Raw genomic sequence first — 288,358 nt, forward strand, 5'->3', positions numbered from 1 at the left:
CTGGACAGGTATTTTGAACGAACAGAGGGGTGAAGTGGAAGTGGTTTTTTTTTTTTTTTTTTTGGCTGATGCTGCATAAGCTTGCTTTCTTGCATCAAATGCCTCTACTAATGCTAATGCTAATTTGGGATTACTGTTTCCCAGGTGTAATACCTTACACTTTGTTGGATTAAAGCATAGCTGCCAGTTTTCTGACCATTCCTGAAGTCTATCTAGGTCTGTCTGAAGAAGCTCAGCTTGACAGTGATCATTAACTACTCTACCAATTTTAACATCATCTGCAAATTTAGACATCACGCCCTCTATACCTTCATCGATGTCGTTTATGAAAATTAAAAACAACAGTGGTCCTAATACTGATCCTTGGGGAACCCCACTTCTTACATCAACCCAATCTGAGGAATAGCCATTTATCACAACCCTCTGCCTCCTGGTCTGAAGCCATTCTGCTATCCAACTAAGGATTTTCCCAGTGATTCCAACCTGTTCCAGCTTATAAAGCAACCGCTCATGTGGGACTGAGTCAAAAGCTTTGCTGAAATCTAAATAAACAATGTCGAAATTATTCCCTAAATCCAGCTCTTGAGTGACCCTTTCAAAATAGCGAACCAAATTTGTTAAACATGATTTTCTCTTTACAAAACCATGCTGAGTATCCTTGAGAATTTCATTTCTATCCAAATGATCCTGAATTCCACCCTTGATCATTGCCTCCATGATTTTCCCTACCACTGAAGTCAGACTGACAGGTCGATAATTTCCCACTTCACTCTTAGAGCCACCCTTATGTATGGGAGATACATTGGCACTTTTCCAATCCAATGGAATCTCCCTAGAGTCTAGTGATGTTCGCATAATTAGCCCCAATGGTTCAATGCACTCGCTTGCCGCCTCTCTTAAGATTATAGGGTATATTCCATCAACTCCAGGAGCCTTACTGGTCTGTAGGCTCGAAAGTTTTTTCATTAAATAATCTTGCGAAATTTCAATATCATTAATTACATATTTTTTAACTTCGCTCCCACAATTTCCCATTGCCACAAAAGGCTTTTCATTTGTAAATATCGATGCAAAATAACTGTTGAGTTCATCTGCAACGGCAGCTGGTGTATTTATTACTATCCCCTTTCCCTTACGTAAAGGTCCGATCTGGTTTGTCCTGCTCTTCTTGGCATTTATATATGTGAAGAATTCTTTATCCCCCCTCTTTGCTCTGTTTGCTAGTGATTTCTCATAAACTGCCTTTGCCTGTCGAACCTTTTCTGTGGCTCTGTTACAGATCTTGTAGCTGTTATACGCTTCAGTACTTTTTATTGCTCTGTAACCTTTTGATGCTACCTTTTTCTGCTCAAGTAATGTGGCAACTTCACTATTCATCCAACTTGGAACCCTCCTCGTGGAGTATTTTTTTAATGGTAAATACGCATTCAAGGCATCTGTGATTAATATTTTAAAAGCATACCACAGTTCAAATGTATTCATTCTCTGCGCGATATTTACCCAGTTAATAGAGGCCATGTAGCACCTTAAGGCATCGTAATTTCCTTTTCTGAAATTAAAATCCATTCCTTTGCCTTTTACTGCTGCTACCTCTCTCATCAACATCCACAGTAGAACTCCGTGATCACTTCCTGCTACTGATTCCTCTACTGTCAGCCCTGTTATGTCATCTGATTTGTGAATGATGATGAGGTCTAAGATATTCTCTTCTCTAGTACTTTCCCTGACATGTTGATACAAATAACAGTCATCTATTTGATTTAAAAATTTTGTTCCCCATGTCGAGTTTCCTTCCCATTTACTCCAATCAATTAGAGGCAAATTGAAATCACCCATAATAAGACATTGACGCTTACTTGCCCATTCCATTTGCATGTAGAGGCTTTTGTCATAATCTTCACAATCACCTGGTCTGTAGATTACTCCTACTCGCATTATACCTTTGTTTCCAACTGTCTCACACCATACAGATTCTATTCTAGCATGTGAAACGTCTGAATCCGGGAAAGCTATTGTCGCACTCAGGCTGCTTCTGATAAGAAGCATAACCCCACTGCCCCTTCTATCTACCCTATCCTTCCTAAATACATTATACAAGCCGTACTGAAACTCATCATCCCCAATTTCCGGGTGGCACCACGTCTCAGTAAACCCTATTATGTCCGCGTTACTTGTTTTAACCAGCAGTTCTAACTCTCTCATTTTATTGACGACACTTCTAACATTACTATATAAACAATTAAGACTTATTGTACTTGTACATTTAACAACCCTAACATAACCCTTGAAGTTTTTAGGCTCTCTTCCCTGGCATTAGCTACCGCTCATTTGAAACGTTTCTGCCTCCAGAACATCTAGATAATATGTCCAGTTGGGGCAACAGATAAGAATTCTTGAGATATGTGCAAGAGCTACTTTGACCAATATTATCAGATAAACACGTGTCAACTAGCAGTTTCCCTCCCCTAACTAGCAGTTTCCCTGAACCTTTAAGGTATCCTCAATAATACTGGCAGAAACTTTTGCACCACCTTTGTTAAGTGTATCCCGTCTCTACAAAACAAATTCCTTCTACCTACAAGTGTGGGTCAAGCTGATAGAAATTTCCCCCCTAAAGCCTTGCAGAGTCCTTCAAGTCTTGAGTTAATCCACAAGGCTTTTAACATATAATCCCTCCTATCATGTCTGGGCAGAATTGCAGACACATAGACATTGTGGCCTAGCTCGCGGCATTTCCTCAGCATGGTCCTGTATTTTTCCAACTAATCGTCAGATCGTGTACGTTTAATGTCATTAGTCCCCACATGAATAATAATATTCTCTTTACCCCCCTTAAAATCTGACAATCTGTTCGTGACATCATTAATAGTTGCTCACGGCAGACATACCCTGGTTCTACTCCACCTATGGTTATAAAAAATATTCCCCATTTCCCAGACAATGGAGTCTCCTAATAAAACAATTCCTTTTTAACAAGAGTAGTTTGCACTTGGTTTTTCTGTTTTGAGGGCCGAATCGGGTGTGCATCACTTGGTAGATTGCTGGAGTCTTGAGTCCCTGACGAGCTCCCAGATGCATTATTCTCGAGGGCAAGCACCCGTTTTTTTCAGTGACTCAAATTGTTCCATCAGTGCACCAAATTGTAATTTAAGATCGGTGCACTCCTTACATCGATCACAAAGAAAAGAATCCCCAGATGAGCTATGGCAAGTCACCAGGTCGACCTTGGAAAACATTCCACAGGTTCCGCAACGGATTAAATCATGACTCACCCGTAAATCGCCATCGGCTATTTCCGTGTGAGTCACGATACCCTGTGACGTGTTTAAGGCAGATCTCGTAACTAATTTATATCTACCATCATAGGCTTCTGAATCACCTGATAATTTTTATGCATCCGAGTCACTTTTCTTCTCTACCACTTGTCTCAATAGTTCACCTGACATCCATTTAGGTCTAAGCCTTGAACAGTATTTCTTCATTGGTATGAAAAGTCTGGTAGCTTCTATGATCACTTCCCTGAATGCTTCCCATTTGGAATTTGCTCTTGATATCATCATCAGTTGGTCCCACTGCATAGAATTTTAAAATTGTCTGAGACCACTGTAGTCACCTTTACGAAAATAAAAGTGTTTCCCTTTATCCTTGATAGTAGTTATATCTTTAATTAAATTCCACATTAGGTACATTGCGATCGTTGCCACCCAATAGGTCTTTTACCTGTAGATTCTTAATGCATGTAGAATCACTGCTAATAACCAGATCAGGAGTATTTCTTACTCTTGTCGCCTCTCTAACATGCTGCTGAAGAAAACAGTCATCTAAGAAATCTGCAAAAGCCTTGCTAGTATGTGTGTTTTGAGTGACCAACCCACAAATTTCAGTCAACATCTGGAAAGTTAAAACTTCCATTATACCTAACGCGAGAAGGGGATCACAATAGGTAGTATTTATTATTATTATAAATAAAAAAACTTCTTTTATCCCTTTATGGGAGTTTTTCCCGCCCCGTGACGGGTACTGGTACCAAGTGCATGGAGTGGTTGGTTATGTCTGGTTACTGTTGTTCGTGGGCCTCTTTTATTGTGCTACAGGTGCTTAGGATCGTGGCTTTCGAACTTCCATGTAAGTGTTCTCTGAGAGGCCTATATTTGCTAGGTTCTTATGAGAGCTCTTTGGAACAATGCTGGTGGTTGACGCGATGATTAGGATGGCCATTATTTGTTCCATGTGCTACATATACGGCTACCTGTCTTAGGTAATCAAAGATGGATCTTCTTGATCTTTTCTTCGTATGTTTTCTGGAGGTTGCTGGTCTTGAGCACGACTATGTCTATCAGGAAAATAGCCATTTCCTTTTTGTCAATGAGGATTATGTCTGGTCTGTTGTGTGGGATCGTCTTGTCCGTTATGATGGCACCGTCCCAATTTAGTCTGTGAGTACTACGGCCCGAGACTCCTATTTGTAATACGGTCAACTTTCCTTTCTTTTCTCTGATATTATTGCTCTAGCTTCTGATATTTTATCATGGCTACCTGGTTGTGTTCTGCGAGTATACACCATCTGGGTGGGTGATATACTGAATTGTTTTTGGGGCCAGGTGGCGTCGTCGACATCTGTCACTCCAGGGTCCTTGGCATATTTCCTGTAGTTCCTGGCGTTGATTACCTGGTCTTGGGTGGCGAGCATGAATCCTTCGATCTCGGGGAAGAGCCTTTTCGTTCGTGAGCCAAGCCATCTTATATATGTAGTCCTGATTTTGTAGTGTCTTCTTCGCCCATCCCCATCTTTATCTTTGTTTCTTCTGTCTGTGTGAGTGTAATCCCCTTCTTGAAGTTATGCCGTTTGCCTATTATTATTAGTAGTAATATGATTATTTATTTGGGTGGTTCAGCAAAAGCCCTGGGCCTTCCTTGCACTACATGACTAATACACTCAAATCCACTCTAAGGTACCAAGCCCGATAACCAACATATTGGAAATCTCTCCTTGTATGGAATATAACTTCCCATGATCCATCTCGTCTTTGAACCTTCTTCAAGAATGTCCTTTTTTATATAAGGTGTGGCCCCATGTCTTAACACATTATTCCAAGTGCGTTCTCATAATTGCCTTTTTCAATGTAGTTATAACCTTCTTATCTCTACAAGCACTTGTCCCGTTATTCATGTTGGTGTTTTGCAGGTCATCATCTCAGTTTAACTTCTTCAAGAGTTATAAGTATATTTCGAAGTTAAAAACCTTACGTTTTGCAACATTAAAGCATAGTTGCAATTTATATGAGCACCTCTAAGGCCCGTCCATGTCATTTTAAAGGAGGGCTGTTTGGTCACTGGGCATTAACCGCAATTATGGTCTTCACATTATCTTCAAATTTTGTTACTTCTGTACCTTTCTTAAATATAATTTAAGAAATAGGATCTGGTTAAGAACCCCTGAGGGATTCCAATCCTCATCCTACCCCCACTCCCTGAGGGAACCCAGTTCTTACCCCACGAAGTATTGCATAATTTTTCACTTAGTCAAAAGCTCTGATAAAGTCCAAATAAATAATGTAAATGTTATCCTTGCATCCAACTTCGGTGACACTGTCATAATAGTATATCAATTTAATTAAATAAGATTTTCCCTTTACAAAACTGCGTTATGTTCCCTTGAAAAACACCATTTCTATCCACGTGACCTTGTATTTCATTCTTAATTATCGCCTTCATGATTTTCCACCCTCTTGGCTAGTACAATTGGTATAATCACCGTCTTCACCACACCGGGTGGAAAAGACAGACCCGAGTTCGAATCCCGTCGATGACGTGAGGAATTTTTATGGGCCCTTTTCACAATGTGACTAAGTTAGTCGGTCTCAGGCGAAAGTAGATGGTGTTTTCTCGGAAACTCAGAGTTTTTTTTCGTCAGCAAACAGTAATTCGACCAGAGAATACGCAATTTTACAGACATATATAGGGTGCAGTATGGCCTAAGTTACTGATGTGCCTGAAATCCTGCATTAACCATGATTTTCCCTACTACTCTAGTCAGATGACCGGTCTGCAGTTGGTTGCTTCGTTTTTAGAACCACGTTTATGGAATGGCGATACTTTGGAATTTCTCCAATCTAAGAAATCGTGTTCATGCACTTCGGAATGATATATTTGATATATTTTCCGAATGATGTATAAGCAGTCGTAGCTTCCTCCATTGAAGTCTTAAAATTATTTATAACAAGTTGATCTGACCTGGCGTATCACCGGAATATTTAAAGCACTGTCTGGTATGTGGATTTATTTTAAAAACAATGCAATACTAAACTTAAAACCACACTACTAACTTCTACTCTCGTGCGTAGCACAGTTGGTAGGATTGCCGTCCTCCCTACACCGGGTGGAAAAGACCTGAGTTTGAGTCCTGAGTTAGTCGGTCTCAGGCGAAGGTTTTTTCTTCCGGAAACTCGGGTTTTTAATCCAGAAAACCTACCATAGAACACACACAATTTACAGATAGTATGCACGGAGAAATATGGCCTTAGTCGCTGATGCTCCTAAAATCCCCTGAGGTATGCCGGATTCTGTGATATTTGTAATTCAAGAGGATCGCAGAATGCCGTGGAGGGTTTGGTATTATAAAAGTAAATTGGTTATATCACTTCATCCAACTTTTCTGTAAGAATCATAAGTAGTTGGGGGAGGGAGAGAAACATACCTACGTCGGGATTTGGTCATGTATATCCAAAGTAATAAGACACATGGGACACTCTTTTACCCATTACGCTCCTGGTTGAACTATTGGCAATACGCCTATAATATCGTGATTTACATTTGCGCAACTATATCAATTACTTAACTTCCTATTAAAAAACATTCTCATCCAATTCTGATATTAATCACAAGCATGAGTGCTGGTTGACTTTTTGAATGATAAATGATTTATCTTTATACATGCGAAACGCGAGGCCAGTATCGTGAAAAAAAATTCCCAGTTCGTATAGTCTATGTAGCATCTTCGACTGTTATAGTTAACTTCAGCAATCGAGATCTAACTTAACACTCCATGATTACTTCCGATGTGGATTCCCCGCGATACAATCATGATTACGAGAAGTGATCAGTATTTTTACCACTACTTCTTTCTCCAACACAAATAACAATCATCTAGCTGATTACGTCGCATTTTATGGTAAAAGCCTCAAATTGCGTAGTGAGTTAACATGCTTACAAGTTAGTGCAAATGCATCAGATCTGTTCCAGCTAACTACTAAATAGTTATAAGATTGGTATCATTATGTATATCTCATATTGTGAATACCTTCACAATGAGTTCGAAACGGGGCGGTAGTGACATCCGTTGAGAATAAGTAACAATAGTCTTCTCCTATGGTGAAGAGTTACTTATTCGAGGTTGTGCAATATCATGGCAACTCGTTGTGAAGGTATTTACAGTATGAGATATACATAATGTGATGCCAGTCTTAACTATTTAGTAGTTAGCTGCGAACAGATCTGATGCATTTGCACTAACTTGTAAGCATCTAGCTGATTTAAAAATTTTGTCCCCCATTGGCATTTTCCTTCTACTTGCTCCTGATGCACACAGGATAAGTTTGGTAAGTAAAATGACTTTTTCTCCCTTTGGTCCTTCCTAAATACATGTCATAGCAAAATACATCATCCTATATTTTTAGGTGGCACCAAGTTTATGTTTCCCTATTATTAAAATTCCTCGCCTCATCGACGGGACTCGAACTCGGGTCTTTTCCACCCGGTTTGGGAAGGACGGCGATTCTACCAACCGTGCTACCCACGAGGGCTTCCTAAGGGGTCTGCATTGGAATAGACTCCTTGAAAATGTTTGGTTTATAACCCCATAAAAGCCTTATAAACCAAGGTACCTAGTAGGAGAAAAAGAAAACTATCTCATATGATACACTGCCCATCTCATGAAAGAGTTGCCTTGATATTGCACTGCATCAAACAAACAACACATAATGAAGGGGAAGGCTGTTTATTTGAAGTAGTGCTATACAGAAGCAACTCGTAAGGTGATTTTGTGTTGCGCTAAGTAACAGGGCTCCAGTTTAATAAAATTTAACTGCTTACTCTTTTGAGAAAAAATCTTAAAAGAATTTCACTGTGGTGAGTTTTCCAGTAGGAATTCCAGTGTCGCTTCCTCCAAAACAGATAAACCGAACTTTAGAACACGCGAAAGACCGGTCTCACTAATGTTAAACAATCCAATCCACCATAATACGAGTATTAGAGACCATCAGTGACTGATAAATGAAGCGATGTTCTCTCTCTCTCTGCCTTGTGAATCATTCTTTGTGTTGATCTCGGAATATAAACAGAAAATTTAATAACTAAATTTTAAATGTTAGTTATTGTAGGTTATTAATTTAATTAAAATACGATTTTATCGAGTTGAATTTTATTATTGTAACCAGGTATACTGTTGGTGACCTTTGACCCTCTCTCAAATGACAGAATTCATTATTCGAGGAACAATGGCCAAAGAGATTTCGCGTCACGCATCATCAAATGTAGCGAGATATTCGAGGGGTTGTGTCAGCTATAATTAAACTATTCGCTCACTTCGGAGCAATCGAGAACCGACAGGTGTTCGCTTTATCGCTATTATTCAACGATTCCGCACGTACACGCAACTGTTCCGCTATGTAGTATCAAACATGACGGAGACACAACAATCGATGTCGGCAACAAGACGCAAATATCTGTCGTCTGACTGTTAACACGGGCCAAAGCGGAGTTTGTTTTTAACGTCGTTTAAGTTCGGGAGTCCCTCGGATGAGCGGAGTGTGCAGTTCGTCCGCCGATGTGTAAACGCCTGATTACAATCAATTACTGGAATCGCTTAGAGAGAGCGATGTGGAGTGTTGGTTCTTGAGAGCACACAGAAACCTTTGAAAGCCACGCACAGCACGATAGTTGTTCTCACTCGTCCAAATGTACAAGCTCTCGATACTAGATGGCGTTGTGGTCACATAATCGAAGTTTCCCGAAAGTTTGCACCAGACGGACACCTAACACGCAGCGTTAGGTGTCCGTCTGGTGCAGTTGTAAACGCGTATAAACTTACTCGTCGTATCAACATCCGATCTATTAACGGCACTTCTCATTTCAGCTTTGTTCAAATATTATCGTAGCCACTCTCTCAGGTGGGAAGGAGCAGCAGTGCGTTGCACACGCTTCTTGATTAGACCGGGGTTCGAGCCCGTGATCCACCAAATACGGAGGATGCGGAAAGGTCAGGGAATGACCACCGCATATCCCGGAGCAATATGGCCTTAGTTGTTAATGCTCCTTAAAAAAAAAAAAAAAAAAAACATATCCAAGAGTGTGTTTCCAGATGAGGTCCGGATTTCTGCCATCTACTCTATGGAGGTTCTTAGTGCTATTATTTATTTTTTCTTACATCTGTATCTGCAGTTAGAAGTTTTCGAGAACTTCTTTTCTGTATGTTTTGCTTGTGCATAGTTTTTCAGGGTATTAAACAGCTTTAGAGTGTTTGCTGGAAAGAATCTTCCCAGACTATCCAATTGCGTAAATGCGGGCTTGAGTTGCTGTTCCTTACCTGCAACTCGTCTTTGTTTTTCTCCGGGTGTTACTATCCACTCTCGGGCTTTTGGAGAATCCAGCCGTCCCGATAAGATCTGAGCAAGTGTCATCATATTCTTCGTAGTGATCGTTTGTCTCCAGGGCGTGACTTCTAAATTGAAGTATAGTATACCTCTTGAGATGGTAAAAGGCTTTTAGCTGAAATTCTGTTTAGCCATCTCAAGAGCCAGTATTATTTTCCTAGAAAAGCCTTGAGTGCTTTCGGGAGCTGAAGACCAGATTTGTGACGCATATAGAGGAATAGGGATAACATATCTATTGATATACTGAAATTGGGGTTTCTAATACCGGTGAGCTCCTATTTCTCTTTCTCTCTTTCACTCCTTGTTCCAGAATTTCTGTATCATCTATCTCTCTTTCTCCCGCTACTCTTTCTCCTTCTGTCTTCCTATTCCTCTTTCTCTACCATCTCTTTCACTCCCTGTTTCCTGATGTCTCTTCTTTTTTTTTCCTGCCTCTGTTTCCCTTTGCTCATTCTCTAGCAAAGGGGAAAAGATTCTCTTTTCTTTCGCTTTATCCTTGTCTTTTCGTCTCTCTCTTTCTCGTCTGTTTTCTCTCACTATCCTTTTCTTTCCGTCTCTCTTAAATTTCATCTGTCTTGTATGCCCCTTTTGATGTCATTCTATCTCAGTTTTGCTTGTCTCAGTCTCGCCCCCCCCCCTTTTTATTTTTCTCGCCTCGCAAATACAACGAGGTGCGGTCATGAATCAGACATTCACATCACCATCGATCCATCACGATGCTGAGTGACGGTGACAAATTTTACTCATTCCACTCGCGCAGCCTTAAGTGTCTATGGGCCGCTAAACAGTCCCGCTATTGAGGCAACTTTTGAAGTATATGACGAAGAATCCCCCCCCCCGCAGAACTGAAACATTTCGCACAAATGGATGAGGTTCTGCAGGACGAAACTCAGTTTCGACTGGAGGGCAATAACACTTCACATAATTCCAACGTGGACTACGGGGGGGGGGGGAATTGTGGAAAATGGATTGCTAGAAAGTAACGGAATCGCATGAGAAGTTATGAAAGGCGAAGGGAGGAGACGGACGAGAAATTAATTTCCTTTAGTGCTGCCAGAAAGTACACGAAGACAGTTTAAGTGCTCTTCACGAAAGTTATTTATTAGCGTCGTTGTTCGTTGACCCTAGAAGAATCCGTCACGATGGTGGCGACTTTTGGTGCCCAATGAAGCATGAGGAAGGAAACAGAAAATGCCCACACGTCGTGCTGCGTGTACCCATGGCAACAGTTGTATTAAGCGAACTTCAGAAGAGGTTACTCTAACAACGGGATCTGCGGTTGTTGTCTACAGTTTAATGTTCCGTACAAAATGGGGAACCAGGCAGTGGGGACGGGGGGGGGAGACCGAGTTAAGTAACCTGCAACTTTTGTACAACGGGCTGTGGCTAGACAGGCACTGAAAGATTTCCGGAGAATGAATATTTTAAACAGAAATTAAATGAACTGCTCGTATTGGGACAGGGGCTGGAATCCCTTCCCCTAAGTGTCACCAAGTGTGGAGGAGCCCACAAGTTTCGTATGCGCAGCGGACGCTACGGACTGATTCAGGGCTCAATGGATTAAAATTCCGCATCCAAAGAAACAGAAGCGGAACACGTGACTCACTCTGGGAATCCCTCAAGACCCCAAAGAACATCTTTCTGCTTTAATGAATGCGCTTAATCATCTTCCGCGATTGCCCCTGGGAGTGAACGCTGCTGCTTCAGCCAGCCGCTGTACACTTTCTTTCTTTCGGAGAATTTCCATACTGTGTCCCTGTTGCCAGAGCTGAAGCGAAGCATTGTGGACCTTTTCCCCTCAGTCCAATACGTGAAGTTCTACTTTCTCGTATCTAATTCTCTTCGATCACACGCATCTGCAGGCATCTACTCCTCTCTCTCTCTCTCTCTCCGATTAATTCTATCACCCATTCCTCATACTTTCCATTTTACTTTTAGTGGTTTTTCTCTTCCACTGATTCTCTCTTCTACTTCGCGAAACTTCAAGTTCACTTCGATTTTGGGGTGGGGGAGGAGAATGAAGTGCGATAATCCAACCCTCCATCTGGGCACACATTACAAGGAGTATGATTAAAAGCGATCAGTCGCCGTGGCGACCCCTCCCCCACACTCCACTACGTATCCCTTCGGGGAGGGAAGTTCGATGAGGAGTGTCACTGAAGTCTTTCAAATAGGTCGTCCGTCCTAATGGCAACACGTCACAAAATCGACCATTTCGCCCATTTACGAACTAACGGTGACTTGTCCCTCGTGAGCGGACGTCTAAGTGAGTTTCGTTAGCGTCAATGTCCCCATTTACGGCTATTTCTCATCGCTAATGTCGGTCACATGAAATGTTTGCCGTGCCCTCTCTTCGATGCTGACCCTGCTGATTCCCATGTGTTCTGAGAATAATACTATCAATTCGGCTGTGACAAGAACCTTTCGCCCCTTCCCCCACCCACAGAATAATCCAACAATACTATCATCTGATTAAAACAAACTACTGCTTTGTAACTCTGGACCAAGAAAAATCATTTCACAGACGTACAAGCCCTCGTGGCAAGAACCGTAGCTACGCGTCCTGCTCTTCTACGCATTTTGGAAAGGTTTTTAAAATCGTCTTTTATTTGAATCCTCCAAATATATCAGAATTCACAGATTGAGGGGCAAGTCTCAACGAACATAAGCATTTGCAATTTAATTCATTGAATATCAAAGCGAAGTAATTATTATCATCCTTATCTGTGTGCGGGGGCGGTTTGAAAAGTAAGGTACCAATGTTTTAGGGAAAGTTATCTTCCTTAATAGCGAAACAATTTGCATTTTATTTCCCATATTAATGTTATCTAAGCTAGGCCACGAGGCGTTAATGTGTGTCTAAATTAAGTGTATTCTACGGTTGGTTTGTCAGTGTTTTTGGGATGAAAAACCATTGTTTGGCAGAATATAACCATGCGGCTTTTTCTCAAGAAACTTGGCCCTGATTTCCGTCTTTCACGACAGAATTTTTTTAACAAGATGCCAAGCGAACCGAAAAAATGGGTGCACATCTCGCGTGGTTCAACGATTGCAGGTAAACTAAGTTTAGACATGTTTTGTGACCTTTAGGTTATTCGAGATAAGACGCTCTATAGCATAGACATTTCACTAAGGTGATGTACTGCTCTTTCTTTCATCTACTTTATTTGCTTTGAAGTCATATTCTGTTACGCGTGTATTGTTGTTAAATAAATAAGACTATAGCAACTAACCTTGTACTCTGTTTCACCCTCAGTTGACACCAAAGAAAAGCCGGCTGTCTTAACCAGTTTACGCCTGTATTATGTAATACTTCGACATACAAAATATAGCCCAGTGGTATTAATAGCATTTAGCGTAATATAAATTTGGATGTAAGTAATTTAATGGAGGAACTCGCACAATAAAGAATAAACATGTTTTATTTTATACCCGTCCAGATGTAAAAGCGATGTCACTCCAGTGATCGATGGCTTGCTCTTTGACGTTCAGACAGAATGCAGTGTTTTAAAACATGGACAATAAAGTGTTAAGTTCATCATCAACAGACTTTTTTTTTTTTTTTTTTTTTTCAAAAATAAACGTGGTAAACTGTTGAACATAGTGCTTGGCAAAATATTATGAACTTATATTCATAATATTTTTCCTGATACTACTAACTGGTATACGCCACTGATGGGACCAGGCGTATTAATATGTTATTCCATTTGTTGTGTGAGGAGACCTTGTACCTTTCTCAGTAGTGCCAACTTAGGTTGAAACAGAGTATAGTGTTTCAAGTGTAAGTGATCCTCACACACTAATTGCAGACTACACCTTAAAGTAATCTCTTTGGTCTAAATGAACGCGTAATTGAGAACCTCCGAGAGCATTGATTCGACAGAAAGGTTCTTTCACCAGTGCTGTGCTTTCTTTTGGGGAACTTTGGGTTATCCTCGTCAGAAGAGTGACAGAAGCGCACCCTATAGGGTCTCAATCTTAGAGTTGGCGAAACGAGAACAGCTCGGAACGAAATGTCTTGAAATTCAAAGACGCCTCTTGGCAGCAACACGTTAAAGAGAATTTGAAGGGCTAGACTTGTGCCGGCCCTGCTTATTCGTTATTAATATGTTTCATATGCGATCTCGACATGTATTTTAAAAATATTGTTACACTTTCATCAATTTGCGCTCTTATTTGCTATTTATAATATTTTGGCAAGTTTCCTTTTCGGAATATGCATATGTCAAAGAGAAGTGCAACATTACTTATTAATGATGTCTCAGACGGATTGTTCTGGTTATTGTTACTTCATCCATGGGAGGAGAACTAGGACTATTTGTCATGTATCACTGAAGCAACTGGTGATCAGATCACAGTTTAGAGATCGATATTTTTTTCATTCTTACCCGAAACTTTCGGTTTATACTTTGTTGAAAGAATTCGATGTTTAATTAAATCGTTCTGATAGGACGACCACAACGGGTCGTTGTGATCCGATATGTGTAGAACTAATTGTTCAGTTGTTTGTATACTTAATCCATCAGTGTATCGGAGTTAAGTTCGTTGCAGAAGACATTTTTCTCCCTCAAGATGGAACAGAAAAATGTATTCGCCATTCTTATTGCTCCTTGATCAGTTGCTTCCCGCCGCGAAAGAAAGCATTGTAAAGCAAATCATATCTCTTGGATCCAGTATAAATACAGCTTAAGATTTGATGATGAGTCCAAATTTAGCCTTCGTTGAACTCCATACATCTTCTGGTCTAAGGAAAAAAAGTGAACTCAAAATATTGGGCTCGGAAAGAGTTCATTCAACAGAGTCCTGTGGTCAGCCCATGAACTTGTTTAAGTATTGGGATCCATGTGTTTGAATGATAAATCCCCATTGTTTGAGGAACGGGGACATGTTTTTCACACCCTATGCAAGGCCCATAAACAAGTGTCACTGGAAAAGCCTTTTATGGATGACCATTTTCTTCCACGAAAACTGATGGAGTTGAATATCTGCAAGAATGATGAATGAGCTGAAGAATGAATATCTATGCGCTGCATGGAGGCCACGAATATTGCCGGACTTGAGCCCCATAGTAGTTCTAACTGGCCTACCTGTCCACTAACAATGATTACTTTTAATTACATTCCATGACCACCACACGCATGTCAAAGCACATAGGAGATTACGATGCAAAACGCTGTAGCAGTTGACCTACGGTCGAAAAAGTTGGCAAAGTTAACATACACAAATAACAGCGAAATTTAACTTATTTACATAAGTTAAATTACATTTAATGTTTAAGCAATTCATATTTGCATGCGAAGAGAGACAGCCAGTGTTCCAACAGACATTCTTGTTAGGGACCAGGCAGCACGCGTGCATGCTGCCCGGTCCCTACTACTACTGTACGCTTACTATTGATCATATCACTCGACACGCTCCTGACGTATCCCATTACAGACAGGCACTTTCATTTTGTGTCGCTCTGTCAAGTGTCCGCATGCTACTTCGCCTGCCATCTAAACCTTCGTAGAAGCGAAAAATGCATTTTCTCCGTCACGAGGATGTAGAAATGTCGCGTGTTACTATGACAGAAGTGATCAGATTCTCTTTTCTGCACTTCATATCGAAGCTCATTTTAACCTACCTGGAAAATCCTCACACGTCTGCGGAGATGACTTTATAAAGCCTGTTTCCATAGTTACAGCTGCAACTAGCATCTTCCTCTTCGCGTATTACTGGCTCAGTTTTAAGAGTAGATCAAAGGAGACATCATTAGGGATGCGGATCATGGAACTCCACTGGAAATCTACCTCGCCAAAGCCGATTAAAGATGGGAAAAGCCAGTATGTATTTTCTGAAGACTTTGAGAAAGTTTGTAGTCACGTCCTTCTGTGTTTATAATATTGAAGCATCCGTTAATCTGACATTGGGTAAATAGTACGTCAAAACCAGTTAAAAATATACATGTGGCTGTAAAGAGAACACAAAAACATTGAGTTTAAAACATTTATTCGCATATTCTTATCAAGTTTCCATAAATCTGGTTGGGTTTGGACGTCAGTGCGATTTATCCATAGATAACTTACCAAAAATCAATTCGATCAGAAACATTGACTAGATTTCATTATAAGTTAAAAATAACAAAGAAAAAAATAAATAAATAAAGCTGTTTTTTCTCCATTGATATTGTACAGGTAAGCTTGTCTAGTAGATGCATCAAAGGATATCCATTTTTAATTCCTATTTTTAAACATTGTACGTTAAAAAGTATGTCTAATGAACATGGGCGAGGAAACCAACCGGACTAGAGTTTGCGCTTATGATGTAATAGTACCTTTTCAGTAAGATCACGTTGCTCTTGCGTGTCAGTGGTTACCTGGGCAACGCTTTGCAGATGCAAATATATTATGCCGCGATGCTAACTATCATTTTGAATAGTTTTAATTGAGATTAGCAAGGAAAGAGTTCCTATTACATATTTATCACAGTGCATCACATTTTATTACGTCGAAGCGTCCAACGAATGTATTTTGAAAAGCTTTGCTAAAAACACTATAAAGTTTAATTTTCATCGGAATGTTTTCGAAAAACAAATAAATGGAACAAAATATGCAAATTTTTAACTGTTCTGAACAACAAAAAGTAACACGATGCGTGCTTTTTTTTTTTTTTGATCAAGCTGAACATGTAAACAACAATAACAAAACAGACAAAAGTCATGGATTTATAAAACGTCTAACAGTGATGTCACAACGAGAACTATTACAGAACATGTAGAACTAAGTAGCGAATAAGCTACATATTCTGTTATTTGATACATTTAATATAACAGAATGTTTGAAGAACAAAGAAATAGAATATTCAGGTTTTTTGCAAAAATAAGGTGTTATTTGCAATCATTTACACCACAATATAAAACATGAAGTCGGTGGATAACCCTTATTATCAGCGATTATATTAAAGAAGAAAAAGTACAATCAACTTAAGTACTGCTGGTTTCGTTACCACAGACATGCAGAGTCCAGTTGAGCATTAATTCCTGAATGAGGCTGTTGATGTGGATTCGATTAATTTCAAAGATCAGCTGTAATTGACATGAATACCACCGTAAAGCGATGCAGAGATAATTACCCATTTTGGAGAGATCACAGCTCTTCCATCTTCGGGATATCAGTCGATATTTCCGTAAGAAGAGATTACGTAGTCACGAGGGAGGTTTAAACTGGAAACCCACAACACGGGAATGTTTTCGATAGAAAAGTCGGCAATGTTGGAGGTTTTCACAAATCGAAGATTAACTGAACATCTCTTATGTAACCCCTGCTGCAACGGAAGAATCCTCGGTGTATTGCGAACGATAAAAACAGCTCCATCTGAAATAGAAGTTATTTCATGGTGCGCATCGCATTTATCTCAAGTGATGTTCTCTCCATCTACTGAAAAGACACTTTCTGTTGCTATGGTTACCGTACCTTTCCTTTTAAAGATACGCTCTGATCCTGGTTTTATAGACCTCGATTCTTTTTTTTTTTCCCTAAATTTCTACACGAAAGAGGCTGAGAGGATCGTTCAGCGTCGTTTACACAAACTTCAAGACCTTTAAGAGAAATTAAGTTAAATTTATCAAATTGTCTCTCCATCTACTTCGGTATTTCTTACACACAGTTGGACATTGCTATATTGAGGATTACGTACGCTAGAAATAATTTGGACCAACAGATTTTAAGCAAAAACTGGAGCCACGACCAGAAAATGGATTTCCACGCGATTGCGAACTCCAAGTGGTTCAAGAATCCTTTCTCTAAGCGCCATCCATAGCGATTACACGCAGGAAGAGGGGGCTGATAAAGCACCTGTCGCTTCCAGTTGTCCACTTAATTTATCCCGTGTCAGACAAGAGACACACTCTTCGTTCCAACAGCTCTGATCGCCTACATTTATCAGCGAGAGGGTTCCGGCGCACGGAAAGTCAAGCATGCTCTCGAAAAATGCGTGAAGGGAAAAGAAATAAATGCAGGAGAATAACCCCCCCCCCCACCTTTGACCTTTGCCTTCAGATATTTTTGAGGACCAGAAAAGAAACAGTCAATCATAATGAAACACCCAAATACGTTATACATAACGAAAGGAAAACACTAAGAAAATCCGAAGTTAAGAAGCTTATGTAGAACAACCGAAAAGTGTTGCAATACGGCGCGAGTTAAAGACATCCTGCGGAGAATTTAATTATTGAAAACGTGGAATCGGATTATTTGGTCCGAATTCGTGGCGTAACAAGCCAAGCTAATGCATTTCTCTGAATTCTTTATAGCAAATCCATCCGTTGTTAAGAGAAAAGGAAATGGGCGGATTCTGTTTTTCGCTTTCACCTGTATAATCCGCTTTCACTTTCCTACAAATGCATGACATCCGCTTTTCGAAGCCGCGTGAGGCTGAAGTCTGAAAAGAATGCTCTAAACGTCGCACTTCGTCTATTTCGGATGGTTGCGATAGTAGCTTCCCTTACGAGTAACTCTGCCTCCAAATCTGTGTCTATGCTTAAAGATGCCGCGTTTATCTTTAAAAAAGAGAAAGACAGCGAGAGAAAACTTTAAATGCCTGTACGGGAGGGATGGAATTGGTAGAGAGAGACTCAGAAAGAAGTGCATTTTATACCGTATTTAAATCCTTTAACATCGCGAATGTCTACCTAACTGTTTACGCTCGAGACATCTCACCCTTGCGTTTGTATGCCTGCTTGTTCCTGAAATAGAAACGGTGCTAAGATATAACAACATCGAGTAGCAACATCACGTGACAAATACAGACTACATAATTCTACATCACCTAAGAGACACTGCGCATAAATTGAAGCAGTGTGACTAGAATTGACATCACAGGTTGAAGATGAGTTTGTGCAAGTCCTTTTCATTTGCTAGCGCGCCTTCTAATGATGCGTTTTTGTCCTAATCAACATACCAAGGAATACAAATTTTCTATCGTACGTCACATAAAAATCAATGAAATAGGTATTATGTTCTTCAGTCTTAAATGACTACCGTCCTGCAAATGATCTTCCATCATTATGTGGGCAGCCTTTGCCATAAAGCGTTCCAGATTTAAAAATGACTTTTTTTGGAAGGTTATAAATCATATTCGTCATTCTGTGCAAGTGCCATGTTTCCATCTTGAGTTGATGAGTAGGGTCATTGGGGTTATATCTGGCAGAAATGGTATTTAATTCGGGTTTGGAAATTGGACTGAAGTATTCTAAGTTTTGAATGATGGTCTGTCTACATCCGTATTGATGTGTCCTCTGCTGCGGTTTATTTTTGTAGAAGTCAAGTCATTTGGTTTCTAAAATTGGGGTCGTCGGGTTCTTGTGTTCTATCAAAAGTTGATCTGCATCATCTTAATATTGTGACACAAACTGGTAATGAGACTAGAAATTTTATCAGAAATTCAGTAATCGCGTAATGAATTGGATGTTTATGGAGGAATGCCATCGCGTGCGTGAAGGGATCCAAGTGTACGCCCACAATCGCATCCAACGGACGGGATCTCAGTAGATCCCAAATAACACAGCTGTCAACATACAGTCCTTCATATTGAAGCACTGGCAGATCACAACGTGGCGGTTCTCTCCTGCAGTTTATGTTGTTGATGGAGTCGAAATTCCAGGATGCTGTACGGTACAATAGCCACCAGAAGAACACCTGCCAGCACGTAGATCTTGATCTCATTGCAAAGGTAGAAGCTGTAACCAAAAGACACCGTTAGTCCGATGGCTTGCGTCATGAAGTAAGCGGCGAAAGGTGCCTGCCAGTCGTCCGTGTAGGTGGTAGCGATGAAAGCTATAAAAGAGAAAAAAATGCTCTGTTAGGATCTCATCAAGATGAACTTAAGGATGTGGTGGGTATGGGATTATATTAAGAGAGAGAATTTAATTAATCCATCTTAAGATCAGTCGCGTAGACAATTCCAATGCGGTACTCTTATTTCGAAAGAGAAAAAAAAAAAAAAGGATAGACTGCTCCTCTGATAATTATACTAGCCAACAGATTTAAATTTTTGTTTATCTATCTTATAATAAAATATGTTATCCTATGTGTTTTGTAGTATTGAACAGGAGTATGATAAAAATTTGCCATCGTGTCTGGTTTTTGAAAAAATTAACCTTTTTTTACTAGTTTATTAACAAATTATTTAACAGGGCTTTAACAAAACGTGAATTGTTATGAGCTTAAAATGTTTTGAACACTGATTTCGCTTTTACGTTTTCCCCTCATATTTGGCAAGTATGTTAAAACTCCACTCGCCTTCATGCTGGTTTTCTGTGCAAGAAATGTCCTGGTGAAATTTTTCCCCATGTTCTGAAGATCGGCGAAAGAACTGCCTTCCATTAGCATCTTGATTTGTAGACCAGTGAATATTCTTCTCTTTTATCTTTCCGTCACTTAGTCCATGATATTTTTCTTAAAATCTTTTCCCTATCAACTAGTGATGGATGGAAAACTTCCTCCCGTCCAGGATTTCTGCAGGAAAAGTTATGGCAACTTTTTTCCCCCGACCACTGTTGGTTATATTCTTTTAGAGTTTTAAGAATCTAGCATGAGCTTTATCTCTGAAACTGTATTTTGAAATTTGAACCGCCTCATCATCAAACGCAAGCGACCGGCACAACTGATAGGAGTCATCCTGCTTTCATGGTGACGCAAGCCCACACGATTCAGGCCTTTCAAAAATGCTGTTGGAATCACTCAAACATCCATCGTACGTATCGACTAGCTTTGTCCTCTATGCACTGTACACGTCTAATAAACATCCTAAACTCCCAGAGTATTTCGCATTTTGTGAGTCTTCCTTACCTTTTAAGAAAGAAAGAAAGAAAAAAAAAAACGCCTATATGCAGTTTGTTACTTATCACTACGAGCTTACACGACCGTATACCCGGAAACAGCTCCGAAACTGAAGGATACATTAGCTTCCGTCCTAGGAGGATGGCTCTTAGTTCTGTCTGACTGTATCGAAACCTTTTCGAGAAGCAAATAGGATTATGAGCAGCCAAGAACTCTGGATGGCTTCAAAAAAGAGAAAGAAAAAAAACATTTGAAAGGCTGCATTTTGTTTATTTTTCTCGGAACTGCCTTGTGTTAGCCAAGCTTAGGATGGTCAATGCCGGGTTCCTAGATGTTGACTTGGAAGTCTTAACGAACACGAAGAAAAAACTACATTGCAACAGAAGGATATTTGCGTATCTGAGAAAAGAGCAGACAGGTCACATAAGCTCTCAAAAAACAAAAAGAAGATTGTTAATATTATTTGTCACTTCCAAACATTTTTGATTTTATACAAGCAACTACGTCAGACGCGCGTTACTTTAAAATTGGTGCACAACTTCTGTAAGCAGTGCTTGTAAAGACAATTGTCACAGGCCCCAACAATCGAATTCGTGTATGAAGCATACGCACGCACTGCCCTACCAAAATATTAGAGCATCAATTAAAGAGCGAGTAGGTTTTATGGTTGTAATCCTTTTTGGCACCAATTCTAAAAATCATACAAGTATTAAAATCATAACTGGATACTTATCTTCGAAGAATTAAAACAATGAGGTTCGGCAATTTTGGATTTCTATTTGCTCTAATATACTAAATGAATTGTTTATCTTACAAACAGTTTTATAATAAGATTTGTGACGTAATTTTACTGAAGGCGTCTTTCCTTTGTATCGGTGAAGTTCCTAAGAATCCTCTTATAAAAGAATGGGGGATGTCTGCCGCATTATGGGAAAAATAATTCAATTACAACCACACTATTTCTTTCTCATTCTGGAAGCATTTCAATATCGAAGGGATTAAATGCCAAGAAGAAATTGAACATGAAATACAATTAGCCCGGCGAAATGAAAATCAATGGGCCAGAAACTCGCTCGAAAGCTGCATTATGTACTCATGGGTCATTAAGGTAATGAATAAGCCCACCCCCTGAAAGAGAACAGACGAGAAATACCATTAAAGACTACTACTAGAAGCCTTCTTAATATTAGTACTTGAGTGAGGCGTAAAGTATTATGTACGAAATACTGTACATTAATAACAGAAGAACGGGCATGTTCACTCTATGCCTAGTGAAGGCAAGGTATATAAATAAACAACGAAGACACTGAAGAACACAAAATACAAAGAGGGAAGTATAGAGTAAATACAGTGATGGTTAAGTTAGAATACTTGGGTGGCGGATCATTACATGGTTTCCTTCTCTTTTAAGATTTGCGTGAATTTATTTGACAACAGAACAAGCTTGGTAAGTGGAGAATGCTCTTATCTATTGTTCCCTCATCCTTTAAAAAAAGGGGGAACGAACAAATTTGCTTTGCAAGAGTTTATTACTCTCAGCAATTTAGGCTGCCGGGGGCGGGGGACTCACCGAGAAATAAGGCTATGAGAGCCAGGGGGTTAAGAAGCAGTTTAGCAATGATGTTCCCAAATAAATCTTACTTTATTCTTCAACTTATCTTAAGTCCTTGGAACGGTAGAGATGTACGAAAGCATGGATAAAGTACCTATTACAAGTGCCGGAGAAATCATCCCGATCTTCTTTTTAACCCGAAGCAAAGTTCTCTGCTGTAATGGAAGATTCATGTCGTGTCTGAAGATCCGAAATGTACACACACACTACTTCTCGCATCTCTGCTGTAAAGGACAAGTTAGGCAAAACGGTTTTCAGAGAGAGAGAGAGAGAGAGAGAATGCAGGCTCAGCAAACAAAAGTTTCAAAGTTTGTTGGTCGGTTTGTTCCTTGAAGGATGCCAACCATTATAGAAGGGCTTTCTCGGTGAAGTTTTAAAGAAAGTAGAGTATAGAGTACCCTGACAGTCGCATGTTTTTTCCTTCGACTCTCAACACCCAGGAGAAGAGAGATGAAATCACCTGGGGAAGTATCTGGGATGAAATAAAAAAAAAAGGTTGCTTTGTCTTCTCCTAACGCCGCGCATGGACCAGAGTAAGGATTTTACATTTGTTTGATTCTTAGGCTGATCCGATGTCAGCCGGGGTTTGTTTCACCAGAAGAGGCGCGCAAACAGGATTACAATCTCACAAGGTGAGGGTTACTTCGGAAAGGGCGATTTCAGTTTTTTGTACATCACTCTTGTCTCCTACCGGTGAGTTATATGGAGAGAGAGATCCGTAACGTTAGCTACTAGAAAGAAGTCAAAGTGGACCAGCAAGCCGATATTTCATCAGATTAAGTATAAAGTACAAAGTGTTTGTTTTCTACTTCGAATGGAATAGAGAAAACGTTTCATTATCCCTCGCTCTCTGCTTCCATCAATCTTTTGCTTCCTGTTTTGTCTTTCCTCGAGCTTCTCTCTCTCTCATCTATGTATAAAGCTAATAGAAAAGAAAGCTCGTATATGACCAAATCAGCAGTCAGACATGTGTCATGAGCCAAAATAATGTGCTGAAGCTGTCATGAGAAAAACAAATATGTATTGATATATATAAATAAATTAGATGCACACTTCTAAATGCCAATTATTAATAGAATACTGCACTGAATGGCACATTTTCAATGGCTAGCATCGTTCAATATACCTTAACCATAATGAGGTACTCGGTATATTAGTTAGACTCTTCATATTCAGGTATTTTCCAGCATATTTATGTTTTGTTCACAAGATCGTTTTAATTTTCGGTATAACTTACTTCAAAGCATTGGCTGAAATATCAATTATTTGAATGGTTTATAAAGTTATTAGTATTTTAAAAAATTTAAAGTGGAAGAGATTGAGGATTATCCCTAGTGACGAAAGAAAAGCGATTAGCCAAAAAACGAAGTAACCCTCAGCGTCGGTTGTAGAAATTCCGGAAACTCGTAAACGGATAAGAACTTTAAATTCAGAAAATGGCTGTTTCCAGAGCAAATCAATTTAGAAAACGAGTACTTTATTGAGCAAATTTGTGCAATTGCAAATTCACGGATGATCTGTCCGTAGGGCAAATTTACACGCTATTTTTCTCGACATTATACGACAGCGCTCGCGTGTCTCTCGCGATACAACAAATTCAGTTTTAATTTTTACTTACTCATGGTGAGTGTCTCCCAAATGGCGTTGCACAATCCCCATCCAGCAGCAATCACGTAAAACACTGCCACATCATCTCTGACCGGTCTCCAAAGCCACAATACCATCAGCAGGCCAGCGTGGAATATCAGCCCTGCAGCCATGATGATCGGTCGTTTGATGTGTTTGGAGAACTGGTGGACTGCCAGAGCTCCCACTGTGTTCATCGCCCCCATGCACATCATGGTGTAGCCGACAGACTCGAGACCCAAAGCACAGCTGACGTAAGACTGAAAAAGAAAGTATTTATTTTTTGTTCGTAAATTTTCGGATAATACTTAGGATAAAACAAAAAAACTGATTAATATGAATCATTTAAGAATTTTTAATATGGTTTAAAAGCAATATATTTATTTAAATTCTCCATAAATTTCAAAAATATATATTTTGGATTCAAATTTTTGAGTACTTTTTATAGGGAAAAAAACAGATAATGTTTTTTTTAATTCAAAATTACCTTAATTGTATATATATTTGTAATTTACACCTTATTGCCAGTCAACTTCAGGAGTAGCGTGTCAGAGCTCGTGCATGTGGAACTGTTGTACAGGTACAATGTCTACAGATATATTTAGAGTTCAAAAAGACATCAAACTTGACAGTACAGCCAGTGGCGGATTTCCGCACAGGCGCACGAGGCGTGCGGCCGGGGGCCTCTTAAATCGAGGGGCCTCAAAAAAAAAAATAAAATTGTTTCATTTTAAATTTTTACACTCATCTTTATTACCGTTACTGAATAAAACTATAATTTAATATGAGAAGTTAGTAAACTCTTATGCGAATATCCCTACATATTACAGTATATGAAATATCTATGCAATCTAAAGTAGAATACATATTATCATTAATGCTTAAATTAAACACTTTCAGTTTTTTTTTCTTAGTGGAGGTAATTCCACGAGTGAAGAACCCTGTGACGATATTGCTCAAGAAACGATATTAGATTTGTTCGCGGAGACAGTTCAAAATTATTCGCAACTAATTGGGAACCAATAAACAAGCGCAGTAGTCTTTTAAAGCCTCTGAAATCATTACTGAGCTGGCTCACATGTAACGGAGCATCGTCTTTTTTAATAGCTTTCGGAACTAACATTTCACTCACGAATCTGTTACAAATTACTAGAGTTTGGTGTTTTAATGTAGGAGTATTTTTGTTTTGTTATCAAGTTAAGTATCTGTAATTGTTTATGTATTTATCAAAACTGAATTGTTTGACGAGGCGTGACATTTATAGCCAGTGATTATTGGGAATTATTTTTTTTTCTCGCGTTATTTGAAAACCATTTTATCAGCCGCGTTTCAAAAATGAGTCAAATTTCCACTAGATCCTGTTCTTTGTTTAAAGATTGCATGATATTTTTATTTTTAATAATGTTTTTACTGTTGTCTACGACAGTGCTTCCCAAACTGGTGACTGTCAACCTAATATATTTATATCTATAAGGAATAAAAAGTTGATAATGTGCTATGCCAAATAATGTGTATGTAGAAAATGGACTGGGAAATTTAAGGAAATTAATTTGTGTGGGTACACCAGATGACTGCCAGTTCCCCAGTAGTAATAATTATAAAATCAATAAATTTCTTTTAATTATGCACATGAACACTGGTTTGGAGATTTGTTGTTTTCGTGTATTAATGTTAGATTTGGGAGGGATGATAGTTGTGTCATTTTTTTTCTTTTTTCTTTTAAACATTAGTTTGTATGTATGAAAGAATTGCGCAACCAAAATGATTAAAACCGTAACACCAAATCTAGAGCGCGTGCTATAGTAAAAACGTGCGCTTAGAATGCACACGGTACCGAAAATATTTAGAGGGGGGCCTAAAAATTGAATTGCGCCTGGAGCCTCTTAAGTGCTAAATCCGCCACTGAGTACAGCTAAGAAAAGTTTGGCTGGTTAAAAATTCTTTTCTTATTTCCAAGTTAAAGGAAAATTCAAGTTTCTACTACTGAAAATAAAGTTCCGATCCTACGCTCACTTTCCTATGAGTCACTTCTTTGATTTTTCACTGTCTGACAGCAACTTGTCTGTTTACACGTGTCAGATAACGCCGAAATAACCCTGGGGGTGAGGGGGGGGGGGAATAAATTGCTCCCCACATACAAAAATGACCATCCTACTATTACGACGGTCATTTTGACCCTACATAATTTTTCTTTAGTTTTCACTAGCCTTAGTGAAATTATGTAGCCTTAGTATTACATATCTCTACCATGTGCTACTTACGAATGTTCCTACCTCGTGCTGCTTGCATCTCCGGAATCGTTCCCATGTTAATAGTTTGTTTTAATTTAATTATTTAGCTGCCAATATATTTTTCTTTTGTTCCTCCATCGAGTCAACTGTAAATTACATGCCTGCTTTATATATCCTCCCTTATACCCACGTTTTACTTGTATCTTTACTTTGTACTACTCTAAATGTATTTCCTACTCTTTTCCCTTAATTCTTCTTATTAATTTTACTTTTCTATGGCACGTACTTTATGTCAGAAACAGAGGACACTATACTGACATTTTTTCGTGCAATTTTGGTGGTTGACACTTGAAGAGACGCCAGCATTGTTCGATATGCGACAATATACTTAGATCTTGCATTTAAAATGTATTTTATTTTTATGCTTTTAACTATACTACCTCCTCTCATTTTTACATTTTGTCTTCCCCATTTCTCTTATATATATATATAACACAATGTCTGAGCTCCGTAAATCGGAAAACTGGCACTAGTCCATTCCATGGTTCCAAACAATTTCTCTTGAACCCCCAATCTAGGGTGCAAGAGAAATTGTGTGGAATGCCTTTTGTTGTTTTAAAGAAATATCGTTATTACAGATCAAATAGACTGGATATTCTTATTTTATGTACCAAATACTTCGGATATTTCCTTTTCTTCTGTTTGCCTAAGCAGTAAAAGCTTGTTAATAAATAAGTCTCTCACTAAACCAATATACTTTCAATAAACAGAATAACAGTAAAAAAATTATGAAAAGTAGAACTTTCCCTTTTCTTTTAGCAATCGCTGGAATTCAAACTACAAAGTAACCTGTAATAGCCTTAATACTCATAGCATAAAGAATTGTCTTTACCAAAAGGTGCCTTTTAGTGCACTACTTTTAAACACTTGGAATCGCCAAAGGGTTATTTAAAACTTGCCATTTATTTAAAAAGAAGAAAAAAGTAGTAAGTTCTGAAACACTGTCATGGCAATATCTCATTTTAAAAATTAATAAATTGCAGATTAACGTTTGCCATACACCATTTGTCGTAGTTCTGTACCTAGGTAGCTCGTGGTAAAGGAGATGATCACGTCTTCCGTGAATGTTTATTTTTGTAAGAAAACAACTAAAATTCTTAATTCTTTCTTTTTAACTTCAAAGTCTGCAAGCCCGATGGAGAACATAGCTGAGCATTTTTTATTTTGTGATTGGTTCCATTACTGGAAACTCCAATTTACTTGAGGGATTATATTTTTCAGTGGCCTTGCGTAAATTCAGCTTAGTAATACATACGAGAGGGATGGGGGGGGGAGAAGCCCTCCTCACGAAAATAAAGGTGCTTTTGTTTGAATCTGATTCTCGAGAAGGTACAGAGCAATCTCAAATTGACTGAAACAGGTCGGGGTCGAGAGAGAAACAACCCAGAAAGCTAGAATAGTATGGAAACACCTGAACTCGCTTTCGTATTCCTTTCTGGAATACGAAAGCACCAACCCACAAACAGAGAAATTCGTCTTGGAGCGGTAAATTTCTTCCAATTAACAAAGTTGGTTCAAGCTTTTAACAGAGAAAACATGAAGAAACAAGATTTCCGAAAACAAGCCGGCAGTTAGCATGCAGAAAGTAAAATTGCCCCTCGCCAAACACGCAAGCATGAAACAGACGTTGATGTACACACCACTCAATTTTAATGCAAATCAATCTTAACTACTGAAGACGGAAACATCAGCACTCTTCAGTCGACTACGAGTCTCGGGAGACGATATTAGCATAAAGTTAATTTAAAAGTTATCTATAAAAACGTAAAGCTGCCTCTGAGCACGTTGCATTCAAAGTAAAAGTCAACATGTGTGTTTGTGCAGCATCCTAAAGTGCTGCACATCATCTCCAGTTACAAAAAGAGAGAAATCTTCCATTACAATGCCTTTAGGCACCTAAGAAAAAAATCGTTCAGTCATTATATAACGCATATCGATCGATGTCCAACTTATAAATTCAAGAAGCGTAGAATTACTAGAATAGTCGTAAATTGGATCTCTGAATAAAAATCGGTAGCTCAGAAAGGAAATAGCAGTGATTACATTAAAATGCATCCATTTTTGGTGGATCAACGAAGTGTATTTTACTGTTGCCATTACAGATAACACGAACGGTTCATGCTTCCCGGCTAATGGTGAATAAATATTACAGCTTCTTCAGATATTTTAAACTTTGTATCCCAAATTGAGATTAACTTTATTTGTAAACAGAGAACTCGATACTAATTATAATTACGACAAAGAACAGCACGAGCTGAGGGTCATATATCTGCATCGATAATACTTTTCTGTCGCACACTTTTGATGAGAATACTGTATGCCTAACAGTCGGCCACTTAACCCACCTCGTTTGTAGCGTTTACAGGGTAGGTAGAGATCAGTTTGTTATCATTCGATGAAGGATTCCCTTATCGTGATGCTAACGAGGAAATTATAGCGCTCCAAACAATCGGCAATTAGTAGAGGTTCTAGAGCACATCACTCATTCTTAATTATCAATCATGAATCAGTGCCGAACATCTGTCGCGAACAGAAATTGAGGGATTATTTGTCATCAACGATCGTTAGCACATTCTAGTCTCTAGACAAGTATTTCCTCCTCCTAATACGCATAAGACAATATGTACATGTAGGTGTCAGGCAAGCATTAAAATTGCTTGCCCGTGCAGATGCAGAATTAGTTTAATCGCTAAGCCTAACTGATTAAAAGTACACAGTATACTCTCTCCTTTGATTATTCAATATCCCCGGAACTCAGACGCCCCACCCTAAATTATCAAATGTGTATTGATAATTTATTTCGTCAGAGTGTTGTTCTTACTAGCGCAGCACAGGAAGGGTCATCGATTTGCGTATGACCTTCGAAGGGCTGTAATATATACTCTTAAAAATGGTCTATCTTCCCCCCTTAAAGCTTGCCGACAAAGTTTTTTTTTTATGGTGATCGATAAAACCAGGAGCCAATGTAACATGGCTTGCGTTATTATAGTCCCGCCAGTTATCTCCGTCCATGCGGGCGCCCCGTTGCCGTAGAGTTTCGCTCTTTCTGAAAGTAGCCGTCAATCACCCCGAGCACGTCCGAACTGAGGTACACGAAGATAAAGAAATCTGGAGGAACGTAGAAATTCTTCGAATAATGACGTCATCTGTCCTTCCACTTCCCCACCCCCCCGTTACAATGGACAAGCATGAACAGAACGCGCCACAATAACGGGCTCGCCACGTGCATCATCCGAACACACACGACTGAGTGATTTACTGCATGCTCTGAATTGTTAGAATGGAGGACCCGGATGCAGGCAGTGTGGCTCCTCTCTCGGGGAAGAAGAGACAGACTTAAAGACTCCCTTGTTTCTTCTTCGTCACTGCCTCCCTTAGACCCCTCCGTCAATGGGAACGATGTACGGAGGAAGTTCCGAAACGCTTCACAGAGTTCGGTAACTGTAGGTTTCCCCGATACATAAGATGCCACGTTTCTTACATCAGATAAAAGAACCGCCACACCTGCTGGTTTGGGGTTAGTTTTGACCGTGCGCCGGTTGGCCGCTGCTGTTTGTTTTCCTTTCTCGGTGCGAGAATTTACCGGAAATGGCTTCTCGGCAGTACTTCCAGATAAATTTGTTCGTTTATTTAAACAACTGATGGCTTATCCTCAAACACGCGAAACTGTAAAGGAAACTATACGCACAAATGTCAACAAAGTATATTATCAATAAGGAGTGGAGGTCTTCAGATAGGGAAAGTACAAGTAGACAGTGGAAAGTATCGCATAAAAAGTTTATATTTCAAGGAATCGCATTAAAAACAACTTTTTCTTAAATATAAATTTGTCTTCGTTCGAGCATCTTCAGACAAGCCTCCTAAAGTAATGGAGTTGTGCCCCTGTGAAGCTACAGTGGAGCAATTTCGTATAAAAAAAAAAATTTGCTGGCGTTTGATCAAAGGAAAAGCGCTGTATCAACAATGAAACTGGTTGTCATGGAGACAGTTTCTACTAGATGCGCTATTTCCATGGAGATAGTGTTTAGTATCTGCGCTCTGCCAATAAGTACTCAACGTCAGATTTTATTCATTTAGTGGAATTTAAAGAGAGATTCGGTTGCTTTATAAAGTCACCTCAGTCGTTTAAAGGAGAAAGCAATATTTACGTATTATTTCTCCAACTGTCTTTCCCCTCAGTTAACGACGTTGGTGAACACCTTAAAACAAGCGTGCTTCTCTGGTTCAATTACTGCGAGCCCGCCCTAATCCCTCATCATAATCCCTAACGAAAGTTACTAAGACCTTTTAATCAGATTACTTAGGTCCAATTGCTTGCCTAGCAACGAGTAGCGATAATATCAGCAGGATTATGCTGGGGACACTATTTCTCTCCCGCAGTAAGAGAGTTTTGTTTTCTGGACTGCAAACCAACTAACTCAGTAGTAGGCATAAAGGCACAGAACAAGTTTTATCAATGAGATTCCAATCCAATACCGCTTTCTATGATAGCGGTTATGAGAAATTAAGTTAGAGTCGTTAGCGTGAAAAATCGCTAATTGAATATGTATTAGGTTACGCAGTTGAAGAGATAAAGGCAGGTAGAGAAACAAAAGATCTGAAAAGATAATGAGGACACTGATATTTAAAAATATCAGTTCAAAAGGTTCGCCAATAAGTCCAGCCCCATTGTCTTATTTGGAACAAACTACTCCAAAGAACCTTAAAGAGATTTAAACTATTTCTCGCCATAGAAAAGCCGGCAAACACCCCCTGGGCGATGTAGTAATTCGGTCGTGAAGTCTCCTTCATTTTATCTCTTGGCTCAGAGTCTCCAAATCACCCGGAGGGAGGGAAAATTGAAAGATAGAAGCATTAGTCTTCAACTCCACCCCCTCACACACACGCACAGCATTCAGCTGAGTGAAGGCATCTCATGTTTCATGTATGCGAGGATGACGGCACGGTCTGATGCAGCGACAATGTCCTCCAGGAGGTTCGACCCTTCCTCGAGGAGGAGAGAAAATCGTTGGGAGCAAGCTGCTCCCAAAATGGCGTCTGCGTATTGATTGGAAAGTCGTTGGAATAAACACAGCAGTCCATGCGTCATATTAATGTTTGTTCTTGACACGTGCAAGTAAATCTAAGTGAAGGGCCATTCGAGAGGTGCCTGCCAACGAGCGTGAAGGGTGCCAAGCGATAAATGCAAATACTTCGGCAGACGGGATTTTGATAAGATCATCGGAGAAACTCAGTCCAAAGTTTCGATCAATAGAATATCCCTAATGAGCGATACGACTTAATATTGTAGAAATTCATGAGATGTAAGCACTGGAAACTATGAAGGGAAGAAAGATGTCTTAATTCTGCTAAAGTATTCGATCTTTTTAATATTAATGTTATTAATCTTAATTTACATTTTATTGTTTAATTAATATTAAAAATTTTAAACTCATGATCGACCAGTGATATTCAGAAAAAAAAAAAACTATTTTTGAACAGTTTTCTTAAACAAGAAACTAACTAGTTCTGTTTTATTATAATAAATAATAAATATACACTGACATCACAAAGGTACACTAGTTTTTCAATTGGAGCCGATGGGTTCTGAGGCCTGTTTCTCTTTTTGCAACAGAAGTTTATAACCCCAATTAACTTAGTCCGGTTAGAATGGCCTCCATCATTTCCTTGCTTACTTTTCAAGAAAGACAATCCACTATCATCGCTGGTAAAATAAAAATAGGTTTAAAATATAAATACCTACACTGCTATGCATAACGATCAAAACACATTAAATAAAACTGGTGTTAAAATTAATATATTCACTAAGGTATCTACAGAATTCAAGCGCAACAAATACGTTGTTATCCAAAAGTTAAGTTGTAACTTTTAACCTGGGATATCAAGAGAAGGGTGCACTTAATGAATACTGTCAAATGTTTGGCGCGAGAATATTACTTTGCAACTCTTATATTGAAATTTTCAAAGAGAAATATGTCTCCATCCTACGAAATCCAGACATTTTAATAGTCTGTACCACTTTAGATTAGAAATGACTAGTATACACTTTCATATTCATCTGATTTCCATATTTGTGCTTAAAATCCTAAAATTCTAAATTTCAAGGAAAAGTTTCTGCATTTTTTATTTTTAATAATAAAACCAAACTTTTAGACACTAGTATAGATTCATTAGCCTCGTATTTATTGCACTCATCAAATTGACTACAAACGTTTACTATAAAACCGATGAACGAAGTCAGGTTTACCACATGTCTAGTAAATACAACAGAAATATATAATTGAATGTTTTTAAACAAATTTTTAATAATACGAATAGACATGTCGCCTTTTCTTATTAATCTTTTTCTATAAAAAAAGTACATTATAACGGGTATTATGATTGTTTTGATCGATTTATCACATACACTGCACTCCAGATGAGTAAAAAAAAATTAGTTGTCTTGATCAGATCTGTTCTTACCAACAATGTTATCTCCAGATTCAATACAGTGTTTCAATGGTGTTTTGTCGAGAAATTTAGGAATGAACACTTCTTTGGTCCACAAATCCCTAATCGAAAGCCACAGAAACAGGATATATGCATAAAGGTATTAACTAATCTGCGCTCTCTTAAACAAGTAAAAAAAATGTTTTTTAAATCTGTTTTGAAGATGAAGTGAATCCAGAGAGGTATTTTCATGGTGCCTTGTACCATCCCCAAGAAGTACTCGTCAACTTGACAGAATGTGTTACTTGAGTGCTAGTGTACTTTTGACGACGTGGTGTATGTAATGTAGCTGTCCATTCCTTTAAATAGTTATGTTTCACACTGGCATCAACCGCAGCTGTCGGCACATTTCTGTCACAGACAAACCAAGAACGAAACAAATGGCATGAAATTCGCCAGTGTCAGAGGTTAAAACATGACAAGTACCAGTGATTAAAGAGAGAACTTGGGTTGGGGCATAGCGTACGTTTGTGCGTATCGATTTTTCAATTATGACCCCATGGCCCAGCACCTTATTGCTTTGAAAGGCTGGTGATAGTTTTCTTCCCTTGTAGCGATGCCGGGGAAAGCCTTTGTGCGTGGGATGAAGTAGACATGGATTTCCCCCCCCCCCTTTTTTTTTACTGCGGCAGTTACTGATTCGAAGCAACGGACTTTCTGTTGAGGTGAAACAGATTTGAACAATGAAGGAAAACTGATGATACGCGAACTGGCAGCGAACCAAAAATGTTATTTGTACAGTGTGGACAAGATCTCTTTCTTCTATCGAGTGTGGCATTTACAAATCCGCAACGCTCCCTTATAAGTTCTTGGTTGATCTTGCTCAATAAGCCTTACCTCCCCAACCCACTTTCTTAATTTGTAGTTGCTATATCACGCAAACATCAAATGTGTAATGATTGCAGTTATCCAGTAAATTATGGATATGTGTATAAAAATAGAGGAAGCGGAGGAAATAATTGAAGCATTTATTCTTAATAGCAGATGCGAATTGAGCAATTTCTTGTTTGTTGCGTGTCAAGAGATCTAAGGAAGAGATAGTGACGATGAGGAAAAACTACATGCTTCATCTTAAAGAATTCATAATAAAATAATGGATGATAGCCAGATGAAATTATAGTAAAGCCAAAAACAATAGACAGTTTAATGTTTTTCTGTAGTCCTACCCACTCTATACTAGCACTATGGAATGGGGGATGAGATGAAAGCGTAAATGGTGACCGTGAGCCTCCGATTGCTTTTATTGAGATGGTCTTTACGTCTATTAATCTATCTGTAGATTAATAGACAGAGATCATATTATTAAGGACAGTAGCAATTTCATCCGGAAATCATTCAAAAAAAAACACAATTGTCCTGAAACTAAGCGACTTCCAAATGCCCAATTCTATGCAAGCCCATGAAGAGACGACGTTATTTGCCACGACTTTTTCGAAAAGATCCAGCAACTCATTTCGAAGAGAAATGGAGCCTGCTATCCATCTAGAAGAGATCAAGAGTGTAACAAATTATATAACACGCCTACAGCCAGAAATTTAATAGCCATTTGTGACATGATTAGAGGGTAGGTCACTTCCCACTACAATTTACGAAGTGATCTTTGCACTTCGCCTCCCTAAAGAATTTCGTAGATGTTCAATGGGATTTATGATGGATATTTGAAGGAACTCCTTACAAGCTTAGCTCTTTTTTTTTTTTTTTTTTTTTTTAATGAAAACCCCAAACACGAGAGGTATTAGAATCTATAGTACGTAGCACCGTGCTTGCGCTGGAGATTGAGAAGATGAAAGAAGATATTTGTTGACATTAGACTTGAACTTCTGTAGACTGTAATTTTCAGGAAATACGTATGAAGGAAGGTTGTTCCAGAAAACGGCAGTTCAATGAATAAACGAGGAAGATGAAAAGTTGGTTCTGTGAGTTTGAAGTTGGACAGTAAATGGATGTTGGCTGGGGGCGGCACGTGTTCGGATTGTTTTGAAAGAGAGAGCAGGAATTATAGAAGCCAATTCAGAAGAACAGTGCCCATGGAAGTATCTGTAGAAGAGGCATGCAGCAGAAACAGTGCGTCTATGAGAAAGCGAGTGGAGAGACTCTGTTACAGATGAATCATTAATTAACCTAACTGCCCTCTTCTGAATGGAATCAATAAGCCTAAGAGAGGTTTTGGGGGCACCACCCCAGATGTGGGAACAATATTCCATGGTAGGGCGGATTTTCGATTTTTACAGAGTGAACAGCTGTTTGGAAGAAATGTAACGGCGACAGCGAAAGAGAAAACCAAGTTTTTTAGATGCATAGGAAGCAATATTTGTAATGTGCTTGTACCAAGAGAGATTAGGAGTCAGGGTAATCCCCAAAAGAGATATATCATTTTGACTAGAAATCGCAGTGTCACCAAAGATGAGCAGAAGAGTCCTTTTTGTGAGATTCGACTCGGTTTTAGAAGGATTGAAATCAACTAAGTTGTCTTTGCCCCACTGGAGAATTTCCTGGAGATCGGCATTTAAGCAATTGGTGGCGGATATTCAAGAAGTTGAAGATGATTGAGCAGGGCAAGATTTTTCAAAATGGAAGTGGAATGCAATGTGCTATCATCGGCAAAACTAGGATAGGATTTCCAGTCAATGGAAGAAGGTCATTAATATACAAGAGGAAAAGAGTGGGGGAAGAACTGAAGCTTGAGGGACACCAGCATTAGTGAAGAAGCTAGAAGACAGAGAGCCATCTATCATCACCCTCAGTGAGCGATCAGAGAGAAAAATGGATAACCAATTACTAAAAACAGTTGGCAAACCATAAGATGGAAGAAGACCTTTATGCCAAACACGATCGAAAGCCTTTGTGATGTCAAGAGCAACTGCTTGTGTTTCACCAATCTTTTCCATTGAATTTGTCCATAAATGGGTAACATAAGCCAGAATATCACTAGTGGTTCGACACTGACGGAATCTATACTGGCGATCGTTGATCAGACTGAAGATTTCTAGGTAGTTTAAGAGTTGGTGGGTAATTGATTTCTCCATTACTTTAGAAAGAGTAGAAGTAATTGCAATGGGTCGATAATTGGATGGGACTTCTCACCCTTTTTAGGAACTGGCTGGATATGAGCAAATTTCCAAGCAGAAGGAAAAACACCTTTGTAATAAGAAAGTGAAAAAAGGCGGAAAAGAACAGGAGTAAGTTCAAGAGCACAGATTTTGAGAAGTGGAGAAATACCATCAGGACCTTGAGCTTTCTTAGCATCGAAATTGGTCAAAATCCTTCTGGCATCCTTTAGATGGAACACCACAGAAGGCATTGAATGGAGAGTGTTGGGAATAGTGGGAGGGGTTTTACTAAGATTATTAATACACGAGTTGGAACAAAAATCTGATGCTAACAGGTCAGCTTTATCCTTGGCTGAAGTGACAACAAAACCATCTGGTTTTGACAGAGGTGGGAGCAGAGATGGGCAAAAGTTGCAGCCCCAATAGCTTTGGCAAGAGACCAGAATTCTCGGCTACCATTAGGGCAAGAAGCAAGTCTTCTTCTCTTAGCCTGTCCAAAATCTAGTTTGGACTGATTAACGACTGCTTTACAATTATTGCGAGCTTTGGTGTAGGCAGAAAATGAAACTGAAGAATTGGAAACAAGCCAATTACGATATGCAACATTCTTCTCTCTTGAACAGCCTTAGCACATTTATTGGAAAACTACGATTTAGACAAAGGACGAGATTTTAAAGTGGAGTGTGGAATAAAAGATTCCATTCCTACAAGAATAATTTCACTGACACTATCTCAGAGCAAACATTGACATCAGAAGTTTTGAAACAGTAGTCCGACCAAGGAAAAGAAGTCTCTCAGGTCATTCCATTTTGCATTCATGTAATGCCAAACAATACAAGATTGGGAATAGTCATGAGATAAAGGCTCCATTGGAGAGGAGACAATCATAAAGTTGTGACCTTAGGTACCTAAAAGATTACTCACTTCGAACGTGTACTTAGAAGGATGGATTGTTTGTGAGAAAAAGATCAAGCGTGTTGGCTGTATGGTTAGGACTGTCCATTATTCTTGTAAGTAAATGTACAATCTGTGCAAGGTCACAAGAAATTGCAAAAGCCTCAGCATCTCGACCAGCTGGGTCAGTGTGACTAGAAATCGGAAGCCAGCTGGAGTTGTGAACATTAAAATCACCAAGGAAAATTACCTCATTGTTATTAAAGTTGGACTGGAGAAAACAAAGTTGCAAAGAGAGGAAGTCAAAGAGCTCCAAGTGATTAGTGGAGTTGGGAGAACAATAGAGACAGCAGATGAATTTGATACAATGAGGTAGAGAGATTTTAAGCCAGAGAAGATCGAAGAGAGGAGATTCCAAATTACTAATTCTCTGACAAGGAATATAAGAACGGGCATATGCACAAGTACCACCTTTCAGGCGAAAGGAATCATACAGCGAATAATTTGGGCAACTGAGATGAGCAGTACTTGAATCAACCGATAACTGAGATTTTGTCAGAGCGAGTACATGGGGTTGGCAGACGGCAAGTGGAACTGGACATCGTTGAGATTAGAATTGAGACCACGTATATTTGTGAAATGAATTAGGAAGTGTTTAGGTCGTTTCGCAGAAAAGTTTTCTCCATTAGTTTGACAATTCATGGTGTATTCAATAGTAAGAAAAGTGGGGAGGACATGCTGTATGAAGTAATGAAATTTTTGGATATGGCGTACACATGGTAAGAATATACCCAGATCCTTGACATAACGTGGCGTCGACAATGCTCCCCGCATACACTACTCGGACTCCCTCCAGTCACTATCTGGCAGAGTAGAGGTAGCAAGATTATACACTAGCCCGATCCGGCAGCCTCCTAAAGAGTTACCAATAGATTCGGTCCGGTGTACTGACTAGCAGCCGGCCTGCGAACACCGTTTTAGAGCTGTACCCCCTCGAAATGTAAGGTTGTTGTTTGGTTGTTTTGGTTTTTAGGAGCATTAGCAACTAAGGCCATATTGCTCCGGAATATGCGGTGGTCATTCCCTGACCTTTCCGCATCCTCCGTATTTGGTGGTCACGGGCTCGAACCCCGGTCTAATCAAGAAGCGTGTGATACGCACTGCTGCTCCTTCCCACCTGGCTACGGAGGCGCCGAAATGTAAGGAAGATTGGATCTCACCATGATGTTCATCATAACCTCAAAAGTCAACAGTCATACTGCAAGATGGAAGAGATGGGGAAGAGTTGACAGGAACTTAACTGTGGAGACTAAACATGAGTTCCACCACTTCAAGCCTCCAATAAGCGAAGTGGTGGTATTGCACCGGTTGATGAGAGTCATCTACCACCTAGTATTGCCTGGTAACGCAGAGGTGCGGGTGCCACACCTCGACCCCTGCTTACCTTGGTTCATACCTGGGTAGTCACCCACAGTGTGCTTGTGCATGGAGGTTATATCCAGGATTACTAACAATCCCACCATCGTGAAGGTGCAAGCAGAGGATTTGGCTGTCACAGACCGTCCGGACTTCGCCGAAATTGGGTCTATTTGACTTGAATGTCACCAAATAGCAGTTCCATCAGCGTTTTAGACCCCCAGGTAGCCAGTACAGCTTGTCTAGCATATCTGAGAGAATGCCTGTGACATCCTCAAGGACCATTAGGAATTGGCTCTATGGAGAATGGAGTTTTGGTTTTGTAAAAGGAAACTAGACCAGTAGTAGTAGTACTAAAAGTTGCAATCTCTTGTCTATACGTCTGGAGAGTAAAGTCTCGACATCAAATGACATCTAAAATCTAGCTGCAGACAGAATCGAGAATCACCAGAATGACGTCACTAGATCATAGTTGTCATCTGATCTTGAGATAGGAAATTTTGGTAAAGATGTTTAAATATATTAAATGAAATTCAATTTTTATGTTCTTAGCATTAGCCCGTGTTGCTGGGGATAAAATCAAAACTTTTGGTTTTGATAATGCTAAACTAAATGTTTTCATTTAATTTAGTATTACTTTTCTATTCGACAGTTTGCTTATTGAAATTATTGGAACTCTGTTTTCTGTTTCGGCTGGCATAGTAGCCATTACTCACCTTTCCAAAGCCTTTTTGTATGTCTACTTTCGAAGCACGGAGAGATTCCATAACTAAAAATTATATGTAAACAAGTTCAGATATATTAACGAGACCACATAAAGGGAAATTTTGGTTCTCTTACGCGGGTAGGGTTATTATTATTAAAATCAGTTTATTTCCCAAGAAATCTTGGGTCACCCCGGGACGGCTCTGTGCCAGAAGGGTTATGCTACAGTTGTAAAGTGCATTCATTTGGGAATTAAAAACTGAACCATACTGACCTCGCGATCGAGATGTTCAGAGAAAACCGGAAGATGTACTTCATTTCTTTTTGCTGCAGCTATGCCCCATACGGGCAGGTTTTTTTTTTTTTTTTTTTTCCTCTTTTCTCCCCTAGGCTGATTGCGAAGATGGCGAGGCACAGATAGTCTCAGAATCATGTCTTTAAATTCCTTTGGTATTCTGTGATCGCCTTGCCTGTGTGCTGAATGCAAAATCAGATATTTTGGGAGAAGGAGTGGTAAAAATGTAGCGGTTGTCAAATTAACTTGTACGGGAGGGAAGAGTCTATAAAAGTCCCTCCCATTTCGGCGGGAACCGAAACCAAACCTTAATGGAACGAGCGGCTACATTAGGCATTGATATTGATAGTACAATAATGGAGGGAAATTTTATTGTGCATGAAAGCAACTGATATTGAGTGTGGTGTTTTAATAATGGAGAATAGCAATGTTTACATTGAGGATAAGCTACCATCACCAGAGGAGGACGAAAGAGAAAATTCGGCTGTTGGCATCCCTTAAAAAATACTGATTAGGATCGTAGTGTGAGTTCGCTTTTCTAATTATGGAAAACACGGATTTTAGCTACTCCTGTAGTGTTCTTAAAAACTGATTCATTGATTACGTTTTCAATAAAAGGTAATTTATCTGCGATTTATTCCTCGGTACTTCTCTCTTAAACTCAGAATCACTATTAACCATTATACGCGTAAAAAAACTTATTATTATAAAAACATAAGAAATAGTTTAAGTGATATTCAAAAATTATCAATTCTTATCGTGCTATCAACCAAAACACCCGACAGTGCAGCACCTGCTAAACCCCTCAGATAATCATATCTCCGTGGAAGACCATGAGATCTCGTTTTGAACTGATTTGGACACTAGTTGATCACACGGCTTTAAAGTACTTTCCTGCACGCTTCACGCATCGTAAAAATATTAATATTTTGGTAGATTAGCGAAAATTTTATCGTTATTGACACGCTGTCTGCTCTTTTTGTTGTATTAGAGTTTTAGGAGCATTAGCAAATATGACCATATTTGCTAATGACGAAATCAATGCCAGTCCGCAAGCCAACTCTCACACACTGGAAAGCATGACGTGCAAATGTGCTGATACATCAGCATCACCCCAACATGGCTGCACAGCCCTAAGAAACATCCATGATGCGCAACCTTCAGAGTCCCCCCGGGATAAGTCATACGCGGAAATCCTGGCCACCGAGGTGAGCAATAGTGGCAAAACCATCAAAGGTCAAGCTCTAACATGCACCGCGATAAAATTGCACAGTTCCCTCCAAACTTCAATCCCTCACAGTGACCTAAACCCATCGCTGACTTCCCAACGCAGTCAAGAAAATATACCGACAATCTCATCAAGCCACGTCAACGCCCAAGCGAGCTCAATCGACATAATTCAAAATCAGACGAATGGCAACCACGATAACAGCACTGCCCAATCTGTAGCAGCTTCACTGAACGGCGATACTAGACAAGAAACCCGCAATCAGAGAAACTCTATAAAGTACGGCATAGCAATAAACTCCAAGCTACGAGCTTTCAGGACTCAAGACACTACCAGAAACAGTACAACCAGCCTTTTCGTATCTCGACTGGATCCATGCACAACCCCTGAACTAGTCAAACAGTTATATATGAAGAGTTGAATCTACGGCCATCTGTACATAAACTACAAACTAGGAGTCAACAATATGCTGCATTCAAAATTGACTGTAGCCGACAGCAAGTAGACCTGATAGGAAGCGTAGCCATTTGGCCTGTCGGAACGAGGATCAGGCCATTTGTTCACTATCAATCAACCTCGAAACCTAAAGCGACTACTCAGATCCGACAAAAGTACTCCCACCGTAGTCCCAGCTGACTTGGCGAGTATAATTGCCTGCCAGAAAGGATGCCAGCACCAGAATCTTCCCACACCAACATACTGGAACAAACTCCGCCCAAGGTTGGTAATACCATCCTCCAACGCGAGAGAACCCGAGGTCGCCTTATCCCTGTCCTGATCTCTCATTATCGAGAGCCTCTACTTGTTCACAGCCGGGAAGCAAGGCTCCCTCCCGTGAGGATAAGCATTACAACCTCTCCTACCATCCGCGTAATGTTCCAGAATATCAGGTCCTTAAGAAATAAACTTAATACACTGGAAGAGATTCTACTCTCAAACTCACTAGACATATTGTGCCTCGCTGAAACGTGGTTAGAGGCGAACCAGACAGATATCAGCTGCTCCATTCCTGCAGGCTTTCATGTACTGGCTGCCTCTCGCGATAACCGCAGAGGGGGGTGGAGTTGCTATAATTTTCAATACGACAAAGTTCTCCATCGTACACTCTGTCTCAAGTATCTCTCAAGACGTGGAAGCCTTAATGATAACTCTGGAACATCAAGGTACCACACTATAGACGTCGCATCCCTGTACCTTCCTCCAACGCCAACTATGATGGCCATTGACGCAGCCACTAACTGGTTAATAAATAATCTCCACCCAGCAGCCACTCACATCGTATGTGGGGACTTCAATCTTCCGCCATCTACTCAACACCTCAAAAATCGTCTCACAGAATCTCTCCAATCAATCCAAATATTCCAAGTTAACTACCAGCCAACGAGAGACCAAAACCTACTGGACATAGTCTATTCCTCGGCAACATGCCAACTCGAAGAAACCACAGCCGACATGTTTCAATCAGACCACCAACCAATCATATTTACAGCTCTCCTACCCAAAAAATATTTCAATACCCCCAAAACCAAATCTGTGAAAAAGGTCACCGCTCCAAAATTTCTGAATCCAGCAGTCTGCATTGAAGCCGCATCCACAGTCCCATGGAACATCTTAGATGGATGTGAACTGAGCCTCGCAATCGATTTAATGACCAAATGGATCAATACCATAGCCCTTCACACCGCTACCAAGACAGTCACCGTTACTCCGCGCTCCAGAGCATGGTGGACTCCCCAGCTCAACCAAAGTTTCCACTACAAATAATTACTACACGCCAAGTGCAAAGCTTCTGGAGATGTCCAAGACCGCATTTCATTCTCCAAAGCCAGGGCCGAATTCAACAAAAACAAATCAGCTGCAATTAAAAAGCATCTCGAAAGAACCTTAAAAAGGGGAAAACCATTCTACAGAACAAAGGCTAGTTCTTCCAGCAACATCGACCCAATTGACTGGCTCAACTACGTTGCCAGATTTTCTAATCACCCTCCAGCTCTACCTAATCGGCCACTCCTCAACCGCTCTCATCTCACTGATAGTCTCGCTACGATCCGAATTTCCAAGCAACAACTGATGCAGGCCATTAATACCTCTCCCTCTCACAACAACCACCGGTGACGATGGCATCCCCCAGTTCATAATCAAATGTTTAAGTGTCTTCATCATCGACTCACTCCTCAACCTATACAACAGATGCCTCTAAGTTCATTTCTTTCCACCCCAGTGGAACAGGTACTCTGTCTGGCCCCTTCCTAAGCACCAACAATCGACACTCCCAAGCCAACATAGGCCCATCGCTTGCGCCTCTGTATTGCTAAAAATTCTGGAGAAAGCATTGCTACCGTCTGTCACCCATCAAATTCTCAGTGACAGTCCTCAGCAAATACACTATGGGATATCAGTAAGGTCAACTATAACTAACCTTGCAACAACCACTCTGCACATCTTAGATGCCTTTGAACAAAGACAGGAATTGTCAGTTATATATCTTGACATCCATTCCGCATTTGATGCCATCTATATACCTAATCTCCCACGTCTCTTGGAAAACTACTTCAATTTTCGCGGCGATGTTCTCTGGTTCCTAGAATCTCTCTTATCGAAGAGGACCCTTGTTCTAAAGATCGGAACAAAGACCTTCACGCGTCACATAACTGCTGGTGTACCTCGGGGGGAGTCCTGTCTGGCATTTTCTTCACAGCAATCATGGTGCCATTTGTGACCAATAAGTGCAATTGGATCACATATGCTGACGATGTCAAGCTCCTTACTAGAATATCGCCATCCAACTCGGCAGCCGAAATCACTCAGCGAATCACTAGCAAACTGCAGGACATGGCTGACTACCTCAATACCTTCAACCTCCAAATCAGCCCCCTAAAATCGGCACAAATAACTTATTCTCTAAAGGGCAGCCCAACAACGTTGGAGCCTGTGCTTAACGGCTCCTCAGTTCCAAGTGTTCAAACACACAAAGACCTGGGGGTCGTTTTCGACTCCGAACTATCTTTCAACGATCACATAAACCTCATACAGTCGAGGCTGAATTCACTATGCTGGGTCGCCAAACAACAGCTGCTCCACACCACCGACCCACAACTGGTAAAAAGATACATCGTATCAATCCTTTACCCGACAATACTGTATGCTTCAGAGAGATATGGGCCTCGGCCGCCGAATCCAACATTAAAAGAATATTCTCTGCTGAATTCTGGCTTCTAAAATGGGCCAACAGCAAACTCCACCTTCCCTCAGTTCTCAGATCAACGCAGTTAGCAGAAGCTCTTCAACTACGCAGGCTCCAGTCCTACATCGGAGAAAGAAGGCTGCTGTTCACCATCAAGATGGCCACCGGTAAAATTACAGAGCCGAACTTCTAGGATCACTGCTCTTGGCGCATTCCTCCCCCTTATCTCCGGTCTTCAGCACAGCTGCTAGCAAACCGTAACCGGCTTGTACTAACCGACAGATTCCTGCTAAAGCAAATGCTGCCCTCACTGCAAGCCATCGACGGGGACCTCTAAGAAGTGGTCAATAATAAAAAATACAGGAAGGGTATCCTCGTCGAACTGAAAATGTAAAACTGTGCTTTGTTAATAATCGGATGTAACTTATGTTTTTCTCATGTAACTTTTGTAAATATGTTTTGTAAACCCCTGGCACCACCATGCCGTGACGGGACTAATTGTATGTCTATCATTGCTGCAATTAAAGATTCTATTCTATTCTATATTGCTCCATTTTCTGTTAGCTGGAAGAAAAACCATACTACCGTCGCCTGAGACCAATTAACTCAAGTCACGTTGTGAAAAAGGCCCATAAAAATTCCTCACTTCATCGACGGGACTCGAACTCAGGTCTTTTCCAGCAAGTGGGGGGAGGATGGCGATTCTACCAACTGTGCTACTCACGAGGACCTACGAATTGCATAAATTAATCGTAAAAACAGTCAGTTTGGAAGCGTGAATAGTAAGAATCAATAGTGTAGAAATTTTCGTATGATACGTTGAATTAGAAGAGCGCAATTTCTGCCAAGGAAACAAGACGAACATAAAACATCTTTCAAAGGATAAATAACGAAGTTAGGCGAGATGAGCGTAAGAGAGGATTGAAGAAGGGGGGGGAAAAAAATGGTTTAGAAGGTGGAACTGGGACTAGAATTTTGACCACGTATATTTTGGAAGCGAGTTAAAGTTTTTAGAAGGTTTACTTTTTGTTACGTGTTCTGTTATTTTGACTTTTTATATTTCTTAAGATTGATCGGGGCATGACGTGATGCGAATTTTAGTTTCGTCATACAGCGGATAAAACAAGCCCAGTTCTTCAGTGTGCATTCGGCAGTGACATCCGCCCCCTCATCCACCTACACATTCAAGGCTGCTTTCTTTTACGATCCAACGAGAATTTGTTTATTTCTCAGAGCTCTCTTTATGCCATAAAAAAAAAAAAAGTATATCTCAGAACCATCACATTCACTATGGTTAATTCGAATTGCTTCGGGCATCTCCCAACCATACGATGAACGTAGAAAGAAATTCTTCGATGTCACGGAACAATCTTTTCCGCCTTTCTCCGATAACGTGTTTATTCCAGAGAATGCTATTTGATTTTCCATCTGGTGGAGAAAACAACTTCGTTTTTCTCAGTAAGTTGTTATGGTTACCAAGTGAATAAAATCTGAAATAAACGCATTAGTTATAACTAGACAGCGGATTATATAATATGCTTATGTGTTGTGGCCGGTTTAATCATTAATGATATACAGCGATATTACCGTGGGGAAACTCTACACCTCACGTGCCTTCGCATGAAAGTACATTCTTTTTATGTGTATCAAAACAGTTAAGTTTCTCCGTAAACAAGTTAGCATTAGTTGAGGCATACGATGCAAGAAGCAAGCTTATGGCAGCATCAGCAAAAAAAAAAAAAAAAAAAACCACAAAAAAAACAGCCTTATATTTATTAATTAAAACTAGATTTATTAAAAATATAAATCTTTTTTATTTATTAAAATAAATAAAAAAGATTTATTTTAACTATTTATTAAAACTTAGATATATTAAAACAAGATTCCATGACCTGCTCTGGCATGAAGTCTTGCCATGGAGTCTTGTCAAATTACATATACCAATTTTACTAGCACGCAATAAGCAGTTGGAGCTTTCGTTCAATTGTCAATAAAAAAACAAACCTACTACTAAGATCGCCAGTCACGGGAAAAGTACTACGGTATTGTTTCTTGTAAAAAAAAAAATAATAAAAAAACACCTTTCCATGCAGATCTTTGGTCCTTGAGGTTGTCGCAGACATTCTCTCACACATGCCATACAAGCTGTGCTTGCTACCTGGGAGTCTAAAATGCTGATGGAACTGATATTCGGGTTGCACTCAAGTCAAGTGGACCCAATTTCGGCGAAGTCCGGACGGGCTGTGACAACCAAATCCTCTGCTTGCACCTTCACGATGGTGGGACTGTAAGTAATCCTGGGTATAACCGCCATGCCAAGCACACTGTGGGTGACCACCCAGGTGTGAACCAACGTAAGCAAGGATCGAGGTGTGGTGCCCACACCACACCACATGGAGCAATGCCGCACCTCTGTGTTACCAGGCAATACTAGGCGGCAGATGACTCATCAACCGGTGCAATACCACCACTTTGCTTATTGTAAGCTTGAAGGGGTGGAACCCATGTGTAGTCTCCAGAGCTAAGTTCCAGTCAACCCATCCCCATCTATTCCATCATGCAGTATGACTGATGTCTTTTGACATTATGAACACCATGGCGAAATCCAAACTTCCTTACATTTCAAGGGCACAGCTCTAAAACGGTGTTCGCAGGCCGGCTGCTAGTTAGTACACCCGACCGAACATATTGGTAACAATCTGGGAGGCTTCCGGATCAGCTATTGTATAATCTTGCTACCTCTACTCTGCCAGGTAGTGACTGGAGGGAGTCTGAATAGTGTGTATGGGCATTGTGGAGGGCATGTTATGTCAAGGATCTGGGTTTATTCTTACCATGTGTACGGCAGATCCAAAAATTTCATTACTTCATACAGCATATTCCCCCCATACACTTTTTCTTATTGTACTTATTGAATACACCATCAATTGTCAAACTTATGGAGTAAGCTTATCTGGGAAAAGATCTAAACCTCCCAAACACTTCCTAGTTCATTTCACAAATATACGTTGTCTCAGTTCTTATCTCAACGATGTCCATTTCCACATTCAGTCTGCCAAACCCCATGTACTTTTTTTGACAGAATCTCAGTTATCGGTTAATTCAACTAAAGATCATCTCAGTTGCCCAAACTATTCACTATATGATTCCTTTCCCCCCAAAGGTGGTACTTGTGCGCATATGTCCGTTCTGATCTTCCTTGTCAGACTTGGTAATTTGGTATCTCCTCATTTCGATCTTCTCTGGCTTAAAATCTCTCTACTTCATTGTGTCAAATTCATCTGTTGTCTCTACCGTTCTCCCAACTCCACTAATCACTTGGAGCTCTTTGACTTTCTCTCTTTGCAACTTGACTTTCTCCGGTCAAACTTTCCTAACAGTGAGTTAATGTTCACAACTCCAGCTGGCTTCCGGTCTCTAGATAGACAGACCCAGCTGGTCAAGATGCTGAGGCTTTTGCCATTATTAATCATCTCGCACACATTGTTCATTTACCTACCGGAATACCGGACAATCCTAACCATAAAGCCAACACGCTTGATCGTTTTCTCACAAACACCCCTTCTAAGTACACGTTCGAAGTGAGTGATCCTTTGGGCACCTCAGATCACAACTTGGTGATTGTCTCTTCTCCAATGGAGCTTTTATCTCATGGCTACTCTCAACCTCGTGTTGTTTGGCTTTACAAGAATGCAAAATGGGATGACCTGCCAGATTTCTTTTCTTCTTTTCCTTGGTCGGATTACTGTTTCAAAACTTCTGCTGTCAACGTTTGCTCAGATTGTGTCAGTGAAATTATTCTTGTAGGAATGGAATTCTTTATTCCACACTCCACGTTAAAATCTCGTCCTTTATCTAAACCTTGGTTTTCCAATAAATGTTCTAAGGTTGTTAGAGAGAAAAATGTTGCATATAGTAATTGTCTTGTTTCCAATTCTTCAGTTTCATTTTCTGCCTATAACAATTGTAAAGCAGTTATTCGAGCAGAAAACTTGCTTCTTGCCCTAAAAGTAGCCGAGCATTCTGGTCTCTTGCCAAAGCTATTGGCCGCAACTTTTGCCTATCTCTGCTCCCACTTCAGTCAAAACCAGATGTTTCTGTTGTCACTTCAGCCAAGGATAAAGCTGACCTGCTAGCATCCCATTTTTCTTCCAACTCTTCTATTAATGATCTTGGTAAAACGCCTCCCAACACGCTTTATTCTATACGTCTTGTGGTCTTTTGTCCAAAGGATGCCAGAAGGATTTTGACGAATCTTGAAAGCTCCAGGTCTTGATGGTTTTTCTCCAATTGTTCTGAAAACCCGTGCTCCTGAACTTACTCTTGTTCTTTGTCACTTATTCCAAGGTGTTATTCGTTCTGCTTGGAAATTTGCTCATATCCAGCTAGTTCCTAAAAAGGGTGACAAATCCATCCCATCCAATTGCAACTACTTCTCTTTGTAAAGTTATGAAGAAATCAATTATCCCTAAACTCTTAAAATATCTAGAAATCTTTCGTCTGATTAACGATCGCCAGTATGGATTCCGTCAGTGTCGACCCACTGGTGATATTCTGGCTTATGTTACCCATTTACGGACAAATTCAATTCAAAAGTTCGGTGAAACACAAGCATTTGCCCTTAGCATAAGGCGCCTCCGTAGCCAGGTGGGAAGGAGCAGCAGTGCGTATCACACGCTTCTTGATTAGACCGGGGTTCGAGCCCGTCACCACCAAATACGGAGGATGCGGAAAGGTCAGGAAATGATCACCGCATATCCCGGAGCAATATGGCCTTAGTTGCTAATGCTCCTAAAAAAAAAAAAAAAAACCCCAAACCAACCCTTAGCATCTGAAAGGCTTTCGATCATGTTTGGCATAAAGGTCTCCTAAACAAACTTCCAACCTTATAGTTTGCCAACTGTTTTTGTAATTGGTTATCCACTTTTCTCTTTGACCGCTCACTGAGAATGATGGTAGATGGCTCTCTGTCTTCTAACTCCTCCATTAATGCTGGTAGCCCCCAAGGTTCAGGTCTTTCCCCCATTCTTTTCCTCCTGTATATTAATGACCTTCTATTGACTGGAAATCCTATCCGTAGTTTTGCCGATGATAGCACATTGCATTCCACTTTCCATTTTGAGAAACCTAGTCCTACTTCAACTTCTCGAAAATCTGCTACCAATTCCTTAAATGCCGATCTCCAGTGGGGGCAAAGAAAACTTAGTTGATTTCAATCCTAAAACTCAATCCTGTCTTATCTCCCAAAAAGGATTCTTCTGTTCTTGTGCTTATCTTTGGTGACAATCCGATTTATAGGCAAGTTGATATATCTCTTTTGGGGATTACCCTGACTTCTAATCTCTCTTGTCACAAGTACATTACAAGTATTGCTTCCTCTGCATCTAAAAAACAACTTGGTTTTCTCTTTCGCTCTCGGCGTTACTTTTCTTCCAAACAGCTGTTCACTCTGTATAAATCGCAAATCCGCCCTACCATGGAATACTGTTCCCACATCTGGGGGGGCCCAAAATCTCTTTCAGGCTTCAAGATTCCATTCAGAAGAGGTCAGTTAGGTTAATTAATGACTTCTCTCTAACAGAGGTCTCTCCACTCTCTCTCATATACGTACTATTTCTGCTGCATGCCTTTTCTAAAGATACTTCCATGGGCACTGTTCTTCTGAATTGGCTTCTATAATTCCCGCTCTCTCTTTCAAAACAGTCCGAAAACGTGCTGCCACCAGCCAACATCCATTTACTGTCCAACTTCAAACTCACAGAACCAAATTTTTCATCTTCCTCGTTTATTCATTTAACTGCCGTTTTCTGGAACAATCTTCCTTCATACGTATTTCCCGAAAATTACAGTCTACAGAAGTTCAAGTCTAATCTCAACAAATAACTTCTTTCGTCTTCTTGACCTCCAACCCAAGCACGGTACTAAGTACTGTTGGTTCTAATACCTCTCGTGTCTGGGGTTTTCAAAAAAAAAAAAAAGGAAGAAAAATTACTTCGGTAGAAGAGCAAGTGCTCTTAATTTAACATTTTCTTGCTTGTATGATTCTCGAAAACGTGAAGAACACTACGATTTCAAGATTTCTTTTCCAGCCCAAGAATCGACCCATGTCGAAAAAGTCTTCAATTTTATTTATGACGCTGTTCCGTTTATGATAGACGCGGCTTCTGCATTACAGGTTTCCTATTCAAATCTGATCAGTCCGTGGCTTACCAGGCTTGCACAAACAATTCATGAGAATTTTGGGGATTAAAGTTATTTCTTGTGTGAAAATGATGTTCATAAACATAGCAATTTACAGAGATTTTCAGATTTACCGTCCTCTTCTACCAGAGACTATTTTGACAACGTGGGGAATACTTGCAACATTATTTTAAGCCAAAAAATTTGTCGATGCTTTAGACATTTTGGATACTTCACCTATTTACACTGCTAAATTAATTATTAATGTGGTTAGGAGACATTAACTGTTCATCGAGACTCATTTTGTTTAGTTACCTAATTCTATAACCGGACACAAAACGAGAAAATTCTCTGACCAGCGCAATCGAAGAAGTAGAGAAAGTTCAATTAGAAGTTTCAACCATCCATGGAGGCAGAGGAGAGAGAATAAGAAAAAAAAATTATATATTTTTAAAAAACACTGAGTTTCATATTTTAAGAAAAATAATTACTTTATTTGAGGACTTTCATTTCAAGCTTTCATATTAAACTCTATTCAAAGATTTATGAACCATATTGAAAAATATATAGTTTTTTACTGTAACAAAGGTTATTCCGAGTCATAATATGGAAAACAGCACTCTTTTCAGAAAATATGTGCCGTTGTGGGTAGCACAGCTGGTAGAATAGACCTGGGTTCGAGTCCCGTCGATGATGGGAGGAATTTTAATGAGCCTTTTCACAACGTGGCTGAGTTAGTCGGTCTCAGGCAAGGGTGGCATGGCTTTTTCCTCTCGGAAACTCGGGTTTTTCGTCCAGAAAACAAAATCGACCACAGAACACAAGCAATTTACAGACAATATATAAGGGCAATATAGCCTTAATCACTAATGCTACTACAACCCTAAAACAACAGCAAAAATGTTCACGGAGACAATCTTCGAACCGAACTCCAAACATTTAAGATGTTGATTCTGAAGGATTCTCCAAAACTCTCTCCGTGATAATCCCATCTTATTACCACGCTTCAACAAGCTCTCTCTCAAGCAGTTTTCTTCCCGCTCAGATGCTTCCACTGATTTAGTCCTTCCACTGCGATTTGCAAAGCCTCGTGAAGACTCATTACAGAAGGAGGCTTCCCGGTATCCACAATGGTAGACCACATCTCCCTTAAAATTCAGCTGGTTCCTTTCTCTTTGAGCTGCCTGGACAACACTAAAGACGAAGGAAATAGCACTCTGGAAGATCAACACCGCTATGCGTGCTTTTCCAAGCGAAAATTTCATCTGGACAGTTCCAACCGTCGACCTGGGGAGAGTGATCGCTCTGCGTCACGAAATGTTTACTTGAATAAGGTCAGTGCAACGGAAGATGAACTGACAAAGACAGGTGGGAGATGCCAATGTTAGTACAGTTTCCTGGCTATAACATTATAATTCTTTATAAAGTATTTGGTTATTTAGTATATTCAAATGAAATTTGCTCAACATCTCCTGTATATGATCAGCTTTCAAAAACATTATACAGCAATCTATATGTATTACTTATTTCTTCATTTATGTACCTACCTTATGAGTAACTTTGCTATTTATTGTAAGCCCTTAACACCTCACTGTGTCGGGTGTGATGTACCGACTTCCTATATTCCCTTCAATGTATATAATAAAGATCATTCATTCAAGTGTAATTGTAAAATAATTCTTATTCTAAAATATTTCATTAACGGTTTTGTTATTGTAAATATTTAACCAATAAATTGTAAAAAAAACTTCTAATTAATGTAAAAATGTTATTTCATATAATATAATTGCATTTTAGTATATTTTATTGCATATTATCCGATGTCCAGTTATAATCATACGCTGATCATCGAGAGAGATTATGGCGAAAGCCCTTAACCCTCACCTCAAACACGTTAAAGAAAGATTAATTAGAATGTCAACGATCTTTCTTTCTTAGTTCAAACTTCAATTAATCCCCCTCTACACGTCCCTACCTGTGACACTGCAAAGGCGGGTTTTGACAATACCGAAACGGTTCTCTGTTACAGAGCTATTAGCCAAGAAAATTGCACTCTTATGTAGCAGTAACAGAAAAACGCTGACCCCTTAATGGAAGAATCCAATGAAGAGAGGCTTCCCGACAGGGGAGACTCGAGGAACAGTCCTAACGAACTTTTACTAAGAAAAAGGTTTTCTTAATTGTATCCACTTTCCGTTGGTGCCAGAATATGATGTTAAGGTCTGCAAATCTTCCAGCGGCTCCTGTAGAATAAGATTCGGATCATTTGGGTTTCCCTTTCTACGTAGAAATCTTAGAAGAGTACTTATGACCTTTGACTTTTAGAACAAATTGCCCTTTATACTACCTTTGATATTTGATACCAAGAAAAAAAAAGTTAGCAACGCACCTGTCCTCTGTTTTCCTCTTGTTTCACATCCAGTTGTGGATAAAAACAGACATGAAAAAGGAATGGATTTGTTGTCCTGGACTTCACTAATCTGATCTTAAAAAGTGAAGCTTTCTTAGCTTCAATCCATTAGTCGGAAACTTCAAACGCTACTAATGGCGTATATCAAATAAAACATCTGCGATAGGACATGAGAAGGCAGCACGAGCACAGGAAGGGATGGAGGAAGAAGACACATTAATAACAGGAGAGCCTCTTCACAGTGAAAATTGCTGATAAAAACAAAGTGAATTTTTCCGTAGAAACCCCACGAGGCTAATGAGGAGAGTGGCTGAAAATTAAAAACCCCTGATGGAAAACCTATTGGAAATGGGCGTTAATCGCCAAGAAAAAAAATTAAGAAAAATGCCTTCGATATTTCATACTAAGATAACGAGGCTAGGAAACCTGCAGATCTTCTCCACTGCATTAAGTTCTGCACCATTTGTAATCACAATCCGAGAGACAAAGAATATTTGGCAGAAGAAAATGAGAAGAAATTTTCAAGAGAATCGAGGAACAGAAAGAAAATGCGGAGGAAAACATGTCTTGTAACTGGACGAATACATAGAATTTATTTCAATCGTGTTTAAGATGACACATAAAAAAAAAAAAAAACTTACAGAAATATTTATTTTAGGCGCGAGATCGATTTTAAAGTTAAATTAGATAAAATAGGTCTCTATATGTTTGGACTGTTTTTTCTCAATTCTCCTCCATCTGCTTTGATTAGTGCTACAGTAAGGTCGGATTTATTTCGCCACACTTTGTCAGCGTTCTGAAAAGCGTATATGCATTAAACTTTGCATCAACTTCATATCATTTATCGTGCATCATGTTTGTATGTTGTGTGGAAGAAAAAAAAACTCAGGGAAATTTAACGTTCTCCACCCGAGACTGACTAACTACAACCTGACCTAGGAGGATATCTTTAAGAATTTCTCCGGCCTTCAGTAGAATTCGAAACCTCTCTAAGAAACGCGAAACTCACTATGCTGTCATGGAGGACAACCGTCTTTAAATGACTGTTGGAAAGAGAATTTCATTCGTGATGCAATTTGAAAAAAAAATGCGAAAGAAGAAAGGAAGCTTTGATTCTTGGGTTCTTCACCTCAACAGTTCACCCGCTCACTCAGCAAATCGTTTGATGCAGTGCTCACAGAGCGAACAGTTTAGAGATCAGATGTCTTTGGTATGCTTAATAAGAATAAAAGGAAAAATGTAGAAAAGGTGTATATTGCGAAAAAGAAACGGAAATAGAGAAATAAACATACGGAAACAGTGTGAAACGAAAAATGGAAATAAAAAAAGAGATTATCACTTATTTACAGGGCAGGGAAGGTATTTAAAGTTATAAATGACGTCTGCACTGGTTAAGGCATTTTCATTGTGTAACACAAGCGACAGTGGGCTGAACTAGAGGATACGATAATGGAGAAGCAATGCAAGGGAATGATAATGGCATGCTTAATCAAAAAGCGCATCCCTCCTCTTCTTCCGAACACCGAGAGACTGTTTTTAAACAGTCTTCAAGTGCACTTGAAACTTTTATGCTCTGTTTCTTACAACCCACCGCTCCACAAAAACTTAATGTATCCACGCATTTTCCCTCGCAAAACTCTCCCATAGTTCGCAGCTTGGCACAATTGGAAATAAGACGACGCTGAAAGGAACTCCCACACAAAGGGACTGTCATTATTCTGATTGAAACCTCGGGAGATGCACAAAGGGGGGCAGACACAGCGGTGGACAATACTAACGACCTTCTCTGATTACACTTGAGACATGCTGTTATGTGTGAGCATCACCTTGGCAACGAGAGCGCTGTCATCAATGCCTTCCATTCTTTGAAGAGCCGCCGATGGCCTATCTCAGCAGGAATCCTTCGTATACCTAAGAAAACTAGGAGGAATCAAATGAAGTGCTTCTTTAATTCTGTTGACTGCGTTTTGTGTGTGTGTGTGTGTGTGTATATATGTATATATATATACAGAAAAATTAAACTTTTTCTTTGGATGGAATGTCGAGTTAACAATGACGTCACACATTGCTTAACTGGGAAAGAAACATAAATAATAAATCGTAGGAGATAAGTTGATTTATTCATGGCGCAGTGACAGCCTCTGCTAGCTTATGAGACTTTTGAAAGGGTTGATCTCCCAGTAAGAAAATCCCAGGCAGATTTCCTCCTGGTTGGTTTTTAGAGAATTCATGCTTGTTTACATACATCTTTTTTTAAGTCTCCGTATTACGTGATGAATTTAATGAAACGTGCACGCGTTTTTAAATTAAATTTAAGAAATGTTATTTAAACTTTTATTAATTTCACTGTTTATTAAAAGCAAGTCTATTAAAACACTATTCCGATTCTTGAAGACAGTAAATATAATTAATTAAACATGTATTGAAAACTGTCCGTTTCTTTCATCATCAGTTAAGATTTTCATTGCAATAATTTTTTGTGTATTTTCCTTTCCAGTCTGGGATTTGTAATAGAAACACTGAAACTTTCAAAAAAAAAAGTTTCAAGTTTCGCAGTAGAATACTTTCTTTCTATTTCAGCTGCTTTCATTTGTTTCCAAGCGAAAGGAGTATTTCGATGGGTTTATTTATATACAGCAAAACATGATGAACAAATCCATAACTAGAGGAAGTGTATTTTTGGATATCCAAAATCGATATAAACTGATATACGCGACTTCGCAGTTTATAGTGGATAAAGAAAGTAAGCATTCGACCAGATAACTTACCCGTGTGTAGTCAGCCAACATAAATCCCTGCTCCAGACCAATAAAGATGACGATTGGAAAGATGAGGCGTAACTGAGGGTCAACGAAGGCGAGTCCTATTTTGCGGATCGTCTGCACAAAGAGGGGTCGTTCCAGGGGATCTTGATACACGTACATCTCGAACTTGTCCAGAAGAGTAGTTACCATGGCAACCCCGAGAAATGTTAAGCCAAGAAATACACTGATGAGCATCAGAGACATGTTGGATGGGAGAATGAAGAGGTAGGAAGTCGGATTCCTGAACACCCTGTCGGCACTGCTTTGCTCCAAAATACAAAGACTAGGTCGAGCTACGGTGGCATACAATGATGGAGATACATGGAGATCAAGCAGCTGAGAATTATGGTGATTGATACCTGGGAGCCTTGGATACTGGGGTCTGGTCGAAAAAATGTAGACGTCGCCACCATAGTGAAGCAGCAGCGCGGTAACGAGATTTCCCCAAATCCTGCTGGAGTTGAAGAATAGGTAAAACAGACGCAAATACCTTTGCTGTACTTTCTCGCGTATGCCCTCGGTCAGGTAGGTCATGCGGGACACCAGCTGCATGAGGAACGTCGTTTTGGCACAGAAGAGCGGTCCTAATGACATTCCTAACAGGATGGCACTGGGGACAAGAGTGTACAGACGAGGATAGAAAAAGGTAGAGATGAACAAAGCCACCATCACAAAGGACAGCACGATGGTCCAGTTTGGGGTCAACTTTTGAACGAATATTGGTCCATAGAGACATGAGACGACCATAAGAGCATACACCACTGTCAATGCACGAAGTCCCAATCCGGTCTCCAAGAAGAGAGAACTCTGAAGACTCTGGAGAGCCGTGAAAGCGCTGAATACAAATACAAACCCCATCCCTAAGATTATCATATTTTTTAGCAGCTGCCTTTCCGTGTGGAGTGAGCTCATCTCTTCTTGGCCTCCCTCTGCTCTGTTCTCAAATGGATAGCTGGTACCATTGGGCACAGACTTGACTCGTGGGCCTGATGAAGGGGTGGAGTTCTGATAACTAATTTCCACTTGGATTGGTTCTGATCGGGTTTTGGGGCGAGGACTGAGCAAATGTTCGTGGGATTTGTGCCTTACTTGGGTGGAAGACATGCTTCGATAAGAAAGTGGATTTTCTCAACAAGAAAAGGATTTATTCATCTTTCGCTTATCCTCAAGATTTCTCTAATTATCCGACCTTCTCGAAGATCTTTTAAAAGAAACCTGGAAAGAAACAAAACATTCTTAAAGATTATGCTAAAACACACATCTAAAATATCTAAATCAATGGTCTACCGAAATGAGCTATTTGCACGCAACGTTTTATAAAGTAAAGGTATATCTAGATGGCGCCACAGTAGGTAACATCTGCTTAATGCTTTGTCTGAACTCTACGGATTCGTTTGGTTACCTTTCTCATAATTTGATTAGTTATTAAACATTACCTTTTCTGTATATGTGAAGAAAGCGGCTGACAAGAGCCAGACCTGTTTAAAGAGAACGTAGAAACTTCTAAGTTCATCATCATAAAGATCACGTTAATCTCCCCAATATCATAGAAACATTATTTCCGGCAGAAATGCTTTACTCACCACATTACTCATTCGAAAGTTATGACAACTGATCATCTCTTGAAATGCAATAAGATTTTTTTTTATAAAGTTCAATGAATTATTTTCAATGGTACCTGGATTATACACTTTTCGCAAATTCTCTCTCAGAAAGCGTGAATGTAAGATTCTAATGCAAATATCCCATCGTGTCTATATAATTAGATGTGCATCTACAATAAAAACTACTGATAAAAAAATTGGAAACACAAATAGAGAATAAAAAGGTCCGATAAAATACAGCACAATCATCCTCTGTTATTACGGAGTTACTATAGCAACGGGAATGTGTAAAAAAAAAAAAAAAAAGTAATACGTAATTCACTGGTGCAAATAATTACAGGAAAAACTCCTGTAATTTATTTCAACCCTGTTCGGGGATACTAATCTCTATTTTACTCTTTCCCCGGATGCTAAGACAGCTGTTTTCTTTCGCACGAAGCATTGAGATATCACTGTTGGGCATCTAACTCCCTCGCGTAGACGGTTACTAAAAGTGCTTGTTTATTTGGATCTCTCTCTCTCACAGCCCTTTTCTTCTTTTCCATAAGCTTAGCAAGTAAGTGGAAATAGGAGTACGTACATGTCTTTGGCATTCTTCTGATACTAACAATTTAGCGAGTAGTCTGCAGGATACAGTAATTTGTAGTGTGTCTCGGTGTAATCTCGAGGCAGTAATGAATCCTTACATTAACCACGATGGCGAGAAATGTGATTGCTCTCATAGGACTAATTATTGTGTGGAAATTTTCTTTCGGTCTCGTGCACTGATTTAAACAGTGAGTTAATGAGTAGTGATGAGATGTAACTCAGGGTGTGAGAAGTTCGTAAGAGTATTGGGAAGGAGTGGCACATGCGGATAATTAGATCTAACCTCAACAAAATTCTCCGTTATACCACCGTCAGACACTCCGGTGAATTCCAATAGATACGCTGAACATATTGAAGTTGGCAAAACTAATACCAATTAATTTACTTTAATAAAGTCTTTGAAGTATAGTGGTTTTCGGTCTGTTTAAATATATTTCGTGTAAGCGATAAAAAAGGCGGTCTCATATTGGGACAGAAAGTTATAAATGCCTGAAGCACCCTTTCTTCTTCAGCATTCGCAGTTTGGATCATTTTTAAACCCCAAAGGAACGATAATATTCACAGACGATGTAAGCCTCATTTAATTTTAAATAAATAAATATAGATTTAATTTTAATCTTTACTAAACGATTCAGACATTCTTTTTCTCAAAGATGGCGCTTGAAGATATTTGTAAATATTCGTACGCCACTTTATCGGAATTGGATAAAATGCGTTTTTAGAAAATTCTCGTTTGTCCTTTTAGTAAAACTCATTTCGTTAGTTTGATTTTTAAATACCTGTCATTTTACAGACCTTTACGCTAGTACTTATAAAATAATTGAACAAATTCGAGAACCTGACAGATTGCCACCTACAATCTCTTTAATACAAACTTGGTTTGTACGTTTAAAATTACGAATGTAATTTGAAAATTACAGGAATTCCCAAAAACTCATACAGGATGATTCAAAAAGAAGTAAACAGTTTTAAAAAAAAAAATCACAGGAAATTTTGCATTCATTATTGCTAGAGCGTACACATGATTTTCTATTGGGCAGATAAACCACAACTTTACATATTTTGTAACGTACTACTGAGTAATCTTCACCTTGACACCATCTATTGATTTAAATAAAGCATTTGAAACCGTTGCTATGTATCTTATAACTAAACTGCCTAATTATGGCCAAGACTCAACTCTTAAGTGGATCGCACAGCGTTTAAGTGCTCGTATCTCATCAGTATGCGTGAGTGGTTTTACTTTCTACCCCTTTCAATTAAACAGGGTGTCTCTCAAGAATTCCTGAGTCCATTGCAAGTCTCGCTAAGCATTTATACTGATAATATTCTCCTATATCAACTTTGTCCGATTAGGTGAATCTTTTAATTCAAAAACATTTGATTATCTATTAGGATATTAATTAATCTTATTAATAGAACCTCCAAAATTAGACTTGGTATCATTTTTATCACTATACTTTATAGGTCCTCACTATCTCTAAACTTGCTACTCGCAGACCAGGTTTACTTAAACGTACGCTTAGCGATTTCATCAATGTAGTTCTATGATTACTATTTACAAAATGATTGTTCTGTTAATTGTAGAATATTCAGTTCAAGCTTTTGTCACCTCACCTAACCTTATAGGGTTTGATCGAAAAGTTCGATAAACGTTGCAATTTTTTTTTTTTTTTATTATTTAAATACTCTATTTGAAGTATACAACTTCACCCCAGTACAGTAGTATATGCTAGTTGGGTAGATGAAATTAGTACAAGTCTGAATAACAAATCCGCAGCAGATGAACTGTATGTAATAAATAAGTACAGCACAACAATATAAATACAAAAATAATATATAGTACACTATATACAATAAATATAAAAAGACGATTGTTGGAACTGTGGCACACAAAGCTGCCTAGCGGTTCCCCATCAGCCGCAAAGTTTGTTGAAAAATGGCAGTTCTGTAGGTCTCGTTTGCACACAGTTGCTCTATATCTATGCCCAGCAGTTCACTAGATTTACTGCAATAAATGGAAACATCCGTTGCAGGCTTCTGAACTGGTCATAGTTGGAGCGCAGCTGCATCACCATAGTTCCGTGTGCTATCCTTTGGCTACGAGAAATAGAAATACAGTAATTTCTAAAAGGTTTGGTACATCTATTCTGGATGTAAGCCGTTTTGCCAGGGTGATAATATTGGTCCTGATTAATTCCCCAGGGGAATCCAGTTAAAAGTGGTATATAAGATGCTTCTTGAAAATTTGAAAGGTTTTCCGAGTGTCCTGCCACCTTAGAACCCAGTATTCTATACTAAGGACGCTTTTGAGTCTAGTCACAATGCAGTGTGCAACTGGGGATACACATCTTAGGACATATTGAATTATGAGGCTCGGATGGTAAACACCATTAAGTTCTTGCTTTACTCTGCAGAAGGCTGCAATTTTAAAATAAGAATAGTTCATGTTAAAATCCTTTTCTATTATTATTAAAAATAATACGGCATTTAAAAAATCTTTTCAAAATATCCTCAATACACTAATACTTCTTTAAAAATTAAAAAGGCCATCAAAATTATTGGGTCGTAAGTAGCTTCCAAAGATGCAGCTTTGCCTATTAACATGGGATCATTGGCTTCCAATTTGACATAATTTTAATTTCCAGGCAATACAAGACCAACTAATGTTTGAGAACTGGGGTGTCTAGAGGACAGCAATCATCCAATGTTTACCTTTTAGAATTGTTTGGTGGATGGTTCCTCTAGTATTTTAGCAGGTTCAATAACTTGTGTTGGGTGAAAAGGGATGTATGAGATGAAACAAGCATTATTAATAAGAAAAATCAAGAAATAGTAGGAGTTAACATGCAAACACCTTCAGGAAGCTGAAGTTAGAGAAGAAAATCCGTCAAGAACAGAAAGAAATGGAGCTGGGTAGTTAATTCGTTGGTAGTCTAGGGATATCTAAGAACTGGCGGTTAAAAGACTGAAAATGCTTTTAAGGAGATTTCCTCCTGTTTAAAGACAAGCTCTCTACTCCCCTTCAGAGTGACGTGTCCTTTAATTTATCACCAGTCTAAAGAACTCTGCTCTTCTTCAAGAAGGATTTCCACAATTTTAGAGGGGGGGGGGAGGCAGAAACAAAAAATCTCGAAGATGAAGCGAGCGCTACGACTCTACTATCAAATACCCTCCAAAACTTTCACTCATAACAATCGAAATTCCAATATCGCGCGCCCTCTTTATGTGGCATGCGAAGTATTTCGTCACTAAAGAGAACGCGCGATGCCCCATTTATCAAGATCTCAAAAGGCGCAAAGATAATATCTGGGATATTGAGCACCCAGCGTAGCACAGAATGACAGCTGACTCTGACCTTTGATATGTGAAAATAATGGAAAACTTCGTTCAGCATTAGGTTACTTCCATGAGCTCGACTTCATTACCACATGATTCAATGTCACATTTCTCCTCCCGCAGAGACGTTCCACTGATCAGTTCTCCCCTCGCCAATCTTTCCTTCCAGACACGTTAATATCAGAAAAAGCTCGCAGTTGAAATGTTACATATTTTATAAATCTGAGCTTCTGATCAAAAGAATCGAACCGAATAATCTTGCGCGTTCTATATTTAGAAAGTAAAAAAGCGTCAAAAAAAGGATATAAATTATATTTAAGGATATTAAAACTGATTATAAAATAAACGCCAGAATGGTTAACAAATGTTAAGCAACATTTCAGATATACGACTATTAACTACATCCTATTTTGTGTCCACCAGTAAACATAAAACAGAAGTAGTTTATCTCTTGGTATGGGATTTCCTAAACTTGTCTTTTACAATCCCGAAATTAAGTGATTAAAAACTCTTGTTCCTTCCCTGTTTATAATGTCGTACGTATAATTTTTTTATAAATATGAAAATAATTTCAGAAAGTTTAATTCATATTTGAATATAAAATACTGCCATATAACAGGGGTTGGATACTGTCTCTGCGAGGTATCGGCATATTCTCGAAACCGCCAGTGATTCCGTGCAACAGCGCATGCGCTTGTAAACAGGCAAAATTTGCAGATATTTTGAGAAATGCTTATTTGAACAGCTGTTTACACGACACAACACAATATGTCACTTGAAACATCCTGGGTTTCATATAATAGGACAAGGATATATATAAAATAATTAAATTTTAGACAATTGGACAAATACTATAAAACTGCGATATTTGCAACGTTGTTATGTGTCGGTGGACAATTACTAAAAGAAGATTATAGAAAAATATACACACGAGCATTCTAAAACAGCACGTGCATTACGCATGTTCCATATAAACATCAATTCGAATCTGAAATGCAGCGTGTGACAGGCATATTAACTCTATGGTCATTAACAGTTAACTACTACTTATTAGACTTGGATAATTGCAGTGTAATAATGGAAACAGAGTACAAAATACACAGATGTTTCTGTTACTCTCAATGTATTTCATTCATCTGGGGGATCAGCTAATACTTATCAGCCTAAGTACAATTATGGAATATTTTAAAAATTAGAATACAATTATTACATAAATGGATCATAAGCGTGGGCATTTTTTTAATAGAAAAGTCGCAAATGGGCTTCTGTGTATAACTTAGACGTCAGACAGAAAGCGACCTTTTCAGGGGCAGAACTTGCTAAAATAAAGAAATGCTATTGTCCCATGTGTGTTCCCTCTGACTAGCCTGATCTAACTATGTCCGTGACTATCCATCCAATAAATGAACAAATCAGTGTATACATGTAGCGGAATTTGGACTTTGTCCACTGTTTGTCATCAATGCAACTATTTGTCGTGATATTCTGGACAGTTCGTCTTGCCTGCATCGTGGCAATTTTATGGAAAGAGAACCGTATTTGTAGTATCATGGCAGCAATCCTGTTATAAAGCATTATCACAGTACAATAATTTTGGAAGAATAATGTGGTCAACCTGCCATTACTAGGCCAGATCAGAATCCAATTGAACGTCGTTCTGATGTTTTGGAGGAACAATTGAAAGCCTAGCTTTTGTTCTAAATTGAGTTGCTTCAACTGAGGAGCCATAGCTATGAGTTTATGAAGTATAGTTGTACACAAGAAACTTTTTGCTTAGGGGAAAAATACTGTAGCACTGCAGTTAAAACAATTAAAACAACAGCTATAGAGTTGTGTTTGGAGAATGGTGATTACTGTATGATGTAAATAGAAATAAAAAATGTTCTTGATAATGTTCACAACTGGTACAATCCCCAACTCCTTCTGTTGGTAATTCACATTTTCATCACATGTGCTTGTAATATATTTCACTATGAATAGTGTGCTATACTCAAATTCGTGTACACTATGTTACGTTGCTAAATATTTTTATTTATAGTACTATTTCTTTTCTTTGCAAGTTTCAAATTTTGTGTACCAACAATAACATTACTCTGTAGGGAAAGGTTTGGAGATGTGAGTTCTTGCATTTGAACACATGCAATTTTTATCTCTGGAGTTATCTCAAAGACAGCGTTTTAGAAGATTACACGAACTATTGATACGCTGAAGAAAGCGATTCAATGTGAATTTTTTTTCTATGTCGGAGGAAACGTTCGGGTATGTTCTTAGCAACTTCACACTCGAACTGCGCCTCATTATTGATGAACTGCTAACATAGTTCAAGTAGTAATTTCTGTTTCTAAACAATATTTTTTATTCTTGAGATGAATAAAATGGTACGATGAGACATACAAAGTATCTTATGCAGGGCGGCTCCTAAAAAAATAATTAAACTCCGTTATGTTCCTCTGTGAGGTTAACATAACACTTTTAAAAGCCAGATGTGTGTGTGTGTAAGGTGCATGTTTGTGAGCATTTATGTGGGTTCTGTTGGTCACTTAGCTACCAGAAAGCAGTGATCACCTGGAAGGCTGCTGGTACCCGTCTCTGCCACGAGGAAGCGGACCACAACAAGCGCATACTGGCCGGTCCGACGATAGGCGGACAAAACAAAAAATAAAATAAACTAAGGATAGAAAAAATAAAAATAATATAAATGAAAAAAAAATCACACTACTAGGACCCAACCTAGTAGCGCTAGCATAACCCCGTACATGGGGAACAAAAAAAAATGTCCCACTCAAAGGGCCAACACATATTAAAAAATAATAAATAATTAAATAAAAATAAAATATTGTATACGGTGATTACATTCTTTTTTTTTTTTCATTTATTAACACACAACTGTATATACATTCTCAATATACATACAAGTTTTATATACAAATTTTATATACATACTCTTATATATGCTGTAGCCTTTCTGTACATTTGCTTGTGTGTGTCCTGATATGAAGGGCTCCTAGACATAAGCCCATCTCCACCTATTACTCCTGTAATAAGTCAGAACCTCTGCAAAACAGGCCTGAAAAAAAGTGTTATGTCAGGCCATTTCGCCACCAGGGACTAACCAACACCTGGATCACCATTCTCTGTGTGGGCTATAAGGCACAAATCCCGTACCTACCGGATGTAGTGCTATACTGGTAGGTACCAGCAATCCCTCCCCCAAGGCTGCCCAGACTTGGAGGCCAGCAATAAAAATAAAATAAATAAATTCCAACTAGAAACAATGTATACTTGTTGAAACAAAAGCAACATTATACAATTATTTACATGTAAATAGCAAATACAAATACATACAGTGAATAAAAAAATCATCCTGTACATAAAAGCTGCATATATTACATTCTTACCCATTTTACTTTCAAAATGGGGATGCTCTCTCAAGTCGCCGGAAAGTTCATTATATCGCGAGGAGTTCCTTAATCGAAAGTTCATAGATAGGGAGCTCACTGTATTTGCATATTATTTAGCATTAGAATTCTTAATCTAGACAAGTCCAACAATTACCTACGCCCGTGGCTGTCAAATACGAAAAATACATTTGTGAGAAATATTTTTTGACCAGTTGAAAAACCTAAAACAAGGCCCGGTTACAATTACTATATTAGTTAATGGAAGAAACATGGCAGAAAATTTTGCGAAGTTTCATGATTATGTGAAGCTCAAAAAAGTAAGAGGCAAGCTGACTCGAGGAAACAGTATATACTATGGATGTCCTTAAAGGAAAAATTCTTGATTTTAACTGCAGAGGTTACTTCTTATATGGAAAGTACAAATACTTGAAGTAGCTCCATTTCAAGGTATAATTTTTAGCGTAAAAATGAACTTAAGTATATTTATAGTTACCTCCATCCCCAACCTTTTATACCTTTCTAAAACATATAACTCTAAAGAAATTCTGTTTTAATATTATCTGGAACGAAAATTATGAAATTTCATCCAACTTTAATATTAAGTATAATCAAAAATTAAAGAAGTAAAGCTAGTCAAACTTTATTACAGCTATTTTTGGATCAACCCTCTTCTTAGATAATTTCATAAAGAATAAAATACGATAGAAAATCCAGACTCAATAATTAATCATATTCAAACACGGAAACAAGTTGCGAGAATCTGTAATTACAGTTGGGCAAAGCAAGTTAATGACGGACGCCCTGTTCCACCACCTATAAATGAATTTCAGACTAGGTGGGGAAATGTGTTTGAGTACGGCACAATTGAAGGAAGACCTTAACTTAATGAAGGGCTCGGAAAGTTCTAAACAAGTGATTAACTTTGCCAGTTGTTTCCAGATTAAAAACCCAAAACTTTGATAAAATTTCAAACGTTATGTGTTTGTCATATTGTCGCTCTGCCTACAAATATATTAAGAAACTTAATTAAGTCAGAGTTAAGGCTTAATTAAGAAATTAGGGTTTTTTTCACCTGGTGCTTAGCAATCCATATATAAACTAATTTTTTATTCTTTTTTTTTGGACGAGCGTTTCTCGAGAATAAATTCTCCCTGAACGTCTTAGTCATTCAAATTTTCCATTTAACTTAACTGCCTTCATCACTTCCTTCACACGGTCTTCTCTCTCCCTCTCTGGAGTCTTCTTAACATTTCTCTGTTTTATCACATCGTAAAACTGTTCTATTAAGTGAAGTTAATCCACTTCCAGTATCTTTACGAGGCTTAACAGTCTACAACCCTTCGCGCTGTGTTCTTTATGTTAGAGAGAAAGTAAAAGCTAGTAAAGAACGTTTTGTACAGTTAAACCACTTTGAAATCCGAGTCATTTAAACTTTCCTACCTCACTTTTAACACAGCTCATTATATAAATGATAGGGCACGAAATTAGGTTTAAAATAACAGAATAGAAGTACTTTTATATATTTAAATAATGGGGGACTGGAGATGGCACTATAGTTGCTATGTATGAATGAAATTACACTTGAAATTTCCCCGGAGAGAAAGAGCAATGCAGTATCAAAGAATTTAATGTAGATTAGACGGTTTTCCAATTTGCTGCTTCGGATAATAAGGTCGAAGCATTTTAGACAGAGCTGTGTTTGAGCGTTGACGCATTTGTAAAATCATTTCTTTAATTCCGGGTTATACTACTCTTAAAGATAATGTTTTCGTTATAAATTTCAATTGCAATTCAAAAATTGTCTGGAGATTTAAACAGCAGTTCGCTAACTTCTGTAAGTCTAATGGAAATGCTTAAATCATATATCCGTCTAGGTAATTTTGTAGTAATACAGTTCACGCATACAGGAGCACAGAAGGAAATTATTCAAAAGGGTAGTAATGAGAAGCTTAAAACAAGATTCCATAACCTCCATCCTGTACAGCTATCACCAGAGTTTAAAGTTCACATATCATTTGAATCCTCGCATTTGAAATAATTGACTTCTCTATGGAAACAAACCAGTTTAGTTATTCTGACTATGCGATATTTAAGCCTAATTAAGCTGAGAGAGAGAAAGGAAGATACGTAAACAGGATGTAGCTATCTGCTTCCGGAAGATCCTCTTCTACAGTTCCGTTGATACTGATCGCATCAGGGCTGATATTAATCGAGTCTGGCCTGTTGCCAAATATTCATACTGGGTTTCCTCTTTCATGCAATCTATCCTGATTTGCAGCTGGGTGGAGGTGGACAGAAAACACCTCTATTCTTATATATATCTGTCCGATAAATGTACTCACGACAGAGATAGCGGGAGTAACTCACGGATCTCGAGACTGTAATTCACCCTCTGGCAATTCGCCGTTTTGGATGCCTATAAATCAGCTATAAATGAGCCTCTTGGAGACTCCGGGACAATCACACACCACCTCCCTTACTTCCTGTTGTCTGCGCAACGAGGCAATTAAAATGAAATATCCCCGGATGTCCCGTATCCGACGCTGTTCCGCATAATACGTTCGGTTATTTAAATGATTCTCTTTTGACACTGGGTCGGCTTATTTCCGTTTCGGATGATACTGGAGCGAACATCTCGCTGTAATATTTACTGAAGAAAAAGTGCATTAACAGGTGAAGCTGGCACAACTGTTGTAGTCGCACGAGCGTTATCAGCATACAATTTCAATCGATGCTTTATGAGAATTCTAAATTAAATATTCTCAACATTACGTCATACGGACTATCGCTCCCAAAATTACCTTCGTATCAGAATTGCTATTTTATAGAAACACTTTGTAATAGCAGTTTTATCTTAAATCGCGTATTTCATGGCAATTACTAAAACTAAGCTGTTTTCGTTATTATTTCGTCTTTGCTGTTATCTGCACACACTTCAGTTTATCGGAACTGGTTTCCACGCAGCAAGTTTATGAAATCAGGATCACATGATATATCTGATGTTTGGCGATGTAAGAATATTGCATGCGCAGACAGGGAAAAAAGCCAGAATTATCCACGCATTGGTGGACTGCAATTATGTTCCCAGAGTGTCTGGTGTATTGTACTGAACTGTACACAATCAGAGTCGTCTTATATAAACGGCACACTGGCCAAAACAATTGTCTACACGGACTTTATGCGAGAAGATCGTGTTCCACGGGGTACCCAACATCGTAGGACCAGAAGAATGTGGGACACTCAAACAACTGGATTGACGAAGAATGAGGCCTTTTGTCTTTCTAGTCCACCTACAACTTGCAGTAGGATTGTCAAGGCTTATTGTGGCGCGAAAGAGGAAGCCCAAACAACCCAGTGTACGTAGGAGCAGAAGTCAGTTCGGTGGATGTGTATTGATGGTGTGGGGTGATATTTGTCTCTGTGCTCGTATAGACCATCATATTATCCGAAATAGGATCCTGACTACACGTAGGTTAGAGACGACCCATGAGGTCAACGATCGATGGTCTATCCCTATGCTGATACTGTAGAAAAAAAGTTCGTTCTGATGGACAACGCTCAACCCCATATGGAACAAGTGGTTATGATAGTGGAAATGAGCAGGCGCAGATCAATTGTAAGGACGATACATCCGTATAGATTGACCTGTCTGCCCCCCCCCCACAACCTGAATCACTAATCGAGCAAGTTGGAACGCGTTAAAGAGGTATTTCAACTCGTCCGGACTGTCCTGTGGACTTCAATCAGCTGGACACTTATATAAGAGTGGCGCCTCATCGATATTTTGATTTTATCGATTCATCCCAGTTGCGAGACATGTCTAGCGGTCTGGGAAACATACGCCATACTAAAGTCGTTGTCCGTGCACACGCGGTCTACAGCGGTGACAAAAAAAAAAAAAACTTCCTACACGCTAACAGTACTTTTGATGTGTCGTGTTCCATTATAGCCCCAATTATTGTTTACTCTGGAGCTACTTTGATCGTTTTAGACATACACTGATCGGAACTTAGCTTCAACAACACCGTGAGGTAAGTATTTCATCATATTTACACGAACTTTCCACTGATTCACAGTGAAATGAAATACTCCTACGGGACTATTAGGAGCTTGTATCATTGGGAATTTCATCATTTGTGTCAAAAACCCAGAAAGATCAACAATCAATAGAGTGCACCCTTACTTTCCTGTGGTCTCCCAAGTTTCCTTTTAAAATATCGATCTCCGATACTGCACAATTCTACTAACTATTCAGCAACAGTTTAATAAATTGTACTAAGACACTTAAGAATCATCCAACAGAAGTCTATCTTGATATTCAAATGCATAGCATAGGACAGTTACATCTTCTTAACTCCGTGTTTATTCTCCTGACAGTTCTAAAACAAGACTTTCATTATCACCGTTACTAAGCGTCTTGTATACTACAATATTTCTCTACAAGGAAAGATACTCCTCACTTTGCAATGTGCATATTGTCTATTAACAGAAACTGGTTAAAATGCAAGACTCCTAAGACTACCACTAAAATGACACTACAGAATATGACTTAAAGATGCTGCATATATACTTTTTATATTTTTCTAGCTATTGTCTCTCGAATAAAGGGCTCACGTAGAATTTCTGTCCGTTGCAAGGCCTCTTTCAAAGCTAAATGGCAGCAGATGATCTCATTATCAGATTCATTTTACGTACAGTTAAGGACGCGAACCACGACTCTGTTATTACCTATTCGTTTTCACATATTTTACTGTGCAGCCTCCAGAGTTCATTTATTTCCACTTCGCGAAATCTTCCCTCCACCCATGACGTCCCTCCCCCCCCCCTCTAAGATTTCATTTTTTTTTTTTTTTTTTTCGTTCCTCAACTGCACACTCCAGTCTTGCGGTATTGATTTTTCCCAGTTTGGTCTTCTGTTATTCATGTCCTGAATTTCTATTATCTTCCTTGCTATTTTCTTCCCGTCCTCTAATAATCTTTTCCTTCTATATTCCTATATTTCAGCTCTCTTTGTTCTCTTCGAAATCCTTCTACCTCTTACTATCTCTCTAAAGCAAATTAATCCCCATAAGAAATTCCCAGTTCATTTCCCAGAATTCCCTGGTGGCTTCAAGCGAAACTGAAGAGAGAGAGATCAATTTGTTGGGACGGATGCGGACATTACACAAACGACTATTTGCCTTTACCTTATAAATATAGATTTTAAGACTTACTGTCGTTCTCATTCCCCCCTTCCCATCCACCCCGTCAGCCATCATTCCCAGCTTTAGCTATTACCACCCATCTGCGCACACCTCTTTATTTTCTTATAGGAAAAGCGAACAGTTCTGCGTAGCTAGATGGAGCCTTACTCTCGGGACCCGTTTCCATAGATCCATTATACCCATATTGTTAATGGTGCCTTATTTTCCGGACAGAAATTATTCATATGTATGGCGCCGCAGGGTTGCCCCTGGCAACAGAAAGGGGTTCCAACACGAAGCAGCATAGCTATGTAACTTTGCATGGTACATCCCGCCTCCAGGCATTAAGTTAATTGATTTGTTCGTACCTACAGCACACATCGGGGACCAATAGAAGGGAAAGACTGTTTTTCATGCAGTCACATATCTGGGGTTGTTTAGGAGTACGTTACCCTCTGTACAAGACAAATGACAAAAATAAGAACAGCCATGAATGCTGCAAAATTCTGCACTTTTCTGTTCTTCGCTAAGTTAGCGTGGAGACGAACACTCTAGGTGGATTTAAAAGTTGGGAAAGAATGAAGAGATTATGGTATGGAATACTTTCGGATCTGAGGATACGCATGGTAGTACAGGATGACGCAGCGCTATTTAAGAAATGTTCCCTAGAAAGATTGTGATCTTTAGACTTCCAACTACGAAATGAAAACAAATGAATCAGCAAAAAAAGAAAAAAACAGGCAGGACGTGAGAGAGAAGAGTTGGTAAAAAGAAAATAGAAATAAGGAGAAGATAGGCGAATGGACAAAGAGTGAGATAAACAAGAAGAATTAGAAACGGTGAAAATAGAGAGGAAAAAGGAACCGGATGAAAGATGAGGAGAAATGATTATGACAGAAGAGGGAGAAAGAAGAAGGATAAAACTGTGGATAGAAGAGATGCTTCTCTTTCTTCTTTTTTTGGAGAAACCGTTTTCTTGGATATAGACGAAGCTATAGTTCTGAAAATTTAATAAAACGAATAAATTGGAAAATGGATCTGTAATACATTTCTGGAAGTAACCCTACAATTAATAAAACGGTAGTCATCACAAATGTCTTAATTTATTAAGAGTTGATTTTTATATTAATAACGTCTCGAATTTTCTTGATAGAAAAACATCTGTGTGTATTTTATTAACATCTACGTACTTTCCTAAAATTTTGCAAAATGCAAGTTTAAATTCTATTCAAGTACCGTCCGTGGCACTCGAAAGAAAATACACATATTCAAATTAAATTGGACATTTACTTAAATAAATATTAACCTTAACTAACATCGTCAAATCTAATGAGTTTTCAGGTTTGACCATTGTTCGTTTCACGTGAATCCTTTCACGTATCTCTCTCTTTCTCTCTCTCATAGAAGACAGGAACTCAATAATGATGAATCTATTTTTGTTGCTCCGACTGCAGCTCTAAGCTTAGTTTCTTAAAAGAACCAGGTCCCACGTTGTAATTAAAATACTTCCCCTGTCTCTCTACCTTAAATTATAATGGGCTTGTTAGTCTTAGAATGTGAAGGTAAAAATTTGACCAAAAAATAAGCAATCCATCATAACATGCGTTTGTTTCATTTTATGTTAAAAGGGCGCCCTCTACAACACGGTCCAGTTGGCACGAAGCCGGTGCTAAACATTTGTTGCCAAATAAGCATTTCTTCCCAGCGCATTAATACTGTATTCGCAGTTCCGGAACGGGTTATATTAGCCGTAATTCCTGAGAGAACGTCGGGTTAAAGGTCTGTGGCGTCACAGCTCATTTGTATTTAAAGAAATTTATTCATACCCTGGGAAACAGATATGGTAGAACATTTATTTCATCTTAGCATTCAGTGAATATGAATCATTAGTTAAGCACAACTCCATTTGCGGTATTTTCATTGGACCCACGGGGGCCTTCACAACAGCATTACTTCTGTGCTTTGCTCTTCAGTTTAAAAGGTGGCAATCTTCTTTCAGTCAAGATAATGGAAACAGAGGGCTCTTACAACAAAATGCAAGATCTTTACGGCCAAATGACAACCGAACACGTTTCATTACGAATATTTGATGTTTACGTGGTTTCATCCTTAGGAAAACATCCCCGAAGGTCCATAACCGATGTCGGAAAAGTTCAGTAATGGATTTAGGCTCTACACTGATGCCTCTTTGCTAACTATGGGGGCAATTTATGCCAATTAAGCTCCTAAAATGTTCTAAATAATTTAGTAAAGTAAGGATGGTTAGCTGCGACTTCAGATTAAATGTACGAAAAAGCTTCATAAATAAACTGTTACTTATAGAGTAATTGGTTTTTATTAAAAAAATATTTGAATGCAATTTAAGATTAGTTTCAAAATTTTATGGCAATTAAGTTTTATATTTATAAAACCCACCTGGTGTTCAGAAATCTGAACATTCTGGAACCTGTTTTGAAATTGGTCGATTTGTGTGGGTGGCGCGTAGTCTGACAGCTGATTTTCCTGTTTGGGTGCATATTTCCAGTTCTTTGTTAGTTTGATTATTTTTTTATCCCCATTTCTATCGGACATGTCTAAAAGCCAATTAGAGTTCATAAACGAAAGCACCGTGGCCTGGTACAACTATAATTTATGATCTTAAAGAACAGAACGAGATTGCTCAGATTTTAGTGATACTGATACCAAATTAATAAACAGTCGACAAACTTTACACCATGCACATCAACGGCGGTGTATCCCCCCACAACTGTACAGCTTTAATCCAACCTATAGACTAAGGTATTCTTTGTACATTGAAGTGCAGGTACAAAAATGAATTTCTGCCGAAAATTCAATTCTGTAAGAAAGGCCTAGAGGAATTCTAGAAAACATTTTAATACTAAAAATGGGATTTGGAATACGGAAAGGACTTTGGGGACATGGACATAGACACGTTAGGAACTTCCCTAAAAGGCGCCACCAGGACCGAAGTCCATATGCGCTAATTTCATTCACTAAAATTTATTATTACCCAAAAATTAGGTTATAAATTTAAAATATATACATACATATAAATGAAACAAAATACGATAAAAGGTATAAAATATAATAAATATGTAATAATATACGCATCTATATACACTGGTGTGCAAAATTTAAGGACCAGTCAGGTTTTCACCTGTAGCTTCTCATAGGAGTGGCCTGGATATGGGAAAAGCATAGCAAAGGAAACTCGTGAGGTACAGAAATGATGAAGAAAACAACACCGACACAACAACAGAAACAAAACGGTACATACAGAGGGACTTTATTCTAAAGTGGCAATGTAGCACTGGCTGCCATGGTACAGATGCATCACTGCCAAAGATGGAACAAAGGGAAGAGGTGGTCCTCAGTAGGAGCTATGGTCACCCCTAATGTCGATGTAGGCTTTGCTTCGCCTGTCCATACTTAGAACAGTGTTGTTAAGTTCTTGCGGTAACATCGTCCATTCCTCTGTCAGCGCCATCTTCAACTGGTGAACATTTTCTGTTGGGTGTGGACGTGCCGCTAAGCGTCTCCCCAGAGCGTCCCATTTGTGTTCGAAGGGATTTAGATCGTGGACGGGGCAGGCCAATCCATACAAACAATGTCCTCACTCTCCAAAAGCATATCAACAGTTGCAGTGCGACGGGGTGTGGCGTTATCATCCATAAACACGAACTCGGGGCCAATGGCACGTCGGAACAGACGCACATGGGGAAGGAATACCTCAGTACAGTAGCATGCGCCGGTTACCGTACCGCCTTCCAGTATCTGGAGTTGCGTACGTCCATCCAAGATAACGCCTACCAGACGAGAACATATCGATCCCTTTCAGTGATGTTTGCGGGGTGATACCGTGTGCGAACTCCTCGCCAGATTAGTTGACGTCCAAAATCCCTGCTGAGACTGAATCTACTCTCATCAGTAAGAGAGTACCTTAAGTAAAGATTTTGTGGTTGTAACCTTTAGAAATAGTGTTGGTTCTTAAGTTTTGCAACCAGTGTACAATTCATTCATAGGCCAGAATGAATTTTATTTACAATAATTATTAAATTTTGAATAAAACCGAAGAAATGCGTAGCATAACCAGCAAAGAGCCACGGCAGTTTAGCCTAAAGGAGATGAACAGTGCGTGATAGTGTCCAAAGCGTTCAGTTTCCGTTCAAACCTCGCGATATGCAGTTTGTATATAGAATTCTGGCTCTTCTTTTAAAAACCGTATTTATAAATTAAAACAATTTAAACAAACTTTTATCTGAAAAGAATTCTGGAAGTGAACCATCATTTAATTCAAATGTACTTCTTTCTAATTCAGATCTAATATCCAAGTAATTATAACAATTGAGGGCAGGTGAAGACCGGTCTCCAACGCCCCGCACTCACACAGACCAGAGGGAACCAAGCCATGCCCCGTGAGTGAGAAGAAAGCACACATTCAAACCAAATTGAAGCCAGAGCCGCAATTTAAAATTTAGTGTCGAGACGGAGAGCAGAAACACAAACGTCTTTCTGCAATTCTCAGAACAGTTCCATCTGTCTTGCCAGTTATTAATGAGTTCATTTATTCTTCGCCTCTCAGCAACCATCTGATGGGAATTGAACCCCCCCCCCACCAGAGAATGACCGGAAATGGCTCTGTCCACATAATATCTCAAACCCAGATCTTATTACCAATAAGTCGGCAGGTAATTTACCCGAAATTACCTGTAAAGACGTCAGTTGTCACTGTACGGCAAGTCCTTGTCACAGCTAGAAGAGCGAATCTGAGCTGAAAATAGATGCTTTTTAATTAGTATCTTCGTAGCGCGTTCAAAAATGCATTCGTATAACATTTAGGACACACTCCTTTATTTCGCATTTGACCCTGACGACCCTGCGGAGCTTGGCAAATAAATGCTTAACTTTTACTTTCAAACATGCTCTGTGAAAAAGAGACCCTCTTCCAGGTGCAAACCCAAATACCGAACATTAGAGACTTTCCTCAAAGAGACACGTCCACGTCTAATAACTGGCGACCAAGAACGGCTTAGCCTACCCTTCAATAACATGGTCACAGTTTTTTTCTTTAGAAATGTTGAGCTTGTGTAGGACATTCCAATCTAAAAGCTTTCTCAAGGTTTTACTACCTTTCTCCTTAAATTTCTTTCCTGGAGTCGCCCAACACACACACCAAGTCATCTGCGTGGGCGATGGCGGTAGCGTTCCCAAGTCACCCTCTAAAAATTCATCCATCACCATTGGCCACATATACGGGCCGAGCATGGATCCATGAGGACAACCTCGATGAACTTTATATGTTATTTGATCAAATTTTGACCGGACACGAACACTGCGGTCCGAAAAGTAATCTTTCAAGATGTTGTATAAACTACCGGGACACAGAACGTCTCTAGCCTGCGAAGGATACTACCCCACCATGGGGAATCAAAGGCGCCGTTAAAGTCCAAGAACAAACAGAGGATATATCGCGGACAATCATTATGCAGTGTCCATCAGTTTTCAAATGGCGTCTTCTGTGGACCTGCCTTTTATAAAAATCGTACTGTTTCTCTGAAATTAAGTTCGAAGATACATACATTTTATCTACTTATGGACCTACAAGCTTGTCACCAACAAACTCCCCAGAGGGGAAGGAAGTAGTTAAAGCCACTAAAACGCCCAAAGGATACATGACTATCACTTGGGAACACACCATCAACAATATCCTTGACGCTGCCTTTCATCCAGAGATACAAACAATGACAACAGAACAGACCCGAGTTTGCCAGGCCAACGAGACTCATCAAATGGCAACAAAAGAGCACCCTTTCACCATGGAAAAGATCAGCAATGCAGCAGCCCTAATAAAGGAAAACAGATGCCCTGAAACCCGAAATTATCAAAAAAAAAAAAAAAAAACGGTAGGGTACGCTCCGAACTTACTATTAAACCTATACAACCTCTGTCTCAGTGAAGGTACCTTCCAGACTTCCTGGAAGATGGCGAACGTCGTTAAACTCATCCTAAAGATCCAACAAAGCCACCACACCTACCGGCCCATTGCACTATTGACAGTTACCAGTAAGCTATTTGAACGACTACTCTACACACGGATCCAACATTACTATGATGAGGCTGGCCTGGCCTCAGCAAACCAATTCGGCTTCGGGGGGGGGGGAACCTCCGCCGTGGACGCCCTAACTCACCTCCTGATCAAGGTAAACAAATGTAATACAAAGTACTTTCTAGTGATAGCCGTGGACTTCACTGGGGCGTTCGACTCACTTTGGTGGCCGAGCGTCCTGGCGAGGATGTTCGAAACCAACATGCCGGAAAACCTCTATAACACCATCAAAAGTTAACTAAGCAACAGAACCATCAAAGTCACCGCCCCCTGCGGCACACTCTCCAGGCAAGTCCATCGGAGCTGCCCTCAAGTTTCGGTCCTTGGCCCACTACTGTGGAATATCGTCTTGGACACCTTTCTTAACATCGATCTCCATGAAGTACAATCTCGGGCATTTGCGGCTGACGATACAGGTAAACTCAAGAGCCGCGTTAGCGGTCCTCGCAAATCAGGCCCTGACCACTCTACAAGAATGGGCAAACCGAAACCAACTGAAAATATCCCCCACAAAAACAAACTCCATCCTACTAAAGTAACGCCTTGATCTTAGGCGGCCTCCGCAAATAAGAATTGGGCAGGAAACAATCAAATTCTCCAACCAACTGAAATACCTACGCGTGATATCGGACCAAAACCTGTCATTTCAGGACCATCTGCAATATTTCCGTGAAAAAATAAGACGCTACGCAGCCATGGTTGCCAGGGTCATGCGTAAAGAGTAGGGCTTGAAAAAGCGAGTCCTCCAACTGTTCTACAAAACTATCTTCACTCCAATCGTCACCTATGCATCCAGCGCATGGTTTCAAAAAACTACAACAGCAGTAAACAGATGTATCACAGACCGGCACGGTGAGCACCCATGCTTTGCAGGTGCTCGCCGGCACTCTCCCGCTGGACTTAGAAATCATACGTCGCGGCCTACTGTACTACATAGACAAAGGTACCCCACAGACTTTTGAGGTTCACTATTGACCTAACCAGAAATGTGCAAAAGAAGAGGATACAAACTCACCTGCAGTAGGCATGGCAGGAAAGGTGGAGCAACTCTCAAAAGGGAGAGATCACAAAGAAGTTTCTACCCAATATTGAACAAAACTACCCAGCCTCACCAAACTGGTTCTCCCCAGGTCTACAGGTAACTTACCTCTTAATTGGACACGGAGCGATTAATGCCAAACTGTCTTTACTTGGGATCCAGGATCAGGATGATCCAACTTGCACTTGCAGGGGGGGGGGGGGCTGGAGAGCTGGCAGCACCTCATGTATGACTGCCGGCTCTATGCAGACCTACGTGGTGTTTTATTCACCAGGATCCACTACTTACCACAGGGACAAGAACATCACCTCCTATACACGAAGGAGGAGTGTCAAGCCTTCTCGGATTACGCACAGGCACTGTTCGCGAGGAGGAGAAACCAAATCGCCACAACCCACTACCATTATAACCAAAGAACATCTGTTCTTCAGCTCGCTTGGAGTGGGACACCAGAAATGACCCACCCCCAAGAATTAGAAAACTCAGGAAACAAACTATCAAAGTAGACTAACATGGACGGGACCCATGTCCCATGAATGACAAATGGAGACGACTACCAAACTTAGACACCCCCACCAGGTCTATGTAAACAAGATACATTCCTGAGAACTGGAAGGCTTAGGAAATAAACCACACTAAGATAAAGGACTAACATGGACGGCGTCAAGGTCATTCTAGTTTTCCTGCAGACGTCTGTTGACGATCGCACCAGGCTCTCTTGCTTGGTGCCTTTCCACCCCCCTCCCCTGTGGTGGGACGGTCTCCCCTACACCCCTACTTTCTCCTGGTGAGGCATGGGTCTGCCTCACTGACTTCTGGGGTTGCCTACATTATCATCCCCATATTTCTACCTTAACCCCTCCCAGCCTTCAGTCTCCCACCCACTATTTTTATGCCAGCGAATGTCCAACACACAAAAAAACTTAATTATGTCAAAATTACCGTTAGCCCATTTTTCGGCTTTTATTAGGCAAGTGTTATCCCATTCACGTAACGATCATCAAAATCGACGATGATGGATATATGTATCGCATATACAGGGTGTCTCAAAAATATTGGTACAAACGTTTAGCGGAGGTAGGTAACATCTAAAGGAATGTGAATCGCATAGAAACCCATAACCGGAAACGTCACGGGAAAGTAGTAGCAGAGGCACAAGAAGCAGAAATGACACAAGACAGTAATTAGTGGCAAACATTTATTTGACATAATATTAACAATGGAGTACGAGATGGATGCATTTCGTGATGTTACAACAGATGTTCGAAGGTTCCACCATGAGACGCGATGCATGCGTGACACCGACGCAGCATGGATTGGCGGACACGGTCGAACACACCTGGAGTTTCTTTGACAGCAGCAGCAGCGCAGACGAGTCTCGCCACGAGATCCATTTCCGTCTCCACAGGCGATTCATACACGATAGATTTGAGAGTCCTCCACAGAAAGAAATCAAGACTCGATAAATCAGGTGAGCGTGGGGGCCAGGCAACGGGTCCACCACGGCCAATCCATCGACGCCCAAAACGCCTGTTCAAATGGTCACGAACACACCTTCCATAATGGGCAGGCGTCCTATCATGTTGAAACCAAATGTTGCGTCTCACATTTGCTGGAACATCGTCAAGTAACCCTGGTAGAACTTGTTCAAGAAAGATCCGATATTTAGCGGAGTTCATGCGGGATGGTAACAGGTATGGGCCGACTAAGCAGTCACCGACCATACCTGCCCACACATTTATTGCGAAGCGATGTTGTGCCGCATGGGGGCGCACACCGTGTGGGCCCTCTGCTAATCCATACACTAGATGCATGTCCGCCAGCTCACAGTTTGTATATCGATGCATGCTCTTCGTGCGGCGACTACTGCTTGAATGAGTAAACCAGAAATTTTCCCTCTCGCGAACTTATGAACAGCGCCGTGTACCGACTTACGGTGACGTTTCTGGTTATGGGTTCCTATGCGATTCACATTCCTTTAGATGCTATCTACCTCCCCTAAACGTTTGTACCAATATTTTTGAGACACCCTGTATATACAAGTAGTTATGTATTTATTCGCACTGTTATTTGGACTTTCTTCATAATCTATGATTATGGTTTTTTTTTTAAAAAACACAAAAAAAAAAAAAAAACTCGAAAGCCAGCTTACAATCTGTACACATTTGATATGTTACAAAACTGAATGAAAGAAAAAAAAAATTCTAATTCTAAACAGAATTTAAAAATTAGGTAAATTACATTTTTAGTTTTATAAAAAACTTTCAGTCAAAGATTTATATCTCAAGAGGTAAGGAATGCTGTTCGTAAATTAACATTTTGCATGAAATGTAATTACATTTATAAATAAATGCAATTTTTAATATATTCATTTTCTAAAAATAATAAGCTTAATTATTGTTCAACATTCCCTTTCTTTTTTTTTTTTCGCCCAGTAAGCAAAATCAAAAACAGCGGAAGTAGGCCTATTCATCCGTTTTTCTAAGATTTGAATGATTAACCCACCTTGTACAAGAGGAAAATGTTTATCAGTCAGTCATTATGGCTTCAAGAAATGAACTATAGTTTATTATCTGTGATTTTCATTTCATCGTTTATGTAATGTGTAATTAGAAACATGAATACGTTGTAAAAAAATAAACCCGTATTTACATATAAAAACAACCAAAAGCCTAGTTTAAAGGGCTTGGCAGTATTTAGAGGGACATTAATATATTTAAATAATGGAGCTTTACCGAATGAAAATTTATTACGTAGAAAAATATTTCAATTTTATACTGGAGGGGGGGGACTAACATACAGTATAAAGAACACTGAATCCATTTAGATTACAATAAATTTAGATTATAATAAATGTCACACACAAGCTGAACTGGTTAAGTAAAACCAATATTCTTTTAGCCAATACTGTAAATATAGACTTAAAAAGATATTTTTAGGCGGTTAGGATATATGCATAATGCGCCTATTGTCTTCACCATGTCTGTCCGTCCATCCTCATGTAACAACTCGACTTTCAGTGGACAGATTTTCATGAAATTTTATATTTAGGCCTTGAAAAGAAAAAATTGTCGATCCATTCCAAATTTCATTAGAAATACAGCAAATATTTCTTTTTCATGCATATTATATAGATTATCCATATGCTCTAACTAAAGTGTTGAATTAGTAATTGTTTATCTTATATTAGTAAGTGATTATACAATCACTAATAATATAAAGGATTAAAAGTAATACTATCAGTAGAAATGTTTATGTAGCACAAAAAAAAAAAAAAAAAAAAAAAAGGCGAATGATATGGAATCAAAGAAAAGAATTAAATTAATGTGGAAAACATAGATTCAGTTAACTGGGTAAATTATTTTAAAGAAGTATATATAAGCGAATTGCAACAAAGAAAATACATCAATGAAGAAGACTTAGAATTAAATAGGGATGAAAGTAAAGCAATACAGTATAGATAAAATAAGTTACTGAAATATTATGGGGGGGGGAAGTTAACCATAGAATTAACAGAAATGTTGAGGTTTTAAAGAGGTTTTCCTCACCCGTACATACCACCGTTGTACGGGTGAGGAAAAAAAATAAATAAATAAAAACAGAATACCAGTAAACCAAAGTCCGACCAAGTTAGTTAATGCTCAGCGCGTTACATCTCAGGCTCGTCAGAAAATGGTGATAATTCATGTTTAAAAAAAAAAAAAAAAAAAAAAAAACTTGTTCTCGGTTGGTGCTCAAAAGTTACTTTTGGGCACCAACCGAGAACATTTCGTTTCTGCGCATCCGATACATTACCCGTTCATTCTTCTAACCAGTAGCACACGGCAAAAAAACATTACCCAGCGCTTCAGCTACAATATATGGATAACCTTATATTCTGGATATTAAGCTTAATCTCATTGCAGATGATAAGCGTGAAAAACACGATGTTACAACGAACTGGTCATCATCTGGCAAACCAGGTGGAATACGTCGCCACAAAGCACAGTAACCAAAAGATTCCTCCCCAAGGTAAAGTTTGCAATGACCAAAACTGCAAGATCCTAGTTCTCTCTCAGCTTTGAGACGTCCTTCTTGGTAACCGGCCACGGCTCTCTGAATGAAAAAGATATACCACCTGAGACTTCTCGCTACTGACCTATGCTTTTGTGGAGCCAGTGAAAACTGGTACCATATTTTTCATTGCGACTTGTACGAGGATCTCAGAGAGATCAACTTCCCAACTTTTCCCCAAACCATGTGGATCAATTAATCCGGCGCATTATGGCCACAGCTGCCAATGCGCCAATAAAAAACCAAATCAATTAATCCAGACAATCTTTCTTCCCTAGAGGCCTTTGCATCTGGCATTTTTACCCCGCGAAAGACCGTATGCCAATGCCAACCAAAACCATTCTACAGCCTAGATTTCACACCTGTGAAAAGGAAAGCTAAATTCAAATTTTTTATTTTATTTTTATTATTTTATATTATTATTTTTATTTAAGTTGGGTTTTTTTTTGCTAAATTTGCATACTTATCAATTTTTTTAAAATTTTATTTAATTTTTCCTATATAAATATATATTATTTTATTTTTACCTGCACCACTAGGTTGTTTTTTTTTTATTATTATTTTACCTGCACACTTTTTCTTCCCTCTGGAATGGGCCCGCCTGCTGACAACACCAGGTGGGTCAGTCTCTTTCGAGACAGTACATGTTTTACTGGGTCTGGCCCACCTTACTGTGGTGTGGACGAGTACCCAGAATCATCTGTGCAGGTGACTGAGGCTTCTGGGTAGCCAAGAGAACATAACATAATACGAACAAACCTACGTCACACACATATCTGGCCCATTTGTAGTGATACTGTTCTTCACAGAGATACGAGGCGGAGTTGGACAAACATTCTAGGTGCCGCCCTTACATATATACATATCCATGTCCATATGGATAACCTTGTGATATATATGAGAAAAATAATACTTATAATTTCCTGATTTCTATTGGTCCGATTTTAGGAAATTTGAAGAGTCGAAAAATCATTCTGAGCGAAATATAAAATTTAATCAAAATCCATCCAAAAGTTATTACATGCGGACAGTCAGACGAACAAAGAAATAATTGTCGGATTTTTATTTATTCGATTTAATTAAATTTCGGATGGCGCTAGAAATCTTTCAAATAAGCCCAAATATAAACTTTCACGAAAATCCATGCACCGGCAGTCGGGTTGTTGGAAGATGGATGGATGAATGGACATAGTGAAGAAAATAAGTACATTATGTATGCATGCTAACGGGCGTAAAAATGATATAAGAAAATTTTAGAAAACCATAGGGCTTTTAGTTCATTACACATGTTAGTGTATGTGCATAATGCACCTATTTGTCTTCATGTAATAACTCCACTCGTACTGGATGGATTTTCATGAAATTTCATATTTTGACCCTTCAGAAATATATTTGTAGAGCAATCCCAAATTTTATTAAAATCAAAGTAACAGAAATCCGATAATTATTATTTCGTTGTTCGTCCATCCGTATGCAATAACTCGATTCTCAGTAGATGGACGTTCATGAAATTTTATATTTGGGCCTTTAGAAAGATTTACAGAGCCATCACAAATTTTGTTAAAAATCGAATTAATAGAAATCTGTCAATTATTTATTTATTTTATTTTATTTTTTTTTTTTTTTCATACATATTCCATAGGCTATCCAAATACCGTATGTTAAGCATTGGACATTATGTTTGTTGCCTTGTGTTGGTTGGAGGAATGAAAGAATAATGTGACGGATGCACGGAAACAACAGTTTTTGTTTTTACGCATAAAATCATTGTTTTTCTCTTTTTTGTTATAAATCATGAATTATTACTATTTGTACTAACGCGCCTGAAATGTAATGCACTGCGTGCGTTAACTTGTCGAAACTGTATACAAAGGTAATACAGTATCAGAAAATATTAAATAAAATTACAGACTTAAGTGATGAGTCGCAAGGATTTAGGAAAAATAGATCATACACAGATGCAATATTTATGATAAAGTAAATAACAGAAAAATCATTGGAGTAAGAGATATTTATACACTAAGTGAACACCACCTAATAACTAGTAACTCCCCCTTAAACAGCCTGGACTCAACAGGATATCGAAAGCATGCCACAGGGATATATGTCCTCAGCTGATTCCCAAAACTGTTACAAATCGGACAGTTGCGGAGCTTGTTCTACCTCATCCCACAGGTGCTCAAATATTGCATTGACATCTAGTGACTGTAAAAGCTATTGTAGTTGATTGAATTCACTGTCGTGTTCCTGGAGCCAGTTCTGTACAATTCTGGCCTTGTGCTATGGCACATTATCTTGTCGAAAGAGCGATTAGCAGGTTGATACACTGCAGCTACGAAAGGATACGACAGGTCGGAAACAATTTCAAGGTAACCTGTGGTCATATGTTTCTGAACTGACAGTAAGAGGGCCAGTATGCACCACGAAAACGCTCCTACACCGCCACTACTAGCCTGTAATACCACACCGATGGATCGCGCTGTTTTTGCCATATTCTATTCCTCCCATCAGGATGAAACAGTAGGAACAGAAATTTTCCTGACAGGCAACGTTTTAATTAAACTTTCACTGTCTCCAGTGTTGTTGTTTCAGAGTCCGCTGTAACCATATCGTCTTGTTTTCTGCTGACAAGAGTGGAACTGGGTTCGGCTTTAGGCTGCGATACCCTATCCGTGACAAAGTATGATAAAATTGTGCATTCTGAAATTCCTTTTTTGGTTACTACTTTTTTACCGGGTTATTATTTCACAGACTGTAACCTGTGTGACCTTACACATGCCTTGTCAGCCTCTGTTGGTCTCTAACGTCAACGAGCTATTTCCGACCACAGGATCGCCGTTGGCCGGATGTTATTTGGTTATTAGGCCAAACGAAAATGCGTCGTAAGTGAGTGAAAACCCCAGCAGTTTCAGTTCCCGTGATAGTCATACCAGCGCGTCTGGTACCGACTACTCTGCTACTGTGAAATTAGTTAAATGTTTCATCTCGCCTGTTCTCACATTGAATTGCACAAACAAACCATCCCTGCGTATCTGCCCACCTTCTTTACATAGTATGTATGAACACGGGATGGAGCTTGGCTCTTCTGAAAAGGAATGTGTACCCAATAAGTTGGCCACTCACTTTTTTAAATCTCTAAAACTCACTCGTGTGTTTTAGAGATTTAACCAAAGCATTAGACAAGAGTAAGAATAAAAGATTTAATAGAAATTTTAAAAGCCGCACAGGTGGCGCTGCTACATTTTTGCTTAGTTTCTAGTTCTAGTGTTTACCAGAAAAGTATTCTCGAGTCTCTGGACCTTTCTAGAAACTGTCAAGGTATAATCCGTGAAACAATCAGCAATCTAAAAAAGACCCAAGAGTGTTACCTGAATACAGTGGTCTAAGCAGAACTGTCTCAAATCAATATCGCTAGAGATGACGTTAAAGCCGCTGTGAATAGCCTCAGGAATAAAGCCACAATTGGGCCTGATAAATCCTTGCTCTTCATGATTAAGATCAGCAGTGTATACATTATAGATCTGCTCCTTCACATTTTCCACAAAATCTTAAGTGAAAACCACTTTCCGAGGATATGGAATATGTACTTCGTTAAACTTGTTCCCAAAAATAACAATCCTAAATCCGCCAAAGACTACAGGCCTATTCCAATTGGATGCTCGAAAAATATTCGAGAAATCTATTTTAAATACCATCACCGTTTCTGGCATAGACCGGAGTACCTTCATTCAGTGATACCGCAAAGATCACGAAACTAATGGAGACCATTTCGAATCCAACACTCCCTTAACTTCAGACAGCAACTAGATATTGTCTTTCCAGACGTTGCATCCGCTTTCGACAGTATTTCCATCTCGGCCATTACTGTCATCTTGGAGGAATATTTACATATAACTGGGCACGACTTAGCAATAATAACGAGCTCTTTGAGAGGGAGAGACATCACTGCCATACATAGAATTTCCAAAGAGACCTTCCAAGTCAACAGGGGAGTCCCACAAGGTGGTGTCCTCTTTGCAGCAGCACTTCATCCTTTCCTGGCCCAAAATCAAAAACAGTTGTCGTATATGCAGACGACTTAATTTTTCATCACTTCAAACGACCAAAATACATCCTTACAACGCAACAATGAAGCAAAACTCCAAAATCGCCGAGTTGCAAGAATACCTTAATTGCATGGGACTCCGACTAAATCAACAAGAGAGCACAAATGGTTTTTACCAACAAGATAATAAAGAACCACATATCAATACGCGTGAATGGCAGCGTGGTCAAAAAAAAGTCCGGATACATATTGATCTTGGTCTGAAATGGGACGAAAATCTAAATTTCACACCGCATTTCGGACATGTAAAGAAGAAAACTTATGCAGCACTATGGACCTCCAGACAGGAGCTGTTATATCAGGAACCCTGATATAACAGCTGGGTCATCCCCATCCCTCTCCACGCATCTCAGATTTGGTCTTCTGCCCCAGATACTATCATCAAGGCTTACCTGGGTTTATAGTACTGGATACCGAGATGGTTAAACAGGATCATTATGCAGCCATTTACAATCTCAAGGGCTATTTTATTTGCCAATTTGGATGTCACGCCTTGGTCTCACATAGTCACCAAGAACATCCTCACGCTTGCAAAACTGCTGACCGGGAGACTCGACTCGTCGCCACATGACGTAGAGGTGGGCGAATAGGACACCACCTCCACGCAGCTGGGAAGCCTTCAGCGATTTTTTCCTTCAAACACCATTAAGATGTACAACGAGCTTCGAGCAGACCCAGAAAGGCTTTGCACAGAGAAGGCGATACAGGACTGAAATGTTTCAGAATGCATTACTCCACCTATAAATGATGCGAGGAAGTGAAGCCCACAGATGGAAACAATACAGAATGCAAAAAAGAATGAACTATTCGGGACTTTTTGTTCCGCAAAGGTGCTCCTGTTATGTCTATATTATACGTCTTATCTTTCTGTTATCTCTCTATAAATAGTGGTGTAGATGTGAACATTCTTTAAAATTCTCTAATTGCTTGTAATATTGGAAATTATGCTCTCTATCTGTCTGTCACGTAAAAATAAGGCAATGATATGTATAATATAATTAATTAGACAATGTATAATTTATAAATTATAATTGGATAATTATGTATATAACTTATATTTGTATGTATGATTGTGCACCCCCTGGTTAATCGTAAGCGGGTGTTTCTCTTAGGAGAAAATAAAGATGATAATAATAATAATAATAATAATAATAATAATAATAATATACTTGCGCATGTGTGGATTTTAGTCATTCAGTCAATTAGAATTAAATTTCGGGACACGCTTTTTCCGAACTTTCGATTATTAACGACTAATATTTATAATTCTTTAGTTTTTATTACGTTGTTTAAGTGATGTAAAAATAAAGCTAAGTGAAGTTTTAATTACCTTTGTTATATAAAAATGTATCAACGGTAATAAGAGGCCCTAGTAAATTCAAAATGTTTACAGTGAAGTTGTTCACAATTTCAATGAAAAATGGACTGATTTCGTTGCATGTTTTGACACGAAACATGCAACCAAGTTCGTCAGTCTCCAGAGTCATGTACGCACAGACAAAACCTTCTCAAAAAATTTAAAAAAAACGTAACAATCAGTTTTTAAGAAAGTATCGGAGGAAGCAGAGAGTTATGGCAAAGCTAGTTATATCATTGCTCAAAAAATTGCCAAAATTCGAAACCATTTTCTGATGGAGAATTTGTGAAGGAGTGCCTTGTAGCAGCAGGTGAAGTTGTGTGCCCAAACAAAGCTGATGCCTTCAATAAGATAAGCTTGTCTCGAATGACTGTTATTAGGAGAGTAAAAGAACTGGCATTGAATGTTGAGGAGACATTGAAAACAAAGTTGCTAGCATGCAAATTTTACTCATTGGCATTGGATGAAAGCACGGATTTAACTGATACAGCTCAGTTGGCCATTTTTATTCGTGGGATCGACGATGAACTTAGTCTTTGAAGAAACTGTTGGCTTTATGTCCCTTGAAAGGAACCATGAAGGGAACAGACATTCTGAAAGCTACGAAAATGACTCTTGCTAGATATCACCTCAGTTTGAAAAACCTCGCAGGTTGGCGACGGTTGGAGCCCCAGCTATGGTTGGAACAAAAGCGGGATTGGTAGCACTTTTAAAAAAAGAAAGAAATAGATGCTAGCAGATTTACCAGCTACCATTGCATCATTCACCAGGAAAATTTGTGCGCCAAATCTCTCGATGTTTAAAATGTCCTGAACGTTATCACAGAAATCGTGAATTTCATCTGAGCAAAGGGTTTGAATCATCGACAGTTTCAAAATTTTCTACAGACGGAATGGGATGCTGTTCATCGCGATGTTGTCTACATTTTTGATGTGTGTGATGGTTAAGCCGTTCAAAAGTGCTCACGAGGATTTTTGAGTTGAAAGATGCCATCCAGGAGTTCATGACACCAAAGGGCAAGCCAGTATCAGAGTTCGACGATCCGAAGTGGTTGGCCGACTTTGCCTTCCTTACGGACATTTCTTCTCATTTGAATGAGTTAAATTTGAAGCTCCAGTCAAAAGATCAATTGGAGCACGTCCTGTTTAATCGCATCAAAGCTTTTCAGATGAAATTAGAACTCTTTGAGTGCCAACTTCAAGGCCAAAATTTAACTCATTTCTAAGGAATGTTGAAATTGCAGTGTGCAAAATATGCTCCTCAATGTTGCTGCGATATCTCAGCTCCAGACAAAGTTCCAAGAGAGAGATTCCAAGATTTCCGCGCTCATGAAAGGACACTGAACGTGGTAACTAACCCCTTCTCTGTGAATGCGATAGAGACTCCAGGGGACTCCCAAATGGAAATCATTGACCTTCAATGTGACTCAGACCTGAAAATCAAATTTGACGAAGTGTCTTTCCTAGAATTTTACCAAAAATATGTAGAAAAGGGAAAATTTGTCAATTTAAGAATGTATGCAGCAAGAATCTTCTCTCTTCGGAAGCACGTACTTATGTGAACAGATGTTTTCTAGAATGAAGCACTCCAAATCAAAATTGAGGACAAAAATTACTGATTGTCAGCCTCCGGAATAGCTACCACAGAAATAGTTCCTGACATTGAATTATTAGTAAAAAATAAACAGTCAGCTTTCTCATTAACTGAATCTTTAATTGCTATTGTATTGTAATAAAATTTGCACTTATAAATGCAGTTGGTTTCGTTCTATCAAAGTTTAAAATTTAAACGATCCCTAAGGTTTACAAAACCAAGTTATTACATGGAGTCGAATTCAGAAACAACTCTCAAGAACAATATTTTCAAGTCGAAAAATTAAAAGAATCACATTATAGTAAAGTGCATGGAACAACACTGCAATTGGTTTTAAGTGTTTTTACTCAACAAATTTAGCCTTAGGTGTTGCTTCTGAATTCGAGCCTAAAACCGGTATATGAGACTTGTCTATTGTATGGCCCGCGACGTGTGCCAAAATTTCAAATTGGCCGTAGACTTCCAAAAGGAAGTCTACACCCTTACCGTAGTGTCAACAACACGCTGGAGGACTGGAAACGAGTATGCTGGTCAGTGGCTGCTTAATATGGGGCACGTTTTGCTAGCAAGAACTCACCTGTTGCAATGTTTTTTTTTTTTTTTTTGTTAGTCGTTGGTGCATCGGCTTCTGTGGCCATAATGCACCCCCCAAGGTTTTTGAATTTTACTCTGATCCAAGCCTGAGGCGGGATTCGAACCCGCGACCTTTGGGTTACCAGGCAGGCACTTAACCCACCTGGCTGGCCCGGTCGGCTCACCTGTTGCGTATTTACCAACGTTTCGCTGATGAGGCCTACCGGCAACCCTTAAGAGACCATGTGCACCCCTGCCATGTTGCATTTTTTCTCGGATAGAAACGGGTTCTTCCAAAACGATGCACAGTGTCATCTGGCCCGCACTGTGCACGAGAGGTTCGAGGAACACAGCGAAGATATCACCCATCTTGATTGGCCTCCAAATTCACCTGACCTCAATCTAGCTGTGGGATGTTTTGAAAAGGGAAATGAGGCGTATGGACACGCAACCATCATCTATTCCGACACTGTGGAAAGTCTTGCAGGCAGCATAGCTTCAGATCCCTATGGACGTCTACAGACATCGATGCCTAGGCGAATAGGGGCTGTTAATCGTGAAAACGGTGCCCAACACTGTATTAGGTGGGCGGTCATAATTCAGTGATCAGTGTGGGGAAACCGTGAAAGAAATAGAAGTATTTAAAGGAATAATACAAGTACACACAGATGACGAACTGAACTATCAAGAAAAACGGGCGAATAAGAGATACCCTAAAACTTACCAGCGGAAACATACGCAATACAAAAAATTACTATAAACGAACTAAATGTTTGCACATCAGAAACAGTGTATAGCTGCAAATTATAACCAAGAAAAATAACATTCAAGGCATAGTGTTCATTATAAACCACCTGTAGTAAAAGATTCGACAAGAGTACAGAAAACATTATGGGTATAAGATTAATTACCAATCCAGGAATTCATATATATAAAACTAAGCGATGCTTCAGAAAGAGAATTAACGAGCACCTTATGACGTCAAATGCGGTAGTGGAGGTAAAAAATGTACCAACATAATTGAAACAGAACATGCAGTATATTTTAGGAATGTGGAAATCTTGCGTTAAAAAAGAAAGATTGCTTAACGCAGTTTAAAAACAGATTAAACCGAAATGAAGGGACGTTAGCTAAAATTTTGTTCAGATCAAATCAAATCAAAACAAGAAATACCATCACTGGAAACGAACCCAGTCCAACGCGATGAAACGCCTCCACTATGCTACCAGGTCAGGTTTCATGTGCCTAGCTAATACGTGTTGTTACTTTCGCATTATAAAGAATGTATCTCAGACTAGTACCCAAACTGCTAAGTATAAAGAGAAAACGTATTCTTAATTTACCAGATGAACATAAATAAATGGAGTGTTTTATATAGAGAAAAGTTTCGCAGTTTAAAACCATCTACAGCAAATGACATGTTTCCCAGTTGATCAAGCTGTATACGACACTTAGTCAAAAATTTCACATTTCGTAGCCCGAATTAAAATTGACATCATCAATTAAAACAGACCAATTATTACATTGCTAGAAAAAAAATGCATACAGGATGATTATAAAATAATTTCCAAGGTTTTAGGCCTTGTATTTCTCAAAATACTTACTGTAAATAGTTTAAAATTTGAAATTGTAGTCATCCAGCACCAAGTGGTAAAAACTAAATTAATATTACGTCATGTATATCGAGTACATGCCCAACATTGGATTATTTAAAAAAGCCAAATTCTCCATCAATTACTTTGAAAGATAAGGCAACCCCAGAATCTGTATTTATAATCGCACTCTTTTTCCAGGTCCACCCAACCACAGCAAATGTCTAAGTTTCTGTATTTAGGTCACTGTGAATGAAGAGTAGGATTTTAGAAGTTTGCTATTGAAATCTCTTAAATGTATAAATAAATTGGATTTCTTTTCAGGACCCTGTCGTTCTAGTACAAAACGTGTGAAACGTAATTAGCACGAAAGGATAACAAGGCCACGAGATACTAATTCTAATTAGACAGGTGGACAATTAAGTTAATTGTGGAAAATACAGAAGTAGCTTTAAACTTCACCGACTGTTTCTTTATAAATCCTAGATAAAAAAAAAAAAAAAAGTCTTCCTTTCTTTCTTCCAGAGGAAGTAAATTGAAATAAACACACCAGGCCATGTAATTTTTTGAAAGATAATCAAGTGACGACGTTTAAGTTTTTTTTTTTTTTTTTTTCTTTGTTAATGGAATAGAGTACGTTTTTTACGTCTATTCCAAACATTTAGATCCAGACGCGTGTTAAAGCACATAACACCATGATTCAATCGTTCAGTAAACCGACAGAAAAATATACGCAATTACAGACATATGTTGACTTCTCATAGCCTTACTTTCTCGCTTAATCTGTAAGATCCCAAATCTTACAACTCCAAAAAAATAATAATTTTTATATTTTGAAATTTATTATATTTTAAACAGACAGGGTTAAACAAATCGCTTATGTGTTTCCACGGTTGTTTGTTTGAGTTAGATCGTGGATTAGCGTTGTCAATGGGGTCAAATTGAAACAGAACGATAGAAGTGTCAGTTGGAGACTGTTCTGTTAGGAAGATAAGTTGGGAAGGAAAAAAGACTGTTCTGACACTTATCTTCCTAACAGACTGTTCTGTTAGGGAGATAAGTTAGAAAGGAAAAAAGGCACCGTCCCCAAATTGCTCCTTAAAAACTGTAAGTGCAAGCAAATGCGTAGTACGGTAAAGATGAAGGGAAAATAAGAGTTAAGAACTGACCGCAGAGGGAAACGCCCTGCCAGAAATTGTCTGTACTTCAGGGGAGAAAGCAGCCGTGACTCTAATAATGGAAGACACTAAGTTTCGGTAGATACAAAGTGTTACAGTTGGAAACTGACTTTGCGACGCCGTTGAAAACTGAAGGGCGGCTAGGTCGGGCGAGGAGCGTAGAAAAAAGGATTAAGTGATTATAAGAGAGTAACCATTTAGTAAAGTAACTGATGGAAGCAGCTCCGTAAACAACCCGAGTATTTCTGCGGAAGGATGGCTTGTCCATACACAAGGTTCCCTAGGCAAAGAGGAGGGACTTGAGCGAATAAGAATAAAGTAGTAAAAAGAGAAATTAATGGTGATTGGTCAAGGAAAGGGGGGAAGAGGAATGAACAAAAAGGAGAAACAAGTGAGACAGGATTTTTGGGGAGTGAGACAGATTTTTGGAGGTGTATGGGGAGATTTTCGAAAATGGGAGTGAAAACAGGGCCGACACAGTTCAGTGGGTATTAATAAAAGTAGAGTGATGGGAAAAGAATAGGAAAGAAAATGATATGAGAAGTGAAGATAGTTGCAGGAAAGTCTAAATGAATAGCCAGAGCAATGCCCCAGAAGCAAAACCTTTGTATTATGGAGAGGACCAACAAAAAAAGGCAGTCCAGAGATGTGCGCCTAGTGAACCAGTAAAAGCCAGACCAAGGAAGTACTGAAAGAGATCAGAAGCCTGGAACCATATCGAGGCAGTGAGAAGAAAAGAGAAAGGCAGAGAAAGTAAGTCCTGAAATTCTGATTATGTTAACTGATAGACAATGAATAGGACTGTTAGGTCGAGCTGAATACTTTATTATAAAAAAATGGGGGAACAGTGGTAGATAGAGAGAAAGAGTGTGAGAGAGTGAGTTACCTAGTTGATGTAAAAGCATATGTGGAGTAATGTATTAGATGTTATTGTCATTAACAAATAGTTAGTGGAGACCAGTTGTTCATAACCCACTGAGAGATCTGAAGGGCCAGAGAAGGTTATATGCCCAATTTGATGTTCATGTGTATCAAGAGAGAGGGAATATAATGTAATTATTTATATATATATATATATAAATAAAAATAAAAGAATTAAAAATAATTGATAGAAAAAATTAATAGACAATACTAAAAGATGGAGAAGTTATTAACACAAGGTGCCAGGCCCAATAGAAGAAAAAAGAAAAAAATAATATTAAGAACCTTTAAAAAAAAATGTAGAATTATGTAGAATTAACAGGCCAAACATGTACAAAAGCTAAAAGGTAAGTAGAAATTAATAAATGTAAAATAATAAATATAGTGAGCATCAAAATGAGGGTGAAAAAAAAAATTGATGCAAACTAGATAAAAATAAACAAAATTAGTACATGGATCAGGTATTTCATCAGGGGACTACACCTGATCATGTACCAAAACCCCGCGTTTCTATACAAACCCATGCTGGTGGAGGAACTATTAAAATATAACTAAATTTTAAAAAAGGGGGGGGGGGTAAAAATAAAACCTCCAAAAACATGAGTAGTGTGAAGTTAAAATAAAATAAAACAAATCAAATTAAACTGTAAATGCATGTGGGTTAAAATGAATAGTTTTGAAAAATGTTTTTGAGAAAGGTGATTTTATGTGGTGTCTGAGAGAGTGTTAGCAGAAGTGTAAACTAATACCACTAGTCTGTAATATATTTTTTTGAGTGCCGAATGCCGAAGATATAGCCGAAAAGTGAATAAAAATAGTGAAAGAAGAAAAATTACCTTTAAAGTTATGCAACGTCAATATTCTTTTTCTCTTTTTTCTTCTATTAGGCCTGGCACCTTGTGTTAATAACTTCTCCATCTTTTAGTATATATTTTGCTGCCTTGCGCATGTTTCTCTTTTCTTTTTCTTACATTTTATACATACTATGTGTGTGTGTGTGTATATATATATATATATATATATATATATATATATATATATATATATATATATATATATATATTGTAAACCACATCAGATTAGTGAATCAGAGAATAAAAAAAAAGGGGATAAGTTCCCACAATTGGTTTGTTGTGAAGCACTTCTAAGGGATTGATTAAGAAAGGGATAACAAAATACCTTTAGTCTTATGCATATGGAAGAAGGGATAGAAAAAAATATATAAGATAATTATACGTGTATGTGAAAGTAGAGATTATCCATATGTATTACTGTGAAGGAGTATGAATCGAAGATGGTATATGCTAGTTAATTTAGTAATTTTTTATTGCTCATATGTTTTACATGGTTAAATGCGTGGGAAGGAAAGAGGTATATGGGAGAATTATAATTGTGTAGAGTAGAAGAAAGCAGTGAGTGATTGTATATTTATGATTAATTTAGTGTTTGTATTTTCCATATGATTTTAACTGCGCAATAAACTTTGTTATGTTATGTGTGTATTTCCTGGTTGGGGGAGAAAATAAAAGAAAATTCTCATTACATGGAATCTTCTGATACTGAAAAAGGTAAATAAAATAATTGAGCAGCAGATAGCTTGTGGACTTTGGAAGAGAGTGAGGATCCAAGTTGCGAATTTAAACTTACAGCAATAGCCCAAGATAAGCTTGGGGGTATTATGAAGCAATAGAATTAAATAGAATTTAGCATTTTTATTTCCCCTCTTCCACAAATCCACACATGACAATCATTATAGAGACTTCCTGATTAATATTTCTTTCTGTGGTAATTTTAAATGTCCTCCAGTTTCTGCATTTACATCACTGAGAATAAAAGTGGAATTTTGGGAGTTTTATTGAAATCTCCGAAATGCATAAAGAAATTAATTGCAGTTCTGTTCAGGACCCTTCCAGTCGTGGTACAATAAGCGTGAAACGTAATTAGTACGCAAGACTGACAAGACCACGAAATACTAGTTTCTAATTGGGCAGGCCGTCAATTAAAGTTAATTTTGGAAAGAAGTAGCGTTGACTTTACCGTCTGTTTCTTCATAAATCGAAGATCAAAAGGCCGTTTTAATTCCAAAGGAAGTCGATCAGAGTGAACACGCCAAGACTTGTAATTTGGAGACTAATTAAGCGAAAAAGTCTAATTTTTTTTTTTTATATTAAGGAATCGAGTAAGATTTTTATGAAAGTTATTGAGCCCATAATATTCTAATAATGTGAATAGGTAAATTGCCAGCACTGTAAATAGTATTACTGCTCACAGCGCATCAAGCTTAATCGCGAGCTGCCTTGGAATTGCACTACTTTCAAACAAATGGCAATCGTTAAAAGTTAATCTGTTTCGAGACTTAGTCCATCATGAAATAGGTGGTCTTTAGTGTCAATCACTTGACGTACAATTATAATTAATATTATAATTATAACTATACAATTACAGCCCACATCTTTTATACTTGACGTGTAAAAATGTGGGCTGCGTTATGTCAAATAAATAAATCTTTATTTGTCCTACCAAATTTAAAATATAGGTGTACATTGGTAAGTGACAAATTCCCTTCACGGCAGACAATGCCAGGGGATTATCATAAAATGCGAATAAAAGAATGTCTAAAATATACAAGAAAGGTTAAATATACACGAAAAGATTACATTTAAACTACATTCCTCTTCACTACATTTCTGTCTAGAGTCCTGGCAATTGTAATACAAAAGTTCATCTTAACATCACATCCACTGATCAACTTGTGCGAGATATACATTATTCAATTGCGTACACACAGTTCGACAGAAATTCACACAACTACTAGGCAACAGTACCCTCAGCGAGCCACACTGCGGTTTGTTTCCTATATTTCGGGTCTTCTATGAGCCTTAGTAGGTCAATTCCGATATGTGTTAGGCACTGAATTGATTCTAACGCACTGGCGGGTATAAACCTGTCGGCCATCTTCAGTCTGTTGGTCTTCATTCTCAAGAATTTTGTGCCTCTCAATGCAGATGGCGGGATGTGCCACTCACAAAGCTGCCAGAAGCACGGTGATGATATCGTGCCAGTCATCATTTTGATTGTAGTTATTAATCGTTTCCAGGAAATGATGTCTGGTAAACGCTGCATTTTAAGCTGTTCAGAGAGCTGCGTGGTCCTTAACTGTTGAGGGAGGTGGTGCTTATGGTTTGCCCACTTCAGCAGCCAGAATTCACTCGCATATATTCTCCTAATGTGGGTAGGGGTGGCTGACGCCCACAATTCAGCGCCATACAAAATGGCTGAATACACTGTGGTTCTTAAATATCGTGCGGTTGTTGCAGTCTGTTTCACGTGCAAGAGGTGCTGTTTTGTTGCCCAACGTAAGTAGTTCATTTTCTTTACAGTCAGGTCAATATGAGAGTTGAACATAAGTTTCGTATCAAATGTTACTCCCAGATCTCTATGCGTCTCAACAACTGGGATAGGTTTGCCATTAAGTTTCGGGTGTACGAGCGTAGGCGATTTTTTGAGCGAGTACACCATGATTACAGTCTTCTGCGGATTTAGGGCCAAGCCAAATTTGTCCAAGTACACGAATAAGTTCAGAAGCTTATAATTAATCTGCTCACACAATGCCCTGTTGTTCATGGACGGTTGGATGGGTGTTAGGATCTTAATGTCATCTGCATAAGTGCATACATCATCCCTACCGTTGCAGAACGGGATCATCATGGCGGTAAAGAGGAGTCCTGATAAAACTCCACCCTGTGGAACTCCTGCATGGAGTTGGCGTTGGAGGATCTGATTATCTGTGCGGTAATAAATGGACCGACAAGTAAGTAGGGCCTGTAGGAACTTCAGCAAATTTCCTTTTATTTGGAAGGCGTGTTGGAGCAGATTAAGTAAGGCATGTACATCCAGACTATCGAAAGCTGCTTTTATATCGGCATAAATTATTGCGATTTCCTTTCTGGCTTGGAAAGCATTTAGTATCGTGGCCTGAACTGTGAGGAGGTTAGTTATTGTTGATCTTGCAGTCATTGAATAATGAATTTGTTGAGGCTGCCCAGCCAGTATCTGATTCGACAACTTTGGCAACAGAGCTTTCTCCAGTACTTTTAACAGGGTAGATGCAGTAGATATTGGCCTATAGTGCTCCACAAGGTTAGGCTTTGTAATTTTCGGCATTGGAATTACAGCGTACTTATTCCAGTTCTCAGGGAAAACTCGGCAAGCAAGGATAGAGGTATAAATTGCTTGGAGTGGTTCAATTAGGTAAGGACTAAGACACTTTACCATGAAGTGGGGGACTCCATCAACTCCAGCTGTGTTAGTTGGCCTGAGGGAGTTAATACTCTGTATTAGTGCTTCTTTAGTTATGGGAACAGACTCTATCTCATTGTCAACTAATTGATCCCACTCAAACTCCCTGACTTGAGACTCATGATATATGCTGGAGAATCTGCTGATGTGGTCCATCCACGCTTCTTTGTCAAGCCCCTGATTTGTGTCACTTTTATGTGTGCAACGAGGTAGCTTTCCCCTGTCAAGTGTGTCTTTCATGTAGCGGTTGATTGCTCCAGATTTTTCCCTATTAAATATTGCTCTGGCCCTCGAGTAGTTAATTCTATCTTGTGTGTCATTAGACAGTTTCCATTTTCTGTGCAGAGTTTGCTTTAGTTTAAACGATGTAGATAGGCTAGAGTTCCACCAAGTTTTAGATTTTGATGACATCCTTACTACTTTGGAAGCCGCAAATTCTGTAATAGAGTTGATCCAACTTGTTAAGAGAGTTGTTGCAAATAAGGCATCACATTTGAGTAGACATTCCCACGGGATACAGCTGGCAGCAAATAAGCATTTATTTGGGTCCAGAAAGGCTGGCGAAGTGACAAGCTGGCTCTTAATTTTTTCCTTGACATTGAAGTCCACATACGGTAGCATTATGAGCATTGCAATTGGGCTATGATCGGATGGAAAGAACATTTCGGGGGGTACATCAATTATACATTTACCAGAAGACAAAATTAGGTCAAGTCTATTTTCACCTCTTGTAGGTTGGTCATTGATAAGAGAGATGGAACATGGCTGTAGTTTATTTAACATGGTGTCCAGTAGGTTATTGAGCTGTGGTGTAAGGTTGAAATCTCCACATACTATATGGGTGGCTGACACATGTAATTTGTTGAGAAGCCAGTCTACTACATTGTTTATCATTTCTAGACTAGGAACAGGTGGAATGTAAACGACTGCTATATCCAAGAGTGCTGAGTGGACTTTTAGAGTGACGAGTAATGCCTCATAAAACTCTGAATCTGAGTAGGCGACCGAGATTATTTGAAGTGCTATGTCACGTACAAACAGGGCTACTCCTCCACCCCTCGCTACAGATCTGGATTTGAAGTAGGCATTGTATCCAGCAGCGTCAGCAGCGACCAGAGACTCTTGATGTGGCTGGAGCCAGGTCTCTGTAAGACAGATAACATCAGCAGACCGTGACAAGAGCATTTGTTCCAATGTGTTCAACTTGTTTCGTATGCTCCTAACATTCTGATAAAAAATCTTCCCCATGGATAATGGTTTTATCTGTGTTCTAGTAGGTCTTCTACGGGGTATAGTCTTACTTTGTATCATGTGTCGGGTAGTGACTATTGTAGAAATTCGATTGACATCTGAATGGCGATCCGGTAGCGGTTCAGTATCCTGTGTAACTGACGGGGTACATATATTCTGCGATGGTCTGGTTTCCTTCCTTTGGCGTCATACTTGTGAGTTTGTGGTTGGCTTACTGGGATATACATAGCGAGGTAGATTTAATCTCGGCTGGCCGTTGTGATAAAAAGGTCTGATGAGAGCTCCCACTGGCCAGAAGGAAGTGGCGGCAACATTATTAATATCTTTTTCGTCACACTGAATTTTGAAGGACGCATATGTGGCTGCCCTCTTCAGTAGGGTGACTCTTACAGTTATATTCATGAGTCGTAGGCATTCAGACACAATTTGGTCTGGGGTAGTCTGAGGGTCGACTCGGGAAACAAAGATTGCTTTAGATTGTTGGATGGGTCTTGTGATCATGGGTTTTATTCGAGAGGAGAATGATGCACCTGACAATCTACTATGATTGTTATTGGTAGGGTATTGTGTACCAGCTGCCAAGATGGAGTTGTTTCGGCTGTACCCGCTACGACTAGATGTGTAGGAAGGGACGGGAGGTCTTTGAACAACTTTTCTTTTGAAGAAAATTTCATTTCTGTTCCCATATGATTTGTTATTCAGTCTATTCGGCATAAGGCTGCTGAGACAGTGTATAGCATTCTGGATTGGCGGGGAATCCGGCAGACTGGTATATGAAGTATTAGCTTCTTGATACGGCCACTCAGTAACGTCTTCATTGAGGCAATTTGCCACTGGATTATTTGTTGTGGATCTGTCGATGCATTTTCCCATATGAGTTAAGTGGTCTCTCTGAAACTGAGTTGGTTGGTTTGTGTAGAGATATCTGGCCTTAGGACCTACCGCATTAGGGTTATTTAATGTGGGAAAAATGATATTATTCACACAGCAGTCACTCGATGCAGGTGTGAGACTTAACTTCTCCGTTCTATGACATGAATTGCTTGTGCTAAGTTTATCCTCATGAGGTACTGAGAGATTAGAATGCTGCCAATTCTGAGTTTCAATTTCTAGCGAAGGATTTATACCGTTGATAACACTAGCTTCTGGAACTGATTGAACACAACTCGCCATGTGTTGACGGTTTTGGGTGCCTTTAGTATCATGACCATTACGTGACCTCACCCTTGGTTGATATGATGTGTGTGAATTGAACCTAGGGGTATTCGCCATCGTACCCTGATTGTCTGATCTTCAGAGAGTTTTAATAATTTGGCTTTGACTAGAGACATTAGTTGAGTGTCTAGAGTGTTGATTATTAGATGCCTTATTTCGTTCGCGATGAGCTCCAGTTTTTGGTCGTCTAGGCGAAGGAATGTAGTATTATCTGGTTGTTGGTACTCCGCTTTTTCTTTTGTTCCTAGGCACGGTTCAGCAGCCAAGTTCGATACTTCACTTGGGGCGTCTAGACTCACGCTGCGATTTATTTGGTTGTCTTCATTTAAATTTACTCTTACAATAGTATTTCCACTGTTAGAAGCAGTATCAGTCAGGGTTTCATTATAATGTTGGCTGACATACACAATACTATCACTAGTATGCCGCCGTCTGCATTGATTTCTGTAGAGTTGCGCTCGAAACGTACCTGGCTTAATGGAGGCTGTAACATTGCCATTGACATTAGCATCGTAATACCCATTCACGGGAGGCTCTATCCCAATATCAAAATTCATTCCAGATATTAGTGTAGACACGGAAGGTTGGCTGTGTTCAGCGGCTATTTTGTCATTCTCATTATGTCCGGGTGTTTTCGCCGGCATAACGTCGTCTGTTTTACGAGCTAATAGTACGTCGCCATACATAGAATCCTCGACGCTGGGTGGCACCTCACATGCAGATTCAATTTCATTGACAGTTACAGCATTCGGTGAGCTGTATAAGATTGCAGGACTGACAAGACTGTTGCCAGCGTTGGTTACCGAAAGTTAGAACTGAAATTTTAAGATTGCTAAATGCTGTTTAGCCTTTTAAAAAAAATAATGAAAAGCAGTCTCTTCCTGTCTTGTGTAAAATATAACGGTATTTTTAACATATATTCATATCTTATTATACAAATTTTTAATTAATCTTTCGACTTTACAATTAATTAATCGTGCGACTTGTCATGACTCAAGTTCCACAACTGACCGATAGGTCAGTTGTGGAACACATAATATATTATAACTGTGTGTATCGCCAACTCATCTTCAAGGTTTCACTAGTTTTATGTTAACCTATTTTGATGTACGTATAATGACAGACAGAAAGATTAGTTCGAAATAATGCTTGAAAAAAAAATGTGGAAAACAAAAGCAAGATTTTTAAACTATTCTGTCTGTTTGAGAAGGCTGTATGAAGTTGAAATAACCCAACTGCGCAGAGCAAAATCCACTTTCCGTTTTCGCAGAATCGCGTAACATAGACAGAAACCATCTGAGATTTCGATCCTATCCATGTAACTGGTTTACATTTTATATTACCTACCAGGAGGAGTTTTTCTCGTTAAGGCCTCAAAAGAAGTTCATTGTAGTGATGTTGCAATCTTCTCAGTCTCGTGTTACGTTTGACAGCTTTCGCACTACGCTCCAGCACGAACTGGTGGAGACTTAAAACTGCCGTATCTGTCCTCCTCTAGCAAGCGCATACACAAACGAAGCTCTTCTTTTATTAAGATTGGAGAAACCATGCGACGTACTACGTTTCCAGGTATCAAAATTGGGATGTTTATCTTCAGGTTTTCTTTCTCGAAAGGTACAAAACAATATTTCAGAATGCAAAAAGAGAGAACTCTTCTTGGCATTCCGTTGAATTCAAAAGTTCAGTTCGAAACCCTTCCACTGAAAAGCAACTGATCTGTTGATATACTAGTTTTTATTAAAATATCAATTTCAGACTTTAATAGACCCATTTCAAGGGGCATTTGTTCTGAATTTAACTGAAGCACCTTTTTTAATAAGATTTTCTAAAAGTGCTTGACATTTACGAGCAACGCGACAAAAACGTGGTAATAGAACAAAAGACCAAGATGCGTAATTATTCATCCCCGCGTGCGAATAATTTATACACTGCTGTTATAATCCGATGGAATAAATTACGCTCAGTCGAAGACGTCCAAATTTCATTGAAATTAGCATCAGAGGAGCCTTTAAAATTTTAAATCGAGTTTGGATTCATTATGCGAACCCGTCTCTGGAGATTCTGCTCGTAAACAGCTTCGTTAACGCTGTTGTTGTTTGTTATTTTCCAGTTACTCATCTGCCGTCAGATTTCTTGACGACATTATTCACAATTTAATAGCGTAATGCCCGAGCCTGATTTATATTCGGAGCTATTATCAATGTTTAATCACTTCGTTAGCATACGCCGCTATACGTTTAAACAAAAGGTACACTTCAGCTTTCCGAGGATTGTGCAGATGAGAACATTTCTGGTGACGTTTTGAATATTTAATTAGAAGAATAAGGCGGGTAGAAGAGAAAGCAGTGCACATCCACTTCATCTTGTAGTTTAATTCCGTTTTTATTTTTGCACAAAAGTCAATTTTCTCTCGTCACTTACTTCTCGGTCTGTTAATCAATTCTTTATCTTTCCCTATTCATCATCTCTCTTTCTTCTCTCTCTTAATTCCTCTCTAGTTGTTGATCGATTTTTCTTGTCTTTCAGATGACTATCTTTATATCACCTTTTGTTTATGGAAGTTTAATAGCGCAAGGATTGCTAATGCTTTGATAATATTTTGCCTGATGCTATAACCTATCAGATATACGATTATATCAAAATCTTATTAGATATGAAAGATAAAGTCGATAAATCTTAGTACATAAAGCATCAAGAAGGAGTACCCTTTTTTCAGAAAGAAATTCAAAAGATAAATTCTGCACTGCCACTAGTTCCTGTAAATCAGATCATCTCTCATTTACAGGAACCAGTAACCGAGCATCATCTCACTTCCACAAAGTCAGAGACATCCCAGCGATCTGCAAATAGGGCCACAACGGCCCAATCTAACCTCTTTGAAAAGCCTAAACAGGATGTTTCCGTCAAATACAATTGAGATCCTAAACTGATTTCAAATTGACTGTGACAAATTATGCTCTAATAAGGCCTATAGAACTGCTGTCTTTCGGCAAGTTACTCAGTTACAACAATACTCCAATTCATATACTGGCAGCGTCCAACCCACACTAGTGAAAATATGTCGAGACAATCAATGGAAATTTAAGATAAGCTTTCCATTTGTTGCAGAACCGATTTATGGAGTCTTCACCCGCTAATGAAATACAAACTAGCTTTTTATACCTTACGAGTATTTGATTACAACAGACTCGCCGCATCACGTTCTTTTGCATGCAGTATTATATTGTCATAAAAATTGTGTAAGCACTGTTTAATTTTTTATTATATTATAATTCACCATTACCCAGTGAGGCAATTGGAACACATGTCAGCACCGTACAGTGCGCAGGACGCTGCATGATATCATGGCCGTGCAGCCATCCACTAACCACCTCGACTAGCTTGGTGCAAGGCTCGCTGTTCTTCGACCGTTGACCAATGGAAAGCTGTCCTTTAAGTGACGAGTCACGGTACTTGATCAAGTCTTGAGTATGGCAGATGCTCAGAGAAAGCTACCTGCCAGATTGTTTTGTCCCGACAATGAGGTTTGGAGGATAACATTTGACGATCTTGGGCTTTTTAATATTTGACCTGGGACAATTGTTTTGGACCAAGCCAGGAATGCTGAGGTCTATCTAGACATCCTGATCAATAACGCGTTATCTACGTTATGGCAGCACGTTGCAGACAGCCCATACCTGTATTAGCAGATAATAATACATGTGATACTGCCCACGTTATGTGACGGATGTTTGTTGTTTGTTATTTGGTTTTTAGGAGCATTAGCAAATAAGGCCATATTGCTCCGGGATATGCGGTGGTCATTTCCTGACCTTTTCGCATCCTCCGTATTTGGTGGTGACGGGCTCGAACCCCGGTCTAATCGTTATGACGGATTGGTTTGAAGAAGTGAGTGTCAAAAAGTTGGACTGGTTGTCACAGAGCCCCTGACCTGTAGAGAACCTCTGGGATGAATTGAATCATCAGATGCGTGTGAGGAGAGACTGCTCCAAAAACAGATCTGAAATGTTCGCCGTTTTGAAGGCCTAATGGCGGAAAATATTGGAGAACATTAAAAAAAAAAAAAAAATTGGAGCGTCCGCCATAAACGCTAAAGTTTCCAGCACACATTATTAGTTTTGCCATAAATAAAGGTTAGTTGTAGATACGCAGGTGTCTGGATACTAATGCTAGAGCAGTGTTCGATCAGTGTTTGAAAAGTTTCTTCCCTACCATAAAAATAACGAAGTAATCTAAAGATGAATACTTTTGTCAGTCACCACAATGGACTACTCGCTTGATGCAACATTCCCTTCTTTTCTAGATTCCAAAAGAGCCCCTCGTCACGATAAATTGTCGTGACGAGGAGGTCCATTATTTAACTCCATGGACTCGTTCGCTCTCTGGATTATAGTATGATTCCAAGTTTCATCAATTTTGACCAACTGGCTGATAAACCTGTTTGATCCTGGGTAAATTTCGCAACAAATGGCTTTCTACTTCTACCCTCTTCTACTTCTGATGCGCATTTAGTCTTCTACGCACACGTTCATTTCACACGCTATCCTTGTGGATAATATGATGGCTTTGTTAAGAGAATATGTTTAGGGCCTAGTTCAGTCCGACGATCTTTCAAAATCAGATCGTGGACAGCATTAATAAATGGTTTCTGTTTTTGACACGATCACGGGTCGTACAGACCTAGGTTCACCTTTGCGGATTGTACCGTCCGCTTTGAGTTCGGCAACAAAATTCTTAATGGTATTGTGTAATAAAAAAATAATCGTGTAATATCCCCATTATATTTTCATAAATTTTCTTTCCATATAGTCCTTTAAAAATACAGTATTAATAATAAAATAAACATATTTCATTACTGCACGACTCTCTTCTTCCGAGAAATTATTCATTGGACATGTATCGGTGAATACGACTTTTCAAAAAAATATATATACTGTATATGCAAGATATTACTCTAAAAATTATGTTACATGGATATTAAAACCCCGGCCCAACCAACAGGTCAGTGGAGTTTACAATAAATCAATCAATCAATGCAAATGTTAATCGTATTTAGTAGTCACGGGCTTGAATCCCGGTCCACTCAAAGAGCGTGTGCTACTGCACTCGCGCTCATAACCACTCGGCTACATCAGGCTTTAACTTAGTAATTTAAAAACATCGTGTTTATTTCATATAATAAAATATATAGTATCCCAAAAATTTATAACTCTCAGTAAATATGTTCGATTTGTATTCTTGAAAAAGACCTAAGGTTTGGGCGGAGTTGGAGATCCAAAATCGTGGATCGCGTTTGATCTGCACGAGTTTATTTGTATGCGTGTGCCGTATTTGTTTCCGCAAGTGATATGCTCTTCGTATGACGGATCGACAGTCAGTAAGAGGAACTTGAAACGTATCAAGTCAGTATCCTTTAGGTATTTGACAGCCTTATCAGCATATTCATTCCACAGGAACCCAGAATGTGCTGATTTTCTTGAGTTTGTCATAACAGATATGATTCAGGATGAGACGCTTATTAGAGGATTCGTATTTTAATTAATGCATCAAAAATATTCAGGAAAATTAGGATCCAGGATTTCATTCGCTAATTTCAATGCATTTGGGATTGCCTTCCATAAAAAACAATAACATTCTTTCTGTCTATGTCAACAAACTCTTGCTTTCCAATCCATTCCTTGTGTCAGGTCAGCTGACTAATAGTTCTAATGACTTTTCATAAAAAAATTTTAAAAAATCGTAATGATGGTTGCAGACCATTAACAAATATAGGTATAACAGATCGCTGTTCTAAAACTTCTTTCCCTTTCTCTCAGTTTATCAATTCTTCTCCCTTTCTATCAATCCCTCCCTCCCCTTCCTTATTTTCTTTTTATTTTGCTCCCCCCCCCCGAAGAAAAGAATGTGTATGCATTGTGTTGTGATAATTAAAGCAGAGTGGGCACACAATAAACTGTACCTGCAGACCCGTGGGTATCATAAAACAGGTAATGAGATATTTATCGATTTTCTTTGACATCCACACACACTCAGCTTTGCAACGTGACATAAACATCGCGAACCCCACATGGGTAGAATTTAACACCCCACTATAAAACTTTCTTGCAAAAATTTCTCTGTAGCAACATTGCAGAAGAGAGCAGTTGTACTGTAAAATAAAGTCGTTGGGAATTTTTATACCGCGGGTCGATGGCAGAGAGTGGACAATACCATTAATACAGGCACAGAAATGCAAGTTCTCGTACTAAATAAAGTACTACTTGACTGGTTTCCCCAGCAACGGAATGATACAACACCAATTCTCGGTCAAGCGAACACACCGAAAACGTTGCTTTAAAAAGACGAGGAAATAGCGTGCAACGTAGTTCATATCTCAGCAGCGATCGCTCACGAACGTGCACCAAAGAGTTTTCTACTCATTCTGCCAGCTGGTGGAAGAAAAAGTCATTTTTCTTATCCTACTGGCCCTGCTGGAAAGGAAACTAATTTCCTATTACAGTCACTCCTGCACGTGACCAATTTACACCCGGGACTTCACGCGAATTTAACCGATCTATGATTAGTTTAAATGCCATTTAATATTTCTGTCACAAAGTTCAATTTTTATTAAGCGTCCCTGCCTTAACTTGTGCCATGAGTTGCAACTTCGTCCAATTATGGAACCACCCCACTTCCCTGTGTCGATTTCAGTATAAGTATTCAACGTACTTCCTCTTCTTGCTCCCAGAGGGCCCTACTGTGGCGCGATCTTGTGCAACTGCGTATGTACTTGAATCAATTAAAATTTATAATTAGAATACGTCTACTGATGAAACCAAAACACGTATAATACGAAACCCGCATGCAAAATGAAAGCGCGCATTGGTTAATCCTGTCACGTTATTGACATATAATAACGTGACAGGGTTGACTAATTTTATTAGTATGAGACGCGCACTATGTTCTATTATTAGCCTGTTTAGCACATAAAGCCAGACATTACACTGTCCTACCAAAAGTCATGGACACCCCTTTTCACTCAGGAAACTGCGAATACGAAATGTGTAAATAATTTGGTTCATAAAGGTGATGGACGTGACATCATAAACCACACTATAAAAAAAAACAAAACAAAAAAAAAACAAAAAAAAAAAAACACAATTTCTTTCAGAAAACATTTCTCTATATCCAAATTTCAGAAGAAAGCAGTAATATTGTAAAATAAAATGCTTGGAAATTTTTATATCGCCGTTCGATGGTAGAGAGTAGACAGCGCCAATTAATACTGATGCAGAAATGCAAGTTCTTTTACTGAATAGTAGAATTAAAAATATTCTTTATGAAAAAGAAGTCCATAATTAATTTCTAACTCAAAGTGATGCACAGACGAAAACAGCTAACAGTGTGTGTGTGTTAAAAGCCAGGGAAACTGAAACTATAAGGCGTCATCATATCGTGTCTGAAATAGTGTGTATTCTTCCAAAAAAAAAAAAAAAAATCGTCCGGAAATAAAACCATGCAACCTATGCACGAGACCGACTAACTCGGCAACTTTTCAGAAAAAAAAAAAAAAAAAAAAAAATACGATAAAAGTTCCTCCTGCCAAGACAGAATTCGAACCTGGGGTTTTTCCAAACGATGTCAGAAGGACTGTGATTGTAGCCACGGTGCTAACCGCCTAGGCCAATTTTCAGAAGGGAATTGTTAGTTGGATGCCATGTGAGGAAAATGTCTGAGTGTTATTTATTTCGGGAATTAAACATTCCCAAGTACACAGTTGACAACGTGCTGAAGAAAGAGTAGTCCAGAAGTGCCATGGTTCGAGTGCAGGAGATCTGACCACTGTGCATGGAACAATAGACATCCTACTTTGATGTTCTTACATTTTCGTGTGACCTACATTGGAACAATTTTATGGAAGAAAACCATATGCCTCAGCATAATTCTTCATAAGGATTATAATTCAACATAATTCTTCATGTTACAAAGCAAGAACAGTGAACGTGTGAATTAAAGAGAGCAACATCGGAACGTTCCCATACGAACTCAATCAAACCAAATGTAGAACTAAAACGAAGAATTAAACCAAGATGTGTTTCTTCTTTAGTGGAGCTGACGAATGTTTTAAAAGAATAGTGGAACACAATACCTGCATCTTTCTAACTAATATTAGTAGAAAGTCTTCACAAGTTAGGGTAGCTAAGAATAGAAACAGGTGCAGGTATACTTGGGTGTACACCAATGCTAGGAGTTTAGTAAACAAATTTGATGAATTTGAGGTATTGCTCAAAACATCGAAGGCAGATATTGTTGGGATATCAGAGACGTGTTGTCACACAGATATAAGGGATGCAGAACTGCAATTTGGGGAGTACAACGTCTACAGAAAGTATAGACAGGATAGGAAGGGGGGAGGGGTTATGCTATTAGTTAAGAAACACATAAAAACCAAGGAAGTGAAGCCAGTCGACATCGCTGGACAGTGCAGTGTGGAGTCAGTTTGGTGTGACATAAACATTGGGAGATCAAAATTGAGAGTAGGAGTGTGCTATAGGCCTAATGACTCTGATGAGTATAATAATGAACTGTACAGGGAAATAGAGTGGGCCAGTAAATCAGAGTGTCTTATAATGGGAGATTTTAATTTCCCAGATATTGACTGGAATTTGGGGGCTGGTTACTCACACACTAGCAGGGCTTTTGTGGATTTATTGGATGATTGTTTTCTACATCAGCATGTTCGGGAGGCAACTAGAGGGAGAAATACTCTTGATTTGATTATCAGCAGTGATTCTTCATGCATTAAGAATCTGCAGATAAATGAACCACTAGGTGGCAGTGATCACAGTGTGCTGAAGTGGGATTTACTCAAAGAGGTAACTACCATTAGGGGTAAAGGGAAGGGTTATTGCTTCCGTAAAGGCGACTACGATGGACTGAGACAGTATTTAAATTCTATACAGTGGGACCAACTGATAATGTTACCAACAGCAAATTCAAAATGGGAAGCATTCAAAGAACTTATCTTGGAAGCTACTAGGCTTTACATACCAACTAAGAAATATTGTTCAAGGTTTAGGCCAAAATGGATGTCAGATGAACTAATGAGGCATATGGCAGAGAAGAAAAATGCATGGGATACATACAAATTAACACATGACACAGAAGCCTATGATAGATACAAGTTGATATGCAACCAAGTTACAAAGGAGGTTAGGCAGGCGAAGGCAGATTACGAGAAATCCTTGGCAAGGGATGCAAAGAAAAACAGCAAAGAGTTCTTTACTTATGTAAACTCTAGAAGGAAGGGGATGAATCAGATTGGTCCACTTGATATTGATGGGTCAACTGTTGATGATCCTGCTCAGGTAGCTAACAAACTAAATATTTTGCATCGACATTCACACATGAGGAGTTATTCAGCGAGGGGAATGCCAGAAGTGTATTCAACTCTAGCAGTAAGCTACAGAATCTTGAAATAACTGGGAGTAAAGTGGAGGAGAAACTGTTGAAGATAAACACAAGAAAGGCACCCGGGGTGGATGGGATCTATCCAGTTATATTAAAGGAGGCAGCAAAGGAAGTAAGCAAACCCTTAGCCATAATTATGAGAGCTTCCTTGGACTCAGGGGAGGTACCCATAGACTGGAAATGTGCAAATGTGACCCCAATTCACAAAGGAGGATCAAAGGCTGACACAAGTAATTATAGACCTGTGAGGTTAACTTCTGTTCCAGGAAAATTAATGGAGGCACTGGTTAAAGAAGCACTGCAGGATCATTTAGACAAGACTTCAGTTATAGCTCAGACACAGCATGGTTTTGTTAAGGGGAAGTCTTGCCTGACCAACTTGATTGGATACTATGATGCAGTCACAAAAGAACTGGATGCAGGGAATAACTTTGATATTATATACTTGGATCTTAGAAAGGCTTTTGATACTGTTGCACATGGAAGACTGCTACACAAATTGGAGCAGTGTGACACTGGGGGCAAATTGCTGCTATGGATAAAGGGGTGGTTGAGGGGGAGAAGACAGAGAGTGGTAATCAATGGACACTGCTCATCGTGGACTGATGTTATTAGTGGAGTCCCTCAGGGCTCAGTGTTGGGTCCATTATTGTTTTCTGTATTTATAAATGATATTGATGATGGTATATCAAGCTTAATGTCCAAGTTTGCAGATGATACAAAGGTTGGCAGGGTTGTCAAGGACACTACTGACACTATGCTGCTGCAACAGGATCTGGAAAGGTTGAGCAGATGGGCTGAGAGGTGGCAAATGAAGTTTAACATTGACAAATGTAAAGTACTACACATGGGAAACAGCAACTCCAGAGCAACGTATCAACTCTGTGGTACTACACTGACAGTGGTAGAGAATGAAAGGGACTTGGGGGTGGTTGTGCAGGCAGATATGAAGTTCTCTGAGCAGTGCAGATGGGCTGCAAGAGTAGCTCATGGAGTATTGTCAATGATATACAGGAATTTTTCCAGCAGGGATAAGGAGGTGATTATTCCATTGTATAAGGCGATGGTGAGGCCACACCTAGAGTACTGTATACAGGTCTGGAGGCCTCATTTCAAGAAGGAAGAGCTGCTGGAACGAGTACAGAGAAGGGCAACAAGATTAGTGAATGGAACAAAGGGGTGCTCTTACGAAGAAAGGCTTAAGTTTTGCAAATTACAGTGTCTGGAGACTAGGCACCAGCGAGGTGATCTGATAGAGGTGTATAAAGCCTTGAATGGTTTAAGCATGCTCAATGCTGATGGGATTTTTCCTCTAGCTCAGAAAAATCACCTGAGAGGGCATAAATTCAAATTGAGGAAAGACAGATGTAGGATAGACGTGCGGAAATTTGCCTTTAGCCAGCGGGTGGTTGGTTGGTGGAACAGACTTCCATCCCTTGTGGTGGAGGTTGACAGCCTAAATAAGTTTAAGGCTCAGCTGGACAGGTATTTTGAACGAACAGAGGGGTGAAGTGGGTTTTTTTTTTTTTTTTTTTTTTGGCTGATGCTGCATAAGCTTGCTTTCTTGCATCAAATGCCTCTACTAATGCTAATGCTAAAGCCATTGCAGCAATTAATATGGCCAAAGGTAAGCAAAAAACACGCTGTTCTGTTGTTTTTGTTAAAAAAATACAGTTGACTGTCGAAATAATGTCACCCCAAAAAACGGAACATTCGAGCTCGGATGTTTGCATACAGCGCAGCGCCTCCGTAGCCAGGTGGGCAGGAGCAGCAGTGCGTAGCACACGCTTCTTTATTAGATCGGGGTTCGAGCCCGTGACCACCAAATACGGACGATTCGGAAAGGTCAGGGAATGAGCACTGCATATCCCCGGAGCAATATGGCCTTAGTTGCTAATGTTCCTAAAAACTAAATAACAACAGCATACAGCGCAGACGTTTTTCAGTGCCGAAAAAAAGAAAACAAGTCACGTGATTACTGTATTTGTTTATGTTCTATTTTGAAAGTGAATTCTGTCTTGATATCACGGATTATACCGCTGTTTTACATTTATTTTAAATTAAAAAACCCTCACTATGCCTCATACAGAGAAGAAAAGAACTACATTAAAGCTTAGTGACAATCTTGATAATCCAAACCATTACATTACGGTCACCCAGAAAATTAATTCATATACCCATGTGTATTGTGCCTGTAAATTGCGTGCGTTCTCTGGTCTATTTGCCTGTTTTTTTGGACGAAAAATCCGAGTTTCTGGGGGGTAAAAAAAAAAACCTTGCTATCCACTCCTGAGACCCCACTAACTCAGCCACGGGGTGAAAACAGCTCATTAAAGTTCCTCGCATCATTGACGGGATTCTAACCCGCGCCTTTTCCACCCGGTGTGGGGAGGACAGTGACTACACTACTGTGTTACCCGCGCAGACTAAACTTGATATAATAAAGAAAACAGAAGGGGGCGTCAGCAGGAGTGTATTAATGGTAGGATATAACATTGAATCGTTAACGTGCTTATGTTTTTTATGTGCAGTTAATAAAATTTCATTATTAATCTCTATTTCTTATTTAGCCTCATTATCTCTGCATTAAATATATGAAAGGTGCCGTTATTCTGAAAGTCTACTGTACGTTTTGTTCATAATTTTTAGTATGGCAGTATAATTCCATGTGCTCTCTGCTCTCCTAACCAGCTTTACGAATTCACACTCCCAGAATAACTCTGCTTAATTGTTTCCAAAAAAAATTACTTTTTCTGGAATTTTATGTCACAGACTCTGCTGGCCAAATGAATGACAATGCAGTAGGCTTCCCAGCCAAATCTTCACCCTTTACATTTTTTTTTTTTTTTTTTTTTTTAAGATCGTTAGAAAATAATTGTAAGAAATTAGAAAGAAATTTTCGATATTTAAATATTTCGATTTTAACCGTCGGCATCCGGATAACAGAATCGCTGACTACACTCCGAAGAAAAAACGAAACAAAACCCCTGATAACATTAAAAGACCACAGGACCGATGAAGAAGTGGTCACTGTAGTTTCCCCTAAGTTTTCCTGCATTTTCCTTCTGGGTGTCTGCATTCATCCGTAGAATTGTTTCATGGGGGGGGGGGGGAAGCGTTTCCTAAAAATCGTTCAATGGTAGAAAAGAGCTTTATTATTTTCTAATCAGTAACACAATCCACAAAATCGAGTCAGTCGAGCCACTGGACAACAAATTGTAAGCGTTTCGTTTTTCCCTTCCCGAAATGTAGCATTTTACTGTACATCTCTTGGATTTTGATTAACTGAATCAAAATTAAGATATTCAGATAATGCCTGCCACCTACAGATTTAGATATTTTAATAAGTATTACAATTATTATAATACTTGCGCCTTATTAGTGTATGTTGATGGGCTGCACACTGGAAATATTAAAAATATATACACTGAGTGGACAGAAATCAGGGGATACCTACCTAGTAACGGGTAGGCCACTTTTCGCCCTGATAAGGGCAGTCACACAACGAAGCATTGAGTTCACTAGTTCACGAAAGCATTCCGCAGGTATTTCCATCCATGCTTAGTGCACCGCTGTCCATAATTCCGTCACATTCCTGGGTGGAGGATTCACAGCTCGAACGTACTTTTCCACAGCATCCCAAAGATGCTCCACAGAGTTCATGTCCGGTGGAATGGGAAAGCCATTCCATGGTGATAAAATCTGCGGAATGCTCTTCGAACCATGCTCTAGTTAGAGCATGGTTCCGTATAGCTGCATTGTCCTGCTGGAAGAGTTCATTGCCCTGTGGGTGCACAATGACCATGAAGGGATGCAGATGGTCTAAAAGGATGGACACGTAACCTGGACCGTTCAGAGATGCGTCTAGACGTACCAGAGGTCCCAACGTGTGCCAGTTGAACATGCCCCAGACCATTACCGACCATCCACCTGCCTGAACAGTTCCTTGTTGACATGACGGGTGCATAGCTTTGTGCGGTTTCCGCACGAAGGAGATCCGTCTCCAATCATCCAAGGTCCAGTGCCGATGTTGTTTCGCCCAGCTGAGGCGTAGAGTCCTGTGCCGCGGTGTTAGCAATGGGGCTCTGGTGGGTCGGCGGCTTCCATAACCTATTGCGGCTAATGATAGTGTTGATGGAGACATTTCTGGCACCTCCCTCGTTGAAGTCGGCGGCGATTTGTGCTACTGTCGCTCTCCTGTGGGCTGAAACCATGCGAGACAAACGTCGACGGACACGTTCAGCCACCACCTTTCTTCGCCCACAGCGCTGTCCACGATGAGATGTTATTCCGGAAATGGCGTATTCCCGATACACTCTTGATTCTGTCGAACGGGGATAGTGCAATTTCTGTACCACCTCCGCGATAAAGTGACCCATGCATTGGCCACCCACTATAACTCCTCTTTCAAAGTCTGTTAACTCACGACGTTTATCCATACTCAGATTGAATTATCGTCTACGTGAATGCAGTGTAACTATATACACCTGCGAAGCGGTGGGTTCGTCCGCTAGCGAGAGGGATGACACCATCGCGTTGTCCAGGAACCAGGTATCCCATGAACTGTATCCTTTCAATGTCTACTGTCCACCATATTTCTATCGAAAAAATTGTCATTGTTCGGTATAATTAACTATAGTACTATGAGGTGTCCTTTAGTAGTAGTAGAGGTTATGTGATGAAAGAAAGCTATCTTATGTAGCATCAGCCAAAAAAAAAAAAAAAAAAAAAAAAAAAAACCCACATTTCACACATCCATTCCCTCTGAAAGTTTGTCTAGTTCCTCCTTGAATTTATTTAAGCTATCAACGTCCACAACGACAGATGGAAGTTTGTTCCAGCAAGCAACTACCCGCTAGCTAAATGCAAATTTCCGCACATCTAATCTTTCTATCAGCTATCTTTCCTCAGTTTCAATTTATACCCCTCAGGTTCGTAAGATGAGCAAGTGGAAGAATCAATCAGAATTGAACCGGATCAACCTATTCAAGGCCTTACACACACCTTAATCAGATCACCTCGCAGGTGCCTAGTCTCCAGACGCTGCAATTTGCCTTTCTTGGAAGAGGATCCCTTCGTTCCCCTCACCAATCTTGCCCTTCTCTGTACTCTCTCAAGCAAATTTACATCCTTCCTGAAATGAGACTTACGGACCTGTACGCAGTACTCAGGCCAAGTACTCACATGCCTGACTATTGCCTTATACAAAGGGATAATCACCTCCTATTCCCTACTAGCAGAATTCCTATATATCATTGACAATGACCTGATACTCTGGCTATCTGTCTGCACTGCTCAGAAAACTTCATATCTGATTGCACAATTACTCCCAAGTCACTTTCTACCACCCTAAGTGTAGTACCACACAGTTAATACGTTTCTCTGGGGTTACTTCTACCCATCTGCATTACTTTGCATTTCTCAGCCCATCTGCCCAACTTTTCTAAATCCTGTTGCAGTAGCACACTGCCATTAACAACCCTGCCAACCTTTGTATCATCTGCAAACGTGGACATTAAGCCTAATATACCTTCATCAGTATCATTGATGAAAGTATATCAGGTATTATGCTTTCTTATAAGTTTCTGTACGAATTAATTTCAAAATTTTATTACTTTTTTAAAATTTACAAGTTCACGCCTAAATCAAGTCACATAAAAAGCAGACGCTGTCCTGGTTTCTAAGCATAACTTAACAGCGCCCTCATGCGTGAAAAAATAATAAACTAAGCGTTTGCATACAGAATCCCACGTATAAATAACAAATAAGGAATTTCGTGTAAAAATATCAATTTAATACTCATATATATCAAAAGTCTGGTTCCAGCACAATCCATTACGTTCTAATGCCGGAATAATAAATGAATTTTTCAAAGCCAGCATGTTTAAAAATTGATGCGCTGCTTATACAAAAAAAAAAGTAACGTTGTAGGAAGTACCAAATAATGAAACTTCTCATGAAATGAATGGAATTTTCTGGGAATACTTTTAATTTTAAAAATATCAACACTAATACTTTAAAATAATTTTTATATAAATATTATAAAGAAAACAATGCGGACGTGTAGAAAGATTGTAAACAACGCAACTGATATGAGATCTTGTACAGTACTTCAGGTACAAGCATATTTTCAATCTTTAAATGTTAGAAAATAGTTTCCCGCATTCCCATCTGACGCTAAAACCCTTTGAAACATCACAAGCAGCCATTCTAAAGCGTGATTGCGTCGTTCTATTGGAAATGATGTTTGCTGGGTGCTTTCACGCGACAAATACTTTCGAGAAATAAAAGCAATCCTCTTTAATCTACGAACGATAGAGGGCTCACAGCCATCTGCTTAGCTACGCAGTTTGCTGTGAAAGGTGATGATTTCGCGGCAGAAACAGGATGTTTGAAAAATAAAAATATATTAGCGTTTATTGTGTAAAGGTGGCAACGACAAGGAAGAAGGGAGATTGTTCAATCAGATAATGTAGCTGGACGGGCTCCATAATGGACTTGCAATGCGGTTCTCGCGTTGTAATTTTCCTAAATAAAGTTGTCAGTGATCAAAGTCGCAGCGCGTAAAAGTTACTGGGAGGATAAACACACTGGGGAGCAGACCAACCTCTTTCATCACGGTGAATCTTCAATTAACAAAAAAAAAAAAAAAAACACACTTAACTACTGTCCTAAATGTTTTACGACACAAGATAAAGCCAGAGTTCAGTTTAGACTTAAACGATGGAAGATAGACTTCTGTATCATGACTTGTTATTTTTGCACTGGGAAACTAAAGCGATGGTCAGTATTGTGCCTGTGAATTTCAAGTATTGTGTAGTCGGTTTGCCTGCTTTTCTAGGTAAAAACAGGCGAACAGACTCTGCGCCTGGCAAAGAAGTGTATGACATACAAGAATACTCAAACTTCAGAACCATGCTGTCCGATACTGCCAGCCGGGAACACATTACCTAGTCGAGGTTTGCAAAATACTCCACAAACGCAGAATGTTTCTGAGATGATATAAGATATAGGACGGGAATCCAAGAAATTTGCAGTTTAAGTCTTTCTGAAAATTTGATTTTCGATTAATGCCACTGGTCCACGTCTATTTGTTGCAAGACAGTTTGATGTATCACACAAGGATAAAAAAATAACAAAATCAATGAAGTAAAAGGTTTCGGAAACTAGAATTTTGGTGGCTTAAAAAGGAGTAGTGCAGAAATTTATGAAAACAAAATATTTTGTGTAGAAGGATTTACGCCGATCCTTCTCATAGGCAAGTTCGAAAGTGAGTACGTGCCTATTTCAGCATGACATCCATATTGTAACATCTTCAAATCCAGATAAGACTATTTTTTAAAATAACTAGTCAGTTGAATCCTATACATTTCCAGGAGCATGAACTAGTTGGAGAAGCATATCACCTACCCTTCACCCATTCACAATAATTAGCCTGCTATTAACTTCTTTCAATAGTTTCGCGAGTTGCAAAATCGAACGTCAGAAAATGTACATAAGCCAGCCGGCATACATTAATGATCTCCACTTTTGGTTCTCCGAACAACTTCCCCACCCCAGTGTTTATTTCCTAAAAAATGCAACTTACAGAAGTGAAAGTAAAGGGTGAACAGGGTTCTCTTGTATCCCAATTTTTGACCTTCCCGTGGCACTTTTTTAGTAGGATCTAAAAAAAAAAAAAAAAAAAAAAAATTGTGTATTAAAAAACGAGGTGGATAGGACAGTACGCTCCATCAAAAATATCAAGAACGGTATAGTGATACTAAATTCACCAATTACAGCAAGGCACGTTACAAGTTTTCCTTTTCTATCTTTCTTTGCCATACACCGAATTCTCCCACAGAATTCACTGAATCGTCGTCGTAGCCACCAATTGTCTTTCAACAAATTGTCACACCGAACTGTCGTGATCCCGAATTCTAATCGATTATTCTTTTAATTTTCAGTCCGATGGCCAAGTTATCTATAAACGATCCAGAGAGTGGATTAATATTGTAGTTTAAGGTTACACTAGAGAACTGTACGGTAAGGATTGAACCGATTCTTTTATTCAAAGATATTTCTTACTAGCTTAAACTGTTCGGTGAATGGGCATACATAAAATAGTTTGTCTGGATTCGTTCAGTATTTCCAACCATCTTTCTTTAAAAATAATAATAATAAATAAAAGATATATATAATTACTGAATATTAACATCACCTCTGATGGATCTGGTTTCCAAATCATTAACAAGTTGCTTCTTCTGCAATGTTTGCATATCACCTCCTAACAGGTAACTGGCTGCAAATTTTGATTGCTGCTCTGCAGGATAATTCTGCTGACCAGCTGTGGGTTTAACAAGTTTGCAGCCATTTTTACGTCAATATCTTGAAAATAAAAACAGCTACACCTAAATCATTGAGGACCAAGACTTGTCCATTATCCATAAGCACAGTGTATTTTCATTTCCGGTGGGTCGAGGTTTTCGCTGGGCCGTCCCCTCACATATCCAGAGGAAACAACGAAGGAAAATCGCAAAACCCAAGAGGCAAAGACAGTACCGCAGACACGAAGAAACAAGAGATCGAGAAGATCACATAAGTGGGATAGCCCCAACTACTTGGCTGAAGACTAGTGGCCACGCAGCACACGTCGACAAACAACCCACTCGCAAAAGCCTATTCATTTCGCGATTGGCTCCACACACAATCTCTGAGCCAATTAAAAATGACATAAGAGATAATTTGAACATATCTGTTGATTATACTAACTACCCACAAAATGGCCTTCCTATTCATCTTTCAGATTAGACTGCAACAGTACCCAATACAAAATCCTGTCAGCTATCCACTTAGCCTCGAGGGTTCCTTATCAGGCCCTACTTTCAATCCCCCCCCATCCACCAGACTTCAGATCCACAGCCAATCCCGCCACGGTCACATTCAGGGTCCAGTCAACCCCACTAGCTGACTCAATACTGAAATCATGGATGGAAGCCAATTCACAACAATTCCAGTTAGGGTATCTCGAAGAAACGTCACCAGAACAGAGGCGGAAAAGTTTATAGGGTTATTAGTTTTAAGTTTAGGAATAATAATGGGGATTGTAATCTGTGTATAGAAATAGACCGCAGAGGGTACTAAGGAAGATTCCCAGACATAATAGCATCTCTATATTCTATCAGAATGCCCGTAGCATCCGTAACAAGCTTGAAACTGTAGAAGAGCTTTTACTTACACGATTTTGATGTGCTCTGCATAACAGAAACCTGGCTTGACCGAAATGAGGATTTTCCGTATGCAGTGTCAGCTGGCTATAACGTGATTCTCTGCTCCCGACTGGACAAAAGGGGAGGTGGAGTCGGACTCTTCTATAAAACACCACACTTTCTTGTTACTAAGAATTACAAAAGCCAGTCCACTAAGTTCGAAGGGCTAATTGTGTCATGCCAATTTAAATCTGTTCGCATTGATATTGCAGTTGTATATATACTTTCCCAGGACCCGATGCTGAAACTATAGATGAGATAACTAATTGGCTCATTCATAATCTTCGTCACTCGGCAAGCCATGTTATCTGTGGAGACTTCAACTTTTCCCCTCAACTTGTTCATCTTCAGTCCAGAATGCTAAATAACTTTCATCCATTAGGAAGCCATCTAATTAATAATCTCCCGACCAGGGGTGACCACCATCTTGATCTTGTACTGCCATCAAGCAACTGCGAACTTGATTCTACAACAGAAATAGCTTTTCAATCTGATCACATACCAATTTTAATTATTTTATATTTTCCTACTCCAAACTACAACGTCTCGACTCGGGTCCACACCAAGGTAATAACGAGCCCAAAATTACTCAACATTAGTAAACCTTACAATAAAGATCTTATTTATTAAATTAGAATTATGCAATGAGTTTGTGAGCTACCAAAAATGGCGGGGTCGATAATCCATGTTTCCAGGGATTATGGACGCCGCCATTTTGCATTTAACTTTTTATTAAACTTTTTTTAATCTTTTAATGTAAACATCTTTGGCAGCACCTACTAAATTTCGGACGGTTGTAAAATCAATTTGTCACCATTTTTCTAAGCTAAAATTACGTCATTTCCGTTTCATAACAAAAACGGAGTCGGGAGTAGATCGCGCAAAGGATCATGGGAGATGATCTTGCAGATCACCTACTAAATTTCGGACGGTAGTAAAATCAATGTCACGATTTTGCTACTCGATATTAACGTCATTTCCGTTTCATAAAGAAAAACGGAGTCGGGAGAGAAGGTCGCGCAAAGAATCATGTGAGGTGACCCTGCATATACTCAGAGCTGCCATAAACCAGCTGGTGGCGGATAAAGGTTTACGATTCGGGGCCTACCACTTAGGTGGCTTTGTGCTAACCAGTACCACCGTGGCAGAAACCTTTTGGTAACCAGAGAAATGGATATCTTGCAAAATTTAAAGCAAAGGATCATGGGAGGTGATCTTGGATGTGCCCAAAGCTGGCACAAACCAGCTGGTTGCGGAAAAATGATTGGGGGGCATACCATAAACTTAGGTGGCTTTGGGCTAGCCATTGCCACCCGTGGCAGAAACCTTTTGGTAACCAGAAAAATGGATATCTTGGGGGCAGTGATCTTAGATGTGATCACAGCTGGCATAAACCAGATCTGAACACTTCCAAGATCATTACATTACATGCGGTTCTTTTTTTTTTTTTTTAGGAGCATTAGCAACTAAGGCCATATTGCTCCGGGAATATGCGGTGGTCATTCCCTGACCTTTCCGCATGCTCCATATTTGGTGGTGACGGGCTCGAACCCCCGGTCTAATCAAGAAGCTTGTGCTACGCACTGCTGCTCCTTCCCACCTGGCTACGGAGGCGCCTCATGCGGTTCAGCCTTACCAGTTGAAACGCATGTAACGTAGACGTTACAGTACCCGTCTTTATTACTGAAACGGTTGTATATTTTCATCAAGAGGCGAATCAAACTTTTTTCTGCAACCAGCTGGGCCAGTCAAGAATATTTGAATCGGTTCGCGACTGGGAGATAACAGACTCCAAATTATATGTGTGAGTAGAATCTTTTTCTTTTCATTGGCCATTCTCATTAAGTTGCAGAAGTCCTCGTTGGTCATCAGGTTTTTGCGTTTCTTTGCAATTGCGCTGAGTCAGTTGAGCGTGGCGAACTTTAGATCCTCATTCATTTCACTGTTTGCACGATTGTAAAAATTTCGAAAGGGGTCTTCTCGCAGTCGCCTTACAAGGTTATGCAGGTCATTACCGCGTGCTTCGTCAGGGTCAACGACGTTGTTGTCTTGACACATCGTCTTAAATATTTCAATCGTTTTGCGAATGTATAAGTCCGATTCATACAATTTACGATCTAGTATGAACTCTTCATTGTCGTCGTAGATCTTGACATATTTTATCTCTGACAGTATCTATGTTTCCTCATTGCGAAATGGAATGTGCAACGTTACCATTCCGAGCTTGTACTCGTTAAGACCCTGAGCCAAGTCAGTTTCGATAGGCATACAATTCATTAAATAGCGAACACAGGTATTAGCAGTGCCAAATAATGCAAGAAAGCAAGCTTATACGACATCAGCCAAAAAAAAAAAAAAAAAACTTCTCATTTCACCTATTCATTCCCTCCAACAGTTTGTCTAGTTCTTCCTTGAATTTATTTAAGCTAATCAACATGTACAACAACAACAGATGAAAGTTTGTTTCAGCAATCAACTGGCTAAAAGCAAACTTCCACGTGTCTATTCTGCAACCATCCTTTCTCAATTTGCCCCCTCGTGCATGTGGTCTGAGCAAGAGGAAGAATCCCATCAACACTGAGCTTGCTCAATCTATTCAAAGCCTTAAACACCTTAATTAGAAGGTGCCTAGTCTCCAGACGATGCAATTTGCAGAACTGGAACCTTTCTTGATAAGAGGACCCCCTTTGTTCCCTTCACCAATCTTGTTGCTCTTCTCTGTACTCGTTCCACCAGCTCCACATACTTCCTAAAGTGTGGCCTCCAGACCTATATGCAGTACTCATATAGGTCTGGAGGATGTGGCCTAACTATTGCCTTGTAACAATGGGATAAAGAACTCCTTATCTCTGCTAGCAAAATCCCATGAGCTTTCCTGGCAGCCTGTCTGCACTGCTCAGAGAACTTCATATCATACTGCACAATTACCCCCAGCTCTTTTTCATTCTCCACTACCCTGAGTGCTCAACAATAACAACACTACCTTGAGTGTAATACCAGACAGTTGGTACGTTACTCGGGGGTTACTGCTACCCCAAGCTTTTGATACTGTTGCATATAAAAGATTGCTGTACAAATTGGAGAAGTGTGGCATTAAGAGCAAGTTGGTCAAACCTCCCTGTTAATTTAACTTCCCTTCCAGGGAAAAATGGAGTCACTGGTAAAAGAAGCAACGAAGGATCATCTAGATAAGGCCGCAATAATACCAATGACTCCATTATTTTCTCTGGAACAGAAGTTACACTAACAGAAAGATTTGATCAACTTGCCCTTAATGCCACATCCTTTAATGGTATCTTCCAATGTCCATTTGAAGATTTGCCAGATATATGATTCGCACGGACGACTTCCCGTCTTGGAAGGCGAGAGAAGGGTCGAAGTGGTGCCCCTAAATTTCGCCCTGACAACACAACGACCCAGGCGGCTTTCTCCTAGTTTATCTATCCTGTTCTGCACGGCCTTTTGTCATTACACCAAGTCTGTCCAAATATTTGCGAAAACCAGAAGAGACCATCTTACGTTGAAACTTCTAGACATGATTCGCAAGAAGCTGGAGGAAAGGTTTGGAAACAACTGATTCTCATAAAAAAGGGAGGTGTCTATAGGCTAGCTTTCAGACGCTTACACCAGTTGGGTCTTGCGGAGTTGGGGGTGTAAGCGCAGTACTGCGTTTATTCAACCTCAACTGAAGAAGAACACATCTATTCGATCCTTGTGTGAAGTTTCTCCTCACACACAATATGAAAATAACATTTATTCGTGTAGCAAAATATGACCAAACGGCTGCTTCTCGGCAGACATTTAAAATGTTCATTTACCTTAGAATAACATGGTCAAGAAACATTGATTATCCGGAGCATTTTCAGAAGAGTAGATGTTTACATTTAATCCCTTCTGATGCCTCGATTATCCTTTTTACCACAGATAATACAGTACTGTCTCCTCTTTCTAGCAATTCAACTGTACCACTGAATCCCCCCACCCCAACCTTCTCTTTTCCATATGTACGCCCAAGCACAGTTTGCATCCTACGCAAAGCTATATTTGAACTGGTAACAATCTACCTATATCCCGTAAGATGGTACCGACAGTCTAATTACTAAAGAATATTCATACAAGGTAAGTCCCTTGTAATTTCATTACCCCAAATAGATCGCCGATTATGTTCGCTTGACGTCATTGCCGCTAATACTAGTTCTCAGGTTACATAAAGCCTAGTCCATTGTCATTTGGATTTTCTGTAAAATGTGTTCACATAATCGATTAAAGATGTTCTTAGTAGGAAGAAGCGCCCTCTAGAAAAGTTCAATTTAGTACAGGTCAGACTGTTGTTTATAAAGCTGATTATAAAAACTTTATACATTTCAATATTGCAAAAAAAAAATAAATAAATAAATAATATATATATATATATATATATATAATCTTTATTGTACGTAAAGATACTATACAGTACAATATACCTATTATAGCATGCTGGCAGGGTTTTATACACTTTTTATATGATATCATATTGTAAGTCTCTTAAAGGAGAAGTTTTTTTTTTTCGTCTTTTATATTATTAAATTTTAATTCTGAATTCTTTGGCCTTTTGATGATAATTCCAAATGATCAGCCAATGCCATATTCATGGAATGACAGAAACAACATCTGTCTTTTCGTATTATAACCACTCTCTACCCTTGCAGGTGTGGATAACTCATTAAAAATGCGGATGTAAAGTTCTCCAGGAAATACAACCGATAATTCTTTCATATTCTTAATCCAGAAATGAATAGCCAGTTTAAATAGAAATAAACTCAAACCAGTCTTCCAAAGCAACAAATAGTGCATATTAGTATTAAAAGATTATCATGAATCCTTCATTCTGTTTGCCGACTTTAAAGGATACTGCCTCCTTAAGCCACGTGATCTGATATGCTTTGTAGTCAATTTACCCATACTACAGAACTTCCATGGACACTTCGGAAATGGATAATTTTGCTTACACCCAGTGAAACGTCCAGTTGTGGAGAAGTAAATTAAAAATTTAATTTACTTAATTTACTGGAGAAGTAAATTTTTAATTTACTTCTCCAGCAACTGGACATATTTTCGTATTCTCTTTAGAAAATGTTCATCACTTAGACCATGTGACCTGGGTAGTGAAGTTCTAGTAAAGAAAAATAACTCAATAAGCATGGAGCCATATTAGACACGCTGGGGAACCAGTTCTCGAGTGATAAAGACGTTTAGCTTCAACAAGACCAAATAAAAAAAGAAAAAAAAGCCTATGTAATCATCATTTCATATCAGTCTGCGCTTTACATTAGGTTTGTAAATGATTGACATAAGGGTATTTATCTAAGTGGTAAGAGCTGAGTAGACAGTATTTTAAGCAAAATCTCGGACACAAAATTCACTGACATTGTAAGAGTATTACTCTCTTCGAAACAGCTAAAGAGAATATATTATCCATATTACTGTTTTTATAGTGCATTCAGATTATGAATTTTAATATTTCATTTCAAAGGAGAAAGACTGGAAGGAAAAAAGTAAAAGTAAGAGACAAAAATGACTGGCAGATAACACACGAGATATAAGCTAAGAAGAAAGATGACAGAGCAATGATCTATCGTGGTCTAAAACGGGAGCAAGAGCTAAGGGAACATTGTGATGTCCACTCACCTAATGAAGGGTTCTCTTGGCTGTGGTCTTCGTCAGTTCATCGGTGTGATGTCCACCTTCCAGTGGGGTAGCCGTAATGGCGAATTCGCACGTGCACGCCAGCATGAAGGAGTAACAAATCGTGTCTGGTGTCATGACTGACTGACTAAGACCCCCCACACGTGAGCGCGCGCTATCATGGAGCCAGCCGTGAGTGCAGCACGAGTCACGAAGCGATCATTTCACCAAGCAACGTTACTCACATCTGCAGACAGTGGCGACCTCTATCACTGACACAGACTATAACCGGAAGATCAGGTAAATCGAGTGCGTTCACAGGTGTCAGCGATACCGCCAAATCGGACAGCGAGACCGAATAGAAGGCGGAAACACACAACCACCCCTATCTTTCTGTTCCCCTCCCCCCAAAAAACATCAGTCGGGTGTCACAGACACAATGCCAACCAGGATGTACAATAACTAGCGACAAGAAACGGAGAGTTGTCTTTCGTTGTCATGGTAGCTGTGCACGCCACTGTGGCTTGCCGGGAGTCAGACTTGACGGCGCCCCCTCCAACAGAGGTCGTCACTCAGGCGTCAGTAAGTAAACCGTAACAACCAAGCGGAAAGACACGGCAACCCTAGTTGAGTAGTAGAGAGCAAACTTAGACTGGCGGCATTCGAGTAAGTTGAGCTTAAAACCGAGATGCTAAGTAGGTGACGTCACTGTGACATCATGCAAAGACCAAGTCACATTGTCAGCTGGAAGCCTTTCGGTTTGACCGGACAGAACTTAGCTGCGTGGGTGGTTTTGGTATAAGCATGAGAATAAACTGTCGTCTTGTGTTAAGGCAAAATTCCGTTGCGTTGTGGGTTTTCCTAGCCTACAACCGAGCGGAAAGACGGCCAATTTTCAGAGTTGGGCCGTCTTTGAGTCAGTGAAGTTGTATTAATTTATGGAAGGCTCCTTTGCCTCCCTTCATGAATTAAGATGGATTGCGCTGTTTCTTGCATAGGATCCGAGATAAATTCTACATTCGATTGGTAAAATATAAAGCACTGAACACAGAGGAAAGAATTTTCCCATGCGACAGAGACCGATGCCATTACAATTTTACCCGTCTCGAACTGGATGTTGGCAAATGCATAATTTGTTGGATGCAATTACGGTTACCGTAAAATAGTCGAATCTTTCCGTGCTGGAGCTTCGTTTTATGAATTGTCTTCTGCAAGTCATCCATTTATTCCCTACAACGACTTGCGCTCGCGAATTCTTTACCTCGTAATTGGCAAAGAAACCGGAAAGGAGAAACGAAGTTAGAATTATCAATCAAACTTTCTTGGCTGTTATTTTAAATTGCATTTCTGGCTACGATAATTGATTGTAAGGAAATGTTTTAATGCACGAAGCAAAGAAGAAATTGTAGCCAATGTTTCAAGAAAATCTACATCACACGTTAATTTAAAATAAACACTCGCTTTCTCGTATGTCACAAGACTAAGAGAAGATTAATATACGAAAAATAACAACAGAGATAAAGAAAATTATTAAATTAATACTGGCTTATTTTAATTCTGCTGCAAGTACCGTTCTCCAGCTTCTAAGATCGCTGTCTTAAGAAAAACTGGTCGTTAAAGTAATCGGTTGTGACAAAAAAAAAAAAAGAAAAACATTAGCAGAAATGGAAATTTAATATTTAATTGAAGATTTATGCGCACTCTGGTGATAGAATTATCACAAAATGATAATTAGTACTAATGAGAAAAGTATTTAAAAAAACATTAGGCGAGTTATTTCTGTGCAAATCTATCAGTTCGCGCAGATAGTCTGTTTGCTAGACTGAAACGAAAAAAACAGTGAAACGAAAGAAAAATTTCTTGTTGGGAGGAGGGGGGGGAAGAGTTCCATTTCCTAATTTTCAACAGTGAGTGCTACCAGCGGTGCTGGAAGTATAAGCCATATGGATACTTTTTCTTTCAGTAACTTAAAAAAAAAAAATGAAACAATCTTTAGACAGAGGTATTAAAGTTTAATCACTTCCCATCAGCTTCTTTAAAATCTAACAGAAGAGATGTTTTTTGTTCGTTCTGTGACGATGAGAATACTATGCTCGAACCTTTCTTCATTTACAGCGGTTTTCATAATCTTCACTATAACCAACCAACATTCTGTTATTCATTTTTTGCGGTTTACTAGCTAAAAATGCCATACAAAACCGTATTACGTCTTCACCTAGGCTATAATATGATTTAACAAATACGTAAGGAATGTACGTAGTGTGCGCACACTTTTAATCTTTGATCAAACGTATAATGTAATCAAATGGATGAAGTTGAGGCTCGTTCTGATGGAGTGATTTTACCTGTTCGTTTTCTCTTCACACCCACGTTGCTCTGCTTCATTGACTTCCCAAGATTCAGTCGTAAAAGTCGGCACTGGAGCACAATTGTGCCGTTAAAATGCCATCTTTCTCCACTTAACGGTCATGTTCAGAAATAAAGTGCTCTAAAGGCGATGTGAGGTACACACTGTGCTATACTAACTGGAAGCACATCTCAAAATCCTTTCTCAAATGAGACTAAATTGGAAAGATTGCGTCCAGCTAAGAGAAACTTAACTGGCAGGTCAAGTTATTGACTGATGACATAGTGCACTGCTCCATTGATTTTTCCGCACTAACAGTTAAAAAAATAAATAAAAATAAAGTTTCTGTGGTTAAAGAAGCCTCTTTGTTAGAAAAGGACGTATTTCACCCTCACACAAGTCGAGCGCTTCTAACCTTGTGTAAAAAATTTATCTACATTGTTCACAAGAAAGTGAATAATGGAAGTAGTGTGGAGAAAAATGAGCACAATGAGTTTCTAAAGATGCTAAGGTTGCAAACCCGCCCCGAATAATGCTACACCGCAGAGATTCTAGCACTTCACATCGATGGGACGGATGCCTACATGTGGGGGAAAAATAACATCGTGAATACTGCCCCGTGCGAAACCGGGAAAATGATTTATTGATATAAAAATTCCACGTTATTCAATCCCCGGTATATAAATTTTAATTCATGGAAAATGTATACAAGACAGTCTTCTCTGTTGTTCGCATTGTAAAGTTTTATTTATATCGATAAACATAAATAGAAATATCAACGTTTATCTGCTACCCAGTTTGAAACCCATACACTTGACAGTTCTAAAACCAATGGAACTTGCTTTTCACGTGTTTAAACAGGATAAATAATGGAGATTATCTCCATTATTCTTCCTGGTCGTCCTTTCGGCGTCTGTTGACTGCTACGTTTTTGCTGTTTGATCCTCTCCAACATGCTGTAATATTTATTTGAATCGGGTTATAAACAAGAATTTTAAATGGCAGTGCTAATAATCTGAGTGATGGCCATCTTAAAATAAGATAGCGGTTCGAAATTAAAATCCTCGAGAAGGCCCTCCCTCACGTTTGGATCTTACTATGAATATGAAAATTAATGGGAAAAACAAATACATAGTCATGATGTTATTATGACCTTTATCCGATCGCTTCCCTATTCGTTCTCTGACAAAAGGAGAAAAGAGGGAAAGATGTATTCTACTCCAATACAACATACCTTAATCTTAAGTGGCATTTGTTTGTTTATATTGCACCAGTAATTGCTGTTGTAGTCAACGTGTAAACACCTGCGGCTGTCTCCCTGTATCTACCGCTGAGCAGCTAAATGTACCCAGGCTCCCGAGGTTAATTGACAGCAGGAGTTTAATGACTGCAGTAAAAATGTACACAGGAGTGATAAACGCCCCAAACATCTGGATTTCTGTCAGTGGCACAATCCTCCGCCATCCTTGAGGTCAGAGCCCACATTAATCCTCAAATAAAACCGGTTGAAACTGTGTAGTCGGTTCCTACCTGCCCAGGCACGCCCCAAAATTCAGGCACTGCTCCGTCTTGGAGTCGACCTTCAGAAACTGGCTACCGACTGCAAATACCGTCACATGCCCCTCGAGTGGATTACATCTGTGGAACTGGGATAATTTCCTCCATATGACGTTCAGTCCTCATATTTTCATTATTATAATTTCATTTTGTGTAACTCGTAATTTCCCACGTAACGGTAATTTTTTTTTTTTGCCAATTAATCTCATTTATAATGTAAAACTCCTGGCCATGTCGCCGTGATGAGTATTATTGTCTCTAGTACATGTTCTGTACTTATCAGCAATAAAGAATTTTATTACCGAAACATACGATTGCATGAAATGCAATCCTTATCCAAACCTTTCTGCTGCAATTTCATTAAAGTTCATTCATCAATAAAGATATCCAATTCAGATATATTGGATATCCAAATAAATTGAATAAGAAAGAACTTTGCATGAGAATGCAAAGTTCTTTCACGCTGCTCAGAAACGGATCAAAATCATTGAGAATTTCTTTGGCTCAATGCGGTTGCAAGAGAGAACAAATTTTGTGTAGCTGACATGGAATCTCCTGGGGCACATTTTTCCACGCCCACCTCTAACAATATTTAATCACTGTGGTCCTGCATCTACAAAATAAAGCCATGGCAACAAGAATCACATCACTAGGTGTCATGACGTCATCCAACGGACGCCAGTCGAACTTTCAGCATCTGTTGACTGCTATGTTTTTTCTGTTTGACAAATCCCGACGCATCAAGTAACCAGTAAAGATTTGAAACACCTGACAGGTTTATACGTTTCATTCTTAATACTGTCGGGACCTTCCAAATAACCTTTCTTGTCACGTGATAGATCTAACCAGCGCCTACGGCCTCATTCGGTTATTGGAACACACGTTCATGAGATAATCGAGTTCGCTATTAGCACTCTGGTGTTTCCTGAAAGTACGTCACGTGATGTTTGCTCGCGTGCAAGATGATGCATGGGAGGAGAAACTCCAAATGTAATTTTCTTAGCTGCAGGCTGAACTGTGCGCCTCCGTTTATAATCTGATACGTGGGGGCTCGATGTGAAAACCGTTTGAAAGTTGTCAGATGAAATGTCGACAGAGTGACAGCGAAATTACATTCAGAATGGGACATCAAACGCATAAGGCGGCTTTGATCATTTCCGCCTCAATATCTGATGTATTCTGCAGTGCTATTCAAAACACACAACCAATTTGGCGCTTCGTTTCCGGTTCTCTTTATCGCCACTTCCGGTACCTGTAGTATGTTTCTATTCGTAACCCTAACTGCAGAAGAATAAAAAAAACAAAATATCACCCCATTATTCATATAACATCCCCTCCCATTCCCAAAGCAAATCTTAATGGCGTACGAAATTCCAGAGTTTTTACAGGAAAAGGGGGAAAAAAAAAAAAAAAAAAAAAAAAGTCCATTAGTTAAAGGCGCTCGTCAGCAGAAAAAGTTTCCCTTAGATTCTCCACACACAGAACTTACATAGGCAGCAGTACTGTGCTGAATTGAACTGGCTCGCGAAACTAAATCCATCAACCGAATCTCAGAAAAACCAGCTCATAATATCTCCATTTTTCTGATCGCAACCAATCGATCAAGTAATGTACGAAGCTATTTCGCTTAATTAAAACTCTCCGATTTCATTGCAGGCATGTGGGTGCCCTTCTCACCGCACTGCCAAGTCCGAGGAGGTTAGGGACTTTTATTCAGCCGTAAAATTTTCACATTAACTCCTGAGCGAGTAATTGTAGCTATCACCCACCGCGCGTGCAGAAGCATGCAATTTAGGATCGCTTTTATTAGCTTAGTAAACTGGGATTTTTCGTTTTCCAATCAAAAGAGCCAGCCAAGCATCCACAATATTGCTGAGCGAGTGGGGAGTAGTTTTACTTTACTATCAGACCGCTGGACTGTGATCAAGCGCCTACAGGGGCACGTTCGCTTGAAAGAAAAACTCCCTCGTCGCTGGAGTCGTAATTCAGAATAATTGATGCTGCTCAGACTTGTTTAGTTGATGCTTTTGTAGAAAGAGAGAGAGAGAGTATTTTGGTTCTGCTAATTATAACTCCATCTCTTAAACAGGAAAAGTCAGCAGTTTCCAGACAAAAGATTTTAAAGTCTTAAGTGTTTTATATAAAGCTTTTCCTATTCACTTGCATTTTCTCAAAAAAGAACTGCGTTTTTGGTTATGGAAATCACGCTATCCTCTCATCATCGAACCCATATTATACAGAAAGAGAGAGAGAGATTATAATGGATTCCAAATTTCATTGAGCAAAGTTTTCTTCATTATGGAAAACTAAATGAGATATCTCGCATTATTTCTAATAGACAGCACTGGAAGGAAATTAAAAGATGTCGCAGAGTTAAGATTCCGCTCGCTCATACATAGGGCGATTCAAAATTTGGGCAATCCAAACTGAAAGAAATTTCTCTCATTTTAGAACTACACGCAGTTCTTATAGAACCACATCTCCGGCAACACCGTAATCCTCCGCATGCAAAGCAGTGGTTGTTAGGTTACACTTACACAAACTCATCCATACAGGTTTTTTCGTGACAATAGCCATTGTTACATATTCCAGTTTATATAAACCCTAACCGGACAATTAACGAACATTATCGTTCGTTTCAACAAGACGAGGAAACTTGTAAGGAAACAGTGGCAGTGCTGAGAGCCTTTTTCGGTGATTGCCTTATTTCTAAAAAAATTGTGGCCCCTAAGATCCCCTGAGTTAACTTCGCGATTTGTGGGGCTAGTTGAAAGGTAAAGCGTATAAAAAATTAATCCTCGCACATTAGCTTTTAGAGGAACGGAAAGCCAATATGCACAATGAAATTGTCAACACAAACATTCAAATATTACCAAAGGTATAATCGAATCTGACGAAAAAAAGGCTGTGAGTATATTCCAGAAGGTGGATATTTTCAAAATTCACTTGCGTTATCATAATTACTGGATTATATAATTAATGGTAAATTCATAAATTTTATTCACCGTTCAGGAAGTTAATTTTTTAGACTCAACTTTGATTCTATGGACGCCATTATCCATCTAGAATAATTTACAGAATTACGTTGTTAGATATCTGATATTTCAAAGAGTTGTCTACAAGGTTGTGAATTAGAGCGTTACATATAGCCAATGTAAATACTCAGAGTTGGGTGTAGTCGAAATTGCGACAAGATGGTACCAGTATGAAAGGTTTAGAAAAATCCATGACTCTTGTCGCATAAAAAAAATAGCAAATTGTACCAGGACGCCTGTGAATATGATAACCTTGTAACAAACGTTTTTATATATTTCCAGTAGTCCTAAAATGCACCAGTAGCCTTTTTGCTGACATCCCATCAATTTCCCTCCCCCACATACAAGGAAAAATTGCTTCTATCAAGCGAACACCCTCACGACATTTCTGCATAACTTCTCCCGACATTTCTAGGAGCGAAACAGTCTCTGATGGTGGGTAATTGATTAAATGCGCAGTTTTACGGCATTATTTAGCACACTTGGAAGGCGAGGGTGGACCAGTGCCAGTTATCATAAAATTTCTGGCTCCTTTCATGAAAAACAGTGTATAGTGGCTTTTATTGCACTGCATAAGAGGTTTATTATTCATCTTAATGACAGAAGCTCGTTCCAATATTCAAACGCTTCTTCTCGTCGCTGAACAATTGTGCCCTCGATCGTTATAACTTAGCTGAGATACCCACTACTGGATACGAAAGACAGCCCCTTGTAAAGACAGAGAAGTGTTTTTTTGAAATTAAAGTTAGTCGCGCAAATAAATAATTCACTCGCTTCTAGCGATAAGAAACAGTTGCAAGTTCCCTGAAGACATTGAAGATTGATGATATCCTGATGGAAGAGGGGGAGAGCATGTCTCTTAGAATATTAAAAATGGATTTTTGGTTATCGCAAAGAACAGGAAAGAAAATAAAAGACATGAAAGAGTAGTTCTGATTTGTTTTAGTTTGTGAGATCGTACAAGCATATCAAATGGGACAAAATTATTTATCTCGGTTGCTTAATATACATGTGTGTACACACAGCGTATTAACAAAAATTATCTCAAAGTCTGAGTGTTCAGAAGCAGTACGTTTGAAGCCAGTATAACTCATCGGAACTTACTTTCAACGGCAGTGCTGCATCGTTGAATCGTCTGAACTTCTCGAAATCTATTTTAGCAATGTTATTCAAAGATGGAAAACGTAAAAGGAAGTTCAAGTCAGCCTCGCAAACTGACGAAAGGTATTCGCCAAACCATAAAGAAAGTAGTTCGGCTTCACACATGTCTGTGAATACAACATGCAGCAGGTCCAAGAGCCACACATCAGTCGGTAGGTCAACCATCAGTAGAGAACTGGATAGCCTTGTGTTTTAGAATAAGCCCATTATGGGCAGATACTCTACCATCAACAGAAAACGGCATTTGGGTGGTACCCTTCTCGACGTTCATGGACTTAAGAAAGTGCTATGGAGTGACGAATCTCGGTACACAATATGAACTTTCAATGGACGTATTTTGGGTAGGAAGATTACCGGAGTGTATAGTGACGACTACTTGGTAGATGCGCTCTAATAATATTAGTAGTAGCAGCAAACGCAAGCTTACACATCAGCTAAAAAAAATAACTACCTGCATCATTTGTCCATTCTTTCTAAAAACCTGTCCAATTATTCCTTAAGGTTATTCACACTGCCCACTTCTACAACGCCAGATGGAAGTTTGTTCCAACAATCAATTACTCTCTGGCTAAAATCAAATTTACGCACATCTATCCTACAACAACCCTTTGTCAATTTAAGTTCCCTTTTATGCGTTGTCCGAGCTAGAGTAAGAATGCCATCAGCATTCATTTTACTCAATCCATTCAAAACCTTAAACTCATCAGTAAGGTCCTCTTGCATGTGTCTAATTTTTAGAAGATGCAATTTCTGAAACTGAAATCTTTCTTGGTAACCTTTAGTTATTGTTATTTGGTTTTTAGGAGCATTAGCAACTAAGGCCATATTGCTCCGGGAATATGCGGTGGTCATTCCCTTGACCTTTCCGCATCCTCCGTATTTGGTGGTGACGGGCTCGAACTCCGGTCTAATCAAGAAGCGTGTGCTACGCACTACTGCTCCTTCCCACCTGGCTACGGAGGCGCCGTAACCTTTAGTAGGAGTACCCTTTTTGCGTCCTTGGCTAATCCTGTTACTTTTCTTTACACCCGTTCCAAGAAATTTACATCCTTGAAACATGATGCTTCCAGATCTGTATGCAGTATTCAAGATGCGGCTTAACCATTGCCTTGTACAACAGGATAGTCACTTCTTTGTCCATGCTGGCAAAATTTCTGTATATCATTGAAAGAACCTCGTGAGCTGTCATAGCAGCCTGCGTGTACTGCTCAACTGACTTAAGTGGCTGATGCGCCTAAAACCCTGCAACAAAGAAAAAAGAAAGTCGGATATACAATTATCACTGGGTCTCTTCCGTTCTCCACAACCTTTAGTGTGGTACCACCCAACGAGTACACTATTCTGCAATTATTGCTGCACATGTACAGTACCTGGCATTTATCAATATTAAATCCCAACTGCCAACTCAGCTTAATTTTTTTAGGTGTTGTTGCACTAGTGTGCTATGATTCCTGTCAACCTTTGTACTATCAGAAAAATTAAACATTAAACTTGATATGCTTTCATGAATATCGTTAACAAATATTCAAAACAATAAGAGGTACGCTCCTGAATCCTGAGAGACTCCACTAATAACATTAATTCATGTTATTAGTTGACAACCACTGACACCATTGACACCCACTCTATTTTCTCCCACTGAGCCATACCTTTTATCGATAGCAGTAACGTCGCTCATTCCGTACTGCTTCAATTTGTACAGCAGTCTATCATGTGGAACAGTGTTAAAACCTTTGCACTAAGTATGTGATATCAAAATTATTTTTTTGCATCCTGTTCGCTTGTTACCGCATCATTGCAACTAATAAGATTTGTCAGACAAGATCTCCTAACGTATAAAATAATCTTATTTTAGGGTAGACTCAAACTTGGATCCGTATACTCTATACTCGAGTGACTAAACCACTGGACTACCGAGACTTTTTCAGCTGTTTAGGACTCAGTCCGTTGGTGGTAGGCTCTGAATCCATGACCTATTTGGGTGTTTTGGGACTATCACCAATGAGTCATGAGCCGATCAGTCAAAGTTGGACTGACTACCTCAACGTTCGCAACCACACCTAACACTTATGGGACAAAATGGAGCGCAGGAATGGGCTGTGGCCAAAATGGTCTTACAAACTAGCTCTGGTAGGTACTTTGAAAAATCTCTTTCAGGGCATTCTTACAGACCTCAACCTTTCTGGACATTATTTCTTCCATTTTCTACCGGAAATTGCTAGAAACTTTGTAAAACCGGACTTTTTAAGAAGAAAATACATTCAAAAGTCGCCAGAAACGGATTAAATCAGTCACGCTGTTGAGATAAATAAGAAGGTTAAAATCAACCCCTCTTATTAAGACGGGAATGGAATCCGAGCACATTCAATATCGCTTGTGGGAAGAACAGTGGTCGTAGCTACCATTGCAGCTGAGAAAGCACAGCACAAGAGCAAGATATTTCCCAGAAAACGATAAACAAAAGCAACCAAACAAATGACACAACCTACAAGGGGAAATCCAACACTGCTTTTCTGGCATGTTCTCTTGGTAACGGATGCGCCATCCATTACGCGCCAAAGATGCCCCTGATCTTCTGCAAGCATCGTTCAAGTTACTATTAGAAGCTAATTCCTGTCCCTAGAGAAGATGCTCATTATGAAGGGAAGTGCACAGATTCTCTGTTACATGATGAGAAGCCTCCAACATCAAGTGAATCTTAATAAACGATTTATGAGAGACTACATAATCCGTCCAAACAGTTCCGACACTTTCCATTAACTCGTGCATAACTCTATATGCGAAGAAGATTAAATCAAGAACATTAGACTTGCCCAGCTTCAAAATTCTCTCCTTAAAGGTGTACAAGTACTTTGCTCTTCCGGCAAGCAAGCAGTCAGTCGAGATGGTTAAGTGAGCTAAAGAAACTTCTTAATTAAATATTCGGGCTGCAAGTTCCTTCCAAGCACAGTAATGCGATTAAGTCCCGTCCGAGTTCTCTTGGCCTCCTAGGTTTCCGGAACGGCCCAGCTAATTCTCCGAAGGAGAAAATCTCCATATTTAATTAAACCTCGAGCTCTACCTTAGCACCAGAAAGATGGATAGATAGGCGAGAGGGTTTGTGTGATTTTCTAAAGGCAGCTGGATCCTTATCACAACGTCCGAATAACCAAATTTTCTTAAGAATGGCGGAGATATCGATTTAGTTTCCGTCACATGCTGTGACGGGCTACTTCCATATCAGAAAAGTCTTCAATTTCCAGCTTTGATAAATTTCCCATACTGAAATATTAATTTCGCACTCTTTGCAGATACAGGTGGCGCTTATGCTTATTTGCCATAATGGTCCATAATTCGTTACAACGGTATAATTAAATAAAGAATGGAAATCTCCTGATAGTTTATTCTCTTGGGTATACATGCACCTCAACTTGGCACGATCGCCCCATTTTAGGCTTTTATTAACAGAAATGCAGAATTCATGCTTTCGTTTATTCCTCTTATAAAAACATAAAACGAATTAGACTTGTCAAGTTCAGATGCAGATAAGTTTAAACTGACGAGAATAAATTACAGCAACTATTTAATTTGAATACAGCAATGATTAGTATTTAATTCTGATTATTGTTTAATTTTAAGAAACACTTACTTTTCATAAACTATATTGAACATGAAACTCGCAAAATAGGGTATTTGCTAAAATAACAAAGTTTAGAAAGCTCTAACTAATTTAGGAATAAATGAAAATATTTCGCAAGTATTATGTTTTATAAATTGTACATAAATTAACGTACGTAATGTTGCGTTCATATAGAACTGGTGTGGGTATTTACTAGACGGTCAGTATAATGTAGCTTTTAACTGCAATACAACACTTGCCTGAAAGTTTCTCTTGATTTGATATATTAATAGCTTTTATAATAAAAGAAGATTGTTCGGGGTATTCACCACTGTATTCCCAAGTCTTTTCTAACAATAAAGAGATTGTGCAAGACTCTTAAAAGAACGTATGAATAGAATGATTATGTTTAAAAACTTCGAGTAATTCATCTTAGAAGCTGCAGTAGCCTGGAGTCATTTGGAGGTGGAAATTCAAATCTGTCACGAAATAATGGAGTTAAAATGGCTCAACCCCTTCTAAGACTGGCGAGGCCTATCTGCAACGACGCTTTATCAAAGCCAAGTACGTTATCTAATCTAGCGAGCTGTAGAGGGCCACAAGAAGTTATGAGGCTCATTGGAACTTTAACTGCCAAGAAACGTCTTGGGTTGTCCTGAAATATGTAGCAGCGGCAGCAAGGCTTCCATAACCACGGAAAATTAATCCTTTGTGACAGCTTTATACAACCACAGGCTACGGATAAATTGGCTGATATCTTCGAGACCTGAACAAACGCTCGTCACGCTCGTAAAGAAATTGTGAGTCGCGAGGGAATGATCTGGTCTCACTTACTGTTTTGTCCATTGGCTGTGCACCAATTGCGTAGCAGCTCTGTTCTAGCTGCGGGTCAACTTCCAAAAGCGGAACACAATGCCTTTCGTCCCAACGCCCTCTCGTGGTTAAAGTATTTTCAGTGAAAATTTAACGCTGAGATGAACCAGCACTTCAATTATGGACCGTAGCTGGAAGTAGGATGGACTTGGTAAGTCTCTAGAGAAAAAGTACACGAGTTTACATAATTAAATTAGTGCAAAGTTCAAATATAATTTCGCCCAACTTGATACAATATATTGCGCATTGTGTATAATTGAATATCAATAAACATTACTCTTGTAATTCTCTTCTAATTTTATTTTATACTGAAATTCAGTCAAGAAATATTGTAGAGCATAAATATTCCTTTATCTAGTCTTTAACATGTTATTTCAGTAGTGGGGGGGAAAAATCACATCAACGTAAATTTTGGAAGCGTTCATGAATCGCTAAAATAATTCTAAGCAATTCATTTTTAGATGCATAATATAATTTGTATTATTCCTAATGTGATCTTGATCGCGTCATTTTTTTATGAGTGCATGATTTTTTTATAGTACAATTTTGACAAAAGTTATTGACAAGCAGTACTCATTTTTAAAATTATTTAGAATTATTCAACTTTTTAAGTTCCGTTTAGAGATAATCGCTAATTAAAACAGGGAAACTAATCTTTTTATATAAAATTGGCTTCCAGTTATCAGGTTTTGCTACCATACCAGCTGTGTGCATTTCCACTATCACTACTAAGTTTCAAAATGGCTGCAGCAGTAAGCTCCGCCTAAGGACAGAAACGCTAGTTCAGTGGTTTTCGACCTTTTTTTTTTTAATAACGGCACCCCTAAGTAATTTATTTTATATTGCGGCACCCCTACTCAATTTTCTGTCTGTTAGATCTGATTCTGTGTGTGTGTGTACACACACACACACACAGAATCAGTTCAAATTTTTTAATATTGTGTGTGTGTGTACACACACACAATATTAAAAAATGTGTTATATGATATTTATTATAATAATATAATTATAAAAATTACATTTTATAATACAAATTATATATATATATAATATAAATTTTATTCTTTATATAGAGGCACTAAGTAAACATCAATTATAGATCACCACAAAATTAAAAAGATACTGTATACCTTTTTATAATGAAATAAACATATAAATTAAAAAATAATAATAATAACTTTAAGTAACTTAAACCCAAATTACGTGGCACCCCTGGAATGTTGTTGCGGCACCCTAAGATGCCGCGGTACCCCGGTTGAAAACCACTGCGCTAGTTCAAAAGCGCTCGAGAGTGAAACTTTTGTCTACATCAGGGGACCAAAGTTAATGTATAAATAACAAAAGTGAAACAGTTTGCAAAATATTACCAAGTCAATTAAATAAATTTAGTAATGAATTACAATGTCAGCCAAAGCATGCCATTTGTAAAATATGCAAATCAGCTCATGCATAGCTAAATATCCAGCAGAGGAGGCAGTAACCTTAATGAGTACTCCTAAAGACTAAGCAACTCACAGAAAAACCGTTATGCTGCTAATAAGAGTGTTCAAGAGTATGGACATCCCTTTATTTTTCTTTGTTTCAGTTTCTGTTAGATTAACAATGGTAAGTGTAGAAATTGTACAGTACCTTATTTTTTGTCCATCGGTGTACATACTTCGATCTGACTGTTTTCAGTTAGCCACAAATAACACATTAAATTAATATGCATTAAAAAAATTATCAATTTCTCTTTATACTAAGGATTACCTGAAAGGCAGTTTAACTACCCCGAAGTTTCAACTCCGCCATTTTATAATTTGCCCTTTAAAAGATAAGTTCCGGGAAAGGAAAGGAATGTGTCAAGGAAATTGGCAATGACAAGAAAAATGTTTCCACTTTCATTTTGGTTCGTTATTTGCCTAGACTATCCTCAGGAACTGAAAGACAACATGATCCCAGTCAGAAGTGATGCAGAGACTATGAATGTTAACCGTTTGCAGATGATGCTGTATCGTGGGACTGAAACCCTGTCGTCCTACAGTGAAATCTCTTTTGAAGAAAGATGCAAGTGATTCTCGTTTGAAACAAGCCAGAGTATCTGTCAAGCATCGAAAGGTGAGCAATTTCAGCTCAAGAGACAGCGAAGTTTCCCAGCAGTTTCTCTTTGAACTAGAATTTCTAGCAAAGTCGTCGAGAGACGCCAGGTTTGACGGGCGCAATGAATGCCGATGCTCATGTCCGGGCTTTGGAGCGTCATTTGATATGAAATCACTTCCAGCAAGTGGATAACTGCATTTTTCAAGATTATTCTACACTACGTGATGACGTAGTGTAGAATAATCTCTACACTACGTTCTGTGGTTATTTTCTAGAAATTTCATACAAATCAGATTTTTCGTGAGTCGAGATTATTTGCAGAAATATAACGCTTCTGGTTTAAAGTGGCCTGCTGACAGTCTGATCGCAACCCCATCAAAAACTGTTGGCATGCAATAAGAAAAGCAGTTGCGTAGAAACATCCTTACAAAAACGTCTAGAGGCACTTGAACATGTGTGACACCAAGAATTGGATTCTCTTATAAATGTATGATTTCCAGCAGAACGTACAGCTGTCACAGTAGTAACAGTTGGCCACTCAAGGTGAGGAGGAAGCTTATAACGTTTATTTTTTATTATAAAATAGAATAATACAACTTGATTGCTGTTTGTACATCGCAGGTGTAATAATACCTGCCTGTTTTTTTTTTAATCTTCTTTTTAAAAGAGAGAAAGAGGTAAGGATGCGATCTGAAAAAAAGACTCTTTAGGTTACAGAACAAATTTTTAAAAGCTCTAGCATTTCTCTAATTACAGGAAATAATACTATTTCGTTATCATGCACTAGTCAAACATTAGTAGCTGTAGCCAATGAGCTTCGGGATAAGTTACAGCCCTTCAATCAGAGTAGTTATACGCAGTTGCTTCTGTTAGCAAGCCCGTCTTACCACAGATTTGCCTTCAAAGTTTGTTACTGCAATTTTTTTCTTGTTCTCAAATATAAATTTTATGTAGACGTACGAATACTCATGGAAGCTCTTCAAAGGGAATTAGTTTTCTTTATAATTACTCATTACCCTTATTTTTTGTGAGAATCCTAATAATTTGTCAATCCGTATAGATATTTTCTAAGGATATTCTTCGAAATAATTGCTGCAGATATCTGAGCAACTGCAAACTATAAAAAAAAACAATCTTCAAAAATTAAGTTCTTGAGGAATTGAACTTTCTTATGGTTATTTGAACTCATTTTTGCCATTTGCAAACTTACAAAAAAACGTTCTTTATATATACTAGCTTTCTTAGTATTGGAGGTAAAAAAAAATTTATAAAAAAAAACAAAAAAAACTCTTGATCGACTGTTAACTTTCATCCTCGCACCTAGCTGACTCACTATCACAAAGACATATGCTCCAAACTTCACAATTTATCATGCAAAAACTTCCACACTGTAGTAGCAACAAAAGAAAAACATTTTTTGCCTCTTCGTCTGTTGACACAATTCAGCTATCGACAAGTTATCCACTTTAAGTTTTAATTAGGAGATGCTACGACCTCTAGTGTCCAAAAGAAGACTAGTGAATCAGGAGCATTTTTCATGAAAGAATTTGTTCACGCCATAGTACCTAATACCAAATTAAATAGAAGTTGTAACCTTTTTAGCTCCTTTTGAAATTGAAGCATATTTAACAATTCGATAAAAGAAAAAAATCGGAGAAAATGGTTGTTTAGAGAAAGTGTTGTAATAATTTTATTAGCGAAGTCCGTTCTAAAACAGGAGTTACGAACTAATTAAGATAAAAAAATTAATTTCTGTTAAAAATATATCTCAGATTCCATTTTCACTTCACATTATTTCCTTCCTCACGGCCATAAAATCCGATTTCTTAACATGCACTGTTATCTTGTAAAGATTAATATAAAATTAATGAAAAGGCTTATATCGATCAGAGAGTCAAATTTATCTCGTATGAAATAAATTATATACTAAGCTCCTTCATGAAATTCAGATTCAACTACTGGCTGAGAACTGTTTACTTACAAAAATAGTTTTATTTATAGCCTAGTAATATTTTAAAATAACTTTTAAAGCATTAAAATGTGTTTAATGTTATTTAAAGTAATGTTGAACTGTTTATAAATTCTATAAATTTATATTTAAAAATTGCAAAGTAATTTGCCGACTTTACTTCCAATAAACAAAAACCAATTCCCAAAACCTGGAGGAGACTACAGACCTATTTCTATAGGATGCAACTTATTAAAAGCCTTTGGGAAATGCATAATCAAACAATTAAATAATCAATGTTTTGGCAACCGTCTGTCCTATCTTCACTCAGTCATCGAAAACAGATCAACTATAACAAACATATTAGAGACAAGTTGCAGGATCCAAACCGCCCTGAACAATAAAAGCCAGATGGGTATCCTCTTCCTGGACATTAAAGCCGCTTATGACAGGATAGTAATTCAACCCCTCCTCCACTCCCTGGAGTCTCACTGTCTCATTACAGGAAACTTACTTACACTCTTGCAGGAATTAATAACAGAGAGGTACGTTATTGTTAAGCATGAAGATTTTAGCATCCATTACAAACTAAACAGAGGGGTTCTCTCTGCGACACCTTTCGCTGTAGCCCTTGATCCGTTCCTCTCAACCTACAATAACATCAATACCTATGCTGATGACATGAAAATGTTCTTTCCATCCAGCAATAGTGCTAGTAAGCACAAAGTTGCTCTGCAATCCACAAAACAGCTAATCTGGCCAACTTCCTGGCTTCAATTGGTCTTGAAATAAACCCTCTCAAAACGGCCCAGTTGTCCTTTTCCCGAAAGCATAAGAAGCATAACCTCACCATACTCTTAAATGGTCAACCCATACAAAAGGTCGAATATCACAAAGATCTAGCAATCACCTGGGACAAAAAACATCCTTCACGGAGAATTTCACTACCACAAAGAACGGCATCTCCGTAGCCAGGTGGGCAGGAGCAGCAGTGCGTAGCACACGCTTCTTGATTAGACCGGGTTCGAGCCCGTGCCCACCAAATACGGAGGATGCGGAAAGGTCAGGGAATGACCACCGCATAACCCTGGAGCAATATGGCCTTAGTTGCTAATGCTCCTAAAAACCAAATAACAAACAAACCACAAAGAACACCCTGGCCACCATCTGGCGCTCAAGACAAGAATTAACTGGGGTCCATAACGCTCAACTGATGAAAAGAGACATCGTTAGGTGCGTTGCCCCATATATGCTTCGCTCATTTGGTCATCAGCTCCAGAAACGTACGTCAAAACCTTCCGAACCATTGAATATTGGCTCCTTAGGTGGTTAAACCGGATCTTCCAATTTCCTTTCACTGTGTCAAGAGGCATTTTGTATGCAAATATGGACACTTTGGAAGTTTTTTGTTATCACGACAAATATTCATATCCTGGCCAAGTTACTGACAGGTAGATATGATGCCAGTCAGTCCTATCAGGCATCATCTCACACCCACGAAGTCTGAGGCAATCATGCAGTCTGTAATCATGCAAATCAAACCACTCCAATCCAACCTAATCTCCTTGAAAAGCTTTAACAGGATGTTCGAGCTTAATGCAATGAAAATCTGAACCGGTTTCAAGTAAACTGTGAAAAACTATGCTCCAGTAAGACCTACGAACGACTTATCTTTCAATAAGCAACTAAGTCACAACAGTACTAACTAGAACCCATAGTCTCTTGCATGCGGTGCAAGTAAAAACTGAGTTGGAAAGCCTGCCCGCCGTTGAAGGCGGTCCTAATGCGCAGTTCCCTCAAAATCTCTGAAGTTGTTTCGGATGTCGTTTTGGAGGTTGACTGCCTAGCAACACAATCTTTTTGCTTCTCAGTGTTATGCTGCCATCAAGCAGTTCGTGCGCGAAGTTTGGTAAGCTTTACATGGTGTGAAACTCCTCTTTCAGGCACCCAGCACCAAGGACATTTTTTATTTTTAAATTGTCAATTTTTTTATAAATTTATTCTCTGAGTTGTAATTTTTCCCTTCTCAGTTTGCACGCTGTACAAGGGGCGATTATAACTAGCAAACAATTGAATAAATAAATAAATAAAAAGCCATGAATTAAAAATACTGTAATATTCATTACATGAGTGACCGAAAGAGGGCGCTCGCGTAATTTAATTTTTTGAATGAAACTTACTTATGGTCTAATAAAACATTTCAAAATAATATTTAAAGTATTATAATATTTAAATAGTTTATAAATATATAAATTCATTTTTAAAAATTATAGAAATATTTTTAGAGAAGAATTATTAAAAAGAAAGTTGGCATTAGCAAAGGCGCATGATGCAAGAAAGCAAGCTTATATAGCATCAGCCAAAAAAAAAAAAAAAAAAAAAATACCCTTATTTCACCCATCCACTCGCTCCAAATGTCTGTCAAGTTCTGCCTTGAATCTATTTAAGCTATCAACTTCTACAACGACAGATGGAAGTTTGTTCCACAAATCAACCACCCGCTGGCTAAAGGCAAACTTCCGCACCTCTATCCTACAACTGTCTTTCCTCAATTTGAATTTATGTCCTCTCAGATGATTATTCTGAGCAAGAGGAAGAATCCTATCCGCATTGAGCATGCTCAAACCATTCAAGGCTTTATACACCTCAAAATCAGATCACCTCGCAAGTGCCTAGTCTCCAGACACTGTAATTTGCAAAACTTAAGCCTTTCTTCGTAAGAGCAACCCTTTGTTCCATTCACTAATCTTGTTGCCCTTCTCTGTACTCGTTCCAACAGCTCTGCATCCTTCTTAAAATGAGGCCTCCAGACCTGTATACAGTACTCAAGGTGCGGCCTGACCATTGCCTTATACAAGGAGATAATCACGTCCTTATCCCTGCTAGAAAAATTCCTGTATATCATTGACAAGACACCATGAGCTACTCTTGGAGACCGTCTGCACTGCTCAGAAAACTTCATATCTGCCTGCATAATTACCCCCAGGCCCTTTTCATTCTCTACCACTGTCAGTGTGGTACCACAGAGTTGATACGTTACTCTGGGATTACTGCTTCCATATGTAGTACTTTATATTTGTCAATGTTAAACTTCATTTGCCACCTCTCAGCCCAATCTACTCAACTTTTCTAGATCCTGTTGTAGCAGTGTACTGTCATTAGTGTCATTAACAAACCTGCCAACTTCGTATCGTCTGCAAATTTGGACATTACGCCTGATATACCATCATCAATATCATTTATAAATACAGAAAACAACAATGGATCCAACACTGAACCCTGAGGGACTCTACTAATAACATTAGTCCACGAAGAGCAGTGTCCATTGATTACCACTCTGTCTTCTCCCACTGAACCATCCCTTTATCCATAGCATTCATACAAAAATTTCCTTCTAATGAATAAAAATAAAATAAGAATTAAAAATTACAATATACATTATATGAGAGAGCAGAATAGGGAGCTTTGGACGATTTAATTTTATGAATTAAAGTAATTTATCTTTTTTTATGTATATTATAGAATTAGTTGATAAAATTACAGGTAGTTTCCATAATCGATCGCATAAAATATGTTCATTGGTATTGTCTTAAATCTCTTTAACTCAGCTTACTCAAAAGAAGTAGAAAAATAATACACCGAAAAGGAAAATAAAAAAATAATAAAATTAAATTCTAACCAATTTGTTTTATGGATTTAGTGAAAGTTCATAAGTGTGGAAATGCAAATGCTCATATTAAAAATAATGAGGTGTATTACGACCGTAGTGCTTTACTCTTATTCGCGTCTGAACTCATTTCAGGGCTTCTTATGGTTTTTTTAACATTACCACTGGCGACTGTCCTAGACACATTACTGGTTTCTCCAAAACTGATTACTTAAGGGAAATTTTCGAAATGATGGCATTGCATTTTTGAGCCAGTTAGCATTTGGGAATAACCCTCATTATTAAGAAATTGCCGCTGGTTAATCAGGTAAAAATGACCAATAACCAGGTATCAGTCATTTTTTACCCTAAAATAAACCATCGTCTTGGGTTACATGTACTTTAGTCCACTAGGAATTAATATAATTCCTAGTGGACTAAAATTTCTGAGATCCGTAATACTTGAATTTTCGATGATACAGTTCTACGTGGTGGTATGAATATAATTGTACGAACTCAGAATTTTGCTATAAATAATTTCATAAGAAAATTTGTTTTATTCGTATGGGGGTGTTGTACATTTGCAATGAGTAGGTTTATTACGTAATCTTCAATGAAACTGGACCCGTCCCCCTACTTTCAACATAAATTTGAACGCTTTTCCCAATCGACTGTAGTTTTATAAGAGTATTTCTAGATAAAGACCTCATTGGACACGCGAACTCCAGCGAGGTACAATGTGATGTTGTTATTTGGTTTTTAGGAGCATTAGCAACTAAGGCCATATTGCTCCGGGATATGCGGTGGTCATTCCCTGACCTTTCCGCATCCTCCGTATTTGGTGGTGTACAATGTGAAAAAGGTACAAATGGCGTACCATTTTTACGTTGTTGACATGATGCAGGAAGGAACCTACGTACAAAAATAGTTGTCTGATATTACTTTGCGTGTTATGTGCTGAACGTGGAAAATTCCAAAAGAAATGAATATCCAAGTCCCTTATTTTATCCACTGTACACATGTACTGTGATTTTGTTTTATATTTTAAATTTACTGCTCTTTCGTTAGCGTTACCAAATGTCCCAATGAGACATTTTCTAATTTTCCATAAAGTTATCAGTTGTCCATTGATAAGCTGTTTGTTTAAATAGAGTTTCGCATAGATTGCATAATTTGGTAAAATATTTGGTCATTTAAAAACGTGCATTTCACCGAAGAGTTTTTAAAGTTTAAAACGAAGTCGTTTGAATAAATAATAAGCCCAGTGACGAGCCTTGAGGGACACTGGTATCAGGTGGAAAGAAATGCGAAACAGCTCCGTTAACTAATACTTGATAATTTCTATTTGCTGTGTGACTGCTAACTCAGCTTTAAGGGGATTTCGCAACGCCCGCGATTTTGCTTTTATTGAATTAAGAAACAGTGTTTCAAGTCTGAATCTAACTCCTAGCAGCCCGAAAAGGAAAGACAGTGAGTTCCATTTACCAATAAATTATAATTTTTCATAGCTTTTTAGCCAGGCAAGTGGGATTCCTAATACCATAAGGGTATAATAATCTAGAAATTAATAAGACATGATGCATGGTGTCAAAATCTTTCAACAGATCCCTGTGGAGAACATATGTACACATGAACAAGATGTCAAGCAGAACACATGTCCTGCTGACATCTTGTTCAGCAGTAATATGTTGCTAAATGAGAATAAACTCGTTGTGGTAGAGCTATCTTTATAAAAACCATGTAAATTTGCATGTATTTTACCGGAACACCAACGTATCAAATTGCTTACCAATAGAACTTAACGCAGTCGAAACTTTTTAAATGATTTACATAAACACCCAACCAGTTTTTAACGATTGGTAAACTAAAAATCAAATTTATATAACAGGTTTAAAACGCTTCCAAAATAATAGTTACTTTTAATCTAGGCCTACTGCTGTATCTGTTTTTTTTTAATTCATTCATAACATTCTTTAGGAAGTAGCAAGTCATTTGAATAGAACATAAAAAGTCGCCAAAATAAATGGATGAAACTTCTCTTTTATGAAAACAAAGGCAATCAAAAGTTCCCAACTAAATGCAATGTGCAGTTATCACAATACTGACATGAAGCTTTTCTTTGGCTTCGTTCGTATTTATATAACAGTGACTGCGAGATAAGATACATGGGCAAGTATCGGTGCACAAGTTCGGCAACGCTCTGCGGTGGCGAGGTTTTTAACAACCTCATCAACCTCGCGCTAACGAAGCGAAAACAATAATCAAGTGGTCCAGTGCTCTGGCTTAGCGACATGTGATAATCACCTGAGGCACCCCATAACACGACTCGTGGAGAAATCGATATAAGCAGAGGGTCATTGTCAAAGAAACTACAGGTAGTCGGTCTGGTAAGTATGTCGCGTGCTTCCTTTCTTGTTATGTGCTCAAGATTTCCAAGATGCGCTCTATTAACCGAGTTGAACTTCGGATAACTTTTGAACTCCGCTAATTGAAAGAGGAAAATAAATAAGTTTATGATAAGCCTATTAAAGCACAAAACAGAACAACGTTTTTGGAACATTTGTTGGTATATTTAATCAAATACAGAATAACTTTGTGGCCCGATAGTGTTTATTCAGTATGTTCTAAAAATTTCACTTTAAGATGCTAATTTTTATATAAATTAACTGAAAAATTTGGCTTAATAAAATTCAAAAAATTAAAGAGAATAAGAAATAATTTTATTTTATTTTTTTTTTTTTTCTCTTTGTTTTGCAAAATGTTTTCTTAAAACATTTTTAAGAAGACAAAAAAAAAAAAAAAGAAAGGTGTCACGGACATTACGTTCTTCAGAGTGAAGAGAATTCAGGTAAAGAAATTAAGTATATACACGAAGGATGAGGAAAGAAGACCAAGAATAAATAAGATGAGTAAGGGAAGAGAGCAAGAATAGATAAGATAAGGAAGTTAAGAAGATCAAGGATAGAGAATACGATGTCTTCTTACGGATAAATAAAAAAAAAAAAGGTGAGCGTAAAGGCGATGGGTAGGGATAAAGTAGTAATGTCTTCTTGAAGGTAAAATAAAGGAATTTTAAGAAGGTAATGTCTTCTTAAAAATCTCTTTTTGCTTTCAGTCATTCTTCATAAAAATACTAGACAGACCAGTGTTGTATATATAAATTACATCAAGGAAACCAATAATTAATTCTAGCGATTCCCAAAAATTACGGAACTGCAGAAAAATTACCAATTAAGTTTCATGGCTTTGTTTTTAAAGTAAACGTTTTGCGGGAGCAAAAAACAAGTCCAGTGCGCTCATTGATATAATGAATCTCGTCTTTCAACGAATGCTTTGATGAAACGATAATTTCCATGAACCTTTCATTAAAAATTTAATTGCCTTTCTTAATTAACGGTATTTATCTTCTTTTCGTATCCTCGTAGAGCCTGGGAAAGTGGGCATCTGCCACTGAAAGTACGGATACAATAAAGCCGCATAAAAGCTCGTGAAATGGAAGACAATTGAAAGTGATGGCTCCCGCGCACGCGCACACACTTATTTGATTAATCAACCGTTATCCGTTGATTTCTGTATAAGAGGAAAGTTAGAAGGAATAAATTTCACACTAAGTTATTGAGGAAATTAAGTGCAGTACCTTCCCAACGATGAGCTACACCACACCACACGTGCGGCTCATATTTGTGTTGTGATTGCTACAGTAACGTGGCCGTTGTAGTGATTAAACAAAAATAGAAACCTTGAGTCGTAAGGTTAGCAGAAAAAGCAGTTTAAACTGAGCTTTAATTTAATAATTCCTTAAAGAAATCCTTCCCAGGTGTGTTGTAAAATCTAGTTTACAAGCACCGTATTCAGCTACTGAGATGCAGCTAAAAGAAACAGAAAAGAGAAGAGGAAAAAATAAACTGGACACGGCAATGTTTCTTTTATCTGTCCTCTGGCTTCCAACAGAAATATTAATGACCCCCGCGAGTTTTCTTCGCGGAACGGGAAAGGCGGCTCAATGGGACTAATTGTGACTGGTAGTGCAATAATCGCCGCTAATGAACTACCCTCCTGTTAAACTCCTGAGGCTCTGAGCAGTGCTTCAGCTTCATCTTCTCGAGTAAGAAAGTAATCCGGATTGCTTTTCGGAATTCCGTCGAAGGTCGTACGACTATTCATCGAAATTGCTAAGGCCTTTAACTCTCCCTTCGCTGCAATAAATATTAGATAAAAGGAAAGAACCATACGTCTAATAAAGTGAACCTTCTCCCCATAAAGACTTCTCTCGGTACCTCAAGCAACTCGCGTCTGTAAGTAATGTGCTGAAAGGACTCTTAATAGAACTGTTCACCATTACTTCTACCAATTTGAATTTCTTAGCTGCTTTCTCAATTATTAATAACTCCTTTTTAACAGCTAGTGATAAATACACATCATAAAAAGATATGCATTGGTTAAAATAATTAGCGTATCATTGCGCAATCTACTGTATCGATACTCACTGTAGTAACAGCCACATCAATACACAGATGTGAAGATGTAAATTACTGAGTTCTCCAACAAATACAGTATTTAAAAAACAACCGTTTTTTAAATACTGGGCCAAGTTGCACACGCATCTCAGTTGCAAGAAAAGACAGCACATCTGTTGATTATCGTAGTGAAGCATGTTAAAGTATCTTAGACGGATTTATCCGATTGTTTACCACTTGGAAGGTCATCGGGATAATGGAGGAGGGACAGTCACAAGACTGAGTCTCACAAAGTATCATCAGCAGGTTGTGGAATCGGTTCCAAGAAACCCAGACCATTCGTAGACATCCAGATTTCAACGTTGAAGGAAAGATATCTCTCTCTCGTCCGTCGCAATCAATGCTTGAACGCTACCTAGCTCTACTGGCACACTTTGCAGCAGTGATGGGTACCAACCCGAACCATCCGAAATCTTCTGCATAGACATGGACTTTATAGAATATCGTAATTGAACTGAAGAGTAAAGGCACCATGTGCTCTTTTGGCATCCGCCAAACTGACTGTTTGGCGGAGGTGGCCTGCTGTTAATGGTATTTAAATTCCGGATGACGTAAGGTCTGATAACAGACAGCGAAGAGAGAGAGAAAATCTGTATTGCAACTAAATGAATACAATGTACATATATAGATTTAAGTGAAGTTGCAATTGTCCCGTCACGGCCAACATCAGAATAGATAAAATGCACACTAAAATTAAAAACGTAAAATGTAAATATGCCATTACACTTCTCTCACATTACGCAGTATTAACTATATTTACATCATACGGTTATATTTACAATAAAAATATCTTATTTACCATTTTGACAGAGAATGAATTTTGTCGTGGCACAGGAGAGCTTGGCAGATGGTGTGGAGGGCGCACGAACTTCTTATTCGATTCTGGGATTGGAGCGAGCTGCTAACACTTCTTTCCTATAGGTTTTATTGCTGCAAAACCTATGCACGTCAGCGTCGAGGTGCTGTACTTCCGGTAGTATTTGGTTTGGGAGGAAGCGGTCTGAGATATGAAGCCTCCGATTCCTCGAGCAGGGTATCGGGGTTGACCGAAGTTCTGGCTTGGGTATTTGCTAGTAAAACGAATCCCAAATGGACGGTGTTGAGATCTGACCCGTGATCATTTTAACTGTAGCTATCAGTCGTTGTATTTCCATGATATCAGGCAGTCGCTACATCCCCAGTGAAGTAGCTAAGGCTGTGGTTCTGTCCTGTGGTGGGAGACAAGCTTTCCGGTTAGCCCATTTATGTAGCCAGAATTCTGCAGCGAAGATTGGTTTCTTTGTTGCTGATGCCCACACTTCAGCAGCATAGAGGAGTGGAGAATAGATTATTGTTCTGATGAATTTCTTAATTAAACGAGGCTCCTTAACATAAATTAGTTGTTGTTTAGCTAACCACCGGAGAGAGGCTGCTCTGGAAGTGAGTTGCCTGCATGAGCATGAAACCGGAATTTTGGGTCAAATACTATTCCCAAATCCGCATGTGTAGGAGTGGCAGATATTACAGTTCCATCGAGTGTTGGGGCTATTATTGTAGGGGTTGGTCTGAGAGAGAACACCATTAGTTTTGTTTTTTGTGGGTTGATAGAGAGTCCATACTGTTTGAGGTACGAGGCGACGTTGATGAGACTATTATTAATGCTTGCTGTAGCTTCAAGGTGATTGTTGGAAGCAATAGGCGTTAGAATTTTTATATCATCTGCATAGGTGATGATTTTCTCATTGTTACGGACAAGAGGCGCAATGATAGCTGTAAATCATAAGCTAGATAGGACTCCTTCTTGCGGAACACCAGCAGAAATTGCCTTCTTGTGCGATTGTCCTTAGGTATCAACTTGTAGTACCCTATCATAGAGGAGTGATGCTGTGAACCAGAGGATATTACCTTGGATTAGATAGTGGTCTTCCAGTAAGCGGAGGAGCGCCGATACGTTGATGGCGTCAAAGGCAGCTTCAATATCCAGGTACGTGATTGCGAGTTCCTCTTGCTGTTCAAAGGCGGACAATATATTATATGTGGTTGCAAGGAGGTTCGTCACTGTGGATCGGTTTCGCTTTTCGTAGTGGATCTGTGGCGGCTTATCTCCAAGAATCTGATTCATTAAGGTGGGCAGCATAGTTTTTTCCAGGATTTTGGGGAGCGTTGAGGAGTTAGCTATCGGCCGAAAGTGCCTGGGTAGAGTGAAGTTTCGAAATTTTGCATGTGGCCTGACAAGGTAGCTATTCCAGGCTTTAGGAAAATTTATTGTGGTTACAATTCCGTTGAAGATGGACTTAAGCGGTTGGAGGATGAACGGACTGAGGCATTTTACCATGAATTGTGGCACTTTGTCAGCCCCCCCCTCGATTGCTATCGCTGGAAGGGAGTTTATCGCTGCTGTCAGCTGGTGTGTAGAGATGGTGATGGAATGCAAGATGTCTTGTTGTAATTCATTGTCGGGACATAAAAGAGAGTTTAGTTGATCTGCACGCGTGTTGAATCTGGTAATATGATCTAGCCATTGAGCTGGGTCCAGCTGACTAGGAAAGCTATGGGATCTGAAGCGGTATGGGATTTTCCCTTTTTGAAGTTGGGCGCCCAGGTGTGCTGTTATTGCTCGTGATTTCTCCCTATTAAATTCGCTCGTGCTCTTGAATAAGATATCCGGTCGGAAGCCTGTTGAGTTCTTTTCCAGATCCGGTGTAGCTGCTGCTTTAACAGGAAGGCAATTACATTTGGATTCCACCAGGCTTTGGAGTAAGATGAGATCCTTATCTTCTTTGATGCGGAATATTGTGCAATGGTGTTCATCCAGTTTGTCAATAGTGTTACAGCAAGCGAGACGTCACACGTTTCAAGGACATACCAAGGTATAAGGGTGGTGGCTTGCAGGCATTTTTGGATGTTAAGGAGCTTGGGGCTGATGATGACGGCGGTTTGCAAGTTTTTTCGAGCAGGTGGTCCTCGAGCAGGAATAATTACTTTTGCATAGATAGGGTCGTGATCAGATTTGTAGACCACGTCATCAGGAACAGGATCCTCATTGAAAGCAGGTATAGAGATGAGATCCTGCAACCTTCTCGGATCCCTCCATATGATCGCCCCTGAGAACAGCGCTCAACCCCACAGGACACACCTGGTCAACAGTATATTGGAAGATGAGGATATCTTCTCATGCTAGTCATCCCGAGACGAAACCATCATCTTCCTTCTCAGACCTAAATCCCATGTGCGTCTAAACGCCTTAGGCAGACGTAGTGCAGCTCGTTCGGAATGTCCTGTGACATATAATAGACTGGAAACAACGCTTACACAAGAGTAGCGAGCGATTCCGCAACAAATGATTTCTATTTGGATCTTAATGATTCATCGCAGGTGCGAAGGCCATATACCACATGGAAATCTTTGTCCGTGCACATACCTTTCACAGAAACTGTTTCTACAAGTATACAATGCTTTGCTTCTGATGTGTCACGTTCGAATAAAGCGGCAATTACTGTTTACTATGCAGTTGCTTAGCTTCACCTGGGTCATGAGGTATGTATATCATGCTATTTACACAAACAAGGCTTGCACACATGTTGTGGTCACTATAGTTTAAAAACCTGTACAGTATTTTATTTGATTTTACCTGTTTATATCAAGAATATATCTGCTGCAATCAAGGGAAGGTGTCATTTAATACTGGAGAGTTTCAACAGTTAGCAAATGGAGGATGACGGATTCATATGGACCATGCAAACGTCTAAGAACTAATTCTCATCGAGATAGTATTCGAACCAATACTTTTTTCCACAAGATGTGAAGGAAGAGCGATTGCAGACTATAGTCGGTGTGTCTCAAAGCGTAAGTTAACTCTGGCAGCCATAAACTGAAGTTATACAAGTCAAGCATCGACTTCCTACAAGACTGTTGTAGGTCATCGAAAAAGGATGGAGTGCGAAATTTTCATACACCTTCACAGGAATGCTCTTTAATATGATAGTCATCATAAGCTGACTGATGTGCAGGCAGTTTCGATCCCGCAATAGTCTCTTCAATTCCATCTAGCATTCATAAAATCGTGATTGACGCCCTTTGAATTATGACTGGGCCACCGAGTGCGGACGTGCACTTTGTGCGCTGCACAAAGGCGCCTCATCAATGGGGGAGGATGACACCATATGGAGTTGAACAATTTATAAAATTTAAAAATTATAAAAAATTAAAAACCAAACTAAGTGTTTTTTTTTTTTTTTTTTTTTTTTTTTTGTAGTTTACAGTAAACAATAAATTTACCGGCTCATCACATCATCTTAAATTTATTTATTTTATTAGGAAAACATCAGCCATAAGTTATAGAATGCAATAGTGAATAGTTAATATCCATGCGCCACATGTACCGGCTTAATAAACGGCTTATTTTTACATTCTGTCTAGCTAATTTGGCCCCCTGTGATTCATAACGCAACAGGAAAAATATTTCTTGCAGTAAATTTTCATTGCGAGTTGAGATGGGCAAGGCAGGATTAAACCATTACGCAAAACAGGTAACATCTTCGTTCTGCCAACAAGTAAAAATTAATTGGTAGAATTTTTTATTTATTTTTTTTTTTCATTATACAATTCAGTAAGTTGAGAGAACAGCGTAAAATATAAAGTGATAGAATGTGTTGGGAAAGTGATGGGAAGAGATAAAAGAAGGAAAGAAGGTTGTTGCTTGCCGTGAGTTTCGTGTGATTATCGCGGTGGTGTTACACAATTTCTTTCTATACATTAAAATAATTTTCTTCCTAGCGATATTTATTCAGCCAATGGGAGAAGAGATGCGGGTTACGTGGTAATACCTAACAAATACGTAACAGAAGCTTGTTTTACTGTGGTAAAACAAGCTTCTGTTTATCTAGCGTGGTCATGCTAGATAAACCTCGTGCACGCGCTTTGTTTATGTAGCGCATGACCACGAGGTACCATTCTTAATTTCTATATGTAACGTATTTATGTATTCATAGCTGAGGAAGAGACAAACACAGTGTCGAAAGTTTCTGTAAGTATTTTATTTTATCAAAAGAAGTGAGCGCAGCGAACAGGGGGCGAAGTTCCCTAGTTTTCTATTAATTTAGTTTTCACAGCAAAGTTTATATTTGTTGTACGCACTCTGTAAATTAGGAGAAAAGTTTCTGTTTCTGGGAGAAAATGCGTCCCAAGTTTTGAACAGGTGATTTGCAACAAACCTCTGAGATAGCCCTTCATAAATTGTGTGGACTTGGTATATATTTTCTGTTTATACTCCGGAACGATCACCAGATCAGCTGAGTTCACAATAAATCATGAATACAACCGTTACATGTTTAGCAGTCTTGCGGGCTTGAACCACGCTCCACTCAAAGAGCGTGTGTTACTGCATTCACGCCCATGACCACTCGGCTACGTCGGGCCCTCACAGTTTCACTTCATGAATTTTCGCACTTGGGCAGTTTATAAATTACAACATAACAACAAAATTACAACCTACGCGAAAATCCCCCCACAGTGTATTGTATTTACAAAATTTTGGGAGAATCAGAATTCGTAGATCTACAATATTGCCATTTTCTAGACGTACACTTGTCTAATTTATTTTTTAAAAAAAATCTATAACGTCAGTATTGTTTTCAAAATAATGTTTACAGTATGACGGGATACCAGATCTGTACACAGCGAAAAGAGCACACCCTGTCAATTTGTCACAAGGAATTCGCTCAGAAGAATTTCAGCTAAGTCATCTCCGGTTAAAATAGTCTGTGAAATGTTAAATATTCTGATAAACGCCATTTTTTTTTTTTGTAATGAAAGAATATAGCTTTAGTTGTTTTAATTCCAAAATGTATTTTGTTATACGTTTAAATTTTAAATTTGGCTCATTCTTTTACGACAAATCTCTCTAAAGAAAAAAGATTTGTAGCCCATCACAAATTCCATTAAAGTAGAGAGAAAAAGAGAATCTGGCAATTATTACAATTATAATCTCACATAGGCTATCCATATATTGTATATTATAGCTGAAGCACTAAATATTGTTTGTTGTTGTGCTCCTATTAAAGAAATTAACGGAAATATGGCGGATACGCAGAAAAGAAAGTAGTTGCCTTTTGAAAGTCTGTTTTTTGTTATCAATACTTTAAATATAAAAGTAATGAATTATTACTATTTGCTAATTATATTAATCTCAGCAGAAACATGAAATGCATGTTGCATTTCAATTTTTATTAAAACCCAGAAGGGAAAAAAGTAACGTATTACAATCATTACCTAACTTGTCTTCAGTTGCTTACGTTATGATTTCTTCAGTTTTAAAATTGGTATTTATGTACATCTCTGCTCCACGGCTTTCTCATTACAAATGGAAATTTAATTAACATCGTCACTTTCAATCAAAATTCCACTGACTTCCATTTCTCAGTTGTACTCATGCGGCTGTCACTTTGCTAACAGCTTTCCTTCATGAGCTTTTCAAAGTAGACACTGTTAACTCTCCTGTACACACCACAGACCGATCTCTTTTTTCAATAGAGCTTCTTTCTTGTTTGAACTGCTTTAAATCCACTGATCCTAATAGTTGCTCCAATCCATCCTTGTAGGAACAAGACCTACATAAATGCTACTTAATAAATGCGGCAGAGCTGTTCGGGGTGAAAATAGAGCATATCTTATCTTAATAGCTCGCATCAAAATCTCCAGCTTTATTTTCTTCCTTACAGCGAAGTACGCAGTCATCGGAAACAAATTATTAATAAAACTTTTCCTTTGAAACAAAGAGTAGAAATATGCCTCTTATTCAAATGGTAATCAGCCTTTCTGGCCTTTTTTTTTTTTTCCTTTCCTAAGGGCGTATTATAGCCTTAGTTGCTAAAGCGCCAATAAAATCTAAACCAACTACAGCTTTCTAAGACCGCATGCTTCTGACCATTCATGATTCATCACCTTTACGTTCAGATGGTTGTAGGGTATTTTTTTTCTAATCGCGCATTGACGTCCTCTATATTAGTTCAACCCATCAATACCGAACGCTCGCTTTAGTTTACAGACAAAAAAACTCCTAAATAATCTTGATGACAAGAAATCTGCAATTTCTAATGCCATTTCTCTAGTTATTCTTAAAGCCTGCACTTCACAATTAAGCCATGATCGGTGTTTCCTTTTTAAACATATGCTCCACTTGCTCCAGCGTTTACCATTTTAGCACATTGTTCCAAGAAAATTTGCATGTATTCAGTCAGTTACCAAGAAGAGCGACAAATCTCTGGAGCGAAATATCGTAATTATTCAATTATGCTTATCTTGCTTCTTAAACGCAACTCACAGTACCTGCACTCTTCCATCCAATTAAACTTTCCCCATTCACGTCCACTTACGAAACTGCTGCCATACAGAGTGGACAGAAATCATGGGATACCTACCTAGTAACGGGTAGGCTCACCTTTCGCCCGGATAAGGGCAGTCACACGGCGGTGAATTGAGTCCACTAGTTCACAAAAGCGTTCCACACGTATTTCCATTCATGTTTGCTGCACCGCTGTCTACAATTCTGTCGCATTCCTGGGTGGAGAATCCAAATCTCGAACCGACCTTTTCACAGCATCTCAAAGATGCTCATCGGGGTTCATATCCGGCGAACGGGAAGGCCATTCCATTGTGGTAGAATCTGCAGAATGCTCTTCAAACCATGTTCTAGTCACCACGGCTCTGTGAGGAGGCGCTTGTCCTGCTGGAAGAGTTCATTGCCCTGTGGGTGCACGATGACCATGAAGGGATACAGATGGTTTGCAAGGATGGACACAACCTGGACCGTCCAGGGATGCGTCTAGACGTACCAGAGGTCCCAACGGTGCCAGTTGAACACGCCCCAGACCATTACCGACCGTCCACCTGCCTGAACAGTTCCTTGTTGACATAGCGGGTGCATAGCTTCGGTTTCCGCCAGATACGCACCGTCCCGTCCGCTATAAATAACTGGAAACGGGACTCATCGGACCATGTGACCCGTCTCCAATCATCCAGGGTCAAGTTCCGATGTTCTTTCGCCCACTTGAGGCGTAGAGTCCTGTATCGTGGTGTTAGCAATAGGACTCTGGTGGGTCGGCTGCTCCCATAACCTATTGCAGCTAATGATATGATGGTCTTGGTGGAGACGTTTCTGGTACCTCACTCGTTGAAGACGGCGGCGATTTGTGTTACTGTCGCTCTCCAGTTGCTGAAACAATGCAAGACAGACGTCCACGGCCACGTTTATCCACCACCTTTCTCTGCCCATAGCGCTGTCCACGATGACATGTTATTCCGGAAATGGCGTATTCCCAATACACTCTTGATACTGTCGAACGGGGTGGTGCAATTTATTTACCACCTCCACGATAGAGTAACACATGCTTCGGCCACCAACTATAACCCCTCGTTCAAAGTCGGTTAACTCACAACGTTTATCCATACTGACATCGAATTACCGTCTACGTGAATGCAGTGAAACTATATACCTGCCAAGCGGTGGGTTCGTCCACTAGCGTGAGGGGTGACAGCATCGTGTGGCGCAGGAACCAGGTATCCCATGAATTCTGTCCTTTCCGTGTACAACTGTCCTCTCTTTTTATATATAACTTACACTGGTGTTCAAAAAAGTGCATCACCTAGGAATTTCACATATATAACCCTTTTTCGCAATGGTATATTACATTAATGACTAGCACATCACAAATCGAAATATAAACAAAAAATATTTATTAATAGTTAAGGCAAAGCTAAGTAATATTTGACAGGTGCTCTGAAAGTATTCCAAAATGGGCATTTGCAACCTTTATACAACAGTTTTTGGCAAACCCGACAATTATGGCTGAAATGTTATCAGAAGCCCTCAATTTTCTTCAGTTTATCATTTTAAATGGAAAACAAAATGAAAAGTTCACCAGTTGCAAACTAATATTTAGTTCAACCGCCTCTGGCCTTGATGACAGCAGCACACTGTCGAGGCATTGGCAAAATCAATTTCTGAAGATAATCAACTGATACTTCGTGGTTCCAAACATGAATTATGGCTTCCTGAAGTTTACGAAGGGTCTCTGGTTTCTTTCTGGCCACTGCAGATTCCACACGATGCAAACAGCTCTCTATAGGATTCAGGTCCGGGGTGTTTCCTGGCCAGCTAATATTTGTAATGGACCGTTCTTCCAACCATTTTTTACCTGTAACAAATGAAACGCATTACTGTCGAACCTCTAATGCAGAAATGAAGCTAAAGTAACTACATAAGTGCCTACTTTCACTTTTCACCCGATGAGAAGGAGCAGAGTCGTCTTGAAAGATACAGTTACTTGGCACGTTGAAATGGTCTCTAATGGTCGGCAGCAATTTGCCTTCCAATATAGCCAGGTATCCATTGGTATTTACGGAACCTGTCATAAATTGCAGGTGATACGAAATGCATCCCCATATCATTTGGCTGGTAGGGAATTGCGCTGTAGACACCATACAGTCTGGATGGTATTCTTCACCACGTCTACGGCGAATCGATTGTCTCCCATCAGAGCCATACAGGTTGAATTTCTTCTCATCCGAGAAAATAACTGGACTTCCACTGCTCGGAGGTCCATTTGACATGCTCCTTACACCAAATTAATCGGGCCTTTTTCATCTTTTGTGTGAGGAGGGGCTTCTTCTTAGGACGACGGGCTACAAATCCCTCTTTGAAGAGGTATCTTCTGACTGTTACTGCACTTGCTACCACTCCTGTTTCTTCCCATTCTCTTTTCGGCTCAGACGAAGGAGCTTTGCGGTTTTTAAGGCATAATCGCTTCAAAAGGCGGTCCTGTTTTGGCGTAGAGACTCGTTTGCATCGGGTTCCTCTTTTCCTATCAGCAGAACCAGTATTCTCGAGTTTGGAAAGAAATCTACTCACTGTCGACTGATTACAAGACACTATAAGCAATATGACGAGAAGAACATCCTTCCTCACGTAAAGCAACAAGGCGCCTCCGTAGCCAGGTGGGCAGGAGCAGCAGTGCATAGCACACGCTTCTTGATTAGACCGGGATTCGAGCCCTTGACCGCCAAATACGGAGGATGCGGAAAGGTCAGGGAATGGCCACCGCATATCCCCGGAGCAATATAGCCTTAGTTGCTAATGCTCCTAAAAAACCAAATAACAAACAAACAACGTAAAGCAACAATAGCAATCTTTCTTCGTGGCGTCAACTGCACGTAACTCGCCATCCTGACAGAAGCAAGGAATGACTGCAACTCTTGCAGAGCGTGCTTATATAGCTGAAAGTAACAGCTGATGGAATATTACGTCATCACCTACGCGTGTCAATCTTATCTGATGCAATCTGTAAGAAATATTGCCATTTGCTTACTTTATTTGGATGACAATTACAAATTTAAGTTGTGATGCACTTTCTTTGAACACCTGTAAGTAGTTTCTACTACTTTTTAGGCAGAGCTCATAGGAACTCCTTTAAACTTTCTACTCTATCTACGAAAGATTAGTTAGGTTAAGTAATGTTCCGTTCCTCAAATTCGCTCTGCTTTCTATCGCAGACGTTTAGTTTCTGCTGCAGGCCTTTTCTTCGGATATTTCCATGTCTTTCTTCTGAATTATCTATAATTCCAGCTGTTTCTTCCCAACCAGTGTGAACAGTTTCAGTAGTTAACTTGCATTCATTCATAATTCAACTCCAAATTTACCAAATATTTCTTCTTTTTTATTCTCTAGAACCACCTCCCTTCTTATGTATAATCTGAAAGGTACAACCAGAAAAAGTCCGATATCAACAAGTTTCTCTTGACGTGTAAATCCATTCTCAGTACTAGATTACTTTACGTTCCATTATCTTAAACACAAAAAAAAAAAAACTGAGAATTTTATTTTCAACATTTCGAATACTTCAAGTGCATCAGTCAGAATTCCCCAATTATTCCTGCTATTTGTAATACTAGCATCATACTTGAAATTCAATTTCCTCGTGGATAGCATAATGTTTATAATCACCGGATGCAAAATGCCCGAGTTCAAATCCCGTCAATACCTCAAAGAATTTTTAGGGTTTTTTTTTTTTTCACAAAGTGGCTGAGTTAGCCGGTCTAAGAGGGTGGCGTGTTTTTTTTTTTTTTTTTTAATCCCGAAAAATTCGGGTTTTTCGTTTAACCGAACAGCAACACGATCCACACAATTTAGGACAATATACTGGTACCTCACTGTCTTAGCTGCTTTGCCGTTTAACACAAAACACTTAACCTTATTTTAATTCTGTGATACTGCTCACACAATAACAATCTTCGCCCTTATTCTCTGTATGCTGAAATGAGATATTGCCCGGTTAAGAAAACGTCTCGGGGTCTTGACTGATATGCATACATTTACATGAGAATGTCTGTCTCTCACTAAATCTTCTCTTCTCTTGAACGGAAGGAAAGAAAAAACGTTACTTGACAAGAGCCTGTTCAAAAGACGTCAGGTGACAGACTAACTAAAAGGAAACTTAAATAAATTAACAACAAAAGTTATAAAAAGAGTACTCATTTTTTGTCGAGTGGAGCAAAAAATTCGCGAAGCTTTCTTGGAAACAGAAAACAACCAAAGCGACAGAAAGTAAATTTAATTTTCTGGAAAGCGCGAAGCGCTCACTGTTCTCGGAGAGATTGGGACAGATAGCGAAGAGAAGCGCAAGCCCAAAGGAGAGGAAAAGAAAGCATTGGGCTTCTTGAAAATTAAATTCTAGCGGGAGAATGGGCGTATTTAAGAACGAACACTTAATCGCCATGCAAGATACGAAAGTGTTTAAAGAAATCAAGCAAACTGTTGAGTCGAGTCTTACATTCTGACAGGTTTGGGTCTTTTTTTTGTTCCCAACTTCCGCTGATTTTCTAAGAAAACGCTATTTTCAAAAAGAGACTGGAAAAAAATAAAAACTGCTTCATTAATACAGTCCCAGTGTTTACGAGATATAAGACGGGAATATCTTAAGGGGAAAATCGTTTTGGCTGAAGAAAGATAAACAAAGCAGTTTAAAAGAGTATACGCGCTGAAGAAAAAAAGCAAAATTGTATATACTGTACATGCAAAATCCCTCCATTATTGTTCGGCGTCAGATAAAAAGAAAGCATAGCAGTATTCCACAATATCAAGTAACCATGCATTTCAGCCATTAATCCTTGATAAAACTGTTGAAAGAATGCTTTAAATCAGCCCTTTCGAAATCCATAACTTCCGAAGAAAAACTAGGAAAATTATATCAACATTTTATAATTGGTTTTTTTTTGTAGGTTTACCGTACATACACACATGCGTATTCCATCTGACTCGAGGGAAAACTGAAAGCAAGTGAGAAATGCCATTCAAAGTGATTGCTTTCATCAGAACAATTACTTTGAACTAAACGAACCCTCATGGCCTTAGTTTCCTTTGCGCAAAATCAACTAACAACTAAAGGGGAGAGTGCATTTTGTGCCTTTTCTTGTGACGTAATATAATATGCTTATCCGCAGTAGTTTTTGCGATTTTTCTGTAGGGTCAAAGTTCACAGGTTGAGGGAAAATCCAAATCAACAACACACGTCATGATCTTTCAAGGCGCCTCCGTAGCCAGGTGGGAAGGAGCAGCAGTGCGTAGCACACGCTTCTTGATTAGACCGGGGTTCGAGCCCGTCACCACCAAATATGGAGGATGCGGAAAGGTCAGGGAATGACCACCGCATATCCCGGAGCAATATGGCCTTAGTTGCTAATGCTCCTAAAAACCAAACAACAAACAAACATGATCTTTCATTTTATGCCATATTTCTCTGTTGAAAATGCCAAGAGATATGAGGAGAACAAATATTCCTTGGCGTATTAATATATAGCTTGTTCATCGTTACAAATTAATCAGTTATCAGTTGTAAACTTTATAAAAAGAATTTTCCATGCGTAGTAATTATTACCAATAGCCAGCAAATATTAATTACTTTTTGATACAATTCTGTCCATATGGATTCTTTCTCAGAATCCATATGGACAAAACTATTGTAAGGTATTAATTAATTGAGACTACACTATTATATCACGTGGTAGATTTAAGTAATTTATTATTGAAATGCTACAGTTTGAACCACTGAAACACCTCAATACCAATACTTAAACAATAGTGACTACGTTTCGAGAACTCACTGTTTCTCGTCTTCAGTTCTGTTTATGGGATCCTGGAGTGGAGAGGGCTTCCTCCAGGGGGGGGGGGCTTCAGGGATTTCCCAGAAAACTGCACTCCATGATCGCATTAACAAGCCTGAACTAAGGTATGCCAACAATTCAAATTACAAAAATGATACAATGATCAGGAAAGATTATATACACAAATGGGCAATGGAAGAATTAAACGTGTCATTGGATATTATGAAAGAAGATGATGCCTTATGGCCTCAGGCAGATCATGTTGGTCGACAGGAATTGGAAATTGTTATGGGAGATGAACATGCACCATTTACCACGTCTAAAATTGGATCCTTATTAGATGTAAAGGATATCGATGTTTTTATTACCTAGTTCAAGATTTGAAGTGTTTAGTCTTTTCGCTTATTGGGCTGCACTTTAAAATCAAGACACTTTAATCAGTTGGAAAAGACAATGAATTACAGGCAGTTCTCGCTTTACGAGTTTTTTTTTTTTTTTTTTCAAGTATCAACAAAATCGAAAATATGAACATTAACTGCAAAAAAATGAATGTTAAACATTCATAAATACCGCATTTCAAACCACGCGCGTAGCAATACGATATGTACCCCGCTTTAAGATAATCCGTTACCATCGTATCGCGAAAATATCATAATGTGACCCAGTAACACATTGTGACTATATAACTATATAACTCCCTAAACAATAGTTTTTATAGTGTAAATTGTATTAGTCACCAATTCAAATCATTAAACGCACTACACTTTCATCGTTATCATATGTTATAAGAACCAATTTTGAACGGCTTTGTGATATTTTTCTAAAGCACATTTCTGGAAGTCACGACCAATAAAACAAAACAATTTGCACCTTCCGGTTTATTGGGCTTTTCTGTTACTGCAAGCAATTATAAACGTGTGGTAAACTCCATGTTATTGCATTTGCGAATTGTGGATTTTTCCATTATTATGGTGAAAATGTGTTTTCCCTTTACTGAAATCTTCAATCGTATAAAAAACATAAATAAATTTTCAGAATCTCCTCTTCATTCTTTTTTTAAACTTCGTAAACTTGTTACTCCGCCCAAATCGTGTTGGTTGCAATTTGTGCGTTCCGTTAAAAAAAATCTTATGCATGCTATTGAAATTTATAAAGAAAAGAGAAGAATTTCTTGGAAATAAACGCCTCTTGAAGCATTTCTGAATAAGACGATTCCTTGTGCAACAAACCAACGAGTGCCGAGCCAATAATGAGTGATCAACGAGTGTGCATTTAGTCGATGAAGAATAAACATTCTTTAACATTTGTAAGTCATAAATAATTTCTCTATTATTATAATATGCTTGATTTTACAGGCTACGTTTTCATTTCTTTGGATAAATCAATCATTGTTTAAACATAAACTAATTAGCTAACTAATTTCATTGTTGAAAACGTAACCCCTATTTTTAACCTTATGTCTATGGGAAATAAATTTCCTCTTTATGAGCGCGCACTAGGAACGAATTAACTGGTAAAGTCGAGAAGAACCAATATATATAAATAAGAGTTACTACTCATGTTCATTATCTCCATATTGTTCTGATGATCAGGTTTGAAAAAAATGTCATCCTCATGTGTGTGGCGCCCCCGTAGGCAGGTGGGCAGGAGTGGCAGTGCGTAGTACTTGCTTCTTGGTTAGACCGAGAAACTTTGGTGGTCACGGTTCGAGCCCGTGACCACCAAATACGGAGGATGTGGAAAGGTCAGGGAATGACCACCACATATCCCCGGAGCAATATGGCCTTAGTTGCTAATGCTGTAAAAATCAAATAACAAACATCCTCATGTGATTATGATAACTAGTTTTTATTCGCTGTCTGATATTTCAACAGAAGATGGCAGATAGTGAGTTCCCGAAACGTAGCCACAATTGTTTAAGTGTTGGTATTGAGGTATTTCAGTAGTTGAAATTGTAGCATTTTAGTAATAAACTACTTAAATCTACCACGTGATATAATAGTGTAGTCTCAATTAGAAGACTGTAGTAAAAAAACAAGAACACTAACTATACCATGATATTAGATACTAAATATACACTAAATACCACGCGGAATATTAGAATTCCGTTTAGTCTTGAAGGCCCTAACCATGTTTGTCTTTATTTTAAAGGTAAGGATGGTTATGTTTACCTTTAAAATAAGTAAACATGTTAGTTAATGTAGGCAGTGCGTTGCATTTCAGGCGAGTTAGACTTTTATTTCTTAAATTAAGTGGATTTTTTCTTTTTCTATGATTAGCAGAAGCGAAAATTAAATGGCTAATTATCTTGTTCCAACTAATTACATATTAACTAATAATATTATTAAAAGTAATTGTCACTTCACTGCATTATTCCTCGCAACGTAATATTCTCTTCACATTTGTAATACAGTACTTTCTAAATCAATAGCGCATGAAATACAACATGGTTGTATTTCAGGCTCTGTGATTTGATAAATTAAACAGTTGTAGTATACTGTCAACGATTTCGTAATAGAGTTTACTTATCGGTCCTGGATTTTCATAAAAACTGAAACACTTATTTAACGTTTCTGCTGTGATTATTATAAAGAGAAAATAGTAACAATTCATGATTTATGTAACATAACTATTTATGTATAAATATACAAAAGAACGAAATGAAACGACTTTTTCTGCGCGAACTGGAAATACAGTACAGTATTTCGTTTCCCCGATATTATGCATTCATTCCTTCAATCAAACACGATATCCAGTGCTTCAAATACAATACACAGTACATGAATAGCCTATGTGATATGTATGAAAAATGAAATAATAAATGCTGAATTTCTATTGGTCTGATTTTAATGAAAATTGGAAAGAATCGACAAATCTTTCTAAAAGAGATAAACATTAAATTTCATGAAAATCTATCCACTGGAAGTTGAGTTATTGCATGCGGGCGGACGAAAAGGCATGGTGAAGACAAATTAGACGGTTAACACATATATGCTAAAGCGCCTAAAGGAGACTTGTTCAACTATTCATTAAGTTTGATGGATTTCAATATACACTTTTGGTTAGTAAATAACCTTGTTGCTCATTATTTCAAATGAATTATCAAAAAATGTTCTATCTTAGGAAAATGTTTTGTTTCCTTTCGTTTTGCGTCCCATCAAATAAACAAAAAAGGAACTTCAAATTTTCACCGAATTTTTCTTGTTTAGAGAGCACAACTCCCTCATCTCTGTAGCGCTCATTACCATGAGAACCCCAACTTCCAAACGCCCGATGGCATTGCTTTAAAAAGAAAGAAAATTGCTTTTCTTCTGCTGACAAAGTTTCTTCGATGCGAAGATAAAAGTCTCTATTGTGGCACAACAAAAAAAAAACAGCAGATTTCAATCGCATTGATTTTGACGTTTGTGGGGAGTTCTTCGATTTTCCATAACAGTAATGATGGTCCGTCTCGCCAGCCTTTCCACACACTTAGTAGCTCCGAATACAAGATTCACGAAGCATATAGCTTATCCCAAGCTGCGTCCCGGATCACTGTGCGTAAGTCTTGAAAGAGGGAAGAGGGAGGGGAGGAATGGGGGATAAGATGCTGCTATTCCTCTAAGCAGGCTGGAGGAGTGTCAGAAATGATGTCCAAAGATAATTAACATCCTACAGCGGGGAATCGCTAATTAATATCGGCAGTCTAATCCCGTGGCGCGTACAGACTAATGATTTCTCTTTCGCTCATTATTCAGCATAAAGAAAGGTCCTGTCACTCGGACAAATGAAGACAGATAAAGCATTCTGAAAATCAACTGCGTCTCGCTAATAGCAGCAGAAGTCTCTCTTCTTCGGTCAGCCCTTTATCAATCACTTCGGCAATTATGACTTCCAATTCGTCATTTTATAATGCCCTCTGGTGAGTGAAATATGCTTAACAGTATTGGATATAAATAGAACGAGGACTAAGAAATTTGCATAAAAAGTAATAAACATTTAAAGTACAGTATCAATAATAAAATTTAGGTGTATAATATCATACACATAGGTACGTGTAATATACTTAAGTTTTTATTTGTTTTAATTAATACCAGTCAGAGGGAAAACGGTAATTTTTGGATCGACTGTGAGATCGACATTGGAAAAGAGGAATCATCGATCACTGACATTCGTGGACAAATCTATTGTAAAATGCGTAGTAACAAGAGATCTGGAAATCGTCATTATCAGAAAATATTATAACTCCATTTATAAAAATAATTCTATTAATATTAATAATATTGTATAATTAATAATGTGACGCCATAATTATTTATTTGTTGACGTTTATAATTTAAATTGCGCTTTCATTGTAGTAGCCAGGACTGTCACAGTTAATTTATGGAGTTTGAACTATAAAAAAAAAAAAAAAAAAAAATTCTAGAATAACGGATAACTCTTCATCGGAAATTTTTTTTTTTAATTAGTGAAAAAAAAATCCTTTTAAATGAAGAGTAATTCGTGAAATATGAAATACGTTCGTGTATCTAAGCTGAGTTAGGCAATCTGTTTATCACTATTAGAATCTACACGATGGTAACCAAGTTCTAAAGAAGGAAGTGGAACTGGATTCAGAAAAGGATTTGAACGAGAAAATCGACAATGTAGGCAACGGTCACACAGCGGACTGACAAAAGGCAGCTAAAATTAGGAATTAAAAACTGCATAAAGCGATTATAATAGCAACACGTGAAAGATATTTATTTGTTTGACTTTATTTTAATAATTTAGAACAGACAAGAGGACATACTTTTAACTGAGGTTATCGATGCGCATTACGACATTGACTGTTGCAACGTCAACCTTACGGGTGGAGTGACATCCAATAAATTACGCTGAATCCACACTATATATATAATCTTTATTGTATACAACGTGGTATATACAATAGACCCTTCACAGCAGCAATGCCAGGGGTTAGCAATGCTATTATTGAAAACACGTAACGAAATGCTTGACAGTGTACGAATCAACCTACAATCATTTTAACCATATAAATCTTTGTGTATTAAGTGCAAAGTTGGTTATTGCTTATTTTTTTATATACACTGCCATACGATTAATATCTGGACACTCCTCCGTTGAGAGCTGGTCACGTCCTATCCAAGCACCACGTATCGGATACAACTATAAATACACTGTGCTGCCACTTTATTAGGTACACCTACAACGAACAGCCCTTTCCAGCTCATCTCAAAAATGTTCAATAGGATTGAGATCCGCGGACTGAGCGGGTCACTGCAGCAAAGAAAAGTCTGTCATGTTCCTGGAACCATTCCATAGTGATTCAGATTTTGTGCACCGGCGCATTATCCTGCTGGAAGTAATCATCTGACTGAGGATAAACTGTCAACATGAACGGATGCATTTGGTCAGCAACGATGTTTAGGTACGATGTGGCATTCACACATGATGGGTATCAATGGACCCAACGTGTGCCAAGAAAACATTCCCCACACCATAACACCGCCCCCACTACCTTGCACAGTAGTCGTCAGACATGACGGGTCTATGGAGTCATGTTGTTTTCACCAAATTCTGAGCCTTCCATCAACATGATGCACCAGGAACTTCGACTCGTCAGACCAAGCAACTGTTTTCCAATCCTCGATAGTCCAGTGCTGGTGTTGCTGTGCCCATAGAAGGCATGCTCTCTTGTTCTTCATTGATAACAAAGGTACGCGATGTGGCCGTCGGCTGTTGTAGCCCATCCGCGACAAAGTGCGACTAGTGGTCCGTTGCGATATTTTGTTCCGCGTACCAAGGTTGTATTCTGACGTGATGTGCGACGTTGTGGCCCGTCTGTTTGCTTGCACAATTCTAGCCATCCTCCTCCTCTGACCTCTCTCATCAACAAGCGATTTTCTTCCACAGGAGTGCCGTTGAGAGGATGTTTTCTGTTCGTTGCACCATTCTCGATACACTCTGGAAACTGTGGTGCGTGAAAAGTTCAAGAAAACTGCCATTTCAGAGATTCTTTGTCCAGCACGTCTACACCTACTTTGTCTTGCACCTGCTACCATGCCCCGTTCGAAGTCCGTTATATCACTCCTTTTTCACATTCTTGCTACGGTTTATACGCCTAACTGATACTAGAAAGCTTGTTCTGCTGCATTTATATCCACAACTGTGGTCATGTGACTTGCAACGTTGTGGGACAAACCATTTGTGTGCACAGCAGGGGTGTACCTAATAAAATGGCAGCACAGTGTATGTTCGTGAGCCTTCAAGGAGTCAGTAGCACGATTCTAAATGAAATAGACCGCAATCGATGGGGTTAACAGACTTTTTAAAGCATGAAATGAAAATGAGCATCGAAAGGTTAGACTAGCCAGCCCAGAGCTCCAACCTAAATCCTACAGAGAACCCTGGGATGAACATGATCGTCGGGTGAGTGTGAGGGGGAGCTTGCCCAAAAAACAGAATTGAAATGGCCGCCGCTCTAAAGGCCGAATGGCGAAAAATATCAGAAGACATTTACAAAAAACTGGTGGAGAGTGTTCCACAGAGACTAGAGGTTATCATAAAGGCTAAAGGTTTTAGCACGCGTTATTAGTTTTACAATGAATGAAGGTTATTTATATACAAATGTACACGGAGGTGCTCAAAGATTAATGATAGGGCAATATATATATATATATATATATATATATATATTGAAGTAAATTTCATTATTTGAAATATCGTGCAGTATGAACACAACACACACACACACACACTGAAGAAAGGTTTTTAATTGTTTCATTCATAAGAAATTATGAATTAATTTTGGAAAAAGTAGTATATCCTCGTTTGTACTTTTAAAAATGAGAAAAAAATGAATTTTTTCTAATCTAATACGTAATTTCATAAGGTAGGAAGAAATATTCACCCTCATATTTCCTTGAATAAAAATCAGAAAAATATCCTTTTATATCCCTTTTCGATTGATTAACGGCGAGATATGGGAGGAAAGAGTATTCCCCCATACGCTGCTGTATTAAAATCGGAAACGGTGATTCACAGTTACTGCTGTATCTCCATTCGGATGATCTGAATGTTATTTTGAATTGTTTGTAAACGAATTTTTACAAACAATTCAAAATAACTGGAAACATAAGTAATCTAAATCCGAGGATTTTTATATTCTTTCATTTGAATACACCTTTGAAGGGGTATCTTTTTTGACTGCTTATAATAAATGTCTACCAGTGTAATTTCAAATACAAACAGGTTAATTTTACTTTGCAAAAATAAAATAAAAACCTTCCAGTAGTAGGACAAAATTGAAATATTCACTTCAAAAAACAATATATTTACTGAATATATTCAAATGCACACTTAAGAAGCACATGAAAGCAAAACATTTATTTGAACACACTCAAAAAAAAAAAAAAAAAACATCTTTGAGGACTTCACTGCATAAAAAAAACAAAACATTTCTTCTGACTTTTGCATTTTGAAGTCGGGAACTCGCTCTACAAGTATATTCTACTTCACTTTTATTATGAGAAACTGAGTAAGGACGAATAATAATTCTTGCCTAACTAGGATTCCTGATCAGTCAGTCATAAACAACGTAAAAAATATTTTCATCTGCTCTCTCCATATCAAATTCTTTGGTTGTTCTATTTGTATTTTCGCTTCCACCACAGCCCCTTTAGTAATAAGATTCAAATTTTTATTATTCAGATTTGCAAGACATATTTTGTACTTGAATAATGTACTGAAGGGATGCAGCCCTTAAAATAGACTGGTGTGTGTTAACTTTAATTCTCATACTTATAACTGATACCGCCTTTCAATGTCCAACAATTTGTAAGATGATATTACAGTTCTGCTTGGAATCTGGTGATTTATTTTGATCAGTACAAAGATCTTCAACCGTAGTATTTTAAAGTGTTGTTCGTCTCCAATATTAACAAAAAAAAGTCTTTTTCATAACGGCATTTAAAACTCTTAACACTCTCAGAGACACTGAAGTAGATCGAATTTACATTAAATTATGTAAGTCATCCGATTTCAGTTTTCTGAAAGAATAGAACATGCAACCCTCGCCTGCCTGCTGCACACTCGGCCACGATGTGAAAAGTTCCATAGACGCTAATATACTTACTGCAGGACATTACGTAGGATATTTCAAAGTATTCTAAACCCATGTGTTGGTTAAAAAAATTATATTATTGAAACATACTAGAAGGTACAAAACTCTTGATCCAGTGCTCTAAATTCGCTAAAACTTTTGGAATTCGAAGAAGGGTTCCATAGATTCCAAAGAGAACCCAAAACGTTATACTTAAAAATGTGTAAACAGAGTTCTCATAACCCTGGTAATGTGAACTATATTTTCGCATTTTAACTTAATTAAAATTCTAGTGGATGTCATTTACCGTTTCTTGAAATTCGATAATCTTATGCATTAAATGTAAATATTCATTTTTTCAATTTAATTGGAATTTTCAGATTTTTGACTTAAGTTGCTCGTTAATTAAAAATATTTTTTCACGAAACGTAGCAGATCTAAAAAATAAACTTAAATTTCGTTATTCAAATCTTTATAAAAATCATAAAAAATAATATTTTATTTATGAAGCCCACTATAAAGAGGTTTCGTAGGAGCGTCGAAAGTAATTATGGGGTTTACCGCATCGTGACTGAATATTTGGTTTCAGGCGAAAGTTGAGTGGTCTTTCCACCCTGGAAAATAGAAAACCAATCACAGGATACACGCAATTAAATAAACCAACACCATAGGAAGAACGCAATACACTGACAATTCTCATGGCCTTGGTTATCTTGGCGCAAAATCAGCCAACCATCAATGATATGCGACATAAGCTTCTTCATAGCAAGCCCTGTTTCACTGCTGAGGTAAAGCTTTAAATCAAAATTCGGGTACCGAGACACGAAGGTAGTACCATCCAGATTTTATGGGAATGACCACCTGATAGCTCCTGAGGGTTGGAGAAATTCAGTTGGATTGTTGAGACTGAGTCCTTGGTGTTTAGTGCATTTTAAATAAACATGTAATTGTGTACAATGCCAAACAACTGGGAAATCTCTTTGTGATACAAAGCTCTGAGGACGACTCGTAATTCATCAGCTTTGGTTCCACGTGAAATAAGCAGTGTTTGGCGAAAGTTACAAGTCAACACCAGAGGTACATTTCCCATTCCTGCTAGCAATGCCAACGAGGCTCCTGCAAGAGAAATAGTTTTCCAATGAATCTTTACCAAGAATTTTGATTTAAAGCTTTACCTTAGCAAATTTTGAAAAGTTGCCAAAGTGGAAAGTCTCATTCAAACATATGATGTTGGTAAATCAATCTAATTAAAGCTTTTTTCATTTACAACACTGACAATAACAAATATTTATAAATATAATTAGTATTATGTTTATAAATGTTGGAAAAAAATTCTTGTTCATAAGCCGCGGTATCGTATTACTTTTACAGATTACCAAGAATGGATCTTCGAAGCGGTGATCGCGGACCGGAAGAAGAAGGTTATTTCCACTCGTATATCCAAACATACAACAGCATACTGTATTTAAAATATCAGCTAATCACAGTATTATCAGATATGTTTATTATTTTTTTTTGTCATTTCCTGCCTGCTTAATAGTATATTGAGCTAATATAGAATATTGCGAAGAAAAAGTGTGAATGCTTGTTGCATCACTTTCATTTGTCAACAAACCAAAAAGAGTCTTATAACACTAACTTGTATTCGATAAATTGATTTACATCTGGAAGCAGTTATAATTTATAATGGAATACACATTAAAGTGATTAAAATCATTTGCCTTAAGCGGACAGGCAAAGAAATAAATTAAATCTCATGATACTAAGATGGGCTAACATTTTAAATAGGCCATCGTAAGTATGATGGGCAATAAATTAAACCGATTCGACATAAACTCGCATCTTTGACTTTTTTCTTAAATTATTTCGAGATTATTATCTAGCATTTCCATCGAGTGAATAAACTGCTCTCAGACTCTTTCTTTTCTCTCTCATTGGCTAATGTTCGCTAGTTATGTTGGTTGCTAAGCCTCTTATTTGTCTTAATCCATGAAGTTCTTTCTCGTTATTTTTTTTTTCTTTCTTATGGTCTCCTGTCCCTCCCTCCCTCCCTCCCTCCCTCACGTCTTTTCAGATGTTCCCAAAGCCCCCTATCAACATCGATTTTCTTTGATTTCTTTTCTATCCCACGTATTTCCTCTGGGAAGTCTGAAAAACATCACAAGCACTATTTTTGGAAAGAGAGATGGAAGAAGGTGAAAAACTCTCTCTCTCTCTCTCTCTCTCTCTCTCTCTCTCTCTCTCTCTCTCTCTCTCTCTCTCTCTCTCTCTCTCTCTCTCTCTCTCTCTCTCTCTCTCTCTCTCTCTCTCTATTCTATCTATCTATCTCTGTACTCAACGCAGATGCCTGTGATATGAGAATGCTATCAATCATCGTAATCACCTAACAATAACTGCTCTGCCACACATTAATGATTTTTATAGCTCTCGCACCTGAATACTTCCAACTTTGTTGCTTCCAATTTCTTCGTCTCCGCTCAGATAATGTGACTTTGTTTCCGTTTTGGAGTTCGGCAAGACAGCAGGAGGTAAAAGTGTTAGCGCGCAGTTGTTTGCCGATAGAGTCCAAAGAATTTCTTGTATGCCATTAGTGACAGTGAGTAAGTCTCCTGAGATTTAAGAATAAGATCTTGTACTTCAGGGGAATCATAGCAGTAAATGTATGAGAATTAAATGTCACGTATATAAAGATACAGTATATCAATCCTAACGATAGATGTGCAGTTTCAATTTAGGTACCTGTATATGCTCTTTTCCGACATAGTCTAATTACATTGCGGAGACGTCGCCTTTCAGGGGAATTTATAATAAGCCTGTCATCTGAAAAGCTAAGTAGAAATAAGGCTACTGTACAGACTATGCAAATAGCGCAATCTAAGTTAATAGATTTAAATTTTGCTATTTAAATCAACTGAAATTTTATTAAAAAGGCGCACATAATCACAAAATAACTCAGATTTTTTTATATAATCGAAATATCATACATATTAAATAAACGCCACAAAAATTAGTACATATGAAGGGGGTTTAAGAATCTTATAAATCAATACAGAAGAGAAGTGATCAAAAGAGATAGAGGACTAATTTTATTGCAGAAAATGTAGAATAATAATTAAAGAAAACTGTATACACTCAAACCTATCAAATATTCACCTTTACTTTTTTTAATTTCTGCAATAATTTCTGAAAACCACCATAAAACCTGAACAAGGATGACATATTTAAAAGGAAAATAATGAACCAACGGTAAAGCCAATGTGAAAATTCTGTGTCCTACTGAACAAACCACTAACAGAAATAAACAGAACTGTTACGAAAAGCTCATAGGGAATCTGTAGTACCTACCTAATACCCATCAAAACTGGAAAGACCAGCACGGAATATAACTATCCCTGGAGATTCCTCAGTATCAATAATTGAGGATAGATTAATTACAGTCAGGGAACTTTTAGAAGACTTGATTATTAGTTATAGGAGCGAAGAAAGTATTTTGAAAAGAAAAAAAAAAAGGGAAAGTTTGAGTTGACATTTGTGTTCGCCTCAAAAAAGCCTACAAACGACAAAAAAATATTTTATGCAGCGTAATATTTGGAAGTCTGCTGGCAAGTGTATGATCCTCACCGTTTTTCGATATGAAAGGCATATTATTTACACCTATACCGTGGAAAATGTTGTACTGTGCCTGAAAAATACTGTATTAAAGTTCTACAGAAATTTAATCCGAAAATATCTGATTTGAAACTGTCCGGAAAGTTTCTGCATCGTGACAATGCACGAGTGAGCACAGCCTCAATTGTTGAGCAAATGCTACATGAATCAAGAACAAAAAGTTCCCTAGCCTTCTTCAAATCTTGTCCCCTTGTGATTTTCTTTTCTATTTTCTAGGCTCCGCGGGTGAATTAAAAGTCACTGTTTTCCATCAGAAACTGAGCTAATGAACGTTAATCAAGGTATCTTAAATCGTCTCTCAAAGAGATTCTCTGAAGTGTTTTAAAAATTAATACGAAACAAACGTATTTAACTATAAAGGGTATGTCGAGAAGGAATAATCATCGATTCCCCCTCGAAATTTGTATTAGCAGCAGAATATACCCAGAATCGTTTGTTCTATCAATGCAGTTGTCAGTAAGAAAACACTGAGACCTAGTACCGAATTTGAGTAGATTCACTGCTTCTTTAATCAACCAAAGAATAAAAGCTTTTCTAATTTTAGTGAACTGTTACTCTAGGAAATTCACATGGAGCACATTCAAGATTCTCCTTCTTGTTATGGTAAATATTGTCACAGCACTTCATCTCTTAGAGAATTTTCCACTAAAAGCTTTTTGATAAAAGTTTTCTTTTCGATCAGCAATGACAAACTAAAGTTGGAAGACTTAACCAACTAATGCAGTGAATATTGTCGTCATATGGGAATTGTATAAGTAAACAAGATACGGTTAGGATAGCACTACAGCCGTAAAGGTCAATTCGTACATGTTTACTCAAGAGTAAAAATACATCGGTTTAAGATTAAAAGCAGCTGTTTGCAAAGTTGAATACTAAAAAAGTGGCTTTTTATTATCATCAGGTATGAACTCTTTATACGAATGAAACAGTAACGTTTGAAAGGTTTGTTCCATTTAAAAAGGATATTATCAAATCACGTTGGAAACAGACAGTATAGAGATACTGGAACAATTACCATGACAACCACTTAAATTTGATCCATTACGTATACTCTAATTAGAAATCCTTATTTAGGAATATCGACTTTCAATGAATTTATCGAGCTTGTTCACAGATAGAAAATGCAAACCTTTGATTTAAACTGCATATTGGATTTGAGTAGGGAAACAAAAAAGTCTATTTGTTCAGTCACTATAACAAACTGGGCATCACTTAAATGCTTAATAACCAATGTTAACTTCCCTTTGAGGCTAACATTTCTGCGCGGCGATAACTCATTGTAAGAGAAACCCGCTAGAGAAATTTGTGTAAAATCTACAAATACATTCTGAAGAATTATTACTGTAGTCTATATGCATTCACTACAGCTTGTCGCGGGGCATCCCAGCTACCATCTTTGGACATACCATCGACACCCGCATTGACTGTAAGCAAGAAAAGAAGAAACTAGCTGCCATGCTACTACAAATCTAGCAGACAAGATGGGAAGAGACGAACAAGGGCCTAATAACTAATAAATTCATCCCGGATGTCAAGCTTGTTTATCCAAAGTCGCCCCCTTGGTTCTCTCCCGGCCTCTAATGTACATATATTATAACTGGATACGGCTCTATAAATCATAAGTTGACTACCTTGAGAATCATCAATAACCCCTACTGTACATGTGGAGAAACTGAAGACTGGGACCATCTTCTTTATAACTGCACAATTTATGACGATCTTCGAGGAACACTGTACACCAGACTGCAACACGTACCTCAAGGACAGGAGTACCTGTTCATTTCTGACGAATAACACTACAAATTACTAACGGAGTATGCACAGAACCTCTTTGCTAGGCGCAGGACTCTACAACCAATTCAGCTAGGGATACAAACCTGTGAGGGATTTGCTCAAATCGGAAATAAAAAATCTGCACTTAACCGTTTTACCAGCATCGACTTGCTAACCCTGGAACATCCAGGGTAGGATTACCTGCTAACTCACCCAAATGGTTGGGTAGGCTCCAGTGGTCTTGACCACTCCACCACAAATTATAAGTCACACTCTCGCTGAGTGGCTTTTCTACCCTTCTGGAGTTATTCCCTTCCCCTTTTCTCCTGGTGGGACATGCGCTCCACTGTCCATTTAGGGGATGCCTTCACCTACATCCCCTTACTCTTACTTTCATCCCCCATCTTCTTCCGTACACCCTGTGCTGGCGCACTACCTTTTTTTTATTATTATTTTAATTTTTTTTATTTAAAATTTTTATTTTAAATTTAATTTTCTATTTTTATTTATTTCATTATATATATATATATATATATTTTTTTTTTTAAATTGGTCTCCGTTCAAGAAGCTCAGGCGACCCTGATGGAGACCTGCCAGAGAATAATGGGCAGCCTGGCTACCTCCTAGTGGTGTGTGCGGGCAACGTGGGGTTCCATCAGGGGTCCTGCAGCCAAATGCCAGGACACACAACAGAACCCAACACAATACTACACATTCAACACACTACACTTTTTCTGGCATTTACAGTGTTCTGTATTTCTTCACAGTCTACATATGGCGCAGATGTGGATAGCCACAGGTGGCGCCCGACCCTAACACTATGCATTCATGAATGTAACATGGACTAGTGCACTGATTAGGACTGCCTTGCCTTGTGTTTTCCATCTCTGTAGACCATCGCTACATAAGCGCTGGAGTAGTTCGACGTAGAAGGCTGAAGTGACTCTTGTGCATGCGGTAACAAATGTATTGAACCACAACTGTATATGGCGTTAGTTTCCCCACCCCTTCTTTATCACCAAAATTCTATTGTACCACTACACGACAGTACGTACCAACAGTGGTGTAGATACGACAGGTTAGGTATGGATACGCTATAGCATGACCTTTGAGAGGCCACGCTTATTTTATTCCTCTGATGTAAGGTATGGATTTCTTTAACTCTTCTTTAATCTTAATGCACAATTGAGCTGATCCAATTAATATTCTAATGACTCGGATAATGTCAGGATTAGTCTTCTGCCTTGACAAAGCTAATTTAACTTAGTTATATGCTATTTTTGCTGGCTCTAATCTTTAGTGTTTTATTAAACCTCACCTGCTTCGCCTCTCTCCGGACCTACGGCCAAGGAAGGATTAGTTGTTATGGCAACTAGAAAAAGTACTAATAAAGGCTGCCTATTCTGTCGACTAAGGGTCGAAAGAGCCTCCAAGCCCAACGGATACCAGTTATGTCCTTCCTTGTATTGTAGGTAAAAGAATCTTTCGATAAATTCTCACTTGGACCACTACTGCCTGTTTGCATATCGTACTTATACAAGAAAAAAAAATCTATATTAATTGTTTATCCTGGTAAACACTTAAATATCAATAAGTAATAGTAATAGCATTCGCCATATAGAAAAAAAAAGTAGATAAGAAAATGCAAATTATATGCTTCCCTCCTTACACAGGCAACTATCCAGTTAATCTTTGAATTTATTCAAACTGTCAGCCTCAACTACCTGCGAGGGAAACTTGTTCCAACAATCAACGACTCGCTGGCTAAAAGAAAACTTCCTACCGTCTAATCTAAACCTCAACCCCCTGTAATTTGAATTTATGACCCCAAGTTCTGAAATTCTTTATAACATTGAGAATTCCACCTTAATCATTTTACTAATCCCTCTCAGAGCCTTGTAAACCTCAATCAGGTCACCTCTGAGGTATCTGGTAGCAAAGCTCCGTAGCCCACATAATCAGTCTTTTCTCATACGGTCGTCCTTCTGCCGATCTCACCATTCGAATGCCAGCCTTTTGACCCTTTCAAGAAGCTCAATGTCTATTTTTTTTTCAGATGAGGTCTCCATACTTGAACACAGTATTAAAAATGTAGTAGCCTAAAAAGTTCTCTGAAATGATTTAATCCATCTATTAATTATATACATTATTTCATAAACCCCTTGAAAAGAAAAGGCTACGTTCCCTGTCAAGTGACATGAATAATTTATATACGTATAAATTATTAAAATTTATATATCATAATTCATATACGTATAAATTATAAACTTCCACAGTACATACATTCTTAATGCCAATACAATAATAAACCAATCCCTTAATAAACTGAGTATCCTCTTTAACCCTCTTCACTTCAAAGTAAAAATCAAAACCTCTGCGCAAAAATCTGATCCTTGACTTTCAGGCAGAACTTCCGGAAGGAATGATGAAAAGTTTGAAAATTAAATCCAGAGGTGAGTCCATTGCACGCCTGTCAAAGAACGTAGTACTACAAAGCAGCACACCGTTGCAGCTAACCTACGTGACTTCTCTCTACAAGATCATTTGCGTATCGTAAGTCGTTTGCATGCAGTAGTGTTAAAACTGTTATGTTATTCAAGGCATTATTAAGTATTGGAACAAAGAACAAACATGCCAAAATACCTGAGGTCAGTTTTCAAAGCAATAATACACCAAGTTACTGAAATCTGTCCATATTATTTCGCAACAGCCCCCTTCTCTCTCATTATAGACCTCCTAACTACCAGCAATGAAAATGCTATGACCCGCTTAAACACATACGTTACATACATTATATACGTATATTTCTTTCGAAAGAAAAACAAGATGAATCTAATAAAAGCGATTCGTATCTTTATATATGGTTTTCCAACAAGCGGTAATCCTATTTTCTTTCGCTATGTCAATTTAAAAAAACAAAAACAAAGAAAGAAAACGCACTAATATACGAGACTCCGTTTTATCAATGAGCTCCCGTATTGTTAGAAATCCTCTTAACGACAAGGGACAGATTCCCCCAAGAGAAATTACTTCAGTTGGGTAAATATCCCAGAAGGGAAGACAACGGCTGTTTGTCTTTCTAAATAGCGTGAGATTTTCTTCTTTCTTTTTAAATTGAGAAACATCCCCCGCCTCTCGAACGTACTGCTAAAAAAGCAGTTCCCCCCCCCCCATCAACTTCCATCATCGATATCGTACAACAGTTCTTCCATTACAGCTACAAAATAGTGGGTGTTTATTTGTGTGGTAATAAATCAGCCGCGCATAGCTAGAATAAACAGGAAATAGGATGTCTGCTCCAATAAACCTGTCATCGTTTTATATTCCACAGGTTATCTTACAGTGAGTGAGGTCTGCTCTTTTAGAAAAGTGGCTATTACATCATCTTCCTACGAGAAAGACTATCTTTTATCCTACGCTGAGAATTATTAACCACTTTAAATTGAGAAAAAAACTCAATCTAACAACAGTAATCAATGTCAGTCCAGAAAATTAAAAAATCTGCACGCCGATTTATACAAGGTAATACGAATAATTTGACTTGTTACTAAATTCAGCAGTGTATACTAAAATGCTGGAGAATGTACTTAGCAGCGAGTTAGTTATCCTTGTCATTGTGACCGATTTACTCAGTCTCTAACAAAGGTTGTGTGGTTTTCCTCCCGTAAAAACAAATTTAAACACTATATACTAAATCCTCATGGCCTTAGCTTCCTCCGCACTAATTCCAATATACCCACATTCCTTATGTGTCTATCAGTGGTACAGAGTATGAAACTGCGGATATTACACATTTCCACTGCTGCTGGACCACTGCTATCGCCGTTCACGGCACCAATACAAGTGAATACGTTTTCTTACAGACAGGACACACGAAATGCAATTCTGTCGAATAGACGGATTTTATTTGGCTCCTGATGTATGCAGTGTTGGATAATATGGGCAACTTCTATCTCAGTATACTTTTCTCCATAGTTACGCCGGTCTGTGTTTTAAGAAAAGTCTTTTTAATGTTTTATTGCTGATAAGAAATCTGGAGTACATTTTTAATGGAAATTTCGAAAGTTACTTGAAATTTGCTCTATTACATCACAATTTTTTACAAATGAAAATATTGGTGGAGATGCTTCTGGTTTATTTTATATGTTTACAAAACATACCAATAGATTTTTATATAAAAATAAGTAAAAACAAAAATATCAAAAGCGACGTCCTCCCGTCAAACACGGGAGGCTGAAAACTGGATTTCTTATATACTAGACTTGGTCAAATTTATACCTTTTTGACCTCCTCAGGCAGCTAGTTTCGGTGCCTGTTCCTCTTTTTAACATCCAGTAGTAGTCGGCCATCATACTGACATTCCCTTACCCTTGTACCTTTTCTATTTCTTTTATATCCTGATGTAATCTTTCCTCCTGATCTTCACTTAAACCACCTAAATTTTCTAGGAAATTTTCATGATCCTTAACAGCACAAGAAGTGTATGCTAACGCTCATAAGCAACCAAGTTTTCTGAATTTCTTCAGTATGTCACTCAAGATCGTCTCATAATCTGGGCGTTTGCTTCCAAAAAATGCGTACTACATTTTTAAATGTAGTGCAAGCGTCTCTCTTTCGGTTGGTTCATGGATTCTTCTTCAAATACAATCTAGCAGCAGCTTGAGAATTTGATGTCCAACAAAAATCCCTGCTTTGATTTTTTCCTATGTAAACAATGAGAATTTAGTGCAAACATACTTTAAACAATTTCCTTCTTTATTCGAAGTTTGGACCTATTTCATTAAACCTAGTTTTATATGCAGATGAGGTAACAGAGCTTTGTTTCGATCTGCTAGTGACTTGTCTTTAATGTTCTTTGAACCTGATGTCAGAAACCGTTTCGGCAGCCACATTTTCCTTTCTCAATATTCACTTCTTACTCGACTATCCCACTCGTTCACACAGAAAGCAAGGCATTTTTGTGTAACCAAGTTGTTGGCCAAGTAGCATAACTTTAAAACTTCCACACACTAGCCAACCATGATCCTTGTAATGAATTTTTTCCAAAAGAAGCTTAACATTTTTGTAGTTTTCTTTTAAGAGTGCTGAATGGGCTACAGCAATGGATGCATAGTTGTTTCTATTATGAAAGAGAACACCTTTCAGATTTTGCTTCGATAAGCCAATAAATAGCCTCCATTCTGTTGGTTGGTAGAAAATTACAAAAAAAGTTCATAACTCCAGGAAGATTGTCGCAGTATTATCACTGAACCTTCTTCGGAACACGGGGAACCCATTCTTTTTCACAATCTCTATACCATGAAGAGAATATTCCTGGGACCAGCAGATTCTTAGATTGGACTTACCTTGAAAGCTCTGCAGACCCTTTGGGTAGATGTAAAAATCTCACGAGATCGTCAAGTTCACTTTGTTTAAACAGTTGTGGTCCAGAATTGTGAATTTCTTCGCCACAATAGCTAACATCATCCGCTAGATCACAAATGTCAGATTCGGGATCCGATTTACGTAATAAAAGTAGCAGTAATTAATATGATCTAAAGATTCCCTCCATGCCATAGGAATGGCACATATCATGGCTTTCTTTTTACATTTCCACAATCAAACTCTCCACACATGTACGGCACAGAATTTAATTCCAAAATATGCAGCATATACACTGGTGTTCAAAGAAAATGCATCACCTAGGAATTTCACATTTCTAACCCTTTTCGCGATGGTATGTTACATTAATGACTAGCATCACAAAAATAGAAATATAAACAAAAGATATGTATTGATAGTTAAGGCAAAGCTAAGTAATATTTGACAGGTGCTCTCAAAATATTCCAAAATGAGCATTTGCAACTTCATACAACAGTTTTGGTAAACCCGACAATTATGGCTGAAATGTTATCAGAAGCCCTCAATTTGCTTCAGTTTATCATTTTAAATGGAAAACAAAATGAAAAGTTCACGTTGCAAACTAATATTTAGTTCAACTGCCTCTGGCACTGATGACAGCAGCACACCGTCGAGGCATTGACAAGATCAATTTCTGAAGATAATTAATTGATAGCTCGTGGTTCCAAACATGAATTTTGGCTTCGTGAAGTTCACGAAGGGTCTTTGGTTTCTTTCTGGAAACTGCAGATTCCACACGACGCCAACAGTTCTCTATAGGAGTCAGGTCGGTCCTGTTTCCTAGCCAGCTAAGAGTTGTAATGGACCGTTCTTCCAATCATTTTTCACCTGTAACAAATGTAAACACATTACTGTCGAACCTCTAATGCAAAAATGAACCAAAAGTAACTACAGAAGTGCCTACTTACACTTTTCGCCCGATGACAAGGAGCAGAGTCGTCCTGAAAGATTTAGTTACTTGGCAGGTTGAAATGGTCTCTAATGGTCGGCAGCAATTTGCCTTCCAATATAGCCAGGTATCCATTGGCATTTACGGAAGCTTTTAGAAACTGCAGGTGACCTACTCCGCGATACGAAATGCACCCCCATATTATTTGACTGATAGGGAATTTCACCGTACACACCATACAGGCTGGATAATATTCTTCACCACGTCTATGCCGAATCGTTTGTCTCCCATCAGAGCCATGCAGGTTGAATTTCTTCTCATCCGAGAAAATAAGACTTCCACTACTCGAAGGCTCATTTGACATGCTACTTACACCAAATTAATCGGACCTTTTCATTTTTTGTGTAGGAGGGGCTTCTTCTTAGGATTACGGGCTACAAAATCCTTTTTGAAGAGGCGTCTTCTGACTGTTACTGCACTTGCTACCACTCCTGTATTGTTTGTTTGTTGTTTGGTTGTTGTGCGGAGGCGCCAAAACACTGCTGTATGTTCTTCCCATTCTCTTTTCAGCTCACAAGAAGCCTTACGATTTTTAAGGCATAAGCGCTTCAAAAGGCGGTCCTGTTTTGGCCTAGAATTCCTTTTTTTCCTATCAGCAGAACCAGTATTTTTGAGTTTGGAAAGAAATCTGACTGTCGACTGATTACAAGACACTCTATAAGCAATATGTCGGGAAGAACATCCTTCCTCACGTAAAGCAACAATAGCGCTCTTTCTTCAACTGCACGTAACTCGTCATCCTGACACAAGCAAGGAATGACTGCACGGAGCGTGCTTATAAAGCTGAAAGTAACAGCTGATGCAATATTACGTCATCACCTACGCGTGTCAATCTTATTTGATGCAATCTGTAAGAAATATTGCCATATATAAGAAATATTCAGACGACAATTACAATTTTAAGGGGTGATGCACTTTCTTTGAACACCAGTGTACATTTTTTACAAATAATGTTATATTCTGCCTTTGTTTTGCCACAGTACAGCTCGTTACTGCAAATGTAACAAAATATATTTGGATTGTTCACAAAATCAGGAGTTGCCATTATTAAAGACTCAGAATATAAAATTCACGTTAGAAGCAGATACTAGTAAGCACATCTGCACCAGAAAACAACTGAATGGGAAGAAACGCTTCGCAAGTTTATACAGCAATCTGACTTGCAGGTTTCTTTCTACATGCCAGATTGCTGTATAAACGTCTATAATGTCAATCACAAAGAAAATAGTACGCATACTGCTGCATATGCATGGAATATGTAGCTAAAAGGCTATTTTTACTGTTTGTAAAAAAAAGTTGTACACAGTAGGTAACAACGGTTTGCATGTTTAGAATTAGCACTAAAAGTACACTCAAAAACATCATAAATTTTGGAAACATAAAATTCCATTCAGACCAGTGTTATTAATGATGAACAACTGAACTTAGTATAGCTAATACATGTATATTAGGGCTTGCAAACCGGTTTTATAAACCGGTTAAATCCGGTTTTCATATTGAGTTGTTAAAACCGAAACCGAGCTTCTAAAACCGGATTCGAATATTTTTTTTAGTTAGCCCTCGAATATAGTTTTTTGTTACGCACATTTTCTTTTGTTTGTTTGTTTGTCTGGATTGTTCAACTGCTTTATGTTTTAAACATGTTTTTTTATTTTATTTTAAGGTACGAATCTCATGGGCAAGTGGCCCAAATCTAGGAGGGATACCTTTTATCTTCCCACCTGTATCATGGCTCGATGCAGGTGTACTCATTTACGACTGAGTGAGTCGGAGCGATAGCGTAAAAGAAAATGCTCAACATTTCGCCGTTCCATCTATCTTATTCGCCAGGCAAGTTATGGAACGCGCCTTATTGATGGTTCGCTGAATATTGCATCAAATTTTCAAAATTGATCGCAAGTTTTTTGCTTCTTTATTCCTATTAAATTTGCGATCAAATGTTCTCCAAAAAGCAGCTTCACCAAATTTAGCTTTTATGTAATTTTGAAAATACAACAGATTTAATTGGGGAAAAAAAAATTGGGAGTAAATAAATAAAAAATTTCTTTCGTGAAAATTTTGAAACTTGCCTCGTTTAGACTCTTCATTCGGTGCTTGCGGGAGTAACGCATAGTATTATGCCTTTGTTATCTTCAATATTTTTATTTAAAATTGTCGGTGATATAAATTCCTACTAATTAATATTTATTACTCTTAATATGTCTAAGATGAAATCAAATGTATGGAATTATTTTGCTCGAAAAAGCAAAGTTCGAATTGTCAGAAGATAATGAAGTCGTCTGGAGGATCTACACCATCTTTGATGTTGCATTTAAAGAAAATGCATCAGATTGACATTAAACAAGATAACAGTGAACCTCCCGTAAAAAATGGTAAGAACATTAAAAAAACTTTATCGTTAAAAAATCTATGGAAGAAGAGATTTCAAAATTAGCTGCTTTAGATGGATTTTCTTTTAATTCAATTGCCAAGAGTGAGTTTAAACAATCAAGCCTTCACCTTCAGAGAAATAAATACGATAAATTACCACCAGCCTCAGTGAATGGAATTAAAAATATGATTCTGAATTATTATAAAACTAAGAAAGAAGAACTCATTCAGCATTTCAAAAATTCATTGATTTTGGGTGTACGGTATTCATTGACTCTAGACGAATATACGTCTATACAAAATAAAAGGTATATGAATATAAATGTGCATTCAAAAGACAATCATTGGTCGTTAGGTCTTATTGAGATTAATGGTTCACTTGATAGCAGAAGAACTGAGCAAATTGTGAATGGATACTTGAAGGAATTTGGTTTGAACTTGGATGAGGATATTGTTGCCTGCATCACCGATGGAGAAGGAATGATGATTAACTTTGGCAAGCAAATTACGCCTAATCATTAACAATGTATTGTATACATCTGTCAGTTATAGATTGTATACATATGTCAGTTATAGATGTACTTTATGAAAAAGCAATCAATTATGGTGCCACAGTCTGAGTCTTCCAAAGACAATGAAGAAGTTGAAGAAAGACAGCAAGGCATGCTTTTATCAAACCGACTTTACCGATGAGCTCATTTATTTCTTCAATCCATGGCCAATATTGCACAAACTATTAACAAAGTCAGAAAAATTTGCAAGCTTTTTCGAAAATCGCCTACAAAAATGACATATTACAAAATTTTGTTAAAGCAAAATTTAATGAGAAAGAATATAAACTTATATTAGATTGCAAGACTAGATGGGCTAGCACATTCTATATGATTGAGAGATTTTTGAAATTGAAAAATTGCATTCCAAATGCTCTATGTGCGGTAATGTCAACTGAAGCTGTCTGACGATGCCTGGAAAACACTTGAATTGCTATGTGAAACTTTGCGACCAGTTGAAATGATTCTGAAGGCTATAACCTCAGAAGATACAGACTTACTTAAAGCAGTCTTCAATAGAATTTCTGCTTGCTAAGCTTGATACAGCAGAAAACCCATTTGCTTTAAAGTTTCACCAAAGCCTTTTGCAGCGTTACAATGCAAGTCGAAATTGCCAAACTGTGGCTTTGCTGAGCTATCTACACAACCCCAAAAAAGTTTAGGAAAGAAGATTCAGGTTCAAGAACTTTTGATTTTCCAAGTAAGCAAGTTTTGAAAAAGCACGCTGAAGAGATTTATCAGAGATTATTTGCAAAACATTCTGAAGGAGTCTTAGCGTTGAATGAAGAAACTGAAAATAAACGAACTGTTCTTTTAGAAGAAAACAAAGACTCGTGTAGTTCCGATGTTGGAGACACTCATGCGAGAGTATGATAGTGTAATAAAGAGATTAACTGAAGAGCCTTCAAAATATCCGAGTGAATTGGAAATCAGCAAAGAATTTGCAGTAGAAGTGAAAAGCTGGAGAAAGTTTATAGAACACTGCTGACCATTAAACCAACAAGCGTCCAATCTGAGAGAGTGTTTTCGATCACTGGTCTCTTTAACACAAAAATAAGGTCAAGTCTATCAGGAAAAATGCTTAATATACTGTTTTTTAAAGGATCATTTTCAGAAAAAAGCTGAGCAATAAATAGTAAAGTAATTTCCCCAAGCTGTTTTTTTTCACATTAGTTTTATTTATTTATTATTATAGGGCTTATTATTTTTTTGTTTACTATACGAGCAGATATACTATTATACTATACTATGTAGAGGCAGCAAATGCACAAGTTTACTGGTTTCTCGTCAATTGGCGAGTAACCACATCCTCCACATGATGCCTAATTATATCTGATAATTAAAATAAATATGATATTTAAAATAAAAACATCAGCCAGTAGTACGGCAATAATACAGAGCGAAACGAAACGCAAAATAATATAAAATAAACAAACAGGGAAGGGAAAGTAGAGATAATAGGACCAAAAGGTAGTCGATAATCCCCTGTATAATTTAGTCAATTAAGTCATTAAACCCAATTAATAAAAAATTGATGTAAATTTAAAATAATGCCAATTATAAATAATTATTATAATTATTATATATATTATATTATTATATAATTATTTATAATTGGCATTATTTTAAATTTACATCATTTTTATATTATATATATTATATTATATATATAATAATTATTATAATTATTATATATATTATATTATTATATAATTATTTATAATTGGCATTATTTTAAATTTACATCATTTTTTATTAATTGGGTTTAATGACTTAATTGACTAAATTATACAGGGGATTATCGACTACCTTTTGGTCCTATTATCTCTACTTTCCCTTCCCTGTTTGTTTATTTTATATTATTTTGCGTTTCGTTTGGCTCTGTATTATTGCCGTACTACTGGCTGATGTTTTTATTTTAAATATCATATTTATTTTAATTATCATATATATATATATATTTATTTATTTAATAAATAAAATTTAAAATATTTATTTAGATCCTGAAAGGAGACACTAGCATATCACAGGATGCATTCTGAAGTATTTTCATAGGTTAATGTGCCAGTGTCCAAAAGGTGAGGAAAAAGCAAAAAAGTTTAAAAAAAATCAAAAACATTTTATTATGTTACGTGTGTGTTGAATCCCAAAGCAACTAAGGCTACGGGGCGTCATATACTGTAATTACGCGTGTTCTCTAGTCAGTTTGTTGGACGAAAACCCCAAGTTTCCGAGAATAAAAACAAAAACGCAACTTTCGACTGAGACCGACTAACTGTCACAGACATTCTCTCAGATATGCCAGATAAGCTGTACTGGCTACCTGGGAGTCTAAAACACTGATGGAACCGATATTCGGGTGACATTCAAGTCAAGTAGACTCGATTTCAGCGAAGTCCGGACGGTCTATGAACAGCCAAATCCTCTGCTTGCACCTTCACGATGGTGGGACTGTTAGTAATCCTGGGTATAACCTCCATGCACACGCACACTCTGGGTGACCATCCAGGTATGAACCAACGTAAGCAGGGGTCGAGGTGTGGCGCCCATACCACATTGGAGGAATGCCGCCCCTCTGTGTTACCAGGAAATACTAGGTGGTAGATGACTCTCATCAACCGGTACAGTACCACCACTTTGCTTATTCGAGGCTTGAAGTGGTGGAACCCATGTTTAGTCTCTAGAGCTAAGTTCCGGTCAACCCTTCCCCATCTCTTCCATCATGCAGTATGATTAACGATTTTTGAGGTTATGATGAACATCATGGCGAAATCCAATCTTCCTTAAATTTCGAGGGTACAGCTCTAAAACGGTGTTCGCAGACTAGTTAGTACACCGGACTGAACCTTTGGTAACTCTTTAGGAGGCTTCCGGATTAGCTAGTGTATAATCTTGCTACTTCTACTCCGCCATATAGTGACTGGAGGGAGTCCGAGCAGTGTGTATGCGGGGGGGGGGAGCATTGTCGAGGCCACGTTATGTCAAGGATCTGGGTATATTCTTACCACGTGTATGCCATATCCAAAAATTTCATTACTTCATACATGGAGTATGAAGCAACTTTCGAAGAGATCTAAACCTCCCAAACACTTCCTAGCTCATTTCACAAATATACATGGTCTCAATTCTAATCTCAACGATGTCCATTTCCACTTGTAGTTGTAATGTGCAATCTTACAAATATAGAGATTTAGAGGTTATGGGAAATTTTTGAAATCGGAATAATTTAATCTTTGATATGGAAGGGAATTTGACATTTAAGAGAAGCATATATGGGAAGAATACTAGATTTAGAAAATAAGCGATTACAGATGTGCAAACTGAATATCAGTCAAATGGAAGAGAAATTAACATAAATGTAGATCCGTGAGAGAAAAAAGGGTGAAGTGACAGTAAACAAAGAACAGCCGCCCACACTAGGGAAGGAGTGGTCATTAGTGAATGAGCGGAAAAGGGTTACTGGAAACAGAACAATGGGTCGGTGAAATGCGGGTGATTAAGACGCGTCTGATCTATGCGGCATCTGGACATAAGTCCAGATGGGCTAGCGTTTGGGTCGAAAAAAAGACCAGGTCACTGTGGCGGCTTTTTGGTAAATTGTCAACATTTTCGCAAATGTGAAAAGACGAAAATGGCTATCCTGGGAGACGACGGCAAACATGAAAGGGTTGTGTTACCCTGAGAACTAAACAAGGAAATTACGGGAAAAGGCTTGGCTTGAACACGGAGCAAAATAATTATGGTAAATTCTTTAACGAATAGAAAAGTCTGACGATTAGGTGAATTCCTGGAATTGGTAGAGAGGATGGGGAAGGCGGTTCAAACGGTGTAGAAAAAGTTAGGGTCGTCAGGGTGAAGTGAGGCAGTGTGAGAAAGACAGAAGTGGCAAGTGTAAGAGAGAGTGTGGCTAAAGGGGTGATGGCAGAGACAGAGTGAGAAAAGTAAGTCGGGCAGTGCAGAAATGTAGGGAGTGCCAAAAAAAGGGCCCTAGACGGAAAGGGGAAAAATAATTAAAAGTAGAAAAGTAACGGGAAGGCTAAAGATGATAAGCAAAAGGTTATGAAAGACAGTTAAGTGAACCAGGAAAGGTAACGACTTCTTGGAGAAAGATACATCTGAATGATCTGTAGTAAAGGGAGAGTTATGTATTCAAAGCAGGAGAAAGGACGCCAGACCCATGCAGCCAAAAGTTACGGAAAATTATCTGAAGCAGATTCAGGAGAAAGCAGATAAAAGAAACCCTTACAAGATAGCCTGGAGAGCCCAAGATGGAAGCCTGAAACCTCCCTGGAAAAGAAAGGAAAAAGATTGAAGTAGGTGAGCGATATATTAAGTACTGTAAGTTAACAAGAAGGACTGTTAGTGAAATAGGCCGCCGTAGCCTAGTGGTCAGGCGCGCGGGTGCATAAGTACACGTGCCTTGAATGACCGGGGTTCAAGCCCGTGACTACTGAATATGGTGCTGTTTCTTGTATTCTGTCTCTCTTGTGAACTCCTCTGACCGTTTGGTCGTCCCGGAGTATAAACAGGAAAAAAAAAAAAATAAAAATAATAATGAAAAGGGGGGTTAAGCCCTAGAAAGGAAAATGAAAGATAAATTATCTCTGAGGTAGATATACTAAACAGAGTTTATTATGTTAAAAAGGGTTAATGTATAATGCAAGGGAAACGAAGGAAAGAGTAAGAGATGAAATTGATGTACAAATAGCTATAATGTGTTAGAAGGGTAGTAAGTTTATAAAGAGGGATTCTGAATATGTTTTAATGATAGATAATTGAGTTATAGGAGCAACTCTGAATATAGTATTTTAATTGATGAAGATTTATTTGGTTTATCTGAATGACTAATAACAAGTAGGGACTTTAGGATACTGAAGATTGGCTAACAAGTATGTTGTAACAGTGTGGTGAGAACACAGAGCTGAATGATAAATGTAGCATATTTGAATCGTTAATATATGAAACAGAATTGTATCCAGGAGTAAATGAAAAAAAGTATAGTGAATGCACAAGTGTTAGGAGTGAGTTAGGGCAAGAAGAATGAATCAGGTGTTTTCATATAATGGTCAACTCAGATTAACTAGTAAATGGAAACTGTAATTAGAATAATATGTGCAAGGTATCTCTGAGCCGACTTTGTATATTAGGACTGTATGCTTTTTAATTGTGTATTATGTTGTATATGTGTATGTAATAAATTTCATGTTTTCTTTTCACTTTGATTCCTGTTATTCTAAGTAACACACGCCTTGCTTGCCTAGTTAACAGTTTGCTCTCACACAATTTAATGAGAGAATCCTGGTCTCTGATCACGGGAATCAAAAGATTTTTTTTTTTTTATGTGAACCCCAAACACGAGAGGTATTAGAACCTACAGTACTTGGGTTGGAGGTTGAGAAGACAAAAGAAGATATTTGTTGACATCGGACTTGAACTTCTATAGACTGTAATTTTCAGGAAATACGTACGAAGGAAGGCTGTTCCAGAAAACGGCAGTTGAATGAATAAATGAGGAAGATGAAAAGTTGGTTCTGTGGGTTTGAAGCTGGACAGTAAATGGATGTTGGCTGGTGGTGGCACGTGTTCGGACTGTTTTGAAAGAGAGAGTGGGAATTATAGAAGCCAATTCAGAAGAACAGTGCCCATGGAAGTATCTGTTTACCCTCAAGATCTTGAGAATCTTCTGTGATATATACAGAGTATAGCAGTCAGGTGGCAAAAGGCGGGGCCTTGTAGGTGTGAGGGCAAGTAAGAAAAATCTAAATAAATATAAATAAGGGTAGAAATCTTGTGTGAGATATAAGTTTAAATAAATAAAAAGATAAGAGATAAATAAAATAAAGAATAAAAAATAAATCTCCCCCATACAGTCTGCCAAACCCCATGTACTTTTTCTGACAGAATCTCAGTTACCGGCTGATTCAACTACTGTTCATCTCAGTTACCCAAATTATTCACTGTATGATTCCTTTCGCCTCAAAGGTGGTACTTGTGCATACCGGTATGTTCGTTCCGATATTCCCTGTCAGGGAATTGGTAATTTGGAATCTCCTCTCTACGATCTTTTCTGGCTTAAAATCTCTCTACCTCACTGTGTCAAATTCATCTGTTGTCTCTACCGTTCTCCAAACTCCACTAATCACTTGGAGCTCTTTGACTTCCTCTCTTTGCAACTTGACTTTCTCCAGTCCAACTTTCCTACCAGTGAGGTAATTTTCCTTGGTGATTTTAATGTTCACAAATCCAACTGGCTTCCGTTTTCTAGTCACACCAACCCAGCTGGTCGAGATGCTGAGGCTTCTGCAATTTCTAATGACCTTGCACAGATTGTTCATTTACCACAAGAATACCTGACAATTCTAACCATACAAGCCAACACGCTTGATCTTTTTCTCACAAACAACCCAAGTACACGGTCGAAGTGAGTGGTCCTTTAGGTACCTAAGTTCACAGCTTAAAGATTGTCTCTTCTTCAATGGAGCCTTTATCTCATGGCTATTCCCAACCTCGTGTTGTTTGGCATTACAAGAATGCAAGATGGGATAACACGCGAGATTTCTTTTCTTCCTTTCCTTGGTCGGACTACTGTTTCAAAACTTCTGATGTCAACGTTTGCTCAGATCGTGTCAGTGAAATTATTCTTGTAGGAATGGAAACCTTTATTCCACACTCCACTCTAAAATCTCGTCCTTTATCTAAACCTTGGTTTTCCAATAAATGTGCTAAGGTTGTTCAAGAGCAGAATGCTGCATATCGTAATTGGCTTGTTTCCAATTCTTCAGTTTCATTTTCTGCCTACACCAAAGCTCGCAACAATTGTGAAGCAGTTATTAATCAGTCCAAACTAGATTTTGAACAGGCTAAGAGTAGAAAACTTGCTTCTTGCCCTAATGGTAGCCGAGCATTCTGGTCTCATGCCAAAGCTATTGGCCGCAACTTCTGTCCATCTCTGCTCCCACCTCTGTCAAAACCAGATGGTTCTGTTGTCACTTCAGCCAAGGATAAAGCTGACCTGCTAGCATCCCATTTCTCTTCGAACTCATGTATTAATGATCTTGGTAAAACACCTCCCACCATTCCCAATACGATCCATTCAATGCCTCCTGTGGTCTTCCGTCAAAGGGATTTTGTCGAATCTCGATGATAAGAAAGCTCCAGGTCCCGATAGTATTCCTCCACTTGTTCTCAAAACCTGTGCTCAAAATCTTTGCCGCCTTTTTTCACTTTCTTATTACAGAGGTGTTTTTCCTTCTGCTTGGAATTTGCTCATATCCAGCCAGTTCCTAAAAAGGGTGACAAGTCCCTCCCATCCAATTATCGTCCCATTGCAATTACTCATACTCTTTCTAAATACAGCAGACTCTCGATTTACCGGGATCGGATTAACCGGGACACTTCAAGATTCCAAATTAAAAAAAAAAAAAAAAAAAAAACACACACACAACCAGAAATCATAAAATTCAAGTAATAAATATAATAGGTATAAACAGATATTTTGGAAGTCGTAAATAAGCGACGTTATAAGTCGTCATTAGGAGATTAGTGTGCCTATTATCTAGCAACCCCCTGCTGTCGTTACACCCGCCGCTCAAAAAAAAAGACAATGTTTAGTTTGATAGTGCGTCGATTGTTGTGTGCAGCGCAAAAGGATAAATTTTGTTTCGTTATGCATGTCAGAATTTTTTTTTTTTATAGTAAATTTTTTTGTTTGTTTAGAAATCGCGAAAATGGTGGGAAAACGCAAGAGTTTTGCTTGAAAACGGTGCATCCATTAAATCTCTAAAAAACCATTATAATGTTGGTGACCAACCATACGCGACATTGTAAAAAATAAAGGGAAGCAGCGTATTGACAGCGAGTAGCGCATGTGAAGTTCTTCATCTATCGCCATACTTATTAGGTAGGTTGCTGAACATTTTTCGATTCAGCAAGTCCCCGACTTACGCATATTAGGACTTGCTGAAGGGGACACACATTTCACCATAATGTAACAACTCGAAGAATTCCAGCTATCGAGTTTAATACCCGTTTATAATTAGATGCACTAACAGAAAAGTCCAGTAACTCGGAAAGCACAATTTTTTTTATGGCAGTGACCTCCAGAAATGTGCTTTAGTAAAATGTGAACGCGCGTGGGTTGATAATAGTGAGTTTTCGACTAACTCCTGTGAAGTTCTTTTCAGAAAATTTCGTTTTAACCGTTATCATGGTGCCCACTAAGAGTATAAGTGACAGCGGTACTAGTAAGTCTATCAAGAAAAGGAAAGCGATCGAGTTGGATCATAAAATTAAAATAATAAGAATGTATGAAAATGGCCAGACATTAACAAGTATAGCGCGGAATTCAGATTTGTCAGTGGCAACGGTGAACACAATAAAGGAGAAAGACAGAATACGAGAAGTGGTCGGCACCAATGAAGGTCAAGTATAATACTAACCAAGGCTACGAAATACATACCAAATTTTGCAGTACAATAACATGCGTTTTTTTCTTATTTTTATGTTTTCTTTTCTTATGTGCCACTCCGGCTACTTCACCGCTGTCCCCTGATAAAGTTTTTAATTGAATTTATTAAAAATATATAACTATTTTTCTTCATTCTTCTGAGGATATTATGTGGGTTTTGTACTTTTGGCATATCAGGGATATAGCAGCAATATTTTTATTAGTTACTCCCGAGTTATGCAAATCTCGCCTTACGTAAGAAGTCCTAGATCATATCTCTTACGTATGTCCGGGACTTGCTGTATTTCGGATTAACCGCGAAATCGATTATCCGGGAATATTTTTTTACCATTCATCCCGGAAAAATCAAGGGTCTACTGTAATGGAGAAATCAATTAACCGCCAACTCTTAAACTACCTAGAAACCTTCCGTCTGATCAACGATCGCCAGTATGGATTCCGTCAGTGTCGATCCACTGGTGATATTCTGGCTTATCTTACCCATTTATGGACAAATTCAATCGAACATTTTGGTGAAAAACAAGCAGTTGCTCCTGACATTTCAAAGGCTTTCGATCGTGTTTGGCATAAAGGTCTTTTAAACACGCTTTCATCTTATTGTTTGCCAACTGTTTTTTGGAATTGGTTATCTAGTTTTCTCTCTGACCGCTCACTGACGGTGATGGTAGATGGCTCTCTGTGTTCTAACTTCTCCACTAATGCTGGTGTCCCCCAAAGTTCAGTTTTTCCCCACTCTTTTCCTCTTGTCTATTAATGACCTTCTTCCATTGACTGGAAATCCTATCCATAGTTTTGCCGATGATAGCACATTTCATTCCACTTTCCATTTTGAAAAACCTTGCCCTGCTCAATCAGCTTCAACTTCTCGAATCAGCTTCAACTTATCCGCTACCAATTCCTTAAATGCCGATCTCCAGTGGGGCAAAGACAACTTAGTTGATTTCAATCCTAAAACTGAATCTTGTCTTATAACTCGCAAAAAGGATTCTTCTGCTCCTATGCTTATATTTGGTGCCACTGCGATTTCTAGGCAAAATGATATATCTCTTTTGGGATTACCCTGACTTCTAATCTCTCTTGGCACAAACACATTACAAATATTGCTTCCTCTGCATCTAAAAAACTTGGTTTTCTCTTTCGCTCTCAGCGTCACTTTTCTTCCAAACAGATGTTCACTCTTTACAAATCGCAAATCCGCCCTACCACGGAATATTGTTCCCACATCTGGGGCGGCGTCCCCAAAACCTCTCTCAGGTTTCTTGATTCCATTCAGAAGAGGGCAGTTAGGTTAATTAATGATTCATCTCTAACAGAGACTCTCCACTCGCTGTCTCATAGACGTACTGTTTCTGCTGCATGCCTTTTTTACAGATACTTCCATGGGCACTGTTCTTCTGAATTAGCTTCTATAATTCCTGCTCTCTCTTTCAAAACAGTCCGAACACATGCCGCCACCAGCCAACGTCCATTCACTGTCCAACTTCAAACTCACAGAACCAACTTTTCATCTTCCTCATTTATTCATTCAACTGCCATTTTCTAGAACAACCTTCCTTCATACGCATTTCCTGAAAATTACAGTCTACAGAAGTTCAAGTCTAATGTCAACAAATATCTTCTTTCGTATTCTCAACCTCCAATCCAAGCAGAGTACTAAGTACTATAGGTTATAATACCTCTCGTGTTTGGGGTTTTCATAATAAAAAAAAACCCACCTCAGCCACGTTGAGAAAAAAAATCCATAAAAATTCTTTCACTTCATGAATGGGATTCAAACTCAGACCTTTCCCATTGGTGTGGGAGGACGATTACAACTACTGTGCTACCCACGAAGGCACGCACTTTATCAGATTATGATGGAAGGTCAATATGATATTAGATTTAATGTGTCCTAATATTGTCCTAAATGCACGAAGACCAGACAATCCAAAGTTAGAGTTATGCAGATGAATCATAAGGGGCCAAAAATTACACGTCGATAATCCTTGAAAGCATACTCTAATAAGGAGTGCGATCTCAGTGGATTGCTACTGGCATGACATCGACTCTTCGTGCTGAGAATGCGACTGTTAATTAGTTTTGAGTGTAACAATTCTCATTCTTGCGTAAAGACTGATGAAAACACAATGAGATTTGTCGGAAGTGGCTTGTGACCAGCAATGCTCCTGTCAAAACTGCCCCAGGCATGCTGGCTGCACTCTATGAATCTTGCTGGTCATTTCACAGGGACCGTAATCTCCCTTTTCAGATTCAATAAGAGAGCTCTGTGAAGATATGCATAATTGACCATTAAATAAATTTGTTTTTATTCCGGTATAGCTGCATGATGTTAGGAGTTTACAAGAGAGGGAATACAAGAGCATTATTACATTTGGCGGTTGCGTTGGTTCGAACCACGGTCAATTGAAACGCATCTACTAATGTACTCCTGCTTTGACCATTCGGATATATCAAAGAAAGTTCGGGCCAGTTCCAAAAGGGCAAACCTAAGGATTTCATCCCGATACTTTACACAGTGAAAGTTCTACACGGAAACAAAATGACTAGTACGGCTATTCTTCCGGCCTAGACCATAAAACCATGTCACAGAGAATCCAAAAACAGCCTGTTTTTATCTCGCTACCGATTTGCAATTTGTTCGGAACTTTTTTTTACAGGTGAGGCAGATGTTTTGTTTCGTAAATGTCGAATATTTGACTGTTGTCATTTGTATTTAAAAATTTATTCGAGTTTTTGTATTTATTCCTCGTCTTTTACATCAGCGTAAATTTAATATTTTTGTGAGGCAGTGTACATCCTGAAAGTGTAGATTAACATATTCCTTCGGTACGGATAAAATCAGTTTAGAAAAAAAGAACTCAATCAAACAAATTTGTCTTGTGGAAAACCCGGAGAACCCTTGAAGTAGCACCAAATTCACCGGAGGATTTAGAATTAAATACAGTCGATGTCTCTTAACGTCTGCTAAAGAGCTGAACTTGGTTCTATGGGCCTTTCTATGAAAGGCCCATTCGTGTTTTGTTTTTATCGAGTTCAGTAACTAAAACTGTGCAGCAATGTCGAACTTTTTGGTGTACACGTTTTACAGCAGACCCGACTTACGGTATCGAGACAGTAAACACGTAGTAACGAGATAGGGGAGGACTATTCTTCTTAACGACTACCGTCTTCGGCCAGTCGGCTGTAGCAAATGTCGATTTTCCTGCTCTTCCATTATTTGTTTTCTTACGTATCGCTTTTTGAACATCGGGAAACCTTCTGGAGACAAAAGAAAATAAAAATAGACTTCTTATAGTTCGCAGCACTTAAATGTGAGACGGAAGATCATTAACTGCCTTTTGATGGCAATGTCGAGCTAAGAATTCGGTTACATCCGGGGGACTAACTGTTGAAGAGAAAGAAAGTGGAAATAACAGCACTGTTAGGCTACTGTTACGAAAGACAAACAATAAAATACGCAAACAGACGCTTCAGAAGCATATTAGGATAATTTTAGTATGCTTTGTGAATTAAGACATTAGATAAGAAATTAAATGTGCTGCTGTCTATTGATTAGCACAGAGTTTGCATACGGATGTGCATAATACTATCTGCTAGTTTTCGAAATACGAAAATAAATATTTATCTTTAATTTATAAGGCCTAACTGAGAAAAATAAAAAAAACGTTACGTGCGAAGTTACGTTTGTAAGAATTAGGAATTAGAGCAGTTACTTCTGAAAAAGCCATTTCAAGTTCATGCACGATGTAGGTACTTGCTTGATTGTCTGTTTTTATAATTAGCAGCAAGGTAGCCAAGACCGTGAGGTGTTGGTATATAATGTCTAATAATTTCTTGTTTTTCCCGAGATCAGAATTTAACTGCGTGGAGCGTATTTTTTTCTTAATCATCTCGCTTCTCTTTATATACTATCCTACCAAACCTATTCAGAAGCCCTTCCCAATTTAATAAAACGGCATGAATTGAACGTGCAAAACAAAACAGATTTAAAAAGTGTGCGGACAACAGCAGTGATGTTTATAATAATCAGATGCTACACAGGTAAGTTTCTTCCAACCGTTTTACAAAATATTCCGCCTTACTGTTTGTATGCAGAGCCGTGCCGAGGGTGAGGCGAACGAGGCGCTTGCCTCAGATTAAAAGCTGAAAGGGGTTTTTGATTTTTTGATTTGGTAGTTGTTGGCGCATCGGCTTCTGTGGCCATATTGCACCTCCTAAGGTTTTTGCAGTACATTGATCCAAGCCCGAGGCGAGAATCGAACCCGCGACCTTTGGGTTGCCGGGCAGGTACTTTACCCACTCGGCTAGCCCGGTCGGCACTGAAAGGGGAGCCAAAAGAAAGATTAAATAATTGCCAACGTTGCCATGATTAACAGTAGGGCGCAATTTTTCATTCTTGCCTCGGGTACTAAAATGACTCGGTACGGCCCTGTTTGTATGTATGTTAATAAGCGCCATAATAGATTCATCTAAATCTAATTATATTACTACATCGAAAAAAAAGTGTTAACCAGCAATGTATCAAAGGCGGATCCTGCTCTCAAGTCCGCCTTATTTATGGTTGAATTACAACAGTTTGTTTGTGTGTAGGCTTTACGGCGCAAGAGCAACATGGCCATAATGCGCCGAATTACAACAGGTACACCCATAAATTGTAGTGGAATGATAATTTCGAAAACGTGAATTCCTCCAAGTATTGAAACAGTTTCTGTAACACAGCTCATTTCCATATCACTAGAGTCAGTCAATCACTCAGAAAGAAAGATTTTTTTTCTTTTCTGGATGCGCAACATACATATTCCGTAATGCAATAAAATCCCTCGTGCATCTAACCTCGCTAGAATGTTTCTAACACGAAAAAACTCTCTCTCTCTCTCTCTCTCTCTCTCTCTCTCTCTCTCTCTCTCTGTCTGTGCATGTATGTCCGGTACTTCAGTTCGTTTAACACCAAGCACATTGACCTGTTTCAGTGTGCTTGAACTCGCCAGCGATATAACTTCATATATCGCTGGCGAGTTCTCTCTGAACCCTGGAAAAAAGAACTCTTCTGCATTTTCTGCGATCGATACCATGACAGATGTGCTGCAGGTCACCTACCTTGCGAGCATGTGTGCTCGTAAATATGGTATTTAAAACCAGACTTAATTATCTGGAGATAATTAATTATTAGATAAAACCTTTGACATTGTATTTACTACCAAAAAAGTGAAGCAGTGAGTGAAATTTACGTGGATTGGCATCAAAGTCATTAAAATATCCACTTTCTCAAGAGGAATTCAGCGATTCTGAATAATTATCCTACCACGGCAACACAAGCTAGAAGAAACACCATAAAATTCTGTTTACAAGAAAAATAACGATCTGTTTATCGATTCTTTTTACTGTTTCAAATATGGAGGGCCTCTTATTTCAATTTCTATGTAGAACGTTTGTATAGAAATATCAACTAGCACGGCCAAACTGCGGTATGCCTGCCAAAAAAAGAAGAAGAAAAAAATAAATAAATTCATTACTCGATGTACTTATTTTTCAAAACCGGCAAATTCAGTCTAAAAAACAAGGGGACAGTACAATCACCAGTATTTTGCCCCTCCTCTTCTTCGTAAGTGCTGAATAAAGTAGGACAGTTGTTCAATTGACCACTGGCAGGCAGTTGATATTATAGAATGGTAGTGTCGGTCTAATTTTTTTTTAGACTATGATGCACAGTTTATTCATTTCCATCCCAACAACATCTCTGGGTAAACAGAAAACGTCAGAGCTAGTGTCATATGTGAAACTAGCTCTGACGTCATCAGAAATAGCACTCTGCCACTTTCGTTAAAAGTTCAGGTCTGCAAATGCGCAAGGCAATTGATTCCATTAATTTTGTTTTAAAATTAGGTCTTTTCTTCCTAATTTTCTGTAAACTAGCACGGTTTATTTCTAACTCAGCATTTCCAGAAAAAAGAAGAAACAGAGTATTTCCAGCAGAAAAAATAAATTATCATTTCAAATTTTTACCGGATCTAAAATTTGAGAAAAACAGTCATGATACCCGCATTACATTTTGAGAGTAAATAAGTTAATTTGAAATACAATTCCAAGCTCTGAGAGATAAAGAAAATGTGTTACTTTTTTCTCCCAATTTATTCACCCTTTCAGCTTCCATTACAGAACTTTTCTCCAAGAAATCTGCAGATGAAAAGCAGAGAAATGGAAACTCATTCCAGTCTGCTAACCAGAAAAGTAACGTTTAGGAAGTTAACTGGATAGAACAACGAATGCTTTTATATCGTTTAGGAAGTTCTATGGGATAGCTTTCTCCAATTTCCATGAGTTTTCTCCGTTTCATATCTGAATATTCGTTGCCTCAAGCTAAATTTCAGAGAAAAAAATTTCTGCCGTTCAACTACTACTAGAAGTGGATTTACTAATAGGCAGAAAAGGCAAGTGCCTATGAGTGCACGCCAGTATTTTCGAATACGTTATTAAGAGTATAGTCGTCGGGGAAGGGGGGGGAGAATAATCTACACTTGTCACCGGGAGTATAAATTCGCCCTTGAAGGTAGTTTCATAAGGATGGTTGTTGTTGTAGGGTTTTAGGAGCATCAGCTACTAAGGCCATATTGCCCCGTGTATATTGTCTAAATTGCGTGTGTTCTGAAATCCAATTTCCGTTTTCTGGAAGAAAAAAACTCTAGTTTCCAGGATAAAAAACCATGCTGTCCTCGCCTCAGACTGATTAACTCAGCCACGTTGTGAAAAAGGCCCATACGGGACTCGAACACGGGTATTTTCCACCCGGTGTGAGAGGACGACAATCCTACCAACTGTGTTAGTAGGAATGAAGAATTTACGTTATAATTTTTTGTTATTGCTAATTACTAAGTCTAAATGTCAAAAGTGATTTGAACTCTCATTTTTTTTAAATGCCTTGGAACAACCTTATATAATAATTGTTGCATTTTTATTCAGCTCCGTTCAGTTGGGAATCTACAAGAACATGCTACACTACTTTCCAAATAAAAATTTAGATGTTGAACACTATACCTTGAAAAACTAAGAATGCGCAAGAGTTTCTATAAGTCAGTACGTCAATAACACAAAAATGTTCAAAATAAATTGATATTTTACCGGTATAGGTAAGGAAGGCGAAAACAGACTTGAGAGACACCATCGAAACGAAAAATATAAAATAATAAAATTGTGTGCCGAGCACGCATAGCGAAGTTAAGTGAAACTTTTTTAGAATATTTCGAAACGTTTATTATTTCAACGTTACATTGGTTTAATATTTTACAACTGTTTTACAAGTTTATTACAAATGTTTTACAGATCTCTCCTTTGTACTCAATGGAGGTGGTTTCGGTGGTCGCATTGCACGTATACGTGCTCTAATATTAGTCTCTAGACATGTTGAATTATAATTTTTTTCTTTTTTGTGAAATACAGTAGAGAATGAAGAAAGAAATATTTTTGTTTTGAAAATTTTAAAATAGGACTACTAGAAGTTGAGATATAACGATTTAAAACTTTAACGTGACACGCGTGCGAGTTACACAGTGGCCGCGCTGTAGGGGTACTGATTGCGTCATGCGTCGCTCGTGCCTGGTACGAAGTGGTACAATGGTGGGAAGCGATAAATTATTTCGTGTCGCATTTTCGTAGCGATTTTTGTCAATCCACGGACGCATGTTACTGCCATGTGAAAGCTTCCTGGGGAGCGCCTAAAGAAGTTTCACTTCAAAAATAAGATGATGATGCTCAATGGAACTTCCAGTTTAGAGTTATTACTAGCCAAATTATGAAGATTTAATCACGTCTTTCTCATTCAGCTATTCGTCAACCTGTCTTAAAAGAAAGACAGTTCTTCTCAAATGGAAGATAGGTTATAAGGATCTCACTCCTTTATCTCAAAACCATTAAGGGTTCCTGGTAAAAGCAAATAATAGTATTTGGACTGGTGTTATCGTCTTACCCTGCTGCCTGCTCTAAGATTCCTCCAGTGTTCTCGAACAGCTTTACCCGGAGTTTCTACTCTTGAATTCATCTGGATATTTCACTAGATCCTTCCTATGGCTCATTCTTATTACTCAGGTAACTATTGCTTTGAGACACTCAAGTACTATTGACTATGCACTGTTTCAATGTCGGCCTTTCATTAGATGGAGTGCAGTCACTATACTTGGTCGAGGTTTTGTCGATGCGTAAATAAAAAAGGTGGTGACTGACTAACTCAGCCACAGCTTGAAAAGCCCTTCGAAACTGCTGTCCTCACAGATATAATAAATGTCAGTCTGGAAACAGAAACTGTATCCAGGCTATTCAAAAAGAAAGCAAGTGGCACAGCCACTGTACTGTTCGTAACAGAATTCCGTTAGGCTAATTTGTACAAGACTGACTTGCGATCATTTCTCTAAGGGAGCCAATTTATGTGCAATCAGAATATGAATTTACCATAAAAGTAGCTGCCGGAAATCGCCAAGTTTCTGTACTCAGCTCAAACAACATACACCGCATCACTATGGAACTATTGTAAGAGGATTCTTCACCAAACACTGGAATCCATTATCTCCCCCAATATTCATTTTCCAGCGATTCCCAATGATCGATGTTCAGGAAGAAAATGCCATCGTAAGCATTTAAGGCAGCCCGACGCAAGCTAGTTGATAACAAATATGTCCGAGAGACAGAGACAGATCAGTAATCGTTTCCTAGTCGTTTACTTCGGAAGAGCTTCCACTTGAGAGACCATTTCATAAATGAAGCTGTGTCGTACATCGTTGCTTCCACCACGGCAGTGACCTTAGTAATGGGATCAATTTCATCCCCAGCATCACTAACAGTAAGCTCCTACTTAGTCAGAAATGCTCCCTGTTATTACTCTTCCATTCCAGCTGTGCAGAGCAGGGGAAGATAAGGTAGGCTTTACTAGCAACGGCCTCTCTCCGCGCCATAAACGATTCACCCAAATACATAAATAAGAGTTTCACTCAGCTACATTTGAACAATCCGTGCATACATTGTTCTGGAATCGGCTTCAAGTGCATGAAATTCGAAAATCCTTTCGTTGAAATTCCAGGGAGATTTTAAGGGAACTTTCACACGATACACAACATACATACCGACTACTCACGTGGATGTAAATCACACAAAGTCGTGACAACCTAGCATCACTGAAATGCGATTTGAATCGTCTGTACAAAATACATTGCCACTGCTAACCAGAGCCCATGTTAAGCAGTTTGTCTTAACATAGGCTCTTGTTAAGACAAACTGCTAACACACACTGCAGCTTCTGTGTGTGTGTGTGTGTGTGTGTGTGTGTGTGTGCGCGCGCGCGCGTGCACACACACATGTATTTTTTTTTTTTACAATTTACCTTTAACACACAAGGGTTGTTTGAAAAAAGTTCTTTCTGGGACCGGTCACACTGCGGCAGTGATAGAGGTATGAGTTAGCAGCGCAGAGATCGCCATTAATTCTGACAATGCTTGAGAACAGGACCATTATTGTTCGCGATGGTAATCTGCGCTACACCAGGATTATTACAGCTGGAGTCCCACAAGGCGGGGTCCTGTCCGGAATCTTGTTCTCAGCTGGTCTCGTGCCATTCGTGAGGGACCGAATTGATATCATCACCTTTTCCGATTACATAAAACTGTTTACTCCCATCAGCCCTGGAGACACTGCTGAATACATCAATGCCTTAATCCTACAGAAAATCCGGAACCTTGAGGCCTTTCTCTCCGGTTTCGGACTTCACATCAATCCCGAGAAGTCAAAACAGTTGACTTTCTCTCTCAAACTGAGCCCAACAATAGTGCAACCCATTTTAAGAGGATCCGTGATTTCTGCCGTCCAACAACAACATACAGGTCTGGGCAATATTTTCGAACAAAAGCTCTCCCTTCTACCCCACATAGACCACTTGAAAATAAAGTTCTGTCGACTCCGGTGGATAATCAAACAACTCATGCATGTCCATGACCAGGCTGTTGGGTGCAGATATATTAAGACATGTGTCTATCCGGTCATACTCTATGGCGCCGAAGTCTGGACTTCAACTGCTACGACCCATCTTAGACGGATTTTCGCGGGGGAATTCTGGCTACTGAAGTGGGCCATATGGAAATTTCGGCTTTTTCCTGCACCAAGGCCCACCAAGATGGCGGCAGCTCTCAACATGAGACGTCTTCCTGCCATCATTCACGAGAGAAGACTCGTCTTTGCCATCACAAAATGATGGTAGGCATTATTTCAGTACCAGATTTCTGGGCTACGTGCGGATGGAGGATCCCGGTCTCAAGCCTTTGGGCTAATCCAATCCTACAGGTCATTCCAAACCGATTAAAGCTAACTGATCGGTTCCTACCCACGCAAATGCTGCAAGACATACAGTCCTTGGACGGCGACCTCTACAAATTCGCAGTCGACAAGGAATATAGGCAGAAAGTACTCTGTCGACTTCCTTCCCAGGACCACGTCAGAGGACAATAGAATCCGTTCCCGGGGACCTATTCATCACTGCCATGGATCCATCTCGCCAGTGTTCAAACATTTCTGGAGTCATAAATTTTTTTTTCCGTGTGTGTTTATTATGTTGTGTAATTTCTTTTATGTAAACCCCTGGCTTGTAGCCGTGAAGGGAGTTGTATACAGCAATGTGCCTTCTGTATATAATAAAGAGTTCTCCTAATACGAGCTTTTTAGGGGTCTGCAATAGCGTCTAAAATAAAGTTCATTTAGCTATGGCTGATGCAAACGATTTTAAATAAGTTTAAGATTTTAAACTTATTTAAGTTTAAAACTATGGCTGATGCAAACGATTTTAAATAAATAAGACAGACGATATGATGGAATTTTGTGTAGGAAAATGTGTCGAGAGGCACTTGCAGCTTCCAGCTAGCTAATGGACAATGATGAACCTCTAAAGTTGCAGAGCAAGCACAGATGTTAAGGATCTGAGCATGGAACAAGCGGAACGCTTCTTAAAGGAAGATAGGTCCACATTGCTTGATGTTCATGATATATATATATATATATATATATATATTTTTTTTTTTTTTTGAGGGATTAAATTTGGAATAAAGGCCAGTGTTCTAACACAAGGTCTTTGCTTATAGTGAGACTCAGACCAAATTTACGATAATTTTGGATAGGCGAGGAGGTCCAAAAATATCCGAGGGGACATTTTTATTTCAGTCTCATTTAATTCATAATTCTAAAGATGCAAGAGGCGCGCGCGCTCTCTCTCACTCTCTCTCTCTCTAAAATAATGATCAATATTCAGGTCACATCCCGTTCTTTATATCCTAAATGCAAAATGCTAATGGAGTTTGTGTCTTGAATGAGCTGTTCGATATTAGGTCACATTATTGAGTGATACTTGTAACAACTTCAAGTCTATTTGTTATCTGAATTTCACGCAGTTTCGTAATTTCCCAAGAAAGTACAGAAAAAAAAAAAAAAAATTTTTTTTTATTCCATGAACTAGGCAAGAACACGAGCCAGTGGCTTGTACACGTAAAGGAACATCCCCCAACATGCTGGCCGTAAGTACCCAGAATCGCTATTCCATCTTTATCACTTGGCTACATTCCATGGTATGTCATGGACCATGCCCAAGGGGAATTTTCCAAATGTATTGGTGACTTAAACTCATCTAGAAAAACAATAAAGCATTCTAAGTGAAAATATAATAGGAGAAGACACAGCAAAACATATTTTCCCTCGTTTTGGAGCTAATTATAGGGCACCTCCATTTGTACGAAAAACTAAAATATAGCAGACGAGAAACGATGTATTTTTTGCTCTCTAAATATTACTTCGTCGTATGGATAAATCTAATTTTGATAGCAGCGCTCATGAGTTTCGGCAATATTTTTCTAGTTAAGAATCCATCACTGTGTCAAAAACACGAAGAAACTGATTAGCCTGCAATTTTATAACTATTAATAAATTAAGGTAATTATTTAATTATACATGGCATTTAATCCCATTTACCGTGCCAGTACAATGTGTTGCAAGTTTGGGGGTTTTTTGCTTGCTGAGTCACCCAATTCCTCTCTCAACAAAATCTGCTGCACGTTTCAATTTTTTATTCACTTCCTGCAAATTTCTGTTTAATCAATCGTTGTCACTTTCTTTTCTTTGAATACAGTTACATTAACAAAAATCTAATAATCACATTCATAATAAAATACAATGCTCTAATTTCGTAATTTCCCAAGAAAGTACAGAAAAAAAATTTTTTTATTCCATGAACTAGGCAAGAACACGAGCCAGTGGCTTGTACACGTATACATGTCCAGATACCTGCATATCTACAAGTAACTTTTATTTACAGGAAATCTTTAGCCTTTACGAGTCTGCTACAACGTAGGTAACGCATTATTGTCCGTGACGTCTAGAGAGACCTCAGCATTCATGGTTTTTGTCCAAAAAACCAATGGTTCCAGGCAAAACAGTCCCAAATCATCACGCCGCTTCCACTAAACTTCATTGTCGGGACGATACAGTCCAGCAGGTAGCTTTCGTCCGGAATCCGACACACCCATGTATGACTGTCAGACACGGTTGATCATGTACATAACTCACCACTTCAAAGCACAGCTTTCCATTGGTTTACTGTCCAAGAACGGTGGGTTTTAACACCAAGCTGGACGGCGTCTGGCATTAATCGGGGTGATTGGTAGCTTATTTGTTGCTGCAAGACCGTAGTAATCCATATCACACAGCATCGGACTCTACTGATGCAGCCATACATCTCAATCGTCTCGCTGAGGGCCTATGTATGCTGCGACAACGTCGATTTGAGTTCTGAGCGGATGATTCTTTTCAGGGTTCTCCTGTCTCATTCCATCAGCGTCGGGTATTTTCCGGGTCGTTTCGTGATGATTTCAGCACCGGTCCTCTTCCATTTGCAGAACACATCACCCATCATAGATATAGGGATCTTCAATACCTTATTATCATTCCGCACTGGAAGTCTGATGAACTAAGGCATCTTACATTCACAATCATACTACTGTCTCCTAGATGGCTTACGAGCATATTTCTAGTTGTCTAACAAGCAGTGCTTGGATAGGATCTATCAACGAAGGGTGTCCGGATTATAAAGGTAGGGCCATGTATATTGGTTGCCCTCGTAAAATTTTCTCAAAGACGGGAGCAAGACGATAAAGTGAGAAATACGTCACCGAGGCTCTTGTATACTTGTCATGTGTTAAAATTACATTCTGAATTATGCCTAAAATGGATACTGAGAAAGAAAAAAAAGCAATTTACTTCCTAAATATTTCATTTCCCAACAAAAAATAAAACACACAACCGTCTACACTTACAACCTGACTTCTGCTGAAAAGGATCAGCTTTCCCGACACACACAACGTAATTTTAATTTCTGTCTTTGTAATAAGACAACCCAAGCAAATAATTTCTCATTATCTAAAGTAATTTCATCCTTCCTGTTCCTCGAGAACATTCTAATTGTTCGTTTCAAAATACCGTCCTTTTGTTTTCAGTGATGTCGTTATTACTCGTTACTATGACAACCCATTAATATGTCCTTTGGACTTCGTTTTGCGTATGTTGGGACTATTTTTATAGGGACAGAAAAACACGACGAATGTTCTGTTCGTTAAATAAAGTACAGCAAATAAAAGCGCACTTTTTCCCCCGTTGTTCACTCAAGAATAGTGACATCCACCGGATACACGTAAAAATTAAAATAATCTAGTGCCCTGTAATCTACTTGCAAGCACTTGAAATTATTTAAAGTACTTATTAGCACTCTGTATTCACAAGAAAGCAAGCATGGAAACTGGCTTACCCACTACCACGTATCTCGCAGTTGTACAATGTCTCCCGTCTGGAAATCCCTTCGACTGCTGGAGGACAGAGATGAGCAATGTATTTCTGTGTCTCCCCCCCCCCTCCACCAGTTGTCGTTCCTTTGCCTTGCCGACGCTTCGTGCCGGGAAGTCTGTCACCAGGCGTGTTCTAGCTGAACGCTGACAGAGATTTGACACGCATCCCAGCAATTAAAGATGCTATGTGTGAATGATGCTGTTATAGTTCGTTGTCAGAGCAGAGCTGACTGAGAGGTTGCACACAACTTGCCGCTTGATGGTCACTCGCGAGAACAAGGAACAGCAATGAAAGATTGGCACGGCTCAAGACAGTCTTTTCCCCTTTGTTCTGACTTTTTCCGTTTTGTCTTTTCCTCTTTATACAAAATCTTTGGCATGTTCAATATTCATTACAATAAAAGAAGGCAGATATAAAAAGTGTTTCGCACTGAACCAGAACTTTTAAATTAGAAGTACTTAACTTTTAATTTAAGTTTTAAATTAAAAGTTAAGTACTTTATTGGATAATTTTAACTGATGTATATAACTAGAAAATTTTCTGTAATGCATTTTAAATTTATATTATTCGGGTATATGAGAATGTCATGAATATTTTATTGATTCCTGTAATTTCCCTGTAGACGAGCGAAGGAATTAATATGAACGCCCACCCGTATTTATGTTTTGTTTTAAAAGGAAAATTTATAAACCTCAAAATAAAAGCCATTGATTATCACTACATGAAATCTGGAATCTTGTGTTCTGATTAGGTGTTATTAAACAGTAGTTTATTTTATTTTTTTTAACTAAGAACATTAAACGGAGAGATGAATACAATGCAAGAACCTGAAGAATCTTTACAGTGTCTTAATTAAAGACAATCTTACAAGTAGTGCTTATAACAGTCATCACGCTGTGCTGCCATTAATATTTTGTTCTCAGTTTGTATATTCAGTTTCGAGAATCTTTTACCTACCTTTCTTTGCACTTACAATTGTTTATTATTAACAAATAAAGTTAACCCGTTACAATTTTGATGTAAGCGTCAAGATTTTCGTGCATTCTTCCACTTTTAACAAAAGTGAAAGTATAAACGAAAATATGCACTTCCACTTTTAACACAAGTGGAAGCGTACTCAGTACAATTATTGTGTATAAAACAAGCAAGAGATTCCATCTGTTATTTTACGATAAACAGAAGATATCAAATAGGATGAAAAACCTATAGGCCTTGATTTAAGGGGTGATTAAATTATTTCTCTTATTGGTTCTCGGACTAATAGCAACATTACATCATCGGTGACTTATAGAATGAGGTACAGTAAAATTGGGGGGTTGTCTTTGACACAAAACTGAGATTCAACCAGCACATTGACAAATTCATCAGTCGCGCGGCGCACCTGAAATGGAGATCGAAACAGCACTTGCATTACTTCTCAGACAAGATCACAGCAACAAAATATGTCAGGACTCCCGCTACTTCATGCAGCTGAAATCAGGCGTCAGCAGCACCTACGATCAGAAAACCTATCTGGGCAGCGGAATATTGGCTTCTTAAGTGCGTAACCTAAAAGCATAGGTTATCACCCCTGTTCATACGACTGAAATGGCCCAGGCCCTGGGAATCCCTAGGCTCCCCTCTCTCATTGATGAAAAAAAAAAAAGACTAGTAATCACAGTAAAAATGTTGACCGCTCTGATCACGTCTCCTTCATTCTGGGATCTCTGTGGCTGGAGGATTCCACCTGCCCAGCTCAGAGCCACCTGAACTATTTGTCCTCATCATTCACGCCTCCACCTATCAGATCGTTTCCTACCATACCAGATGCTCGGACGAATCCAGGACACCGATGCCGATCTTCAGAAATTTGCTGTCAACCGACAATATAGACTTGGGATACTTGGCCCCACACACCCAATAGACCGCGAACTGTCAGCTGCATCTGACAATCACTAAACCCCTTAACTAAAACCGGGAGTGGCGACCCCAGGAGACGTGGCGCCACCATCTCTTGACAAAGCGTTACAAACCATCGCAACAGTCTAGACGGAAGTGAAACTTCCCCGGTTGCTCCCAGTAAGAAATACTGTACGTTGGTCCAGACAGTGTGCACAAGGAAAAGCCTTCTTTCTTCACATCCAAAAACAGCATATCGTTTATCACCACACGGGGATCCCTATGAATTAACTAATGAGCATAACGGAAAATGAACCTGCCACCGCTCTCTCCCATGAAGTGTAAAACAAATTAAAAAAATGTGTGTATATATATATCTCAATTAGCATTTGGTTTATTTAAGTTTAATGTTCTAAATTTCATGGTACGCCATCTTTGTAATGCAATTTGTTTAATGCCAGTTCTCGTCATCTTAATGTCTTATGTAAATTAACGGTACCCTATATCAGTTAAATGTCATCTTATTTTTTTCCTTAATGTCTTTTTAACACCTCTTATCTGTAAATCCCTGGCCTTTTTGCCGTGAAGGGGAAAGTGCAACACTATTTAACCTCGTACGCCCCTTTGTCCATAAGAAGATATTACAAAAATATGCTTTATTTAGCACAGCTTTGGGTATTTATAATTAACACGTTTATAGTAATGCTGCTGTTTTGAGTTCTGATATGCAAAGACGCACCATACGCGATTTTTTCTCTCTCCACACAAACAAATCAGATTGGTATTTTACCATAAACAACTTTCCGGTTCAATTTAACGTGCAAAATACAGAAAGAAAACAACTTAACGCCAAAACGCGCACGACGCGATAGATATTAAAATGTTGGTAGCATTTTTATCTCAGTAACAAGAAAAACGGATACGCTAAAAGGAGACTGTTCCGATTTTGGACTAGTATCTACGAGATGGAAGAAAGTACTTTAATAAATCATTATGCTTCCAGAAATAGAAGCATAATTGAGGTTAGACAGCCTTTTTGAAGTTATCAAGAGGTGGGGAGAGATCGTAAAATGAAGGTGAAGACACTCACCTTCATTTCACTTAATGCTAGCGCTTGCATAGGATTTCTTTAGAAGCTAAGTGGCATCTACTCCTACTTAAATATTTATCACTTCCAAACGGACGGCACCGATCAATCTCGCTGCACGTGCGCTGGAATCGAAGTAAAAATAAACGTGCAGAAGAAGGTACCTCGTACTTCGGATCTTACCTTAGGTTGATTTTATAACGGGCAGAAGAAAGCGGAGTGAGGAAAGAAGAAGCTTACCTCCGGCGAAGTGACAAATCCAAGCAGGTGATGTCGGGGCGGCGTAAACACTCTTCTGTAGGTTCAGGTGGCCACGATGCCGACAAGCAGGGCGTGGACGGAAAACACCCCGTGTATGTATGTGTCAGACACTCCGCTGCTCTTCCAACAGTAGACGAGATTGCTAGCGCGCGCCTCTCGAATGGGCGTTGGTTTGTCCGTCTGACTCATATTGCCTTCCGTAGCGACAGTTTGTGACTATCACCCAACATCTGTATTTTAGAAGTGGACGTTCAACGACCGTTAATCTGTGGCGACAACACTCGTTGAATTAGATTCCGTCTGACTGCAACAGACAATTCGATCGAAAACCTCCTCACAATCCCCCCTCCATGTTATTCTTAGAATCTCCGTCACCTATCAAAAACTCCCAGACTGTCATTACGATAGACAGCTTCTGCTATAACAGCCAGTTCGCCCAAAACTTAATACCAAAAAATGTAACGAAAAATGGATTAGTTTCTTCACTTATCGTCAATACTCGTAAATTAATCTATTTTTTATTTTCTTTCTTTATCATTCACAGGACTTGAGTGGCTAAGATAAGTTCCTGGAAGTAAGCTCTCGTGAGTAGCACAGTTGGTGTAATCATCATCCTTCAAACACTGGGTGGAAAAGACCTCAGTTCGAATCCTGTCAATGACGCGAGGACTTTTTATGGGTGTTTTCCACGACGTGGCTGAGTTAGACGATCTCAGGAGAGCGTTGCATAGTTTTTTGCCCTCCAGAAACTCAGGTTTTTCATCCAATAAGCAGTCAAATCGACCTCAGAACACATATACGGCGCAATATGTTAAGTTGCCAATGCACCTACAACCCAACATAACCTGGAAGGAAATCAAAATTCTCGTAAATGTCACAAATCTGTAGCCACCCCCCCCCCCCCCACCCCACCAATCCCGTCAAAAAATGTAGCATTTGCGAATGTCTTCTTTGCTGTATCTCGTTCAAGCCGACCGGACTAGCCGGGTGGGTAAAGTGCCTGCCTGGCAACCCAAAGGTCGCGGGTTCGAATCCCGCCTGGGGCTTGGATCAAAGTACTGCAAAAACCTTGGGAGGTGCATTAGGGCCACAGAAGCCGATGTGCCAATAACTACCAAAAAAAAAAAAAAAAAAAAAATCTCGTTCAAAGACAACAGACTTGCATTTACTTTCTGAAAGCGAGGTGCATAATTTGGACGAAGGCGACACCTGTTGTTCACTACAAGAACTCAGCTAATTAATGTAGCAATTTTAAATAGATCTGAATCGAAAAAGGAATTAATTCCTAAATTTATAGTCTGTAAATTAATCCTAGGTTTATAGTCTATAAATTAATAATTTTTAGGCGGGTTCACAAATCGTAAAGTGCTTATTTTCTTCACTGGTATGTCTGTCCACACTCGACTTTAATAATTTTTTCCCGTAAAAATTGCAGGTTTTCAGTACATAATAATATTTATTAATTATTATTTATTCAGTAAATAAATTACAATTTCTCGAAGGCAGCATTCATATGCTTGGAAGGCATAGATGCATGGATGGAAGTATATTTGGATATTTTGACATTTACTTAATAAGGAAAAGTCTAACAGGAACCAAATATTCAGGGAAGCTCTGATAGCCCCTGAGAAGGTTTCAGGATCATTTCCTATTCGATAGGCGCTCTCTCTCCAGTTTTCTACCTACAGAAATCTTTATTAGTTTGGATGTTCGAGCACAGCTCGAGAACAAAAAATTAGGATCGACACCAAATTCTCAGGGTATGTTTTGCTAGTTCCTGAAGCGACTATAGGACCAATTCTGATTACCGAAAGAATGTACTCTACTGTTCTTCGGTACTCAAATCTAATTTTCGCGATTCCCGCTTCTCCTTTCACAGAGAACAATGTAACTAGAATAAGTTTCACGGGCAAGGTCATTTCAACGTCACAAAATGTGAAGGATGATATATTTTGTTTAACAAATGTGGGAGATACCAACTGCTCGAACGGGTCCAAACTCTACAATTTAATATTCTTGCGAAGACTCCAAAAATCATCGGTAATTCACCGCAGTATATGAAGGAGCTCGAAGATTTTTCTTAGAATCACTACGCGGAATAATACACGGACAAGAAACAGTTTACCATCCAAGAGTGGAAACACAAAGCGTGTCTAACAGGAAAGAGTCTTAGAACAGTCACACGTGTTTCCAAACAAATAGCGATAAACTTAACAAACGATTACTTAAATCAACGAAAGTAACGAAAGTACAGGAGAGAAAGATGCAGAAAATAGACAAAAGTATATTATTCACCATATGCAGGGAATAAACACCAGGAGAGATTCCACGGACGCACTACAGCCCATACCCATTCGTAATCCAGAGGGAACGAAATCAAAAATTAAGATGTAAAGATGGTTTCTAGTGGTTGGTGCGTATAATCTTAACAACATAGTTCCACATAGTATAGTAAACAGCACGTTGTTAAAAAAAAAAAAAACTAACTAGAGAGAGAAGCGTTTTTAAGTACATTTTGTAGTTTGAATATCATCACAGACTGAATAACATTTTAAATATACTAGGATTATCTAATAAAATTATCTGAAAAGTATTCATACACTGGGGGCACCACAAGGCCCCTCGTTAGGTCATTTTATTATTCTTTGATACCGTTCTCTTGTTTCAAGTATTTTTAAAGCTAAGGTACTTTTTATATGTTAACAAATTAAAAAGACGTTGAAAATAGCTTTCCACTGAATAATCAATACTAAAATCATAATTAAAACCATCTCTGGGATGCATAAATCTAAAATTTTAATATACTGTATTTGCTAAAATACACAGTCTGCCAATTAAATAATGGGACTGATTTTTCATGTCCGCACCGTGATCGCTACATTAAAAAATTAATAATAATAAAATAGTGCAACATTCGAACCGCTAGTGTGCTCTATCGATTGAGAATCGCTTCAGTAGTGTTCGAGTGCGGCAGTTGTAGCGAGACGTTGGTGGTGCCCTCTGTCAGAAATATGAAGGTGAAGCAACGTTCAATAATTAAAATTTATTTTAAAGTTGGATAAAAGTGTGATAGAAGCATTCCAAGACCCGAAAAAGATTTATGGAGATGAGTGTCTATCTCGTACCATGTTTGCGCACTTTCGTGACGGACGTCAGTCGATTGAAGACGACCCTAGACCGGGACGGACGGTTTCCATTCGATATGAAGGAAACATCGAGAGAGTCCGCAATCTTGTGAACGAAGCCCAAGAACCACCACCCGTATGATCTCTGACATGTTGAACATTAATAAAGAAACGGTTCACGATATTTTTAAAAATGGGAAAAGAAAAACTTGTTCGTGATTTGTACCACAGAGCTTGAACCCGGAGCAAAAGCAAAAAAAAAAAAGAAGAGTGTCGTTGCGATTTCCTTGAATCTGATGAAAACGACCCTGAATTCTGAAGCGAATCGTGACGGGTGACAAGATGGTGCTTGTAATACGACCCGAGACGAAAAGACAAAGCATGGAGTAGCGGTCGCCGAGCTCTCCCATGCAGAAGAAGATTCGATTCGAGAAATCTCGCGTAAATTCGATGCCGATCGTTTTCTTCGATATCAAAGGCTCCTTCACAAGGAATTCGTCCCTCAAGGCACTACAGTCAACAGTCACTATTATGTGGATGTCATGCAAAGTCTGTACGAGCGCATGCGTCGAATAGGACGCGACTCGTTCGACACACACACACAGAGGGCTGCTGTTCCACAGCAAAGCGCCGCCACACACATCCCTCAACGTGAAGCAGTTTTTAGCTAAAAAATTGATCACAACTATCGCGCACCCACCCTACTCTCCCGATTTGGCACCAACGGACTATTTTTTGTTCTTAAAAATTAGGAGGGCGCTGAAAGGACAACGACATTAAGCCAGCCAAGATGGAGTTACGCGGCATCCGATGGGCATTACTACGGAACAGCATGAATGGTTTTTGCAAGGTTTAATTAATTGTTCTGAATGTTGTGTACAGTCGTATAGAGATTACTTCGAAAATATAACCATTTCCAGACCTTGGTATTGTTATTTATTTATTATTTATTTTTTTTTAATTGGTAGACTGTGTAGTCATCAAATGGTGTGGGACTTTCTTCTCGTAAACTTCCGATTGAATACGTCGTTAGAAATTAATAAAAAGATGTAGCTTTTTATTATAAAAACAAATGTATCAGACTCATTATAAAAAATTTAAACAGTTGTGGACGTATAATCCATTTGTGTCCAAAAGTTTGGACTATGATGGCAGGGAGATATAGAAATAGGGAGGTGCGAGATTGTTTGGATAAGTTTAACAGAGATGTTCTCGAGTGCACTAGACAGAAACGGTAAAGTAATGAGGGGAATCCTTGATAAAAAAAAAAAAAAGGTCTAGTGACAGTCATAGCCCTTTGGCCATAAATCGGTGAAAAATTAACTGACCCTGGGCTCAAGGCTTAATCTGAATAATGGATATCAAGTACCATTCGTTTGCGTATGTAAAGTAAGAAAAGAGGGTGACATACACGTATGTAGCTGAAGAAATAGTAAGCAAACTTTATTTCTGTTATTGTATTATTAATTTTATTAAAGAACTCTTAATTAGGCTGAATAACGTCCTTGGAAGACTTAAACAATTGCATATAATTGAATAAACTGTAAGAGAAGATATTTTAGAAAAACATAGACTACCGAAAATATTTCAGTAAAATGTGAGAAAAGTATATATATAAATATATAAATTTCAAAAACTGATTAAGCTTGGTATTTTCATTAATATCCGGACAACTGTATTATCACAGCGCGCTGCCCGTTAACTATTTAGGCAAAGGCAGTTTATGAGAAATCATTAGCAAATAGAGCAAAGGGGGGGGGATAAGGAATTCTTCACATATATAAATGCCAAGAAGAGCAGAACAAACCAGATCGAACCTTTATGTAAGAGAAAGGGGATAGTATTAAATACATCAGCTGCCGTTGCAGATGAACTCAACAGTTATTTTGTATCGATATTTACAAATGAAAAACCTTTTCATTTGGCAATGGGAAATGGTGGGAGCGAAGTTGAAACATATGTAATTAATGATATTGAAATTTCGCAAGATTATTTAATGAAAAAACTTTCGAGCCTAAAGACCAGTAAGGCTCCTGGATTTTATGGAATATAGCCTATAATCTTAAGGGAGGCGGCAAGTGAGTGCATTGAACCATTGAGGCTAATTATGCGAGCATCACTAGACTCTGGGGAGATTCCCTTCGATTGGAAAAGTGCAAATGTATCTCCCATACATAAGAGTGGCTCTAAGAGTGAAGTGGGAAATTATCGACCTGTCAGTCTGACTTCAGTAGTAGGGAAAATCATGGAGGCAATGATCAAGGGTGGAATTCAGGATCATTTAGACAGAAATTAAATTCTGAAGGATACTCAGAAATCATGGAGGCAATGATCAAGGGTGGAATTCAGGATCATTTAGACAGAAATTAAATTCTGAAGGATACTCAGCATGGTTTTGTAAAGGGAAAATCATGTTTAACAAATCTGGTTCGCTATTTTGAAAGGGTCACTCACGAGCTGGATTTAGGAAATAAATTCGACATTGTTTATTTAGATTTCAGCAAAACTTTTGACTCAGTCCAAAATGAGTGGTTGCTTTATAAGCTGGAACAGGTTGGAATCACTGGGAAAATCCTTAGATGGATAGCAGGATGGCTTCAGGGCAGGAGGCAGAGGGCTATTCCTCAGATTGGGTTGATATAAGAAGTGGGGTTCCCCAAGGATCAGTATTAGGACCACTGTTGCTTTTAATTTTCACAAACGACATCGATGAAAGGATAGAGGGCGTGATGTCTAAATTTGCAGATGATGTTAAAATTGGTAGAGTAGTTAATGATCACTGTCAAGCTGAGCTTCTTCAGAGAGACCTAGATAGACTTCAGGAATGGTCAGAAAAATGGCAGCTATGCTTTAATCCAACAAAGTGTAAGGTATTACACCTGGGAAACAGTAATCCCAAAATAATTTATTCACTTGGTGGAGTTCAACTAAACCCAGTACTGGAGGAAAGGGACTTGGGTGTTACGATACGCTCAGACATGAAATTCTCTGAGCATTGTGAACAGGTTGCAAGGAAGGCTCATGGTGTTCTATCGATGATCTATCCAACTTTTGCAAGTAGAGATAGGGACGTGATAATCCCATTGTATAAGGCTTTTGTTAGACCACACTTGGAATACTGTGTTCAAGTATGGAGACCGCACCTAAAGAAAGACAATGAGCTTCTTGAAAGGGTGCAAAGACGGGTAATTCGCCTGGTGAGATCGGCAAAAGGGCGTCCTTATGAAGAAAGACTTCGAATATGTGGGTTGCAGAGTTTGGAAACTAGACATCTTAGAGGAGATTTGATTAAGGTGTTTAAGGCTCCGAGAGGCATCAGTAAAATGAATGAGGACGAAATTTTCAAGATTATAAATGATGCTAGAACTAAGGGACATAAATTAAAGTTACGGGGAGAAATGTTTAGATTGGATTGCAGGAAGTTTTATTTTAGCCGGCGAGTTATAAATTACTGGAATAAGTTGCCTACATGGGTGGTAAGAGGCTGACAGTTTGGGGAAATTCAAAGGTCATGTGGATAGTACTTTCGGGTGAGGGATGCGCATAGGATGATAGGTTTAATTTTCTTTTCTTTTATTAATTATTATTATTATTTTATCAATGTTTTATTCGGGTTTTTTTTTTTTTTTTTTGGCTCGTGCAGCATAAGCCATAGGCTTTCTTGCACCATGCGGCCATTACTAATACTATTTCCAGCATCACAGTGAGTCCAGCTCTACACCGATTGGCATATAAGAAGTAGACGCTTACATTGACACTTCTACCCCTACAGGAAACGACGACTCACACGGTACCAGGAAACCGTAAGCGGATCATCAGCAATTAGTAAAATGTTTTGCTATTCCAATTAATCACGCTAATTTTTTTCTTCAAGCAAATGGCGAATTTCGTATAACGCAAAAAGAAAAAAAAAAAAACCGGAATGAATTCCATTCATGGTGGAAACAAAGCAAGCTAGTGGTAAATTTATCTGCTGAGGAAAGACGAGCTTCTCTTCAAATGTTCCCGAGCATCAGGAAAATTTACAGAATGGCGAGATTTTTCCGGATAGGACACAGCACGGAATAACAGAATTAGAAGTGTGAAGAGAGTTTGAAGAACATTTCGGAAAACCCGCAAACTCTCAGGATTTCAACCCCATTCGAATATGAGATGACGTCAAAAGGTGGTTGTTGTATGGTTCTAGGCGCTCGACAACTCAGGCCATATTGCGCCATATATAATGTCTGTAAATTGCTTGTTTACTGGACGAAAAACGATTATATTCTCGCCTGAGACCAACTAACTCAGTCATTTATGAAAAATGGCCCTTAAAAATTCTTCACGTCGCCGACGGGATTCGACGGGTCTCTTCCAATTGTGCTATCCGCGAGGGCAAGTCAAAAGGAGGATGATCTGAAATACAGATCTCACTCACCAGTCACCATATACTGCAGGTAATGTTTATGGTTCAGTATATCTTTATTGCATTCAGTGAAAAGGTACATGGATGCCTTTTGCAATACCCGTAACAGCGACAATGCTGGGGATTTAACATAAAATTAACCAATACAACAAAAATTTCAAAAAAAAATTATGTTAAAACATAAAAACGTATAATTACATATACAGGGTGTTTCAGTTAAACGTTTCAGAACTTCTAAGAGGGGTAGGGTACATCCTGACAACTCGAAATCATATAGCAATGTGGGGTCGGAAATGCTTTCCTGAAGCGGTGTTGTACACAGAAGCACCATAAAGAAAAGAGACCGTAAGTGAGAAATCGTTTTAATAATACATGAAAAGAAGCAAAAGGTACATGGATAAAAGTAAGTGTTCGAAGTTTCTTCCACGGGCTGCAATGCACGCCTCACATCTCCGACGCATGGACATCCGAACATTCTGGAATACTCCAGGCGAATTTCGAATTTCTTCGGCAGCTACTGCGATTCTTGCAACCAGCTCCTCAGCATTGTCAACAGGGGTGTCATAAACTAGCGATTTCATATGACCCCAGAAATAAAAATCAAGACATGATAGGTCGGGTGACCGAGCAGGCCAACGCACGGGACCACCACGTCCGATCCACTGTTGACCAAATGTGACATCCAGGTAGTTACGAACATCTCCGCTATAATGGGCAGGGGCTCCATCGTGTTGGAACCACATTGTCTGTTGCGTCGATGCAGAAATCTGTTCATCTCTCAAAAGTTGTGGCAATGCTTGCTGCAGAAAGATCAAGTAGATAGGTCCGGTTAGACGACATGGTAACAGGTAAGGTCCGATGAGGTGATCTCCCATAATACCGGCCCATACATTGACCGAAAATCGAATCTGTGCTGCACGACGTCGTATTGCATGCGGGTTCTCGACCGCCCAGATATGGTCGTTATGCGTGTTGAAAATTCCTTCCCTTGTGAAGGATGCCTCATCGGAAAACAACACTTCAGCAGGAAAAAGGGGATTTGTAGCACATTTTCCAAGGTACCACTGTGCGAAAGCAATACGAGGTTGAAGAAACTTCGAACACTTACTTTAATCCATGTACCTTTTGCTTATTTTCATGTATTATTAATACATGAAAATTATTAAAACGATTTCTCACTTACGGTCTCTTTTCTTTTTATGGTGCTTCTGTGTACAACACCGCTTCAGGAAAGCATTTCCGACCCCACATTGCTATATTATTTCGAGTTGTCAGGAGGTACCCTACCCCTCTTAGAAGTTCTGAAACGTTTAACTGAAACACCCTGTATAAAAATTATATATTAATGCGAAAATGAAAAAAAAACAAACTTTTTTTTCATGCTACACACAGCACGATGAAAAAAACGATGGCAGTACTCAGCTGTTCCCTCATGATGCGTCTTCTGTAGGATTTATCCTCTATGAACTTTTTGTAGGTGGCATCTCCTGGACGTTGTAGAGCATCTCCATGGGCAGGAATCTGTCGCTTATCCTAATCCGCCACGCCATAGACTGCAGAGAGGGGAGGGCTCTTAAGGGTTTCGGGGGCATCCATCAATTGCACATCTGCCAAAAACTTGGCGTATTAATTTCACCAGCTATCATTTTAACTGAAAATTTTTCTGTAATTCAGTAGTTTGGTACTATCTGAAGTGTGTAAAGAGTGGAAGTTTATGTAGGTAATTAAAGTTATTAATTAAGGTCATAAATGTCCTTTTTCCAAAAGAAAAACGTCGGAAATCAATTACAATTCCACTTTTTCCTTAAAGATCGCCTCCTATTTCATCAGCAAAGAACCGACGAAGTTATACAACAGATTCTTACAAAAGGGAATCGTTTCAGACGTTTGGCTGACTTACAGAGTCGTCCCAATCCTAAAGATACAGAACCCTACACCAGCTGCTGTTTACGGGTCAATTTTTCCCCATTTCTCTAATGCTTAGAGAAGTGCATCTTCAAGTTCGTTGCCCTTCACATCCTTTCGCAGTGACCTTAATATATCCATTACGCGCTACTGCGAAGATCATCAATCACTTGTCTATAGACACTGAAAACCCTTCATGCCTGGGAACAAAGCTCAGTCCTACATGCTGTTCTCCTGGTCCTCAAAACTGCCTTCGACTCCGTAAAGATTAATTCTCCCATGTGCCTCCTTGAGAACTGCTTCCTTTTTTGCTGGTAATGTCCGCACTCTCCTCAGAAACTTGCTCGCAAAGACATTACTAACCTTCCAACAAGGTAATCACTGTTTCACCAAACAAATAGAAGTCAGTATCCCCCACGGAGAGCGGAATCTTGTTGGCACTATTCTTGAACGAGTGTCAACAACGCGAACCGCTAATGAACGAGTTACTTGCATTTTAAGCGTATGTTGTCTTCCGAGCCCTGCTACCTTCTCACCAGCAGCTACAGATATCCTCCGCACTCCGCTCTCCTCAATAAGTATTTGTCCTCTTTCTGCAAACACGCCAACTTCTTTGGGCTCCAAATGAATCCTGAAAAATCGAAATATGTCATTTTCTCTCCTAAAGAACAAGAAACCCAATCCAGGGATTGGGTTTCTTGTGTTTTAGGCCCTTTCCTTCAGAGCACGTTCTTACTCCCGCTCATTCAATCATATTCTTAGGGATATAATGAGCGAAAACCTGACCTACAAAGAACAGATCCAGCAACTACGCTCAAAAGATGCGGCATTCTGGGGCATCACATTTGAACTCTGTAGATCTCACAGAAAGTTCCTCCTCTATTATTTCAGCTCTATCTTGGGATATTCCGTAGAAATCTGGTCTGTTACATCCTAGTCTACCCTGAAGAGACTTTGGAGTCTAGAATTAGGTCCACCTATCTTATACCACCTCCAAATCATAACTCTACATCAGCTTCCGCTACAGCCTTGTCCAGTACTTAACATATGGCCGAAAATTCACAATGGGACTAGACCACAGCTCCGAAGTTCAACTTTATAAACAACTCCTCTGACCGTATAAACAGAAAATTTATTTATTTTATTTATCTGGGAGATCGTGGCCTGGAAGATCCCAGACAGAGCTCTCAGAAGTCCTCCAGTGCTTTGCCCAAATCTACAGAAGCTCTCAACTTTCAAGAGGCACTTCCCAACAGCATCATCTATACAGTGAAGATTTCCTACGGATTCTCCTGCTACTTCATATTACCAGCAAGATCATTAGATTCCTCTGCTTTTATGTAATGGGAATCCTATGTCCTTATACCAAGGGTGGCCAACAAGTCGATCGCGGCTTTATTTCGGTCGATCACGGCTTTATTTCGGTCGATCACGTCACGACGAATTTTAAATATATACTGTATAAAAAAAGGTATAAAAAGTTTCATTTCATGTTGTTCCCACATCTGGGGCGGTGCCCCAGATGTGGGAACAACATTCCATGGTAGGGCGGATTTAAGATTTGTACAAAGCGAACAGCTGTTTTTGAAGAACAATTTTTTTAGATACACAAGAAGCAATACACAGTCATTGGAAAAGGTGTCCGTGATTTCCCTTTTAATTATCTTCGGAAATATTTGATCGATTGCTGTGATCGTAGCAGCAAACAGTGTGGTAACTCACTAAGTTTTATTTGACATCTCAACAATAACCTTGGCTGTGCGTAGAATGACTCCTACGCGCACCGCCTCAGTCAGTGTAAAGTAAGATGGCCGTGCAACAGAAAGTGCAGTGTGTGTCGTGGTACGCTGAATTTAAATCTGTCATAACAGTGCAACGTCACAACACACACTGCGCTGTCTGTTGCACGGCCATCTTACTTACACTGACTGAGGCGGTGCGCGTAGGAGCCATTCTGCGCACACTCACGCACAGCAAATAAAACTTAGTGAGTTACCACACTATTTGCTGCTACGATCACAGCAATCGATCAAACATTTCCGAAGACAATTAAAAGGCTAATCACGGACCCTTTTTCGATGACCCTGTATTTGTAATGTGCTTATGCCAGGAGAGATTAGAAGTCAGGGTAATCCCCAATAGAGATATATGATCTTTCCTAGAAATTAGAGTGCCGTCGAAAATAATCATAGGAGCAGAAGAATCCTTTTTGCGAGATATAAGACAGGACTAAGTTTTAGAAGGATTGAAATCAAATAAGTTATCTTGACCCCACTATAGAATTACCTGAAGGTCATAATTTAAGGAATTGATAGTGGATATTCGAGACGTTGAAGCTATTTGAGCAGGGCAGGGTTTCTCAAACTGGAAGGTGGAATGTAATGTGCTATCATGAACAAAACTATGGATAAGATTTTCGGCCAATGGAAGAAGATCATTAATATACAAGAGGAAAAGAATGGGAGAAAGAACTGAACCTTGGGGAACACGAGCATTAGTTAGAAGAGAGAGTCATCACCCACAGTGCGCGGTCAGAGAGAACACTGAATATCCAATTACAAAAAAAACAGTTGGAAAATCATAAGACAGAAGCTTATTTAGAAGAGCTTTATGCCAAACATGATCAAAAGCCTTCAAAATGTCAAGAGCAACTTTCAAACTTTTTTTTTATTGAATTTGTCCATATAGGGGTAACAAAAGCCAGAATCAGTGGATCGACACTGACCGAATCCATACTGGCGATCATTGATCAGATGGAAGGTTTCTAGATAGTTTAAGAGTTGGTAGTTAATTGATTACCTCCTTTACTTTAGAAAGTAATATAATTAATTGTAATGGGAATATAACTGGAGAGGAAGGATTTGTCACCCTTTTTAGGAACTGGCTGGATATGAGCAAATTTCCAAGCAGAAGAAAAACACCTTTGGAACAAGAAGGTGAAAATGGCGACGCAGAACAGGAGGCACTGAATGTAGCATACTGAGAATGGTGGTTTACCAAGATCATTAATACACAAGTAGGAAGACAAATAGGATGCTAGGAGATCAGCTTTATCCTTGGCTGAAGTGGCAATAGAACCAACTAATTTTGAGAGAGGTGGGAACAGAAAAGTTGCAGCCAATAACTTTGGCGAGAGACCAGAAAGCTCGGATACCATTTGGAGGAATTTTTAGGGGTCTTTTTCACAACGTCGCTGAGTTAGTTGGTTTCAAACTAGGGTAGCATGGTTTTTCTCTCAGAAACTCGGGTTTTTCGTCCAGCAAACAGAAAATCGACCTCAGAACACATGCAATTTACAGACAATATACACGGAGCAAAATGCCCTTAAAACCCAACAACAACCCATTGAAATCCTCTGGTAATATACATGGGGGTAACAATTACTTAATGAGATCACCAGGGTCTGCCCGGGGGATGTCGTTCCCAGATGGCAAATAGATTCAGCAGATAGAAGGAACCCTACTGTGAGAAAAATCGCTGTGGCCTACGTTATAGACAGTGGTGTAGGTTGAAAGGGGGTATGGCACCCAAAAGGATGGGGACTCCTTTTGGGTAACCAGAAGAGGTATATCAAGGTATAACAGGTATATCAATAAATGGCATTGTGTGCAGTTTCCACTTCTTGGTATACCTGCACACAATGCCACTAAAAGAATATTTAAGATGAAATACAATGCATGCATCACTTGACTTGTTCAGTTCAGAAAACAGGTAGTAATCCAAAAAAGGGTTTATCCCCAGCTCTGTTCTTCCAAATAATGGTACAGCTGCGAACGTAAGGGTCCTCATTTGCCTTTAACTATCTCTCCTGTAAGCAGAAGCATGTTGGCTCGTACTTACGCAGGATACTCTTGTTGTCTTCATAATTTCGACAGAAACAACGGCAGTTCCACTGCAGAAATTTAAATGTGAACGTTACTCAAATTTGCTGGCTCTGGCTGTGGGCTTCCGAGAGCCTTGCTTTTTCAGTCTTGTATTTATCTTTTTTGGAAAAGGATGGACATTGTTTGTGTCCATAAAGTACTTCCTCCGCAAAAAGTTTGAAGACCGTGTCGTGTTTTTTTACTTCACCTGTATTTCCATTTGTTAAGGCAGCGAATCAGGTTTTTTTGGTCTTCTCTATATTATTTGGTTTAGTTACAGGTGGAGCAGAAAGTGGTATCGATATGGGAGTAGCCGCTGATTGACTATTTTGTACTGGTTTTTGAGTGTTCAATAAGTAGAGCGCAATGGGAGCAAAAGGTTCTTTTGGTGGGATTGTCATTTCAGTTCTAAGAATGCTTTTCTGCACCCTTCTGAGCGTATGTGGAGTTATTGTTGTTTTTTTTTTACTGGCATTACCAGTTTTCTCACCTCCTGATAAGGAATATTCAGTTCTGCTTTGTGTCGTTGTATTTGATTTTCTTGTTTACACAGTTGGATGTCCTTGACCATGCAGGGTGCTCACCTTGACAGTTGACAAGTGGTTTTGTTGGCTGTACATGCATTGATTTCATGGTCCTTTGCAGTGCACCGAGCAGAGGTAGGCGCTCCATGGCAGGCCATCTGCAAGCGTCCATATTTTTGGCATTGGAAATATCTCAGTGGGTTTGAGGTGTATGGTCATATTGTGCAATTTATATAGCCGGCTGTTATCAAATTAGATGTTGGAGAGTTAAATGTAAGGATGAGGTTCCTGATTGGTACTAAAGTCCCATCCCAACGAAAGGAAATAAATTCTTTTAACAGCTATCACTCCATGTGGCATTAGTTCGGAGCAGACTTCATCCTCAGTAACTCAAAGAAATCCCACTGGGAGATGACACCTCTCGATGAATTTAATGTACCGTGTGGTGTCACGGTAATTAGTACTCCTAGTTGGAGGAGTACCTAGATACAGTAAGTACTACTCGCGGAATAGCTGCTGAAAATGCTTGTCATTTTTGGCTTCAATTATAAACTCCCCGGAACAAAGCCTCTTAACTAACTTAGGGGAACCTGCTAACCCCTCTGATCCCTTCTTCATGAAAAAGGGTGACATGTTCCCAAAAGGTTTCTCAGTTTATGAATGCATGATCAAGAATCTTGGAATGGGACCTAACAGTACTTCAGTTAGACAACAGAACAAAACACAGTACTTCATAAACCAGACATTACACTACACTTTTTTCTGGCCTTTGCAGTTGTTCTGCATTCCATCACAAAAATTCAAATTACTATATTAGGGTTACCCGTAAATGATTACATTAACCCGTATTCGTGTCTGTAAATTGCGTATGTTCTCTGGTCGATTTGCCTGTTTTTCTGGAAGAAAAAAACCTCAGTTTCTGAGGGAAAAACCTTGCTATCTATGCCTGAGACCGACTGACTCAGCCACGGAGTGAAAAAAGCCCACTAAAGTTCCTCGCGTCATCGACGGGATTCGAACACGGGCCTTTTCCACCCGGTGTGGGGAGGACGGTGACGATACCACTGTGCTACCCACGCAGACTGCATTCCATCACAGAATGCATACGGCGCAGATGTGGGAAACCACCGGTAGCGCCTGACCCAAAATACTATGCTGAAGTTTGGCTGACCCCTATCTATAGCGGGGTTTTTTTTTTTTTTTTTTTTTTTAGGTCCTTGTCACTGAAATCTCAGGAAATTATGTGGCAGGACCTGCCAGAGTAAATAACTATGATACTGGTGTACCTGGTCTGCCTGCACGGGGCGGAGTGGGGCAACGTTGGATCTCATTAGGGCCCCAGCGGCTAAATGACCAGAGGAACAACGATACACGACACTACACATATACAAAATCCATACACTTTTAAACCTCTGGCATTGACAGTGTTCTGTTTCACACCCACAATGTATAGCACGCGGAGATTGGGGGAACCCCTGGTGCCGTTTGACACTAAACACTCTCTACACTCTGCTGAAGTTCAAATTAGGTGGCAGGACTTGCCAGAGTAAATATCTAAATACTGGTATACCTGGTCTGCCTCCACGAAGCATAGTGTGGACAACACTGGGCCCCAGCAGGGGTCTAGCGGCTAAATGGCCAGAAGAACAACAGTACACGACATTACACATCTCAAGATCCATACACTTTTAAATCTCTGGCCTTTACAGTGAACTGTTACACACACAATGAAATCAACGCGGAGATGGGGGAAATCCCTGGTGCCGTTAGACATGAATACACTATGCTGAAGTTCCCCGTCAGCGCGAGTAGCACAGTGGTATCGTCACCGTCTACCCCACACCGGGTGGAAAAGGCCCGGGTTCGAATCCCGTCGATGACGCGAGGAACTTTAATGGGCTTTTTCACTCCGTGGCTGAGTTAGTCGGTCTCGGGCGTAGATAACAAGGTCCTCCCCCCCAAAAAACTGGAGTTTTTCGTCCGGCAAAACAGACAAATCGACCATAGAACACACGCAATTACAGACATAAGACTCACATGCACGACAGATGAATTTAATTATTCGAGTGGCCTAAAAATAATATACAGTATATATATATATATATATATATATATATATATATTTTTTTTTTTTTTTTTTTTTTAATTGTGCTGAAGTTCCCCGGTTGGGCAAGCTTTCTAGGTGATCGCCTTCTTGGTGACAAAGAGGCCAGAAACAACTAAACAACACAGACACAACACTACACACATTGCTGGCCTTTTACAGAGTTCTGTATCCATCACAGGGTACCAAAGCGGAGATGGACTGACGTTCAGGTGCTATCCTACACAAGATAATATACATGTTATCTGCTACGCTGATGATGATATTATTATTAGCCATAAGGGAGAGAAGCAGAATCACCGAGAAGAATGATGATATCCAGCTCAGGACCCTGGGTGTGCCAAACCTATACTCAACAGATGTAAGCTACATACTCAGTTAACCTCGGCAAACATATCTTGAACCTCAATAAAAGGATCAATGAAAAGTTACACGACTTAGGATTCTATCTTTATCAATTTGGACTACTGATTAACCCTTCCAAATCAGCCCTAAATTGTCTTCTCTCAAGCGCCAACCCACTGAACTCCAAGCTTCTCTAGACGAAATTCCCTTTTCACTGGTCAAATTGCATATGGACTTCAGTCATCTTCGATTATAAAATGAGCTTCAACCCACAAATTGACACGCTCATAACAAAATTCTGCCAAATGCGCTGGACTACCAAACAGCAACAACTCCACGTCAGGGATCTGGATGTGACTTGTCGATACGTATATATACCGTCGTGTTATATGCTTCACAATTTTGTACACGCGGCAGACGCAGCCCTCACCAACATCAAGCGCGTGTACTCTGCCGAATACTGGCTCCTCCGTTGGATTATGCATAAACATCGTCGTCCACCCCAGCAAAGAACAACTGCGATGGCGTCCTCACTAAACCTTGCCCGACTGCCAAATCTTGTAATGGCACTTTAAAGCACTGTTGAAATGCCCAAATGACTACCGGATTAATCTAGGAGCCAAATATCTGGGAACTGTGCGACTAGAGAATCCCTCAACCCGGACTGAGTTCAGTTCCCTCACTTATAGCCCACCCTAACAGACTAGCCCTTAGTGATCGTTTTCTCCCCAGGCAGATGCTCACCACAGTCCAAGCAATTGAGGGCGAACTTTACCAATTTGCGAAGGATCGGAAATACCGTAGACAGATATGGTGTAACCTCATCCAGACAAACTGAACATTAATATGGGCAGTATAATAAAGTCAAAAAGTATAATATCTATACAAATATATTATAAATAATGTAAAAAGTATAAAAAGTCTGTATGAATATATTGTAAATAATTTCTGAAACATTCTGTAGTTGGCTCTGAGGGATGAACCCGAATTTTCGATGTGGGCTCCGTTCCCCAAGGCAATCAGCCCATCAGCCAATGCAAAATCCCCTAGCATTACTGCTGTGAAGGGTATATTGTATATCACAAAAGTGGTTTGTATACAATAAAAATTATATATAAGTCAGAATGCGAGTTTGTAAATAGCTACACTATTTTAACATGGTAGCAGCCATTACAACTAAAGTTCTTTGGCCTGTTTTCAATCCAGTTAAAAATAAATTAATGTTAAGAGAATGACTAAATAGAGGGAAAAGTAAAGGAGGAGCAATAAAAGAAGAAAACTTCGATATTCCTAATTTTAAACCTCGGTGATCGAGTGGATGGTGTGGGAGATGTTACCTCAGTTTTCTTAAAATCTTACACAGATGCACGCATCCAGCAACATCCATTAATCATTCATATCAGAAACATTCCATTAAACAGGAGACCAACAAGAAAATATGTCCTCCCTGTTCCGTTAACAGAGTAATTGTCTTTTCCAAAAAAACAATGGTGAAGGTTAGTAAATAAGGCCTAAGTGGCGTCTTTTCCGCATTTAATACTACGACGCGGTAAAAATTTTCTTCGATAACAACATCGATATTCGGCAGAGTGTACCGCTAATAACCTAAGTCCCATACACCATGGGTGAAGTAGAAATGAGTTTCCATTAGTTTCGCGATAAAGAAAACACAGTGAGCAGGTGTTTTTTTTTATGGAGGCGTAAAGAGGAAATCTAAGCTCGATATATCTAAATGAGTAAGTGCGTTAGATGAACAGATTTCTCAGCGTACACCTTAAAAATTGCATCGATCACAGGTGCCGAGGTTTTATAATAGTCAGAAGAAACCAAAAAGGTGTTGGGTGTTTTTTTTTTTTTTTTTTTTTTCTGTTCTACAGATTCAATTTTGAAAGTTCCAGCGGAGTTTTATTTGAAATCTATTCCCTAGAATTGGCAACTGAGAATTTATTGATAAAAGTATTAGAAAGAAATTCTATCAGTACCTTAAGTCAGTCTCAATTAGTATTTTTATTTATACCATTTAAATTAAAATTACACAATTCGCTAAAATAGAAAAAGGTTCACTAACCAAGTGTCTATTAGCTTATTGCAAGTGGTGTTCATTCATTCTACCCAGTTTTCTAAAGTGGCTGTTCTTTCGAGCAGAAGTAAAGCATTACCCTGATGACAAATTCCAAAAAAGGAATTCAGAAACGTCGTCATCTTAATTTAGATACTGGAACTGACTGGGTCAAATTTATAAAAAAAAAAAAAATTACCCCGCCTAACAAATAACTATAAAACTTCTGAAGTAAAAAGCGTTTTCTTAAAACTAACACAGTATTATTGTGATTCTTTTCATGGTCTTCTACTTCATTTAGATATTAAATAAATGAATAAATTATATATTTATTTTTTACTCAAATTAACATAAACAAAAAAAATTCATAACTGCTGAAAGTATCCATGAGGTAAAACACATTTAATCTTAAATCCACCACGTGAACTGTGCAGCGTGGTATAACCAACAGGCCACATTCGGTCAACTGTGAAAAGCAATGCATACCCGGAGATGAACAGATAACAGAGCATAGCCACGAGTTTCTCTGTAGATACCCTCGGACTTGATGTGTCATCAATCTGATGGCCGTGGAACGGATCAGACTGTCTGTCGTGCGCACGGATACCGTACAAAGATGAATGTTCACCTTTTGAGTGCAGAGGGTGAAAACCCGCATTTGGACGTACCCATGTTCACAGCATGAAAACCACAAGCACCGTTTCCACATCGCGTTGAGTACACACACCCCACAGCCCTAGAAGGCATCGTAATCTATTTTGAGGGTGGGATTATTCGTTCCCAGAGAGTTTCATTTGAACGACCCGCAAAACACTGAAACAGTTATATTAATTCTTATGTCGAGCTAAGTTCATTATTTTGTACTTTTTTGATGATGGATTTGATCGTTTCGGAGAAGCGTTGAGGCACCTGAGGTTCTAAGGCGTCACAACGTTGTGCCTGTAAACTATGCGCATTCCATAGAAAACACGCAGTTTACAAGCACTACGGTATGTTTTACAGGATTAAAAACTGGTGTTATTACAATACAATACTGTACTGTACTACACCACCGCCCTACATTAACTAACTGGGTCACTGTTTAAAAGCACTTTAGACCTTGGAGAAACTACCGATGTGCTGCTAATCACTTAGCAATTAGCTCGCCGTGACAGTATCAGTGACGTCCTCCCAATAACTGAAACTCACATCTCAGAAAGAAAAGCTCCGTAAAAGATAGCCAGTCCGCTGCTTGTCATCTCTGGGAAAGAGAAAGTTTAATTCCCGTCAGAGACCGGTGGAACTCTTAAAGGTCCCTCGGCCTTTAAGAGTTCCTCCTGAAATAGTAGTTAACCGATCTCAAGTGAAGGAAACTTTTTTTTTTTTTTTTTTTATGTGCAAACATCTTTGGCGGCACCTACTAAATTTTGGACGATAGTAAAATCAATTTGTCACAATTTTGCGACGCGGAAATGACGTCATTCCCGTTTAATAACAAAGAAAAACGGAGTCGGGAGATAAGATAATTGTAAGTGCTCACAGCTGGCATAAACCAGCTCTGAGCACATCCAAGATCATTACATTACAAGCGCTTCAGCCTTACCAGTTGAAGTGCATGTAATGCAGACGTTACAGTACCAATCTATATTACTAAGATGGTTGTATATTTCCATCAAGAGACGAATCAAACGTTTTACTGCAACCAGCTGGGCCGGTCAAGAATATTTAAATCGGTTCGCGATTGAGAGATAAACTCCAAATTACGTGTATGAGTAGAATCTCTTGCTAGTCCTTGGCCATTCTCATTAAGAAGTCCTCGTTGATCATCTAGTTTTCGCGTTTCTTTGTAATTGCGCTGAGTCGGTTGAGCGTGGCGAGCTTTAGATCCTCATTCATCTCGATGTTTGGATGATCGTAAAAGTTTCGAAAGGGGTCTTCTTCTCGCAGTCGTGTTACAAGGCATACGGTAATGACCTTTTCAGGTCATTACCGTATGCTTCGTCAGGTCACCGTTGTCGTTGACTTGACACATCGTCTTACATATTTCAATCGTTTTGCGAAAATGCAAGTCCGATACATACAATTTACGATCTAGTATGAGTTCTTCGTTGTCGTCGTAGATCTTGACATATTTCATCTCTGACAGTATTTATGTTTCCTCATTGCGAAATGGAATGTGCAGCGTTACCATCTCGCGCCTGTACTCGTCGAGATCCTGAGCCAAGTCATAGTTTCGATAGCGTACTGTGCGTGGAGATTGTCGTTTCTTGCAGATCTCGTATCGCTGCATGTGTAATTTGCGACAAAGCATAACAGAGTAACATGATAGTATGACTGTAACAATACAAATACTTGTATTTGTATTGTTACAGTCATACAAATACATATTGTTGCAACCATACTAATTCAATGAATGGCTACAATCAAATGGGTAATTAGGCTATTGGCCTAACCTCTTCCAAAGTCGGTAGAGTAAACAACGGGCGTGTGTATCCTATTTACCACTAACACTGATTCGGTAGGTAAGTAGCGGGCGTGAGCATAAATTACATCGTTCATGATTTCGGTTCTAGCTTTTCGAAATTTAGTAGGTGTCATCAAAGATGTTTACACATAAAACATCTTTCGTGCGTACAGGGTACACACGCGATCATTAGCTAAATCAGGAAAAATAAGTCATTAATGTATGGCAAAAACAAACATCACGGCCAGTGTCCAGGGATAATAAAATGAAAATTATAAAATAAAAAACACTAATAAGAATCTTGTTTAAATTTATTTACCTTGCAGAATTTCTTATTCACAGTACCCTCACCCCCCCCCCCAAAAAAAATATATATATATATATTGCTTAAAAGAAGTTTCTACGTAGACTTCGAGTAATTTAATAATCATTTTGTGACCTAAGTCGCTTTTGTCAACATCGATGCCATATTTTCTTAACGTCAATCGCTTGGAAAAGAATTTCATGTGAAAAGGATTGGAAAGACAATATCACAGAGCTGCTTGAGAACTATTGGCGGTAATAATAACAATCTTGAGACAGTCGTTGAACTATCGCTAACTTCCAGATGGTATTAAGAAACACTTGGGAAATCTTAACACTAACACGTTGAAATTATAAGCAGTTTCTGCTACACTGCACAACCTGATAAAAACTGCCCCTGTCAAAACAGCGCGTTTGTTTTATCAATAATGATACTACTTTAATCAATGTTTTATTGAAAGGCGAATGTTTCTTTATTGGTGGGTATTACCGATAAAATAATACTGTATTATTTTATATGTGTGCGTGCAGTTTTGCATGCACCAGAAAGTATTGATTTCATTCCAAACTTCTCTGATACAACAACCAGAAGTAGCTTCAGAAATAATATTTTTAGCTTGATGAAATTTGACTCATCATAACTGTTCATGAACTTCGCGATAATTTTTAAAAATTTTAGAATAACTTTCGTACAGACACAAGAGGGTGCTTTCGATTGCTTTATTTTCATAAATTCGGTATCTGAAAACAACAGAAAAACAATCTTATCTATGAAAAAGATTCTTCATACGAAAAGTTTGATACGACTATCAAAGTAATTTTTACTATAGTTAGTTTTATATCAATTAATTTTAATACTTTTTATTGCTGAAATGTTACTGTAAATCTAATTTATTATAACTGATATCAAAAGTTTAAATAATTACGTATTTCTCAGAGAGAGATAAACAGCGACAGACTGCTGGAAAAATACCCTTCGTTAGCTTTGATCAGAGAGAATAATTATTTGCTATACGACATTTTTGAGTACAACACAAATCGGATCAAAACACAACCTACAGTCTGAAAAACTTAGAAGGTATTCAGTGGAAGAGTAGCAATAGTACATCGCAAGTCCGTGTCAAGCTGGTTGTTGTAGGATTTTAGGCAATTGCGCCGTGTAATAATGTCTGTAAATTGCGCGTATTCTGTAGCTGATTTGCTGTTTGCTGGACGAAAAACTCTGGTTTCCGGGAGAAAACACCACAATGCCTTCGGCTGACACCGACTAACTCAGCCAGGTTGTGAAAAGGGCCCATAAAAATTCCTTGTCACTGAAGGGATTCGTACTCAGGTCTTCTCCACCTGGTGTGGAGAGGGCAGTAGTTATACTGACTGTGCTACCCAATACTCCCTATCAAGTCTTTAAGATACAAATAAGAAAATGCTGTCCCTTCCCACTATATGAAAATATCCCAATAATACTGTATTTTTTTCCATCGCCCTAATACATAAAAAAGTCGTATGCTATTTTTCCATTTGTTCATTCTTGACATGGCCTATTTCTGTGCGTAACATTGGGAAAGCTGTTTACCATAAAAAAATAAATAAATAAAAATAATAAGGTTCTGTAAGAAGTAAAATCTTACAAGTATAATATTTTATAGAAAAGTGAGATTAATTTAAAGTAAAACTTATAATATAGCAATATGGGGGAGCGAATCCTTAAAAGTCAAGAATATTACTAAGGTCACTCGCAAGGGATTAAATTAGACAACGTCTATAGAAGGGGAGCGGTAAGCTGAAAGGCTATTAGCAACCTGGGTACACTTCAACTCCCAGCACACAGAGACAAATCAAAACAATGGAAACTGGTAGCAAAGGCTGTTGGTAATAGGTGTTAACTGTGGAAAACAATGGCGCAGTGGACCACGGTACTGTCGGGACATTTCTTTGATCGGTGACATCTGGAGAAGAGACAGGAAGTAAATACGGGACAAATGCTGGAATTAGAGTTAAGACTGGCGTCTGGCTGTAGGTGATAGCAAGTTTTGTAGATCTTGTGAAATTAGTCTGCTAAAGTATAACTATAAGCGGCTGACTTCAAAAGGTACAGACAACCTGAGAAATTTTACAAATTTCTTAAAATAAGAAGTTAGATCGAGCAATAAGGAGACAGCTTGAAAAAATAAAACGGACAAATAGAACAGAGTGAAAGTTGACAAAATGAGAAAGATTGGTTAAGACTCAGAACAAGGGCGAGCCTCACACATAGGGGCGATACATAATTCAGATGAAAAAAGTGAGTGAACAGGGAGAGAGACACACAGAACCCCGAGTTGAGTTTATGTGGGTGTTTATGGAATTGAGTTAGGACAGACGGTTGAGTTTTTTGTCATGTTAGAAATTATGAAGACACAGAACCCCGAGTTGAGTTTATGTGGGTGTTTATGGAAATGAGTTAGGGGGAGACAAAGTTGAGATTCTGATCGGTGTTTGTTAAAATGAGTAAGGAAGGACAGTTGAGCTTATTCATCGGTGTAAGTAATGAGTGAGTAACATGGACAGTTGAGTTTCTGTCGTGTTAGACATTATGGAGTGTAAGGAGAATAAGCCTGACCGTCATTGGAAGGCAATAGCAGTGGCCGTATGCTATAGTCTAATCCACATCGGAAGAAAGGCAAGGGTGGTGACCCGTACGCAAACGAGCGCTGGAAATATTTCTTAATTTATTAAGAAGTTTTTAAAAGGTGGGCGGAGAAGCGAGGGTGGCACCCTATGAGCTATCTCCTTGTGGATGAGCTGTAAAAAGTGGAGTAGAGAAGGAGTTAGTGTGAGATACCCTGTGAATTTTCTTTTTGTGAATAAGTTTTAATAAGGTGGAGAGGGAAGGAGCTAAGCCGAAAAATTAGTAGCTCGATGAGAAGGAAGGAAGCAGCGAATGGAAGGTAGCCCGAATAAGGTGGAGAAAGGACGCCAGTCCCATGCAGCCAAGAGTTTCTGAAAATTATCTGTAGCAGATTCAGGTGAAGCAGATCCTCAGAGAGCCAAAAATGGAAGGTTGAAACCTCCACGGAAAGGAAAGAAAAAAGATAGAAGTAGGTGAGAAACAAGTACTGTACGTTAACAAGGACTGTTAGTGAAACAGTATAGTAATTAATTAAAAAAAATGGGGTAGCACTAGAAGTAAAATGATAGATAAATTATCTCTGAAGTAAATTATATATACTAACAGAGTTATGTTAAAAAAAAAAAAAAAAAGGTTATTGTAAAATGCAAGGGAAACGAAGGATGAGTAATAGATTAAATTGTTGTTCAAATGATTATAATGTGTTAGAAGGGTAGTAAGGTTTATATGAGAAGTTTTGATATGTTTTAAGGATAGATAATTGAATTATATGAGAAACTTTGAATATGTTTTAAGGATAGATAATTGAATATAGTGTTTGTATTGATGAAGAATTGTTGGTTCATCTGAAAGACTAATAACAAATAGAGACTTTAGGAAAGTTAAGATTGGTCTTCAGTGTATTGTAACAGAATTGTATCCAGGAGTAAGTGAAATAGGTATGGTGAATGTGTATAAGTGTTAGGAGTTAGTTAGGGCAAGAAGAATGAATCAGGTGTTTTCATATAATGATCAATTCAGATTAGCTAGTGAAGGGAAACAGGAATAAGAATAATTTATGCAAGGTATCCTTGATTTAACTTAGTATGCCATATTACATGTTTTTTAATTCAATTGTGTGATATATATATATATATATATATATATATATATATATATATATATATAATGTGTGTGTGTAAATAAACTTTGTTGTTTATTGATTTGTGAATTTGTTATTGCTGAACACTCAGCCTTTCTGAAGGTAATTATACATAATTGAGAAGTTCCCATGAATCTGGAATTCTCCTGTGAAGCAAAGTCAGATGTGTACGTGGGGGTGTAAGAAACAGAGGTCTATATAGTTATAAGGGAACAGAACAAATAAGGAATATTTAATAAAGCATTATTATTATCAATATTCAAAAAAAATAAAATTAAACCATTCCTTTTATTCCCCCCCCCCCACACAGTTCCGTTGTCATCATCATTAATGTACGAGTATCTCTAAACAAGCTGGGTATGAATTGCTCAGAATACAGTACTTTTGTTTAATTTGCTATCTTTATCTGTTAATAGAAGTATCGAGCTCCACTAGCAAATAACGGTGTTCAGGTGTTCCAGAAGCGTTTTCCCCTTCAGCAAAACGGCGCAAAAACCCATCTGTAATTCGACTTTTATTTTTGTTTCCAGAAATAACTCCATTAATACACACAACAGGCTTGATGGCAAGAAACTTCGGTGGAAATTATCCAATAAGAAAATACGCAAGCGGTAATATGCGAAAATTATCGCCACAATAAGGAAGCCAACTTCTCCGCTGATTGTCCCTTCAGCTAGTGCCAATGAACATAATAAAAGCCACGCGTTAGGAGTGCCTATAAGAGACAGAAACCTGCAAATCAATACGTGCATTACAAATTCAATTACCGACTTGATGACCACACTAACAATTGAAGACAGACGTCCCACATACACATAACATAAAGAATGCAAGGGTGGGAGACTTGTACAATCAATAGTTTCACGCCTTCCGAGATGTGTGACGACAGGAGTAGTAACAAGGATAATAGCGGGGTAGAGACAGAGGGAGAGTGTTATCGGTGCCTTTAGGTGAAGGGAAACTTATTGAGCGAAATGTCTCGAACAAATAGCAGCTGCAAATATCTGCGGGGTGCCTGCAATGCGAATCATTGGTGACAGTTTGTCATTTAATTACATGTGTTACAGCCAAAGACTGGAAAAAATTAGGCGTATGGGGAATGCATGCAGAAAGTGCAGTGTTTTTCGTGCGTTAGGCAAAAGACGAAACCCTAAGAGCCTGCAGGCTGCAAACTGCTGGTGGAAGTGTGACAGAGAGAAAGTGTCATGTGGGTGTTTCTAAATAAATACGCATGTCGAATTAAGATCTGAAAAGAATCAACAATTATGTTTCTCGCTTTTTTTTTAAGTTTTTCATGCTATTGTCTGGGAAACTGGTTCAGTTAACTTTTAATTAACTAACTAGATTTCCAATAGTTTTAAAAACCGTTTTTCATCTACTGCATAAAAATCTTTATTAAAAAGTATAAGGGAGAAAATCTATTTAAAAAAGGTAAGCTGCAACCATTATCAATCCACTGTAGGACGGAAGCCTCCTCAACGATTCATGTTGAGGGAAATGGATCCCAACCTGCCACGCTAGTCCAGTACGGGTTGGCAGATGACCGTATTTAGCAGTCAAGGGCTTGAACCCCGGTCTACTCAAAGACCGTGTGCTACTGCACTCCTCTCCTGACCACTCGCTACGGGAAAATCTGTAATTCATACTTAACTCTTAATATTTCTCTAGGGTATAAGTTTATATGGACAATGGCATCGCAACTTTAAATCGTGGTGTTCTATTCACGTTGTATTTTGAGACAAAGAGAGGGAAGACCCCCAAAGCGGCAAGCTATCAATAAAATATCAAACTTAGATGTTTCTCTGTTAATCAATAAAACGTTTTGGTCCTCTTATAATTTTCAATCCTTTCCAATAATTACAATATAATTGAAAATTATATTATAATTTTCAATTATAATATAAAGATATTATATTCTAGATATTATATTCCTTGCGCTGTTTCCTCTCCTTTCCGAATGATGATGCGTTCCCTGTGTCCAGCTGTGTGTGCTGTCTACCAATTACCATTCAGCTCGTTATATAGTTTACAAGGGACACTAACTACTCGCTACATAAAACTGTCTTAATGAAGTACACGAAAAATCATCCAAAATCTAAGTTTGAGTTAACGCTCAACCGAGGCTGTGGCAACATATTTCTCTTGCTTATGCCATCAATGCAACAAAGTTTGTAAGAAGAAACAAGTACAGAACATCTCATCGTGGAAGTCGCTGGGGGTTAAAATTATTTCTAGTTTAAAACCATTGTTCTCCATACATGTTATTGCAGAGATATTAGTTAATGTACAAAATGAGTTACATTTCAGATGCATTCCATTTTTATTTCTTAAAATAGATGAAGTGAAAAGTAAATTATTTTTACCAATTAATTCCTGATTAATAAACTAATATAAAAATCAATTGTTTTCATTCGCATACCTCACAATTAAATATTCACTTGTCGTGAATATTTAATTGTGTTCTTTTATCGACCGACAAACATTCGAATTAAAATCAAAATTTTAATAAAATGTAATTGTCACATAAACATGACTAAAATAAACCCAAATGCAAATAAAGTTAAGTTAAAACGGATAAGATCGATGAATAAAAGTTGCGCATGTTGTTTGTATGCGTTTCATTCATCGATTTTATCCCTATTTCTATCTACTTTTATTCTACTTCGTATTTCATTCGGCATCCTGTTCCCGAAGCCTTTTTTTTTTTTTTTTAAGATTCAGTCAACATTTATATCTACTGGATTTTTTTAATAAAAACTAAATGCAACACTATTTCACGGAAATAGTGTTGCATTTAGTGTTGAACACAAAATAGCAGCAACACATACCCCAGAAAGTACAGGGTTGTTAAAATTAAAGTATCCCTATGTAGAGGGGTCTGGAGCGAGTTCTAAGGCTCGTACTGAAGATAAATTTCGACAACAGGTACAATAGAGAATACGTTCGCCATTTATTGGGGGAAAAAATAGTTACAAAATTTGTCACTGTATGGCGCGTAACTATCTTAGTTACGATTATGCAAATAACGTAAGTTATTGCCACAGCAACTACTCAGCTCTACTGTACTGTATAAAAGCAAAGCAGCCTCTTCAAAATCATACAATAGATGTTTGCCTGCACTACAAGGGTTGAATTTGAAAATGTCTGCAATTCTGCCCAGACACGATAGGAGAGAGAATATGATGAGAGTCTTGTCGATCAGTTCGGCCCTGGAAAGATTGTGCAAGGCTCACTCAAGGGGTAAAGTTTTTTTCAATTTTCAGGAGAGACTGCTTCGACAGGGTTGGGATAGACTTAAACAGAAAGGGTGCAATAATATTTGCTGATGCTAATCGAGACAGTGTTAGGTGGGTCGGAAAACTGCTGGCTTGGGGAGATACAAGGACTAATAGATTAACAGTAGCCACTGGCAGACGTGAAAGTGATTCTTGCACTGCTTCTATTGGAATGAGCAGCAGCCTGGAAAACAAGATGCAGGGTACTTCAGAGACTGCTGGGAGTCACTGCGGTACAAGTAAACATGGGTTGTTTTAGGGTAGCTAAGAATAGGAACAGGTGCATGTATACTTGCGTGAACACCAATGCTAGGAGTTTGGTAAATAAATTTGAGTTGTTGATCAAAACATCAAAGGCAGTTACTGTTGAGATATCAGAGACGTGGTGTCACTCAGATATAAGGAATGCAGAACTGGAATTTGAGAAGTACAATGTGTACAGGAAGAATAGACAGGATAGGGAGGGAGGAGGGGTTAATGCCATTAGTTAAGAAACAATAAAATCCAAGGAAGTGCAGCCAGTCGACATTGCTGGACATTGCAGTGGCGAGTCAGTTTGGTGTTACATAAGCATTGGGAGATCAAAACTGAGAGTACGAGTGTGCTATAGGCCTAATGATTCTTATGACTATAATAAGAAACTGTACGGGGAAATAGAGTGGGCCAGTAAATCAGGGAAATTTTAATTTCCCAGATACTGACTGAAATTGTGGTTGGTCACTCACACACTAGCAAGGCTTCTGTGGATTTATTGGATGATTGTTTTCTACATCAGCATGTTCAGGAGGCAACTAGAGGGAGTAATACTCTTGGTTTGATTATCAGTAGTGATTCTTCATGCATTAAGAATCTGCAGATAAAGGAACCACTAGGTGGCAGTAATCAAAATGTGCTGAAGTCGGATTTACTTAAAGAGGTAACCACCATCAGGGGTAAAGGGAAGGGTTTTTGCTTTCATAAAGGCGACTACGATGGTCTGAGACAGTATTTAAATTCTATACAGTGGGATGATGATGTTACCAACAGCAAATTCAAAATGGGAAGCATTCAAAGAATTTATCTTGGAAGCTACTAGGCTTGACATTCCAACTAAGAAATATTGTTCAAGGTTTAGGCCTAAATGGATGTCAGATGAACTAATGAGACATATGGCAGAGAAGAGAAATGCATGGGATACATATAAATTAATGGATGACATGGAAGCCTATGATAGATATAAGCTGGTCTGTAATCAAGTCACAAAGGCAGGCAAAGGCTAATTATGAGAAACCATTGGCAAAGGATGCAAAGAAAAACAGAAAAGAGTTCTTTACCTATGTAAACTCTAGAAGGAAAGGGATGAATCAGATTGGTCCACTGGGTATTGATGGTTCAACTTTGATGATCCTACTCAGGTGGCTAACAAACTAAACGAGTATTTTGCATCTATATTCACACATGAGGAGTTATTCATGAAGGGTGAAGAGGTGAAGAATGCCAGAGGTGAAGTAAACTCTGGCAGTGAGCTGGATGATTTTGTAATAACTGAGAGGAAAGTGGAGGAGAAACTGTTGAGGATAAACATAAAAAAGGCACCTGGGGTGGATGGGATCTATCCAGTTATATTAAAGGCGGCAGCAAAGGAAGTAAGCAAACCCTTGGCCTAATTATGAGAGCTTCATTGGACTCAGGGGAGGTACCCATAGACTGGAGATGTGCAAATGTGACCCCAATTCACAAAGGAGGATCAAAGGCTGACAAGTAATTATAGACCTGTGAGTTTAACTTCTGTTCCAGGAAAATTAATGGAGGCACTGGTTAAAGAAGCACTGCAGGACTTCAGTTATAGCTCGGACACAGCATGGTTTTGTTAAGGGAAAGTCTTGCTTGACCAACTTGATTGGATACTATGATGCAGTCACAAAAGAATTGGATGCAGGGAATAACTTTGATATTATATATTTGGATCTTATAAATGCTTTTGATACTGTTGCACATGAAATACTGCTGCACAAATTGGAGCGGTGTGGCATTGGAGGCAAATTGCTGCTATGGATAAAGGGATGGTTGAGGGGGAAAAGACAGAGTGGTAATCAATGGACACTACTCATCGTGGACTAATGTTATTAGTGGAGTCCCTCAGGGTTCAGTGTTGAGTCCATTGTTGTTTTCCGTATTTATAAATGATATTGATGATATCAGGCTTAATGTCCAAGTTTTCAGATGATACAAAAGTTGGCAGGGTTGTTAAGGGCAACTACTGACAGTATGCTGCTGCAACAGGATCTGGAAAGGTTGAGCAGATGGGCTGAGAAGTGGCAAATGAAGTTTAACATTGACAAATGTAAAGTACTACATATGGGAAACAGTAACCCCAGAGTAACGTATCAACTCTGTGGTACTACACTGACAGTGGAAGAGAATGAAAAGGACCTGGGGGTAATTATGAAGTTTTCTGAGAAGTGCAGATGGGCTGCATGGTGTCTTGTCAATGATACACAGGAATTTTTCTAGCAGGGATAAGGAGGTGATTATTCCCTTGTATAAGGCAATGGTCTGGCCACACCTTGAGTACTGTATACAGGTCTGGAGGCCTCATTTCAAGAAGGATGTAGAGCTGCTGGAACGAGTACAGAGAAGGGAAACAAGATTAGTGAATGGAACAAAGGGTTTCTCTTACGAAGAAAGGCTTAAGTTTTGCAAATTACAGTGTCTGGAGACTAGGCACCGGCGAGGTGATCTGATAGAGATGTATAAACGAACGGAGGGGTGAAATGGGAGTGGTTTTTTTTTTTTTTTCTTGGCTGATGCTACATAAGCTTGCTTTCTTACATCATATGCCTCTACTAATGCTAATGCAATGCCAACAACGTTGCAGGAAAAAGCGTACTATCAGAACAGCAAAAATACAGCTGCGGTTATCAGAGAATTCCGGTATCAGAAGCGCATAAGATGTGGACCTATGAATGTTTGTGCTGTCAGAAAATGATTGCGAAATTTGAAGCGACAGGACATCTTGGTGTTCAACCAGGTAGAGATCGACAACGAATGGATTCCTCTCGTGTTGAAGATGTGGCTATGGCCGTCGTGTATTTATCAAGTCAATCTCCATGTGGTAGCACAAGTGTGCCAGCTGTTTCTCGTGAAGTGGACACGCAATATTCCCCTGTAAGGCTAGTAATGCAGGTGTTGCGGTACTATCCTTACAAGATGCACATGCTACAGCAGATAAAGCATGGTGATGCAGATATCGTTTCACATACGCACTTCAGTTCCTGGCGCGAATGACAGTGGATATCACTTGGCCATGGAACATCCTTTGGAGTGATTGAGTCCACTTCTGCTTAAATGGACAAGTGAATACGTACAACTATCGCATCTGGGCAACAGAAAACCCTCGAGTTATCGAAAAGGTCCCGTTGCATTCTCCAAAAGTGACAGTGTGGCGTGGATTTACAGCCACATTCATGATTGGGCCATATATTTTTTGAACAGGTAACACCGACTGGACCCCGCACCTGTTCCGTCACTGGACAGTGATATTATGAAATGTTGGCAAATTTCACAAACCAGAGCTGCTGCAACAACGTGGGTGCCTTCATGCAAGATGGTATGCCACTCCACATCCACCGTTGTGTCCAAAGATTGCCAAGGCAACACTTTACAGATGAACAGGTCATCAGCCGTTGTTCACCTGTAAAGTGTTGCAGATGAACAGGTCATCAGCCGTTGTTCACCCCGTATCACCACCTCGCGATCACCGGACCTCACCCCATACTACTTCTTGTTGTGGGGTTTTTGAAGAACCAGGTGTATCGGGAAGGATGTCAAACACTAGCAGATCTGAAGGACAGCATTGACGTCATGTGCTGGCTATTCCAGATGACATGTTACGTTCTGCTGTAGAAAATGCTGTTCTTCGAACGGAAATTGTTGTTGACCAAAATGGAGGACACATTGAACAATTTCAAGTGATTTGTACTGCCACTGCGCCATATAGTGACAAATTGTGTAACTATTCCCCCCCCCCCAATAAATGGCGAGCGCATTCTTTATTGTGCCTGTTGTCCAAATTTCTCTTCAGTACGAGCCTTAGAACTCGCTCCAGAGTCCTCTACATGGGATACTTTAATTTTAACAACCCTGTAGTATATGGTCAATATTTTTATGAATCGCTTTACTTTTTTTTTCTTCCTGGATTTTAACAGCAATTGAAAGATAACAAGCATTTCACGATTCTAGCGTGATTAATATAAATAGGAAAACAGTAATAATTCATGATTTATATATTTAGTAAACTGATAACATAAAGCGAGCATTTTTTTTTTTTTGTTCCTGCATATTGCTTTTCTGAGTAGCCACCATATTCCACATTCATTCCTCCAATCGGCGCACGGAAGCAAATATTATATTCAATGCTTCATCAATGCTTATGTGTCGAAGTTATTATTATGAAAAACATAATCATAATAATTTCTATTGGTTCAATTTGAAAGAAATTGGGAAAGGTCGACAAATCTCTTTGAAAGAAGGAAATATAAAATTTCATTAAAACCATTTGGAGTGGAGTTATTGCACGCGAGCGGCGAAAGGCAACATCGTGAACGGAATAGGTGCTTTTCGTTAAAAAAATATGTTAAATAACAAAACACTTTTAGTGCCTTAGAGATCAAATATACACTGCCGTACCATTAATATCCAGATACCCTTCGTTTAGAGATGGTTACATCTTAACCGAGAACAATGGCAGACATAACTATAAATATGCCCGTAGGCCTTTGAGGGCACAATAGTGCGATTGTGAATGCAAGATACCGCAATCGACAGAGTTGACTTTTAACACGGAATGACAATAGGATTCCACATAATAAATCGGTCTGTACGAGACATTTCAACGGCACTGAAGATCCCTAGGTCGACGACTAGTGATGCTATCTGCAAATGGAAGCCGACTGGTAGTGAAATCCACATGAAACGACCCGGAAAACTTCTAAAGCTGACGTAACAGAACAGCCTTGAAAAGAATCGTCTGCCCCGACCGCAGGTCGACGTTGTCGCGGCACACACACACAAGCCATCAGTGAGACGGTTGAGATACATGTCAGCATCAGTATAGTGTACCCGACGCTGCATGATATGGGTTGCCACGGTCTTGCAGTCATTTAAAAGACAATAATCACTCCGAATAATGCCAGACGCCGTCGAACTTGGTGAAAGGACAGGCCATTCTTGAAAAGCTGTACTTTGGGGTAACAAGTCACGATGCATGGTCTGATCTGACAGTCATGTTTGAGAGTGGCAGATGCCAGGAGAAAACTACCTGCCATACTGTCTATTTGGTGGATACAGCGTGATGATATGGGACTGTTTTTCATGGTCTAGCCTCAGACCATTGTTATTTTGGGCCAAACCATAAATGCTAAGGTCTAATTTTTAATTCACACTTTGGTCGGTCGTTAAAAGAAATCTAGACGTTCTGAACTACAATGCGTTACCTACTTTGTGTCAGCACGTCGAGGGAGGCCCGTACCTGTATAAGCAGGTACATGTCATACTGCCCGCATTGTGATGGACTGGCTTGAGGCCATGAACGTCCAAAAGTTGGACTGGCTAGCCCAGAGCACGGACCTCAATCCTATAGAGAGCCTCTGGAATTATGTGGATAGTCGAGTGTGTCTCAGCAGAGACTGCCCAAAAAACAAAGCTGAACTGGTGGCCGTTTTGAAGGCCGAATGACGGAAAATATCGAAGGACATTTACAAAAAACTGATGGAGTGTTCCACGGGGACAAGATACTCTCATAAAAGCTAAAGAATTCAACACACGTTATTAGTTTTCCTGTAAATAATGGTTATTTGTTGATATGCAAGTGTCCGAATATTAAAGGCACAGTATATGAGCGGAGTTCTCCTGTTTTGGAAAATAAAAATAAGCAAACACAAGATTGAATAATTTGCAGTTAAAAAAAAAAAAATCTGCCAAAATCCGGGAATATTTTTTTGAGATGAAGCAAAATGTTTTTCTCGGTCATTAACGTAATTTTTTTTCCCCCAGAAAATCAACATAGTTTCGTAGAGTGTGGAAAGTTAATTACCCTCATATATGGTGCCTCTCGTGAAATGTTTTTTGAGGATGCGAATGATCGAGTGCAAGGTATTCTTGTGCTTAATAAGAGTTACACATAAGTTAATTACCCTCATATATGGTGCCTCTCGTGAAATGTTTTTTGAGGATGCGAATGATCGAGTGCAAGGTATTCTTGTGCTTAATAAGAGTTACACATAAAAGTAACTTTTATGTGCAACCCTTCAAGGATCGCGATGAATTCTATCAAGACGACAATGCAACTAACCACCGTGCACAAACTGTATCTCACTGGTTTGAAGAACATTCTAAAGATTTTCAAATGGCCAACCCTGGCCGCCCAATTCTCCAGATCTGAATCCAATTATGAATTGTTTGGGATATGCTAGAAAGGGCAATTCGGTTTAGCAGTTCTCTGCCGACCAAAATATGGCAACTGACAAATATCCTGATGGAATAATGGCCAAATCTAGAGCCAGTTCCCCTGAAACACCTAGTGAAATCAGTTCCACACAACGCGTAAGGGCCCAGACAATAGGTGGCCCAACTAGATATTGAATAAAGGTTTAATTTTTTTGGCCAGTGAGTGTATGAAGACATTCATTCATACTCATAACATCAAAAATATAGTATGATATGGCTCGCTATTTCCAAAGATCAAGCACACCTAAACTTTTTTGGATATGTAAATTTAGTGTTCAAAGCAGGGTGGGACATTGTTGTTGTTGTTGTTATTTGGTTTTTAGGAGCATTAGCAACTAAGGCCATATTGCTCCGGGATATGCGGTGGTCATTCCCTGAATGACCTTTCCGCATCCTCCGTATTTGGTGGTGACGGGCTCGAACCCCGGTCTAATCAAGAAGCGTGTGCTACGCACTGCTGCTCCTTCCCACCTGGCTACGGAGGCGCCAGGGGGTGGGACATGGTCACCTTATAAGAAGGCCAAAGGAATCAGTACTAGCACAGACCGCCCGCAACTGTCCTTTTCCTGATCATCAGGATGTGTTTGTTTATTTTGATTTTTCACTAAGACAGCTACGACTAGGCAATATCACTGTATTGGTTCTGTAAACTATTAACTCGGTCACTGTTAAAAAAAAAATAATAAACAAAAATTTCCAGGACTGCGAAATTTTTCATGATCTTAATCCCATAAAGCAGAATTTCTCACCTTCCCCAGGCAACCCGTATTTGAGTTAAGAAAAATCCACAGCCGTCCTGCAATTCCTCTTCTCCCTTACCTAAGTGGTCACAAGAATAATTCTCGTCCTCGTTTGAGACAATTTTGTGGTTTTAATTTATAATACGTCGCGAAGCTACAATACAGTATATACTCACAACCCTTCCGCCAATCCCGAGGATATTGAGACGTATTTGTTACAAGGTCTATCCTCTATGGCTGCTATCACAGAGGATGCAGCACATCACGATCAACATGAAATCATGATCATTCTTATTCAGTTAATAATAAACTATTCGTACTTTCATTGTTAACTGATACCCCCAGTTCTGAAAGTTCAAGGTATTCTTACCATGATGCCGCCGTAGCCTAGTGGTCAGGCGCGCGGGTGCATAAGTACACGTGCCTTGAATGACCGGGGTTCAAGCCCGTGACTGCTGAATATGGTGCTGTTTCTTGTATTCTGTGTATCTTGTAAACTCCCCTGACCGTTTGGTCGTCCCGGAGTATAAACAGAAAATTTATTTATTATGAGAGATCATAATCCTTAGTAGTAATCTTCTCTAAATGACTTTTTCTCTTATAATTTACTCATTTTCCTTTGTGACCCAAATCAAATCACATCTCTTCCTAAATATTCACCAAAGTAAATTCAATGAGTATTTTGGTTTATGTTTGTTGTCCAACTATTTGAACATCAGTGTATATATGCACCCAACTCTATCTTGTATATTAAAGTCATTCTTAAACCTATCTGCTTTTCAATTCTTTTCCTTTTCCATTAGAATCGCTGCTTTTTTTTTTTTTTTTTTTTTTGTTATTGTTTTTGTAATTGTGTTCAGCCTTTAGAGCAAAAAGACTTCATGAACTACGTCATCGATGTTATTTTGTTCATACGAGAACATCTTGCAGTGTTTCTGCATGTTAATCTCGTCAGTCCGTGTGAAACGAGATTAACAGACGGGAGTTATTTAAGCAGCTTACCATTTCCGTTTCTTGTACGTTACTCCAGTTAATCTTAGTGCCTTAAGTCTCTGTTCTTTACAGGAAAGGTATAAAAAAATAAGACCATTTAAGCGTGTCTATAGCAAACTTCCACCTTGCTAAATGCATACGAAAAGGCTTAGAAAGTGAAAAACTAAGAAAAGTAAAGTAAATGTTATCCCCGATGAAAAAATGACCGGGGGCGACATCTGGTGCCTTTCGAATCATCTGTTTGGCCGCTTCTTCAGCACGCGAACAGCGATCATTAATCACCAAAGGATGAAGCAGATGACATCTAGGATAAGAGTCTGACGCATCTCAGCGCCACATGATTACGTGCATCATTATCTTTTGCCCCGCGTGCCAATCAAATGTGCTGATAAACAGAAACACTTGTTCGACAATCCATAAACCGTGGTGCTGCTTTTTCCAGTTTGCAGATGTTTCTGGTTGCGTAATTACTTGCTAGCAGTTAGCATCCCCTCCATTGCTTTAGGGTAATATAATCGGTTATTTTCCTAAAAAAACAAAAGACTTAACTGGAAGTCGTTAGCCCAAAAACTAAATAAATAGCCGACATATATATAGTATATGCTATAATACGATAAATTACTCTGGGTAGAGTACAATATTCTACTCAGTTATTTTCAGCATCTTTCCATCACTTATACACTACATGACCAAAAGAATTCGGACAGCCTCCCACGAACATTTGTGTACTATGCCAGACACCCCTACGCATGCGCACTGGTTCAAACGGGCCAACAAAGTATTTCTGGTGGGTTGAGGCTGTCCTACAAGCCATAAGGCTCGATTATGTATTAAGGTTTTTGAATTAGAAGCTCTTTTGCAACTACCCGTACATGTGCCAGAATACTTTTACTAATAGTGTACTACTATCAGTAAATAACGCCGCAAATCCTGTTATCATCATATCGATTATCTGATATTCACATAACAAACAAACAAAAAAAAAACACGAAAAAACAGAATTTCCAACAATATATACAAATTTTAAAGCTTCATACTGTCCCCCAAAAGCAGAAAGAATTAATTAATATCTGTATTGCAGGCAGTGAATGGTTACATGATTGCCTGATGCAATAATACCCACAACAGCGACAATGCTAGGGGTTTAACATGAAATAACTAATACAGGAAAAATTATATAAAACATATATTAGAACATAAAACGTATAATTACATATTTTACATTTAAAATTGATATTAACATGGGAAATGAAAACACATGAAAAGCGATGAAAATACGTGGCAGTCACTCAGTTGAAGACGAAAGCTGTTCCCTGATGATGCATCTTCTGTACGATTTGTCCACTATGAACTTTTTGTAATCCACATCCATCTCCTGGACGTTGTGGAGCATCTCCATGGGCAGGAATCTATCCCCTATCCTGAGCCTCCACGCCACAGAGAGGGGAGTTCCTCCAATTGCACATCTGCCAAAAACTTGGCATATTGACTTCACCCGCTATCATTTTAACTGACACGAGCAAGCGGAGGGTGAATATCCGTTTGGAGACTTTTCTGTAATTTAGAAGTTGGGTGATATCTGAAGTATGTTTGAGTGGTGGCAGATTATGCTTGAATAGGACCCACCGAAGAAGCCAGTACTCATCGGTTGCAATGGTTTTTAGCGTCGTTTTCGTTGCCGACGCCCAGATTTCTGAACCGTATGTGATGACTGGCTGCAGAAACCGGTATATGTATTGGAGAGTGTACTCAGGCTCTGTGACATGAAGGAGGTGTTTGGAAAGCCGTCTTGATCTGCAGACCTTGTTGTGAATGTCTGCAACATGGTGTTTGAAACTGAGTTTAAGGTCGAATATAACGCCGAGATCTTTGTGCTTGGTGACTGGGGTGATGGGGTTTCCGTGGATTTCCAGGTTTAGTTGCGTTGGGTTTGTTTTGTGTGAAAACACCATTTGTGCAGATTTGTTTGGATTTATCTTAAGAGAAAACTGTGCCAAGTATGTAATTAGATTCTTAAGGCTGTTGATAATGGTTTCAGAAACAGAATCAGGTCGGGTCGGGCGGTCCCGTTGATCCGATAGAGGAGCTTCAAGTCGTCTGCATAACTGATAAATTCTGTTTTCTGGCACAGGAATGGGTGGATGGCAGCCGTAAAGAGGAGCCTTGAAAGAACTCCGCTCTGTGGAACACCTACACAAACTTTCCTTGTGAAAGATTTTTTATTCACAGTCAAGTGAAGGATCCTGGTCGTAAGTAGCAACTTCAAAAATTCCAGTATATTGCCTTTTATCTGGTATCCGTCCTCACAAAGTTGCAGGAGGGGCTGGATGTCTATGCTGTCGAATGCAGACTGGATAGCCAGATAAACAATTGCCATCTCAGCTCTATCTTGTAGAGTCCCCAGGATGGTGTTGGTGGTTTGCAGTAGGTTGGTAATGGTGGACCTGCATAGTGAATTAATGGTGATTCACATGACAGAACCTGGTTGGTTAGGATGGGAAGAAGACACTTCTCCATGACTTTGAGGAGACATGAGGCTTTCATTATTGGCCTGAATTGTGAAATTGATGTCGCTCCTTGTGTTTTGGGGATTGGTTGGACAATATATTGATTCCAGGCTGTTGGGAAACTTTGCGTTGTGAGGATTCCATTAAAGATATCTAGGACTGTACCAATGATGAAAACACTAAACGCTCTTAAGAATGAATTCTACTGATATTGTGTTGCTTAAGGTAATCAAAAAAAACTACATTTATTCAAAAACAAAATAGTGACAACTGACACAAAAGAATGGCTAAGGGCCTTCCAGAACAACTTCAGAAAATACCAATCAAGTTCTCATGTGAATGAGGGCTCTACAGTACCAAAGTCATACAACATTCAGCGGACACTGAAACATGCCCACGCAGTAATGGTGAAAGAATCACATCAAAATAGGCAACTGAGCCGACTTTCATAGTGTGCGTAGACGGTGCAAGCGTGGGTTGCACAGTGGTATCGTCAAAGTCCTCCCCAAACCGAGTGGAAAAATCCCGGGTTCGAATCCCGTCGATCGCGAGGAACTTTAATGGACTTTTTTCACTCCGTGGCTGAGTTAGTCGGTCTCAGGTGTAGATAGCAAGGTTTTTTTCCCCCAGAAACTGGAGTTTTTCTTCCAGCAAAACAGACAAGTCAACCACAGAACACACACAATTAACAGACATAAGACACTGCACGGCAGATGAATTTAATTATTCGGGTGGCCTAAAAATAATAGTTTGGTTGTTTTTTTTTTTTTTTTGGTGCAAGCGCCTGCCAATAGGGTCATGGGCGAATGTTTTACGAAAAGCCTTTAGGCCCTCATATACAAGTGGAAAGGTCATGCAATTCAGGACTGCTAAAACATTTTTGTGGACTCGATACGTTCATCTAGTGTTCCTCATCTCCGAACTTGATACCTGAGGCTTGCCAGAGGCATTCAGGTGTGACAAACTAGAGGGAGGGGGGTTGCTACCTGGGAGACGAAAACGCTGATAGAAATGATATTCAGGTTAATACACTTGTGAGTAAAGTCCGACTGTTCTGCGACAACCAAATCCTCTGCTTGCACTTCACGATAGTATTATTAGTAACCCTTATTGGAGGCTCGGAGTGGCGAACTCGATCTCTTCCATCATGCAGTATGATTGATGTTTTTTGAAGTTGATGGCCAATATAACGAGATCCAAATTTCCTTACATTTCAAGGGTACAACTCTAAATGATGTTCGCAGGTAGGGAGGCCGACCGCTAGATAGTTGACCAGAGCGAACTTATAGATAAACAAATTCGTCCTGGCCAAGTCTACCTGAAATTTTACTACAAAACAATGATTACAAACTGTCTTTGATTATTTCAGGCAAACGCCTGTTACTGTATCTCACTTCTCTTTTCATTATTCTTGGTGTCTTTTTTTTTTTAAGGTATTCAAAATTCGCTTATTTTATTTTACATTATGTTTCCATTTCTATTTTATTTCATTTATTTATTTGTTGGTACCGCCCGTTTGGGCTACCAGTGGTACGAGATCTGCTGGCATCCAATGGAATTGATTTTTTACTCCAATGTATGCAGGATTCTTGCGTTGTCACAGAACGTACGCGTATTGCCATTGAGTCGTTTCTCGTGGAGTGGAGTACTAGGGAGCAGCCTTCGTGGTGATCGCTGCTCCCTAGTAGCGAAGTGCCCAGAATCAACAAGACACGCATTTCGCAGACAAAATACATACTCATTTCCGACCATTTTACAGAGTTCTGTATTCACCATACGGTACCGGAACGTGTATGTATCACCCTACATAACACGTATTGATAACTCCCTAGGATGCATTCGGATCAGCTAGTGTATAATCTCGCTGCCACTGCCAGTGACTGGTGTCTGAGTAGCATGCATGCGGGTAAATTGTCAAAGCCACGTTATGCTAAGGAGCTGGGTATATTCTTGCCGTGAGTACGCCATACTCAAAAATTTCATTACTTCATACAACAGGTCTTCCCCATTTTTCTTACTACTGAATACATCGTTAATAATCCAACTCATAGAACAAACTTATCTGCGAAAATATCTAAACCTCCCAAACACTTCTTCGTTCATTTCACAAATACAGTACTTGTGGTCTCAGTTCCAATCTCAATAACGTCCATTTCCACTTACAGTCTATCAAGCCCCACTTACTTTTTTTCACAGAATCGTAATAAACTGTTGCCTCAGTCACTATTCACCTCAACTCTCCTAATTGTTCGCTGTATCAGTCATTTCGCTTCAAAAGGTGGAATTTGTGTATATGTTCGCTCTATTATTCCCTGTCAGAGATATAGTAACTTGGTATCTTCTCTTTTTGATCTTTTCTAGGTTAAAATCTCTCTAACCTATTCTGTCGAATTCATCTGTTGCCTCTATCGTTCTCCCGAAACCACTAATCATTTGACGCTCTTTGACTTCCTCCCTTTTAAACTTGACTTTCACCAGTCCAACTTTCCTAACAAAGTGGCAATTTTCCTGCGATTTTAACGTTCGCAAATCCAGCTAGCTTCCGTTTTCTAATCACACGGACCGAGTTAGTCGATATGCTGAAGATTTTGCAATTACTAATGACTTTGCACAGATCGTTCATTTACCTAAAAGAATACCAGACAGTCCTAACCACAACAACCAAAACTTTTAATCTTTTTCTCACGAAGAACCCTTCAAAGTATACAGTCGAGGTGATTGGTCCTCTAAGTACTTTAGCTCACAAATTGGTGTAATCTCTTCTTCAATGGAGTCTGTTATGCCCACTCATAGCCCGCTGTCATTTGGAATTAAAAGAATGCCAAATGGGATGGTCTAAGATTTTTCTAATCTTCTTTTATTTAGTTGGATTACTGCTTTAATCTTTCGATCCCTTTGCTCAGAACGTGTCGGCGAAATTATTGTTCTAGGGATAAAATCCATTATTCCACCGTCTACCTCAAAATCTTATCCTTTATCTAAACCTTGGTTTCCAAATAAGTGAGCTAAGGCTGTTTACAAGATAAGGATGGTGCATATCGCAATAGGCTGGCATCTAAATCTCCAGATTCATTTTCTGCCTACACTAAAGCTCGCAACAATTGTAAAGTATTCATTAGTCAGTCCAAAATTGATTCTGAACAACCAGGAGTAGAAAAATTGCTTCTTGTCTAAATAGTAATCGAATATTCTGGTCACTTGCAAAAGCTGTTAGCTGCAACTTCTGCTCATCTATACTCCCACTGTTAAAACCTGGATCTATTGCCTTCTCATCTAAAGATAAAGCCGAATTGCTGGCACCCTACTCTTTATCTAATTCGTGTATTGATGATTTTGGTAAACACTCTCCTACCATTCCCAGTACACTCCAATGTCTCCTGTGGTCTTCCATCAAAAAGATGTCAGAAGAATTTTGAACAGTCTTGATGCCAAGGAAGGAAGTGCCAGCTACAGATTGTATTTCTCCACTTGTTCTCAAAACCTGTGCTCCTGAGTTTACTCCTGTTCTGCGTCACCTTTTTACACTTTCTTATTACTTTTCTTCAAAACAGCTACTCACTCTGTACAAATCTCAGATCCGCCCTACCATGGAATGTTGTTCTCACATCTTGGGTAGTGGCCCTAAACCTCTCACAGGCTTATAGACTCCATTCAAAAGAGAATAGTCAGGTTAATTAATGATCCGTCTCTTACAAAGTTTCTCCACTCCTACAGAACGGCGTTTCAGAGACACCGTTGTTTCTGCTTCATGCCTTTTCTATAGATACTTCCATCGTATTGTTCTGAATTGGCTTCTCTAATCCCCCCCCCCCCATCTCTCTCTCTCTTCCAAACCAGCCCAAATATATGCTGCAACCAGTCGGCACCCATTTGCTGTCCAACTTTTATTCTTCCTCATATATCCCTTGAAACTTCAACTTTCTGGAACAACCTTCCTGGAACAACCACAAGCTACAGAAATTTAAGTGTAATGTAAAGAAGTATCTTCTTCTGTCTTAACCTTCAACCCACGGTACTAATTACTATTAGTTCTAATAGCTTTTGTGTTTGGGGGTTTTCCTATAAAAACCTCCGATTGCACCTTTTGACAGACACCGCACCATGTCAGACGTGCGCAGATATTTGTTGTGTGAGAGCAGACTTTAAATTTTCAGAAAATTAGTTGCGGACTACTCACTTGAATTGGTTTGTTTAGAATTTATGCCTAAGCACTAAGATCATGAGGTATCGCGTTTGTGAATTTCTTGTATTTTATATTGGGTTTGCCAGTTCTCAGAATAAAAACCCAAGTTTCCGTGAGAAAACAGCATGCAATCCGCATCCGGAACCAACGGAAATCGTGCTTATAGCTTTTTCCACACGGTGGAAGTGAGTAACGACAATATCCAACACTCACCTCTTCAAGCGAAGGTGACGTGTCAACAAGCTAGCAAAGCGACATCAGACATTAACACCCCTCTCGAATTAATCAGTCAGCTCGGCTCTACGTGCCAACGAAAACAACTCATGTGGCTGCTACGCCTTCCTTATAAACCAGTCTAAGTCACTTGGAAGGATCCAACGGAATATGAAAACAGGGGTGTTCGAATACTTTAACTTCATTCCTAGTTGGTACGACCATAAATAGAGCGTTTTTTATACAAACATTATTCATCTCTGAAATTTCTCACTATATTCTGGACATATGTGAGCGATGAAATTTTCACTAGAGACTTGCCAAAGTTTCGTTGTCTGCAAAATTGCCAATTTTTAACACTTTCAGTTCTCGTAAGAGCAATTCATGAAACAAATTTACAATAACACCCGCGAAAATTGCAGACATTTTTCTCTGCGAACTGATTACATTCTAGCCCCGTGTTATTACAGCTGGTGCACCTGAGGCACTGCAAGAATTGTCAGAATTCGTAAAATCTGTTTACAATTCCAATTGTTTTCGATCGTCAAAGTTTTTAGTCGAAAATGTATTAGATCTATGGGTGTGAGGCAATTGAAAGGAAAGTAAACATTTCTGTAAGGTTTTGCTTTTGTTCTACATGAATGTGTGGGTATAAGCTGCAAACTATCTGAAGTACGCCATTCGCTGAAAACCTCATGATTACGTCTGAATTCCAACCAGCCTTCCGTGATGCTCGTCATGACGCTTAAGACACGATAAAAAGGAATCTTTTATCTCTGTACATGCAAAAATATCAGAAGTCGCTTGGGCGAAAGGAGTTTCACTTTGCATTTCGATTTGTTTAGCATTGTTAAGTAAGAGCTTCGTGTATAATGTAAACATCACCGATACTAACATATTCCTGTGAAACCATCAAAATATTTATTTTCTTCTCAAGTCATTTGTCGCAATGTTTCAGATTAAAAAAAATAATAATAATAAATTCCAATACGTCTGCAATGATAAGCACTTCGATAAATGCAGTAATACATCAACCTATGTTATGAAAGTCATTTTTTATGAATGATCCAAATCTTTTTGGATCGCTCATAAAATGACGTCACAAATTTGTGCCCATACTTTCATAGTGCATGTAGAACTTCGTAGGTATCAAACATTATTTTCGTAAAATTAAACATTATTTCCGTTTGCCTTTTTTCTTATATAGGGATAGGATATAGTTTCACGTACAGAATCCCTGCCCGTATCACAAATGTTCGCTGCCATTCGCTTAATTTTGATTGTACTAATAAAAACATGTTTCTGATTGCTTCCGTGAATGTGTTCGTTTACAGACAATTATAAGAAAAGTCGACAATTTACAGAAAGAAAACATCATAAAAAAAAATAATAATAATAATAATAATAATAATAAATAAAATAATATGCTATTCACGTTAGTGATCGAGTTAGTCAGTCTCCAAAGTAGCTACACTGTTTTTACCATGGAAATGCAAGTTTTTCATTCAGCAAATCAACTAAAAATCAAACAATTTACAGACGCAATACACAAATTTTCTGTTTATAATCCGGTCACAGGAGTTCACAAGGTAAAAATAATACAAGAAACAGCACCGTAGCAGTCAAGGGCTTGAACCCCGGTCACTCAATGCACGTGTATTTATGTACCCTCGTACCTGACCGCTCGGCTACAAGGGTAGCTTTCGTTCTTTTCTGTTCTAGTTGCGTTTACATAAGCGAACATGCGGGTATTTTTTTCGCAATATAAGGAGAAAGATAACACACTGCTATAACACTGTTGTACAGAAACTTTAAATGCATTCAGCCTACTCAGTCCCAATGCCCAGTGAGAATGTGGAAACAAATGTGTGACGTCATTATGACTCTGCATATCCAACGGTTTCATACTGAGGTGAGACACCATAACATACTTCTGATAAAACCGACACTAAACATTCCCAATGCCCGGATGATTTCGTATAAGTTAAGACCATAAGGGTAAATTACTGTTAATTATAAAATTTCAATAGGCAAACTGAGTAGTGATATTTGCTAGCCTAATTTCTGCACCATGTTGAAATTTAGAAGGATTAGATTCCTCATTGAGAGCATAGTTTATTCATATTACCATAATTATGTATTTGAGTAATATTAACATTTATGACAAACAGATATGAAGATTTAATGAACTTATTCTAGTTAAGCGAGTGTAGTCACAAGATCAGGCCGGTAAAACTGAAACCACGCTTAATTAGGTGGGAAACATTAGCCATCTAATTAATTTCTCTATGCATTATTTAATCCTCTTACACTAGTAGAATGGGCAGAGCAGTGTGTGGTAGTTGAACATTCAGTTCATAAGAAACATTGAAAACAAGTACAGGTTTGCAGAAGAAAAATTGAATAGTTCAAAATTTATTTTCTTTCTTTTTCTTTTTTTTCAAGCTCTCAACTAAGGTAATATTCGGTACGCCTTTCATCGCATTAATTTATTCGCCGATTTAAATTCCGTATTTCATAACTCGTAAATCGTACAAGTCGGACACAGCTATGGGCAAACTGGAGTTGGTACTCGATCTCACATTGAGGATGCACTTCATCATGAGTTGCTAGATATTACACTACTATAAATAAAAGGCGCTACCACAATGGAGAAGTATATTGTTTTTCATTTAAGGTGCATGTCACTACCTAGACCCGGGTTTCGATCCCTTTTTGGGATCTCACTGCTGAGCAGGTAAAGTGCCTGGCTGGCAACCCAAAAGTCGCGGGTTCGAAACCTGCCTCCGGCTTGGATCAGAGTAAAATGCAAAAACTTTGGGAGGTGCATTATGGCCACAGAAGCCGATGCGCCAACAACTAACAAAAAAAAAAAAAAAAAAGGGTAAGCTAAGCTACAGCCATTACAATCCACTGCAGGATGGAAACATCCTCAACGATTCATGTTGGGGAAAATGGATCATAGTCTGCCACGCTGGCCCAGTGAGGGTTGGTAGATCGACCGTATTTAGCAATCAGGGGCTTGAACCCATGTCTATCCAAAGAGCATGTGCTACTGCACTCCCGTACATGACCACTCGGCTACAGAGGCCGTTACTGAGCAGGTACGCATGTGAAAACCTGAACAATCAGTTGACAAGTTATATCTAAGTATAATTAGTTAAGTCCAGGACAAAAACTTCAAGCTATGAAAGCTGTAAAAAATCACTGCACATGTCGGGAACAGCCTCTTTAGAATGAGAAAACTGGGTTTGCTACTTAGTGCATAGAACACATTTTACAAGCTTGAGGAATTTTGCCCTAGACTTAACTATGTGATCAATTCAATAATATATATAAAAAAAAAAAAAGTGCAGCCATTGCCAACCCACTGTAGGATGGAAGCCTCCTCAACAATTCATGTTGAGGGAAATGGACCATAATCTGCCACGCTGGTCCAGTGCGGGTCGGCAGATCGACCGTATTCAGCAGTCAGGGGCTTGAACCCCGGTCTACTCAAAGAGCGTGTACTACTGCACTCCCGCTCCTGACCACTCGGCTACTGGGTTTGCTACCAACAGATCGCTGTTTCTGCGGCAGGTCAGAGAATTGGAAACATCTTTTCGAATGCAGGTTGTACGATGACTTAACGACCCTGCTGCAGGTTGTGCCAGGTATCTCAGAACAGCAACCAGATCCTCTACTCCAAACACCCGACAATTTAAAGGCATTCCAATCCTATGCATCCCAAGTCTTTGAGCGCAGGAAGCAGAGCTACATAGTTGTTACTGCACCTAACAATACCTCTTCAGTGACTTAAGGGTTCTATATTTGCATACCACCACCTTCTTCATTTTTTTTTTTTTTTTTTTTCACGTACTGTCTGGAGTTCTCACTCTAGTGCAGCCAGTTTATTTATTCATTAATTTAATTTATATTTTTTTCTTTTCTTTTCTTTATTTTTATTAAATTATTTTTCTTATTTATTTAATTTGTTCTTCACGCGCTTTGCCTTGAGTTCCCACTCTAGTGCAGCCAATTTATTTCATATTATTTGTTGATCTTATTTTTTTCTTATTATTATTATTTCATTATTTTTATTATTATTTTTTTATCATTATTATTTAATATATATATATATTTTTTTTTTATTAATTAATTTTTTTTTCCCTAACTGCACCACGGGTGATTTTTTTTTTTTTTTTTTTTTGGCTCTTCTTTCTTTATCTCCTCCCAGAGGAGATAAAGAAAGAAGTCCCACCTTCTGGCAACACTAGGTGGGTCAGAGTCTCTTGAGACAGTACGTGTTTTGCTGGGACTGGCCCACCTTCTCGTGGTGTGAAGGAGTACCCAGAATCATCTGTCCAGGTGACTGATGCTTCTGGGTAGCCAAGCTGCCAGAACATAACACACACAAACGTACGTCACACACATATCTGGCCCATTTGTAGTGATACTGTTCTTCACTTGACCACTCGGCTACGGATATAAATAGTCACTAAATTACCTTAGTTAAAAAAGTAAACATTTGTGTCTAAATTAAATTACCTAAAACTAAATTATCTTAGTTAAGAAGTAAACATTTCTGTCTGGACAAAAAAATTTGAAGCCATATTAATGCTTAAAATAAACCCTATTCTTTACTTTTAAAATTTAGCACAAACGTTTCAACCTGGATGTTCCGTTTCTTTCTTGGCGTAAAAGTTAGTTTCTGAAGTCATCTCATTTTACTGAACGTTGCATTGTGATTAAGTTAGGCATGCATAGTACATTACACATTATAAATAAGGACTAAGGACTGTTTAAATAAATCTAAGAAAGAAAGGGACAAACTTTTGGAGTGAATGGATAGATAAAATGGGAAAGGGTTGTTTTTTTGGCTGATACTGTATAAACTTGTTTTCTCGCATCATATGCCTCTACTAATGCTAAGATGATGTTTAGTAAAGAAATTCGGTACTATTTCAAGGCAGGTATTAAAATAGTTTGAGAAAATAACGCCACTCTGCGTTGGTTTTCTGTCTTCACTGTCTGGGGATACTTTTGTTTCCCCAATGACAGCATATGGGCTTACACCACTTTAGTAACGACTGCGTTTATCCACAAGTCGACCTAAAGATTATTTTCTTCCAAACACTGTTTGGCTGCTTATTTAGATACTATAGAAGGTTGCCAACAGAGGCTACCTTGTCCGATGGGAAGCCAGGGAGCTCCAAAACCAGTCACAAAGGTTTCTTCGATTTTTTAATGAATAATGGAACTTTGGTTCTTGAAGTTACTCCAAAAACGATATCAAACCGTAGGACAACTTATAGATAAATGCAAATCGTTTTTAAAATGAGCGTAAGCCCAAGATCTGTCAGTTCATATACCCAGACAGTACAGAACGAAAAACAAGGCAGAGTAACGTTATTTTCTCAAACTAAAACACTATTATTACAATGTCTTTCGTAACAAATGTATCTTAACATTAGGGGATCTGGTGGATCTAACGACTTCAGATAATGATGGGCCGACTGATTGAATTACCAAGAGTGTGACGAATATGGCATTTCCAGATGCTCCACTCCAAAATAAATTAATTAATTCTGAAAAAAAAAAAAAAAAAAAAAAAAAACATACACACAATTAATATTAAAACTTCTTAGACAAAATGTCTTCACGAAGAAAGACAATCAAAAGAAAGCATTTTCTTGCACCAAAAAAAAAAAAAAATTACAGTAATCTTTCATCGTTTTTCATAATACTCTTGGATAGTTATTGGCATTAATCTTGGGGGCGGCTGTGCGCTGTGAAGGTAGAAGAAGAACAAGGGACCGATAGAGAAGGTGGTCCCTAAATGTTCAGTGGGCATGCCCATGCCACACCAGAGGGAAAGTGGGTTTGGCAGGGAGAGGAGGGGACAGGGGTGTCTTCCCCCCGGGCCGGCAAAAGGAGATAAAGCAGACCTGGCAAGGTGTCGGACCTGGGTCGCCATTTCGCTAGTTGGCAGCAAGACTGCAATCTAAGTCGTTCACTTTGCCTCTCTAGGTTAGGTGGCGGACTTAGTCGCGGCAGAGGCCAGGATGCGTCACCTGCACGTGACAGGCCAGCTACGTCTAGGCCCTAGTATTTGGTCGCACCAGTAAGGACTCAGTTGCTGTAGGGTTGTCGCCGCCTCTTGGTTTTTTTTTTTTTTTTTTGTGTAAACCCCAAACGAGAGGTATTAGAACCTATAGTACTTAGTACCGTGCTTGGGTTGGAGGTTGAGAAGACGAAAGAAGATATTTATTGACATTAGACTTTTCCTGACATTTCCTGAAAATTACAGTCTGTAGACTGTAATTTTCAGGAAATATGTATGAAGGAAGGTTGTTCCAGAAAACGGCAGTTCAATGAATAAACGAGGAAGATGAACAGTTGGTTCTGTGAGTTTGAAGTTGGACAGTAAATAGATGTTGGCTGGTGGCGGCACGTGTTCGGACTGTTTTGAAAGAGAGAGAGAGAGAGCGAGAATTATAGAAGCCAATTCAGAAGAACAGTGCCCATGGAAGTATCTGTAGAAGAGGCATGTAGCAGAAACAGAAACTAGGATAGAGCGAGTGGAGAGACTCTGTTAGAGATGAATCATAATTAACCTCACTGTCCTCTTCTGAATGGAATCAAGAAGCCTGAGAGAGGTTTTGGGGGCACCACCCCAGTTGTAGAAACAATATTCCATGGCAGGGCGGATTTGCAATTTATACAGAGTGAGCAGCTGTTTGGAACAAAAGTAACGCCGAAAGCGAAAGAGAAAACCTAGTTTTTTAGATGCAGAAGAAGCAATATTTATAATGTGCTTGTGCCAAGAGAGATTAGAAGTGAGGGTAATCCCCAAAAGAGATATATCATTTTGCCTAGAAATCGGAGTGTTACTAAAGATAAGCATAGGAGCAGAAGAATTCTTTTTGCGAGATATAAGACAAAGACTGAGTTTTAGAAAGGTTGAAATCAACTAAGTTGTCTTTGCCCCCACTGGAGAATTACCTGAAGATCGGCATTTAAGGAACTGGTAGCAGATTTTCGAGAAATTGAAGCTGATTGAGCAGGACAAGGTTTCTCAAAATGGAAAGTGGAATGCAATGTGCGATCATCGGCAAAACTATTGATAGGATTTCCAGTCAATGGAAGACGGTCATTAATATACAAGAGGAAAAGAGTGGGGGAAAGAACTGAATCTTGGGGGGGACACCGGCATTAGTGAAGAAGTTAGAAGACAGAGAGCCATCTACCATCACCTTCAGTGAGTGATCAGAGAGAAAACTGGATAACCAATTACTAAAAACAGTTGGCAAACCATAAGATGGAAGCTTGTTTAGAAGACCTTTATGCCAAACACGATCGAAAGCCTTTGAGATGCCAAGAGCAACTACTTGTGTTTCCCCGAAACTTTCCATTGAATTAGTCCATAAATGGGTAACATAAGCCAGAATATCACCAGTGGATCGACACTGACGGAATCCATACTGGTGATGGTTGATCAGAAGGAAGGTTTCTAGGTAGTTTAAGAGTTGGCGGTTAATTGATTTCTCCATTACTTTAGAAAGAGTAGAAGTAATTGCAATGGGACGATAATTGGATGGGAGGGATTTGTCACCCTTTTTAGGAACTGGCTGGATATGAGCAAATTTCCAAGCAGAAGGAAAAATACCTTCGGAATAAGAAAGTGAAAAAAGGCGGCAAAGAATAGGGGTAAGTTCAGGAGCACAGGTTTTGAGAACAAGTGGAGAAATACCATTGGGACCTGGAGCTTTCTTAGCATCAAGATTCCTCAAAATCCTTGTAACCTCCTTTTGAGGAAAGACCAGAGGAGGCATTGAATTGAGCGTGTTGGGAATGGTAGGAGGTGTTTTACCAAGGTTATTAATATATGAGTTGGAAGAAAAATGGGATGCTAGCAGGTCAGCTTTATCCTTGGCTGAAGTGACAACAGAACCATCTAGTTGGACAGAGGTGGGAGCAGAGATGGGCAAAAGTTGCGGCCAATAGCTTTGGCAAGAGACCAGAATTCTCGGCTACCATTGAGGCAAGAAGCAAGTTTTCTACTCTTAGCCTGTTCAAACTCTAGTTTGGACTGATTAATAACTGCTTTATGTTGTTGTTCCGAGATTTGGTGTAGGCAAAAAATGAAACTGAAGATTTTGAAACAAGCCAATTACGTTATGCAACATTCTTCTCTTAAACAGCCTTAGCACATTTATTGGAACACCAAGGTTTAGATAAAGGACGAGATTTTAAAGTGGATTGTGGGATAAAGGATTCCATTCCTGCAAGAATGATTTCACTGACACGATCTAAGCAAATGTTGACATCAGAAGTTCTGAAACAGTAATCCGGTTGGGAATAGCTATGAGATAAAGGTTCCATTGGAGGAGAGACAATCACCAAGTTGTGATCTGAAGTGCCTAAAGGACCTCTCACTTCGACCGTGTACTAAGAAGGGTTGTTTGTGAAAAAAAGATCAAGCGTGTTGGCTGTATGATTAGGATTGTGATTGTCCTGTATTCTTGTAGGTAAATGAACAATCTGTGCTAGGTCATTAGTAATTGCAAAAGCCTCAGCATCTCGCCAGCTGGTTCGGTGTGATTAGAAAACGGAAGCCAGCTGGAGTTGTGAACATTAAAATCACCAAGGAAAATTACCTCACTGTTAGGAAAGTTGGACTGGAGAAAGTAAAGTTGCAAAGAGAGGAAGTCAAAGAGCTCCAAGTGATTAGTGGAGTTTGGAGAACAGTAGAGACAACAGATGAATTTGACACAATGAGGTAGAGAGATTTTAAGCCAGAGAAGATCAAAGAGACGAGATTCCAAATTTCCAAGTCTCTGACAGGGAATATCAGAACGGACATATGCACAATTACCACCTTTGAGGCGAAAGGAATCATACAGCGAATAATTTGGGCCTCTGAGATGAGCAGTAGTTGAATCAACTGATAACTGAGATTCTGTCAGAAAAAAGTACATGGGGTTTGGCAGACTGCAAGTGGAAATGGACATCGTTGAGATTAGAATTGAGCCCACGTATATTTGTGAAATGAATTAGGAAGTGCTTGGGAGGTTTAGATCTTTTCGCAGATAAGCTTGCTCTATTAGTTTGACAATTCATGGTGTATTCGATAGTAAGAAAAAGTGGGTGGGACATGCTGTATGAAGTAATGAAATTTTTGGAAAGAATATACCCAGATCCTTGATATAACGTGGCCTCGACATTGATCCCTGCACACACACACACACACACACTACTCGGACCCCCACCAGTCACTATCTGGCAGAGTAGAGGTATCAAGATTATAGCTGATCCGGTTAGATTATAGCTGATCCGGAAGACTCCTAGAGAGTTACCAATAGGTTCGGTCCGGTGTACTAACTAGCGGCCGGCCTGCGAACACCGTTTTAGAGCTGTACTCTCGAAATGTAAGGAATATTGGATCTCGCCACGATGTTCATCATAACCTCAAAAGTCATCAATCATACTGCATGATGAAAGAGATAGGGAAGGGTTGACCGGAACTTAGCTCTAGAGACTAAACATGGGTTCCACCACTTCAAGCCTCCAATAAGCAAAGTGGTGGTATTGCACCGGTTGATGAGAGTCATCTACCACCTAGTACTGCCTGGTAACACAAAGGGGTGGCGTTCCTCCAATGTGGTGTGGGCGCCACACCTCGACCCCTGCTTACGTTGGTTCACACCTGGGTGGTCACCCACCATGTACTTGTGCACGGAGATTATACCCAGAATTACTAACAGTCCCACCATCGTGAAGGTGCAAGCAGAGGATTTGGCTGTCACAGACCGTCCGGACTTCGCCGCAATTGGGTCCACTTGACTTGAGTGTCACCTGAATATCAGTTCCATCAGCGTTTTAGACTCCCAGGTAGCAAGTACAGCTTGTCTGGCATATCTGAGAGAATGTCTGTGACAACCTCAAGGACTTGTGTTCAAGACCTGTAGTCACTCAGCTGGTAGTCAATGACCAGTTGTGTTCTTCGTGTCTATTCGGTGGTCCAAAGTCTGAAATTTGTTTCAGGGTGGTGGAAGTGCTCTTTGCCTCGCGAAGAGATCTTGAGCGAAAAGCGTGAAAGCCTTATAGTTTTCTTCTTCCTGCAGCACTATATACTCCTGATTTCTAATGATGGAGCGTAGTTTGGTAATAACAAGTCATGGAGGTCTTCATAGATATTACATTCGCAGAGCAGGTGCTCCCAAGTTTCTTCTTGTCCGCATCTACAGTGGGCTATGTTCGAGATCCCAAAATCGTGTAGCTTCTTCCTGAAGGAGCCATGCCCTGTCAGCAGGTAAGTGGTATGAAGTCCAGGAGAGTACCGGGTCGGGGAAATAGGGTAAACACCTCCAATGTCTGGTATGAACCTTCTAGTTATGCGGCCTTTAGTGGAGTCATTCCACCGAGTCTGCCACACTCTTCTCATGTGGTCTGTAAGACACCTTTTTTCCTGTGTTCTAGTCAGAGTTGGGTCCATAATGTATCCCAAATGTGTAATTACCCCTCCCTTGGCGTGTTGGTGCAGTACACTACGGCCCACAATTTTCAAGTCCAGAGGGAGACATCCCGCAAGGACCTGGAAAGCGTGGGTGCTCACCGTGCAGCTTTTATGGCGTCGACTTATTTCGAGTTCCTGTTAAATGTAACATTAGACAACAAATTTCATCCCTTTGACTTTTAGGCGCATTTGCATATATGCGCAAAGCAACTATTGTCACTATGTCGTCCATCAACATGTAATAATTCGACTTCTAATGGATAGATTTTCATAAAATTTTATATTTGGCTCTTTCAGAAAGATTTGTCGAGTCCGTCCCAAATTGCATTAAACCAAACCAATAGAAATCTGGTAATTATTTCTTTGTCCGTCTGCATGCAATAACTCGCCTCCCAAATATTATATTTTCATAAAATTTTATATTTGGCCTTTTGTCGAGCTTTCCCAAATTTCACCGAAATCGGACAAAAAGAAATCAGGCAATTATTATTTTATTTATTATTATATATATATTTTTTTTTCATATATATCACACATGGGTCAGCCATACAGCGTATATCAGGGTTTTCCAATGTGTGGTCCGCGAACAATTTATTTGAAATATACCTACATAAAACTAAAAAAAAAAAATTTCCTAAAAAATGAAAAATGTAATAAAATACCAAATACCCAGCTATACTAAAATAAATTTAATGATTTTATCATTTATTATGCTATCCTACTTATGTGATATTTTTGTTTTTTAAATGCCTTAAATTTATATTTACAAGGTATTGATATAAATATTTTTAAAGTTCAGGAAAAGTAGAATGAGCCACGAAGAAAATTCATCTGTGGGTACTTCGAGTTGAAAAGAGGAATTATAATTTTCTTCCTAGTTTAACTAAATTACAACCAGTATGTTCGAAGCGACGTTCCGGCAGAGATTTCTACGGCGATTACAGAACAGCTCTTGGAATTGAAATCAAAACTTTCAAGAATATTTTCCTCCAATTGACAGCAGTAAAATCTGGATTTGAAACTCATTTACTTTTAATGTGGAAGAATTCTGTCTCAATGAACAAGAAATTGATTTTATTGAACTGGCATGTGATACAGCATTAAAAGAACGCTTCAACCAAGTCTCATTGATAAATTTTGCATTATTACTGGCATGTTAAATGTCCTAATGGCAGTGTCATTATTTCCCGAACCTAGTAGTATAATTATTGAAAATTACATTAATTTATAGCTGTAGGGGGGGGGGGGTCGCGAAAAAAAAAAAAAAAGCTGCAAACACCGGTCAGCGTTTGGAAAAGTTTGGGAAACCCTGGCGTATATTATAGCTGAATCACTGGATATTATGTTTATTGCCATGTGCTGATTGCAAGAATGGATAATATGGTGGATGCGCAGAAACGGAATATTCTCGGTTCGCGCATAAATGTTTTTTTTTAAATATAAATCATGAATTATTAGTATTTGCTAAAGCGCTTGAAATGTAATGCAATACGTATATTGATTAACTTGTTTTACCTCCTATAAATGGTACATCTCACGGATTTTAGGCTCCTGGCAGCCTAATCAGCAAAACATATTTCAGTCTACCACTCGTTTGGACAGGTCTGTTTTCAATTTCCGTCGACTACTAGAGCAATTCTCAGGTTCTCTTCATCGAGGCTGTAGCTGGAAGATTACAGAGGGAGGGTTTTTCCCAGCCCGCAACAACACGTAAATCTGCCCGTGAACACATTGCTACAGACATAATACACTTAAGGTTATGAGCGCACAATTGGGAGCAGTTTATACCAATATTTATTTGTCTCGTGGATTTTGATGACCTGAATTCCAATCTGAAGTCAGATAGTTGAAGATTACGGGAGGAATGCAAATTACGCTTATTGAAATTTTAACAAGTATTACAACAAAAGACGTAAAAATATAGTCTATTATTTTCGTTTGCTTTTTCTTTTGTAGTACTCATCTTTCTCTCGGATCAATGTTCAACAAGTCTGCTGGTATAATGGGCTCCGTCCACACTATGTGAATAGCGAATGACACATAATACTTTTTCCGCTTATTTTTTAACCACCCTCTGAGACGCGAAGCACAATTAGCTTTACCATATATAAGGAGCCCACTTCTCTTCCTAATCACCTAATTTTCAGCCAAAAATAAAGTTCGTATGCTTTGTTTAATAGTGGACTTTATAGTCTGTAGAAGTTTAACTGTGCAATCACTAAACACCAGGGCTCACATCTGGTAAGTACGGGTTTGGCACACCCTGGGTCCCGAGCTGGATATCATCATTCTCTTTCTTGGTGATTCCTTTCTACTTCTCTCTCTGTTTTTTTTTTTTTTTTTTTTTTTTTGGTCGGTGCAGCATAAGCCTCAGGCTTTCCTTGCACCATATGGATTATAATAATAATAACAACAAAAGCCATCTAGTAACGGGGCCCTGCACGTCAGCATAGTAAATGTACGAGGAGAACAGTCCGGAAACTGGCCACTGCAGCAAGATCTAGAAAACTGCTGACTCTAGAACTTCTCAATCAGCAGTACAACTAATATGAACAGGTAGACCACGTGAAAACTAAAATATGAAATTGTTTGTGAACCGAGGATGCTAGATAAAAAAAAAATAATAATAAATGACTGCACATTCTAAATCAGCGTTAAAAAATACACTACGTTTCTATGAAAAAAAAAAATTTACTGCTGTTCACTGTAACCGATAAGAAAATTGTGCAGAAGTTCACGTTTAATTAAAGACGTATTCCAACCCATCCCATTTATAGTCAGAAATATTTTTAAAAATTAACGGAGGAAAGAACTGTCGATTACTCTTCAAACAGTGGAGTGCGACTGACAACTGGCAAAAGCAGTTCACACTAATGCAGTGGTTCCCAATGTTTTGTCACTCAAGTCACACTTTAAAAGACGAATAATAACGGCACACCGAAATAGTGATTGCCATAGAACTCAATGGAATTTTTCTAATCTCGCGGCACACCCGTTGGGAACCACTGCGTGACTAGTGCGACGTAACCACCTTTTAAATTTCTCCAAGATAATACTAAAAATACTATGGAATCAAACGTGGGGGGGGGGGTTTACCATTCACACTTGAGCATTCCTGCTGCATTATATTTAAATGGTACGGTAGAATGCTGGGCCTTGCCTTTCAAAGAGAAAGTTTGTATTACCTGGAGAAATAAATGTCGTATTCTACGTCGACCCGTGGAATAGCGGAACGATGACAGATGATGATGGTAAAACATAGAGGCGCAGAGTATAGTTTGAACTATGACAAAGTTTTGTAAGACAAAGGACATTATGGCTAAATATTGTTGATGCTTGCCCATGATTTTTTTTTTTTTTTTTTTTTTTTTAAGAATCGTGTCTATACAATGCGCTTACATTAATGTTTTCATACTGCATGTTGTTATTGTTGTTATGGGGTTTAATGGCTCATAAGCTGCTATGGCTATAGTGCGCCTATTCATTTATAATATAAGAAAATGAGAAATTTTCTTAAAATCAGAAATTATTAAAAAGTCCAGTTACTGCACGTTGTGAAGGCTGAAAAGGTAAAGCTGCATTCCTTCCTTTCACTGCATGTTTCGCTGTATTACTCAGTAATGGTATTTTAATCAATAACGGCACACCGATTGACTTTCATCTGGTCTTGTCCAAGTGTTTCCGCCACTCTACATCATTCATGACAGCTATGAATAGCAGTGACGTCAGGACGCCTCCTTGCCTCAAACCTGTTATTTCGAAGCTCTCCGTCAACCCCACTGTTCATACTTTGCTCACTGTATTGGTGTACATAATTTCATCGTTTTACCATCATACAACTCGAAATCATTTTTGATAAGAAAGAAATGTCTGTTGCATCACAAGGAATAGCTAGAGTTTATTCGTAGATTTAAATCCCGTATTTTGTTCTATAACAAACTTAGGATGTTGTCGTCGTTGTTTTCGGTTTTATTAGCCCATCAGCAACTATAATACGCCAAAACCAGAACAAACTTAGGAAATAAAGCAGTAACGTAGCAGTTGAAGCTAGACATTATTTAAACGTGGGCCATGTCCCACCGGATATTTACACTCCATTTGGTGGTTGAATTATGGGCAGAGAAACGACAACGAAAATCTTCATCGCTGCCCAACGTAATTTTCTTCCAGCCTTCGAGAAATTAATGCACTGTGAATGTCAATTACCATTGCGCATTAACTTTTCACCTCGTTGTATCTGATCCGAGTGCTTCGTAATTGGTATTCAAAGTCAATAATAAATATAAAACTCGTTCTGACGGCCGCAGCTATTTGGGTAATGAATTTAAGGAAATTGCCATTATTAGGAAATAATATTCAGCTTTAAGTTTGCGTTTATGGTTTATGAAACAGATGGTCGCAATCAGTCCTTGTTTGTATAATGAAAGGAGCAATGGTGTGTCACGGGTCAAGTCCTGTTAAGTTTTAATACAACATTGAAATAACCATCTCTGATCAAGTTATGGGTATTAGCGTAAAACTGACGATTGTATCGTTCTGTAATTCTCCCTTACAGCATTTGAGAATTTTAATTATATTCAGGTGGTGCCGTGAAGTGCAGTATTCTAGTCTATGGAATATTCTGAAGTCCAAAATTATCGCTGGCCCAGATACGTGACACTAAGATATGCGTCTTTTTCAAAGCCTTTTGTTTTTTTTTTTATTCTTCTTCAAAGACAGGTTGTTTGTGTTCCTCATCTGTTATCTGGGTCAGCGGGTTTTTTTTCTATGTTACAAAGATGTCTTTTATTGGCTGCTAAGCCAATTATTAATTATCTCGTGGTGCTGACGAGCAAGAGGAGAATGCACTCTTTACTATTAAACAAAGAAAACAAACAAAACAATTCCTGGCATATAATGCAAATTTATTTAAGCTAAGGGGCTTAGAGGGGAACAGACATTCTAAAAACACTGATGGATCCAATATCTTTCTATTCCAGAATTAAAAAGATTTAGAAATCCGGTTGGTCTGCCTCCCTAACATCCACTCATGCACATCTTCTCGATGGTAAGCCCTGTTACGTCACTTAGGTGGCAACGAACGTGTAGAGTAGTTCTCTTCAAGACGCCTGGTCGGCGTGAAGAGGGAAAGACCAAACCCTCCAGCACATGACAGTACGACGAAACAAATGGCCCTCAGTCCCCAGCGACTTTCACTCCCCCTCTTACGGCAGCGAGAGGATCAGAGTGGAAGCAGAGGGTGCTAAGAATCTCTGGGTTCGACCAGGCTGCCATTCAAGGAAACTGAACTTGGCCTGTTACAACGTAAGATCCTGTTACAACTAAACAACACAACAGCAACGTAAGATCGCGCATCGGTGAAGACAGGAGGATATTAGAGCTGGAAAAGGAATTAGAAAATGGGAATTGGAATATCATCGGTTTTGCTGAAACAAGAAGAAGAAATGAATTACTTATAAGTGTATCAAGTGGAAATCTGATGTACACCAATGGAAACAGTGAAAGGAACTAAAGTGGAGTTGGCTTTCTGGTCCATAAAGATATAAAAAACATTTTGAAATTCAAAAGTACATCACCAAGGGTGTCAAACGCTACTACTCAGGATTTCTAAGAGGTACAAGCTAAAGGTTATAATGATTTATGCAAAAAATCGACCCATGACGATAAAGAATGTACACCGAAATTGAGTCTTCTAGATGAGCAGAAAACCCACCACACTATCATTATGGGGGACTTCAATGCTAAGGTTGGAAAGAGACAAAAACAGTGCAGAAAGGGGAACTATAGGAAATTTTGGAATTGGTGAAAGAAATGAAAGAGGTGAAAGACTTGTGGAATTTGCAGAATCTCGAGGAATGTCAGTAATGAACACATTTTTCAAGAAAAGGGTGAACAGAAAGCGGACATGGAAGAGCACAAATGGATTAACAACTAATGAATAATAATTATTATTATTTATTTATCCCTATTTTATGTTACACTTTTTTGGGAGATAACAGCAAAAAGGGAGGGAGAACACATAAGCCAATGGCTTTTTAGGGGGTGTTCCCTTAAAAAATTATGAATATACAAATATACAATTGAAAAATTGTGCAGTTCTGAAATTGTACAGGTAATGTTCAACAGGAAAGACATAAATTGGAGTGTTTTGTACATTTCTTTACAGAAGACTTCGAAAAGCATCACTACTCATATCATTGAACATTTTTACAATTAAATGAGGAGAGAGAAAAAATGATGAGATACATGCACAGAAATTTACAAAGTATTTGCCGACTGCTTCCTTTAACATTTGTACATTATTTCCATGTTGGTGTTTTTAAAATCCAGGAGTTGAGTGGAATAATTTGAATCAGACATCCCTGGTGATGTGTTCAATTAATAGTTTCTTGAATTGATTTAGTGAAGTGATATTTTTGATTTTTGCAGGAAGTTTGTTCCAGGTTTTAGCACCTCTGTATTTTATACTTTTATGACCTATGGCTTTTCTGAAAAGCGGAATCTTCAGGTTGGCTTCATTTCTTAGATTGTATTATATTTCTTCTTCGTCTGTGGTTATGAAAAAGGATCTGAAGAGAGGGGGAAAGTCTGCTGTCTTCATAGCATTGTAAACAAGGATCGCCTTGGCTTTCTGCAATAGCTGGTAGATGCTTTGGAGTCTCACTTCCTTGTATCTCGAACTAACTGATGCGTTCCAGGGAAGGCCCAAAATTGAACGAACGCATCGATTGAGAATGGAGTTGATTCTCGCAAGGTTTTCTTGGCTGGTGGTACCCCATGAGATGATTCCATAGGTGAGGTGCGGCTGAATTAAAGAAAGGAATACTTGTCTGAGAAGAGAAGGAGACACCCAGGCAGAAGCCCTGGCTAGTATTCCCGCTAGTGACGAAGTTTTCTTTCGTAGGGTTATCATTTGTTTTGCCCAACTTAGCTTATCATCTAGCCAGATTCCGAGAAACTTGGTTTCATTCACCCTTTCAAGTTGCTTTTCTTTGTATGTTACGTCTAAATTTTGAGTTGAAGCTCATTAGGGTCTTTATCTGTGATTAGGATGGAAATATCATCCGCATACGCTACTAGGTGAGAAGATGGAAGAAGAGAGAGAAATTCATCGATGTAAAGAACAAATAGGATAGGTCCAAGAAGTGAGCCTTGAGGTACTCCCCTGGAGAAATAAGATGTCGGAGTATGATTGATTTATTCTTAAGACAAACGGCCGATCGGTAAGGTAGTCTTCAAGAAGAAGGTTAATTTTCCCTCTCAAGCCAAGGTTGTTGAGTTTAAGTAGAATATTAAGGTTTATGCAATCAAAAGCTTTAGATAAGTCAAGAAACAGTGCTATAGCATAGTGACCCTTTTCAAGATTATCAATGACCCTTGAGCAGGTCAACAATTGCAAGATCAGTGGATCTTTTAGAGCGATAAGCATATTGTTATTGATAGATGAACTGATTTTCTTCAAGAAAACCCATGAATCTGCTATGAAGAATTTTTTCGAATAATTTTGCAAAAACTGAGAGTAGAGCTATTGGGCGAAAGTTGTTGATGGAGTTACAACGGTTTCCCTTTGGAACAGGGATGATTATTGCTTTTTTGAATTGAGAGGGGAATTTGCCAGATTGAAAGGAGAGATTGAATATATACTTCAGTGGCGTAAGAATTGAGCTAAGGACCTTTTTCAGCAGAGACGGAGATATTTCATCAAAGCCAGGGGCTCCCTTTTCTTTCAGTTGATTCCCTGCCTCTAAAATCTCTTGATCGGAGAGAGAAAAAAAAAAGGTTTCTGATTGAGTATTTGGCAGATTCTTCTGTAGTCAAGTTCGTCTTGAAAGAGGTTATTCACACTTGAAATAAAGTGGTTACAGAAGGCAGTAGCTTTTAGCTCGTCATCTGAAATGAGTATCTCGTTTTCAACTACATCTCCAACGTAGCTCCGTGATTTCAGTTTCCTTCCCGGTAATAGTTTGTTCAAAACTGTCCATTTTTTCTTTCTTGTTATGATACCTGTAAGTTGAAAACTATAGGATTTTATTTTCTCTGACCGAATGCAGTCAGTGACTTTGTTTCTGTACGTTGTGTATTTAATTTTCTCTGCCTCGATTCCTGTTGTTCTAGCAATTCTTGCAAGGTTGTCTCTTTTCTTTAACATGTTACAAATCTTGTTTGAAATGAACGGGCATATTTTCCCTCTTGTCCTGGTGGCCTTTTTATTCCCTGGGCTCCTGATATATGACACTTATTTTTCATAGCTATTTAGGATATGCTTAAAAAGAAGTTAGTTGCAATTTCAAAATTACTTGTAGCAAGCACTCCATCCCACGTTGACTGCTGCAGGTCGTGACAAAGCTGATTGAGAGAGTCTGGAGTGACAGATTTGAAAGTGTGCATGATCTCTGCTTCATTCAGTGAGGATGAAATCGACTTCATCCCCACTAACAGAAGATATATTGTGAATGAAGTTACCGTCCTGAACTAGGTAAATGTTGGAAGTGATCACAGAATGGTAAGATGCACACTTGATATAGATGTAAGAAAAGAAAGGAAAAACTGACTCGAGTAAATGATACTAAGGTCTTTGAGATAACAGAAGAGGAGAAAAAGCAGTATGTACTGAAAATTACGAACAAGTTTGAGCTCCTGCAGACTGCTCAGGACCAAGATATCGACGAGAAATATTACAACTTTCTGAAAGTGGTAAAGCCCAAGAAACCTATAGGTAAAAAGAAATCCAAAGAAGAAAAAATTAGTCAAGAAACACTTGTCATGATGAACCGAAGACGACAAATGAAGAGCAAGATAAACACTGACAAAGAGAAAATTGAGTATACTGGGTTATGCAAGGTCATTAGAAAGAGTCAGAGAGGACATAAGGTTTAACACAAGAAAATTAAAACAAGCATTAAGGGAAAACAAAGGACTTAAATAGCACAATGAGCAGTAATACAGAAAGACATATGATACTGAAAATGAAGAATAGCGATAGCGTACTTATAAATAGCAGAGAGGCATAATTCAAATAGCAGAAGAATACTATAGAGAATTATACAAGGAGCGAGGGAATGATGCCAGCAGTGCCATGCGTTGAAGAAAATGAAGAATGAGAAAGTACCGGGGGAACATGAAGTTACTGCAGAATTGTTAAAATTGGGAGGAAGAGACATGACATAAAAACTGGCAAGACTCTTCACAAAATGCATTAGAAAAGGTATGACGCCTAAGGAGTGGAATAATGCAATCAGTTTTGCTGCATAAGAAAGGACATAAATCGGAAATTATAGACCAATTAGCTTGTTATCCCACATCAACAAGTTGTTCACAAGGAACGTTACTAACAGATTAGAAAGAACACTTGATGAGAATCAACCGAAAGAGCAAGCTGGCTTTAGGACAGGATTCTCAACTATGGATCACTATCAGGTAATATCACAGCTAATGCAGAAAGCAAATGAATATAAAACACCATTATACCTGGCATTTGTGGATTATGAAAAGGCATTTGACTCCATACAGCAATGTTTCGGGGACTGGAAAGACAAGGCATAGATACCCTATATACTGTATTATGATTTTGAAGAAAATATGAGAACACTATCACCTTTATTAGACTAGACAAAGACATTAGCAAATTTAAAATTGAGAAAGGAGTTCGACAAGGAGACAATATCTCAGAAGTTATTTACTGCTGCCCTTTAGGAAGCTTTCAGAAGATTATACTGGTCGCAGAAAGGAGTCAATGTGAATGGAGAGTACCTAAACCATTTACGATTTGCAGATGGCATTGTGGTCATAAGCCACGATGCCAAAGAATCAGAGGAAAATCTTAATCAGTCACGCAGAGTTAGTAAAGATTTTGGACTGACTAAATATGAATAAAACAAAAGTAATGATGAACAAGTATGCCACAGAAAGGGGATATAATGATTGAAGAAGCAATAATTGAAAAGGTGGAGTCATATACTTATCTCGGACAAGTCATTAGCTGTAATAATGATAAATGGCTGGAAGTCAAGAGAAGAATAAATTTTGGATGGATAGCATTCAGGAAATACAGTATAGTCACATACTGGGGAGCAATATCCTAATCTGTCTGAAACATAAAATAATGAAGCAATGTATACTTCCCACCATGACTTATGGAAGTGAAACTTAGGCACTCACCAAAAGAATGGAACGAATTATATTGGGAATCAGAGTTAGATAAGAAGAGAAACACATGGTTTAGGCAGCAAATTCAAGTAAAGACATTCTCATCAAAACTAAAGAACGAAAATGGTCTTGGGCAGGACACACACTAGAAGATATGACAGATGGACTAAAAAAATAACAGAATGGTACCCAAGAGGAGCTAGAAGAAACCCTGGAAGACAACGACAGAGATGGACAGATGAAATTCATGAGTTTATCGGTAGTAAATGGATGGCCATTGCACAAAACAGAAGGAACTGGAAAGTTGCTGGAGAGGCCTTCATCCTGGAGTGGATTGAAAATGGCCGATGATGATGAAGCCTAGGTAACGATATTCGAATGTTTATTGCAGCGCTTTTTGTGAACGAGGACAATTAGAAAACTGACAATCACAAAAGGGAAAGAACAAACGCACATATCGTTAAATGTCAGCCCAGATATCAATACAATAGACTGTCGAAATAACGGCACACTGAGATCGGATGTACAAAGGGTACTAGGAAAGTTTTGCAATAAGACGCAACAATGAATCACAGGAAGCTGCTTGTTGCTGCATGTTGAGACATGTTCATACGTGCATAGTAGCCGCCGCGCCAAGTCGATGGGCTCAGTTATTCATTAGTAGTGAGAGTGTAAAGTGCTTGCAATGGCATCGTGGTCACGAAATGGGATAAGGACAGTTTTACGGTATAATTTCGTGCGTGGTTTAACCATAGACCAGTGCTTAGAAGAAATGACTCTTGCACTAGATGATGATTGTCCACATCGTACAACGATATTCAGGTGGTATAGAGAATTCCAAAGGGGAAATTTCACTCTGGAGGATTCTGAGAGGCCGGGAAGGCCACGAACGTCAGTTACGGAGGAAAACAGCAATTCGTTCGATTCTGCAAGATCATTTGCACGTGAAGAAACTTTGTTCTCTCTGGGTGCCGCATCAACTGACTGAAGAGCAGATGACACGACGTGTGACTTGGTGCCGGGAGATGTTAAAAAAGTTTGATAAGGAACAATCTCGGTATGTGAACAACATCGTGACAGGTGACGAGACTTGGCTGTACTATTACGATCTGCCGACCAAGGCTCAAAACAAAGTTTGGGTCTTTGATGATGACGACACACCCGTAATTGTCAGAAAATCCCGATCTGTAAAGAAGAAAATGATAGCTGTATTTTTCAAATCGAGTGGAATTGTGGAACGTGTCGTTTTGGACACGCAGAAGACAGTCACAGCTAAGTGGTATACTGAACAATGCCTGCCTAAAGTCATTGGATCTATGAAGAACCTGCGGCCAAAGTCAAGAATGGACACCTGGTACCTCCATCACGAAAATGCTCCAGCTCACCGCGCCAAAGCCTGCACCGAATATTTGACCACGACAGGACTGAAACTTCTCGAGCACCCTCCCTACAGTCCAGACCTTGCTCCCTGCGACTTTGCACTGTTCCCGCATGTGAAAATGAAGCTAAAAGGGAGGCGGCTTTCCAGTGATGAGGACCTTCTACGGGCTTGGGACAACGAGTGTGCTTTACTCCCTAGTGAAACTTGGCAGAACTGGTTTAAAGATTGGTTTCGGAGGATGGAGAGGTGTATTAAATGTAGAGGAAATTACTTTGAAAAAATTAAATAAACAAAGCTGTATTGCAAAACTTTCCTAGTACCCTTTGTATATATACAGCGCAGATGTCTTGCATGGCCAAAAAAGGAAACTGCAATTCATGTGATTACTGTATTTGTTTACGTTCGCCATTTTGAAAGTGAATTCTGTACTGATATCACGGATTATAACCCTGTTTTACATTTATTTTAAATTAAAAACCCCTCAGTATGGTTCCTAAATTAATAAACCTCATATAGAGAAGAAAAGAAGAACAAAGTTTAGTGACAAACTTGATATAATCCAAACTATTACATTAGGGTCAAGCAGAATGCTAATTCATATACCCATGTGTAGTGTCTGTAAATTGCGTGCGCGTTCTCTGCTCGATTTGCTGGACGAAAAACAACCTTGCTATCTACGCCTGAGACCCACTAACTCAGCCACGGAATGAAAATGAAAAGCCCATAAAAGTTATTTTCCTTGCGTCATCGACGGGATTTGAACCCAGGCCTTTTCCACCCGTTGTGGGAAGGATGGTGACAATACCACTGTGCTATCGCGCGGACTAAGCTTGATATAACAACGAAAACAGAACGGGGCGTAATCAAAAGTGTATTAATGGCAAATATAACATTGGATCGTCAACATGTTTATGTTTTTTTTTATGTGCAGTTAATAAAATTGCATTCTTAATCTCTATTTCTTATTTTGCCTCATTATTTCTGCATTAAATACATTAAAAATAAAAAACTTTCTAGATAACGGCATTATTCCTATTATTCCTTTCTGGGTTTTGCCTTTTCGTGTAGCTCTTATTTACATCTTTATATTAATATGCATATATATACATTGCATTCTTTGCTGCTGCTTTCCGCACTTTGGTGCATTTGACATATTCAATCTATTTTTATTTTCCCATTATTTCCACTAGCGTTATATTTAATATCTTTTATATATATATATATATATATATATATATATATATATATATATATATATATATATATATATAAAGATTAAATATAACGCTAGTGGAAATAATGGGAAAATAAAAATAGATTGAATATGTCAAATGCACCAAAAATTAAGGTCGCGGGTTCGAATCCCGCCTCGGTCTTGGATCAGAGTAGAAAATGCAAAAAAAAAAAATTGGGAGGTGTATTATGGCCACAGAAGCCGATGCGTCTACAAAAAAAAAAAAACACCTTATATATACAGGAACTCTCCGACTTACGTAAGGGTTGCGTTCCGCAGAACGCTACGTAAGTCGGATTTCCCCAATGCTTGTGCAGCACTCGCACCTGTGCTCGCTGAATTGATTGAATCAAAAAATAAATGTTCGACGAACATGTAAATATAATTATTTATTGTATTCATTCAATTGTTTATCTCATGCGCAGGAAAAATTAAAAAAGCATGCAATTTAAAAAATTTTAAAATTACAAAAAAAGGGAGACAGGCATAACGTCAGTAAGTTTTACCTCTCGAGCATCGTTGCCAAAATCGACGACTTCAACTGATAAGTACGCCTCTGCGAAGGATGAGAGCTGTGTAGATTTAAAAGGGGTCGGCCGCTCAACCTTACGAAATAACATATTACTGGATGAATGGACGGTGGATTTTTCTTTTCATTGTAGATTTCTTTGTAGCAAGCAAGTATATCATTCACCTCTCTGTTAACTTTTAAGATTCGTTCGCTGTCAGGATCCATCTGCTTAAACCTCTCCATTGCCGATGCAATTTCACGAAATGCCATTGCCATCTGTCTGGTGATGAAGCGTCTCGGCTCCTCATTTGGTTCATCTTAGGCTTCGTCAGCATTTTCTTCTTCCACTATCGCTGCCTGAAAATTAACAAGTACTTCGTTAGACAATTCCGTCTCTTCTTCCTCTATTAACTCCTCCACGTCTTGGGAATCAAACTCCAACTGAAGTAGCTCTGCAACCTTTACAATCTTATCTGTAACCTCTCATATGATTAGTCTTTAATTTTCAAATCCTTCGAAGCCTTTTACGTGCCGTGTGCATATTTTCTATAGGTTGGATGACTGAAGTCGTGTTTGGCGATAGAAATATGACTCTCACGTTCGAATTGAAATCATCTAGCTGCGTAGGATGTCCAGGAGCATTATCTAATAGAAGCAAAATCTTGAAAGGAACGTCGTTGTCTTTACAATATTTTTCAACCTCGGGAATGAAGCAGCATTTAAACCAATCCTCAAAGAGAGATATTGTTATCCAAGCTCTTTGGTTCGTTCGGAAATGCACGGGTAGGGTGACTTTATTGATGCCCTTAAATGCACGAGGATTTCCAGAATGGTACACAAGCAGTGGTTTTAATATGTAATCTCCCGCTGCATTAGCCATAAGCAAGAGCGTGGCCCTATCTTTTGACGCCTTGAAACCTGGCATTGTATTTTCCTCTTTGGCAATGTATGTTCGATCCGGCATTTTTTTCCAATACAGGGCAATCTTGTCAACGTTAAAAATTTGCTGCGTTGAACAGCCTTCATCAATAATTTTTTCTAACGCATCACAAAATTTCTCTCCAGCTGCAGAATCAGCAATGGCGACTTCACCGCACACTTTAACGTTGTGGAAACCAGCGCGATGCTGAATCTATTAAACCAGACGTTGCTTGCCACGAACTTCGGTTGGGGTTCGCCGTACTTATCCTTAATATCTTCATAAATACTTGTTGATTTTGCTTGAATGGTCATTAGAGTCAGGGGCATTCCCTTCTGAATCTGATTTTCCATCCATATTATTAACAGCTGTTCCATCTTCGATAGCACCTGAATGCTGTTTTGTGATTACTGTTGATTTTAAGTGGTTTGATCCTTTGACGTTCTTTTATATGCGCACTGTCCTTTAAAATAGTATTCACTGTTGAAGCAACGAGGCCCAATTCCCTTGCAATATATGACAAACTTTGTCCTGCTTCGTACTTAATTTTCATCTTCATTTCTCAATCAATTTTGTTTGGTTTCCTAGCACTGCCAGCACTTGCACTTTCCGTTGGTCCCTTTCCCTTCACCATTGTAATAAGTAAATAGGAATGAAGAGAAGATTCTGAAAATATTTGTTTTTTTATATGATGGAAGATTTCAGTTAAAGGGAACATATTTCACTATAACAGCGTAAAAACTCACACAATTGCAGTTATCGGTATTATCGCAAATGCATAAGATCGAGTTTACTACCCATTTATAATTAGATGCACTAACAGAAAAGTCCAATAAACAGAAAAATGCAAATTGTTTTTATTGTTTTATGGTCGTGACCTCCAGAAATGTGCTTTAGAAAAATATCACAGAGGCATTCAAAATTATACGATAACGATGAAAGGGTAGAGCAATTTCCATTATAAATATGACCTTATAGAGAGATAAATAGCTTAGTAATATAGAGAAATTTAACTTCCAAGGACTTGGTACGAATTACAAAAAAAAAAAAAAAAAAAAAAAAATGTGTTATTGGGTTCACATTACGATATTTTCACAATATTTATCACTACATTTATTCCTACGGGATGCAAAATACGTTTCCCCGATTTTTTTAAGTTTGCATCGGCCGGCAAAAACTTACGTCAAGTCAAATTTCCGTAAGTCGAGTATTACTTAAGTCGGGGAGTTCCTGTTGTATATATATTAAAGGGGCCTCAAATTTAAATATGACCGCGGGCCTATTTCATCCTTAATTCAGCCCTGCACATTCATATTAGACACAGGGTAACGGCAGGGCCCTCACTCACGGTACGGTTAGTGACGATTTATTTGGTTTCAATATGCTTGTATTAGGTGGCAGCCGACTGATTATGTGTGCTGCGAATTTTAATTTGCAGCAAAGATTTGCTAACAATCCCCACAGAGGGCTCAAACAACTGATTCCTACAGTGCCTTTTTTTTTTTTTTTTTTTTTTTTTTAATCAGCACGTTTGCAAATTTGCTAAAGGCTGCAGACAAGCGTAAACTGTGAATTTTCAGAATAAAGGAATTTAGGATGGATTTCATTGGAAATGGAATGAATAGTTTACTTTTTGTAATTGGTTTCAGACGTCGGTAAACAGAGAATGCCGTTAATATTAATAGAGTAGTAGTTGCCTTATTTTAATATACTTATTGAAATTGGATTGTTCTTTTTTCTTCTTTACTGAGACTACCATCCAATCTTCATTAAACTGTAAGTTTACTCTAATTTTTAAATTAGAAAGCTGTCTTTATATAATTTTAATAATAAGAGATCCCTTAATGGATGTAAACTGGACCAATTAAAAGCAAGACGTTGAGCTTTCAAAATAGACAAAATAATAATAAAAAAACACGAATAACTTCAAGTTATACGCAATTTAATTCAAAGTCCATCGACATCAATTAATGACTTGGAATGAACTTCTCTCCAAATAAAGCTATTTCTTTAAGTCTTCATTTGAATGTTATCACTGGAAAACATTTTTTCCCTAAATTAATGAAAAATCATTTTCGATCCGCAATGTCTCAGAACAGCAGTGACGAAACTAACATACCGCCAGGTCCTCCATGGTGAGAGGGTCCCGTGGATTCGAGGGATAGGGTCCAACAGCTAATTTGGTATGTATCTTAAAGATCACGCCAAGCCGATCGGCAACCTGGCGGGAAACCAAAAATTTTTAACTTTGCCACCACAGAGTAAGTTATCAACTTCAGCGATATCTACAGAACATGAATCATGCTTGATCTGCACAGAATTATTAGCCAAAGCCAGAAAAAACGACTTTTCTTCATATTTAGTTAAATAATATTGCAGATATAAATTCGATTTACTTTTACTGTTTCCAAACATATTTATCTATAAAATTAATAAATCTTGGTTTTTATGCTATATATTATTTTTTATTTAATTATCTTTGGTAATTCTCCAGAGAACGGTACCACAAAATGGCGTCGAGAAGAAGAGGGAGAAAAGCAGTGACGTACGGCTCGTAACTCCGCCCACTCACCGCGTTCCCCCCCCCTTCTTCTCAACGACCGCACGTGGCGGATGTCACGTGACATAACAGTATGTCGGAAATGAAAAAAAAAAAAAAAAACAAAATTGACTGCAATTTTTTCGGAGCAGCAAGTAACAGAAATACAATTTATTCGGGGAAGACAAATGTCACGTAACATAACATCTCAGAGTTAAAACGAAGAAAAATTAACACGAAGCACCATTTTTTTTTTCAAAACAAGAAATGAAGTAATACCACGTGCTGCCAACAACCGGTTTTTGCTTCAATCCCTACCGAAGTCGCATAAAAAAACCTTTTTTTTTTCGCTGAACACAAATGAAAGTCAACTAAACACATGACTCCTCTTATAACTGTATTTTTATTTTATTTTTATCCAACGACCGGTTTGTGCTTGAGGGAACGAAGTCGCGGAAAAAAACCTTTTTTCTCTAAACACAAATGAAAGTAGAATAATACGTGCAATTAACAATAAAATTCCTCTTTGTATATGCACAATACGCCAATAGAACTTATTTTATTTTTTTTAAAGAACGTAACAACTGACAATACTAGGTTATATGAGATGGGGAAAAGAAAACTCACCTCATCAGTCCTGGCATGTGGCAGCAAAAAACAACGAAACAGTTGTATTTTGTTACCTACAGATGGAACAGGATAAACTCAGGACGGCACGAGAAACCACGTGGCAAGCTAACCCAATATTTTTGGACACTTACGGTAATTAAAAAGATGTTAAAGGAAAAATATGAACAATTTATGAATATGGCCATACTCCAATATACGGTGCATCCTTGAAATTGGCTGTCAGAACGGGGGAAAGCAGTGATTGACAGGTTGTGACTCCGCCCACGGGCTGCATACCCTCTTCGTGTCACGTGATGTTCTCCTGAAACGAAGAGGGGGATACAGTGAGTGGGAAGAGTTACAATCTTGCAATCACTGCTTTCCCCCGCTTCTCGTAGCCATTTTGAAGGGTATACCGCTAAGCGAAGTTTGGCTCTTTATTTTGGTATAAAGCAGGGCCGTCTTTTCCATTAGACGCTGTGCGAATTCAACGATTTCATTCAAACAAAAAATTCTACAAACTAATTTTTCAAGTACAGTATTTATCTAATTCATAAGTTTCGAACGTGGTCGATTTATAAATTTCGAAATTCACAAACAGGAAAGGGACGCCACACTTATTTTGAATACAGGAGAAGATCTGGTTATCGGATTACTTGATAATATCCTCTTCAGCTAACCGAAAAAGTGGGTCATATTTTTAGTTAAAAATAGGACAAAAAAGGATAACTAACAGTTATTCCTTTGCTTACTGCAAACCGATAATGGAAAATAAATTTTCTAGTCATTCTGAGAATGAGTGTATGAATTTTAATGCTAATAACTATTCCATGGGATATGTATTAGCATGCAAACCTGGTTAAAAAGCAAAGTAAGATAAATTTCTATCTTTAGCGCAGCAATGTCTGCTTATCCTTAAAATAGGAATGCAATTTACATAAACATCTTACAAAGAAATGCAACGGAGGCACGCCAGAATAAGATTCGAACAACACTTTTACTACTGCTGAACATAACACAACTTGGTGGCACAAATATAAAAAAAATAATAATAACATCAAGACATAAGATTTCAGTAATAATGATATAGGCAATAATTTAAAAAAAAAATTCAAGCCCAAGAACATTAGCCTATAAGTGTGCAGTTCACAAAATGTATGCATTTTCTTATTCTTATTGGGAACACTAATTCAAAACAGCGATTATTATTAAAGAAACAGTACTCACCTTAAAGTTCCGTAATCCTTGGGTCGTGCATGAAAAACTCGAACCACCAGCATGAAATGTGGAAAGTGATTTTTCACCTGTAGTCACGAAATACGAGGAATATCGGCTCCCAGTTAGGTAACAACAAGAGAAGTAATGCCCCGAGTCTGTAAGTTTTTGCTGAGGGGGAACGAGCGCGATAGTAAACAGAGAAATGCTCTGTAATGAAACTCGGTCACGTAGAACGTCATTCGAGACCAAGTTTTTTAATAACAAATACAGTTAGCTGAACAAACAACAATCAGAATTTCCACACCGTTTCAATCTCACTTCACTTTCATAATAACAAAAAGCCGGAACCATACTACACTCGGGCAGCCTTTACAGCAGTCGAAAAACAAGCATAAAACTAGTTAGAATACCAGTTATTAGAAGAAAGAAATGTCTTATGGGTTTTATTATTCCACATTCACTTGTAGCAGACGCGAGATCGCTACATTTATAGTTTCGTAAACTACATGAATTAATTTGCTTTTTTTTTTTTTTGATAAAATAACAGCGCTAAAAATTGAGACAAATACCTAAAACTAAAATATTAATAATAAATAAATAATGACGTTTTTCTCTTCCTGCTTATTATCAAAAACTATGAAGGCGTAGTTTCTGAAGGGCAAATGAAGCGACAGACGAAGGGAAGAAAAAGTAGAAAGCACATTACGAGCAAAAAGTAAAGCGGGAGGGGGGAATTGGGGTAAAAATCTATTGGCCGGATTTGTATTATAGTTTCTTAAAAAAATATATCTCTTCAAAAATAGTTGATGGGATTACTACATTACATATAAGGAAATTGTCAAAATATGGAAAATGCATTTTACAAAAATGCTTGTTAGAGACTAATGATTAAACACTAAAGCAGAAATAAAATATTTAAAGAGCTCCACCTTTAAATATAAAATTAATGTAAGGCAAAAAAAAATAATAATAACAATAAATAAAATAAAAAACCTTGCCCTCTTGGATTCTGTAGGTGTGATATTTCCATGCCATGCAAAGGAGCAACCACTACAGTGCAAGAATTAACAAAGCGTAAAGGCCCACCAAGACAGGGGTTCAAGTTTCTGTCCCGAAATTTTTTTATTATGAAGGTTATCAAATGATAATGGTGTTGCATAATAATTATTAATATTATATAATACATCGAATAACACTGAGTTAAATATTTCTTACGCGTTTGGCAATGGTGACTAAATGTTGAAAAGTCACTGAGTGAATTAGATAATAAAAAGACTACAAAAGAATTTTCACAGTGCAAACTAGATTATACAAGCTGCTGACAGAAAAAAAGAACCACCGAACTAAATTGTGATTTTCGAATATAAAGGCAAGGAAGATGATTTTTAAATAAGAACCAAATTTAAAATTAACCTAATTATATCGTTAGATTATTAAATTCCGTTAGATTATAAATTCCGTTAGATTATTAATATGATAGCTATGCTATCATATTAATAAATAAGCTATTAATATGATAGATATTAAGTCAATTATTAAATTCCTTAATTTCAATAAATAAAAAAGCTCAATGCCGTACGCGAATAATGTTTATTCGCGTACGGCACTGGGCTTTGTTAATAAAAATAGAGATGAGAGTGTCCTTCTCCCCCCTTCGGTTATCTTCGCATGGAGGCCCCAAAAGAGCTACGACACTGATGCCATGAAAGATTACATATTAAGAATAATTACTCGAAAATTATGTTCCTGTTTATACTCCGGCATGACCACCAGGTGAGAGGCGTTCACCATAAATCGTATTTAGCAGTCACACAGACTTGTGAGTGCACTACTGCACTCTCGCTCCCGACCACTCGGCCTAGCTTTGTAAGTTTATAAGAATACTGTGCCCACTTGATAAAATTTAGTTTATCGATTATTCATATGTGGGAAGGTTAAAAGCTTCCTCTCTTAATGCTCCCAGTTACTAAACATATAGGCTATGTTTTGATTCTACTATGGGAATCCCACCTTCTGCCAAAAAAAAAAAAAAATAAGGTTGCAAAAAAACCAGAACTGTCCCTAGAGTTAATATATGCCAGCATTTAAATTTAAAAATGTGGCCTTTTATTGCCAAAAGTTTTATTACGAAGTAAATTTTGCCACCCTTGGGACTTGCGAGGAAATCTGGTCCTCGCAGGTAGCACACAGATATGATCATGTTCTCCCCACACTGGGTAAAAAGGCCTAAATTCAAATTCTGTCAATGCAGCAATATTAACAAGAGGAATTTTATGGGCTTTTTTCAAAACGTAGCTCAGTCAGTCTCAGGCAAGAGTGTCATGGTTTTTGTTCTTGGAAACTCAGGTTTTTCGTTCTGCAAACTGACCACAGGATACACAATTTACAGATACAATATACTGACACCTTATAGGCTTAACTGCTTGGTGTTTATCACACACCACTGAAACTCATTTTAAGGGCCCAGTGGTAAACTTTCAAGGTATATCATAAGCCACCAGAGGAAGGGGGGGGGGAAATCTGTTTGTTGCTACATTAAGATTATTACAAGTAGAGAAATCTGCCCGTCTGGTTCATTAGTTGTTGAAGAATTCCTTGACACATGAACTGCTCTGGTCATTGTGTACCAGTTCAAGACCATACGAACTGCTGTTAGTTCATTTGTTCTTTATCATATTATCTGTAGAAGTCTGTGTTCACAAGTCAATTTGCGTGGTGTACTAGGAACTGGCGATCCTAGGATTTTCTGAGGGTTTAAGATATAAAGCAGTGTTCTAGAAAATTATTACACTTTAATGTTCATGTAGAAGTAAAAAAGCAACATTATTTTGATCATGGGGGTGGGGGCTATAGCATCTTTAGTCCCTACCCAGGATCTGCATTGTGATAGTTGCAAAACATGGTATAACTCAAGGGGGAAGTTCCACTTTCTTGGAATTGGCTACTTTCAACTTCCACTATAAAAAACTAAGAGTTCCTCCATCTTATGACGGGATCCGAAACCAGATCTCTCCAAATGAACAAGTGGAGAAACCACAATATTGTCATGGAGGAAAATGAGGGAGGGTTCTCGGGCAGTCGAATAGCAAACGTGGGACTTTCATTGGACTTATTCTAGAACACAAATAACTGGCAACTACAATCCATTTAAAAAAAAAAATTAACTTCTGTTCTTTCTAAACATAAAACTACTGCAGGAGTGAATAGATGCAGCAATATTAACTGACTTCCTGGCTTGAATATACCACAACCATTCAGAAACCAAAACTCTCTCTGAGATCTATAGACAGATATTTATCAAAAACCATCTTTCGTTTGGCAGCCAGTCAAATAACACTAACACTTCTCATTCTTTCTAGAATGGCAAATATTGCAAAAACATCCACAGAATTCAATTAGGCTTAAGCCCTAAATTCATGAAGCTCATGCTCTTCAACCTCTCTTATTTTCATGATGTCGTAATGTTTAATTATGCTTGAAGTGCACAAATATGGAAAAATAAGTACAACTGTTTTCAGACTGATTTTGTTTCAGAAGTCACCTGCTTCCTCTATATAAATAGTGAATTGCACACATTATAGCATTGTATTATTTGTCTTTTAGTTTACATACTTAGTAATTTAAGTAATTTATATATTTCACTCATTAATATTTGCATTTTTATTCATTGAAATATTCATTTAATTTTTGTCCTTTGCCGCTAGCTATCCCAGAAGAAAAGCTTCTATAGTGTAACAATTTTAATTTAATATTCCATGCTAATAAAACTGATTTCATGATACCGTTGATTAATATTCAAAGCCAAAAAATCTCTCATAAAAAAAGTACTTACGACAAAACCTAAAACAAAATGCAAAAAATAACAAATGTTCTCTACATTTGGTCACATATAATTATTATTTTAGTGAATAACAAAATAAAAAACAAAACAGAATGGGGAAAAAAATGCTGTTCCATATAACACAAGGGGCATTCGAAAAATTTGCAGCCTAAGTACAAAAGAGTAGTGGTACAATGTTAAAAATTTCTGCATTTAATGTAAGCACTTCAAATAGTGACCCACCAAGTTCCATGAAATTTCAATAATCTTTTTTTTTTAATTACAGGTAGTGAAGTCAACAAAGTTATGTGAATGAAGAAAGGTGGATAAAAACAGTCATCATGCTGTTACCCAGGATTTGAGAGAAAAGGGACTAATGCCAAAGGCAATTCATGAGGATATAGTAATAATAATGGGGAGAATGCCCTTCCTGTTCCATGGTTAAGAAGTAGGCAGCATAATTTAAAAAAAAAGGGAGAGCCTGCATGCAGTGGAAGACCTGCAATGACCATCACCCCTAGAAGTTGTTGGCAGTGTGCGTTATCTGGTGATGAATTACAGTTCGGTACATTGCCAGCATCTTTGGCATCTCATCTGAACATGTGTACCACCTAACAGACATTCTCACTATGAAAAAGGTGTCAGCACAATGGGTTCCAAAAGTTGTACACATAAAAAATGCACAACAGTTGTAAAGTGAACGTTTTTGTTTTCAAGCAGATCCAGAAAATTTCCTTGCAATGTCTATGACCATGGATGAGACGTAGCTCCATCACTTTCAGCCAGAGACAAAGGAGCAGCCAAACATTGGAAACACAGCTCTTTCTCCCTCCAAAGAAAGCTAAGTCGATTCCTTCTTTTTATACTCTGGCAAAACCACCAAGTCAGCGGAGTTTACAATAAATCATCAATACAAACATTAATCATATTTAGCAGTCACGGGCTTGAACCCCGGTCCACTCAAAGAGCACATGCTACTGCACTCGCGCTCCTAACCACGCGGCTCTCCTGGGAAGCTCAAGTGTTGCTCGTGGATTCCATACATACAGTGGTTTACATACAGCTTCAGAAAGGCCAGACAGTCACATGGACATATTATACAGACCCGATGAAGTGTTAGCATGAAAATATCAAAGACAAACACTGAAGAAAACTTAGAAAAGGAGTCTTGTTCCAACAGTGCAACAAGCCTGCCCACAAGTGTCGCCCTCAAGGAAAGCACAGTCGGTATAATAACCATCCTTCCTATACCAGGTGGAAAAAACCCGAGTTCCAATCCTGTCAATGACATAATTTTTATAGGCCTTTTTCACGATGTGGCTGAAGCAGACTTTCTCAAGTGAAGGTAGCATAGTTTTTTCTCTCTGAAACTCAGTTTTTTCATCAGCAAACAGCAAATCAACCACAGAACATGTGAAATTTACAGACATATACATGGCCTAAGTTGCTGATGTGCCTAAAACCTTATTGAAACTAATCAGCCTCAATCAAGATTTTCTGGCAATGCATAGACAGTTTAGTTTAAAATATTGAATGCCATTCCTTTCTTGTAGATTTTACAGAAATCTTCATTAGACTTGAATTTTCAAGAAGCACAGTTAAAATGTGTGTAAAATTGACTAGTGGCTTATTGATGACCTTTAGTTGCAGTAGAAGATTCATGTGGAAGAGACCAAATCTTTAGGCAAATGATGCAAGAAAGCAAGCTCATACAGCATCAGCAAAAAAAAAAAAAAAAAAACACCTCCAATATTCATTCCCTCCAATAGCTTGTCTAGTTCTTCAATGAATTTTTTTAAACTATCAACTTCCACAACAACAGATGGAAGTTTGTTCCAGCAATCAACCACCAGCTGACTAAAGGCAAACTTTAGCCAGCTGGTGGTTAATTTTCCACACATCTGTTCTGAAACTGTCCATCAGTTTCAATATGTACTCTCTCGTGTAGTCTGAGCAAGAGGAAGAATCATGTCAGCATTGAGCTTGCTCAATCCGTTAAAAGCCTTAAACACCTCAATCAGATCATCTTGCAAGTGCCTAGTCTCCAGATGCTGCAATTTGCAGAACTGAAGCCTTTCTCGGTAAGAGAAAGGCTTCAGAAACCCCTTTTGTTCTGCTCACCAATCTTGTTGCTTTTCTCTGTACTTGCTCTAGCAGCTCTACATCCTTCCTAAAATGAGGTCTTCATACCTGTATGCAGTACTCAAAATGTGGCCTTACCATTGCCTTATACAATGGGATAATTACTTCCTTATCCCTGCTAGCAAAATTCTTGTATATCATTGACAAAACCCCATGAGCTGCCCTGACAGCCTGTCTGCATTGCTCAGGGAACTTCATATCCGACTGCATAATTACCCCCAGGTTTTTCATTTTCCACTACCCTGAGTGTAGTACTGCACAGTTGGTACATTACTGGTTACTGCTACTCATATGCAGTTGCATTTGTCAATGTTAAACTTCAATTGCCATTTCTAAACCCATCTGCCTAACTTTTCTAGATCCAGTTGCAGTAACATACCATCATTCCTGTCATTAACATCCTACCAACCTTTGTATCATCTGCAAACTTGGACACTAAGAGTCTGGGTGCGAGATTAGCCTGTGCGGTCATTGCTCCTTAAAGCTCTTCAAACAGAGAAGTTTTTCCTGATTTATTTTCTGCTTTATTAGTTTAAATTGTCATATTAACTTATTTTCTAGAGTAGCTTTATATTCCTAGTTACGATACTTAGTTTAAAGTTTAACTTAGACAGAGATTTCGTAGATATTACTTAGTATCGGTAACGGTATCAAATCCACGTGTCACAAACCAAATTTTTTTTTTAACCAAATTTAGTCGATTTATTAACCAACTGTTATATCAAATTATCATCTATAAGTAGATTATAGACCTAGTCAGGATCCTTAGTTTATTCTAAATTGAGATAGCGAGATTTGGAAGCTAATCAATACTTACGAGTCCGTAGAAATACCGTTCGTGAATTCCCGCCATTTTTACACGATAGCATAAGCTTAGTGTCGTATAGTGCATAATATAATATTGTCAATTAATCAGTAAATCTATTAATCTTGATAAACTTTATTGTCAATTAAATTGTACTTTTAACTCTATATATATATATATATATATATATATATAACGACTTAATCGTAACAAATAATTAATACATAACTATAGTGGTACACGTGATACGGAAGTTGTATAAAGGGAACTCGTAGAAAACACTAGATACCGAAAAAAAAATATATATAACATAACTGTTTTGGGATATAACTTAAGGATTTAATTTTTGTTTTGAATTTTATTGAATTAAATCGGAATCATGACTCTGACCAGAGCAGCAAAGCAAAAGGCTCAAGCTAATGGGAGTGCTGTGGTTCAGGGGAGAACTGAGGGGGGCAGTTGCCCTCTGAATCACAGTCTATTAAAATGCACTGTTTGCTTGATGTTTGCGGAGCAGTCGGGTACGGGACATGATACTGCCAAGGGGGATGTCTTTGTGTGTGCACGATGTAAGGAGTGCAAGGAAATCAGGCGGCAACTCAGCGTTGTTATGGGCCTTTATGAGAGCTTGAAGGACAGGGTGGATGCCCTCGAAGGAAATAAATTG

The 288,358-nt window shown here is 38.7% G+C and overlaps 1 protein-coding gene across 2 annotated transcripts; it reads right to left on the reverse strand.

The window, feature by feature from the left end:
- Positions 1–16,300: 16,300 nt before the first annotated feature.
- LOC150086021 (N-acetylglucosamine transporter UNC93A-like) lies at positions 16,301–205,482 on the reverse strand. Of its 2 annotated transcripts, none has more exons than XM_090374338.1 (4): positions 205,384–205,482; positions 54,616–55,866; positions 23,698–23,965; positions 16,301–19,462 (listed from the first exon to the last, which is right to left on the reverse strand). In XM_090374338.1, the coding sequence occupies exons 2-4, from the start codon at positions 55,753–55,755 to the stop codon at positions 19,233–19,235; spliced, it is 1,638 nt and encodes a 545-aa protein (XP_090230464.1). In that variant the 5' UTR covers positions 55,756–55,866; positions 205,384–205,482; the 3' UTR covers positions 16,301–19,232. The 2 variants fall into 2 exon arrangements, with proteins under 2 accessions (XP_090230464.1, XP_090230463.1); XM_090374337.1 differs by lacking the exon at positions 205,384–205,482 and adding an exon at positions 122,414–122,599.
- Positions 205,483–288,358: the final 82,876 nt, after the last annotated feature.

The sequence above is a fragment of the Mastigoproctus giganteus genome, chromosome 5, assembly GCF_048544385.1.
Source record: "Mastigoproctus giganteus isolate SK-2022 chromosome 5, ASM4854438v1, whole genome shotgun sequence".
NCBI classification, from domain to species: domain Eukaryota; kingdom Metazoa; phylum Arthropoda; class Arachnida; order Uropygi; family Thelyphonidae; genus Mastigoproctus; species Mastigoproctus giganteus.

Excerpts from the sequence above, each read along its gene's own strand:
- LOC150086021 (XM_090374338.1), bottom strand. The coding sequence starts at position 55,755 with ATGTCTTCCACCCAAGTAAGGCACAAATCCCACGAACATTTGCTCAGT. Across the intron at positions 23,966-54,615 it reads TGTTGGCTGACTACACACGG|TCTTACGTCAGCTGTGCTTT; the intron begins GTAAGTTATCTG and ends TTTCTTTTTCAG. Across the intron at positions 19,463-23,697 it reads TTGGGAGACACTCACCATGA|CTTTCATCGCTACCACCTAC; the intron begins GTAAGTAAAAAT and ends TCTCTTTTATAG.